This window comes from Pogona vitticeps, chromosome 1 (genome assembly GCF_051106095.1).
Source record: "Pogona vitticeps strain Pit_001003342236 chromosome 1, PviZW2.1, whole genome shotgun sequence".
Taxonomy (NCBI): domain Eukaryota; kingdom Metazoa; phylum Chordata; class Lepidosauria; order Squamata; family Agamidae; genus Pogona; species Pogona vitticeps.
The window spans coordinates 319,258,559-319,504,129 of record NC_135783.1 but is presented as its reverse complement, the minus strand read 5'-3'; the positions used below and the strand labels follow the sequence as shown (position 1 = coordinate 319,504,129).

General features: G+C 41.4%; 7 protein-coding genes, 1 long non-coding RNA gene and 2 other non-coding genes across 21 annotated transcripts; 5 read left to right on the top strand and 5 right to left on the bottom strand.

Moving 5' to 3' along the window:
- Nucleotides 1-1,684: 1,684 nt before the first annotated feature.
- On the top strand, nucleotides 1,685-17,872 carry RPS6KL1 (ribosomal protein S6 kinase like 1). Of its 5 annotated transcripts, none has more exons than XM_020793885.3 (11): nucleotides 1,685-1,886; nucleotides 3,626-3,942; nucleotides 5,727-5,851; nucleotides 7,603-7,695; nucleotides 9,529-9,576; nucleotides 10,652-10,784; nucleotides 13,619-14,593; nucleotides 15,854-15,943; nucleotides 16,150-16,232; nucleotides 16,750-16,845; nucleotides 16,956-17,872. In XM_020793885.3, exons 2-11 carry the CDS (start codon nucleotides 3,708-3,710, stop codon nucleotides 17,067-17,069), a joined length of 1,992 nt encoding a protein of 663 aa, XP_020649544.3. In that variant the 5' UTR covers nucleotides 1,685-1,886; nucleotides 3,626-3,707; the 3' UTR covers nucleotides 17,070-17,872. The 5 variants fall into 5 exon arrangements, with proteins under 5 accessions (XP_020649544.3, XP_078248894.1, XP_078248902.1 ...); XM_078392768.1 differs by lacking the exon at nucleotides 1,685-1,886 and adding an exon at nucleotides 1,991-2,356; XM_078392772.1 differs by lacking the exon at nucleotides 1,685-1,886 and adding an exon at nucleotides 2,238-2,322.
- Nucleotides 17,873-21,471: 3,599 nt separating this feature from the next.
- On the bottom strand, nucleotides 21,472-48,270 carry DLST (dihydrolipoamide S-succinyltransferase). Of its 2 annotated transcripts, XM_020793891.3 has the most exons (15): nucleotides 48,110-48,270; nucleotides 44,618-44,651; nucleotides 42,214-42,262; nucleotides 40,885-40,940; nucleotides 38,650-38,724; nucleotides 37,966-38,021; nucleotides 37,270-37,381; nucleotides 36,659-36,814; nucleotides 36,335-36,411; nucleotides 35,605-35,702; nucleotides 33,541-33,671; nucleotides 26,873-26,946; nucleotides 26,098-26,181; nucleotides 24,160-24,327; nucleotides 21,472-22,946 (listed from the first exon to the last, which is right to left on the bottom strand). In XM_020793891.3, exons 1-15 carry the CDS (start codon nucleotides 48,182-48,184, stop codon nucleotides 22,812-22,814), a joined length of 1,380 nt encoding a protein of 459 aa, XP_020649550.3. In that variant the 5' UTR covers nucleotides 48,185-48,270; the 3' UTR covers nucleotides 21,472-22,811. The 2 variants fall into 2 exon arrangements, with proteins under 2 accessions (XP_020649550.3, XP_072842533.2); XM_072986432.2 differs by lacking the exons at nucleotides 40,885-40,940; nucleotides 42,214-42,262; nucleotides 44,618-44,651; nucleotides 48,110-48,270 and adding an exon at nucleotides 39,850-40,294.
- Nucleotides 48,271-53,674: 5,404 nt separating this feature from the next.
- Nucleotides 53,675-62,208, top strand: LOC140703220 (prospero homeobox protein 2). Its single transcript, XM_072986429.2, has 2 exons — nucleotides 53,675-53,790; nucleotides 60,461-62,208. The coding sequence occupies exon 2, from the start codon at nucleotides 60,611-60,613 to the stop codon at nucleotides 62,174-62,176; it is 1,566 nt and encodes a 521-aa protein (XP_072842530.2). The 5' UTR covers nucleotides 53,675-53,790; nucleotides 60,461-60,610; the 3' UTR covers nucleotides 62,177-62,208.
- A 1,074-nt stretch (nucleotides 62,209-63,282) lies between these two features.
- On the top strand, nucleotides 63,283-68,481 carry LOC110079103 (prospero homeobox protein 2). The gene is made up of 3 exons (XM_072986430.2): nucleotides 63,283-63,756; nucleotides 65,452-65,646; nucleotides 68,208-68,481. Exons 1-3 carry the CDS (start codon nucleotides 63,637-63,639, stop codon nucleotides 68,391-68,393), a joined length of 501 nt encoding a protein of 166 aa, XP_072842531.2. The 5' UTR covers nucleotides 63,283-63,636; the 3' UTR covers nucleotides 68,394-68,481.
- Nucleotides 68,482-72,743: 4,262 nt separating this feature from the next.
- Nucleotides 72,744-72,907, top strand: LOC140703643 (U1 spliceosomal RNA). The gene has a single exon (XR_012082945.1). It is a non-coding gene; the product is annotated as a U1 spliceosomal RNA (small nuclear RNA).
- A 3,746-nt stretch (nucleotides 72,908-76,653) lies between these two features.
- LOC140703632 (U1 spliceosomal RNA) lies at nucleotides 76,654-76,817 on the bottom strand. The gene has a single exon (XR_012082934.2). It is a non-coding gene; the product is annotated as a U1 spliceosomal RNA (small nuclear RNA).
- Nucleotides 76,818-85,197: 8,380 nt separating this feature from the next.
- Nucleotides 85,198-90,448, bottom strand: LOC140703219 (uncharacterized). Of its 2 annotated transcripts, XR_013544847.1 has the most exons (5): nucleotides 90,333-90,448; nucleotides 88,700-88,791; nucleotides 86,552-86,640; nucleotides 86,084-86,172; nucleotides 85,198-85,333 (listed from the first exon to the last, which is right to left on the bottom strand). It is a non-coding gene; the product is annotated as an uncharacterized LOC140703219 (long non-coding RNA). The 2 variants fall into 2 exon arrangements; XR_013544846.1 differs by lacking the exon at nucleotides 90,333-90,448 and having other exon boundaries at nucleotides 88,700-88,834.
- A 10,623-nt stretch (nucleotides 90,449-101,071) lies between these two features.
- Nucleotides 101,072-176,527, bottom strand: YLPM1 (YLP motif containing 1). Of its 3 annotated transcripts, XM_072986423.2 has the most exons (21): nucleotides 175,361-176,527; nucleotides 163,244-163,480; nucleotides 158,016-158,210; nucleotides 156,114-157,405; nucleotides 150,273-152,366; nucleotides 147,604-147,724; nucleotides 140,322-140,820; nucleotides 138,778-138,870; nucleotides 137,915-138,104; nucleotides 136,372-136,508; nucleotides 135,522-135,676; nucleotides 130,584-130,646; nucleotides 129,399-129,518; nucleotides 127,974-128,150; nucleotides 127,456-127,539; nucleotides 126,953-127,036; nucleotides 122,380-122,460; nucleotides 111,815-111,866; nucleotides 104,266-104,396; nucleotides 101,771-101,952; nucleotides 101,072-101,479 (listed from the first exon to the last, which is right to left on the bottom strand). In XM_072986423.2, exons 1-20 carry the CDS (start codon nucleotides 176,405-176,407, stop codon nucleotides 101,806-101,808), a joined length of 6,999 nt encoding a protein of 2,332 aa, XP_072842524.2. In that variant the 5' UTR covers nucleotides 176,408-176,527; the 3' UTR covers nucleotides 101,072-101,479; nucleotides 101,771-101,805. The 3 variants fall into 3 exon arrangements, 2 of the variants coding, with proteins under 2 accessions (XP_072842524.2, XP_072842526.2); XR_013544835.1 differs by lacking the exon at nucleotides 111,815-111,866; XM_072986425.2 differs by lacking the exon at nucleotides 163,244-163,480.
- A 2,722-nt stretch (nucleotides 176,528-179,249) lies between these two features.
- FCF1 (FCF1 rRNA-processing protein) lies at nucleotides 179,250-188,589 on the bottom strand. 2 transcript variants are annotated; one of them, XM_020793867.3, is made up of 8 exons: nucleotides 188,456-188,589; nucleotides 186,208-186,275; nucleotides 185,756-185,827; nucleotides 183,053-183,201; nucleotides 181,566-181,638; nucleotides 180,939-181,026; nucleotides 180,533-180,627; nucleotides 179,250-179,499 (listed from the first exon to the last, which is right to left on the bottom strand). In XM_020793867.3, exons 1-8 carry the CDS (start codon nucleotides 188,456-188,458, stop codon nucleotides 179,451-179,453), a joined length of 597 nt encoding a protein of 198 aa, XP_020649526.3. In that variant the 5' UTR covers nucleotides 188,459-188,589; the 3' UTR covers nucleotides 179,250-179,450. The 2 variants fall into 2 exon arrangements, with proteins under 2 accessions (XP_020649526.3, XP_072842529.2); XM_072986428.2 differs by lacking the exon at nucleotides 188,456-188,589 and adding an exon at nucleotides 186,709-186,817.
- Nucleotides 188,547-221,757, top strand: AREL1 (apoptosis resistant E3 ubiquitin protein ligase 1). Of its 3 annotated transcripts, none has more exons than XM_020793866.3 (20): nucleotides 188,547-188,628; nucleotides 194,584-194,842; nucleotides 198,022-198,081; nucleotides 198,529-198,755; nucleotides 199,252-199,489; nucleotides 201,974-202,143; nucleotides 202,230-202,410; nucleotides 205,712-205,959; nucleotides 206,620-206,697; nucleotides 207,157-207,298; nucleotides 211,153-211,274; nucleotides 212,062-212,137; nucleotides 212,864-212,973; nucleotides 214,147-214,326; nucleotides 214,443-214,568; nucleotides 214,858-214,987; nucleotides 215,396-215,454; nucleotides 217,592-217,681; nucleotides 218,293-218,468; nucleotides 218,753-221,757. In XM_020793866.3, the coding sequence occupies exons 3-20, from the start codon at nucleotides 198,066-198,068 to the stop codon at nucleotides 218,853-218,855; spliced, it is 2,472 nt and encodes an 823-aa protein (XP_020649525.1). In that variant the 5' UTR covers nucleotides 188,547-188,628; nucleotides 194,584-194,842; nucleotides 198,022-198,065; the 3' UTR covers nucleotides 218,856-221,757. The 3 variants fall into 3 exon arrangements, with proteins under 3 accessions (XP_020649525.1, XP_078248879.1, XP_078248884.1); XM_078392753.1 differs by having other exon boundaries at nucleotides 188,619-188,850; XM_078392758.1 differs by lacking the exons at nucleotides 188,547-188,628; nucleotides 194,584-194,842 and adding an exon at nucleotides 197,330-197,427.
- The last annotated feature ends 23,814 nt before the right edge of the window (nucleotides 221,758-245,571 follow it).

Here is a 245,571-nt window from a genome sequence, read left to right as displayed (position 1 = left end):
TTTACAGTCTTTTGATCGACTTCCAAATTAACAATCTCCGATTTCCAGATTTTGACTCTGCTGTGCTGCTTTACTTTCATCGTCTCATATTTGTCTATTTTTTTTCATGGTCCGCATGTTTGACTGCCTCCAAATTCTGCCCTTCCTATCCCAAATCACAAACAATTCTTAAACATCCTTTATGAGGGAAAGTCATGAATTAGATATGGGCATGAATCAGAATAATGGTCATTCATTTTGATTCATGATTTGTCAAGATCGACAAATCACAAATTATGAATTATTATTGTTTGTTTTTATTTAAAACTCTATAATACAGCCCCCCAAGCACCTTTGACTCTCCAGGTTTGGTGAATATTAGATTTCCCCAAGCCAGCTGTTAAAGGGCACTTTCCTGTGGGGACCCACTTTATGGGTATATTACTTGGATGTCTGAAACCCAACTTTCACCAAATTTGGAGGGATTTAGAGGAGAGTCAGGAGATGTTTCTCTGTAATTTTGGAGTTTCTATGCGCTTGGGGAGAACTTTCCTGATGGAGTCCCTCTTTGTGGGTATATAGCTCTGGCATCCAAGACCCAATCTTCACCAAACTTGCAGGGCTTGTAGAGGAGAATCAAGGGAACACCTGGTGTCCCTAGGTGCCTGGGGAGGCTGTTTTATAGCCAAAGAAATCAACAAAAGATTGCTAAACATTTTTTGATTCATATTAATTGAGGCAATTTGTACAAATATAATAGATGAATTAGTGATTTTTGAACAAATTTGCTGATTTTTAAAAAAATCCGTGCCCATCTCTAGTCATGATCAGTTTTGCAACAACTTAATAATTGGCTGTATTATCTAAGCATATTTCAGCATTTCTAATAGGGACTTTTCCATAGGAACGAGTGAGAGGAAAGCCATATGCTATAATTAGGAATAATTTGTGCTAAGAGCTGGATTAGAAGCAAGGAAGCCTATTGAAAAGTGGTTGTGGCTGAATGTAGCCATCACAAGAAATCACCCCCAACGTATTTGGGACTCTGCATCCCTGTGACTAAGAAGGCACACTTTGTTTGCTACACAGAAATAAAAACGTGCTCCTCTCAGGATTTTTTTTGGAGCTTGTTGCTATAGGAAAAAATGTATCTTGACGTACTGCACAGTTTTCCAGCAGATGATGGAATAAAAATCCAGAAGTCCTGAGTACATAGATTGAACCAGAATAAAAGGGGCTGCGTAAACCATTGAGGCACAGTGAAGGTAAATACTTAGTGTCTTTACCTGAAACAGATCCCTTTGATTCTACACATCATACAATATAACTGGTCCCATGTAAGCACGGAATACATAGAAAGGGTGACATGTCGTTTGATGAAAAATGGCAGAGCCCCAGTTTGTTTCATACCGCTTAGAGGTAAGCCCTGGATTGTTTGAACTGATGCAAAATGGAAGCAGCCCATCAGGAAAATGGCTCTACTCGAACAGTTCGGGGTCCGTCGTCTCTTGCCTGCCTTTTATGCCGCTGTGGCTCGATTAAAGGCTGCATGCAGTTGGCGCTTTTCCCTTCCTCCTGCTCGGTGCCTCGACGGCTCGGGCGGGCGCCTCCTCCTCTCTCTTATCAGCTCGGCTCGTCCTTCGAGGATTTCCCTTTTAAGAAAATCCGCAGCCTGGCGATTGGTGGTTTATTCTACCGACCGGCGGGGAATGAGCTCATCCGCAGCCAATCGGAAGGCCGGGATCCGTGGGCGGCCGAGACCTCGCAAATTGCTGCCTCCACCTGATCGCTAGGCAGGCGAAAGAGGCGTCCCGGCGCTGCGATGGCGAGAGGCGCTGCCGACCGGGCTTGGCATCGCCCGCCTCTCCTCTCCTCCGCCTCCTCCTTGCATGAAAAGGCTTCCGTAGGTACGGACCGGTGCCCGCCTAGCGCGCCTGAGGGACCTGCTGCTCCCTCCTCCTCCCCCTCCCCCCTGACCCACCTGTGCCCTGCCAGATCCCCTTCCCACGCACATTGACGTCATCCCCGGGATCTGAAGCTTGAGATCGGGGCGCGTTTTCCTCGGGTGACCGGGAGCAGGAGGAGGGCGCGCGCGGGGGGGGGGCGTCCACCTGCTTCCCTTGGCATTCTCTGCTGGGTTCTTTTCACCCCAGGGTGGGAAGGGGACGGAAGGCGGGTCGGTGGGTCGGGAGAACGAGCCATCTCCTTGGTGGATCTATTTATAGGACCAGCGCAGGGAGATGCTGAGGCGTAGCGGACCGGATGATGGTCTAGCCAGCGAAAGCCTTCCGGGAACCCCGCAGCTGGCGAGTCCGCGTCACGATTCTCGCGGCTGTGCCAAAGGTACCGCTGCGGGAAGAGGCGATCTCTCGTCGCGGTAAGGACGAGGGCTTTAAGCCGAGCATCAGCGTCATGGATCCGGTGGCCAGGCGCCCCGTGCCCTCCCCTGCTCGGCCCACACCGCCTGCCAGTCCGTCCTTCTCGCCCTGCACTAGCCTCGTCCGGGCAGGAACAGGCAGGAAAGGCCGCAACGGAAACCAAGACAGGCTGGTCGGTCCCTTACCGTTAGCAGCTGATGTTTGGTTTCCTGTTTGCTTGCCGCATACATGAATGAAAGAACTCGAAATAGCCACTCAGGATTTCGGTTCTTCCCCTCAAAAATGGCAGGCGCTGCAACTCAACGTCATCTTTAATCAACTCCATGCAGATGGTTGAAACCTCCCCCCCCCCTACAGTTTTGAAGAACTAACAGAAGTCGCCTCAGTTCCTTTCTGATATCTGGAGACTTCATGGATTAATAACCTCCAGTCCTCCTATAATAGCCCTGGCCAAGTCCTGCAAACTAAAGGCTGTGAGTGCCTTTACTGAGCTTGTCCATCTCATGTTAAGTCTTAGATCTTTGGCCTGGGACTGACTGCATTTCAGGCTCTTGGCCATGTTGCTTGGGACGGATGCGGTTTGTAATTCCCAACATCTGGTGGTCACCGGGTTAAGTAATGTTAGATTCTGGACTTAGTGGCCTCATTGGGCTATTTAGATGGAAATGAGCATGACTTCACTTGCTTCTGAGGGTAGCAAGCTGGACTTCTTCCTCCGGCCAAAGGCTGTCTCGATCATTTTGCTGCTTGAGGCCCTGGACTAGTGCTGCCAACCTCTATCTTGATGGCATTGCTCAGTACCATCTTAGCAGAAGCATTCCCTACTTTCTCATATACAGAAGGAGATATTTCTTCTACTGCAAGGCAAACTGTGCAAGCCTAATTTAAAACTGGAATGGGAACCCGTGGCCTTCATGCGTGGGATTCTTGACTTCCGATCAACCCTAGCTAGTATGGTTTATGGGTTTGTAATCCAGCAGTCTAGGAATGGGGCTCAGGCTCACAATCCCTGGTTTTATACAAGATATGGGTTTTTTTTCAATACAACTGTTTTGTTTCCATTAATTTGTAATTTAACAGACATCAATTAAGACTTGTGCAATTAATCAATCAAGCGATCTCTCACTGGGTGACAAGGGGCATGCAAATACCAAGGCTCCCTACTGCCTGAGTTCTGATTCATGGCTTTGATCTGTAGCCTTTGATGGATCCCTGAACAGCCGGTTGCACTCTCTTTGCATCTTTCTTAATTATGTTTTTGTCTCAAGCACTGCAGGAAATGGTCTGGTAAGGATTTCTTCAGCATGTTCTGCTTGTAAGTAGAGAGTCTCCTGAACACCAGCTTTGGGTATGGATTCTGAGTCCTGCACCCGAGCTTTCTCCCAAGCCCGAGTCTACCTTGAGCAAATTCGAAGCCGGGTTGCACCGGCAGGTGTTGATACCCATGGAGCTGGAAAACGCGACTACCTAGTGGATGCAGCCAAGCAAATCCGCCTGGCTTTGGAGCGAGACGTCAGTGAGGACTACGAAGAAGCCTTTAACCACTACAAGAATGGTGTGGACGTCCTGCTCAATGGAGTCCAAGGTATGGTGGAGAGGGAGTGAGAAACCTGCAGAGGTGGGGCTTGAAAGCTTGTAAAGCTCCACAGTAAAGCTTCCGCTGTTTTTCAAGCTCTTTTGGACGGCATCTTCCACAATCTCCAACACTGGCTGGTGATTTGTGTTATCTGTAGTGCCCCCCAAAAAGAAACCAACCCACCAAACAAAAATCCAACATCAAGTTCTCCAAACTCTATCAGAAACAAAACTAGAAATCTTGTGCCACCTTTAAGACTAGTAAGTAATCTGTGAAAGCATACGCTGAAATCAGTACATTTACAATACATTTGTTTAAGCCACAATACAGTAGTGGCTCGCAAGACAAATGTAATTTGTTCCGCGAGTAGCACTGTCTTGCAAAAAATTCATCTTGCAAAAAGCGGTTTCTATAGGAATGAATTGCAATGCATTCCTATGGGAACCTCGCAAGGTGAATGCATTTATTTTCGTCTTGCGAGGCATCGGTCTTTTAAAAAAATTGTCTTGCGAAGCATGGCCGTAGAAGAAACCGTTTTGCGAGGCACCATAGCGATCACAAAAAACATTCGTCTTGTGGGTTTTTTGTCCCGCGAGGCATTTGTCTTGTGAGGTACCACTGTACTTTTGTTTGTTTGTTTCTGTTGGTGGTGCTGAAACAGACGCAGCTATTGCTCCAAAAATTTGACTAGTCTCTGGAATCTCATGCAGAAAGGCCACTGACTGCCCTTCTGGAAGCCTGATAACACTTTGCAAAGAATACTTACTATAAAATATTATTTATAAAGTCACGTATAATGGTAAATAATATAGTGTTACGCTACCAGATACATGCCACTAACTTTCTGAAATTGCTGCTTTTGTGGTTACCTTTGGCAAGTTTGCTTTGTTCTTTTTGGTGACAAATTAAAATGTAGCAAAGAATCTTCTGGCACCTTGAAGAAGACATGGCGGGTCTATGCCACTACCTCTCACCCCTGCTGCTGATTTTATTGGAAAACAGCTTCTATCATCTCTGGCCATTGATTATACTGGCTGCTTATTGTGGGGGTGGGAAGAGTAGAAAAGGTGGTACAGGGTGCAGAGTACTTTATCCTAAGAATCTGGGGTTCTATTTTCTTCTAATCCTTAAGTTTGCAAAAGATATGCTTGGTCCTAGCTAATGATTGGTAAAATCCCAGAAGCCAAAGGAATCTTGAATAAGATTTCTGGTCCTGCACAGCTCCTTACCTCAGACTACACAAGGAGCAGCATATATTGGTTTGGTGGCCCACAGTATTTCAGGATGCAAATAAGGGGACACAATTTTTCTTCTTTCTCTTAAGAACTAACAAACGTCCTATGAGACAGAAACATGAAGCAGCACATCAGGAAAATGGCTTTACTCTTTCTTCCTGCATTACTCTTCTACTCATAGGGAATTTTTATTTGTTTTCTTCTTAACGTAAGATTTTTTTTAAAAGTGAATCTACACACACTGCCTGAAATGGTAGAACTCTTTTATACCAGTTCAGATTCTAGGATTTCATGATCACGCTTCATTCTGCTGAAGCTGTTGTACATCTGTATGACTGGCATAAACCAGAAAAAGGCGACACAGAGTGAGATAACTGATCTAAAATTAGATACATCTGCATAGTCATTTTTTGTGGTACAAAATTTGGGTTGCCTGCCTGGAAATTTTTGACTTTGTTGAATATAGTGATGTAATATTGGGAAAATATGAGGATCCAGGAAGAATCATGTATGTAATCTGAGGGCTGAGAGTGATTAACATGCATGACTGTTGCACAGTTGACCCTAACAAGGAACGCCGCGAAGCTGTGAAGCGGAAGATCACCCAGTACTTGAAACGGGCTGAAGAGATTTTCAACTGCCATCTCCAGCGGACTCTGGGGGATGGAAATTCCCCTGAAACGGTGAGAAATCAGGAGCTTGCGGAAATGGTGAACTGATTGGCGAAGTGACACCAGATTCAGGGCTTACAGTGAAACCTTTGGAACTGACCATACTGGCTGGGGGATTCTGGGAACTGTAATCCAAAAAGTCGACTTTTCTAACCTCTGCCTTGAGAGTATGACCAATGGTTTACAGTGGGAGGGCACAGTTCGATATGACTAGCAAGAACATATTAATTTCCCTGGAAAATGTTCTTTTTTACATATTAAAATTTATTTATTTATTTATTAGATTTATATCCCGCCAGTCTGGTATATTATACCACTCTGGGTGGCATTTGTTATTTGCTTTTCTGCCCACCAAAGTGATATACAATGAAATGTATAAAAAGTTTTGAAAACAGATTTTAAATCATCCTAAAACTAGAAATTTAAAAACATAAAGCCACATTATATAAAATGAGATATTTTACTACTGTTATGATACTAGCATCTTCCTTTAAATCAAGGGGAGGCAAATGGTAGCCTCTAGATGTTTTTGGACTGTAGCTCCCAGAATTAAAGATAATGTGAATTGTAGTCCAACATTTGAAAGGCTATGCATTACCCATTTGTGGGCACAGTTTCAGTTTGCCAGCTCCAAAATACTCAAAAATACTCTTCTACTAATTAATCACTAAAGGTCTAAGATGTTTGCTGCTCCTCACTGGCAGGTGACAATGATCTGGATCTGGGTGAAACAGAACATCTGCCACAGAGCAAGTACTGTGGTGTGATATTGTAAAAATAATAGACTGCATGTATAATGGGGGTGAGGGGGAGCAAGAGATATGTAGGAAAATCCCAGCTTTCTGTGTTTCCGAAGGTTCTGAGGTAACACTGGAAAAACAAAATGAAAGCATACACTAGACGTAATAATGTAATACTGTGGTTGTGTACTGGTTCACAGTTCCTTGTACTCATGTTATTGACTAAGAACGGCTTTGAGGTTTTGCACATAAAAGACCTGGGAACTGAAAAGTGATGTCAGTGTCATAGAGGAAGCTTGTGTTTTCATGTCTGTGCACACACAGGAAGATTTTTAGCAGGCCAAATCTTTAAATGGGCAAAAAGGTGCTGAAACTATCCACAGAACCGGAAAACTCCAAACCCCATTATTTTCATTATATGTGTAAATACAACTGTCTTTCCAAGGTTAAATGCTGTGTATTCTTGAAGGCTTTCATGGCCAGGATCCGATGGTTGTTATAGGTTGTTCGGGCTGTTTGGCCATGTTCTGGAGGTTTTTCTTCCTGCACTTGGTCAGCATATTGCAAACCAGCAAAGCTGGACAGATTTTTGGCACATTCTGGCTGTATTTGAAAATCCCAGCGAAATCCCTGGGTTTCCCCAGGCACAGATGCACACCCATTCCTTTTAAGGCAGAAGGAATGGGGAAATAAGAGGTAGGGGGTCTGGGCAAAGGTGCGCATCCGTGCCTGGGGAAACCCATGGATTTCAATGGGATCCTCAAATGCAGCCAGAATGTGCCAAAAATCTGTCCAGCCCCTGGTTTGCAATGTGCTGCTGACCAAGTGCAGGAAGAAAAACCTCCAGAACACTGCCAAACAGCCTGAACAACCTACAACCATTGTTAAAGACTATCTTGAGTAATCAGTGGTTGTTACTGGAGGAGTAAGAGTACCTTCTCAATTCATTCTATGAACTCCTCTGATATATCAGTATTGTCCCCGTAGTGTCAAATGAATGCTTTCCATTGTTCTTATTGACAGGGCTACAGCAGCCTTCGCTTTCGGCCAATCAGGACACTCTGCACCCCGGTTGAGAACCTGAGGCGCTGTAAAGTGGTGGGAATAATTGATAAGGTAACTAAGCTGTTTGCTTCTTCTGAGGTATCTAGCTTGGGGGTAGAGAGAGTGTGTTCCAGAAAGGAGTCATGTTATGTGTAGCAAAAAGAATGAAGAGATATGGGACATTGGCTCAAGGCAAATGATTACATTCACAGAAGTATAGTCTCCAGATCCCACGAGGCACTAGTTCCCCTCTATTCGGCACTGGTTAGGCCTCATCTTGAGTAACTGTGTCCAGTTCGGGACACCACACTTCAAGAAGGATGCTGACAAATTGGAACAAGTTCAGAGGAGGCAACAAGGATGATTAACAAGGAAACCAAGCCCTGTGAGGAAAGGCTGAAGGAGCTGGGCATGTTTAGCTTTGAGAAAAGAAGATTGAGGGGAAATATAATAGCACTTTTCATATACTGAAAGGATGTCATACAGAGGAGGGGCAGGATCTGTTCTCGATCATCCCAGAGTGCAGGACATGCAACAATGAGCCCAAGTTACGGGAAGTCAGATTTTGGTTAAATATTGGGAAAAATTTCCTGACTGTTAGAACATTATGGCAGTGTAACCGATTACCTTGAGAGTTGGTGGGTGCTCCAATACTGGAGGCATTCAAGAGAAATCTAGACAACCACTTGGCAGATAACCTTTGATTTGTATTCCTGCATCGAGCAGGGGTTAGGAATCAATGGCTTTATAGGCCCCTTCCAACGTCATGATTCTAGATCTTAAAAATGGAGCCTGCCTAGAGCCTTCTCATCACTTCATGTGTGTGATAACTTTTCTCCATCCAGAGAAATGTCTTAGGATGAAATTACATATTGTCTATAATAGAGCATATACCCAGATGAATAATTCCCCCCCCCCATTTTTTAAAAAAGTATTTTCTTGGAATATTGGGAAAAGTTCAGATTGAAGTATTTAGGGCAGCTGATGTCAGATGTCCCTGACATCAAGAATTATTTTCTCAAATCTTCAAGAGCTGCTGGGTGAGGCAGAGAAAGACTGGAGAGTTCCTAGGTTTGGCGTGGGCAACAGACTTAGTCCTCCAGGGCCATTTTTGTGGCACCCCAAACTCTCAGGCCCTCCATGCCCTAAATACCACAAAATAATTAAAAATATATACAGTGGTGCCTCGCATAGCCTCGTTCAGCGATGGCCCCTATGGGCTTTTTTTGCTATGCGATGATCGCGCGGACGCGATCAAAGCATAGCGAACAGGTGATCGGCGGTTCCAAAATGGCCGCCGCTAAAACAAAATGGCGACCGCTGTTTTGCCTCGCTAACGAGGCATCCAAAATGGCCGCCGCAATGGAGAAAACTCGCAGAACGCTGAGTTTTAAGTCCATGGGAACATATTAAATCAGTTTTAATACGTTCCTATGGACTTTTTTGTTTCACTTAACGATGGATTCGCTGAGCGAGGGTTAATCCGGAACGGATTAACCTCGCTAAGCGAGGCACCACTGTATTTTTAGAAAATAATAGTTTGGCTCAGAACATCCCCTTGTGACCTTTAGGAGGCACTGTTCTATGTTGTGAGGGGCCCTCAGCATCCGTGGTACCCCAGTATTTCCTAAATAGTTGTTTATATACAGTACAGTATATAGAACAAATGCGCCTTCTAGTTGTAAAAACACGTTTGCATCCGTTTTTACTGTACACTGCCAAAGTGTTAACACTTTTTTAAAAATGCAACTTGCCATCTTTAACACTGTGTCTTTGGCCTGCTGGCAAATCTGAAACATTGTCCTTGTCTCCTCTGAGATTGCCCATCCCTGCCTTAGATGATCTTGTAGAATTGGTGAGTTCATAAGAGAACAGCCTGATCAGTGTTTTTTATGTTGCTTGCAGGTGCAAATCGTAGAGGATCCAGCTACTGGAGGAACATTTATTCTGAAGGTATGAGACCATTTGGTGCACTGGGCAGAATATTGGATGAGGATGTAGGAGCCCGGGGTTCAAATCCCTGCTCAGCCATGGAAACTCACTGCGGAGTGACAATGCTAAAATATATTTCTGAATAGAAACATATTCTATCCTTAAATATCTTACATAGCTTGAAAATCCTATTAGGGTTTCTATAATGCAACTTAAGGGCAAATAACAAGATGGACTCATCTCTCTTCCTCTGTCTATATGACAGCTCCCTTATGCTAAACTGCAAGGTCCCTGAATCCACATTCCTTTACTTTTTTGGTGGGTTGTATGGCATCAAAGAGGTTTTCTTCATACTCATAAGGAAAGGCCTATTCAGAAATATATTCAGAGGCCTATAATGATTAGTAGGCACTGGTTCCACCCTCCATGAATTTGCAGAGTCCCTTTAAAAGCTGTTCAAGTTGGCCATCGTTGCTGTAACTTGTGATAGCAAACTCCATAGTTTGGCTGGAAGACACAAAGATTCAGTGGAGGCTGGGAGGAAGAGGCAAGAGAAACTGGTCATTACCAGTTTCCCCTTCCAAGCCCACCCACGCACTTTCTTAGGTGGTTGCAGAGGGCATTCTAGAGGAAGAAAGGCCTTATAGAAAGACGTTTCCTTCTTCCTTCAGCACAAGTGGAAGGAACTTTTCCAAGAACTAATACTGATCAAATCTGTGTGATATCACATTTTTTAAATCTTTTGCTGCTTCAGGGAAATAATTTGGGAAAGGTATAGGAGAATTCTGTGCTGTCTATGGAACAGCAGCTGTGGAGATCTGTCTTCCATTGTGTTCTAGGCCAGTAGTTTTCAAGCTTTGCTCCTCCAGATGTTTTGGGTTTAAATTCCGCAAAACTGTTGACCATTGGCTGTGCTGGCTGGGGTTTGTGAGAGCTGAAGTCCAAAACACTGGGAGGACCAAAGATTGAGAACCAGCATCCTAGAGTAGGAAGGTTAGCAAGGAAAAAGCATGGTGGCTCCTAGGCCCACTGGAAAAGTGTGTGAAGATATTTAAATAGCAAATCTTATATCTGCTGGTTCTGCTTTCCCTTTCAGAGCCTCCCCAAATTCCATGTAGAAACCCGTGGAAGGCAGACAATCATTCCACATGGAATCCCCTTTATGGCTAAATTGCTATGCTACTCAGTCAGCGAGGACTCAATCTTCCTCCATCTGGAGCACGTGAAAGGTGAGAGTAATACATTATTTCATATCTCCCAGCATCACTGGGCATACCACTTGTGTGGTTCCAAGCAAGTCATTATTATTTTTTGGATGAAAGAAAAAATAAAGAATACGAGGTCCAACAAAAGTAGACCTGGAGACACAGACGATGAGGAATATTACTTGACATCACTGCAAATGCTGAATTAAGATTGCTTATAAATCACTGGAAGGACAGATCCTGAAGCTGATGCTCCAATACTTTGGCCATCTCATGAGAAGAGAAGACTCTCTGGAAAAGACCCCGATGTTAGGAAAGTGTGAAGACAGGAGAAGGGGTTGTCAGAGGACGAGATGGCTGGACAGTGTCACCGAAGCTACCAACGTGAATTTGACCCAACTCCGGGAGGCAGTGGAAGACAGGAGGCCCTGGCGTGCTCTGGTCCATGAGGTCACGAAGAGTTGGACATGACTAAAGGACTAAACAACAACAACAATAAGGCAAGCATGAGAAAAGAGTGGAAGATGTCGACTGGGAGGAGCAAATTCCAGAGTTTTGGGGGTTACAGATGCCTGTTCCTGGATCTAGAATGCCTGGATCTAGAAGAGCTGCTGCCACAACTCTCAACCTGCCTTTTTTACTTGTAAGAAATGAGGGTTTCAACTAAAATGCCCCTAGTGGCTATAATTTATACTATAAAAATTCAGGGGGATATGGATGGTCCTGGGGAGACCTCAAGACATGGCAACATTGCCCCCATGCATCATAAAGACTTACTGGACCCCCATTGTTTTAAATTGAGGTATTAAAGTGGTCCAAGTATACTGGGGGCTCAAAATGCCCCTGGAGCGACTGTAGACTCATGAACATACAGAAACAGAGAAATTTGCATTTATGATCCAAGTAGCCCTTTGAGGTGTTCAGTGTAGTCTCCAATACTAGCCAGATCCAGATGCTTCCCATGAAGATGAAAGAACCAAGTTATTCAGCAATCTCATAGGAATACAGACAACCGGTGGTACTGGGGCCACTTTTGCCCTACCCAGCACACAGACTATATTGGGGTGGGTGGATGAGAAGCAGATTTTTCCTCACCATCATGCTGTGAACTTGTAAAATATTTTCTCCTCCATGTGACACCAAATGGGTGTGTGTGTGCAAAGGAGTAAACCATCCCCAAGGCTTGAGTAGTTTTCTCTCTTATCAGGGACAAGTTGGAGAAATGGAGGACGTGGGAATTGCTGATCTAAAGGAGGGTTTGAGAACTTTGAAGAACCTGGGGGCCAAATTTCTGTCCCCAGATTCTACCGTGTTGACTTAACAGGCCTAGAAATGGCCATTTTAAAAACAAATCTAAACAGGGAGACCTATACACTTCAACTTTCTTTTGGGGGGGGGTGTCTTGGGAGGTCCTTTCTGAAGCTCCTACTGTAAAAAAAAACCACTGCCACTTATGAAGGCTGCCAGGAATAGAAAAAAAAACATTTTCTTCTTCCTTTGCCTTTTTTTTTTAACTGAATGGTTCAGGGTGACCAGAGGAATACATGCTGCCCATCCCTCATCTGAATCCTCCCCAGACATACCCCCAGGATGGCCCTTTTTAAAATCCTTACTGCAGCTGGAATGCTTCTGGTGGGAAACAGATGCAGGTAGTTCTATCCACCAGCCTACCGTGGGCTTCCTCCCTGGGGCAGAAGTGTCACTCCATTGATGTAGCAGCACTTCCACAGCCTAAGCCTGCCAGAGATTAGCTGCTTTAACAGATAACTGCCCCAAGCTCTGTTCCCAACCCCTGAATTTTCTCTTCCAAGACCTTGGCAACTTGTGTGCGTCTCTGTGGGGTAGGATCCTTGCGTCTGTTTGCGTCTAAAGCAAACAAGTTGCAGTATCTTGAAACTGAGTACCTGCTACCATGAACTAATGTCTGGCTCCTTTTAAGTCAATTCTGTTAATCAGGTAGTTGCACTCCAGTCCTCATGTGGCTAAGTCAGAACTTTGTAATAAAACGCTAAAGGAAGTTGGAAAGGCATATGAAAAAGATATATACAAAAGACTGGTGAGTGTCTCCCAGAGTCTGCATCATGTAGGATGTATAATATCAAAGCTAGTCCATAGAAAGAAGTGTCCTTGATTGCACCACTGAGGACTGGCTTTGTAGTAGATGAGGTTTCTGAATTCTAGCCTTATGGACTGCAACACTTTGTTCTGAAGGATTTTGTTTTTACTTGTATTGGTGGGCCATTCCTTTTATTTTGCTTGAGGGAACTGGGGAGGCGGTTTCTTGCCAGGCATTTTTGATCGAGTGTAGAAGACCTGTGCTCACTCCCCACACATTGCTAAACCTCGGTTCCCATTTGCTCTAGCCAGCCAGATCAATGGTAAGATACTATGGGAATTCTTTACCAGTCCCTGGAGGACTAAAGTTTCCCCATCTCTACTTAGATGCCTCCTCCCTGCAGGAATGTTTTGGTGGTGAGATCCAAAGTGATTCTGAATTTAGATCAGTCACCCTCAGTGGTCCAGCTGGCTGGGGATGGTGGGAATTGGGCTGAAAATACCTGGAGGGAGCCAGACTGGGGAAGAATGGACTAGGTAATTAATGGCTCTTGCTAGACTGACTGGTGGGGTAATAGTAGTTTAGCAAATAGTTGAAATTGCACTTAATTGTCTACATGTGTCATGAGATTTGGAAGATACAAACTTTTAATAACCTTACATGAAAAGACAATTCCTAGTTGGTTTAGTGAGAAAGAGTCTGAAGATTCCTTCTGTCTGTTCTCCAGTCTTTACGTCTACAGCCTGGCATTGGGCCATCAGGGAGTTTAAATAATTCACACACCTTCTTTCTTTTCCCTCAGGGGGGCCTCTCTGGTCACATCTTCGCTCAGAGACCGGCTTCCAGCACAATTATGCTTCTAGCAGCTCTCATACCTTGACTACAAAACTCAGCTCATCTGTGGAGCATAATGAGGAAAAACTCACCAGAGAAAACCCCCAAGAAGCAGATGCCATGTCCCATCAGAACTGGAGCGTCTGCTCTGACAGTCATATCGGCCGGGTCCCCACCTCTGTAAATCACCCTCTGTTGAGAAGGACGGACCGTTCCTTGCCTCGGAAGCAGTCACCCAATCACACCCATGCCAGAGCAGTGACTGACTGCAAGGGCTGTCTTGGACCTCCCTCTGGGCTAGGGGGAGATACTGGAGGGAAGGATATAAATGCCATATACTCTTTGTCTGGTACCACAAAACCTGATTTCAAATCAGTACCTCGAGGACACAACTACTTGGTCAAACAACAGCTGACTTTCCGGTCATGTGACTCGCTTATCCCCACGGATGGCAACAGCCATGTGACTAAGGAAGCTGCCACTCAGCAGGAACCAAAGCTGCCAACAGGTGAGAGATTTAACCACTCTGTCCTGCAGACCCTGAGAGGAAGCAACTCGCCAAAGACAGAAACTCAATATGGCAAAGGGCCCAGGTGTACACAGCAGCCAGCATCTCTCCCACGACAGAGTCCGGTGCGCCCTAGGACACCTCTGCAGAAACAATGCAGGGAGAACCAACCGGAGATGCCATCCTTGAGAAGAGGAAGCTCTGAGCAAGAAAAGGTTCTTGATAGCAAGGAACATAAAAGTCAACTGTTACCAGAACAATACGGGCCTCCAGAACATCAGACTGTCCCAAGACATGGTGCTACAGTCTGGGATGTAAATGAAGATCAGGTCCAAAGCTGGGCTGCAGAACTGGTTTTAGCGTTGGAAGGACTCCACCAACAAGGGGTATTATGCCGGGACCTCAACCCACGAAACTTGCTGCTAGATGTTGATGGTATGTTTCTCTCTGTAACAAGACACTGATTATTAAACAAAGAAAGGTATGCTCCATAGGGAAGCTTATAAGTATTTCAGGGGAGATGTGTAAGTAATTCGGAAAGGTATATTGAATATTATAAGGTAACATAAGAAGGGATGTAGGAAAAAAAATAATTCACAAATACTATTTTTTTAGTCACAGCATTTCAAATAAAATTATTGGGATAGACAAGTTTGAAAAGGACATGATCTTTATAGGTTAAAAAAAGTTGAAGCCTGTGTCAGTTCCTAGTTTAGCACAATTTAGCTTTGGTGGAGCAACACCCCTGTCCTTGAGGCTTGTTGCTCATAAGCAATGCAATGGAAACAGTGCTCAAGCCCTGGGGACTTTTTGAATAACAGGGATGATGCCATCACCCCCCACTCACAGCTTCTCTCCCTTCTGAGCATAGGTGCAGTCTTTACAGTAGCTTGCAGAGAAGTCAGTTTTCCCCAAGAACAGTGGCTGGAATTCTGTGAATTGACAAGATGCTGCTGGAACTTCCAGTGGTACATATTCCCACTGGCTTGGCGCAAACTCAAGGACCCCAGTGGAGACACATTAATTGCCAGTTGAAAGGCACTGAAAGCCACACTGTTTGTCTTCCAGGTGTGCAGTTAACCAATAGGATTTCAGCTATTATATTGTTAAAGAGCTATTGCATTTCAAAATATATGATGGTAATTTAGTCTTGAATAGATAATTAAGAGAACATTAGATTTAAAAATAACAACCAAAAACCATCCCTCATTTTCACTTAAAATGCTGCTGCTTGTTGCTAGCAAAATTGTATTCAAATTTTCAGGTGCCCAGGTATGGAGCCCTCAAAATTAGATGTTTGCCATTACCTGGTTCAGCTCTATTCAACCCATACAATTTCTCACAACATAGTTTGATTGGGTTATTTTCATTGCTGAAGTCACTTCAACTGTATTTATCCAGAAAAATATTTACACTTTTGCAATGGCTGTGCCTTATCCTTGTTATCCTATTTACTAAATAGCAGGCACCAAAGATACAGACATAGGGGCAGTGTGAGATTTGTAGATCAAACACAGTTTTAAGTGGAAGGAAGTCACTTCTATAATCCTGAGATTCATCTTTTTTGAAGTGGTTTTGCAAAGCTCCAAACGAAGCAGTAGGTAAGGGTTAAAAAAAAGCAACACCCTGAAATATGGGCAGGATTTCTGATGCTGTTGCGCTTGGTTTTGCATAATTTATCTTGATTACTTATAGGTCACATTCGTCTGACCTATTTTGGCCAGTGGAGCGAGGTAGAACCACAGTACTGCAGCCAGGCATTGGAAGATTTATACTGTGCTCCAGGTGAGAGGAAAATTATCCCCTTTTTTCTCACCCTCTACAGCTACGGTAATATATTCCTCTCCACAGCTTGAAGCTGAGAAACCAGTCTTATGCTGCCAATGCAACTGTTTATAACCTTTGTCCAGACTATTACAACAGGAGAAGAGAGCTCTCTTCCTTGTTTTTCTAGTCTGCCTACTTTGTGGTTCATGTCATTTTCTTTACAGAGGTGGGTGGCATTTCTGAACTAACGGAAGCCTGTGACTGGTGGAGCTTTGGGGCACTGCTATATGAGTTACTCAGTGGAATGGTAAGTAGCCCAACATTTTTGTTTATGTTTAGAAAGGCTATCTCATACAGAAAAGCTGAAGGCAAGATACAGACACAGCAACATGTGAATTGTAACATCTATAGTGATGCCAGGCAAAATCTGTAGTAATGATTGTTATGAGGCAGCATAGTATTGTTAAAACTGATGGGAAATTCAGAATCTAGTTGTATTGAACCGTGAAACTTCACTGGATTGCCTTTGACCACGTCACATTCTCTCAGCCTAACCAGCCTCTTAGGCCTTAAATGGAGACAAAATCTGTATACACTGCCTTGAGTGCACTGTAGGAAAGGCAACATATAAATGTATTTTGTACATTACTAGAGACTTTGTTTAATATTATTTTTGAAAGAATATGTATTGTTGGAAATGCACAATCTTCTGCTACTATTTTTGCAGTGGCATGGCATCACACTGTTCAGACTATTAGGTTCAACAAGAACACACTTTGCTGCAGGATAAACTAGTTTCTAAGGAGCTCCATTTTCTCTTTCAGTCTTTATCCCAGAATCACCCCTCAGGGATTCATCCCCATACACAGATCCATCTTCCGGAAAAGCTCAGTCAGTCTGCTTCTGCCCTGCTGACCGAGGTGAGGCCGCTGTCCATCTGACACGAGGGAGGGAAGACAGGCTCAAAGAAACAGGCTGCTTCCTGTATATTGGAAATTTGACCTATCCTACATCTTTTTTCCCCTTCCAGCTGCTGCAGTATGATCCCAAGCAACGTTTGGGCTCTGGAAAAGATGGTGTGAACAGGATCAAGTCACATCCTTTCTTCAGCAGTATCCAGTGGAGCAAGATGGCTGCATACTAAGAAATGAACAATGGAACTTGTGGTGGTGGAATGTTTACCTGTTGGCCTACCTGTGGCAAGATGACCCATACCCAGATGTACCATACCATTCCTGGGCCTTGAGAACATGGATGGTGTTGTTTCTCCAGGACAATGCCACGAAACTAGTCAAGAATCTAGGTTTTCTGTCTTTGAGTTGCCCTGATTCTGCTTCCTAGCAGTTTGCCACTTGCAGTTTTGGAAAGTTTAACTTTATCTTTCAAGAATCCCAGTCTTTGTGGAGATGATGAGTACTCTCTTTGAGACATGGTATGTATAAGATCAATTAGGTTGCCTTTTCATCATTCCCTGAAGAATGTAAGTTGGTTTTCACTATTTCTTATGCTTCCTGACAGTCCAAGGCCCAAAGAGACAGATTCCTTCTCTCTGATCCTGTCGCCTTCTACTTGCTTGTCAATCATATCTCTTTCCCAACTCACCATGCTAATGATTCTTCTAGCCCTTCCTTCTCATGCTGCTCCATTGCTTCTCACATCTCTCTCCCCCAGTTTTAATCCTGAATCATCTTACTATTATTACAAGTGTGATACATTCCAACTTACTGGATCATTTCGGCTACACTATCATTAAATGCAGTTCAGGGGTAACAAGATATATTTCTCAGTTTGCATGTGCACCTTCTGGATTGGGTTTCTTCTGCAGAAATAAGTCAAACTATTAGAGGGAAAGTACATACAATGCTCTTTGTGTGATCTCTCTATGGATCTTCCATTTTCTTGCCTGTGAACATTTTAAAATTAATAAAAGAAACACAGCACAACCAAGTACTTGTGTGGATTTTTAGATATCTTGCTGACTTCTTCTGTTCCAAGACCTCTATTCAGAGCATGTTACCATAGCCTCTCGAGACTGAATGGATGCTTACTCTGCTGACTTCTTCAGCTGAGGCCCCCATGCAGTGGTGTAGACTGAATGCCAGCAGTGGCCCCAAAGCCTTCCTCTTAAGCAGGCACTGTATTTCATCCCCCCCCCAACTCTATTTAGCCTGAGCATACATCGAACTGCTCCAGGTACACTGTTTACTGTAGCTACATCATAACTGATTAAGGAGTCCATATGTCTGAGTAAATCAAGTCCAGTTTCTTGCATTTGTTCCTTGTGAGATTTTTGGTGCTATTTTTGTAGCTGTTTTTAATAGTAGCCCAGTTTGTATACAGTGCATGAAGATGCAATGTTTTTGAAATCTAAACTGTCTAGTGAACATGTATACTGTTGCAGCATATGGACACAAAAACTTTTTCCGCAGCTGTATGTTAAGTGCAACAGTTCACAAAGACCAAATCAGACCAGAACAGGAAGTCATGATGACAAAAAGTTAAGAATTACAGCCATAGAGGGAGGGAGAACATGTGGCCCTTTAAGTGCTGCTGGACTCCCTACTGCCATGACCCCTCATCACTGGTGTTTGCCAGCTAGGGCTAATGAGAGCTAAAGTCTAGCAACATTTGAAGGACCATAAATCATTCATCTGATTTATATCTTCCACACAAACAAGCTATAATGAGCATATCTATGTCCAACACTTTCCAATCCATCGTTGAAACATCTCAACTCCGCAAGTTCACTAGCCATGCTCCTCCAGTTGCCAGTCCCTCACAAAGTATGAGGTATTCCATTTTCCCATTAGAGGCCTTTGGCTGCGGAGGTCTTTTCTAATCATCCCCAGGACTCGGGAATGAGAGCCAGTAGCAAGACAGACCAGATATCTCTGCGCTATAGCCACAGAACAAACGATCATCTGTAACCATTAGTTTAGGTTAAAGGAATAGCCATTGAGACACTACCAAAATTTAGTATCAGCAATATAATGCCCCTGAAAGCAGAAAGCCATTTCCAATGGGTTGTCCTCTGTCCTGAATACCTTCCTTTCCAACAGTAACCTCAAGCCAATCTGGAGAACCTACAAAATATAAGGAGAGAACCTGAGAAGGGCTTGTGCCTACCCAAAACATCAAAGACTGCACTTTTAAGTCTGTACAGTCTGGAGAAAACACAAGTGCATGTCTGTAGCCCAAGCACTGTCATCACAGCAGCATTATCCAAATACACTCTGGAAATTGGACACTGACAACCCCATCCACTTCACATGAGCATTCTCAATCTGTTACTGAAGCCCACGTCACAGAATTTTAAGTTTTACCATAGAAAGGTTTGCGTGTGTTGTGTGTGTGTTTTGTGCCATCCAAGTTGGAGCTGACTTATAATGATCCTAGAGCACTGGCGGCGAACCTTTTTGGGCTCGTGTGCCCAAACTGGGGGAAAAAGAAACACAAAACAAAACAAAACACCAAAAAACTAGCGGGCAGTATGCCGCAGCGGCGACAGAACTGGAACTGGTGGTGGAAGGGGGAATCCCAGGCACGAAGGCGCCTCGGGACCCCACTCCAGAGCTACCTGATGATTTGGCTGTACGGGAGGGGGAGTAGCAATCCGGCGACTTATGGCTCACATGCTGGCAGAAAGGGCTCTGCATGCCAGCTGTGACATGCGTGCCATAGGTTTGCCATTGCTGTCCTAGAGCTTTCAAGAAAGACATTTAAGGAGTGATTTTACCAGCTCTACTCCCCCAGTGGCTGAGCAAGGGATTCAAACTCTGTTCTCTAGTCCCAGTCCCTTACTCTATCTACTACACTATACCGGGAATAGAAAAGTTTAGAGAAGTCTGTTTTCTTAATAAGCATCTTTCATATTCTGTCATCCACCTTTAAATTAGGATGTCCTTCATTCTGTTCACAGACTATTAAAAGCACTGGAGTTACGGGAATTGATGCTTTTGGGTTTTTCTTTTTTTCTTTTCTTTTTTACTTTTTCACCAAGAATTCTCTAGGAATTTTCCAGACAGAAATCTGGTAGGCATACCCTAGAAACAGGGTTTCCTGACAAATGTAGATCTTTCTAGGAATCATAGTCTCACTGCTCATTAGGCTGTATTAGAGGCTGCCTCCCAAAGAACTAAATCTGATCTGGCTACAGTGACACATGCCTTAATTATATTCTGACTGGATTACTGTTAACAGCAGGTCAAAATATATGTTCTCTAGGGTTGGTTACAGGGATCACATAACCCCTTGTTACAGTAGCTCCACTGGCTACTGACCCATTTTCAGGCACAATTTAAAGTCTTGGCTCTAACCTATAAAGCCCTACACAGCTCGAGTCCAAGCTATCTCAAGGACCGCATCTCTCATTAAGAGCCTGTTTGGGTGTTAAGATCATCAGGGGAGGCTTTTCTCTCTGTCCACCATTGACACAGGTGGATTTGGTGAGTTCACAGGAAAGGGCCTTCTCTTTTGCTGCTCCCAGACTCTGGAACTCCCTCCCACAGGAGACCAGACTGGCCCCATCTTTGCTGTCCTTCCACAAGCAGGAAAATACCTTTTTCTTCAGACAAGCTTTCCCTCAGTGACTGGCTGCCCAAGTGGAGGCTCTAAAAGGATTGCTGTGCTGTACTGTTTTGAATGTGCTTTTTGTGTTCTTGTTTACCATTTCTTACAGTAGTATTGGTTTGATCCCTTTTAGTATTTGTATACTTACTACTTTTGGCTTTAAATATTGTCTTTTAATGATGTAAACTGCCCTGGATTCTTTTAAGGGATTTTTATTTGTTTAAATAAATAAAAATAATAAATAAACTTATCAGAAATATCTATACCTTCTAGGAAACATTGAGGCAGTTTCCCTGGTTTTGAAAGTAAATACAGGCTGAACAAGGCACCTGGGGAGGCAAGAAAAGCTGATCTGCAAACTTCTGTTTCTGGACTGAAGGTCCCAGAATTCTGCCTAGGGAATTCCTAGAGTCCAAAAAATCCAGAATTATCATTCCTAGCAGTTACAATAAACATGTCCCTTCTTCCTATAGAAACTTTTATCTTCTGATAATAAAACCATCACCAAAAGCTTAACAGGACTAGCTTTGCTGGATGCCTCAACAGAAAGTTTGTTGTAACCTTTGTTATGATGATCCCTTCAGAGATCAAGCTCTCCAGGGTAGCTATTTATCTTACTAACAAACCACTGTGGTGAAGTAACTTTAAATCTCATGAACACACAGATTAATGCTTTTCACAGAACAGAGTACCCTGTGATATAGAGACTGAGATCATGATTTTCTATTACATTTGAACCTGGCAACAAGCTATAATTTATATGCAAACTACCATAACAAATTAATTTGAACTATGTTTGAGAGAAACCATTGTTTTCTTGTTTGGATACAATTTTAAACAATATTTTGCTGTTAAATCAGAAAGCAAAAGGGGACAGGACTGAGCAAGGACATGTTACCACTGATTAGATCTGACACCTGAGCTAACCAGGAATGAGGCCGTTTCTATGACACATTAGCAATTACACTAACCAGAAGGAAAGTCTTGAAGAGTTTATTTCCGCTATTGTGAATAAGAGGGCCAGAATAAAATCATCCCACATTTCTTTCCTTGATGCTATAAGCAACTGGGACACATTTTGGAGTGTAACTGTATTACTTCCCTCCTTTAAACCCTATCCCTCTCAGACATTTCTCTCATTCATATGCACACATGTAATTTCCTTATTTTATTTTGTTTAAAATCTGTTGTGTTAAATACTTTAATTACAAGTTCTGTGCGGCAACAAGAGTAATAAACCCTGCAGGCACTAGCAACCCTCCCACTCAACAATACATGGGCACACTATTGTACTAAGGATATGTCTCCATGAGCCAGCAGGCACGATTGGGATACATACCACATATGACAGTCTAGTCCCAATCCATGTTACCACCTAATCAGCCCAAACCATTGCCAACATGAAGCTGATGTAACCATCCAGTGAGGATTAGATGGAACATAGGACAGCTGCAGAGGGTTGTTATCTCTCTCTAAACCTCAGCCCCCAGTCAATTGGAACTGGTCCTGACAGTCAGAAGGGACACCAAGTCTGCTTTCTAGCAGACTCTAAAACATAAAAGAAATAGTTCCATCTGGAGTTCTCACTGACTTCTTCCTGTTCTTGCGACGGGTGGGTCAGAGGAAGATCCTGGAAAACAATCCTTTCGGTCACCTCTCAGCTAGTAGCAGGGGGTATAGAAAATGGCCAGAGAGGCAGTAACCCCTGGAAGTGCCTCACCCTTGCTAAGGTCAAGAAACCACAAGATGGCTGGCGTACAAGATTTACCCTCCATTACTGGAGGTGTAGAAGATCAGGCACTGCAACAGAGTCACCTTAGAGGACCCCAGGCTAGGTTCACTGTGCAAGATAACCTTCAAGTTTAGTGGAGACCCACCACCAGCCCTGCCCCTCTCTGGCAGCCTGGCTGGCTGACAGTAAATTAAAGCTGAAGTTCTGTATAAGACTAGCTTGAGAAGGAAGCTCTAGCTAAAGAGCAAGGAGCTTCTGTTCCCAGGAGATCTCAGAAGAGAAATCAAGTTAGATCTATTTGGAGTGAGATATGTGGAAGAGAGGATGGTAAGCTGTATCTGAATAGGTCAGAACGTCTGCTTGTCTACTCTGGGGAAGAAAGTGAACTATCTTTGGAAGAGGCAGGAAAGGTGGGTGGCAAATTACCCTCAAGGTTCCTTTCAAAGCATCTCCTGTCACTAGGAAGAGGAGGAGACTGGAATGAAGCCCTGCTGATCCCTGAATGTCCTCTATATTCCTTTTGTTGGTGCTGTAGCCTTGCTCTGCTGGGTGAGGAGGGGGAGGGAGATGTGCTGCTGAGGCCCATTACAAGTCAAGCAGCAGCACACGAGGATCTTCCACTGCAGCCTTGATCTTACGCAGGAAGGTCACGGCCTCTCTACCATCAATCAACCGGTGATCATAGGTCAGAGCCACAAACATCATTGGTCGCACCTCAACCTAAAAAGAGAAATATCATCGTTAAACCAAATAATTTTCTTTATTTCTGTTCTCATTCTCAAGGCCTAGGTAAGTAATATTTCAATACTCATGCATTAGGAAGAGAAATTTCTAGTCACACATAGAATTTGTTACAGAATCTACACAGATCTACAAGGTGTGCATTCTATGACACTGCCATCTGAAACTATGCCCCCAAATTTCAACCACTGGCCATCCAGCGTTTTTAAAACAAAAACTAAACACATAAAACAAACAAACAAACAAAACAAATAAAGGGTTGGGACAAAAACTAGGTTCCAACAGAACTATCGATCTTTGGCCGTGCTATCTGTCATCAAACTGTGATTACAAAATACAGTACCAAGGTACTGTAAGTGTCACTAGGATGGTTCCAAAGGGGAAGAACTGGAATTCTCGATGGGTTCAGGAAATACAAGAGTTGTAAATTTAGTCCTAACCTTGACAATTTTCCAGTTGCCTGGGCATAGCCAAAAGAGATGTAGCTGTCTCTGAGCTAGTTTTTTTCTTCTTCCAAGTAATTTGTGGTTTTATTGCACACAAATATTTATTAGCTTCCTGTGCGATATCCCTTCTCAAACATCCTTTTATATTCTCTCAATAGCCACAGTTTCTAAGCAGTAAGTTTTTTCCTTACAGCATTTACAAAGGCTTGTGGTTAAAGCTGTTTTGTCCTCTGCTTAATTAGATGAAGGGACCCTTGCAATGCAGTCATAGCCATGTAGGAGATTCTTTACCATAAGCAGCTCTAATACAGGTTCTAAACTGTGCACTCAGCTGGATCACTTAAAAGTCACCCCATTCACATAAAAGTGGTGCATTAGTGGCCAGGATAACAGGATTTTCCTTAGTGACTGACTGTCTAGGAGATAATAAACAGGATAGTTTATATATTGTTGCTTCTTATATATAACAATAATATATAAAAAACAATATATAGACTGGATAGTTTATATATTGTTGTTTTTAGCAAAGCTTTTACCTAACACTTTTAATATAATGCTATGCTTTTTAAACATTTTAATAATTTTCTTTTTAAAGCTTTTAATACAGTATTGCGTTTTTTGGGATGTAAGCTGCCTTAGGTCCCTTTTTTAGGAGAAAGGCGGTTAAAATATTTTAAAATAAAGAAAAAAAGACATTTTCACAGGTTTTAAGCCAAGTCATTTGGGTCCCTCGATCTGGTACCTACTTTGCCTCCAACAGCAACAGGCCTATCAAAGATGCCATGCATGCCTAAGATAGCAGACTGAGGGGGGTTGATGATGGGTGTGCCAAAAAGGGATCCAAAGACGCCCCCATTGCTAATGGTGAAGGTGCCACCATCCATATCTTCAATGGCAAGCTCATTCTTCCGGGCCTAGAAAGAAACAAGAAAGCAGAAACTTTTTAAATAGTTTAAAGTAGGATACATGAAGAAAGTCAAAATACAGTGAAATTCTGGTTCTCTTGGATCTCTTAACAGCCTTTGACACAGTCAACCACAGTATCTCTCCTGGGCTAGCTGTTGGGGTTCAGGACTGGGGGGGGCAGCACTGCACTCGCTTCAGAGAGTTCAGCTTGGGGATGCTATTTAATCCCTGTGGGTCCTACAATGTAGTATCCCATAGAAGTTGACCATCTCTCCACTGCTGTTCAAAATCTATGTGAAGCCGCTGAGGGAGGCCATTCAGAGATTTGGAGTGTGCTGTCATCAGCAAGCTGATGACAGACAATTCTATATCTTCTTTTCATTTTTGGCAGGGGAAGCTGTGAAGACCCTAGAGTGCTGCCATTCCACAGCTATGGACTGGACATGGGCTAATAGGCTGAAGCTGACCCTGACCAATTAGGGGGCTTTTTGCCTGGTCTGGATGGGGGCACACTGTCCCTGAAGGGTCAGGTACATATTTTAGGTGTGCTTCTGGCCCAGCCCTCTTGATGGAGAATAAGGTCCTTTTTTCAACTTAGACAGATTGCACACTTCCGCCTCTTATCTCGACAGGAAGTCCCTAATAACACTGGTTCACACATTGGTATTCTCAAAGGCTGACCATTGCAATTGCCTTAATTTAAGCAATTATTTAATTATTTGACTGTGGTTTGTTTATTGTATACATTGATTTATTTATTCTATTTATTTACTTATTTATTTAAATTTTTGTGCTCCTCATACAGTGGCCAGGCCACTACCTTGGTCAGCTTACAATACCATAAGAACATAAACTGATAACTAATACTACTGTTGCCACCAGAGTCAGATTAGTGTCCTTTAGATATAATTGAAGTTATTGGGATGGGGTTTTCTTTTTCTGTTTGTTGATTTCAATTTAGGTTTTGTCCTTAATTTTTATGCTTCTTTTTGCTGTAAGCCACCCATAGCAGTGGCTTGCCATTAGATGGGTGGGTAGAAAATAAAATAAAAGTAATCTCAGCACAGTAATGTATGGTTGTGTCACTTGTGAAAGCAGTGATCTCTACAAAGAAAACCTGCTTTCTAGTAACTTAGGAATTCTCGTGCAGGGGTCAAAGAGTGCTCTTTTATTTTATATACAATTGAATGTTGTTTTTTTTAAGATCCCTGGTCTGATCTTGTAGGACATCTTAATTAAAAGCTTCTGAAAATTGAAACTACACAAAATCTTTGCTTCTTGTGAAACTGTTAAGCCAGAACCATCCTCTCATTAAACACATTAGGTAAAGGTTCCCCTTGACATTTTTAGTCCAGTTGTGTCTGACTCTATGGGGCGGTGCTCATCCCGTTTTTCAAGCTGTAGAGCCAGCATTTGTCCGAAGACAGTTTCCACTGCCATGTGGCCGGCGTGATGAGGGAATGCCATTTTACCTTCCCACCATAGTGGTACCTATTTATCTACTCGCATTTGCATGCTTTCCAACTGCTAGGTTGGCAAGGAGCTGGGACAAAGCGACGGGAGCTCACTCCATCACGTGGATTCGATCTTATGACTGCTGGTCTTCTGACCCTGCAGCGCAGGCTTCTGTGGTTTAGCCCACAGCACCACCACATCCTATTAAACACATTACACTCTCCTATTTACCCTTCTCCGTAACGACATGAAAAGTGAAAACTCTGTATGTATCCGCCCCATTTTCAACTTCCTGCAGCATTGTCACAGTCATCATCCATTACCTTTTCCCCCAGCTCATTGATTGCTCTCTCAATGTCAGCGAAATTCATTTTTTCTACATTTCTGATGACAGGGACGACGAGACCCTACAGGAAAGACAGGTATTTGAATCAAATGGAAGGTTTGCAATATCACACACCATTACAGCCAAAGCCAATGGAAGAACAAGCTGTCACTGGACAGAACAGTTTCTGTAAAAGGACTAACTGTTGGAGCTCATGTAATTGGCTTTGCGGGTAAAAACATTCTACAGTGTGCAACAAGCCACTGGGACCACGCTACAGGCTGAATTAATCTTCTCTGAGGAACACACACAGAAACTTAGAGATTTTGATTCCAAGTTCAGAGAGTACCCTATTAGATTTTTTTAAAATTGAGGGCATTGGGGTCATCCTGCTGCCCATTCCTGTTATAACCAAATCTATTTGTTTCTAAAATCCACATCCAAGCAGTGATGGCAGCCCAGTACTGAAAGTTAGGTAGACCGTTCCTTTGTTTTGTTCATGAACTGCAGAGGTGTTCCAAGTGCCTTTTGCTACTGGTGCCCCCTATGAATCAGGAAGAGGAACCTGTTTAACTCAATCCCGAGAGACTTAAGATCCACTACCAATTTTGTGCAGGAGCTTTGGACAAGAGCAACTGCTCTCACTTTATGTAGGACTACATAACACTGAGAAGTTCAAATGTGGCATATGAATTTCAATTTCAAACAGCTGAAAACCCATCCCCATTCCAGCAGGCTGATATAGAGATAATGAATAGTTTCACAATACATACCCTAGGAGTTGCAACTGCAACACTGATATCCACATATTCCCTATACACAATCTCTTTGGTTGTATCATCAATCACTATAATAAAAAAGAAAAACAAGCTGTAATAATGCAGCACCAAAAGTAAAGGCTCTAGTTCATATGAATCATGCTTTATCTAATCCTCCCTTCAAGGCCGTGGAGAATTAAAAGCACAGAAGAGAAACTGACCTACCAAGGGTCAACAGAAAAAAAAATCAGATTTTCACTACTCAACAGCTTGCGTCCCTGACTGCTCAGCAGAAAAGCTTCCAAGGCCTTCGCCCTTGTGTTGTAGGTTGAAAAAGAAATTCAGCATTTGATTCTGCTACTTTCTCCAGCCTATAATGAAACACTATTTATTTCAGATCCTCCACCTTTGCCAGAACGTTTGTGGAGAGGTGGGTGGAAATTTGTTTCAATTACATAGAAGCCTGACTAAGAGAAGATCAAACAAGAAGTCTATTCTGCTGCTTGGTTGTTACCTTATCCAAACATCCACTTAAGTAAGAGAAAAACCTCCCTTTTAACCACCTTTTGTGGTTGCTTGAGGACTCTAGAGACTGAAGCAACCTTCTGCTCACTTGTACAGCAGGAGTAATTTTTTTAAAACATAATTCATTCATTCAGTTTTTATACTGCCGGTCTAGCAAGCCCACTATCTGGGTGTACAACAAAATTAAAAAGAACACATAAAATTAACAGATGCTAAACTAACTATACAGTGGTGCCTCGCAAGACGATATTAATCCGTTCTGCGGAAATCGCTGTCTTGCAAAAACACCGTCTTGCGAAACCAAATTTCCCATAGGAATGCACTGAAAATTAATTAATGCGTTCCTAGGGGAAATTTTTTTAAAGGAAGTTAAGAGGTAGGGAGCTGGGAAAGCACCATGGGGGAAAAGGGAGGAAAAAAGCATTTTTCCCTTCCGAGGCTTGCCGAAGGCTGGAGGAAGAGGTGGGAACTTTAAAATTGGTTTCAGACAAGCCTCTGCAAACACCGATTGCTGCGCAGAGGGACCCACGCGAGTCCTCCCATGGTGCAAGGTAAGCCAGGGTGTGTGGTTTGGGGGTACCTCCGCCAGGGTTCTGATGGCTTCTCATGCACCATCAGAGCCCTGGCGGGGGTGCCCCAAAACCACCCGTGCAGGAAAAGCCTCCAAAGTGCTCTAAAGCAGGCACGGGTGATCGCAGTGTGAAAAAGGCCCATTGGAACCATCGTTCTGTGATGGGTAAATTGATAGCAAAAAACCATCGTAAAGCGATTTCGTCGTAAAGCAGGGCAACCGTCTAGCGAGGCACCACTTTAATTACAAATTGCAAGATAAGCAGCAGAAAATTAATAAACAGGAGTTCTCTCATTCAACAAGATATGTATATCCTGTCTTTACGTGACTGCCCATGAGTCTCCCATCCCAATTACTGAGCAGATCCATACTTGGTTAGCACCAGTAATGACATAACATCTATTCAATGTCAGCTGATTCTTTCATTTAAGAAGCATCAATGTGAGGTGACTCCTTGTTTGAATAGCATTGGACAAGAGACTATATGACTTTGACAAGTCTGCAAGTGGTTATCAATAATGGAAGAGCCCTTGTTATGGCCAAAATTAACAATAATCTCTATTAACAGAGAGCCAGTGATGCCTAAAGAACACTTACACAATTGTGATATGTGTCATATGCAAGAAATACAACCATCAGCAATGCCCCAAAACATCCAGCATGACACTTGCATGAGCTTAGAGATCTGACAGATAATATGGAAGTGCTATATTAGACCTCCAAATATCATCTACTACTGTCAAAGAACAGGATGACACAGAGATAATAACAGTGGAGGTAAATTGTACAGTATCCTTTGTTTATAAACCACCTAATGCAACCTTTTCCTTTAAAACTCCCAATAGTTTCCATAAGCAAAAAATAATTTTATAATTTGAGACTTCAATTGCTACAGCAGTGTCTGGGGATATGCACTTTATGACAGTGAAGAAGTAGTGCTAAGATGGGTGGACATCTTCCAACTAGCCCATATCTACAAAATAAACTTCCCTCATTTTTCAATGAGGAACATCACAATGTGGTTTCAACGTGGAATTGGTATTTCCCAATGACCTTCTAGTCCAACAGTGTGCAAAGTCAGTCTGCATTCCAATTAATACACAATACTGGCCAATAATGTGTCAACTCACAGCACCGGTCAGACCATGCACAGTACCATTCCACAGAAGGAAGATACAATCTTTTAAAAGCCGATTGGCAGACATTTAGTACAACACTGGATGGAATTTATACTGAACTTCTGTCCAGTCCCAGAGGCCCCTGGTCAGTTTGTCCAGGCAGTGGAAAAAATCACAGAATCCACACAGAACCAACTACCTCCAAGGCCTAACGTTGGAAACAGTGGTAATTTATTTTTTGCTATTTGAATTAAATTACTTGAGTAAAGAAACCCCTTTGGCAGGTCAGTGATTGATTTATTTGGTTTCAAAAACTAAAAGGGATAAGTGGATAAAACTTATGGAAGAAATAAATATGATAATAAATAGTCAGAAGGCCTGGAGATTATTAAAGTGGCTTAATAATTGCCCATCTAAAGACTCTACTCATGCAAACATTCCAACAAATCAAATGGCCCATCAACTCTTTATTAATGGTAGGTCTGAACATTGCCATAGGAAACTACAACCTAAATTTGAAAGAAACAACTGGAGACCCTTACAAGATCATTCCATGTAAGCAAATTGGAATGTCAGACAAAGGTGCATGTTATCTTTTTATCTGTTCAATCTATATGCAGAACATATCATATGGAAAGCTGGGCTAGATTCAGGAGGAGGAGTGAAAGTAGAAAAAATATCATTAATTGAAGATATGCATCTTACTGGCATAAAGCCAGTAAGAAAGATTTGGATATCCCAGACAACCCAGACAATGTAGTTGCTGACCTTGAGCCAGACATCCTGGAGAGTGAAGTCAAGTGGGCCTTAGAAAGCCTGGCTAACAACAAGGCCAGTGGAGGTGATGCCATTCCAGTTGAACTATTTAAAATCTTAAAGGATGATGCTGTTAAGGTGCTACATACAATATGCCAACAAGTTTGGAAAACTCAACAGTGGCCAGAGGACTGGAAAAGATCAGTCTACATCCCAATCCTAAAGAAGGGCAGTGCCAAAGAATGCTCCAGCTACCATACAATTGCACTCATTTCACACGCTAGCAAGGTTACGTTCAAAATCCTCCAAGGCAGGCTTCAGCAATATGTGGACCGAGAACTCCCAGAAGTACAAGCTGGATTCCGAAGGGGCAGAGGAACTAGAGACCAAATTGCTAACATGCGCTGGATTATGGAGAAAGCCAGAGAGTTCCAGAAAAATATCTACTTCTGCTTCATTGACTATGCAAAAGCCTTTGACTGTGTGGACCACAGCAAACTATGGCAAGTCCTTAAAGAAATGGGAGTGCCTGACCACCTTACGTATCTATCTCCTGAGAACTCTATATATGGGACAGGAAGCAACAGTTAGAACTGGATATGGAACAAGTGATTCGTTCAAAATTGGGAAAGGAGTATGACAAAGCTGTATATTGTCTCCCTGCTTATTTAACTTATATGCAGAATATATCATGCAGAAGGCTGGACTGGAGGAATCCCAAACCAGAATTAAGATTGCCGGAAGAAATATCAACAACCTCCGATATGCAGATGATACCACTCTGATGGCATAAAGTGAGGAGGAATTAAAGAACCTTGTAATGAGGGTGAAAGAGGAGAGCGCAAAAAATGGTCTGAAACTCAACATCAAAAAAACTAAGATCATGGCCACTGGTCCCATCACCTCCTGGCAAATAGAAGGGGAAGATATGGAGGCAGTGACAGATTTTACTTTCTCGGGCTCTATGATCACTGCAGATGGAGACAGCAGCCACAAAATTAAAAGACGCCTACTTCTTGGGAGGAAAGTGATGACAAACCTTGACAGCATCTTAAAAAGCAGAGACATCACCTTGCCAACAAAAGTCCGAATAGTCAAAGCTATGTTTTTTCCTATAGTGATGTATGGAAGTGAGAGCTGGACCATAAAGAAAGCTGACCGCCGAAGAATTGATGCCTTTGAATTGTGGTGCTGGAGGAGGCTCTTGAGAGTCCCCTGGACTGCAAGGAGAACAAACCTATCAATTCTAAAGGAAATCAAACCAGATTGCTCAATGGAAGGACAGATCCTGAAGCTGAGGCTCCAGTACTTTGGCCATCTCATGAGAAGAGAAGACTCCTTGGAAAAGACCTTGATGTTGGGAAAGTGTGAAGGCAAGAGGAGAAGGGGATGACAGAGGATGAGATGGTTGGACAGTGTCATCGAAGCAACCAAGATGAATTTGACACAACTCTGGGAGGCAGTGGAAGATAGGAGGGCCTGGTGTGCTCTGGTCCATGGGGTCACAAAGAGTCAGACACGACTAAACGACGGCGGTGGCAGAAAGCAGCAATGATTTAAAGTGACTTAAATAGGACTACAGTTGAACATTAACAGAACAAAATTATGACTACAGAAGAACTACAGAACTTTGAGGTTGATGATGAAGCAATTTATATAGTGAAATATTTTGTATCAATCCAATCAGTTATCAATCAAAATAGAGACTGCAGTCAAGAAATCAGAATATTGAGACTTGGAAGAGCAGAAATTAAGAAATTAGAAAACGTTATCAAATGTAACGATATGTGACTGGAGACCAAGACTAAGAACATCCATACTATTGTATTCCCGATCAATAAGTATGGGTGTGAAAGCTGGACAGTAAAGAAAGCTAATCAGAAAAATATTCATTTGTTCAAAATATGTTGTTGGAAAAGAGCTCTGTGGATACCTTGGACTGCCAGAAAGACAAACAAATGGGTCCTAGACCAAATCAAGCCTGAACTTTATCTTCATTCCCTGCAACAAGGAATTATGCCATGCTACTGCACAGTCAGTCATGCACCTCCTACACGACTAATGAGGCAATGTGCCAGCAGAACTGCTTTGAGGATTTCGCTTCTGCCTCTGCTGTTACATAATGATTGCAAGTACTGCCACTGAGCAACTAGCTACTGCATCTGTGAATCTTGAAGGAACAGTAGAGAATGGCAGGGTCAGAATACTGGAGAAAAAAAATTAACATGGGTGGAAACTCAGGAAAGTCTAGCTTCCTAAACTTTCCTGAGAACTGGATTACTTGGAAGTCACTTAATAGGCTAAGAAATGGAGTTGGCAGAACTAAGGTGAGCCTATGAAAGAGGGTCTTCATACCAACACAGCTCTCTGAGTGCAGAGAAGAATGGGCAACTTCACATCTATGTCAGGGTACTCTAGCGTTCTCAACATCTATCATGGAAGACTTGGTGTTAGTTGCCTCCAAATGCTCTTGATGTTTCCCATTATGGGGCAAACATTATCTGATATATTTTTTAATTGTATGGCACAGGTTCTGTCACAAAAAACATTCCCTCTAACTTCCCATAGTGCTGGGCAGGGGCTCTGTCCCGCATGTGGGGGGTTCCAGCTGCAAACAGAAGCAAATGGGCAGCAACACTGACTTAGCTGCAGGGCCCCAATGCAGCACTGCACACCTGCACAACTTAAGAGGGAACACTGGTCACAAACCAAAACCACAATATTTGCTGTTTTCCAAACTGTTCACTGGATCCAAGAAAAAGATACTATTGCTTTTGATTCAATTACAAGATAATGCAAAATAAAAACAAAACCCTTGCTTCTCTTACTGCCCTCTTCAGATGCTAGAAGGGTGGGAAAGTTGGTAGCAGGGACAAAAAGAACCTTACCAGTAAATCAAGTCAATGGTCCATAAGGATGACAGAATGGGTTGAGCTCTTCTCTAGGAACTTGTACTTTGGGGAAGGACCAAAAGTCAGTTTCATAAATCTCAACACATTGCACTGTCACCTCCAGATGAGCTCAGAAATCACTAGAGGCCAATCTTCACTTTCAAAAAACACAACAAAGGACTGCACCATGCAACTGCATACCCCTCACATGAACAATTGCACAACATGCTGGAAGAAGTGCTCTGGGGATCACACTTCTGCCTTCTCTCTCTCTCTCTAGAATACTCCAATAAAGAGGGACCTCTGGGGGCCATCTCCTGCCCAGCCTTGCTCTAAATCTCTTCAAAAACACACCCTGGAACCTTTGGAAGCACTGTTTTCCTAGTAAGACTATCACTACAAATGTTCCCTCTAAGAATAATGAGTGCTTGAATGCTCGCCCAGAATTCCGTCGGAGCTGTGCATGGACAGTCGGCTTGTTTATTTTCGGTTTCAAATGAAGCCTTGCCCATCCTCATGCACATGGAGTGAGTCTCCTGCACAGCGGAACAGAAAACTAGAGGGAAAGTTGGCTATCATGAACAAGACAAAGTGTACTTCAGTTACAAATTACAAAGATCTCAACTTGATGTAAATATTCAGAACTTCAAGCCCTCTCTCAACTTCACAGCTTTTTTCTGAAAAGAACACTGTGATTTATATTTGGAAAAAAACTTGCACTTAACTCCTCATAAAATCTGAGATTCCTAGCTCTCAGAAAGAATTAGTCATGCATAGTTAGGCACAATCTTTGTTTGAGAAATACAGAACCATTCTTCTCACCTGCGTTCACAATGGGCTGCTCCTGCAGGGCAAAAGCTGCAGCTTTCACAAAGGCAGACATAAAACCAAGTTTCATATTGTGCTTCTTCAGGAAGTTATCCCTGTGCCGGGCTCTCATTTCCTGGATGTTGCTGCAAATACCAGATATTTACACACAATGAACCATTTTGCAGATGCAAAATTCAGACTGACTGGCCTATATCCTCCATATTAAAGAGGTTTGACAGAGATCAAAGCTTCCAACATCTCCTCTCAACATCTTAAAACCTATCATCAACAGAGTAAGATTAATATTATTTGAAAATGCCTCACTGCAGCTTTCTTTTCCACGAAGACTACACAAATCTCTAAATGCCCTAGACTACAGTTAACACCCAAGGACAGATATGAGAATACCAACTTTCTTTATGTTGTTTTTCCTAATCTGGTGTTTTTCAGATATGTTGCACTACAACTTCCATCCTAAAAAGCAAGCATGGGCACAGCTCTAAGTGGTTTCATCAAATCAGCAAGGCTGTATGCCAACATTTGAAACATACAAGATTGTTCAAGAACCTCATCTCCCTGAGAGTGAACTGTCAGGCACATGCAGGTGGCTCCAGAATCAATCAGAGGCATCTTTAATAAAAGTATCTCTGGTACTTTGGCTAACAAAGACCTGTGTCTAAAAATGAGCGGCTTCCACGCTGGGCTAAAATAAACGGCCTGAAGAAGAAGGAAAAGCTTGAAGATAAAATTAAGTGGGATGTGCGCACCTTGTGTTTCCATTATCTACCTAAACCATAAGAGAATTTGCTGTAATTTTTAAAGATAAGTATCAAAAAACAGTGTGACTCTCTGGCCGCACTCAAGAAAACAAAAGCACGTAATGTACACTGGGGTGAAGTCATTTGTAAGACTACCAACATAATGACTCTGAGAACAATTTTCACCCGAAGACAGCAAATGGCAATTTCCACAATGCATTTACTGCAAGAAAATGTGGCAGCACAAATTGAACAGGACAACCTTGTCTTGACTATTATAGGCATATACTGAAGTTGAACCTTATTCTTTCTTCCAGACAATATGGTTTTAAAGAGGTTGTTTTGAAACGAAAAGTGCCCCTTTGGGCTTAGACTGTTTGTGTTGCTTTGTGTAATCTTATTTAGAGTTAGGATTACTGTCCAAAGACATTACTGCTCCCAAGATACAAAGAATGCCAGGATGAGGGGTGGGGCTGACAGGAAGAAGCCCCATGGGCAGGCTTCAGAGCAGACACTGATCCTCAGCAGGGAGGCAAAAGGCCTTGGCCTAGCCCCTTGCAAGTCGGCTCCATGGCATACAGGATAGGGGCAATCAATCCAAAACAGATTACCAGCTGCAACAAGAGCCCCCGGCTAGAGTAAAGTGACACCTCCATTAGCCTCTAATAGGTGATAAGTTGCAGCATTTCCTTTCCAATCAGGACTGTTTTGCCAACCTTATTATTCCAAGCACAAATATTTACATGTTTTGTCTTAAGAAGCAGGATAGGATTTCATGGAGAAATCTGATTTGAGCCCTATTTTTCTTAATGCACAGAAATACAACCTTCTCTTTCCCAAAGCCATTAGTACTTAAGGACACAAAAGCACTTGGCTTGAATGCTGTTCATTTCCCCACCCCCAAGCAGAAATGTTAGACTTGGGTGTGAGCTCCAGAACCACGTTTCCATCACATGCACTATCATGTCCTTGCTCAAAATGAGTTTCCACCTTAGACATCAACTATCTAGATGGGAATATAAAATGCAACCTTCATTATGAGGATGTTAAAAGTACCCTGAAAGGTAGAAACCATCCTAGTTAATTTGTTTTATTTATCAACATCTTCCACCTGTGTTCTATCAGTATTATGTGAAATATACACTCAAAAGAGCTGGTCAAAACTACCAAGCTATGATCATCAATACTACTTGAAAGCAGCAGCACGTAAGCTCCATGGGAACCTGACAGACACACATTAATAAACCCAAGTTCCTATTGTTTATATTACAGGCAGTTATACAGACTGACATGAACTGACTGAACACATGGTCCTTACCTCATATCAATTTCATTGAAGGTTGTCAACATGGCACATGTATTTTGAGCCTCTTTGAGGCGCTGAGCAATTCGCTGACGCATCCGATTCATTTTTACCTGGCATGGCACAGAAAAAGACAACAAGAAAATTCTCTACAATCTAAAACAACATCAAAAAGAAAAACACCACAGAAGCATCACTGCTGGGACAGATGGCCACAACAACTAAGGTGGGGAGGCCCACCGCGATTTTGTTTTTTGTTTTGGGAAGAACCTCATTAGGGCAGCAAGCAGCTTCTTAGCCTAAAATCCACTCAGCTGAGAAAGAGTAAAGCCAAGTACATAATGCCAGAGGCGCTGTGATCAAGTAAGGGTCATGGGTAGGAGTAGTCAGAAACCTAGCAGAAGTCACTGTTATAGCCATAAACATCTGCAAAGCAGTTCTGCAGTCAGCTTTGAAATGCTGACGAAGATTTACACATCTGACTACAACTCCTGCAACAAATGTTGAAAAAAAAAGACAGTCTTCATGAGCCAAGAACTTCCTTGAACAGCCCATCAAGTTATTATAGCACAACATTATCACCACATCTCATGGGATTCTATTGGGGCTTTCTGTTACCTCCTTTAGGCAGAACTGTCCCTCCACTCAGTCTCAAGCGAACACATCACCCCATTGTCTGACTCAGGAGATGGTCATCCATCTTATTTCCTCCAAGACAAATATATATCTATATATATCCAATTACCCTTTGTTCCAGTCTGGCACCTTTGCCAGTTCCAGGTTCTACTGCAGGAGTAGCTGGGGTTGGCTTTATTGCAGAGACTGCGGGTAGACAAAAGATAAGTGTAAAGGTATATAGAGAGCAGAGCTGATGTCCAAGGAAACAGAATAATAGCAAGGCCAAGGCCAAAATGAAACATCCATTTAGACAAGGAACTTGAAGCCCATAAAAGACACAATTGCTCAATCAGTGTCAGTGAAGACCCTAACAAATTTCCAATTGGAGCATTCCTCTGCTATAAAGGGGAGAGGAGGCATTAAGGAGGGGTAGCTACTGCCTTGGTCTCACCTGGTTTAGCATCTACAGGGAGTGCCGAAACCGGGGGCACTGGAGGCATTGCTGTAGGTATTGATGCTGCAGGAGGTGGTGCTACGGGTGGAGGTGCTGCAGGAGCTGCGGGCTCTGGTGCAGGGGCTGCAGGCGGCTTGGCCTTGGCAGGTGCAGCTAAATTGCATGAAGAGAAGATAATTACAAATGCAGATAAGAGCCTGGAGGCAATTTTTAACAAACCACATAAACAAGTTCTCAGCATCTTGCACAAAAGCATTCCCAGAACCCGTATCAATAACTCTTCCTGAATTTGGCAACTGACATCTGAGGCCACACTTTCTGGCCTGCCATTAGCCAACTGGCACACTCTAAAGACTGGGCCTTATCAGTTGTGGCTGCACAAATGTGAAAGTCATACATCAAGAATATTTGCCAAGCTTTCTCCCTCAGGTTTTTTATTTTGGCCCAAAGGCTTATTTCATTGTGTTGAACTCTTCTTTTAAACAACTAGTTCTATTGTATTGTTTGCCTATTTCATATCAAGGTTGGGAATCACTGACCTAAACTTTTATATCAAAGTCTCCAACAAATAGTTTAGAAAAATTGCCAGTTACACAATCCTGACTTACCTCCAGTTTTCCTGAGTTTAAATAAAGGTGTCCCTCCTTCCACTTTTCCCCCATCAGGGACCAGAAGTGCTTCAATCACCCCAGCTGTTGGAGCTGGAACCTGCACAGAAGTCTGAAGGCAAAGGAAAAAAACAAGTTCCTTACTAATTATGAGAAGGAAATAAGTAACCCCTTCAACAGGAAGGAACAATACATGAGCAGAATTGGCCCTCTAAAAGAAAAAAAAGCCCACTGTGTAAGTGCATCCTGAAGACACTGCATCCTGAGAAATATGTATTACACTGGAATCTAGTCCTGTATTTATTCACATGACTCCTTCCAAAAAAACTGTTCACCAGTCTATACCATGAATAAAGAAAATGGTATAAATGTTTAATTGATCTTCTTTCCTGGTATAGAAGTTGGGATTTAACCTGAAAATTATAGAGGAAAATTTAACTCCCAGCAAGTGTAATGCAGTGCTGATAGCAGTGGGCTTGTAGCCAAAAACTACAATATTAAACTAATTGAGGTAATGTGTAAGTGGTTGCCCCCTCCCTGTGTTCTGGGTTCTAGATAGCTACCCACTATCTAATTTGTCTACTCCAAATCTGGGGTGGAATGAATTTTATCTTTATACTGACTTTAATCGTTATGGTGATGAAAAAAGAAAAGAAAAGAAAAGAAAAGAAAAGAAAAGAAAAACAGAGTATTTACCTTGTCTGTTTCAATCTCACATACCACTTCATCTTCTGCTACTGTGTCTCCCACAGCTAACAATAAAAAGGATAGTAATTAAATAAGGACCTGTGCTCTACTGCTTTGCGGGTCACAACAATGCTCTTCAGCAGGTGTTACAGTGGACAAGACGCTAGCTTCAAAATTAAAAGATACCAAACACTACTCTCCATCCAAAGGTGCACTCTTTCAAAGCTGTTCCGTTTCCACAAACAACCTGGAAATGGAGCCCATGCTTATCTCCTGATCAGAAATTCCAAACAAAACTATAATAATTACGGTTTGAAATTTGGTTGATGAAAACAACTTGCAAAGTTGAGAAACCATGTGTTGGGATAAACAAATAAATCTGACTTCTTCAAGGAACTCTTGTTTTTTTACGGCTCACTGTAATTCTGCTTTGACATTCTGTTCTTTAAATGTATACTTGGAAGATGCCTTCCACAACCACCAAAGTGACTGGATGAATCTGCTTCTATGGGAACTTGATTCCATAAGCTGCTGGCTTTCTAAGTTATAACCTTGGGCTTAACCTTTAGTTACAGAACAAAAGCATCCAGAAGGTATTTACCGAATCAGAACTTTAGCCTGTTTCTATAGCATACCAGGAAAAACACAGAGGAAAACAGAATTCCCTGATGATGGAAAGAAGCACACGCTTACCTTTCTCCCACCTCACATCTCCCTCTGTGACTGACTCTGCAAATGCTGGTGTGTTCACTGTAACAACTTCTTCCCCTACAAAGGAAAGACAAATATGTACATAGTAAAAACATGTCACATCTGTAGTTACAGACTCTGGAACATCAGTGAACAGATGTTATTTCCAGTAAGAGCTATCAAAGAAATAATCATTTTATACTACTTTAAGACTCCAGATACTGTCCTCGTGGCTCCTAATGACCTGAACATTTCCCTATAATATCCACATAGTGCATCTCTTCTACCCACAGCTTTAATCCTCCTTTCTTGGCTTAATTTTTATCTCCCTTTCCACAAATACTAAAACTCAGTCGATGAAACTGACTGGCAATAGTCGAAGTATGGCAATACGTCTGCAGGGAATGTATAAATTATGAAACTAATTATTCTGGGACATTATCATCCAGTTACTCTCATTTTTCACTCTGTTTACCATAGTTTAGTGCAAGTGTATTATCACAGGCAAAGTGGGCAAGATGCAGCTCTTTACATCTTGCTGGACTGCAATGTTTTTTGGTGACAAGACTTGATGGGTGTTACAGTTCAGTAGTATTTTGAAGGCCACACTTTCACTTACCCTAAGCTGCATGAACAACCCCTGAAAGTTCCCTGGTTTACAAAATATTAATAAAATGTCTCAAATAGAGTTGGGTTTTTTAAATATTCATATACAATACCCCCGCACAGCTAGACGTAACGATAGTCCGCTCACGTATCCGCTGCTGCTGCAGGCTCCGCTGTCCTTCCAATCGCTCTGGAGCTTGCAGATGGCTATCCACTCATCAGCCTGGCAGGAAGACTCGTCTTTCATCCTTCTGCCAGGAATGGATAGCCAACTGTGGGATCCTGATTGACTGGAAGGAGATCGGAGCTGTCAACAGCAGTAGATGCGTGAGTGGACAGTCCGGCGCCAGGGGACCGGACCCTTGTTACAGCCAGCTGTGCAGGGGTATTCGTATATGAATATTCCCATCTCTACCCTTGAACCTTGAGCTCGTACTTCTCCCTGGGATTTTGGAAGCTTCTGATTAATCCCAGACAGTTAGATCATCTAGACTTGAAAGTGTGGTTAATCTTAAATATGCTCAGTTTAAAATAACCAGATTCAATAATTATGGTTTGAAATTTTCATGACTAATGCTAGACACTGTGAGCGTTAACCTTGTCTGTCCAGATGATACACCATAAATAGAAGAGGGAAATGGTTGTTGTAGGTTTTTCTGGCTGTTTGGCTGTGTTCTGGAGGTTTTTCTTCCTAACATTTCGCCAGTCTCTGTGGCCAGCATCTTCAGCAGACAGGGGTTAGAACTCTGTCTGTGTTCTGGTATAATGTGTAGGATAGTTGAGTGGTTGAGAAGAGGAAAATTTCCAAACTTCTTCTCCCAGCTGGATGTGTGAGTGAGTTCAATGCTCATCACAGCTTGCTTCTGCTCATTCACATCACAATGAACTATAGTTTGGCATGACATACAGACACAACTTTTTCTTCAAACACCACAGTTCAAACACAAATCATAAAATCCTCAAGTAAAGGCAGCATCCTCTTGATTTATCTTCTTCTGTATAGCACCTATTTACTCTGGTGATGTTAAATAAATAATAATGCCTGAATAGAGAGAGATGGGAAAACTCTCAAAAAGGAGTTATGTCAGTGAACAGCTTACATTATAGCATAACAAACAGGAACATGATAAGTATAACAGATGTTCCCAGCCACTGTCTGCTAGAGGACAAAGTACAGCCTATGAGCTGTATGTGGCCCCAATACAATTTGAGCCCCCCCCCTTTCAGTCTCCAGTGGAGGTGTGCTTTGTAGCTGCCCACATTGCTTTTGTTTTGTTCTAATGAAGAAATGGAAGTGTTCTCCTCCTGGAAGCCTTCAAGGTGCCTTAATTTAGTATCAGAATGTGGAGTGCAGGGCCTACCCAAGCTTACAAGATCCCCCAAAAATAAAACTGGGAACAGACATGCAGTAATTTCCAGTTTTGACTCCACTTCTGCCCATTTTTGGTTCCAGTACAAACCACAGGGAGTGCAGGAGTGAAAATGTTGGTCCAACATCCTCCCAAGTTGCTAGCCCTGCAGTACACAATAACTTGAACTGACTGGAGAGGAAGGCTATGTGTTCTTTTGCAAGAAGGGAATCCTCAGGAGGAGTAGATATCCCCTCCATTTGCAGGAATCCCAGTTACTTACTGCACGCTCTGGTGGTTCGGAAATAGCGTACAGCGAAGGTACGGAAGCCATTTGTTCTGGAGAAGAAAGAAAAGGGCAAGATCAACCAATAACCTGTGAAACATTTATCCCTCTTGGTCAGCTGGAATGACAATCAGCAGCCCTGCCCCCATTTCTAACTTGCTCAGTGGTGCACAACAATCCCATGACTGAATACGATGCTGACTAGGGCAGAGGTTCAGTTCTACTGCCCCTGGAAATAAAGCCGTTCCCCATCTCCATTTTAGGGATTTATAACCACAAAAAAGTACAGTAACATTTTAAAATCTAACACTTATATAAACAGTGTGCACTCATCTCAAGTGGGGTACGGATCAAGCAAAGAAGGATACAGGAACAGATGATGAACCTGTGAAAACAGCACTAGTAATACACTACAAATAATCTACTTTGAAATACAATACAGCATTTTGAAATATAATGCAACAAATGCAAAAGTCCAAACTATATTTTCCACAGCTGCACAAGAAATCACACTCATAGTTCACATTACAAGTAGAATGGGTTGGCACTAGGAATAGGCTTTTTATATTTCTTGGACTTCAGCTCTCAGAAATCAGCAGGAATTTCCCCCAGCTAAGATTCTGTGGGTTTTAATCAAGAAATCAAGGTCTTGACAGGTGTTTTCAAGTACTCACAGCAGGTTAAATTAAGATTCAAGCAGATATTTTCCTTCTGTGGAGAAGATGGTGAGATGGGCAGGCAAAGTTAAGCTTTGTGTCAACTGCAAGGAATTAGGGGTCCGGCAGTTCCTGCCGATTAGGCTCTGCACAAATACCTCTCAAAAAACCACCAGAACCCTAATTCCTCGTAACTCCCATGAAGCTTAACTCTACCATCCATTTCCCTATCTCCTCCACAGGTGGAAAATTGCTGCCAAAGTCTTAATTGCAAGTACTTGAAAACACCTGTCAGGACTTTGATTTCTTGATTAAAGTTTCAAGAGTTCTAGGGGCTGAAATCCCAAGAAATACAAAAATCCCACGACTAGTTAGCACACCATCATAGAAAATCTTGGTCAATGAGGACAAGTGCACTTCCTTCATGAAATCACAAAGAGAACACAAGATAGTCCAAGCAAAGAACAAACTCTGAATTTACATATTCAGTAATATAGATAAATAGGCAGATATTCTCTGTGGGGCTGCAGGTTCCTATAAAAATGTAGCCATATAAACAGCCCTTCTCTGAAACTATAATATAACAGGAATTATTACTGTAGCAGTTAGTCTCCAACCATAATATTTTATGGCAATATTTATTTACTGACTTTGTAAGTTGTATACTTACAAATGCTTCCTGCTGTTGGCATACACAAGCCTCTGACATTGAGAGACACCTGTAAAGCAGAAACCACTTGAATTGAAATCTCATTATTTTAAGTTGCTTTAAAAAGTGGACCAAAAAGAAGAGGCTAAGTGCTAGGAAAGAGAAGAGAACCAGCTTCTAATAATAGTGGTTACAAACAGTATCTGCATCTCTGCTTATTGTTTTCCTAATACTCAATAATATGTGTTTTTGTAAAGGATAATTCTTTTACTACCAGAAAGCCAGGTTTGACCCAAAGAATAGACAAAGTTTACACTCCCCTTCAAATCACACTATTCATTTACATTTGTGAGAAATATCTAGTTGTTTGTGTATGCTGTGTAATTCTTCCCATTCTGGAGAAACACCAAAGAATTCCCAACACTTAACTTCTAAAAGTGCAAAAGTATTCCAGGAAGAAAATCTCATTCTATCAGTGGACAATATCAGTTAAGATTATTGGGCCACAAACAGAAAGCAAGCATTTCCCAACTGTGGCAGGGGTGTCTCTTACATTACTGATCGTGAAATCAGTAGCATGACAGACATCCCATTAAAGGGGGAAAGCTACTTGCACAATAAACCTTCTATGCCATGCTTTTGTCAGAAGGATTCTAACACGGTAATTATCTACACATTTATTCTGATGCTGAGCCTTATTGAATTCCGGGGTATTCATCCTCAGGTAAGCAGGTACAAGACAGCAACTTAGAATATTAAATTTTCTGGAGATCATAGGGAGGACATAGATTTCAACTGGATGAAGAAAACCTTTATCAAAGGTCAAAACAGAACCCAGAAGCTCACAGTAATTATGTAAAAAATCCTACAAACCACTGATTTCTAGCAATCCCCCACTCAGTTACCAGTGACCCTGTTAATAATACAAAGAACAGTTCAATGAGTATGGCTTATTTTCAAGATGATCCATAGAACAAAACTCCAGTTATCTGTTATATCTGTCTTGAGTAACTGTTCAAGGAAAGTAACATAGGCTTAACCTGTCTTATACAATTTTAATATAAGTTTTCAGTGCTTATTCAGTCTTTGGATCAATCTGAAAAATAACTGTTTAAGTAAAATCATTTGACTGAAAAATAGTTACACACACTAACCAAATCAGATTACTGCAATATTCTGTATGCGGTTCAGAAAGTGTAACCAATGTAGTGAAGAGATAAATGATACTCTGTTTCCCCAAAAATAAGACCTAACCAGAAAATAAGCCTTAGTATGATTTTTCAGGATGCTCGTAATATAAGCCCTACCCCAAAAATAAGCCCCAGTTAAGTGAAACCCCGCCCTCCACCACTGCACAGTCCCCAAAAGATGACATGACTGTAGAGTATTTGAATAAATGTAGATTGTTGTACAGAGGTGCCCCGCATGATGACGATAATCTGTTCCAGGAAAATCGCTGTACAGAGAAATCATCGTCATGTGAAAAACTATTCCCCATTGGAATGCACTGAGACCCATTTAATGCGTTCCAATGGGGAAATTACCTCGCTGTCCAGCGAAGATCACCCATAGGGGAAGCCATTTTCCGAGTGCCCATCAGCTGTTAAAATGTCTGCCCTGCAAAGCATGGGTCCGGAAAACAAAGGGCAGCCATTTTGTGGAGCCGGAAAAATTGACGTTTTGTGAACAAATGGTTCGCTAAGTAAGGACCTAATCAACGTCCAGCGAAAAAACTCCATAGGAAACAACGTTTTGTGATCGCTATAGCTATAGCGATCACAAAAGTCATCATCATGCGATTTCGTCATTCAGCAGGATCATCGTCATGCGGGGCACCACTGTACATGAAAAAATAAAACATGCCCTGAAAATAAGCCCTAATGCCTTTTTTTGGAGCAAAAATTAATATAAGACCCTGTCTTATTTTCGGGGAAACAAGGTAGAGACCATACAGGTTGATCAAGTAATGGCCATCCTGGACAATATAGAAATCAATTCAAAATGCTGATTTTAACATATGAAACCTGTTATGACTCAGGCCTCCAATACTTGATGATCAACATTTACCTCATCAAGGAACTCTTACTAAATCTGATTACAAACACTGTGCTGACCTATCAATCCATCCTCAATATGTGGGGGGGAAAACAGAAATCACTTCATTATTTTTTCACACAGAAGTAATCAGAAAGGGCATCAAACTGTTACCTCTGCCTAATGATCACTTTGAACTATTCTAGCTTGGAAATATCAAATGGTTGAGCCAGAAATGTGACATTTGCTGCACAATTTGATTTTTAGTCTATTTGAATTTGACTTAAAGTTGACCTTTTAAAAATGTATTTTATTCTTTATGGCAGTCTCTCAACAGTTTTTATTCTTGTTATAATGACTGAGATATTATTATCCTCAATAGAAGACTCACCAGAAAATGCATGTTTCCCTTGTGAACAGTCCCCCTGTCAAAGAGAAAGATAAAATCACCAAAGCAAGCACTTAAAAGTAACTCAAAGCAGATGTATCTCTTCACAGTAGAGTATTTCCAAACTGGATGATTCAATAGGTCACAGTAGCTTCTCTTTAATAGTAGTATGTGACAACACTTGTCTGCAGACAAGTAACCCTGACTTAACATCTCTGTCTTTCACATAATCATTTCCTTGACTATTTGTTGCCCTTCTTTATGTTTACAAAAAGTAAGTTCGGTGGGACTTACTTCCATGTAGTCCTAGAACGAGCTAGCATTTTTAGCATGTATACATTACTGAAACAGTGGTGTCTACATTGGCTTGGGCATGTCATGAGAATGGCTGACGGTTGGATTCCGAAAGATCTCCTGTATGGAGAATTAGTGCAGGGAAATTGCCCCAGAGGGAGACTACAGCTGCAATACAGTACAAGGATATCTGCAAGCAGGATCTGAAGGCCTTAGGAATGGACCTCAACAGATGGGAAACGTTGACATCGGAGCATTCAGCCTGGAGGCAGCCGGTGCAGCATGGCCTCTCCCAGTTTGAAGAGACACTTGTTCAGCAGTCGACGCAAAGAGGCAGTCCCGAAACCAGCAAAAGCGAGGAGCTGGACAGGGGATAGATTGTATTTGCCTTCAGTGTGGGATTTCACTCAAGAATTGACCTTCTCAGCCACACTAGATGCTGTTCCAAGACCTCTATTCAGAGTACATTACCATAGTCTCTTGAGACTGATGGATGCCTACATTCTCATGTAGGTATGTATACAATTGGTATTAATGAGGAAGAATGGGTTTTCAAACTTTTTCTGTATTTTCTCTCAAAAATAGTTTGTTTAATTTTATATTTTATACAATATAGTGCCTAAGAATTCATGCACGACAATCGTATATTTCATGTGGGTCTTCAATAATACATTCATTCACAGTTTAATGATATTTCAATCTTGCACGTTAGGAACCAAAGTGTTCCTTTGCAGGTTATCACAAAGCTTAGGAACTCCACTATGCAACCGTAAAGTTTTCCAACCACTATCTTGCCAAGACAAGTATTACATTTGGCACTTTGGATCTAATCAAAGAATCACTATTTATCATTATTTCTAGAAAGAGAAATAAGAGTTGTGCAGTAGAAAGGGAAAGTTCAAATCTACATTCATTCACAAATACTGAAAGCTGCACTGAATGAAATCTAAAAATTAAGCATTAGATCTCTATGTATAAAGTATTAACATAGTTTACTGCAACAGATTGTTAAAAGAACAAACAGCATATTATAAAGCTCTTTGATCATTATATGACATTTATAATGTGGCAGTAATTTCTATTGTGATCAACTATACACGTTAGAAGACAAACTTGTTTTCAACTAATGGTTCTGTTGTATGAAGATAACACTGCACTCTGTGTAAACAATAACCTTAGAAATGACCCGCTTTTACAAATAGATTACCAGGGATCACACTGCCAAAAAAGGGGTGTTCTCACTGATCCTGTGTTCAAAGAATAACAGGCTCAATTCCTGAGGAAAAAACCCTAGTGAAACCCATGTAGTAGATGGGTATAGGGAACCCTGGTGAGGCTGCAAAATAAATACTTGCCCCCAACATCCATGAGGGCTGGGCTAGGTCTGGAAACGGCCATTAAGGGAGGAGTATATGACATAAAATGATCATACATGCACATGCACATGCACACACACGGTTATAACTTTTTTATTTGGAGCTCTGGTTTCACAGTCTGTGGCCCCCTCATGAAAAATATTCTATTTCTGGGTGCCTCTGGGAGGAGCAAAACCCATTTTTTGTTCCTCTGACCGAAACAAATCTTTTGTTTTGTTTTGTTTTTTGGCCTGTGTGTATCGTGAACGGATCTCGAAAATAGCTTCAGGCTCACAACTGGCTAACACACCACACACTGACTACCCTTACTTACTGTAGATATATTGCTCTGTGTGATAGCTAGGCCCTTGAGCAGCCTCAAAAATATACATCACACATGAGAACCAAGTGGTTCTTGTACCTGTTGGTATGTACCATCAAGTTACTTCAGACATATGGCAATTCTAATAGGATTTTCAAGGTACAGTACACACGTAGTTCCACCTGTGGCTTGCCATTGAACCCAGTCTCCTGATTCCTAGTCCAACACTACATGCTATACTGCTATATCTACAGAGAGCTTAATGTTTCACCTGTTCCTCTCCTAAAAATTCCAATAATTATACGTTCATGACTTTAGTCTCAATTTACACCATTCTTTCCTCAAGTATCTGATTCATCACTATTGATCCCTCTCCACTCTTCTACTACTTTAACTGTTAATGAAACCAAAACTCCTTGTTTCCCCAAATTATTTTGCCTTGTATTACTTTGCACAAAATGTGAAATGCCTCCGTTTTAAACAGACCAGCGACCAATAAAAGAACTACTACCAAACAAATAAAAGTTACAATTCACGAGAATACTCCTCATGGACACTATTTGCTGAACTTAAAACGAATTTTAATGAGCCACTGAAAATGCATCTTGAAATCTTCCTTCTGCAACATCGTTTGCAACAATGGTGATGGTCATTAAAGAGAACTTTGTTATGCATAAACGAACATAAGTATCCTGGATGGTCCGAGAACAAGAGATAATGTTTTGCTTCTAATGTCAACATAAGTGGCTCTTGCTTTGCATTTAGGAAAAAGAAGGGCGTCGTTCGCAGACACCCAGGGCACAAGGGCAGCCAGGGTCACAGGGAGGCAAAGAAGTTTTACTAGAACGGCGTGCTCCTCAGCGCACAGACACGCACGCGCGCATTTCCACACGAGCACGAGAGGGCGAGAATGTCACCGAGGTCCAACCTTCAGAACTACCTTCACGTCAGGCCGCGTCCAGGATCCCATCCAGTCTTGCACCCTCCCACCACCTCTATAAGCCACCAGTTAACCCTGCCAACAGAGACTTCGTCCTTTGACCTTTTCAAATATATGATGATGATGATGATGATGATAATAATAATGATAATAATGATAATGATGATGATGATGATGATGATGATGATGATGATAATAATAATAATAATAATAATAATAATAATAATAATAATAATAATAATAATAATAATAATAATAATAATAATAATAATAATAATAATAATAATAATAATAATAATAATAAAGACTTCGCCCGGTTTGCCTCGGCCTGAACTCCTGGAAGCCACCGGCGCCCTCGATCCTCTTGCCGGAGCGCGAGGGGCTGCGTCGGGCGGCCAGGAGGGCAGGACCACCTCCGGGCGCGGGCGCGTGCCTCTCCTTTCTGCAAACCCGGCAAGTTCTGCCTCGGCCGCCCTGCGTCTCCCGGTTGCCCTTGGCGGCCCTCCGCCCGACGCAGCCCCTCGCGCTCCGCTGGCTGGCTTGCCTGCCTTCTTCCCGGCTTCCCTTTCCTCCCCATAAGGTACCTGCCGAACAGCGCAGAGCGAGCGGCCGACCACCCGGTTGAGGCAACGAGCCCGGGCCAAAGAAAGTAACAGCATTTCGACAACGGCGGCAAGACGAGCCCCAGGGCGCACACCGGAACCAGGCCCGGCGCTGGCCGGATACTGGCTAGGCGCCACCAACTAGGGTTCCAGGGTGGGGAACGTCAAAATGGACTGGACCAATTGTAGCTGAACGGAGCACAAAGGAACGACGGGCAGACGGTGGACGGACGGGAATGGGTGAATTACCCCGTCCTGAGGACCATAGACTTACTTGCAAAATATAGAGTGGAACTTTACATACAACTTCCGAGGTGGCACAGAACATTGGGTTTTAGCAGTCGAACTGATAGCTGCCCAGAGAAGGCAATGGAAAAAGCCATTCTTTCAGTCTGTCATGACTGAAAAGAGGTACTGTATTCTCTGAGGTGCGGAAAGCTAAATTTTGGCACCGTAAGGGCTAGAATCCCACAATGAGTCAGGGAGCGTCCCAGAATCCGACTTTCTTTGGGATTATGGGCGATGTAGTCCTCCTTGACAGAGCCTGGACTCAATGATCCCTAGAGTCCCTTCCAGCTTTGCAATTCGAACATCATCATCATCACCATCATCATTATTAAACTATAATTTTTCTCATTTCTCTATATTCTCCTACAACCTGTGCAAAATACAAGTGTTTATCTTGTTTCTAACACTGATCTTATTTGAGATATATCTCTGTTGTGTGCTGTCGAATTACATCTGTTTTATGGCGACCCTCGTAGAGTTTTCAAAATATTATGATTTTTTTAAAAAGTGGTTTTTACCAGTTCAGCTCTCCCATGTGTTTCCATGGCCCATCAGGGATTGGACCCAGGTCTCCTAAGCTGTAGTCAGTCACTCAATTTACTACATTACACTCTCAGTCAATCTGTACATGTACTCTGTGTGTGTGTGTGTGTGTACAGACACACACACACACACACACAAATACAGTACATGTACAGATTGACTGAGAGTGTAATGTAGTAAATTGAGTGACTGACTACAGCTTAGGAGACCTGTATACAGACTGTATATATATCAAAAGGCAAAATAATCAAAGCAAAATACATGGTTAACTGAGCTATAGTGGGAAGATTTGCAAGGATAAGTACTGTGTATCTATAGCTTGTAGGTAGGATTGCCTGGTCAGTATCATCTCATTTTCTGAGATTTAGCTTCAAAACCGGAGACTAAAAGATGACCCCTTTAAGATCACAGATTAGGGAACTGCTAATGGGCCAGTTGATTGTAGAAAGTGGCACAAGAGGAATATGGTAAACCAGGCCAGAATCCAGGTAAAGCCAGGCTGACTTGGTAACTCAGAGCCAAGAGAGTTGACAAGCCTGTTGTTCTATGGCCGGGTCAGCAACAAATAATATCCAAAAGCTGCAGTGATACTGTAATTTGTGCCAGCATTCACATCACATGTAGCCTTGCATGACATATAGGGAGTTTTTCCCTTGGAGCCTGTACAATAGCTGCCAGGATAAAGCCCAGAAGTTCCAGTGGTCTGCTCTGCTCTCTGGCTTCCTAATACAGCACAATGTGCCCAGGGGCATGGAACCATGGGCTTTCTGCCCAATCTCTTGATTATTGGTGCAGTTATATTGCTGGTGCACAACACATATGCAAATACCTTCACAATGAATCAGGGAGGCTTGGTGCCAAGTGGGAAGGCTGGAGGTGAATGCTGAGAGTTTAAAACCAAACCTTCTCGTCCTCCCTCAAATTGTCTCTCTACCAATATAGAGAAACAGGGCAGTTTTTTGAGACTTAAGCTGGTATTCCCGCACCTAGGCACTGTAACATCCTTAATATGAAGCAACATTGAACATCTAATACGTAATATGCATTCTTCAGGTGCAAGTAGGGCGCAATAGACAAAAGCTTTTGCCTTTTATATGCTACAAAGCTGCTTTGTTTCTGCTACAACAAACTACAGACTAATACGTATGACTACCTCTCAGGAAAAATCAGCATACACATGGCACTTCGCTCTAAGTATCATGATGACAACTCTTCATTTATAGATGCTAAACAGCACCATGGATAAAATTGTATCTGGTGGCACAGTTGAGAAATAAACTCTGGAGATGGTCCTGTATGAGAGGGGGAGAACCATTGAAGTGCAGTGCCTGCACCACTTTGTCAAGATGTGAAATTATAGACGCCGAGTTTATTAAAATAATTAAGGAGAGTATAGAAAATGCAATCCTGAAAAAGGGTGACCATGGCCAATTCAGTCCCAAATCCAGATCTAACTGCAAACTGAAGAGGATTTAGATAATGTATAGTGTCCCAAAATATATTTAGTTGCAGCACTCTGACTTTCTTCAAAACTTTCTCTCCAGGAAGGAAGGAATATTTGCAGCTGGGCAGTAGTTATTAAGAGCTGTCAAATCCATCCCAAGATCATGACCTGTAGAATGGACCGTTTATGTGTACCCAAAAGGGGAGGATCTTTGGAAGAAGGGAGGCAGACTGCTACCAAGCAATTGACCAGTGATGCCTACAGAAGGGGAGTGGGCTCGACACCCTTGTTGTGAGACCATCTGTCCCAGCCTGCAGAACACGACCCGGAACCTGACTGATTGTGAATGCTTTGGGGTGAACCCCCATTGGCTGTCTTTCTTAACACCTGAGTTTAAGGATGGTTGGCATAAAAAGGACATATTAGGTGACCCTTTGGTCCTATAGAAGTTGTTGTTCAGGGTTCTCTATTGTCAGTTAATAAAAAGTGTATGTGCCTTGAAGAGTTGTCAACACTTTTTGGGGAATGAAAGGGAGGATGGAGAGAGCCCAAGCTTGATCCCACTTACAGTGGCAGAACACTACAGCAATCCATCAACCTAGCATAGACATTCTGTTATATCTGAAATTATTCTGTGTTGCATTTTTTAATTATGAGAAGAGGATAATAGAGGAGGATTTCTCAGCTGTCCTTTCTACTGTCACAACCCACTGCATATTTCACAGAATTGTCATCACAAAGAATGCCACCCACAGCTGTATTTGAGGGTGAACCACAAGGACTGCAGAACAGGATAATCAGAAGCACTTCCAGTTGCACCAAATAAACTGCAGTTCTAGTGCTGCATCAAAAACAAGCAGAATTATTTGCAAAATGGATGGGATGGGTCAGTTTTACTTGAAACAGACATGGTCACATAGGGCAAAACAAATTATGCAAAAACAAATCAAATAGTGAGCTATATGTTCATCTGATCGCCCTCTGGGTTTCTTTAGTTGTGCCTGCACCATTGCTTTTTAAGGGCAATAGGCGCTACTTCCTCTTGTAAATAAATGCTTGTTGCCCCCCACTCCACATGGCCATACTACTTTGTCTGGCTTTAATCAGCCACAAGTGGCGAGGATTGCAAAATCATGTGGTTGGGCACCTTCCTCCATAATTTTGTCCATGTCATCAAGCTACATCAAGTAGGAGCCTCATGACACATTGATTAAACTACAGTACTGCAGTCAAGACTGTGCTTACAACCTGAGTTCAATCCAAATGGGTTCATGTAGCTGGCTCAAGGTTGACTCAGCCTTCCACCCTTCCCTGTAAATTGAGTGCCTAGCTTGCACAGGAGTGGGGCAATGCATAGCCTGCATAATTAAATTGTAAATTGTCAAGAGAGTGCTTTAAGCACTGGTTTACATCAACTGAAACTGATCCCAGGCAACTGATTGAGGTGGGCCTGCCACAATAACAGTGTCAAAAGGCACCATGAACCCCAAAGATTTTATCTCCAAAGGATCAAGGCTTCCATTCACCAGATAGCAGTAATCTTCAGGACACTTGGAGGAGCTCAACTGGATGACTGCTTGAGCAGCCATGGACAGGAAGGCTACTTGGGCCAAGAGGTAAAGACTTTTTACTGCCTCTCTGGATTTGGGTTTTGGCCCCAAGACACAACTTTTGGGGTATATTCTCTGGATCTCAGGCTTTTGACCTAAAATCCTATGGAATGGAATACTGACACCCTGGCAATCCTAGATACAGGGGTTAATTCTGGTGGCTTTAGGGCATGCCATTAGACATGCTCAGAAAGAATGCCCCCCCCCCACAATCTTGTGTGTTCTGGAGCTGCTGCCGCCGGAATTCACACACTGACCTTTAAATTAATTATATATTCTCAGCCTAATGTCTGTCTGTCACACAGACATACACGCAAACATGCACCATTTTGCAATTCTTGATGAAAAGTCAGACTCTTATGATGTCACAAGGGTGTGCTGTGAGATTTTAAGCTTGGGCCCTGAAACTTCAAGGAACAAGGTGATTCGGACCCAGCAACACTATACAAACATATATTCTAACATGTGTTTTGTCCACTTAGCAGCATGTAAACAGCAATTGTGCTGTTTTCACTCCAGGTATCATCAAGCTTGTTTTCTGTTTATACCTCCCTGGAGTAGCAGAGGGCCAGAGAGGTGCCACAATACCAGAGAGGTCACTCAGGATTTATTGTATCAACAACCTGTCATACCTCACGACTTTATAGTGAGACTAGGGCTGTGACATGCCATCAGCTCTTTTAGAACATTCAGGAATTCACCAGCTTCTGGGAGAGGACTATTCAAATGGTGTCTCTGCCCGCACAGAGGGAATGTACTATCCTGAATCTGAACCTCACCAAGAACTGTTGTGATCACGACAATGAGGTTGTTTGGCCCTCCCTTTTCAGCCCATCGCAACTTGGAGCAAAGATTGATATGGCCTGCTCTGGGAATTGCAGCAATAATGACAACTTGAGAGAGCAACACAATTGCACTGAAAGCCATGACATCCTATAACGAGTCACTCAAGGTGGCTTTGGCAGACACGCTGGAGTTCCCCGGACCACTGGCCTGAGATTGCCCTAGTTAGGTCAGTTAAGGTTACTGCTGGTAGCAGTATAGGTAGCACACCAGCAGCACCCTATTTTTTGCCTCTGAGTTACAGGAATTTGGGTTACAGCCTGAGGAGCAGCAAAGGTTACTTTTTTATTTATTGTGCTGGCCCTATTACCCTCCAATGCAGTTCAGTCTTGGCCTGAGATAATCCTTCCCACGCTATAGCAAAAAAGCTTCAGATAGATAGACAGACAACAAGCAGAGATTGATTGCAGTGAACAAGGCTAGACTTCAAAGAGAATTAGAAGTAGTTTTAAAAAAGAATATTTGCTTGTAGGATATATGCTTATTCCATATTTACGTCTGGTGAACAGCTTTCACAAGGTCTTCGCACTTTAAAAAATGTGATACTTGTTTCACCAGAACCAACAATGGCAAAAAGCAAATACTGTATATTGTTTGCTTGCCTCAAAGTGCTTTCATCTCTTTTCAGAACGATTGTGTCTCTGACTCTTCCTATGGCTTGGGAAACATGAATCTCCAAGGGGAGATTTCACTAACTAGATCTGACTTCCGCATCTCTCTCTCTCTCTCTCTTTTTTTTTTTTTTGCATATTTGTTACCGCCTCAAGATGGTTGGCTGCTCTTGGCCAACCCCCTAGAGCCCTGCTGGTGGCTGTGGTACATTGATTTGAGGGTTCTTGAATGATACAAGATTCAGTGCTTTCTTCTTGTGCAATTGTAGTCTCCAAGTGATTTGAGAGAAGAGAGTAGCAGTTTGTGCGCCTGTAGTAACCAAGGTGAGTGTTCTATTTCCTGGACTGCAAAAGAAGAATCCTCATAGGGTCATTCCTTGGTGATCTCTCTATGGGGAGAGTTTGTATAGATATGTGCATGTGGTATTGGTGAAATATTCTTTGAAAATTAATTAAAAAAGCTATAGAAGCACCCGACTATCTCTTGCTAATATTTGTTTAACAGATGCTGTTCCTCTAATGCCTCTAATTATCTTTCTAATATGTTTCCAGTTCCATTGTGGAGATACGCAAAAGCAGCTTCAGTCATGTGGGTGGCATCTAATTATTTGGGATATCTGAGAAGAGTTACGAGAGTATTATAAACCAGTTATCTATTGTGTCTCTTGTAGGAACTTTGAGACTGTGTAAGAATTATGCTGGAAAATTCTAAGGTAACTTTTGGGGGAACCCTTAGAGGGGAGGATGATTTGAAGGGCACATCTCCTTGTTTTGGTATTTGAGGGAAAATATCTCACTGTTGGGTGGTTTAAATGAGCCTTCCCCAATCTAGTGCCTTTAAGATATGTTGGACTCAAACTCCTGAGCCAGTATTCCAAGGCAACAGGGTCACAGAATCACAGAATAATAGAGACGGAAGGGGCCTATAAGGCCATCAAGTCCAACCCCCTGCTCAAGGCAGGAATACAAATCAAAGCAGAGCTGACCAATAGTTGTCCAATTTTCTCTTTACTGAAAGACAGGATTAAAATAATATAAAATATTACTGGTTTTGAAAATTTGCCCTCAGCTTAGAATAGCAGAGAACTGAGTATCTCCACACCCTATGCTTCACCCTTGCTGAACTGATGATGCAAAAATCAAGCAATGAGATTTTAAGCCAAAGAAACTGTTCAGCTGACTGACTCTCTTCCTTGCTGAATATATATGCTGAAAAATTGGGAAGTAGGGATGAATTGATTGCATAGTGACATTTTGGAGCATATTAATTTGCAGAATGTTATGGCAGATCAGTACAATGTGTCAATGATGTGTCATTATAACAATAGGCTTGACAAAAGCACATTAAGCTACTCTGAACGGCTCCACAAGTGTTCGCTTACTTCCAGCTCATTGTTACTTAACATACTGACCAATCACAGAGGTCAAAGTCTGGACCAAACCGCTGAAGTTATTTATGGCTAAAGATTAAATTGGTTCATTCTGCCTATCTTTGCATAAATTATGACTGAAAGGGAAGGGAAGGCAGATTTCTGGATGATGTAAATCTTTAAAAGGAGGAGAGGAATTGATGAGGTGTGAGCAACATATAGCTGATAAAATATAAAAAATGAACAAAGCCCACTGATTTTCAGAAACCTTTCATGAAGAAAAGTTTGAATTACAGAGATCAATTACCCTGTGGGAAACAGCAAGAAGGAAAGAGAACTCCATTGCATTTAAAGCTAGGTTTTACAATGTAGTAGAAAATTAGTGTTTTTTGTGGCTTCTAAGGCACTTTCCTCCTGCTAGCAGACTGAAATCAGAACCTTGAGAATCCCATTGCTTCTTTTTACAGAGTAATTTTTTTTATCCTCCTTTCACAGAGAACTGCTTGAAAATGAGATGGTAAATACTGTTTAAATATATAAAGAAGGAAGTAGGTGAGAAGAATCTCAAAGTAACAGTTTCCCAAACATTTCAATTTTAAATATATATAGCTTTTCCAAAGAGCTAATTCTAAAATTAAAGCTGGAAGCAGACTGCATATGCTTTTAAAATGAGTGTGTGTGTGTATGCAAATATAATAAAAATATGTAATCACAAAATATGTTATCTTTCGCGTCAGCCTAATTCAATTCTAGTTCAGTCAGTCTAGTTAAGTCGTAAGGTACATCAGCTTGAGATAATGGAAGCTGTGGTTGAATATACAGTACATGGGAAATACCCAGTTGGGGTAGGCTGACATATGATGAAATAAAAGTGTAGCTTTTTAGTGAGTTTCCTTATAGGGAGTTTATAGAATTATTTCCCAATGGATTCAGAGCAATGTTATTTCTTCTTATATGAGAGTAAGAGGATACAGATGGTCATTGTTACCAGCAACATCCTGTGGTGTGTGAGTATGCCTTCAATGGCATTTATGGAATGACATCATCCTGTATTCCAGATCAACATTGGCAAATGTATAGATAGGGATGTTTATGAAGCCAGCCTATTAGCAGAACTGTCCGCCACTATCATTTCTGTAGGTGAAATGAGGGAGACCATCAATCCTATCCTTCAGTCAAGTAGCAAAATGTTTTTAGCCAGGCCTGCAGATTGATAACAACAGAGAATAAGACTAGCTTTTTCTTAAAATACACATTCATAGTTTATTTATTTATTTATTTATTTATTTATTTATTTATTGGACTTATATACCGCCCCATAGCGCTACAAGCACTCTCCGGGCGGTTTACAATTTTTAATTATACAGGCTACACATTGCCCCCCCTCAGCAAGCTGGGTACTCATTTTACCGACCTCGGAAGGATGGAAGGCTGAGTCAACCTTGAGCCGGCTACCTGGGATTTGAACCCCAGGTCGTGAGCACAGTTTTAGCTGCAGTACAGCGTTTTAACCACTGCGCTACGAGGCCCAACCCAGTTCTAGTTGTAAAGAAAACATAGAAGTATATGTGCTCTAGCTACTGAATTTTCAAAACCCAGCAACTTCCCATTGATCGGGAGCAGGGATTGGGACCCTCTTTTTTTGACAAAGTCTATAATTTACCAGTCAGCACAGCTACTGCCATGCTTGTTGGGAAATGCTAGTTATCGTAGTGTAAAAATGTTAACTTGCCTAGTCTCTGGTCAGGAGCTGACATTTAATTGTTCTGCATAGTGAGACATATTTTTATGTCTCTCTCTTCCATAGTTACGATTTCTCTTCCTTCATTTCTGTGCTCAAAGCCCTGTCTATCTCTTGTGCCTATTAACTTGTCTCTTCCACAGTTTCCTTCCCAAAGTACAGGTGGGTAGGTGGTATATATGGGTACCTTGTGTGGTTTGGTGGACAAAAAGATGGAATAGGACTCAGGAGCCCTGAATTTGAACCTCTACTCATCCATAGAAGTTCACTAGGGGCGTAGAACTGATAAAACTAGCCCTTAAATATCTCACTTACCTTGAAAGCCCTGTTAGAGTCACTATAAGTCAGTTCTGATTTGATGGCACATGACATAACTAGGTGGTACTGTATATGCTGCTCCCGAATGTCATCAGACACGTTACCTTTCTACCATTCCAATATTTAATATAACTGTGATAGTGCAGCAGACAAACCATATGGACCTGGATCAACATTTCAAAATTTGTTAAAACTCCCTCTGTTGGAAAGAAGACATGTTTGGTAACATAACTATGTGAGGATAAATAATAATCATCATAACAGAACTGTAAGCTGGAAGGAACCCAATGGATCATCAAGTCCGGCTCCTATCAAGGAAGCACTGTGGGGAATCAAGCTCCCACCCTTTGGCTCTGCAAGCGAAGACCTGAGCCACTAAGCTATCTGGCAGTTTGTTAGCTAAAGAAAGATGCGGAATAAAGGATGAAGGAGAACTGGACTGTTTTAGTCTGGTGAAAGAAAAGGATTAAGAAGGGAGATGCATTGATGGTTTTCAACAGGGCTGGCCCAAGAAATTTAGTGCCTTATATAGAAAATCCAAATGGAAATAAGCCCACTCCCACCCACTCTTGTTACTACTAAAGAATGTGAATACACAATACTCTAGGAATGTCTTTAATGCACACCAGGTGATCCAAATTATCCTATAATAGCTAAACCAAAGTATGTGTAATTCAAATAATTGCATACTCTTCCTTTACCTACCCTTTCCTTCTTTTCTCATTTTCTTCAGTTGTTTTACTGGGTTTAGTTTATTTTGAGTACTTTTATTCACATAATTTTGTGGGGGAAGTCTTTGTAAGTGGTATCATTTCCCATTTGTACCTCTCCTATATTTCACCTCTGCTTCCCCCCCCCCTTCTGCTTCTACCATGTTAGGAACATTTTGATGCATAGCCTTGTTCTTTAACCCTTTTGAGATAGGAGTCTGTCATTCCTGTTTTTGTCAAGCATCATGTACAGTACATAGATGATGTTGAATTGTTATTCTCATGAAGCAGCAGCAGCAGCAGTAGTGTGGAAGCGACAAGGTATATTCCTGTGTTCTTGTTCATTCTTTTAATGGTGCTCCCCAGAGATTAACTTCCTGGCAGGTTGTGCTCTGAGAGCCAGATCTGTCCCCCGCTGTGTCTTTATTTGTTGTGTCTGGGCTCCCTCTGGGGACCAAACTATACCAATGACTAGTTTGCTATTAGAAGGTGATATAATATTAACTCTCTCCAGATGATGATGATGATGATGATGATGATGTAATAATAATAATAATAATAATAATAATAATAATAATAATAATAATAATAATAATAATAATAATAATAATTATCATCATCATCATCATCATCATCATCATCATCTCCCAACCCCTGATCTCAGAAATCACACCATCAGAGCTACAAAAAAATGGCAATATTAGGAGCAGCATACATACTGCGCCGATATTTAACAGATTCTTAGGTTTTTGGTTAAAACCTGTATCTGTTATATAATAATATCAGTAAATGTTTTTATAATTTTGATTGCCTGTGTCTTGTGGGTTTTTTTAAATAAGAATAAGAATAATTTCATCTTAGAACTCCAGAGTTGGAAGGGAGCCTATGGATCATTTAGTTCAGTTCCTGTGAAAGAGGTACAGTGGGGAATTGAGCTCCCAACCTGCAGCCAGATACCTAAACCCCTGAGCTATCCAACAGTTTGCATTAGAACTTAGAACTGCAGAACTGCAAGAGAGCCTGCCCTTGTCAAAGAGGCACGGTGGGGAATTGAACTCTGGCTCCACAGCCAGATGCCTAAACTGCTGAGCTATCCAGTTTGTCCCTTTGGATAATCTAGGGACCCACGGTCCATCATATACATTGAAGAAAGGTTATGAAAAAATGTGGTTTGACAGGAAGATACATTTTAGTTAAAAGCTATTAAATCCTTCATTTTAAAAGCATTTTTTCCATGTTACATTTTCGTCATGCTACATCAATGTAACAAGGTGCTTCCAAATGGCTAGCTCCTGGTCCTACTTGTCAAATGCCTCTTATGTCTTCCCTTCTCCATCCCCATATCCAATTCTCGGTGATACAAAGAAGCAGTAGGAAAAGCTAGGAAGTTTACAAGTGGAAGATGGCAACATATAGAACTTTGCATTTCATTAATTAAGCAGAAAAACTGTATAATAAAAGCCTTATCTGAAAACACTCATTTACTGATGGTTCGTCTACTTTTGTGGGTCCTTTCCTGATAGAATGTATTTTGTTTGAATTGGTTTCAGCTGGCCAGTATACTATAAAATCTATTTATTTATTTAAAATATTTTTTTGCTTTCTTTCTTCTTAAAAAAGACCCAAGGCATAAAGCATTCTCTTGGTCTTATAGCTGTTTTTTATAAGATTCACACAGATCTGAATGCCTAAATTTTCTTGCTTTCTTTTTCTTTTTCGTCATATTGTAAAACTGAGAGCTGGGACTGTATTTTTTCATTGATATTTACAATCGTACAGGGTAGATTTGCCCAGTATGGTATCCTCTCCAGTTCTGGGGCTATAACTTTCATTATAGGCCGCAAGAGATGATGGGATTTATGATCTAAAACTCTCCAACCATGTTGGAGAGAACTGCGAAGTACATGAATAAAACTTGGGAGTAGGGTGTACATTTTTTACTATTCCTAAGCTGTGGCTTTGTTTTTCTGGGATATGAGGATTTTCTGTTTTATCCAGGTAAAACTTAATATTTTAACAGAGAAGTCAGTAGAAGAAATAGAGGAGCTGTTTTTGTGGCAGGAGCTACATATATTAGCAGATAAGCCAGAGTAACCTTTTTAGGGTGTACATTTTTTACTATTCCTAAGCTGTGGCTTTGTTTTTCTGGGATATGAGGATTTTCTGTTTTATCCAGGTAAAACTTAATATTTTAACAGAGAAGTCAGTAGAAGAAATAGAGGAGCTGTTTTTGTGGCAGGAGCTACATATATTAGCAGATAAGCCAGAGTAACCTTTTTCTTGTGCATTATTTGCAAACAGACAAAAACCCACAGAAAGCAGACATTTGGTTTTATGTGATTCCTCCTGCATTAAAGCAGGATGGGCGGAACAGCTGATGGTCTGCCAATGCTGGCTGCTGATGGTCAGGGCAGCAGGTCACCTTCTTAACACCCAGTGAAAATGGAGCCATTGAACCTTACTCCCCCACCCACTGCTCCCAGCAAGGACGTTGTCACCTTCCAGCACTAGTTGGCCTGTGATGATGTTTTTTTCCAGGGCAGGGGGCTCCAGCACCTCCATTTTGCCACGTCAAATGGGCAAGGAGTGCCATTACTCTGGTGCTGTCAGCATCCAGGAAGCCTCCAAACACTCTCTATCCAGAACAGAAGCCATAAAATATATTTTTAAAAGTGTGTATTGGTACCATTTTAAAACCATAGTAAGGCTTGAGCTGTGTGTAGCACAATAGTCACAGAAAACTCCATTTCTTTTTCCCCCAGCATGTAGGAAAGGCTAACAATATGTGTGTGTTCGATGTATGCATTGTTGGATAATACTGTATATATATTCTTAATCTTTTCTTGCTGCTCCAGATTTTCAGCCTATGAAAAATATTAAAACACCCCTCCTCAATATACATTTCTGTCTGAAGATCGGAAATTATTCATATCACGATTCTGTTGCCTTCATAATTCTTGCTAGTTTGTTTGATACCAAGCCTCAATCTTAAAGAAAACAAAGACATGAATGGAAACACCGTCTCCCATCAATATAACTTTGATCTTAGTTCAAGACACACGGATGGACAGGAGGGGAAAGTCTGTGCTGAAAAACACAATTTCTTTTCACCTCCATCTTATTATGCATCAATAATTGCATATCTCCTTAGCCAGCCAGAAGCTCACCATGAGCTGGACCCAAGACTTTTTCTCCCTTTCTCACAGAAAACTGAACTGCCACTCCAAAATAGTGGGCATAGCCCATCCTCCTTTAGCAAACTGCCTATCTGTGGTTTTGGTGATACCACTCAGTTTCACAATGAACACCGACAAGCCAAGAGATCCAGGGTAGAAAACATTATCCGAGGAATGAGCATCACACCAAACCCTCCAGTACCTGGTCCCTTAGCGAAAGGGGATCAGCACCACGCTGAGAAAGCAAAGGAAAGCTGTGGAGAAAACAAGAGAAAGCAGAAGCGCCCTCAGCAGCAAAATCTTCAAGGGGCTTCTTTGGCAAAAGCTGGCCGAAGCAGCATCCAGTCGGAAGAGTACCTCCAGCTGAAAAAACAGCTCCATGTTTTGCAATACCAGCTGAAGCAACTGCGAGAAATATTTTTTCAGGCTCATGAGCTCAGTGTTTCTGGTCCAAGCCAAGAAGATATGGAGCAAACAAGGGACACACCTATAGAGAGGTATGGGCAAAGTGTGGACAGGAGTCATCTAGGCCTCAAGGGGGCCCAGCATAAAGATAATCTATGGAGTAGCATCCCTAACATGAGAGGCCCCGGAGTGTCAGAGAAAGAAGCTGGAGTTATTAATTCAGAGATTCCAGCTTCAGGAGAGAGAAACTTTTCAGAGATATTAAAGCAAGAGCTAGTTGAAAGGGTGAAACAGGCTGTGGACTCTGTCTTGAAAAAGGTACTATCTGAATCACCAGGTCTCCAATCCCACCAGCCTAATGACAGCCCAGAGACAGCATCCTCTGCTGGGAGAAGATTTCCATGTGGTGCGGAAAACATGTCGAGTCAGTGGCTTCCAAAGATATCTTCCCCTAAAGGCTCCATATCTACCATCTCAGAAAAGACTTTAGGCTTTTCCACTTACTCCATCGTCTCAAAAATGGAGAAGAAGCTCTGCCAAATCCCACCTGTGAAGCATCCCTGGATCTTGACCTCCTCTGAAGTCCCAGGAGGCAGACCTCTTGGCCAAATGCTACAACACAGTCCGAATGATCATGGAGGTTACCCCCCTCAAAGAACAGCACCTTCATCAGAATCTCAAGATGTGCCATGGCAGCCTGTCAAGCTGAAGTCATCTGTCATGAGACGGCAACCATGTCCAGTGGGCTATAAATCTGAAATAGAAAGTCTGGCATTTGTTGCAGCTTCAGATGCAGAGTTTGCTGAAATGCATGCTATGGCAGATGGGACGTACTTCCCCTCAATACATATATCCTTTATGGGCTCTCCTATATCCTCATCATCCACAGGCCTCAGGCAGAGTTTGAATAAGTTCCTTTTGGGGCTACAACTCCCAGAATTCTCCAGACAACTAGGTCAGAGTAGAGATTCTGGGAGGTGTAGTTTTTAAAAAAGAATAATGTTCCCATGCTACAGCCTCACCCTTGGATAGCTATTTTGTGTGCTGTCATCTCATGTAGAATGGATAGCAATGCTTCTGCTTTCCAGATGTCTGGGTTAGCCCACTCAACATGGGGTTGTTTTATCATATTTTAATGGAATTTTATTACCCTGACTGACTTTCCCAAACTATAATTAAATGTATCTATTTTTATATTGATTTGGTTTTACTGGTCTTTGACCATAATAAAGTATTTATTCATGGCCAATGATAGGTAATTATGGGAATTGTAGTCCAAATCATCTGGTGGGCTCAAGGTTTCCCGTGTTGTTTGGTTTTATTTGATTTGATTTATGTACCAGCCCATTAGTGCAATGCACTATTCTGGGTGGTTTACAAGAAGGTAAAAACACAATAACAGATATTAAATAAAACAAAGTTATCATACAGATCGAGCAGTTGAAATAGAAATGTCTTTATCTCTATTAATCAGGGATAAAAGCTTTGGCAGGCCTGAGGGCAAATTTTCTGCACTCAGGACCCAGAACAACTGCATGAACCAAGATACTGGGGGGGGGGGGGGAATCAAAACTGAAAGTAGTCAGAAATCCACTTCTTTTTTGCCCAGATTTTGGCAGTGGCCAGAAGTGCATTCGCACAGTCAAACCTAGTGTGCACCTGCCATATCTCTTCCTGGAGAAATCTGATCTAGCCAAGGTGACACGTGCCCTGGTTACATCCTGTTCAGATTACTATAAGACACCGTATATTGGGCTGCTTTTGGAAAGTGCTTCAATGGGTCCAAAATTGTGCTGCCAGATTCTTAACTGGTTACAAGGATCAAATAATCCTTGTTCCTGAAGCATCAGTGACTGCCAATCTGTTTCCGGTCACAATCCAAACTGCTGGCTTTGACTTATGAAATCCTCAGTGACTTGGGGCCAAAGCACCTGAAAGTCCACATTGCCCTTTATGAGCCCACCTGAGTTTTAAAATAATCAGGGGAGGCCTTTCTCTTGGTCCTGCCACTCTCACCAGTGCATTGGATGAGGAGGACCTTCCTTATCACTGGTCCTAAAGCTTTGGAACTCCCTCTTGAGGGAGGCCGGGCTGTCCCCCCCCCCCCGCCGCCCCTCTTTGACCTCCTTCTGCAAGGGGACAACGACCTTTCTGTTTTGGCAGGCTTTGCCTCAGTAACTGGCTGCCTAACAGGGATTTCCTAAAAACAGGGCTGCTGATTTTTTTTTTATTTTTTGTTTAATGATGTTTAAAAATATTTTAATGTTGTTCGTTTTAATACTGTGAGCCACCTTGGGTCCTTTGGAGGAGAACAGGGGATACAAATCATTTAAATAAATAAAAGGAAAAAAGGAAAAGGAGAAGCAGCCTAGGGCAAGTTGATTGAACAACATCAGGCTCTATGCTAACTTGGCTCCAGGAACCTGAAACTGCAAACAAGCTTTTCCTTAATGGCGGATTACATTCAGGAAACTTTGACACCAGGCCATCTGAAAAAGGCCAAACTGATGTTCTTCTTCTCTCGTTACCCCACATCTTCTCTCCTGAAAGCCTACTTCCTAGATATCCAGGTAAAACTATTTACCTTCCTGTATTCCAAGCTTAATTATAAAGGCTTCTTTGTATATATTAATATTTCTCCCATGGTAGGGCTGAGCAGCCTTCACCTAGACGATCACATTTAAAATGCCATTACTTTTAATAGGTTTGCTTTCGGCCCAAAACATATGAGCCCAAGCAGTTTAGGACTGAAACATACAATATGTTCTTTATTTTAACATAGCAACTGGTGAACATAAACAGAGTTTGACAAGTTTACACTGAGTTACATGCTTGCTGTCAAACATCCAGCTTCCTTCTCCCAGATGCAAAGTAATTCTCTCAAGTTCCATTCCACTCTTATAAATACAACCTCCCTTCTCAAGATACAATTTAACTCTCTCTTCTGGATTGGCTCACCTTCTGCATTCTTCCAGCCAATCACCTTATTGCTGCTGTTGCTTGGTACAATGGATGAGGTTTCCATCGCAGCAGGTTATGTACTATTGCGATAAACTGGAAGATGAGAAATTATGCTGGAATACAAGATTATTAATTGGTATTTATGCAATTCAGTGTTTATATAAAAACTGTACTTTTAAAGTACATCATCCACACCTATCATGTTACTCCCCACCACAGTCTATTATTTGCATCAATTGAGTTTAATAAGATTTTTGTGATCAGCCTTGGATCCATTTTTGGACTCTCTGGATATATATAATGAAGTAACAAATAATAGAAATAATAAAATGGACTAGCAAATATCATAAAGGATACCAGAGCCTCGAGACTGCAAAAGCTGTGCAGGGGCTTAACAATAGGACATTTTGTAGGTTGTGAATTCATAGGGTCAGCATAATGCAGAAGCAAATCATTCTGGGCTGTGAGTACTAGGTGTGAATCAGTCCAACACATGCATGGAAAGTGTGTTATTGGATGTGAGAAAAATCTCAAATCCATGTTAGGGCACTGTCCTGATTAGAAGAGACTAGAAACCACAAATTAGCATGCAAGCTGTCATACTCTCCAGATCCCTTAATTGGGCTGCAGAAGACAAGCAAAACAGCTTGGAAAGTTAAAAGAGGAAGCGGGGGAGGGGAATTGGCCAAGGTTACATTTGTCATGGAACAAATATTGAAAAGAGACTGCAGACTTTCGCAGTTTATGAAGGCTGCTGTACAAGCATTAAATCAGGTTAGTGATGAGAAACTACTAGCCCATAGGCCTAATCTGGCTCTCTAGAGTCCCCAGTCCTGGAGAGCATTCCTGCATTACTTTCTCTGCAGCCTTTCTTCTCTCCAAGGCTCTCTCTACTCCAGAAGAAGATGTCGGGGTCAAGAGTTATTGGGTCCTGATGTCCAGGCCATGGTTCCTTCACTCTACCCTTCCTTTCCTCCCTTCCCTCGGCATGGAAGGTAAGGAGAGAGTGAAGCTGAGCGCAGTGGAATTTAACCCATAACGCCATATCATGCTGTCTGTCTGGATAGCTCAGTGAGTGAGATGAGGTTGGGAATCCAATTCCCCACTGTGCCTCTGGAGGGGAGAGCCAGCCTGTGTGGCCTTGGGCAAGCTGCACAATCCCAGAGCACCCAGAAGACGAGAATGGCAAACCACTGCTGAATACCTGATACCTAGAAAACCCTGGAAAGGGACAACATAAGTCGAGTTTGACTTGATGGCACAGATTAAAAATTAAAATGCCATATTGCATGTTCTTTCTACAGTTCACACGCTGCATCACTTCCCAGCTCATCAAATGGTTCAGCAACTTCCGTGAATTTTATTACATCCAGATGGAAAAATTTGCTAGGCAAGCTGTGTCAGAGGGGGTCATGGATTCCAGCGGCCTGATTGTGACCAGGGACTCTGAGCTCTACCGAATCCTTAATATGCATTACAACAAAGGGAATGATTTTGAGGTAAGCCTACATACTTGGCAAATATTCCTTATATAAAGGGACATACTGTACCTTATTGTAAGGAAATGGACTTGACTCCAGAAGTGGACCGATCTCTGTGTGATACAAGCCTACCTATTTCAGGAGAAGACTAGAAATCAAGACAAGATCATAGAAAGAAAACACACCATATTCTATTCAGTTTAGGGCACCATAGTTTTCCCTGTAGTGTCATAATCTGAGGGAACTGCTCTGCAACAGCATCTTAAACGTGTGTGTGTTAGTGTGTATATTGTTCTTCAGCGTTTTTAGCTTTGCTGTTTTAATAATTTATTGTTACTGTATTTCTTTGGTTTAATATCATGTTTGGGAATTTTTTAGTTTGACATTTTAGAATTCCTGTTGATTGCCTTCCATTTTTGCCCAGTAGATGTTTCTGCCAGTAGATGTTTCTTGTAAATTTATTAAATGCTAATAAATTTGGTAGGTCTAAATCCAATTGCTGTTTCTGGCCAGAATAAACACATAGAACCAACTGCCTGCTGAATGGCACGTCAACGCTTATAGAAATTCCATTAATTCAATGGGTATACTCTAGTCAGAACTACCAGTTGGATTCAGGCCTTAGTCATTTTTGCACTGGAAGCCTTAATGTTATTTCTGCTAACTCTTTGTTAGTAACACACTATTATGGAACACACATACTGTGTGAGGATGTTTGTCATTCAGAATTCATTGGACTGACAATGCTGGCTAGAGGTGTGGGAGTTACAGTTCAACCACACCTGGAAGCAACATCTTCTTCTATATTGATTTAAATAGCCCAAGCTGCTACCATATCTCCATCACTAAGAAGGGAGAGAAAGCCCCACAAAACACTATGGTGGTAAAGGCTTGGTAATTTAATGGCATTGTTTATGGAAAAGGATCAGTTGAACTTTTATGATGCCATCAGATCCTGCTTCTGGCTCATAATTTGTTGTATGCTGAAAGGAATGTAAGTCAACAACAGCTGCCAGCTAATCAACACTTCCCCTATGCGGTGACTCCTTAGGACCCCATATTTTTCTCAGTGAGGAAGAACAGGCAACTGCTTCTCCAAAGCAGGAACCTAACCAGGCATGGTATGCAGCTGGTGCCCAGGACTGTTTTTTCCTGCTCTCTTCCTCATCACCCTCTTTTGCATCCCTCTCTCTTACTATGGCCAATTGGCGTAAGTTTTTCTTGCCTGTTCTAGGGTAATGTCTCTTCTGTTGTCTCTGCTCCACTATTTTTTAAAAGTATCTAATTAGTTTTAAATTAAGTTTGTCCAATCCAATGCAATGCTAAATAAGTGTTGTGGTTGTTTAGTGTTCTCAATTCAGTGCTGTGTTATGTCAGGGAAAAAGAAAGGAAAAAATAGTAGTAGACTGCAGGGACTTGACTCTTTTAATGTTGAGAAGTGGAGCAATTTGAAGTGTGGTGTGGTTTCTTGTCCCGAAGCTATTTGGGAAAAGTGCAAGTTTGTATGTGAATGAAAGGATCTATTCAAGTGAGCCGTGTCCAGTCCCATCAAACCCGGGATAACTTCCCTGTCCAACTGCACTATTAATTTCTGTGCCTTGGGTACAGCCAGTGTGTAAAACAGTTGGATCTTTGTATTGCAACATAATATGGTAAGTATTGTCAGTGATATGTCTGAAAATAACAGGTATAGAAGCCTACTCAAGACTGTTTGCGTATGGACGGTGGCCATTTGAGAGAGTGAGAAGGGAAGTCCATTGGAGTGGGAGAAAAATAGAAAAGACTTTTGAAAAAGTAGAAATAATGGATGGGATTTGTCTGAGGAGAGAGAATACTTGAGGGGAGATCGTGTCTATGTGGTTAAGACTGATTGGTAGTATTACAGTAATAATAAAATGTAACTGTAACCCTAGGTGTCAGTAGCAACTCAAGTACTGTACTGTAGGCCTATCAAATCAATGGAACTTACAAAGGAGTGGATTTACCAAATCCCCACTGATTCAATGTGTCTACTCTCAATGCAGCTTACTAGTGGGTTTCAATCATTGATATGTAAGGTGACAAGAAATGAATAAAATATAATCTCCCAAATTATATTGAATAATATTATATATCTTCTTAATTATGCCCATGCCTACTTCCCAATCACCCTTACCAAGGGAATTAGAAAATGTGACTCTAAAAGTCAGTAATGTAGGCACCTTCTAGTGAGGGGTGGATCCTGGTGGCAGTGCCCTAATGAAAAGAATTTTAAAAGATGTCTATCTTTGCCTTTGAGTGGGACGCATGATGATCCAAGGTGGGATCACCACAGGTAGTGACCAACAGTAAGAGTACATGTTGGGTTTGCCGTAATTTATAAGGAAAGCAACTGGTTTCAGCAATGGAGCAAATACAATTCCCTGCTTCTTCAAAATAAAGATTTTGGGTGATTAACAATTTTCTCTGGAGCAGAAGTAGACTATGTCATGTTTAGTACAATGATTTTTGTCAAAAGAAGATCAGTCCTCCCCCCATGCGAAATTGGTTAATGGTACAGTATGTATCACATCGCTAAACTTCTTATTCTCTCTCTGTAGGTTCCTGGTGGTTTCCTGGATGTTGCTAGTCTGACTCTTCAAGAGTTCTTTAATGCTCTCAGGGCAGGAAAGGACTCAGACCCCTCCTGGAAAAAACCAATTTACAAAATAATTTCCAAGCTGGACAGTGAGATCCCAAATCTGTTCAAATCCTCCAGTTGCCCCAAGGAACTGATCCAAAATTAATGCATGATTATCATGATGACTGACATGTGACGATGAGATTATAGTCTTAATTTCCCTTTCCTTGATATAAAACTGGTCAGTCAAGATTCAGCCTCCACTGTGCACCTTGTTTCTTGACCACATACTGCTTCAGCAATTCAGATCTGAATTCACAAAGAGCACCCTCAGTATTTCTAGGACTTTATGAACATTGAGACTCCCTTTTAAGAAACAGACTTGGCACAGACAGTTTTGGGGCTTTTATATGTTTTTCCCCCTAGGCTTTCCATATTATCTTGGTGCACAGCGTGATGACAATTAGTAGAAGTTGAAAGTAGCAATTTTAAAGGTAGCACGCTGGCTGCATAGCTCAGTGAACTAGATATGTGGCTGAGGAGCCATAGGTTGGGAGTTTGATTCCCTACTGTGCCTCTTCCGAGTACAGCCAGCCGGTTTGGCCTTGGGCAAGCTGCACAGTCTCGGGATGCCCCTTGAAAAAAAGAATGGTAAACTGCTTCTGAGTTCTTTCTGCCTAGAAAACCCTGAAGAGAGTCTCCATAATTTGGAATTGACTTGGCGGCACATTGATTATTGTTGTAATAACAGCAGCTCCTCATGCTATGAAAGGTTGGGGTCCTTCTATGTGCTGTGTGCTATATGCCTACATGGACACTACCTTTCCACTGTTATGTAATCCAGATTACTCCCAGTTTATCTATTATCCATAGTAGAGCCATGCCTATATTACGACAACCAAAAAAAAAAAAGGCCACAAAATATATGCAAGCTTTTATTCCCTTCATCAGACAAGTTGTTCCAAACATGGAGAGGGTGGGTGCAGAGACTTGCCCTTAAAAGTCAGGTGGTGTTCATGCCATCTTGTGTTGTAATGGGAGAAAAGGGCTCTGGAAATGTTCAGGTGGGGTTTATCAGGTGGTTACCTAGTGTTAGGTTTCATCCAGAGTGGTCCATAGACATGCAGGCAGCAGGAAATAACAGAAAAATTTGGCTTACTATCTCACAAAATACATATCTCAACAGAAAACTCACTGCCATCCCCATCTTGTACAAGCTCACTGACATCTTGATAGAAAATAGCAACCACTCTGTCTTTATATTATGAAAAAAAGGCAAAAGTCAACAGTCAACATTCTTTTTATTACAACTAAATTGTAAACCTATCAGGTCCACCTTGGATAACCCCATTGTTCTTGAACAGCAGCTCCCAGAAATCTCAGGCAGTGCATCTGGTGGTGAAGGCTTCTGGGAATTGTAGTTCAAGGACACCTCAGTTACCCAGTATTGGGAACCACTGGTGTACACTGAAAAACTAAGTTTTCAGCAAGTTGTTGTTTAATGTTTTCATTCTCCTATATTATGTTTCAAAACCAAAATTGTGTACGTATCTGCAACTTAACTGTTGCAGATCCTTTCGGCTTCACAGGTATGGTGGATTCAAAATGTGCAACCTTGATTTCTGAAGGAAATCCTGTGATTCTTAAATGATCTGTGTTCTGAGTTTGTATACACCAAGCTGAAAACCTTAAATGGCTTTGTAACGCTCTTACTCTCTTACTTGAAGGCAGCTTGTTCTTAAAAGCTTGCTTCTGTATTTGTAACCAAATACATTACTGTATGTGTGTTGCTATGTTGGAAAATTTTTGAGCACCCTTTATTTTTCTAGAAATAAGTTCATCGTTTTCTTATTTTTTGAAATAAGTGCATTAAGCACATTAAGATCTATCCTTGAAACACCTAATTCTACCCCTTACAGAACAAGGATTCTGCTGATTTTACGATGTTACGATTAGCTGATTTTCCTCAGTTCAACAATAACTTTCATAAACAACAGTTGGATCTAGAATCAGCCTCCTACAGATGGAAGGGCACCCTGTATCTGTAGGTTTCTGTTCTAGCAGAGGAATTCTGATGGCAAAATGGATGTGATCATCGCTGTTGATTCACCCCTTCCCTCCTAATCCCCATGCTCTCTGGAGTTCTGGAAGGTCTTCTGGAGCTGAGTAGGTGACACTGACAACAGCAAATGCAAAAAGTGCCTCCCCCGCACTTTCTCCTAATGGGTCTGTCCTGAAAATTCTGCTCAGGGAATGCTCCCCCAATGGAAAAACAGTTGTGTTCTGTTTCTCATATAAGAAGAATTTACTGAGTGAAAGTGAGAGACAGTGTGGACTGAAGTTTGACAAAAGGGGGTATGAAGAATGCATTACTTCCATGATCGTTGCCTCATAGTTGAGCAGTCCACATTTCAGTCCTAGGCTGCAATGTTAGCAAAGCAACTGGTAAACTTTATCCTGAGCCAACTTGTGTCTAGTCCCCTCCCACCACCTTTTCCAGCTACATGTAATCCCTTAAATGTTCTTCATATAAACTATCTCTAGCAGGAGACCTCTTTTTGGAATCTGTTTATCTTCATCCTGCATGACCTAGTCAAATGGAAGAGAGGTGTTCAATGAAGCTATATTTTGTGTGCCACCAGTGGATTAGCTATATCTGAAAGAATTTACAGATATATACCTTGAACAAAACAAAAGGCAGAGTTTTCTGCCATCTCTGAAATGCTAGCCGTTTCTCATTCCTCCTTTTGGGAAAACATTTTGGGCCAGAATGGTTATTGTATTCCATCTCCATATGCAAAATGTTAGGATCTTCCACATTTCTCTGAGTGGTAAGAACATCCAGGGACAAGCCTTACACAAGGTTGGTTTCTGTAGAAATAGAACACATGGGAAGACGTCTGGTCCCTATTATTTTTTGTAATATTTCTGTTTATTTACAAATATGTAAGTTCTGCTTATAGGCTTGGTGGAGGTGACCAGCATAAAATTCCAACAAAAATCAAATATCTTGACTTATATGAACCTTTCAGAAACAGACATCATGCATCCTGAAGACACAAATGTTATGGTCAGCTAGTCTTCAGAGTTGAAATAACCTATTTTGAAAGTTTTGGGGATTTATAGCCCAGCAAATCTTTAGTCTGAGAATTCAGAGGTAACCCATATATAAGACATGAAGAGCTATTGCCACACCCACACACCAAAAAAAGATCTGGTTTGTAGTCCAGGATGTCAAGGATGCTCCTGCTGTGACACTGACAGATAATCAGCCCTTAAGGATTTGCTTCTCATAATGGTGTATCTCTACGGTCTATTTGTCCTGTGAGATGCCCCACTAGTGTACCCACTCTTCCTGCTCCCTTCCTTTACTATATCATTATGGAACTTTCTAGTACTATTTTTGCTGCGCACAGATCTAGCTTGCTTCACACTGGATAGGGGGATATGGGAAAGTTTGGCAACTCGAGATTTCTCCACTGTTCTGCTAAGAAACCATGATGAGCAGCATCACTCCTTTATACATAAACGGAAAGGCGGGCGACAATATTACACGTAGCTTTCCCATCTTTCCTGATTTTTACCACTGCCACCCTCTAATTTACCTAAAGGCCAAAAAAAAAAATCCCACCTCTGGCACAACAACAGTGAAAGTGGACCTCAGTGAACTAGGTATCAAGTTAAGGCAAAGGCTAATTTTTAATTTTTTAAAGGAGACGTTAGGTGAAATATGCTGAAAGTCCGTTTAGAAGAAGGGGCTGTTCTTCAGTGCCATTTGGGCCAGCAATCTAAATTTTAATCTGAGGCCACATTGTCCTTGACCCTCGAAACTGGGATTCTCTTTCAAAAAAAAAAAAACCAAACAGAAATAGCCGAGGGGCGGCGTGGGGCACGTGCTGGAGGTTTTTAAAACAGCCATTCCGTGACTTGTCGAAGCTGAACCTCGAAGCCCTCGTCTTCGTTTCCAAAGTCCACGGAAAGTTTCTATGGCGGGAAACCGCGGACCAGGCCTTGTCGCCGCTCCGCCCCACCCCGCCACGCGAAGGGAGGGAAGGAAGGCCGAGCACCGGGACGCCGCTTCGCCGCAGATCAGCCCCTCCGCCTTCGCCCCCGCGGGTCCGCGCCCCACCCCCAGGCGGCCACAGCCCCTTCTCGAGGCCGGCCTGAGTCCCGGCCGCGGCCTTCGCGGCGCCCCGACGGCCGAAGCCGCCTCCTTCCGAACCCGACGCGAGCGAGTCCCGCCCTCTCCGGTCGGTGGCGTCACGGAGGCGGGAGGAGCTCCGCCGGCTATATGCAGATGAGGCTCAGCCGCCAGGCATTGTGGGAGAGGAGAAATCCGGAGCGGCTCCGACTTGGCGGCGCGGAGTCGCCTCGAAGTTCGCCGGGCGCGGTGTGTCGGTGTGTTTGACCGTGCGCCGGTGGCGGCGGCTGAAGGAGAAGAGCGAGGCGGAGCAGTCCACTGTGCCTTGGAGTGCGGCCGGGCGGGCTGGGGTGGACGTGGGCCGGAGAGAAAAGCATACTTACCTGGCAGGGGAGATACCTTGATCATGAAGGAGGTTTTCCCAGGGTGAGGCTCATCCATTGCACTCCGGGTGTGCTGACCCCTGCGATTTCCCCAAATGCGGGAAACTCGACTGCATAATTTGTGGTAGTGGGGGACTGCGTTCGCGCTTTCCCCTGACATTCTGGTTCAAAAAACAGAAGTGTACTTCTCATTGCTTTGGCAGATGGGCTGCGTTCTCAGGCACTCTGTTTACTGCGGCCCTTTTCTCACTTTCAGAGGGATTCACCTCCTGTAGAACCTCATTCTAATCCATCTGAGAGTTCTGTCATCCTTGCATCTCTTCTGAATGCCTTTTCAGTCTATTGTTTCCATCTTCTTTGCTTTATCTTGGTCACCTAACATATTCCCTGTTGATATTTGAGTTTAAATTCATAGCGAACGGGCTCGAGTAATTCAGGGAAGCGGTGAGCAAGGATCCACCAGTGTGCCGTCCTCCAGGACATCTGCCCCTGAAGAAGACTGTGGTTGCATGGGGGGGGGGGGGGCGCTGGTGGAGGGAGAGAGGGGGCAGAGGCGTTAGAGGTTTGTTTAGCTGACGACAAGGGGGGGGAGAGAGCAGGATTTGATTGCTTGGGAGGAAGTGATAAATGTGGGGGGAAATGGGCAAGCTTTGAGGAATAACAAACAAACCTGGTGGAGGAAGGAAGGATAAGGCAGTACAGACGGAGAAAGAAAGTGAGCAGGAGGACATATTAAAAGAGTTCCCGAATCTCCCATACTGGAGGAGGTTTGCTGCCAGATCCTATTGAGAGCAGTGCTGCAAAAGGAGAGCTAGAGCAGTGGTTCTTAACCTTGGGTTACTCGGGTGTTTTTGAACTGCAGCTCCCAGAAACCCCAGCCAGCACAGCTGGTGGTAAAGGCTTCTGGGAGTTGCAGTCCAAAAAGACCTGAGTAACCCAAGGTTAAGAACCACTGAGCTAGAGCTTGTAGAACGGACTGTGGTTGTGTACCCACACAATCAGCGTGGGGGGCAGAGGGTGATTCGTCTCACTCCCTCTTTACTCCAGCAACCACGCAAAGGAGACTGGGCGAGGCACCCCTGTGGTGGGGCCATCTGCGTGATACGGAGCAACCGATTGAGGCCGATGATGGATCGCGAGTGGTTTGGGCCAGCCCCGATGTGAGGAGTGATTGACTGGACAACACCTGAAGTCAGGGTCCAGAGTTATAAAGTTCTGCCTGAGTTAAGTTTGATTGACCCATTTGAGGCGGTTGAGCAAGAAGTGTTAAGCAATAAAAAGGTACCTGTTAAAGTTTTAAGCCAGCCTCCATCTCTCATTTCCGCGCCTATGGCGGTGGCCGCCCATGGCAGGAGAAGGACCTGTTCACAGAAGCTATGGGCTATGCCCTGCAGGGACACCCAAGACAGCCAGGTCATAGTGGAGAGTTTGACTAAACGTGATCCAACTGGAGCAGGAACTGGCAAGCCACTCCAGTATCTTTGCCAAGAAAACTCCAGGGACAGAAACAAAAGGCTAAAACATGACACTGGAAAATGAGCTCTTCAGGTCAGAAGGCGTCCAACATACTACTGAGGAAGAGCAGAGGACAAGTGTAGCTCCAGAATTAATGAAGTGGCTGGGCCAAAGCCGAAAGGACGCTCAGCTGCCGACGCAACTGGAAGTAAAAGGAAAGTCCGATGGTGCAAAGAAAACTATTGCATAGGATCCTGAAATGTAAGATCTATGAACCTCAGTAAGCTGGATGTGGTCAAACAGAAGATGGCAAGAATAAACATTGACATCCTTGATGTCAGTGAACAAAAATGGACGGGAATGGGCAAATTCAGCTATTGTGGGCAAGAAGCCCATAGAAGGAATGGAGTAGCCCTCATAGTCAACAAAAGAGTGGGAAAAGCTGTACTGCGATACAATCTCAAAAATGATAGAATGATGTCAATAAGAATCCAAGGCAGACCTTTCAACATCACAGTAATCCAAGTTTATGCACCAATCACTGATGCTGAAGAGGCTGAAATAGACCAATTCTATGAGGACTTACAACACCTTCTAGAACTGACACCAAAGAAAGACATTCTTCTCATCATAGGGGATTGGAATGCTAAAGTTGGGAGTCAAGAGACAAAAGGAACAACAGGTAAGTTTGGCCTTGGAGGGCAAACACTAAAGCTTCTCAAGAGAACAAGCTGGTTACCACAAACACTCTTTTCCAACAACACAAGAGGTGACCCACATGGACACCTTCTAGAATTGAAACCAAAGAAAGATGTTCTTATCATAGGCAACTGGAATGCTAAAGTAGGGATTGTATTCTCTGCAGTGGTTTTTCCTACTTGAATCAGTTTAAGCTTGAGTTTTGCTATAAGTAGCTGATGATCAGAGCCACAAATCAGCTCCAGGTCTTGTTTTTGCTGACTGGGCAATACAGTAATCAGACAGGTTATATTCTCTGCAGCCAGAGATGGAGAAGCTCTATACAGTTATATATGCAGAAATATGGAGGTGGAATCTATCTAATGCGAGCATTCACTTCTCTCAGTCAGAATGAGGTTTCAAACCTTCAATAGTTATTTCTGGAAGGTCCAGGGAAACGATTTACATCCACTTGAATATCTGACTTCTCTTCCACACCTTTTCTCCTACCCCGTTTTGCATAGGGGTAGAATTCAAGTCTCTATTAGGCCACCTCACCTCTGTGGAACACCGGATTTGGTACATCTATAGCTGATGTTATTGGGGAGGGTGGAAAACCCAGCCCACCTGTGGTTCCCATACTTTTGGCTCGTCCTGGGTCTGGACGGGCTCATGCCCTGGCTTGTTCTCCCTTGTTGTAGATGTCTTCAGTGTGGAAGGGATTCGAACTGCCCTTCTCAGCTACAGTAGACGCTGCTCTACGTCCTCTATTCAGAGCATGTCTCAAGACTGAAGGATCCCCTAATCTAATCAGACCTCTTAGAAAGAAATACCTCTGAAAATGGGAATAGGACCGCAGTAAACAAAGTGCCTGAGAATGCAGCCCAGAACCCCCCCCCCCCCCGCCAAAGCAATGAGAAGTACACTTCTGTTTTTTGAACCAGAATGTCAGGGGAAAGCGCGAACACAGTCCCCCACTACCACAAATTATGCAGTCGAGTTTCCCGCATTTGGGACTGCAACTCCCAGAAGCCTTTACCACCAGCTGTGCTGGCTGGGGTTTCTGGGAGCTGCAGTTCAAAAACACCCGAGTAACCCAAGGTTAAGAACCACTGCTCTAGCTCTCCTTTTGCAGCACTGCTCTCAATAGGATCTGGCAGCAAACCTCCTCCAGTATGGGAGATTCGGGAACTCTTTTAATATGTCCTCCTGCTCACTTTCTTTCTCCGTCTGTACTGCCTTATCCTTCCTTCCTCCACCAGGTTGAGCTTGCCCATTTCCCCCCACATTTATCACTTCCTCCCAAGCAATCAAATCCTGCTGTCTCCCCCCCCCTTGTCGTCAGCTAAACAAACCTCTAACGCCTCTGCCCCCTCTCTCCCTTCTGGCTCTATCTCCACCAGCGCCCCCCCCCATGCAACCACAGTCTTCTTCAGGGGCAGATGTCCTGGAGGACGGCACACTGGTGGATCCTTGCTCGCCGCTTCCCTGAATTACTCGAGCCCGTTCGCTATGAATTTAAACTCAAATATCAACAGGGAATATGTTAGGTGACCAAGATAAAACAAAGAAGATGGAAACAATAGACTGAAAAGGCATTCAGAAGAGATGCAAGGATGACAGAACCTTCAGATGGATTAGAATGAGGTTCTACAGGAGGTGAATCCCTCTGAAAGTGAGAAAAGGGCCACAGTAAACAGAGTGCCTGAGAATGCAGCCCATCTGCCAAAGCAATGAGAAGTACACTTCTGTTTTTTGAACCAGAATGTCAGGGGAAAGCGCGAACGCAGTCCCCCACTACCACAAATTATGCAGTTGAGTTTCCCGCATTTGGGGAAATCGCAGGGGTCAGCACACCCGGAGTGCAATGGATGAGCCTCACCCTGGGAAAACCTCCTTCATGATCAAGGTATCTCCCCTGCCAGGTAAGTATGCTTTTCTCTCCGGCCCACGTCCACCCCAGCCCGCCCGGCCGCACTCCAAGGCACAGTGGACTGCTCCGCCTCGCTCTTCTCCTTCAGCCGCCGCCACCGGCGCACGGTCAAACACACCGACACACCGCGCCCGGCGAACTTCGAGGCGACTCCGCGCCGCCAAGTCGGAGCCGCTCCGGATTTCTCCTCTCCCACAATGCCTGGCGGCTGAGCCTCATCTGCATATAGCCGGCGGAGCTCCTCCCGCCTCCGTGACGCCACCGACCGGAGAGGGCGGGACTCGCTCGCGTCGGGTTCGGAAGGAGGCGGCTTCGGCCGTCGGGGCGCCGCGAAGGCCGCGGCCGGGACTCAGGCCGGCCTCGAGAAGGGGCTGTGGCCGCCTGGGGGTGGGGCGCGGACCCGCGGGGGCGAAGGCGGAGGGGCTGATCTGCGGCGAAGCGGCGTCCCGGTGCTCGGCCTTCCTTCCCTCCCTTCGCGTGGCGGGGTGGGGCGGAGCGGCGACAAGGCCTGGTCCGCGGTTTCCCGCCATAGAAACTTTCCGTGGACTTTGGAAACGAAGACGAGGGCTTCGAGGTTCAGCTTCGACAAGTCACGGAATGGCTGTTTTAAAAACCTCCAGCACGTGCCCCACGCCGCCCCTCGGCTATTTCTGTTTGGTTTTTTTTTTTAAAGAGAATCCCAGTTTCGAGGGTCAAGGACAATGTGGCCTCAGATTAAAATTTAGATTGCTGGCCCAAATGGCACTGAAGAACAGCCCCTTCTTCTAAACGGACTTTCAGCATATTTCACCTAACGTCTCCTTTAAAAAATTAAAAATTGGGGAGTTAGGCTAGTGGCCAGCCTCTTGAGAGGGTTGTGGCTGCTTGGGTACCGGGCGCAACATGGAACTGTTGTGGGGAGGGGTCAAGCATGGATCTCTGGCTGTAATTGTAGAACATCAACCACCTGGCCTAGGGGGAGAGAGAGCTTTCAGGCCGGAGCTGCCCCTGGGACCGCACCAGACCATCGTGCCTACACCCAGAAGGAGCCAAAGACCATCTGCCGACCATAGCTCACTGTGTGAGAGGCAGTGAGTCTGTGGTTGGGACCCTGCTGGATCTCCCTCTGTGGTTACAGGCCTTGCGGCCTGCTGCTCCTGGCTGCCTCACCCCCTCTCAACATCAACCACCTGGCCTAGGGGGAGAGAGAGCTTTCAGGCCGGAGCTGCCCCTGGGACCGCACCAGACCAGCGTGCCTGCACCCAGAAGGAGCCAAAGACCATCTGCCGACCATAGCTCACTGTGTGAGAGGCAGTGAGTCTGTGGTTGGGACCCTGCAGGATCTCCCTCTGTGGTTACAGGCCTTGCGGCCTACTGCTCCTGGCTGCCTCACCCCCTCTCAACATCAACCACCTGGCCTAGGGGGAGAGAGAGCTTACAGGCCGGAGCTGCCCCTGGGACCGCACCAGACCATCGTGCCTACACCCAGAAGGAGCTAAAGACCATCTGCCGGCCATTAAGAGCCTCGTGGCGCAGTGGTTAAAACGCTGTACTGCAGCTAAAACTGTGCTCACGACCTGGGGTTCAAATCCCAGGTAGCCGGCTCAAGGTTGACTCAGCCTTCCATCCTTCCGAGGTCGGTAAAATGAGTACCCAGCTTGCTGGGGGGGCAATGTGTAGCCTTTATAATTAAAATTGTAAACCGCCCGGAGAGTGCTTGTAGCGCTATGGGGCGGTATATAAGTCCAATAAATAAATAAATAAAATAAATAAATCTCTCTCACATTCACATTACACAATAAACGCTCATCAGTGCCCACCAAAAAATCAAGAGATCCTTGCTCATTGTTAGTACTCAGAACACTTTATATTAATCAAAGCAGTAATTTAATTAACGTCCTTTTCCAGCAAAAAGGACATAACTATAAAGATAGGCCATTGTTGAATTAATTGTAGAAGGAAATGAGCTTAATATGTTATGAAGCATTAAGAAATTAAAACAGCATCTTAGAAGAGAAAGCTAAAAAGAAAGTGGTTACGATGGCTAAGTAATTCATATTTTATCTTTTGAAAGGCTATAAGTGATATTTCGGCTTGGAGAAGCAGGCAACAGATTTGCACAAAAGAGAACACAGAACACTTCTACAAATGACTGATGGCTGAGGATTCTGTTCCTTGGGCTTAGAATTCCTCCAGATATAACTAATGTGTCAGAGGAGGCAAGATATAAATTCAAACAGGATTGCTCACCAGGTTATCCTGGTGATTGCAGCTGGAGAGAGAAAGAAATAATCAAGGTATGCCTTTCCACCTTGAATGAGTTCAACTCTCCAGGGCCGGATGAACTGCTTCTGAGAGTACTGAAGGAACTGGCTGAAGAGCTTTCAGAACCGCTATCCAATATTTTATTGAAATCATGGGAAACAGGCGAAGTGCCAGAGGACTGGAGGATGACCTGTGTTGTCCCTGTCTTCAAAAATGACAAAAAAGAGGAACCTGGGAACTACAAGCCAGTCAGCTTGACATCAATCCCAGGTAAAATTCTGGAACAGATCGTAAAATGGTCATTGTGCAAGCAGCTAAAAAACAATGCAGTAATAACTTGAAGCCAACATGGATTTGTGAAGAATGCTCAGTGAAGAACAAATCCTTGCCAAAATGCCAATCTCATTTTTTGATCAGGTCACCTCTGATAGACACAGGGAATGATTTAGATGTGGTATATCTTGACTTCAGTAAACCTTTTGACAAACTGCCCCATGATATCTTGATTAGCAAGCTAACTAGGTGTGTACTGGATAGATCAAGTAACTAGATAGAGGAGGTAACTAGGGTGGTACTCCAAGACTCAGTCCTGGGCCCGGTGCTCTTCAATATTTTTATTAATGACTTGGATGAGAGAGTGCAGGGAATGCTTGTAAAAGTTACAGACGATACCAAATTGTGCAGAATAGCTAATACCCTAGAAGACGGAAACAAAATTAAAAATGACCTTGATATGATGGAACACTGGGCCGAAAGCAAAAGAATGAAATTCAACAGGTATAAGTAAGAAGTCCTGCACCCCGGGAAAATAAACTAATTGCACAGCTACAAGATGGGGGATACCTGGCTCAGCAAAACTACGAGTGAGAAGGATCTTTGAATTGTCGATCACAAGCTACCAGTAAATATGAGCCAACAGTGTGATGTGGCTACAAAAAAGGCTAATGCTATTTTAGGTTGCATTCATAGTAGTTTTCAAATCCTGCAAGGTGCTGGTTCCCTTCTATTCAGCACTGGTTAGGCCTCACCTTGAGTACTGTATCCAGTTCTAGACACCACACTTCAAGAAGGATGCTAAGAGATTGGAACAAGTTCAGAGGAGGGCAACAAGGATGATCAGGGGGCTGGAAACCAAGCCTTATGAGGAAAGACTGAAAGACTTGGGCATGTTTAGCCTTGAGAAAAAAATACTGAGGGGTGAAATGATAGCACTTTTCAAATATTTGATGGGCTGTGATACAGAGAAGGCGCAAGATCTGTTCTCGGTCATCCCAGACCGCAGGACATGCAACATGTCCTGCGGTCTGGAAAAATGTCCTAACTCTTAGAGCAGTACAAGAGTGGATCCAGTTACCTCAGGAGCTGGTGAGTGCTCCAACACTAGAGGCATTCAAGAAAAACTTAGAAAATCACCTGGCAGATATGCTTTGATTGTATTCCTGCATTGAGCAGGGGGTTGGACTTGATGGCCTTGTAGGCCCCTCCCAACTTCACTTTTCTATGATCTCTATGATTAAATTCAGAAACAGGAGTGCCTCTCCAAGGTGATCCAATGTTTTCTTCTTTTTGCAATATTAGGTGCAATAAGATGTTCAGAAAAAAATCAGCTGATGTTATTTGTTGTTGCTCTGTGAGCAATGCTACTGGAAAAATGAGAGAAAGCAATGCAAATTTGATTTGCACCTTTATATACGTAGGATAGCCAACAAAGTATTTACTAACTGTAGTTTTTATGCTGGATCATCACCTTAATTACCTAAAGATGCATCTAGAAGAAAACAGATGTAGGATTATAATGAGCTCAGTCTTCTGTGAGAAATATATTTGCTTATTCACACACAGTACAAAAAATAATTAGAAAGCACCAATACAAAAGTGGTGGGCAGATAAAACAAGATGGGAAGGGAGGAGAGAGCTGAAATAAACAGGAAGAGGGCAGAGATTATATTAGCTATTTCCTGTCTTCTGCTTTTTAAATGTCATAATTCTACTACTTTTGCACCATAGTGCAAAAGTGAAAACTACAAATGGAAAATACAAATAAAATTGGAAAGTGTAGCCGTCAAAATGTGAAGGGTCAGGAATGGTGGGGCTGCGTAAAGCAAGGAGGAAAGGGAACTCAAAATAAGCAGGGAGTGGGTTCAGAAGAAAGGCAAACAGGGATGGTGATCTGTGTTGGGAGGAAGTGAGCATTTCTGGATGTGGGTGGACAGACAGTACCAGAGTAATACCTATCCCATGTAGGGTCACCAATAGTGGAAGGATATTCAAATCTGTAACAAAAACATACCAAAACAATGTTGTTTTATAATGATGGTATTTGTAAACCACCCAGAGTGACCTTGGTAGCCAGATGGGCGGTATAAAAATCAGTCAGAGGACACAGTGTAGAGCAATCTCAGAATGACTGGGGACACTGCCTCAGGTTGAATGAGCCATCTGTTTAGATGTTCTGTAATGAGATAAACTTACCATACTTAAGGAGGAGAAGCTAACCCCCTTACATAGAAATATAGACAGTCTTTCACACATAGACACAAGATTGGAAGGCAGATTCTTTGCTTTTATGAAAAGCCTACATGCAAGCAGGCTCATCTTTCTTCCAGACTTACTACTTTCAATGTAGAGAAAGAAGTGACTGAGTAGAGGTCCTCTTTAACTGTGGGGTGCTTATTAGGGTAGGGGATGACTAGAGTAGGGCTTATGAAAGGCATCCCTTTCCTAATAGCATGGAATGCTTTAGAGCAGATGCATATTTTAGGTGCTTTTTCCTGTGCACTGTTGTGCACCTGGAACAAGTGCCTCACTTGCCTTGCCTTTGTTACAGATCTGCTGCTTGGTCTTGATGTTAATATCATCATATGGGTCGCCCCCCCCATTCAGTAGGGACCACCCACTGAGGATCTAAAGTGCAGGACAGGCTCTGTGTATCCAAAGTAATCCTTGCTCATTTTGGTTAAGAAATTAACAACTTAATTCGGTAAAGTAGGAAAAAATTCAACTTTAAAGGAGAAGATTGAACTAGACTTTTTTAATGTGTAGCCTTTATAATTAAAATTGTAAACCGCCCGGAGAGTGCTTGTAGCGCTATGGGGCGGTATATAAATCCAATAAATAAATAAATAAATAAATAAAAACAGTACTCACAATCTGACCAGAGGAGGCCGTGCTAGATCTATGAAGAGAGAATTGCATGTCTAGTAAATCAAAACTTTATTTATCAGCGGATGGATTCTGAGCTGTCCGTGATGGATCAGGAAGGAGATCTTGGTGTGCTGGTGGACAGCTTGATGAAAGTGTCAACTCCAGTGTGTGGCAGCAGTGAAGAAGGCCAGTTCCATGCTAGGGATCATTAAAAAGGGAATTTAAACTAAACCAGCCAACATTATAATGCCCTTGTCCAAAACAATGGCAAGGCCGCACCTGGAGTATGGCATACAGTTCTAGTTGCCGCAACTCAAAAAAGACAAAGTGGAACTGGAAAAGATGCAGAAGAGAGTGACTAAAATGATGATTGGGCAGGGGCACTCCCTTATGAGTAAAAGCTACAGTATTTGAGAAAAGGCGCCTGAGGGGGGCATGATTGAGGGGGACATGACTGAGACATATAAAATGATGCAGGAGATAAGTGGACAGAGGGAAGTGCTTTCCCCTCTCATGCAATACCAGAACCAGGGGACATCCACTCAAATAGCATGTCGGGAGAGTGAGAGCAGACGAAAGAAAAGATTTCTTGGCTCAGTGTATTAAGTCTGTGGAACTCCTTGCCCCAGGATGTGGTGATGGTATCTGGTCTAAATGCCTTTAAAAGGGGATTGGATAGATTCCTGGAGGATAAGTCCATCACAGGTTACAAGCCATGATGGGGGTGTATAATCTCCAGGCTTCAAAGGAAGGTACCTCAACATGCCAGATGCAGGGGAGGGGGACCAGGAGACAAGTATCCAGCTGTCTCATGTGCTTCCAGAGGCATCTGGTGGGGACACAGTGAGATATAGGAAGCTGGATTAGATGGGCCCTTGGCCTGATCCAGCAGGGCTCTTATGTTCTTATGAAGCAAAACAGATGGAACCAGCTGAGCAGTGAGCACCATGGTATAACACTGGATGTGATATGTGGATATCTCTGAATAGACTACACAGTGATTTATTTATTTATTTATTTGATTTTTATCCCGCCTATCTGGACCAACGGTGATGTTGGATGATTTAAGGACAATTTAGAGAAATGAGGATATTTATCTGCCACAGTAACAATGTGTGAAAGTGAAGAAAACAAAACCACGGAACATCTACAGTGGTGTCCTGCTTAACGACGAATCCGCTTCATGATGTGTTTTTTGCGATCGCAAAACGATGATTGACTGGGGAAAATCTGCTTCCCGACGATTGGCTCCCTGCTTCGGGAACCGGTTTTTCCATTTACGATGATCAGAAAACAGCTGATTGTTGGGGTTCGAAATGGCCGCCCACTGTTCAAAATGGCTCCCCGCTGTACTTAGGACGGATTCCTTGCATTACCAGGCACCAGAAAATGGCCGCCCTATGGAGGATCTTCGCTGGACACTGAGGTATTTCGCCCATTGGAACGCATTGAGCGGTTTTCAATGCGTTTCAATAGGCTTTTTACTTTTGTTTGATGACGATTTCGTTCTACAGCGATTTCGCTGGAACGGATTAAAGTCGTCAAGCAAGGCATGACTGTGTATCATGACTGTGTTCATTATGTTCTGCAACATGTGCAGAAGATGATCTTGCCAGTGGAAAAAGGGATACAATTGATGTATTTTGGCCCAAAATTATTTTATTTCCTTTAACATATAATTATTTCTATATCATTGTATTTATACAAATCTTCATTTAATGGTTGTTGTTGGTTTTTCGGGCTCTTTGGCCGTGTTCTGAAGGTTTTGCCAGTCTCTGTGGCCGGCACCTTCAGAAGACAACACCATAATGTTTTTATGGTTTTTTAAAATGCCTTATAAGTGACTATTAATACAACCCATCACAATGCTCTAACATGAATAATGAATTTTTAAAAAACAGTTTAAGAAAGGCTAGCTCCAAAGGAATGTTCAGGGATAGTTTACACATTTCTTCACATCCTCTTAGTCTATTTCCCCGAACACTGCATTAATCTGTGTCACTGCATATTTTGGGGTCTCTGCTTTCTTATTTTCAATATGTGTGCCTGTTTGTAAAAGAAATCAGAAATTTCTTTTAACGGAGACTTCTTTCCTACTTATTTACGCTTATCTAGCCAAATGAGTAACTGAAACCTTATGGACAGACAAGGTGGCCTTTACTTCTCCATGACTGGTCACTTCCTAGAGCAGTAGAATGTTGTCACTTTCCAACAAGGCTGGTGTTAAAAATAATCATCTCTCTTTTCTGACTGATGTGGTTTATTTTGCAAACTATTAATTTGTTTAATTCTACTTAGAGATAGGTTTAGTGACAGGATTTTATCTCTTTTAATGTATTTGTTGTATTTTATTTTGTATTTTTCAATATTTGTATTTAATGTGTTGTGAACTGCCCAGAGATTGCAATGGGGGTGTTGTACAAGTTGAAATTATAAATAAATAAGTCATGCAGCAGAAAGCTCACACTTCAAAAACACTTCATCACTCTGTTCTGAGTTAGAAGCCCAGGTTATAGTGAGGAAAATGGTTAGGAATTAAAAGGAATGCAGGAAAATAGAACCCAGAAACACTTTTCAGACCAAACATAACAAAAACTGTATTCAAATTTTATTATTTTTCACATATTACATATTTAAACAGCAAATATTCATTTTATATATATGAACAAAAATATAGGGGGGACACTACAATCAGCAATCCATCACTGAGCTCTTAAGGGAAAGAAAAAATAGTTTTCATTCCCAGGTGCACAACTTCATGAAGGAAAAGAATCCCGAGGGCTGTTGTGCATGAAACAATGAAATATCATCACTATTTTAGAACTCATAATCTGTGTTGGTAAATATAACACAACAGTAGTAGTTTCTAAGTTCCACCTTGCCAGCGCCCTTGATCTGGTGGTTCGAGAGCATCTTCATTCCACTTGCTAAATTCTTTCTTTGAATTGTGAGGCTTCATACCTAAATTATTCTGACATTAAAAAGCATTCAAGACTATGACTGTGGATGAAGCAATTTTGACTGTACAGTATTAATTACTGTTAGAATAGCAGACTACAAGTTGTCAAGGCAAGAGGTCACCACTGAGATGATGCTGTTATTCAAGCTTTATAATGCTGTTAAATGATCTGCAGGAGAGGTGACAATATTAATTAGATAACTGATACAGGTACCATATAAAACACAACTTTTATAATCAAAATGGTTGTAGGGTGATGGATTCACAGAACCAAAAGTAGAACATTATAAGCAGCAGCATTTTTTACATTAATAAATTATGCATGTTCCAAGTACTTTTAGTCCCAGGGGGTCCTTTCTCAGGAATGTGTTCTAGGCCACTAACAAAAACACGTGGCAAAGCACAGATCAACTGTTGTAACTCGTGAGCTTGACTTGGAGCCTGATCCCACCGACAATTAAAAAACGCTCTTGTGTTGGGTTCTGCCTTAAAAACACAATTCCGATTTAGGCGTATACATGAGGTACATGCAAACATGGATCGGTGTGGTAGGGGGAGCGAGTTTTTCTGCTCCTCCACCACAGAAACATATATTTTGATGCAGATGAAGAATAGATTCATTGGAATTGATTCCACATATGTGAACACTCGTGATAGGAGGAGATCACTCTAGCCTCTCTGCCCCCTCACCTCCTGCCCAATTGCGCCCCAATCAGCCTGATCGCCTGCCTGCCCCCTCATCCAACCGCCTGCCCCCTCATCCAGCCTCCTGCCCTTGGATTGCCCCCAATTGCATGCCCGTACCTTCACCCATTCAGTCATCTCATGCTGGATCACCCTGTGCCCCCTTGTTTGCCCCCACCAGCCCAATTGGTTGCTAACCCCTGCTCAATTACCTTCCCTGGCAGCCATGACTGACCTTGTTTTGACAGGTGGTGGTGAAGATGGCAGAGTTCACAGCCACAGATGATGGAGGCATGGGCGTCAGCGGCGGCAGAGGCGAGGACACTCACCACAGAAAAAAATTGGATTTGGGATAAAGTCTACATGACATTAGCCGAATCCAAAAGAACCAATCCCTCTACTGGTTTATTCAGGCAATGGGATGAGGCCTGCAGCCTGACTTGGAAATAATGAAACCGATCACAGCTTGGGACTTGGGTTATCTTTTGGTTCAGACTTTAAGAGGCAACAGGTTATTAGAAGCCCAATTTTGATTGATTGCCACAGGCAAGGTTGAAAGTATATTGTATTCTGCCTATGGACATAAGTGTATCTTTTAACAGAATTAATTAAGCTTTTATTAACATTGACTGGTGAAACTGAGTAAGCGACATATAAAAACCAGAATACTGCCTTATATTAAGTCATACTATTGACCACCTACTGTGGCGAGTGAAAGAATCCTGTTTCTGCAGCTCCACTCATCAGCAGGGCCAGTCACCCTCATTAGTGCATATGCACCAACACTGTCGTCTACAACAGAAGTCAAAGACAAATTCTATGATGATTTGGCAGCTACTATCAAAATATTGTATAAGAACAAAGGAGACAGGGGCGACTGCAATAACTACCATGGCATCTCTCTTCTCAGTGTTGTAGGGAAGCTGTTTGCCTGTGTTGTACTGAAAAGATTCCAGGTGCTTGCAGACAGAGTCTACCCAGAATCACAGTGTGGATTTCGAGCTAATAGATCCACCACCGACATGGTATTCTCCCTCAGACAGTTGCAGGAGAAATGTAGGGAACAACAACAGCCACTCTTTGTGGCCTTCACAGATCTCACAAAGGCCTTTGATTTGGTTAGCAGGGATGGCCTTTTTAAAATACTTCCCAAGATTGGATGTCCACCTCGACTCCTTAACATCATCAGGTCCTTTCATGAGGGAATAAAGGGCACTGTAGTTTTTGATGGCTCAACATCAGACCCCTTTGACATCCGAAGCGGAGTGAAACAGGGCTGTGTTCTCGCACCGACCGTTTGGGATCTTTTTTGCTGTCATGCTGATGCACGCTTTTCGAACTGCAACAGAAGGTGTCTATCTCCGGACTAGAACAGACAGAAAGCTCTTTAATCTCTCTAGATTTGAGAGCAAAGACCAAAGTCCAGCTGAAATGCATGTGGGACTTCATCATCCCTGATGATGCAGCTGTTGTTGCCCATTCTGCTGAAGACCTACAACAACTCATGAATTGTTTTATCAAGGCCTGCCAAGACTTTGGACTAACAGTCAGCTTGAAGAAAACACAAGTCATGGGCCAGGGCATGGACTCACATCCCTCTATCACCATCTCCATGCAAGAATTGGAGGTTGTTCATGACTTTGTGTACCTTGGCTCAACAATCTCCGACACTCTCTCCCTAGATGTTGAGCTGGATAAATGCATTGGCAAAGCAGCTATCATGTTCTCTAGACTCACAAAGATAGTATGGCTTAATAAGAAGTTGATGGCGTATACCAAGATCCAGGTCTATAGAGCCTGTGTCCTGAGCACACTCCTGTACTGCAAGCAATCTTGGACCCTTCGTGCACAGCAGGAGTGGGAGTTGAACACATTCCATATGTGTTGTCTCCGACGCATTTTTGGTATCATCCAGTAGGACAAAGTTCCAAAAAGAGTAGTCTTAGAATGAGCTGGAATTTTTAGCATGTATACATTACTGAAACAGTGACATCTATGTTGGCTCAGGCACGTCGTGAGATGTTTTTGGAGAATACAGAATATCTGAACCCATTTGTGAGTCCAGTAGGTCTTTCCCCATGGGGGAGTGTGGGCCTTCAACCTCCTTGCAAGCAAGCAAGCAAGCGGCTGCATACCTGCAGCTCATCTGTGGACTGTGCAGAGTGGTGGACAACTCCCTAGAGGTGAGTTGTCCACCATGCAGGTGAGCGTATGGACTGATATGCTGGAGGCGCTGGAAGCTGAGGAGGTGACTATGACAGTGGGTCATTCCATGGAGGATTGGAAGATTATCCACTGCTGTGACCTGAACTCTGGCCATTGGGAGGAATTATTCATTTCTCTGGAGGCCCAGGCGCACCATGATGAGGCTCGGCAACAGGAGGTAAAATGTTGGAAGGAGCAGTACTGGGCACACTGCTGCCAAAGGGCCACCCTTTTCCTGATGCCAGGCTCCAGACAGACGTATCCAGCAAGCCATCCAGGTGCCCCACCTGCTAGTCCACGGTTGCAGTCACTACACTGGAAAGGCGCAAGATCTCCTGGGTCTGATTGGACTTTGGGTGTGTCATATGGGAGTCATATCATGCCCCAGCTATGCCCTTGACCTCAGAGGGCCATCCAGTGACGGACACAGTATGTGCTGAGGCTACCCTAGTGCAAGACAGTCTCCAAGCCTGCATCAGACACCCTTGCTGTAATATCCCTAGTGTACCTGAGGGGTGTATTGGAACAGGTGGAGGAGGCAGGGACCATCTTGTTTGGGAGAACTCCCTGCACCCTTAAAGAGGGTTGTATGCCAAGTTAGCAGTATTTTGGTTATCAGTAAAAAGAATAAAGAATTTTACTTTACCCACTCTACTGATCGTTCAGTGGAATGCGGTGTGGGAGCCACTCACTCCATTCTAGTCTGGATTCAGGTCTGATTATGGGATGGAGTAAACCCTGAAGAAGAATAGGAGAATATGGCCTTATCACTTGTCCTTGATCTGTTAGCCACTCTTAGTATCATCAGTCATTATATCCATCTAGGTGGAATCATGAGGCTGGAATAAAAGGTACAGGATTATTAGGGGCCCACTTCAGTCCCACCTGTGGGAAATCAATTCCAGAGAAATGCTTTGAGGGATGGGCAATTATCTTGTGGAGTGCTATGGGGCATGGTTTTGTTTCCAGTGCTATTTAACATGTATACAAAGTCACTGGGTCCAGTAATTAGGAAATGTTGGGCTAGGTGTCACCAAAATGCTGATGACACCCAGCTGTATTTTTCTGTTATCTTTAATTGAGGCATGGTTGTGAATGATCCAGGCATGTGTCCAGTTGTGGTGGTGCTCTGGAAGACAATGAGTACACTGAAATCAATTTCTGGTAGAACACGGTCCCTTCCTGGGTCTGGAAGTTAGGTAATTTACTTCTGAATGGGGTTGTACTCCTACTAGAAAAACAGATACACACAGTGGGCACAGCTGGTGATCCATCTCTAGAAACCGATGTGGATTCAGTCACTAGGGTTCTAGCTTCTGCTGTGCATCAGCTACAGTCATTCCTGGATGGGGCTAGCTGATCCAAAATGAGTCATGGATTTGTAGACATCAGTGGAGCACCACAGCACACATTCTATGGGGCTCCCATTGATTGGTTCAGAAACTGCAGCTAGAGCAGAATGTGGTGGCTAGGCTGCTCTGTGGATCTCACTTGACTCCTGCAAAGAAAGCTCTTTACACAGAGACAGTGGATATGTTAATAAAGAACAAAATTGTGAGGATAAAGTTTGCACAGTAACATTTATGGCCACAAATGCAGCATCTTCCAGCACCTTTCCATGTCTATATTCCAAAAGGCAGAACTCACTGTGGACCGTTGGTCCAGACAGGCGGGATAAAAATCAATCAATCAATCAATCAATCAATCAATCAATCAATCAATCAATCAATCAATCAATCAATCAATCAATCAATCAATCAATCAATCAATCAATCAATCAATCAATCAAATAAATACCGAATTTCATTAAGCATGGTGTATTTACACTTTGTTTCCTAAGGTTGACATAGTTGCTGGATGATAAATGGCAGCTGTGTAAGTAAAACAAAGCCTTCCAAGCTTTTTAAAGAAAACATGAGACAAGTACTGAATAGCATTTTAAGTCTCCTTTGATAGCTCAATGAGTTAAGTGGTTGGGAGTTCAATTCCCCACAGTGCCTGCTGGGAGTAGAGCCAGCCTGTGTAGCCTTGGGCAAACTGTACAGTCCCAGGATACCCCAGAGGAAGGGGCTAATAAACCACTTCTAAGCACACTCTACCTAGAAAACCCTGGAAAGGGTTACCATAAGTCAGAATTGACTTGACAGCACATGATTATTATTAAGCAGCAAAAACACAACCTCACTGCTCACACTAAAATCTACTTCCTATTTTCCAAACCTGTTAGTACTCCTTTGTTATTGGATTTTGTAAGTGAGGACATCATACATTTAAGATACCTTATGGCACTCCATTCAGCTGTTCAGTGAACTGTCAGTGTGGATTAGGTGTGGTTAGTTGTATAGCTATACCCGAGAAGCTTTCCACTTGTATGAATAGAGTTTCCTAGAAGTGCTGCTCTGCAGGAAAAACAGAAACACCACAATTTTCTACAGTCTGTCAGAAACTAGCTGACAAGACAGTAGGAATGAATGATAAATATGCTTTTTCCGATTAAATATTTAGCTGATATTGTAGGGACAATATATTTAGGAGTAAACTTTTTCCCCTCTCTACATCTAGAATAGATTACATAATAATGAGACAAAATCTACTGGGAAGTGTACTTGACTTAAAGAGAGAGAGAGAGAGAGAGAGAGAGAGAGAGAATATAGCACTGAATAGGCTCCTGTGGGGAACAACCTCTTACATCATGAGTCACAGAATCTTACACTGATGGAGTTGGAAGGGGCCTAATGAGGCCATTGAGTACAATCCTCTGCTTAATGCAGAAATCCAAATCAAAGTATATCTGACAGATGGTTGTCTAATTTTCTCTTGGCTGCCTCTAGTTTTGGAGCACTCACCACCTTCCGAGATAGTTGGTTCCATACTGTTGTAACAATTAGTAGGTTTTCCTAATATTCAACTGAAATCCGGCTTCCTATTACTTGAGCCTGCTATTATGTGTTCTGCACTCTGGAATGATCGAGAACAAATCCTGCCCTTCTTCTGTATGAATATCTTTCAAGTATTTGAAAAGACCTCAGTCTTACTTCTTCATGGTTACACATGGCCAGTTATTTATTTATTTATTGAGCTTATATGCCACCCATTTAGACATAGTCTCCTCTGAGGGACTCACAAAACATGTAATAAAAACAATTAATATAAAATAAAGCTCTTTGAGTCTTTCTTCATCCTGTCAGCATCTTGGTTAAAGTGCAGTGTCCAGAACTGGACAAAGTACTCAAGATGAGGCCAACCACTGCCAAATAGAGGGGAACAAATACTTCATGGGATTTGAAGGCTAAACTTCTCCTCATGCAGCTTAAAACAGCATTTGTCGGTTTTGCAGCCACATTGGAATTTTGACTTAAACATATGATCAGCAACAATTCCAAGGTCCTTCTCCCATGTAGTACTGTTGACTGAAGTATCCCCCATCTCTGTGTTTGATCCCATCCTCGCACCTAGCAGATGTTTACATAATGGAACGCAAAACCCTGTGCTTGGAATTTTTAGTCAGACTAATGGCTGATTCTCATGTTCAAGCTGAGTTTAATACTCAGCTTGAACATGAGAATTGTCTCTACTGAAAAGCGTCATATGAGATGACGTAATATAGACATTCTAAGTATTTGCTCCATGAGGGCTGTTTTACACATGTAAGCCATCAGTTGATAGTGTAAAACAGACTGCTGAATGGGTGACACTTGCCATAGAATGTTTAGAAGCAGGAAGATTCTGAAAATACTGAATTGACATTGTTATTGTGTAGTCAGAAAAGAATGAACAAGAAATGTGGTTCCTATAGAACTTATTGTATGTGCGGTAATATTCATATTTTACTGTACCTTTTAACTAAATATATGATTCATAGTTGAGGAAAACTGTTGCTGAGAATACAGGGCCATACGTTATCATCCTGCTTTCAATAATTACAGTCAGAAAGTAGGAAGACTGAACTATACATATTTATGTATATGTGAATAGGCCAAGTTAAAATTTGCTAAAATTAAGATCTGTTAGACTACTGTCCAGCCATAACATTAATATTAGGAGGAAAGAGAACAAAAGCAATATTTAGTTCTTCAAACAGAAATATTGGTATTAGAAACTCTAGGAAAAACGTAATATAAAGACTCTTATTTGTAAAATTCTAGGCTCACTCAATGTATCTAAAGAAAACTGCACATTGATGTTGAGCTGTTTCACCTCCACCCATTAAGATAAAAAAGTCTGCACTGAGGTGGGGGGTATTTTTTGACTGCATACTAATTCCAATGTATTATGAACTGTCAGATTATGGCTTAACCTGCACCTTGCATTTCCTGAAATTAATGACTATTCCAATGTTCCCCCAAAAGGAGCCAACCCACTAAAAAACAAAGTATGTCACTTCTGTTTCTTGGAACCACAGAACATTTTTGACTCAGTTCATTACATAAACTGGAATTAAAATGTATTTCAATGGCAAAATGGATATTTGTTGAGACACTTTTTTGTCCATGGGTTTTTTTACATGTAGAAAACCAAATCCAACCCTGTATATGGCCAGTGTCTGAACTTTAGTAGCACTGTATCTCTTCAGACATAATGTTTATATTGCAAGTCTAGTTTTGCGTGGACCCTGGAATCAAATTTGATGAAATATGGGTGACTAAAATTGTTTGGGTTGCTGCACAATATGCTTTGATTCTGAATAGTTAAATAGCCTTTAAGTCTAGCCCAGGAACATAAAATGCTCCTGGGCTGGACTTCTGGAGAGGTCAGCAGAATTAGTTAAATAGTAAATATAATCTGCCACAGCTGAACCTGAGTTTTAATTTTATACTTCCTATTGAAGTTGGGATTTTCCAACAACTTTCAATTGGTTCCTTTCAGCTTAGTGCTGATTCTGTCAAATAGACTTTTATTTATTTTTATTTTTATATTGCCCATCTAACCCAATGGCGGTTAACATTTACCAACAATCTCCTCAATAATGTATTATACTAGGCCTGGAGTAACACTGAAATATGATTCTGCATTATATTAACATCTACACTTCTGATGTTGCTGCAAGATCATAAATATTTGCCTCTATTCTCAATTAATCACTGTTTAACATCGCTGAACTGTGGCTAATTTAACTATGGTTCATTAAAATAATCTGCTTCTTAAACCATAGTTAGAAGCTGTCTTACTTCCCTGAACTGTAGATTAAGTTTAATCTGTTTGTTCAGGTTCAGAAGCACAGTGTATTTTAAAAATCAAGTGGCAACCTCCTTGCAGTTTGCAGTGAAAGATCTGTGGGAAACTAAAAAGCTCAAGACTCCATCGTGTCACAATAACCCAGTCAAGCTTTGGGTCCCTACGCAAACATTCCAAGTAAACATAACCTGCTTCTAAAATTACATTTCTGAAAAGGATATTAAAGGATAATTTCCGGTATTGCATTGCATGTAAAGGTATGTGCATGCCATGATTTTGTAGAAGTGCAATGCACACAGAAAACAGTAGATCAGTGGTCCCCAACCTTTTCCCAAACACGGATTGGTGGAGGCGGCGTGGCACACTTGTGTGGGGGGCGTGGCATACTTGCAGGGGTGTGGCACACCCGCAGGGGGTGGAGCATGCTAATGCACATGGTGACCCACTAGCATGCATGCACACGGTGCACTTGCAGGGGGGGGCGGAGTGTGCTCACGGGTAGTAGTTCTTGAATTTAGGTAGTAGTTCTTTTTTGCTACAAATAACAAAAATGTAATTATGAAAAACATGAAATTATGTTTTTTAAAAATTTTATAGCTTTTAGAATCCACCGTTTTGCAGTATACAATTTAGATTACCTGGCGACATAATTTTTTAGTACTGACTACAAGTTCACCTGTGTAAGTGGAAACGTGTCATATTGCTAGCACAGTTCTACTCCTATATATAATGCAATTCAGAACTACTTTTGTGTAATTTACCAGCTTGGTAAATTGACTCCAAGTTACTGTCAGATTTCAGACTGGAAAATCAGCCACCCCCTCCCCAAAAGTCAATCTCTGGCAAGTTCTGTACACACACTTACTTCTGCTTGAGAAGAATGCTTATGCTACTTACCTCACTTGTTCATTACCTCCACTAGCAGAATAGTACCCTGGTTGAGCCAAACAAGTCAAGAAAAACATATAATGGGATTATTCCTTTAAACAGCACAAGATACTAAGTGCCAATTTTGGTACTTTATTGTGAAAATAACAATGTTGCTCCATTTATAAGAACATGAACACAACACAAGCCTCAATGGTGCACATTTTGATCCTACTTGACATATGGATTCTCCATACCTTACTTGTGATGTAGATGGAATCAGCCCTTCCACCAGAAAGCTCCCATTGATGTTGGGCAGCAGCTACATCAAGACAGTTTGTTCTGTTGTATTTTCTTTCTGCACTCCATCCCTTCCCACTTCTAGTGTGGAAGATGTGGAGAAGATACTGGCAAGTGCCAGAACGACCATCATGACAAATATTTTTATTTTCATTATGGAAACAAATGCTAAAGATCACTAGTGTTATGCATCGTAAGAGTAGATATACACTTTTTCCCCCTCTCCAGAATTAATTAAGGACAACTTCAGTATACTGCTTGGCTGGTGAAGGATTAAACACATACACAGAACTTGCTACTTCACCAGTCAAATGTAAAAAATTGATCAAAAACAGTTCTAGGAATAACTAATTCTGTTGTGTGTACTCTTATACGAGTTGTTTTTGATTTTTACAAATGTCGTTTCAGAGAAAAGTAAGTTGACTTGTATGTTAATGAAGAATCTGAGCATAGAATGACAATGGTTGGTATATACAAAGGAATGAAAACGTAATAAGCAGGTACGTTGACAAATGAAAGTCAGGTCTTCCAAGGGTGTAGGATGTTGTGCATCCCACACAAAAGGAAAATACTGCTTTCGATCAATCCAAAGGACTATTTCATTCAGCATTCTGCCTTCAGCAGTACCAAAACAGTAGCCACTGGGAAACACAGAGTCTAATGGAAATACCATCTCCAGCACTTGCCCATTTGTGGCCCCGTGAGGCCACATCTGATTTCAGCATGAAGCCTGAATTGCCCAAATTCAGGATTTCCAGGATCAAGTCTCTGAAACTGACAGTTAATCACGCTGCTATAGAACTGTGGAGTTTTGAATTAGCATTGGTACAACTGTCTTATGCTGCAGGAACCAGCACGACTGGAACCAAAGATTCACAATTAAAGTAGCTGAAAAGGTAGCTGAAGACTGAGGCATCCCCTTTTCCTTTAGCCATCACTTAAGGAGGTAACCTTGGCAATGAATATGCAGTCTTGAGAGAAAAAGATCCACTGCTTTGTCATCAGATTTATAAACAACAATAAAACATTTGTAAATAGTCTTGTTTTGCTATTATTTTTAATTGCTTTTGTTATACATATATTCAGCATAGCCAATACATCATTAAATCTGCCTAATTCACACCTTTTCCAAATGCAATATTTACTCTCCACAAAAAATGAAAATAATCTCAAAGAATAGAAAGATGGAGAGGATAGAATGAGGAAGCTGGAGAGCCTAGATTTATAGAAAGTGCCTGAGTTTAAGTACTGAAATAGAATAAACATCTGCCAACTGAAAATATATATATAAATATGGGCTTCTCTTCTGTTAAGCGTCTGCTATCAGGGGACACATGGAGGACATGCTTGTTTGTATTGTATGGTAAAAATGAGACTAGTCCGTTGAGATCCTTGCCACCAAAGTCAAAGATGCTGGACATCAGGGTTCAGCAGTGACAATAGGAATAATTCCTGGCTGTTCTTAAAGAGAAATGTTCACTTGAACCACTAAATCTGAGACTCCATCAGAAGAAGAGACACTGTCATCACAATGATTGTATTATCATCTGTTTTACAAGTCTGTTAAAAGCATACATGGTGGCGCTGCAGGTTAAACCGCAGAAGCCTCTGTGCTGTAAGGTCTGTAGATCTTCAGCTGTAAGATCGAATCCACGTGACAGAGTGAGTGCCCGTTGCTTGTCTCAGCTCCCGCCAGCCTAGTGGTTCGAAAGCATGCAAATGCGAGTAGATAAATAGGGACCACCTCAGTAGGAAGGTAACAGCGTTCCGCGTCTAAGTTGCACTGGCCATGTGACCACGGAAGATTATCTTCGGACAAACGCTGACTCTATGGCTTGGAAACGGGGATAAATACCGTCCCCTAGAGTCAAACACGACTGGACAAAAATTGTCAAGGGGAATCTTTACCTTTACCTAAAAGCATACAGACATAAGTTTTATCTGCAGAGTTCCTTAATCAGATGCTGACAGTTTTCATGTGAAGGGGTAATCCAACTTGTAATAATTAATCAAAAGTCAGTTTTGCCATTGATATCGAAGAGGCTGATATCATTCTTCCATCTGAGAAGATGGGAGTCCTCTATAAAATGCTGTGCTCCAAGATAGATTGAAACATTTCATCTTTCACCTTAAGAAGTGTCCCACAATCAATGACAGTATCTGTAACCCTATCTTTTCCCATGCTACCTATTTTAGCAGGACAGCTAGTGGCAGAAAGTATGTAGTTTCTTTCAAGGGTCTCTTATTTTAGAATAAAAAGATCAAGAAGTCCACTGATGTTTAATCTCCTAAGCACAGTAACACTGAAACAATCAATTGAGTGTACATTGCTCCTGATGGAGTGGCGGCGGCTTCCACTCACACAAGATTACTGTACACATAATTTGATCCATAAATATTTTATTTTTTTCAACTAGAATTCTACAAAGCAGAGACAAACTGTTAATCAAACACTAGATGTTTAATTCCCTTAAATAAATGTTTCCCAATTTTTTTTAGTTGTGACCCCCTTTTATAATAAGTAACCTGCAACCACCACCAGAAAATGTACATAAAAAGGCATTTTAACAGGATAAAGAAAACATATTGAAATAGTTTTTAAAGCAATAATAGGGATGCAGAAAGTGACATGTCCAACTGTCTTTCTCCTCCCTCCCTGCACCACAACATGTGCATAAGAGAGAAGGAAAATTGTACTGGTCCACATTTAAATATTGATAGAGTCAGTTTTACATATTTCTGTCAACCAAACATACCCAACCCAGACAGCATTATCTCCAACCCCCTTACTTCTCACCAGCCTGTCTCATCTTCCGCGGCTCTCGCTGCTACTGCAACCTCCGTGGTGGCCAAGTCGCTGCCACCAGCTCCGTGTTCCTTGCTTGGAAGAGGTTGCCCGGGCCTGGCCTTGGGACTGAGGCAGTGGTTCTTGAGATCCAGCAGCTGCTGGAGAAGAGAAGTGATAGCAGAGCAATGGGGGCTACAAGAGGCAGCAGTGGGGTCAGCAGCAGCAGCAGCAGCATGGAAGAACTTGATCCTCCACTTCTGCTACTACTGGAAAGCCATTTCAGGCTGCCTCCTGGTGCCCCACAAGCACTATAAATGCAAAGTTGCTTATTTTGTTGATCCAGCTTCTTCACCAGTTCTTGTAGATTCCACACTTTGGCAGAGGTGTTCACACTACAGTTGATGTCCTCCATGGCATCCTGTGGCTTCACTTGGCTGACCCAGAGACCCTCTCACTCTATACGGCAACAGGAGCCCTGACACCACCTCCTCTCAAGCTTTCTCTCTTCCCCCTTCTATCAACCTCCACTTCCTCTCAGATGGAGGTAGCTGTTTATCTCCCAGACTGGACTGAGCGGGACAGGGCTAGGGGGGGAAGTGCCACTGCACCTCTTGCTACTATCATAAGGCTCCTCTTTTGGGGCTGGACTCAGCTGCTGCAAACCACCCCCAAAAACACGATGTGCCGTCTTTGGGAGTCACGACCCTCAGTTTGGGGACCCATGCCTTGGAGGATTGCAGGTAAATGAAATGAAAATTTCCTGAAATGATCATTGCCATTCAATTTACAATGTTGTTCCTCCCTGTTCAAATAGGGAATCTATGCCCAAAGTATGTTAATAAATTCTAACAGTAAGTTGTAACTAGAGGAGGCCCATTAAATCAGTGGTAATTTGTTCAGCCAACCCCTCTGTGAGTTCCACTGATTCAAAGGGACTATTCTAGATTTCAGCCATTGCATAGCCATAAGTAGTGCTGAACACCATGCAATTTAAAGTTGGATTATCCATTTCTCCTTCGTGTCTCATGTAAATTATATTGAGCTAATTAAGTTAAAATGATCCTACAGGAGTTTGAAAGTAAATTTTATGTGAATGAATTTTGCTTGAATCATGTGTGCAACAACAGCCACATACATAAGAACAGCTTTACCAGAACAAATATCCATCTAATTGAACCTCCTCTCTTCAATCATGGTCATCCAGATGTTTCTAAAAGTCCATCAGCTAGACATTACCTTTTTCACTGTGAGACTCCACTTCAGAAAAATGGTGAATGGTACCCAAGCAAGTGCATTTTCAGAAGTTGTATCCCAAATTTGAAGCAGCTTCCCAAGAATGATCTGACTGTCCTCTTCACAACTATTGTGAATGGCCAGTAAAGACTCGTTTATTTCAATAAACTTTTGCAGGTTATACTTCTGCAAAAATCATTCAGATTTTATGCTGGTATAGTGCTTTTATTTTCTCCTGTGTGTTATTTTTTATTTAAGGAAATGCTTGTTATCATTTTGATACCTTTGCATTTATTACTGCACATAGTTCTGCTTTGACTATATTCCTTGAATATTTGCTCAAATGCAAAAAAGATGTAAATGCAGAAAAACAAAGTAAAACGAATATGGTAGCCCTCATTCTCTGACAACAATTGCATCTGATGAGGAAGGTTTCCCAGAAGTGCTGCCCACAGAATAAAAAAGAAGAAAAGGAAGATGGACACTTTAAATACTGTACACTTAAAACATAATCAATGGTGACCAGTGAACTATGCATTAGAGAATTTAACAAATATACAATAGTCTGTATTGCTGTATTCCAGCTAGTGCAACAAATTTCCTGTGGCATTGGGGCAGAGGAGTATATATGAAGTCCTTCCCTGAATACACCACTGGTTCAAACTAATGCAGCGAATCATAGCATGAGCCTTGGATGCACAAAAAGGCACCAAACAATGGTGAGCAAACAATCATAAGCCAACAAGTGGAGTACAATCATCCATAACCAGATGTATCTGAACAGAATGAACTCACATCTGACGGAAACGTATTAGTTGGACAAGAATAATCTCTCCACTGTGTCAGCAATGTATATGTCCAGGGAACAAGAGCCCAATGGATACTGTGCCAACAGACAAACAATGCACAAAGAGTAGCTCAGGAACTATAAGCATAGGCAACCATGGCTATCCAGAATTTCTTTTTGAACCGCCACGCCCTTTTCTCTCAACAGTTGTAGGCCAGAAATATCTGACAGCATGACATTTTGCATGATTAAGTTCTTCCTCTTGCCCATTTGATATTTTATATAAACCTGCCAACATCAAGCTGCATTCAAGTATAACAGACAAAATTTAACAGAAGCTGTTTCTCCTTTTATATATAAAAACAAAATATTCAAGAATATAAAGCTGCATTACTTCATTCTGTTATACTGTACTATAGTGATGATTATTCCAGAAGTGCAATCCACAGAACAAATGAGATTAAATGAGAATCTTGATAATTACTTTTGTGACCCACTCCTATAAATTCATAGAAATCTCAGATTAGATGTAAGAACCTTGAAGCAAAAAGTGAAGATAAGCACCCACCATGAGAGGCAGTATCAAGAACGGGCAGATTTCAGCATGTTTACAATTGAATGAAGAACCACATGTACAGAACACCTTCATAAGCAAAGTGATTTTCTGTACTGTACTTTGGAAATTTGTTTTATTTCCAATCATTCTGATCTTTCTTATACAAGAGCAGCAAACCAAGCTACTCCACTTGGTATTAAATCTGCACGGTTAGTACAATGCAGAAGCAATGCTTTTCTTTTTTGCATTGGCGGGAGGGCACGGCTAACACATTGTTTAGGTATGACAAGTACATCCACATGTGGGGTTCAAACAAGAGATTCTTTGAGAACAGCCGTAGGGGCTCTTCGTTTGTTCTTCAAATAATATATTTCATTCCACAACAGTAAGAGTGTAATCCCGACCTCTACATGAGCTTAAAAGATTTCAGTTTTCTATGCCTCTTTGTAATTAACATGAAAAGGTAAATGAGAAAAGGTTCAAAGTGCTCTATAATGAGAAACGAGACACACAAATAAGCTTTTGTAGCCTTTAACATTCAGATATTCTATTATTCATTTTGGAAACAGCCTCTAAAATTATACATAATTAATTAGACTGGAAAAATGTCAAGTAAAGAAATGCATTACAATAACAAGCCATTCATTAAATATGAAACAGTGGTCCTCCTTCAATACACAAAAATGACATTTTCAGTACTTATGTGTTCATGAATAGAAATCCTTTGCAAGGTAATATGAACTGACCAACTAAGAAGAGTTGTTGAAGTAACTTTCAGGCCACCATGCTCCTCCCCCACATCTGAAGTGAAACTGTAGACAACAATTTTGAAGATTTAACTAAGACCCATTCAGATAATCTAGTATCTTCACCATCCGTACAATTCACAACCTAAAATTAGTGCATTAGAATTCTGAAAGGACAAAGCCAATTTCTTCATTAGCAAGCATGTGAGCCTGTGCATGCCACAAGACAGAGGGAGCACTACATAAAAGTTGCTCAGACAAATCACTTTTTCTACAACATGAAACAAAGCCTTCTTCTCAGGAATTATTATACGGTAAATTTTCTCCATGCATACTTGAACACTTTCTGGTGATTGTGTACATGTTTAATTTTTTGTGTGAAGAATAAAAATGTGTTGAAGAGGAGGTTTAAAAGAATATAGAACACCTTTATGAACAAAAGGATTCTGCACTGTTACTGGGATTCATTCATGTGTCCCCAGTACCACAGGGCCATGCAACATTCTGCCACGTAACACTTTCACACAAATAAAAAAACCACACATAAAATAGAGCCAACTACATCATTCACCAAGTTATTAGTGAATGTTTATTGTTCTGTTTTCTAGTACAATAAACTACAAAGTTTGTACAGTATAAAATAACAAACAGCCACAAAGCAACAATGCAACAGTTATGCTGACATTCTGTGACAGTACAGCAGAGGAAATGTGCTTGGCCTTACTCTTCCATTCTACTGCATACATAAAACCTTAAAACTACCAATTTTAACACAAATTCCCCCCCCCCTTTCTTTCACATTTGGATGCAAGAGGACTCCATATAACTTGGGGTGCTGGACATCACCAGTTAAAATATGAAGGTTTGCCAAGAAAATAAAACACCCAAATTTTAAAAGAAAATAATCGTACAACTCTCATGATGAGGAATGACAGTTCCTTTGCCACCCTGTGTTCAGTTGTCACCAAACTGGCCTGCAGAAAAAAAAGACAACTGTTACAGAAAAAAGGAGCAAGTTTTGGGCAGATGGGTGAAAGAGCCACATTGCTGACAAAGTCAGCTGTTTCTTGAAACACTTCTTACTGCTATAGTTTTAGACTGTGCTATTCATTTCTTCTAATCATCATGAACAATACAGGTTAGACATCAGATTGTACAGACTGCACTTGCACAATTGAGAAGTCTACTGATGCCCCAGTGTCCAAGGAGGAGTTACAGCCTTTAGTTTCTGAAGCACACAAAGATATGGAAAGTTTAGTTCTTACCTTTCTCTTTGAAAATAATGCATTTGACAACTGCATCAGATGTATTTCGTGCGATTGAGGGCTTTCTCAGCAAAATGACCACTTTCGTCTGTGATTTTCTCCCAATCTGTTTGTCCCACAACAAAGCCAATAGCCCTCTTTCGGTCTGCATCTTTTTTCTCTTCAAGGTCTGCCCACCTCACCTACAAAGAATACACCACCAGGATGAAATTCATTTCAGGAACTGAAACTTTTTTAAAAAATTCAGTTTTCGGTTCGGCAAAGATTTCAGATCATTTAGAAAAGGAATGGTAACTCTTTAAAGTTGAATACTATATTGGCTGACAGGTGGACAAAGCTTTGCCTTGGCCTACTTTCAGCTCTGTAATTTTGGAAGTCAGATAATGGCTTTTCTCTTAGGGGAAGAAGTGCCAGACAATGATGCAAACACACTACTTTGCTTTCTTTTACGTACTGTCCTACATCAGTGCATATTCCTCACATAAATGTTACTGAACAATAATTTCCCAGGAAAGAACTTGCTTTTGTATTATTCACTTGTAACTACAGTGGTGCCTCGACTTATGAACTTCCCAACATACAACCACCTCGAGTTATGACCAGCTCGGGCCGCAAAATTTTGCTTCGACTTGTGGCTGGAGCTTCCAGTTACGAAGACAAAAAGGCAGGGGGAAAAGGCAGGAAATTCAAATTGCTAACTGTAGGTGGCGATGACGCTGCTTCTTTCTGGCTCTTTCGCCCCAGCAGTTAGAGTGTGTGTGATCCGAGGAGGCTGACTGGTAAGGTGCTGCTTTCTGCTTTTTAAAAATTGCTCTGGGTGGGTTTTGCAGCGTGGTTTTGGGCTGGGGTGGTATGTTTCTTTGCTATGTTGTTTTGTTTTTTGGTGTGTTTTTTGCAGGCCCAACGCCTTGTGACGAGGCTTGCTCGTTTGTTTATTTTTGGTTTGGGTTTCTTTTAACAGTCCCAGCAACTTCGGGGCTTGCTTTGCTGTTTATTTTTGGTTTGTTATTTTTAAAGCCCCAGCGACAGAGTTTGCTGTGTGCTTTATTTTTGATTTTTTTTAAAAAAGCCCCAGCGATGGAGCTTGCTTTGCTGTTTTGTTTTGTTTTTTGGTTTTTTTAAAAAGCCCCAGTGACTGAGCTTGTTTTGCTGTTTATTTTTGGTTTTTTTTAAAAGCCCCAGTGACGGAGCTTGCTTTGCTGTTTATTTTTGGTTTGTTTTTTTGGTTTTTTAAAAGCCCCATGCCTTCCAACTGGGCTTGCTGTGTGCTTTTTTTTGGGGGGGGGGTTATTATTTTTTTGCTGGAACAGGTTAATTGCGTTCCAATGCATTTCAATGGGAAATGGTGCTTCAACTTACGACCATTTCGAGTTAGTCGTAAGTCGAGGCGCCACAGCACTATAAATTATATAACACAGCTGTGTCTTCACAAGGAATGCTTCATTCACTGGCAGTAACATGTAAGCGTCACTTACAAATTATACATCTTTCCTCAGGGAAATCGTTCCAAGAGGAACAACTCATTATCAAGAGGCACCAATAACAGGAATGTATAATATGACAGCCCCTTTTTGTATCTTTTCTGAACATATGATGATATCATGGATTGACCATGCATTTGTATTTTTGTTCATTAATAATGAGGCTAGCACTATTCCCAAAGCAAAAGTTTCACAATAATTTCTGCCTAGAATTCAGCAATTTTGCAACCCTTTCTGAAAGAACACAAAACTGCTCTCAAAGCAGGTGCTTGAGAAGCAAATTTCCCATTGCCATGGCAACAGGTCCAATTGCTACCTTATTCCGATCCAGTTGCATTTAGTTGATGCTTGAGCCAGACAAGGGATATGAATTCAAGATGCATTTTATTGTACTGTATATCCCAACACATGCAAATTCATTCTATCTGGTTATCATCCACCTAAATCAAAATGTGGCAATAAAGATAACAGCATAGGGTAGCGTCTTTGTGAGCATCATCTAGTGCCTAAGCAACAAAGGTGTTCTTCCTTATTCTTTCCTCTCCTCAACATAGGATCTGGGGAAGAATGGCAGCAGGTATTAAATCTTCATAAAAATTTGGCACAGGTCTGTGAGCAGCAGCAAATGTTATAAGAATCCGAAGGAACTTCAGAGGATATCCTTAACATGTGCCCTTAATCTAAAATGTGCATCTACCAAGCATCTCTATTCTCAGTTTCTTCAGCTCTCTATAGGATCCTTTTTGTCCTCCTTGCCTTTATGTGCAGAATATTAAACTTTACTTTTTTTGTCTTTTAAAAGAGATGCTCAGTTTCAAAAGTTTTGCCAGCGACAGAAATGGAACCAAATGAAAGAAAAAAAGAGGGGGGGGAGGAAAAAAGAAAAGAAAAACAAAAGCGGTAGCACCTGAGTGTCACCAAATCTAAAGGAACGGAAACAGACAACTCTTGATCTTTTACAAGCCTTCTAGGTGAATCTCTTTGAGACATTACATTTGAAGTGACATTTATTACCCTCTTCTTTCCAGGTTCAGAAGCACGGGTATCATAATCATCTGGAAGCTGAAGATAATCTTCCATTCTGCTGGCAATTGCCTCCCAATCACGTTTCCTTTTAGCACCAGTTCGCAATCCATCCAACTTGTCTGAGAACAAACATACAGCCTTAGGGTTAAAGAAGAAAACTGTGTATAATGTCCAACACAAATAAAATGCATGGGAATACTCTCAAAAGGGCAAGATGGTGTTATCAGTGGAATCAGCATGTTTTGGGATGTCTTGATGAATGGAATAAACCCAGGAAAAACCCATTTCCACGTCTGAAGCATCAGTCCTTAGGTCTGTAATATATGTAGATATATATAGAGAGAGAATGGAGAAAACCTTCATATCTTGGATAAACATAGAGTCCATATACTACAATGGGTGAAAGGAATATTTTGTTCTTCATCTTAGGCCAGTGCTATAGCAAATAAATATCAGGGGCTCCACCACATATTTTATTTTATTGTTTCTCCAAGGAATGTAACTGTGGTGCAGAGTATCAGCTGCAATGGGGTTAAGTCAATGAGTACAGTAATTTAAAATTTCTTCCTTTGCTTGCACCAATATGACAACTGAAAGTACAGAATTGCAGTTGCATGAATATTTTTTAAAAATGTAACAGGCAAACTATTTTTTTCCTTTTCGGAAACATTATTAGGAAGTAGTTTCTACAGACAACATGCAAATAAATGTGAATAAGTGAAATGAGTATTAAAGCTGACAAAGAGTTTTCGTATGCATGAAATGTGTTTTTCACAAGTTCACAGTGTTGTGTGGTAGAGTGAACTTTTTTCCAACAAGTAAATTCATGTGAAATTATAAAATAGAGTGTTTTAAGGTTTTAGTTTGTCTAAATGGCTGTTAGCAAAAACAGCAAATCTCCTATGATCTCTGATTGTAGGACAGACCCTAACAAATCATTAATACTTATTTCTCAGTATAAGTAGGTGTTGCAGCTATATTTAATTTAGCAAATGACATCAGAAATATGTATATATATATATCGCACATTTAGAAATATGCAGCTTGAAATAATCTGTGTTACTATAATTCATACCTATATCACTTTTCTGCTGAAAATACTTCAAGCCTGAAAAGTGGCAAATATCCCATAAATAGATTACTGAATTAATTAAGGGCAAATGAATAGCTGGTTTCATAGAAAGATGCCAAATGCAAAAACTGCCAGAAATAAGCAACTTCAGCATTCTGTAGTAAACGGTTTGAAATCTTCTGAGATTATACAAACCATTTGCTGATACAGCACAATTAATGTGTAAAAGTGACATAAGGAAGAAGAATGTATATGCACTTAAGATTATATGGTTTAATGGTGTAGTACGTTATCTGATATAAGGAAGACAGCCATGCCAGAAATGTCAAAAACTGGAACAATGATCCAAACAGTTTTGTATACAAATGGAAACTGTGTGTGTATGTGTGTGTATATGAGTCCTTTGCTGATTTTCTTTTCCATGTGAAGTCACTTCAAAGCTGCAGTCAATCAAGAACTTCAAGAGCTGCTACTGAAAGGAAGGGAATGTATCTTCCCGTTGTGTTTGCTCTACCTTCCCAACAGCTCGCACACCTTTACTTCTATTTCAGTAATAGTTCAGGCAAAAAAATGGTTCTGAATCAAAGCATTAACAAGCACATCTGGGTGAGATACTTATTTCACTCGAGTGATATAGAAATGACATATGTAATAAATAGAAAAGGGAGATAAAATGAGTAATAAAGAAATCACTGCTCGTTCAGTGAGCAACTTCTTAATATTTTGTTCTTTTTTCTTGTTCTCCATGTTTCATTCCTTACTTTCTGTATGTTTTTGAAATGTGAAGTGAAACTTTTCAAACTGTGTAATATATAATGAATACTTACCTAGGCAACTGTAAAACAACCAAAGATCAGTTTAAGAGGCAAGATGTTCCGCAAAGCATAAACCATTTCATAGAAGCAGTTTTTTATAAAATGACCGAGTAGAGACAAACTTTAAATCTGTACCAGAACTGGTTTCTGCTTTCACCAAGTTTTGAGTTGCTATTGACATCATGTTGAGATCAATGCACAAAAAGATTTATTGCACAACTAAAGTTGTCAGATGGACTCATGACAATTTAGCATTGGCAATATTTTTGAAATACTGCTGCCTTTGCAAACAGGTATCCAGAAAGATAGTAGAGAGCAAAATATGCAGCAGAATGCATGTTAATATGAGCACACTATGGGCAGCATTTACAACAAATCCAGAACCCAACACATTATAGCACTTCTTTGATGTTGACCAGAGCGCACTCAAAGCAAAATATACAGAAAGCTAGCTGAGATCACAACATCTAATTGAACTTCACGTTGAGAAAATGAAAAATAAAACAATAGATTGACTGATCATCGTCCTAGGCTGCCTTGTCTGATAATCTTCATCAGGAGGGGGGTTTACTATAGTACAGTTCTGGATTGTCCATAATGTTCAGATGGCAAGTGAAGGTTCTGTGGTTCTGTGTCCGCATTGTCATCTAATTAACCAGTTTCACAAGACCGTGCTAAAAAACTGCTCTTATGCTCTATGGCATGTGTGCTGCATGGTTCCATGAAGTTCTATGTTGTCCCTCATGCTGTTTAATATCTACCTGAAATTTCTAAAAACATTCATTTGAAAAATCAGAGAAAAATACCAACAGGCTAATGATATAGAGTTGTGCCTTCCCATCTACTCCAGGTAGTTCTGTGGATGCTCTGACCAGCTGTTCAGAGCTGGTAATGGACTAGAAAAGAGCCAACGAACTGTAGCTCATAAAATATAAAATCACAAAAACAGCTTTGTCAGATAAGATAGAAGGTCCATGAAGTCCAGCATCCTCATTCTCAAAGAGGAAACCAAATGTCTTTGGAAAATCCCCAAACACAGAATGAATGCAGACACTCTTCTCCCGCCATCGCTTTCTGATGGCTGGTGTTCAATGACGTATTGCCAGCTAAAGCCAAAGTCTAGGATCACCAAGATGGATTTGGCCTGTTCTGGATGGCAGATCCGATTAAAGCTCTTACAAATGCTGTTAGCCTTATCACCAAACATTGGAATTATAAACAAGGCACACATGCCCTGTATGCCATGCATCCAGTGACAAAAGCATTCCCAAAGTGCTATTAAATTTTCACTGGTGACACGACATGCAGGGCACAAGACTAATGAAATTTCTGGAAGCTCTGAAAGGGGTAATAGAAAAATGTTAGTTTTCTTGCACTGGGGCGACAAATTCATCAGTGGGGGTGGATAGTCTTGGTGGGCAAAAGGATGTCATGTTGCCCTCTCCGCTGATGACACACAGGTCTACATCTCCTTTTCACCTACTTCAGTGGATGCCGTTCTGTCCCTTCAGTGCTGCCTGGAGACTGTACTGCAATGGATGTAGCTGAATGGGTTGAGGCTGAACCCGGACAAGACGGAGGTGTTGAGGGTGGCTGGTCCCTCCATTACCGGTCTAGGTGACTCCTTTTCTTTTGGGGGGATGACCCTTACCACAAAGAGTGAGGTCTACAGCTTGGGTATACATCTGGACCCGGCGCTTACCATGCAAACCCAGGTGGCATCCGTGGTCCGTTCCGCCTATTTTCATCTATGGCGGATTGCCCAGCTGTGACCTTATCTTGATGGGGGCCCCCTCCTACTCTAGTCCACGCGCTTGTAATCTCGAGATTAGACCATTGTAATGCACTCTATGTAGGGCTGCCTTTGAGATTGATGCGGAAACTTCAAGTGGTCCAGAATGCGGCAGCCAGGCTTCTTAGTGGGGTGAGAAAATATCAGCATATCTCCCCCACTCTGGCTGCTCAGCACTGGTTGCGCATCCGTTTCTGCATTGATTTCAAAGTGTTAACGATTATGTATAAAGCCCTAAACAGTTTTGGACCTCGGTATTTGGCAGATCGTCTTCTTCCACCTAGATCTACCCGAATCACTCGACATAGCTAGCAGAGAAAGCTGAGGGGACTAACGCTGAGAGAGGCCCAGAAGGAAAAAACAAGAAACTGGGCCTTCTCGGCAGTGGCCCCTCGGCTATGGAACACCGTCCCAACTGAAATTCGTCTGGCACCCTCGCTGGGTGTTTTCAAAAGCCATTTAAAAACTTGGCTCTTCAGGCAGGCCTTCCCTCCAGTCAATTAGCTGATCCTTATTTTTTCTTTCTTGAGTTATGTCATCTTGGTAATATGCTGTTTAGAAATAAGTGTTAGAATTGTGTATTAGATGATTTTTATATTATCATATTGTGCTTTTATCCATGTAAGCTGCCTCGAGTAGACGTTTTCTAGGGGGGCAGGGTAAAAGTCTAATAATAATAATAATAAAGGAATTAACTATTTGGTAATGATGTTACATCTGGCCTTATATTGATCGATGTTCAGGTAGTCTCCCTGGCTCATAGCACAACTCCAACCAGCATACCAACTACAGCCATTAAAAAAAGGTATCATATCAGAATTATTCTGTTCAGAAACTTCAGAGTGTGGTAGCAAGGCTGTTAATTGGTAGTGACAATAAGAAACATTATCTCACCAGGGTTGTAATAGGTTCACAGTCCATCAATTTCTTTGTGGGCACATTTCAGACTGATGACTTTCACCTAATAAAGGTTCACATCACTGGCTTGAGATAAGGATGGCTGAAGGATTGCCCATGTCTATACATGTCTGCCCAATTACTAAAATTTTAGACTTTGCTCAGAGTCTCCCTCACTTCAACAATTATGTGTTGTCAAGCTGTTTCCAACAGATGAAGGATATACCGTTTTTGATTTTGGTGTAGAACTTATGTACAATTGCTCAGAGACCTTACCTTGACCATTTTTAAGATACTACTTGTATAGACTGCTTTTCAAAGGTTTAAAGGATCCTTCCTTTTCAATGTTGTTTTAAAACTCCTTATGGGGCTAATTAAAATTGTTTTAAATTCTTTTTTCTAGTGCTACTATATATAATTTAATTGGAACATTTTAACATTCTAATCGACGATGTTATAATGAATAATAATTATGCACCATCAAGATACTTCCAATAAACAGAGACCCTTTCCAGAGATTTCTAGATAGACATTATCAGAAGCAGCATCCTGTTGTCTTATTCCGGAAACACTCTGGGACTGTACAGCGTGCCCAAGGCCACACAGACTGACTCTTCTCCCAGAAGACACAGGGAGGAATTAAACTCTCATCCATACCTAACTAACTTAAATATCCATCTAGCTTCAGCTATATGCTACTTCAAATCACAACATACAAGTTAGGTTACAAATACTTTTAAATAGTAAAGTTCAGACCATTTCCTTGCTTTAAAAAGCCAAAAACAAGTCAGATTCAATTTGTATTATTCTTATGAAACTATTGATGTATTTACAAGAATCTCAGAAAACAAATCGTGCGGTAGCATAGAGTGCATAAAGCCAGTGATCTACACACACATTATTCTGGGTGTCCCTATCAGACAACTGGTCTACATCATTTGGCTCTAGTACAACTGCTGCAAATTAAAAGAATTTCTGGAGCCTCCTCCCTTTGCTCATATGTAACTCTTTGCCACTTCATAGGAACATAGGAAATTATCTCTTACTGACTCAGCCTATTAATCAGTCTAGCCTAGAACTGTTGACACTGACCAGCAGAGACTCTCAAGGGCTTCAGGCAGGACTCTTTCTCCATCCTGCCTGGAAATGCCAAGCATAGAATCTGAGACAGTCTGCTTGTAAAATATATCCTTCACCACTTAGCTAAAGTTCCTTCACTTCCCTTATGAATATCTGAATGTACTATTCCTCTTCTTCTCTATAGCTCAAGATCACCTCAGGGGCACTTATCAACTTTGAACCCACAAATATTCTAGAAGGCTGAAAATATATGGAACCATTGGGACTATGAGACAACACTGCATAACAACGTACATAAGATCCTGAAAGAATAAAAATGTGTGAGTGTACTTGCGAAGATTCTTGGATTATAGACAACCATGCGAGAAAGAGAAATGTAGTATGCATTGTGTCAGATGCAAAACAACTCATTATATGTGCTGAAATGTGTGCACTTTAACATGAACAGTATGTACCCACTGCCAAACTATCAGACTCATCAAGATACTCTTTCATGTCATGCAAATATCACAAACCCCTAATATACATTTGGCGTTAAGAAGTACATTCTATGAACAGGCATACCTTCTGTAGCAACCCCCTTCCCTATAAACTACTTAGCTTTCAAACATGACCAATGTTGTTAGGTATACCTTAGTTATTATGTTGTTCTGAAATAGCTCATCAACAGAACACAGCAGCAGAAAAGGTGCCAAAACTGATAAAAAAGCTATATAATAAAGATGCATAGTTTTCATTGTACATCAAGATTTTTTAGGGCATGCAAATAAATAAGTAAGCATACAACAACATCCTGATTCTATCTCTCCTGGGCCACTACATATACTTTGTCAGTTAATCAATGAAGCTACTAAATAAATGCAATCCAAAGTACTGCTTTCAAGTATACCAACAGCTTATTAAGATAGCCACTAAGTCAATTAACCTATCCTCCTATAACTGGATTTGCCTTGAATACCTTCAATTTCTGGGTGTCAAGCATTCATGATAAGAAATGAGTCTTCCTTCAGTCTTTTGTGCTACAAAGCTTCAATGATTGATGTTGAATTACATGTTATCAGTATGAAATACAGAAATTAAAGTATACTAGGAGGTCTTTGATGTTCACAGTCCAGCATTATATGCACATTGTATCTTCTTAATCCTTGCAGAGGCAATCTTCACCAAAAAGGTGCTATTAATTTTTAAATTTCATATATGCTATGAAAAAAGTTATCCTTCATCATGGGTTTAAAATGAATCACTTTCTTTCACTAATTTGAATAGTCATAGCTAGTTAGGAAGTATATACCTATGGCTTGTGACTCAAATAATAGTTGCATAGCAATGGCCTGTAATACAATAGCATACTATAATGGAAGACTGCTGAAAATAAATGTAGGACGGAATAAAGATGGAGTCTGGTATTCCGTATCTTCTTTCTCAGAAACACTGAAATTTCTCTAGCATTATGCAATCTCACAATGACTATATCCCATTAACAACATTTTAAAAAAGCCAGTGGTTTCTTTCTGACTCAAACAAGAGCTAATGCTGAACAATGCACACAGACTAACCAAACTCTATAGTATAAATATATGGACAATGTAAATAAGAATCCACATTTGTTCTTATTCTCTTTGGCAATTCTGGATGAAACATAAAATATTGCAAGCATAGTCAGTATAAAGTTAACAGTATCACACAAGTTACGCACAGAGTTATAACCTAAAGGATTTGATTATGCGTGTTTGGCAGCTGCAAAAGAAAAACCACATACTATTGAGCAACAACAAAATGCCCAACTCAATTCCTATAATTTTGTTTTAGACAGATGATCACAGCAGTTTTTGCAAACGGTGTTTTTATAAGATTATTTTAAAAATGAAATTAAATACCCACCTAGTTTTGCTTCAGAAGTATCCATCTCCCATTTGCTTTTCGGAATGTAACCCTATATCGTATACAGAGAGAAGCTCGGAGGATTAGAAAGAGATGCAGAAGATACATCATACATTTTAACTTGCAATAAAATTATAGTGCATTCATTTCTTTGATTTTATTCCAATCTGAACTGTGAGGAGAGAAAAGAATTGAAATGGTGAAGTTTTCACATTTACTTTGAATACATTACAAGTGTAAAATTCTTAGTAATACTGAGGGTTCAATATTACAGCGAATTATTTTATTGGAAGAATGGTAAAAAAAATGTATCCTATATATAAATGTGATGCGAGCTCAGCTAACCAGGAGAGAGAATCAGTACAATTGTCAGGATTTAAAGGGATGCACATGCCTGAGTGCTTCTGCACACACACCAGGGTTCTCCACATTTCCCCTTCCAATTGGAATTCTATGTATTCCAGCAGAATATTCAATTTTCTGGAGAGAGAATGAGATGTAACTGGAAAACAGCTTCAATAGCTCTACAGTATGAGTATTCCTCAATGTTCTTTGCTTTCTGCAAATGCAGTGTACACTTCATAATTATGAGTTCAAATAATTATCTTGAAGTTACTGTCTTCAATACCATGGTATTTGTAACTTGTGTTCAGATTTCACCATGTATTTGTGTTAAATGAATCCAGAAAGAGATTAATACTGTATACACAAAAATAGGTACTAGACAATATTGGAATTCAGATATGAATCCAGTTTTAAACTTTGAGCAGTTTAACTCAGTGTCACATGTTCATGTTATTATGTGATGGCTACAATTATCAATGCCACGCATAATAAGTAAACTCAGCCACATTTGGCTCTGTTCTGATAAAACATCATAGGGAATATGAAGCCCTCTATTAATAATACAGTTCAGAAGAAAGATAAAATTTTCTCAAGCAGGGATGTGGACACAGATGAGACTAAGTTTTTGCTCATCCTCATAAACAATAACACAACTTCATTTTAAAAAAAGACAAACACAGAGCCCTGGCTGGAGTGAGAAGCAGTTTAACAAGATTAGCAAATGTTTGAGTATACTGTACGATGATCTATACTCGCTGGTTCTTGATTTCCACAGCCAATCCAAGGTGTTACTGCTTACCTTTAAAGCCCTTAAGCCCTACAGGTAATAAAAAATGTGGCTGTTTAGCACAACTCTCAGCTGATTCTCTGCTTCCTGGTTTTTTTTTTTTGTATCAATTATCTGTTTTCTGCTAACAATATCGGATTTTGCTGATTTGACTGAAATTACTATATTGTCTGTTTCTGTTCTGCTGTTAGTACTTTTTAAAAGATGTTACAGTTTATGTTGATGCTTTACTGTTCATGATGTTAGGTGCTTGGACTAATTTATATAGTAATACAGGGGAAACATTTCAAATGAATAAATTCTACTTTATATGCATTCACATACTTAAGACTTTATGATTCAAATAATTAATTTTGGCAAATATATCTTTTGGCCTGAGGCGAATACTGTACATTCATTTCAACTAAATTTCTAAGGCTATACTAACATATTAAGTGAAGACATGCGAAATTAGAGAGGAAGGATGCTCAGTAATCTTCTCTCCAAAAGGCTCCACCTGATTGTCCTTTCCCCTCCTCTACTTCCTTCACACTATTTTGAATTCTGCCCAATACCATTTTTTTCAATGTTTTAATGACTTTGATTTTAAACTGTGAGTGCTATTTGCAAAACCAACTCCTTAACCTCTCAACCATTTGTTTGGAGCTTCTGTACACCCTAAAGAGCAGCTTCTCAAGGCTGAGAACTCATCTACAGTAGCTATATGGGCCGTAACATATGGAGTTGCTATGAAGTAAATATGTCAAATTGTGTGATCTCTCTTCTTGAGTGCATAAAGATCCTTCTAATTAAGCAATGGGGCCTCAAGATCCAAGCCTCAAGATCACAGTAACTTCAAGTGATTGCTTAATGCAGACTACAGCCATATATATCTGCCAATCTCTGTTTCATTTAAGCAAGATCCTTCCTTTAGAGGCAGGAGAACTGTAACACAGGAAAAAAAAATCTGTAATTATACCAACAACTGGAGAGTTCTATTCAGTCTCTTCCTCTTGGCATCTTCCCCAGTAGTGACATACAACAGAGTAGTCTCTTTCCCCATGTACGACACTAATTTTCATTACAGTTCTCTTGTGTCCTATATATTTGACCACTCTTAAGTCTGAGAACAAACGGATATGTAATACTGCAGTTGATGATTTTACTCTATTTCCCACTTGTCCATAATAGCTATCAGAAAGAGAAGTCTGTTGTAAAAGTAAGCCAAAAGATAGTAGTTAGTAGACTATGTTTCTGTATAAACAGTGAAATATATATGAATTATTGAACATGTGTTTTGATACATTCTTTAGAACACTACGTTTTCAGTACACTTAGATTTTATAGTTTCTTGATTACATTTCCTCTGCGTAATCAGTGTTTAATTTATAAGCAGTATTCCCCAACTGTATCCATCAAAAAGGGGAAGTGTAAGATCATAATTGTTATGCAGGACTTGAAGTGTGAAATACATAAGAAATGAACCCTTTATTTCCAACTATTAGAGAAAGATCATGCATTAAAAAAAATATATCATACCCATATTTCCTAAATTCAATTTATGTGAAATCTGATGGTCATCAACAGGATTGAGGAGGAAATCAGATAAGCTACTAATCATGATAGCTATACATTTTCTGCAGAACCATACAATATTTAACTATTGAATTCTAGAAGCTAGAGGAAGATAGGGTTTTTTTCCCTTCATCTCCTGGTTTTGCCTTTCCATAAGCACTGGTTGGCCATTGTGGGAAACAGGATGTGAGATTGGATAAACCCTTGATGTAATTTATCCTTTCTCTCTTTTGACCTGTTCTGCAGTAATGACCCCCGCAGTGCTCTCCTCATAATATTATCTTAATTCTGGAGAATAAATGCTGTACTAGAAAAGCACAATTTGACAGGGAAAGATAAATGATTTATTGTGAAGAACCAGCAACCAGCAGATAATGATAACTGCTGTGAGTCAGAAAGAATACAGTACCTTGACACTCCTTCCAGAAAGGAATTCCTTTCTAATTTGGAATTTATCAAAGTACTGAAGAAATGTTTTTTGTTTCTAAAATGACACATAAAATGTCTAGATGGAGTAAATGGAATAATTCAAAGTTAAACATTAAAAAATTGAAAACTAGAAAAGGATGGGGGAAGGAATAGAATTTAAAAGTTTCTGAGAAGCCTAAGCAATCACAAGATTGGGTCTGACTGGTCTTCTACTTGCTGAACTGAAAAGAACCTCAGAACAAGCCAGCTTCACTTTCTAGCCCAAACAAGTGGAGAACAGCCAGGAAAAATACACGTGGCCACTGTTGCTGCAATCCAGAAAAGGGTAATCATAATGCTGCATAATGGCAGGAATGAGTCTACAGCCATAGTCAACTTGGAGCATCCTTCCATAAAAAATTTGCTCGAGTTCTGCTTGAGTTCTTCAATTTACTCTAACATCCAGGGCTCAATCTCAGCCACTATGGTGCAAAGGTGCTGACTTATAAAGCAGAATTAATCTTCTCATAAAGATGGAGAAGCCCAGTAACTATGCCTTATAACAAAGTTATCAATGGCAGTGTATTTCTAGTAGCAGGCAGAACCAGAGTTCCAAAACACTGCATGTAGAGGAAGTATGATGAATGAGTTGTCACAATACTCCCACAGCATTCCAGAACATCCTAATCAAAACCCACGTAAATTAGTTGAAACATCTTCATTTTATGAAAGCTGAAGTATATCCATATGTCACCAATTTCATTCTTCTGAGATGTTGGATTATCTCCCTTTAGGTTAATCTTCATTACTGTTATATGACTACCAGGTTCTTCAACTTATTTTCCCCAAAGGGAATGACTTAAAAAAGAATTCTAAAGAGCCATTTCACTAAAACATCTGTAGCATCCATTTGCTAGTCCGGTATTTTGAGTAAAAGTTGTGTTGACTAGAACAATTTCTTTCTCTGGCAGAGATGTGTTGTGTGTGTGTTTAGTCGTTTAGTCGTGTCCGACTCTTCGTGACCCCATGGACCAGAGCACGCCAGGCCCTCCTGTCTTCTACTGCCTCCCGGAGTTGTGTCAGGTTCATGTTGGTTGCTTCGCAGACACTGTCCAGCCATCTCATCCTTGGTCGTCCCCTTCTCCTCTTGCCATCACACCTTCCTAACATCAAGATTTTTTCCAAGGACTCTTTTCTTCTCATGAGATGGCCAAAGTACTGGAGCCTCAGCTTCAGGATCTGTCCTTCAAGTGAGCATTCAGGGTTGATTTCCTTTAGAACTGATAGGTTTGTTCTCCTTGCAGTCCAGGGGATTCTCAAGAGCCTCCTCCAGCACCACAATTCAAAGGCATCAATTCTTCGGCGGTCTGCTTTCTTTATGGTCCAGCTCTCACTTCCATACATCACGACAGGAAAAACCATAGCTTTGACTATTCGGACTTTTGTTGGCAAGGTGATGTCTCTGCTTTTCAAGATGCTGTCAAGATTTGTCATCGCTTTCCTCCCAAGAAGAAGGCGCCTTTTAATTTCAGGGCTGCTGTCTCCATCTGAAGTAATCATGGAGCCCAGGAAGATAAAATCTGACACTGCCTCCATATCTTCCCCTTCTATTTCCCAGGAGGTGATGGGACCAGTGGCCATGATCTTAGTTTTTTTGATGTTGAGTTTCAGACCGTTTTTTGCACTCTCCTCTTTCACTCTCATTACAAGGTCTGGCAGAGATGACAACAGTTATTTCTGACATGACTTGTATTAGATCATATTCTCCTTAGACTTCATGGTTCACAGAATGATGGAAACTGGAAGGGGCCTATAAGGCCATCATATCCAACTGTCTGCTCAATGCAGGAATCCAAATCAAATCAGGTCAGTTTATCCAAAGCAGATGGCTGTCTAATTTTCCCTTGAATGCCTCCAACACTGGAGAGCTCATTGCTTCCTGAGGTAATTGGTTCCATTACTGTATTGCTCTAATAGGAAGTTTTTCTTGATATTCAACCAAATCTGGCTTCTTGTAACATGAGCCCATTATTGTGTGATCCTTCCCCTCTGTAGGATAATTTTTCAAGCATTTGAAAAGTACTATCAGATCTCCTCCCAGTCTTCTTTTCTCAAGGCTAAACATGTCCAATTCTTCCAATCATTTATTTATTTATTTATTTATTTATTTATTTATTTATTTATTTATTTATTTATTTATTTATTTATTTCATTTATACCCCGCCTAACTGTTCATCGCAAACACTCTAGGCGGCTTGCAACATAACATATAACAACATATAAAACAAGCACATATATAACATAATTAACGTAATTAGAAAAAAGAAGTAATTTTTTTTCTCCAAGATGGCAAGAGAACAAGATAAGATATAACAAATAAGAGGGAAGAAAAATTAAGAATTAACTGGGAGGGGGGAAGGCCCGCCTAAACATCCATGTTTTCAGTTGTTTCTTAAAACTACCCAGTGAGGGAGCCGCGCGAATCTCCGGAGGTAAGTTGTTCCAGGTATCCGGAACCATGGGTAAATTAATAGGACCCAAATATTGTCACATCCTGTTCAGACACCTCAGATCATAATTATTTTTAAAGTGATTTAGAAATCATGAGATCCAAAGAACATTTTCTAGTGCTCATGAATGTATCTCTTATGCACAAGAAATGGATAATGTAGCAGAAATAACATCAGGAATTTTCAGATGATTTTTTTTCATCCATTGAAACCAACAGGACACATGGCACAGTGGGTGGATCCAATGCTCTAGCCAACTGCTCTGTCTTCAAGAATATTTGCTGGAAATTGCAGACTTCCATATATGGTGGAGCAGCTACAGACACAACATTCTTCACTGAGAGAGATGACTTTGTACCGAGCAGTTACCTCCTTTCTCCTTGGATTTATTCTTGCCTTGACTAGACAAATGGATTTGTCAACGTGCCTTGATGGCAGCTTCTTAGCTGAGAAGACCTGGATCTGTAGGCTCCATCAGGCTGTGAAGACATGTGATTTACTCACTGGAGTAAGAGGAAGAACCACCTTCATTTTCTCTCTTCCTTCAGGATCTATTTGACTCTTCCCCTAGGAATGGTGTAGTGGCTGGATCAGGATTCAAAAACTGAAGCAATATGTTTCTTCCGATTACAGCACTCACTCCCAGGGTGCAGGAATAAAACTGAATAGATATATATTCGTGAAGGCTTTCATGGCCGGGATCTAATTGTTGTTGTGGGTTTTTCAGGCTCTTTGGCCATGTTCTTTTTTTAAAAAACTATTAAGGATGGGGTAGGGAATACAGAAGGTAAAAGGAAGTGGAAGGGACGGAAAAAAGGGTTTTGAGAATAAGAGAACACAAAGTATATAATCATCCAATCTTTTCATTTTAAGTATACAAGCTTGTAATCTATTCATTTTCCAATAAAAGCTCAACTTTCTACTTCTTCTTTTTAACTGTTTGATTACCCCCTAGCTTTCAACTTGCAATTATGTTATGATTTGAATCTAAGTTATTCCAACACTATCAGGAAACTGAGAACCAATTGTAAAATACATCCCCTCTTTCAATTTCCTTTTGGCTTAGACATACATTCAGCAGGCCTGAAAGAGTATAGATTTCAATCACTTCCCCTATTTTCTCAATATGCTTCTTTTGTTCCTGTGACTATTTTCTTCCATTTTTTGAGAGGAAGGGCAGATCCAGAACAGTAATCCGATTTTTAACCTCAGATTTTCTGACTGTTGTAGCTACATAGCTTACTGGGTAACACTTAATCCCCTTTATATTGCCTGGCATCGCACTCAACACACACAGTTCTGGAGTTCCCTTTAGCTGTAGTTTAACATCTGATGTTTTCTCTTCCATTAAATCTTCCACTAAATCTTCGATCTGGCTGAGACGCTCATTTACCTGCTTAAATCCTGTCAATATTGTCATTTGCATAATAACTGCCATTCTTTATCTAACAAAGTCTCTGACCGCTGATATCTAATTTTTTAAGGGGCCATTTCCATTTTTCCAGTGAGTATGATCTCTATATATAATGCTCTTTAGTTTCCACTATTTTATCAACAAACCAAACCCCCTCTTGGTATTTCCTCTCCCCCTTACCCAGATATTGTAATATATAAATCAATTTCTAGACCAATGAATTAAATTATAACTGCGGCAGTGTTGTCAGGGTCATACACAGTCTAGCCAAACAACAGCAACAAAAAAACAACACCACAGTCTAATCAGCAAACACAGGAAATAAGTCTCTCTCATAGATGTTGTTATAATCCGTCAGACTCCTGTCCAGGTTTTGCAAGCTGCTCCATTCACTCAGTCATTTGTCTCGCTGATGATTTCCAGACCGTCTTTTTTTTTTTTTTTTTTTGCTTCCAAAAGTTTATTCCTCCTTCAAAAGCCCAGCAAGGTTCTCTTATCAAAGTGCCATTCATCAAAACTCCTCAGTCTGTTCAGTTCAGATCGTATCGCTATTAATTCACAGTCTGGTTTTTTTAACTTCCAAAAGCTTATTTCTTCTTCTCCAAAAACCCAGCTCAGTTTTGCTATCAGAGTCCCACACAGTCTAAGAAAAAAGATCCAAGGTATACAACATTCACCAAGTTTTAGTCCCTTAAAGCCTGTCCAGTATTATTTTCCCTGGGATTTTTTCCAAAAGCACCAGCTATTTCTGTCTCACTGTTCTCTCAGTTCAACCTTGAGCCAGCTTGCTGTTTAAAAGTCAAGATTCCTTTTGTTTTTGAGGCACGAGCTGGCAAGCCAGATACGCCGCTGTTATCTCCTTTCGGTCAAATATTTTCACTCTCGTTTGTTCTTCATTTTAATGAGGTTTTTCATAAATCAAAGGCTTTCACTTACTTTGTTATTGTATATTTTCGCCATGCTTCTTGTTCTCTTATCCTCGGCAGCGGAGTTCTCCCGGCTAATCTGCCAATATGGCTTCCCGTCTTCGGTCTGTGCTCGTGTGAATTTCCAGAAGGAAGAAAAATCGAGTTGCTTCCCAATCTTCTACCTTCTGGGGCTCACCAACTGTTTCAAGGAGACCTCTCCTGCCCCCCCTTCGATTCCCCATTTTCTAGGGGAATCCCAGACCTAGCGGTTCCAACTTTTTCTGGGAGCTGTTTCCCAGAGGCTGCTGGCTGCACCACGACAAAGCTCCTCCTCTTTGGCCATGTTCTGAAGGGTGTTCTTCCTAACGTTTCTGTGGCCGGCATCTTCAGAGGACAGCACTCTGTGCTTCAGAGGACAGTGCTGTCCTCTGAAGATGCCGGCCACAGAGACTGGCGAAACGTTAGGAAGAACACGGCCAAAGAGCCCAAAAAACCCACAACAGCCATGAATAGATATATTTTTTCAATTTCTTCCACAAGCACTTGTGACCAGTCAGTATGTGAACTCCCACCCACCCCTTCTCATAACATTTCATTCCTCTACCTTAGATAATGAAGAGATGAAATGAAAGCACTAGATACTCCCCACATACTACTTCCAATGAACATACAGTATCTGAAAGAAAACTTTACATCTTTGGAACCAGAATGCAGGGAGCCCCAGCCCTAATCTAAGCAGATAACCAGGCACTTGAACTGGAATGATATGTGTACTACTTAAAGTATATTTGGAAATACTTTCTGCATAAGGAGTCCAGTTGATCTCTAACTGCCCTGGGGCACCTGTGGCATATCATGTTTCTTTCCCAAAGCAGAAAATATGTTTTTTGCCTAAATAGGTGCCATTCCTAAAATTCTCTTCATGCTAGACTGGGTGCCCAAGAGAGTAAAGAGGGCAAGCCTGTGGAACTTGTTTGCCCTTCCCTACTGAAGGTCCACAGAAATATGAAAGAGTTGTATGATCGTCTGAGAATAAGCAGGGTATTGGTGTATCTGAACCCATTGTACCTTTTACATCCATCCCTTCAAGAGAAAGACTACAAAACATCAAGGTCACAGTTCCCTGCTAAAGCATGTAATTACAGTGAAGATAACATTGTGATTTTATGATGTAAGTCATCTTGGGTCCTTTTTTAAGGAGAAAGGCAGAGTAAAATATTTTAAATAAATTAAATAATTAATTAAATAAATTCCAGGCACACATTCCTGTGACAAAGTCCCACTGGATAAGGTGCTACTCACTCATCATTAAAGACTGTGGGGTAAGATTGTGCAGAAATAAGTATTTATACCTATCAAGAAAAGCTTAATTGAGAACAGTTCTTATGAAAACTGCAAAATGGAACAAGTTAGCTGCATTCAATAGTTAAAACAAAAACTCTCTACCATACATGAAAACAGTTCAACCTGATCTCTTCCAAGGCATTTAGCTGCAGTTTCCAGGCAATACCACCAGCTCTGCTTAGATTATAATTTTTAGTAAAAAATGTACAAACTAGAACATCAAGCAGAATGGTACTACTTGTCATGCTGTATCTGGCAGAGTGTTGCTTGGAGAATAAAGGCCAGGATGACACACCTCAGCAGGAGGTAGTGTTGGTAATAGAGGGCCTTGAGGTCCCAGTTTGCAATCTTCTCTTCCAGAGATACAATATACCACTTGACCCTTCCAGAAGGGGCCTCTCCCCTCCAGATGATTGGGGGGGGGGTCCAAATAGAAAAAGACTCCCACAAGTCCCAAAGAATATCAGCATCTTAACATGCAAGGAAGTAGAGCACAGCTGAGGCAAAATGCTCATCTCCGTCAATGATAGCCAGCGTATGCTGTCAACAAGGAATAGTCTGACAGTGACCTCAACACACCTTTCAAAGTAAATGAGTCATTTAAGGGATGGCTTTTACCAATACCACCCCCTCAGTAAGTTTCCATGACATTGCAGGAATTTGAACCCAGGTCTCCTGAGTCGTAGTCCATCACTCTATTCACTAGACCAGACAAGCTGTAGCAAAGAACTGAGTAGTTGTAGAGGGGAGCTGCCCACCCCAACATCATATAAATAGGTGCTGAAACTGATATTTGTATCTCGACTGCTTTTCATTCCTGTTCCCAGTCTTCAGAACTCTTTGTCTCCCCCTGCTGATCTAACATGGGCTGTTCACTAACTCTGCTTCTGGCTGCTCTTTTGTTGAAATGTTGACTTGGTGTGTTAGGTATGTTACTGATTAATGGGCTGACCCTGGCTTTGGACTGTGACTATTCTCTGTCTCTTCTCAGGACTCTTCCAATGCTTCCTCTGTGCACTGATTGAGACTGCCCTTAGTCCCTTAACTGATTTCCTGAACTGCTAGCATTTACAGTCTCAAATCAGGACACTAGTATGGAAGACTTCTTAAAATTGCTTAGAAATGCATAATCATCCATTTCTGCATCCCATGTTCTTATACTAGTGGAAATGGCAGCAGTTAAGGGGGGGGGATACAAGGCAACTGATTGAGGTGACAATGTTGTATTTTAAAGCAGGCAGAATTCCTGTTAGGCAAAGACATTTGTTGTCAGGGCTGGCTAATGTGTTTCCTACCAGTTCACTCTCTTCTTCCTCAGCATCTTTTTTTTCTTCTTTCTGGTCTTCAATGTTTGCATCAAAATCTTCCATCTCCACCTAATTCAACAGATCATAAAATGCAACAATTTAAAATCTGTGCATTCACTACTCGTGAAGGATACTGCAGCAATGACCATACACTTAAAAAACAGTCACAGAAAGACAACTTTCTGGAAAGACACTGATTTTTGTTGTTGTTTAGTCGTTAAGTCATGTCCGACTCTTCATGACCCCATGGACCAGAGCATTCTAGGCCCTCCTGTCTTCCACTGCCTTCCGGAGTTGGGTCAAATTCATGTTGGCAGCTTCGATGACACTGTCCAACCATCTCATCCTCTGTCGTCCCCTTCTACTCCTGCCTTCACACTTTCCTAACATCAGGGTCTATTCCAGGGAGTCTTCTCTTCTCATGAGATGGCCAAAGTATTGGATCCTCAGCTTCTGGATCTGTCCTTCCAGTGAGCACTCAGGGTTGATTTCCTTCAAAATGGATAGGTTTGTTCTCTTTGTAGTCCAGGGGACTCTCAAGAGACTACTCTACCACCACAATTCAAAAGCATCTATTCTTTGGCGGTCAGCCTTCTTTATGGTCAAGCTCTCATTTGCATACATCACTACTGGAAAAACCATTTTGTCACCTTGCCGACAAAAATCCGGACTATGCGGATCTTTGTTGGCAAGGGGATGCCTCTGCTTTTTAAGATGCTGTCTAGGTTTGTCATCGCTTTCCTCCCAAGAAGCAGGTGTCTTTTAATTCTGTGGCTGCTGTCACCATCTGCACTTATCATGGAGCCCAAGAAAGTAAAATCTGTCACTGCCTCCATATCTTCCCCTTCTATTTGCCAGGAGGTGATGAGGCCAGTGGCCATGATCTTAGCTTCTTTGATGTTGAACTTCAGACCATTTTTTGCGCTCTCCTCTTTCACCCTCATTCAGAGGTTCTTTAATTCCTCCTCACTTCTCTGCCATCAGAGTGGTATCATCTGCATATCTGATGTTGGTGCTATTTCTTCCAGCAATCTTAATTCCGGCTAGAGATTCATCCAGTCCTGCCTTTCGCATGATGTACAGTGGTGCCCCACTTGACGACCCCATTAGACAACGGAATCACTTTACGATGACAATTTTGCGATCGCTATAGTGATGTTTCTATGGGGTTTTTTTCGCTTTATGTCATTTCGGTCCCTGCTTCAGGAACCTTTTTTTTTTTTTGCTGGATGACGATTAAAAACAGCTGATCGGTGGTTCGCAAAATGGCTCCTCGTTGTTTTCCGGACCTGTTTTCGCAACACAGGGATAGTAAAATGGTCGCCCTATGGAGCATTTTCGCTGAACGATCAAGTATTGACCCCACTGGAATGCATTAACCGGTTTTCAATACATTCGAATGTTTTTTTTCCGCTTGATAACGATTTTGCTTAACAGCGATTTTCCTGGAATGGATTATCGTCGTCAAACAGGGAACCACTGTATTCTGCATATAAGTTAAATAAGGAGGGGGACAATATACAGCCTTGTCATACTCCTTTCCCAATTTTGAACCAATCACTTATTCCATATCCAGTTCTAACTCTTGCTTCCTGTCCCACATATAGATTTCTCAGGGGATAGATAAGGCGATCAGGCACTCTCATTTCTTTAAGAACTTGCCATAGTTTGCTGTGGTCCACACTATTGAAGGCTTTTGTGTAGTCAATGAAGCAGAAGTAGATGTTTTTCTAGAACTCTCTGGCTTTCTCCATTATCCAGCACACGTTAGCAATTTGGTCTCTAGTTCCTCTGCCCCTTCGAAATCCAGCTTGTATTTCTGGCAGTTCTTGGAACACATACTGCTGAAGCGTACCTTGGAGGATTTTGAGCATGACTTTGCTAGCGTGTGAAATGAGTGCAACTGTACGGTAGTAGGAGCATTCTTTGGCACTACCTTTCTTTGGGATTGGGATATAGACTGATCTTTTCCAGTCCTCTGGCCACTGCTGAGTTTTCCAAACTTGCTGGCATATACAGTGTAGCACCTTAACAGCGTCATCTTTCAAGATTTTAAATACCGTATTTTTTGCTCCATAAAACGCAGTCCCCCCCCCCCAATGTGGGGGGGAAGTCTGTGTGTCTTATGGAGTGAAGGCAGTGATTCCGCACCTGCTGGCCCCGTGGGGGGGAGCATTGCAAGGGTCCGAGTGAGCCTTCCCGGACCCTTGCAACGCTCCCCCCACCACCACGGGGCCAGCGCGGACGAAATCGCCAGCTTCCAGGTGGGGGGAGCGTCGCAAGGGTCTGGGAAGGCTCACTCAGACCCTTGCAACATTCCCACCAGCCACGGGGCCAGCGCGGGCGAAATCGCCAGCTTCTGGGACTCTTTTGAGGCTTGGGAAGCCTCAGAAGAGTCCCAGAAGGTAGCAATTTCACCCCCTCTGACCCCCCGGGGGGCAGGGTGAGTCTCTAAAGGGTCCTGGAACACACCCTAGGGCCCTTTAGAGACTCACCCTGCCCCGCGGGGGCCAGAGGGGGCAAAATCGCCACCTTCTGGGACTCTTCTGAAGCTTCCCAAGCCTCAAAAGAGTCCCACAAGGTGGCAATTCCGTCCCCTCTGACCCCCCGGGGGCAGGATGAGTCTCTAAAGGGGCCTAGGGTGTGTTCTAGGACCCTTTAGAGACTCACCCTGCCCCCGGGGGGTCAGAGGGGGCGAAATCGCCACTTTCTGAGACTCTTTTGAGGCTTGGGAAGCTTCAGAAGAGTACCAGAAGGTGGTGATTTCGTCCCCTCTGGCCTCCGGGGGGGCTGGGTGAGCCTCCAAAGGGTCCTAGGGTGTGTCTCCATAAGGCTCACCAATTTTTAGGAGAAGAAAACAGATTATTTTTTCCGGTTTTCTTCTCCAAAAATTTGGTGTGTGTTATGGAGAGGTGCGTCTTATGGAGCGAAAAATACAGTAGGCCCACTTGACTTCACTCTCCAGGATGTCTGCCTCAAGGTCAGCAACCACACTATCTGGGTTTTCTGGGACATCCATTTCTTTCTGGTATAATTCCTTTGTGTATTCTTGCCACCACTTCTTGATGTCTTCTGCTTCTGTTAGGTCCCTACCATTTTTGTCGTTTAACATGTCCATCTTTGCACAAAAAGATCTTTAATATCTCTAATTTTCTTGAACAGATCTCTGGTTTTTCCCTCTCTACTATTTTCCTCTATATCTTTGTACTGTTCATTTAAGGAGGCCCCTTAAATCTGTTCTTCACTTCCAATGTGCATTCATTAGCGATTTGGTTTAGATTATACCTGACTAGCCCAGTGGTTTTTCCTACTTTCTTCAGTTTAAGCTTGTATTTTGCTATAAGAAGCTGATGATCAGAGCCACAATCAGCTCCAGGTCTTGTTTTTGCTGACTGTATAGAGCTTCTCCATCTTCGGCTGCAGAGAACATAATCAATCTGATTTTGGTATTGCCCATCTGCTGTAGTGTAGTCACCTCTTGTGTTGTTGGAAAAGAGTGCTTGTGGTGACCAGCTTGTTCTCTTGACAAAACTCTATTATCCTTTGCCCTGCTTCGTTTTAAACACCAGTAACTGTTCCTTTTATCTCTTGACTCCCTACTTTAGCATTCCAGTTCCCTATAAAGAGAACATCTTTTTTTTAGTGTTAGTTCTAGAAGGTGTTGTAAGTCTTCAGAGAATTGGTCAATTTCAGCCTTTTCAGCATCAGTGGCTGGTGCATAAACTTGGATTGCTATGATGTTGAAAGGTCTGCTTTGGAGACACTGATACTTCCTGTGAAAAAGCATTTCTCTTCTCTACAGAGCTATTACATATTTCAGGCCTTATTTCCTACTTCAAAAACAGATGAGAAATTTGCAGATTGCTTTTTATCTTGATACATATTAATTAATACCCGTCACAATTACATTATAATATAACTACATTTTTGTTTCTACATGAAGCAGCATGAACACATCATAAACAATACATTCTCCAATGATTTGTTACTGTCAGATTTTCTAAAAAATCATAGCGGATGAATGCCTTCTATATATGTATGTATTCCTAAATGTATACTTTTATGTTTATATCCACATGTTCAGTGTATGTGTAAAGCACGTTACTCTGCAAAGTATGTGGCACATATTGAAGCAGAATGAAGTCATCTCTTTCATAAAACTCAGATGTTCACTCATCCCTTCAGATGTCTTATAACATATTGTTCACTCTTATGTAATAAGAGTTAAGCTATTACATTTAGACATGATTTCAGTAAAAGACTCAAAAGTTCATGATTCTTTCAGACCTGACATATTTTTCATCTAATGCTGAAATCCTGTTTTTAGCATAGTAAGTCACAACTAGAGTAGCCCATTTGAATCAATACAACTTACAGAGGAGTTGGCTGAAGCTCCCACTGATTCAATGGGCAACTTATTTCAGCCAATATAGCACTAAATAATGAAACATATCATCCAACACATTAGTATTTGGTGCTGACTTTAATAACCACCATTTACTTATCTTCCTCAGCCATGGGTATTACCTATATGAATAAATTAGCTTCTTGCAAACCTCACCTCCTCAATAGCAGCATCTTGTAGCAAAGAGCGAATGTCTAAACGTATCATATGACGGGGTGCCGTCTCCCAATGATCAGCCATCTGTAAACAGGAAATGGAATCTGAAGATACTTCCACAACATATAATTTGTTCAAAAATTTATGTCTTTCATCAGAAATCTGAGCTTTTCATGACTACATCTGGATCAGAATTATGGTGCATATGCATAAGAGATCCAACATAAGACTTTTTGAATATCTTATGAATGTTGATTGCTTAATTATTATGCCACTATAGATATCTCTACTACAGAGATACATGATAACTGGAGATACAAATGATGGGAGCTTACAAAGTATTTTAGCTGTGAAATGAATACAACAAGCATAGGCACATTCCTAATTCCCCTTTAATTCGCTCCTCTGAAAGCTTGCTTTTCCCTCAAATGATAATTAATTTTGCTAGCCCTGAAAGAACTAAACTTGGTGATCTTTAAACCTCCACATTTTAACACATTTACCTTACTGATTTCCTTGAGCTTGCGTCCATGGACATTCCTCTTGCAACAAGTCTGGTTGTCTGCAGTTATTTCAGCCAAGTAAACCTAGAACATAGAATGAAAAGACAATGTGCTCAAAAACACATGGCCCATGTCCTAATAGTGTTTTCCGGTGTAAGTTTGGAAACTGAGTAATAGTGCTGTACATGAATGAAGATGAAAAGAAAGAAATAATACTGCTTGTTGCTTGTACTGATAGGAAATGGATTGCCAAACTAGAATATTTTTTAACCAGATTTGGAAATACCAAGGACTAAACCTTTCACATGTAAAGCATATAGTCTGACACTAAACTCTGTCTTATCACTAATACCATGAGTCTTACCTCAGCAAGTACTTTGGCTTCCCAGTAACAGCATCTTTATGCATTACAGGTATCTAAATCTGGTTGCTTGACTACTACAGCCCAGCCATTTAAAAGGACTGAAAGTCTGTTTCAGATGTACTAACAGCTATGGAGATTATTCAATAATGTTTACCTCAAACCCTTTTGTTTTTGCAGCACTCCAGAACTGCTCAAAGTGCCGTACTTTGTCATTAATGGCATCGAGAATGATGAAAGGGAAAAAACCATCATCCAAAGTCTTTTTGAAGGTTTTAAACAAGCTTGCGCGATAAACCTCCTCCATATCAGCCTCATATTCATACTCCAAAACCTGCTCCAGAAAAAGAGACAATTAGGCAAAATTAAAAAAAACATGATCCAGAAAAAGAGACAATTAGGCAAAATTAAAAAAAAACATGTTATCTCCAGGAGAGCCTAACTTTAGCTGCTGTTATTACATATGCCAGCAACATAACAGCAATACATTAATAAAAGAAGGAGCTCTCAGGAGATTGGATCAAGAGGAGAGAGTGAACTGAATGTTATTTGTATACTAATGGAATTCACCCAGCTGTTTCATGCGAGGACCGAACAGCATGAAAAAAACAGCATGGAAGACTCTCAAAGCATGTGCCTAAGTGTGAAGGAACTGAATAGTAGTCCTAGAGCACCATAACCTGGTATGTGTTTATCAGAGGGGCACAGAAGAACTAGGATTCAATATCCTTGACTCCAACTTCAGACATATGATCCAGAAGGCTACTATGGACCACATGAGTGTCCTCCTTTAACTCTACATAATGGGATGTGGAAAGGAATGGCTCAGGAAATTTTTTTTAGGTAATATGGGATACACAAACTCAGATCAGAAATAATTTTTAAAAATCTTAAAAAGGCTAAAAGGGACTGATTTGCTTTATATATGGAAAAGTAGAGTTGATGAAAGTAAAAAACAGAACCAGAGAGGAAAAGCAAACATAACAAAAGCCCCTTACAACTAACTTGTTGCGCCTCGTGGCGCAGTGGTTAAATCGCTGTACTGCAGCCAAAACTGTGCTCACAACCTGGGGTTCAATCCCAGGTAGCCGGCTCAAGGTTGACTCAGCCTTCTGTCCTTCCGAGGTTGGTAAAATGAGTACCCAGCTTGCTGGGGGGGGGGGGCAATGTGTAGCCTGCATACTTAACTTGTAAACCGCCCAGAGAGTGCTTGAAGCGCTATGGGGCAGTATATAAGCAGCACGCTTTTAACTTCAAAGAGTCTGTGGAACCGTACTATACAGATAAAATTGTGTCATAAAGGAAGATGTCTTTTCCATGGCTGCAGTCAGAGTTATTCGTCCCCCAGAGTGCTATGGGCAACGACTTCTAGCATTCCAGACTACTGGCTATGCTGAGGAGGTCAACTGGAACCTGAACTCCAAAACATCTGGAGAGCACCAGGTTGGGGGTAACTGTTCTAGCTAAGGTCCATAGTAGGACATCCCAATGTTTCTCCCTACTGTGCACTGAAAAGACCACCATTTTTTGAGAAATCAGTAACAGTCGTTTAACGAACAAATGAAACAAGCACAAAAAATACCTTCTTTTTCACTCTTTTCTTTGTATCAGGGTCCCTTTCTTCTTTCTCTATTTCAATTATAAAATAGTCATCCAAACTGAGAACTCTTGGTGCAGCTCCTCCACATTCTACTTCTTTATCCTAGGAAAGAAATGTAAAGGAAAACCAATTTGTATTTCTGGTGCAAGTGCTTTGTGTGTGGGGGGGTTGCTACTGGCACCCTGGCTGTGCCATCTTCCCTCACTCTGCTGCCCCGGGAGATTCCTGGCTGGCAGGGGAGAGGGATGACAATTGTCCGCAGAGAAGCCAACAGATGAGGAACACCTCTGACAGGAGGCGGCGGAGGCAGCCAAAGTAAAAGAGAGGAACAGGAGCACACATGGGCTTTATTGAGAAGATCAGAGGAGGATGTGGCAACCTCAGAGGAGGAAGAAACCTCGTGGGAGATTGTCAAGGCTGCAGACCCCACTTCTGCTCCTTGGGAGAGGTGGAACAAAGAAGGGAGGAGGAATCCCAAGCAGAGGTCCCTGAACGCCAGCAGTTAGGCAGAGGAAGGGCCTGACGGTAGGAAGGGGCAACTCTGGCATTTTCAGTGCCAGGTACAACAATGGCACTGAAAATGCCAGCAAGAAAGACAGAGGAGTCTCCAGGAAGAACAAGGTGTAGATCCCAGTGCCCACCACCTGCCTCTATTGGCTGTCATTAAAAAGATCAGGGCTGAGACTCATCCCTCCCATTTTACAAGGCTGGGATTCACAGGGACTCTTGTGTCATTAACAGAGGCCCCTCTCAAAAGGACATTCTTAGAGAGAACTCAAACCCCTAGGAATCTCACAGAGGGAGTTGAAAGCTTCATTTCTGTTCTTGTGTGCCCATCTGGGGAAATAAAGGTTGCATCTGGTTATCATTACAACCTGGACCCTATAGACCCATTATTGGGAGACCCCTGTGGCTTCTGGCATCACCAGGGGTGGAGCCAGGACTGTTCACATGCTTCTTCTTGGAATAAGGTGAGCACTAGCTAGATCCCTCCCAATTAATAAGAGAACATGCTCTTTTCACCTTGTCCTTACAGTATTAGAAAAGGTAACTCAAATTACTGCTTGAATGTGGAAAATAAATCATGTATAGAAACATTTGGGAAAAAGATGCAACTGAGTAGGTATTACCTGAAGACATATGGAAATCTGATGTTTTTCCACTCACCCTGATGAGTTTAGCAACATGGGTCTTTCCACTGCCTGGCAATCCTCGCATGATAATAACAATCTATTAAAAAAAAAAGACAGTAAGTGAAACACTGGATGCCTACTGAACTGAATAATAAGGACGTGATATACTAAACAGTAATCTACCCACATGCAGGCAAGATACAGCCCCTTGGATAGGGCTTAACGAAATGAAACCATCATTTATTCACTGCATTTATATCCTGCAGTTTTCCTAATAAAGGGACCCAAGACAGTCTGTCATTCTCATGTGTCATACAGTCATTCCAGATTTATAGCCACCTTATAAATTAGTAACCCATTCTCAGGTAAAGGCAGATTACAAAATATTTAAAAAACATTAAGTGCCTTAAAAACTTCAATTAAAAATAGAACAAATTGCAACATTTAAAATAATTAAAATATTACATATTAAAACTGTTAAGTAAAAACAAATTAAAACAAATTAAAAACAATTTTTATAAAGGCAAACATATACGATCCTCTGTTTTAAAAGCCTTCCTGAAGTTAAAGGTCTTCTCTGCCAGCTGGACAACAAACATGGCTAGGTTAACCACTCATGGAAGGAAGCTCTACAGTCAGATTATTGTTGCTCAGTCATTAAGTCATGTCCAACTCTTTGTAACCCCATGGACCAGAGCATGCCAAGCCCTCCTGTCTTCCACTGCCTCCCAGAGTTTGGTCAAATTCATGTTGGTAGCTTCAATGACACTGTCCAACCATCTCGTCCTCTGTCATCCCCTTCTCCTCTTGCCTTCACACTTTCCTAACATCAGGGTCTTTTCTAGGAAGTCTTCTCTTCGCATGAGATGGCCAGAGTATTGGAGCCTCAGCTTCAGGATCTGGTCTTCCAGTGAGCACTCTGGGTTGATTTCCTTTAGAATGGATAGGTTTGTTCTCTTTGCAGTCCAGGGAACTCTCAAGAGTCTCCTCCAGCACCACAATTCAAAAGCATCAATTCTTTGGCGGTCAGCTTTCTTTATGGTCCATGGTCTAATGGTTGAATGGCTTGTTTTATTTTTGTAATTCTCTCTTGGGGGAGAAAGGATCTGGCTCGAAGGGATTTGAAGTACGCCCCGATGCAGGTGGTGGTCTGTGAAGGCTCAAGATGGGATCTGGTAAGGTTTACCTTGAGCCCTAGATCTTGAAGAGTATTGAGAGTTAGTTCGGTAGCTCTGACTGTGTCGTGGTAAGAAGGAGGGACTATTAACCAGTCATCTATGTACAGAAAAATGGTGATACTCTGTAGTTGAAGGTAAGCTGCGACTGGTGCCATACATTTGGTAAAAGTCCTCGGTGCCATGGAAAGCCCGAATGGGAGAGAGCAGAAATGGTATGAGACATTGTCGAATAGGAATCGTAGGAATTTGTGATGAAGTGGATGGACAGAGATGTGGAAATAGGCATCTTGAAGGTTGATGACGACAAACCAGTCTCCTTGTGAAAGGAGAGGGATGATAGTTTCGAGGGTCAGCATTCAAAAGCTTTTGGGTCGAATGAATTTATTAAGGTTTCTGAGGTCGAGAGTAGGGCAGTCCTCCATCTTTTTTGGGGACTGTAAAATATCTGGAGTAAAATCCCTCATGCAATGTAGGGGAAGAGACTATGAGTATGACTTACTTTTAGAGAAGAAGGGAAACTTCTTTGAAGAGAGCTAATGAGTATGGAGTAGTCCTAACAGTGCCAGAGGGTGGGGGTATGGTAAAATTCAATGAAATACAGTGGTGCGCCGCATAACGAGCAATTCGTTTAACGACGAATCCGCATAGCGATGAGGTTTTTGTGATCGCAAAAGTGATCGCATTGCGATGTTTTAGATGGCAAAACATCGCTTTGTGATGATCGGTAAGCGTTTCGCTTAGCGATTTTCATATAGCAATATTTTAAAAACAGCTGATCGGCGGTTCCAAAATGGCCGCCGGGTAAATAAAATGGCCGCCCACAGTGTTTTCGTGCCCCTTCCTCGCTTACCGGGCAGCGAAAATGGCGGCCGGATGGAGGATTTTTGCAGAACATGTTTTAATGCGTTCCTATGGGCTTCTTTGTTCCGCATAGCGACGAATCTGTATAGGGACAATTTTTTCGGAATGGATTATCATCGCTATGTGGGGCACCACTGTATAATGTTTTGGACAATGGAAAGAACCCACTGATCATTAGTGATTCGGCACCAAGCCAAGATGAAAGGATGGAGTGTGGTTGGAAATGTAGATAGAGGGGGTCTATGGATACTGCTTACCCTTCTTCTGTAGGCATCAAAAGGGCTGTTGACATGCTTGTAGCTGTTGAGGTCGAAAGGAAGGTATGGTAGATGTAGATGGGGCTGGGTAAGATCTGTCAGGTACTGGTGGTCTGAATGGTCAATATAATTGTTTGTATGGTTGAAACTGCTGTTGAAAGAAAGGTTATCTTCGGAATTGAGGACGCTGATACTGGTAAGTTTGCTGGGTAGAATAGGAGCGTGTGGTTTTGTGGATTTTATGTAGACTGTCCATGACCTCATCCGTTTTGGCATTGAAAAGGCCAAGATCTAACCTCATTCTAGTGTCATCTGAAATACCTGCAGATCTCAGCCAGGCGTGCAGCCTCAAGGCAATCGAAGTGGACATAGCTTTAGAGGCTGCGTCTGCTGTATGGCAGACAGCGATTCTTTGTTGTTTAGTCAAAGTGGAAGCTTTGGTATGTATATTGAGGACTTCTGTTTTGGTGGTGCCTGGAGCAGCTTGAAGAATAGGTAAATTCTATCCCAGAGCTGGCAGTGGTCTCGCGGCTTGATAATTAGTGACCCTTATAATAAATGTAGTGAGGGAGTAGAGCCGTCTTCTGAGAATGTCAAGTTTCCTTCTTTCTCGGTTGGTAGGGGCGACAGATGATTTGTTGCGTGCTCTTGACTGATTGGATTCTACAATGACAGAGTTTGGTGTGGGATGTTTAGAGAGGAAAGCTGTGTCTGGACAGTGAGTTTTATAATGATTTTCTACACGCTGTGAAATCTGAAGTGAAGAAGGGGGGTTGTCCCATGATTCTTTAACTAAGTCGAACATAGCTGGAATAGAACTCAAACTAAGAGGTGGTGTTTTATCTTGATTCAGGTCATCAAAGACTAGATCTTTTTTCTGAGGTGGTGGCTCTTTGCTGTCGAGCTGTAAGGATTTTGCCATTCACATAACCAGCTGGGAATAAGATTTAAAATCCTTCTGATGTTGGTTCTCGCCAATATCAGAAGGAGGAGTAGGAAGATTAGAGGATGATTCGTGGGACATGCCAGATGTAGAAACTTGAGAGGAAAGTGATGATTGTGAAGATGATCGGTGTGGTGGTCTGGTAGCCGATGTTGATGGTAGTAATGGTAGAGGTGGTTGATATGTTGTAGGCACTGATAGCAGGCATTGTTCAGTGTCGGGGTGGATGCCCCTTGTAGGTAGTAGTAACATGGAGAGAAGTGTGATGTTGAGAGTGCTTGGCTTGCTTGGGTTGCCGTTGAGGTTCTGGTACTGGGAAAGTACATTTAAGGGCCGATTTTGCAGGGATCTACGTATGGTGAGTTGATGTAGGGTAAGCAGAGGTTGAACGGTGCCGATGTTGTGGTGGTGAAGGAGACATGGAGGGTGAATACCTTGGTGAAGAGGCATATCTTACTCTCCTTGGTTCATCGTAATAAGCCTGTTCAGTCAGGACTTCAGAATAGTAAAGATTACAGTGATGATATTGGTTGAAGTGGTGGAGTCGTCAGGCTCGATATGGAACGAGTGGTTTTTCGGTGTTCTGGATACAGATTTGGAGATGTTGTTGGATCCATGGAGATTGGATTAAGAGACCTTCCCCAAAGGTAAGATCGAAGCCTTTGTAGGCCTTTTGCACTCGGGGCAGGAGTGCATTTGGTGTTGTCCCCCTAAGCAAAAGAGGCAACGGTCATGACCAAGCGGGATCTTGTTTGTGCAGAGCACGCACTGCCTGAAAGGCCCTGGGGGGGCATGAAAGTAGGGGAAAAATGAAGGGAAACGTGGTGATTGGGGGAGGGGGAGAAAACATGCGGGAAGAGAAGAAAACAGTGAATGGGAAATTGAAAAAGAAAACAGATAATTTATAGGGGAATGTCTAATAAAAGAGATGATTGAAAAGTATAAAAGAAATGATGAAAATAGCTGATTAGGTTTAAGTACCCGCTTTATTATTCTGAAATACGTCCAACCGAAGCGGCGGCAAAAAGGAACTGTGGGGACGCTGGGAGGGTGGAGCATGCGCTCCACGGGGGAAACATCCTACTAATCACATGTATTTAAGCTCTAGAAATTTCCAAGATATCCTGCGCAGGCACAGAACAAACCCAATTGTGAGCCTTCACAGAGGCCATGAAGAACAATAAATAACATCCACAAGCTACTCTCATTTTGAGCTCTTGTCCTTTGCCTGAAATTCATTGTTTCAGCTGAATCCGAGGGCAAAGGATTCAGTTACTTGTTTTTTGGACACCCAGTCATCTGCTGAGAGATTTCTGTGACATTATTGAATCTGGCACTCACAGAACCAAGGTGGCAAAGCTTAGGCTCTATGTTGGATGATTAGAGGAGTGGCCTTGAACGGTCAACTAATATCTTGCTTCTCGCTCTGCCCTTGCCATGGCAACCCTCATTCATCATTTTTATTGCCATACTACCTTCACTGAGTAGTAAACAAGGAAAGGAGAGATCAGACTTAGTACGACCCTTAGTACATAAATAAAAGAACTGCACCCATACTTATCAAATAACTATTTAGACTACTAATCTATTTATCCTTTCTTCCAGCTCATGAAACACTTTGCAAAGGTAAGAATCCACTTCAGGAAATTATATGCTACACAAGTGTCAGTGAAGTGTTGCTCTTTCACAGATTTTGTTGCATAAGAATAGAAAGCTAGCCTCATACTACTCACCCTCTCTGGCCTACTCTCCCGGCCAGGTGGCTTTAGTATATCATCCACATTTTTAGATTCTGGTTTCCTCTCTACACGAGGGGCAGGCGGTGGTTGTCTGGGTACTGATGGAGCAGAAATCGGCATTCTATCTTCAGGATAATTTCTTCGGTCACCTTAACATGAGATTTACACAAGAAAAAGAAAATTAGATTAAAATGTACCATGAATGTCATAATTCCCCAAGCTATTTCTACTTTTGTCTCTAATGTGCCTCACAGATTATTTCTGTTTCCTACCTAGAAAATTTTGATTTGATTTATAATAATTAACAATCTTGTTTGAACCAGGTAAGGCTCCTGTTGCTCAATGGGCAGAGCATCATATCAACCTATGTGGTTCTGTGAAATCTTTGGTTTGCTGTTGGACAAGCAAACCTTGTCCTTCTATCAGCCTTCTATCCTTCCGAGGTCGGTAAAATGAGTACCCAGCTTGCTGGGGGGGCAATGTGTAGCCTGTATAATTAAATTGTAAACCGCCCGGAGAGTGCTTGTAGCGCTATGGGGCGGTATAGAAGTCAAAAAAAAAAAAAAAAAGCAAGAGACTGCCTGTACAACAGGCGTATAAAGAGGTATAGGCATATAAACAGGCATATAAAGAGGTACAAGATATTTCACAGTGCAAACCTGGAAAATGTTAATCCACTTGCGTGATAAACCATCACATGCAGATTAAATAAGCACCCAGTACTTTTACCAAAAGGAGCCATATAAGGTGGATCCACTATAAATTGGATCAGTCAAGTTTAAGTTTGGAATTTCACTCTTAACCCCCTAATATTCAAACTTTTATCCAGGTTTAAATACTGTACCTCCATACATGGAAGGTCCATGATCATAGGGAGGACGATCAGTTTTCCTCTCATATGGCTGTCTTTCAAATCCTCCCCTTCTTGAGTTTGAATGGTCTTTGTCACCACGGTACGACTGAGTTCTTGAAGGAGAAGGCCTGTCAAACAGAGATAACATTTGGCAACATGTGGCACATGAATTTGGGAAATATTACATATCTTATTCACAAGTATACACAAGGTTCTCTGATCATCTAAAATTCTTGGCCAATCCCATTTACTGATATCGAATACCTATGAATATACTCTGGAATACATTTCCCAACCAACATATCCATCTATTAAAATACTGATTGGCTTCTGGGAATCCAGTTCTTCCATACCTTGCCTCCTTTTTCCTTTCAAATATAGCCCAACACGTTCCAAAGTAAGCAGTGCCTAGTCAGAATAGCATTAAAGAACAAATTACTATAATCCAATACAGATAAAATTTACTGACAAGCTATTATAATTTGCTTATTTAGAAACATGTATAGCTTGCCTTATTTCCAAGGAGGTAAAGGAAGTTTAAGACAAACACAGCAATTTTACAACTGAACAGATCCTTCCAATTTATAACTTTAAATACAAAAATGAACTGTTTCAAGGGATGTCACTATTTTATCGTTTTACTATTTTATTCTTCTACCTATTGGTTTTTTAAATATGCTCATTGCAAACCACTTTGTAAAACCACATTGTAAAACACTGGATTTCTAGTTCGGTGTACTGGATAGAGTGACAGATTAGGACTCTGGAGAAAAGCCCTATTAGGGTTGCTATAAGTCAGTTCCAACTTGTTGGCACAGAATACCCACCCACCCCACTTTAGGGTTTTAAAATGAGAAGCAAATACAGACACTTAAATACATAACTCGCCTCTCCACCCAAAAAATCCTCAGAAGCAATAAAAACAGAATCCTCTAGATTTGCCAGTGGCAATCAGAAATTTAATTCTGGTAAGCACCAAGGAAGGTTACAAAAGGTATTTTAAAAGGTACAGTACTAGCAACACAGGGAAGCAAAGTGTCTCTCTTTCTGAATTAAGCTATGATGTGCTATGACATAGCAGCATGTAGGTGGGAAATAGGAGGCACTACTAAGTGCTCTTAGACATCTCCGGGGATTCTTCTATATAGCAATACTTAATTCTCCCTTTGAGAGCAGACTGAGTGAAAGCCGAGGCTTGATTACTGCTAGACACAACAGTTGCCTAGCCAACCAATATTTGTGGACCTCTACTCACCAGACAACTGTGAGGAGGTTTTTAAAACCTATTGTTGAGCACATCCATTTTTACATAAGCCCATGTTATCACATTTGTACAATTATCACAATTACCATTACCTAAAACATCATTTTATTCATTTAAGGGGTTAAATTTAAAAGATATTGATAGATACAGGATCACTGCATTAAAGTGTTTGAAGATGACTCTTACAAACAAAACTGAGAGCCTATGAACTCCAGGCAACAACTCTCATGAAGACACATTTTTAAAGCCAACTATTCCTCCAGTGTGTACCTGTCTTCTCGTTCTCGTGCATAGCGTTCTTTTTCAAATCTTTCTCGTTCATGGTCTCCAGAAATGCGGTCCCTGTATGGTTCTCGCTCTCTCCTAAAATCTCTGTGGTCTGAACTGGCATTATTTTGTCGCTCAAAATATGTTTCCCTTTCCTTAATGTATCGATCTCGTTGGCCTGGATGTGGATGTTCTACAAAAATGATGGCAGAATATAAAAAAAGATGGAGTAAAGAGTGTCATTAAATGGGCTGAAATTCTTCAAAGGACTACATTTTTTAATGCTCATATAAGAATACTTCAAGAAGACAATTATTACATTGGGAATGTTAAACTCATCTCTATTGAACGTGTCACTTTTTTCCATGTAGAGCTTACTATAGGGAGCACTAACAGACATGAAAACACCAAATGTAATGTGAAGTGGTGAAGTTCTAAATTCAACCACCATATTCTACATACTATCTAAAGCTGCCATAACGGAATGTTTAGAAGGGTAGGATAGGGTAACTATTTACATCAACATTACTTTAAAACAGAAGAGAGAAATGCATTTTCTTTTAGACAAGGAATAAGCTGGCTGGACAGCTCAGTGTTTTAGGTCTCTCGCTGTGTAGCCAGAGGTTGGGACCTCGATTTCCCACTGTGCCTCCTGTGAGTACAGCCAAACTGTGTGACCTTGGGCAAGCTGCACAGTCCCAGGATGTCCCCTGGAGAAGGGAATAGTAAACCACTTCTGAATACGTATTCTCTACCTGAAAAGGGTCGGAGTAAGTCAAAACTGACCTGATGACACATGATTATTTAAGAATTAAATCTGTCAAATGCCAAAGTAATGCGCATCTTTTTCCAAAAGACACACCCACCTTTTGAAAAGGTTTGCCGTTCATGACTAGGTTCTGGACGTAGAGTTATTCGTTCTCCATATGGAATCTGTCCACTTTTATTTGCAGCTATATCTGTTAAATACAAATTGGCAATAATATAGTTAAATATGGTGTCTTAGATTTTGTCTTTCAGCACATTCATGCATTCCTCAACACAGCCAACAGGTTCCAAGGCATCCAGCAGTTATCACATGCTTAACTACAACAATCAGTTTGGTGAAAAACTGCACTTACTGCAAAGATTTTATATCCTGCCTCACTCACAAATATTCAAAATATCAACAGCATTCTGCTGATTGTCAGAATGGAACTGAAAGTAGTCTACATTCTTTACCACAGACTGGATGGTATGTATTTGTTCATGAACCTGTCACCCTACTACTGCCAATGACATTTGGAAAAAACCAAGAATTTCCTTTAAAACAAATAACATGAGGAAACCACAACTTATCTATAAGGTGAGGAGCACCTTGAGAAGCTGTCATTTGTCATTTTAATAAAGACATGTAAGAAAGCTTTAACTTCAAGTGCTAAGGAGTTACAAACTATAGACACCTTGAGTCCTTTTAAAAAGAAAGGAAAGGGTTAAACAAACAAATGCATTCATTATCCATATGCCTTGTTTAAAAGGCAAACTACAGTTTCCCTTCCACTGCTACTATTTCTGAGTTACAATTCCCCTTCAGAAAAATAGCACACGGGAAATGTGCATTGTATTCAGCACTTGGGAGAAGCACTTCTTGCACACTGAAATGTCAGCTTCCCTCTTCAGATCTGAACTATTAACATTTAGAACCATGGCAGTGGAGGTGCAGCTACGATGAGTTCAGGATGGGGAAGATCAGGGTGATGCACCATCCATAGTTCCCACCACTCCTCTGTTGGTAACAGGGAAAAGAATTCTTTCTCAATACAGTTTATCATTTCAGGAGATGACTATAAGATTTAGGGATGTCTGAGATGAAACTGAACACCATATTCCCTTAAAATATCTGCATAAAATTTTCATTTTAATTTAACAGAATAAAATTATGTACACCATTTGGAAAACCACAGTATTCATTAATTGTTCTTTATGTTGTTGGGTCAATTCATTTATTAAATGGCATTGAAAAAAGATGATAGGAGGAAATAGATTTATCTTAAATGTGGTTTTGGTAAGTAGTTTTATGCATGACATGGATCTCCAAAAAGACAAATAAAAGGATTTTAGATCAAACAAAATCTGAACATTCATTACAAGATGAAATGACTGAGTTTATAGTACTTTGGGCATATTACAAGACAGGACCCACTGGAGAGGAGAATGAGGTTAGACCATGTTTGAAGGAGCAGAGAACAGGAAGACCTAACACAGGATAGATCTACTCAATAAAGGAGACGATGGCTATTAGTCTGCAAGACATAAGCAGGGCAGTCAATGACAGGACCTTCTAGAATTGATTAATTTACTGAGCCACCTTAAGTCAGAAAAGCTTCTGCAGCACGTAACATACAACATTAACAAAATCAACAGTATTTACCTTGACCATGACTATGTCCATGTCCATAATCAACAGTCTGATGAATTACTGGTGGCTTGGAAAGTGGTGTCATTCCTGGTACAATAGAAGTTGGGATTGTTGATGAAGGCAATGAGGGATCGGATGCAGGTAAGTCATACTCTGATTTTAAACCTTTATCTTCACTGCTGTCCCAAAGTCCCTGGAAAGAATCCTCATCCCAGCGTTCTTGGCTCATGCCAGGTAGTGACTTAACTACAGGAGCTGAAACATGTGTGGGTGCTGCAGTACAAATGGGAACTGTAATACTTGTTTGTGTTAATGGAGCAGGTAGCTTTGCTGTTGGGAGGGGAGCTGCTGTTGATGGAACAGGTGGTCTCATAGTTGGGACAGGAGGCTTTGCCACTGTAGTAACTGGGGTAGGCTTTCGAAACAATATTGGCGGCTTTATAATTACAGCTGGAGTAGGCTTAATAGGTTCTTCTTCCACTGGTATTTCAGTCTGCCTTACAGAAGAGGCCTAAACAGAAGAAAGCATGTAAATAAAAGATCTGAAAAATACAATGTTCAAAGATCACTGCCGTTTCAGTCTGTCAGGCTAAATTATAGTTTCACACAATTTATACAAGCAGGATTGAAATGCAACATCCCTTCCTTCTACCTCTCAGGGGAATTTGGAAACTTCTGCTTTTAATTAAATGCAGTTTGTTGTGCTACCTGAATCAACAAACTGACATTAACATTAACCATGATTACTTTGTAAACAAGTCAGATTCAAACCATGGTCTCCGAAGCTGTTTTGTTTTAAATGAACCATAGCTGGTTTAATTAACTGCAGCTTCAAATATAGGCAATATAGCAAGCTATGGTTAATGAAAAATAGATATGAAAAGTTCCAAACGTCTCTTGGTTGCCTGAGAAGAAGAAAAGGAATTGGGGAGCAAAGAGGACTGAGGCCCGCTATGGCTTGCTCTCGCTCATGTGTTTCACATTAAACCAGCTTTCCTCAATCTGTACTGTACAGATGCACTAGAGCAATACTCCCATATGAAAATGTACTTTGATCATGTCCTAACATGTGAAAATTTAGTATATAAAAAGAGATGGAACAACCAAAATGAAATTATTTATATAACATACTTGGTGTATACCTTTTATTTGTAAACATTTAGGTAATTTTAAAGTTACATACTTTGTTTCCCTGAAAATAAGACCTAACCTGAAAACAAGCCCTAGTATGATTTTTCAGGATGCTCGTAATATAAGGCCTACCTCAAAAATAAGCCCTAGTTAAATGAAAGCCTGCCCGCCACCATTGTGCAGCAACCAGAAGATGACATAACTGTATTTGAATAAATGTAGATTGCTGTACATGAAAGAAATAAAACATCCCCTGAAAATAAGCTCTAATGCAATTTTTAGAGCAAAAATTAATACAGTGGTGCCCTGCATGAGCGCTTCGTTTAACGACGAATCCGCATAGCGATGTGTTTTTTGCGATCGCTTCTGTGATCACATTGCGATGTTTTAGATGGGAAAACATCACTTTGCGATGATCGGTAAGCGTTTCGCTTACCAATTATCGCATAACGATGTTCTTTAAGCAGCTCATCGGCGGTTCCAAAATGGCCACTGGGTAAAGAAAATGGCCACCCGCAGTGTTTTCGCTCCCTTTCCTTGCTTACTGGGCAGTGAAAATGGCGGCCGCATGGAGGATTTTCACAGAACAATGAGTTTTTTGCCCATAGGAACGCATTAAATGTGTTTTCATGCGTTCCTATGGGCTTTTTTGCCCCGCATAGCGACGAATCCGTATAGTGATGATTTTTTGGAATGGATTATCATCACTATGCGGGGCACCACTGTATAAGGCCCTGCCTTATTTTTGGAGAAACACGGTACATGGCATTTCTTCGAGCACTACGTAACCTCCTCTTTTTCTCTACCTTTATCTACTTTGCTCTGTGTAAATGCTGTAAATTGTTATTTGATATTAATTGTTTTTATTCTGCTTTTTGTGAGCTGCCCAGAGTAGACTATATCTAAATGGGTGGCATATAAACTCAATCAATCAATCAATCAATCAATCAATCAATCAATCAATCAATCAATCAATCAATCAATCAATCAATCAAGATAGATAGATAGACAGACAGACAGACAGACAGACAGATAGATCTTCTTTTCTACAATAAATCAAACCTACTTTCAGTGGGCTACATTTGGGCAAAGTAGTCTGGAATCATTGCTGAGTATAGTACTATTCACACTCTTCACTGCAGTATGCTTTATTTAAATTGTTTAATTTGGGGAAGGGCTATATTTTGAACCATCCTGGATTTCTTTTTTGAATGGAAATAAGAATACAAATTATAGAAATAATGTATAATGAACTATGTGAAAAATCAAAGAAGGCTTCCCAGAAAGAGAATGACCTGTTGCCTCAAATTTTCATGCTGTAATTTATACCATGTAAGATCACCAACATCATCAGCCACAGTGATTTTGTGTGTGTGTAGAAATCACATTTCCAGTTTCTCCCCTGAAGATCCCCAGGCTCCCATGGAATCTCCTTCATCATCGGGAAACTGTTGGGGGCCACAGGGTGAGAAGGAGAAGTCTTTAATCATCTAAAAAGTAAAGACATCCTAGCAGCATTGATTTTTGGTAATTAAAGAGTTCCTCCCATTTATTTATTTATTAAAATAAAGCATTATTGATTGACAGGTTACCTACCTGTAATTGAGGTTCTTTGAGTGGACCTCTGTGATTCACACTCTGGGCAACACGCGCATGCACAGAGCCTCATTGGAATATTCTAGAGCTTCTGCATTAGTAAAAAGATACTTTAGTGCAGACCCCTCCCCCTGGTATATGTACCTTGGTGCCAAGGCTCTCCCTTCAGTTATTTCAACTGCTGCATAAAGAAAGGGTGTGACAGTGGGGAGGCCAGGCCGGGGTGTGTGAATCACAGAGATCCACTCAAAGAACCACAATTACAGGTAGGTAACCTGTCAATCAATAATGCTTTATTTTAATAAATAAATAAATAAATAAATAAATAAATAAATAAATAAATAAATAAATAAATAAATAAATAAATAAATAAATAAATAAATAAATAAATAAATAAATAAATGGGAGGAACTGTTCCTATATAATAGATTAGTCTTGTTAACTTGAATTTTTGCCGATTAACAGCAAGGCCGAGATCTTGGAGGAGAGATAAAGTGAAGCGAATGTCTCGCTGTGCTTTGTGATGGGAGTGCACTACGAGAAGACAGTTGTCGATGCATGAAAAAATTTAAATCTTGTGAAGCCTGAGGTTTGCTGCCACTGGGGCCATGCATTTGGTGAATACCCGGGGGCCGCTGCGAGCCCGAACAGAAGCCATTTGAATTGATATGCCTGGGTTCTGAGTTGGAAGCACAGGATAAGGCCTGTGAGATGGATGGATAGACACATGGAAGTAGGCGTCTCTGAGGTCTATAACTGCAAACCAGTCTTTTTTGCAGAGTAGTGGGAGGATGGATTCAAGAGTAACCATGTGGAATTTGGCGGTAATGATGTATCGGTTTAGTTCTCTGAGATTGAGGATAGGGTTGAAGCCGCCGTCTTTTCTGGGGGATAGCGAAATGTCAAGAGAAAAAATCTTTGAGTGTATGATGTAGTGTACTGGTTCTATGACGTCTTTGAGTAATGACTGTTTTTCGTCCTGTAGGGTTTGCGACGGAAGTGTGACGGTGTGTGATGGTGGAGGCAGCTGGTGGAATTCTATGTGGTACCACTTTCATCTGATGGAGAGGACACAGGCATCTATGCTGATTCTTTCCAGGCAGGTAAGTGCTTCTAGAGGGCAGGGGGAAGTGTGAGAGGTTATGTTGAGATCTCGGCCAATTGGATGTCAAACCTGATACTTAAGTTTGCAGTCACTGTGCCTGGTTGTGGTTTGCTGTCGAGGTTTTGTTTGGTAAGGCTGTTGTTTATAATAAGGCATGTAGGATGTTTGCCTCTGAGGTTCTTGTTGAAACTCTTGATAAGAGGTGTAAGGGCGATGCTATGTGTGGTAGACACCCCAACACCTGGCTGTTCTCTTTTTCTGGACATTCTCAAGAATGTCATCTGTTTCAGCATTGAAGAGACCAACGCCATTGAAAGGAAGGTCTTTGATGCGTGCACAGGCTTCCTCGTTGAGACCAGCAGTTCTAATCCAAGAAAAATGTCTAAGTGCTACAGAGGTAGGCATAGATTTTGATGTGGTATCGATGGTGTGCCTAGCATATAACATCTGTTGTTTAGCTACCGAGAGGCCTTCTTGTTGAAAGGTTTGGGCTAATATCCTTTTGTCTTCAGGGAGTCCATCCACAAAGGTAGACATATTGTCCCAAAGAAAGCATTGGTAGGTGCCCATAGCTCCTTGATAGTTGCCAACCCTCATCGTAAAAGCAGCAGAACCCAGCTACCCATAGAGTCAATGCGCCTGCTATCTTTATTAGGTGGTATCAGAACCTGTCAATGTCGAGAACAAGATTGTGAAGCCTTGACAAAGATGGAATTAGGAGCTACTGTTTTGGCAAAAAGATAGCATCAAGGTCATGCACTCGATAGAGGTTGTTGATGAATTTCGACACTGTGTGTCATGAAGCTGGTTTGGCCCAGGTACGCCTAGCTGTGCTGAGGAGAGATGGAAGCATGGAGATATGGACCGGTGTAGTAGTGTCCTTAGAGATGGGATCAGACAGGTGATCTGCTGGCTCAGTAGTAGGTCTGGGGAGCCTAGGTTTGAAAGTCTTCCGCTAGTGGTGGAGTGTCCGTGTCTGCTAGGTCGAAGTCTGGGGATGTTAAAAGTACTGATGTGTTTGAGGTCTGGGGCCGTGATCAGGTGGTTCAGCGTCGTGCCATGAGCTGACCAACTGTTGATCGACATCAACATCAAAGAGTTGGTCTTCAAAGTATTGCTGTCGACTTCAAAGGTGTGTCAGTAGACAGCGGTCAGTATCGAGGGTTGTTGACTGTTGTTGACATCAAAGGTAGATCCATGTACAATGGTCGATATCGAGAGTCATCAACATCAATGGAATCAGTACGGAGCTAGTGTCGATATGGAAGTTGCTGTTGGTGTTGAGACGGTTGCCGAAGTGGCAAGGGCATTGATGGGCCACACTGGATGACAATGGAATAGACAGACGCCGGTGACGTCAAGCTTGATGAGTGGTCATGTTCATCCGGATGGAAAATAGGAGCTTGCCGGTGCCACAAAAGTAACCAGAGCCGAAGAGTGCTGGTCAGCTCGTCTAGGTTTCTTGGGCGCTGACTGACAGGAGGTGCCTGGTAACTCTGGGGGATCATGGTAGTAAAATCGCTTTGATACCAAAGGTTCCCGTGTGGGGATAGCATGCTTTGGCAATGCCGTCCAACCAGGAAAAACAACTGGTCGATAGTGCTTGGCGGGTCTCTCTTTTAGGCACTGATCGGGACAAAAGTCATCCTGATGATGGTGCTGAGGTTAAGCCATGTTCGAGCAAGAACGCAAGCTGATGCTTTTCTAGGACTGCCCCCTCTGTAGGTGTGTCAGAGGCCGACATGGTAGGCCTACTGAGACAGAGTAAGGCACAGTTTCAAGTTGCATTTCAGTGCTGTGGATGTCCAGAGAAGCAACTGGTGAAGATTCACTAGGAGAGCCCGAAATCTGTTGTAGGAGAAGTTGTGAGTTGATCAATATGCTGTTCCCATTCAGGAGACTGCGATGGTGACAGCTGGTGAAGTGGAAGTGCTTCATCATCTGAGAGAGAACCAAAACAGATGAGGTCTCCGGACTCTGGTGGTTTTGGAGTCAGGGTGGAGACTGCTTTGGAGGGCTTCAACTTTGAAGACTTAGCCTTGTTTGGTGGTGAAGGTTCAGGTGCCGAGGAAACGTAGGTAGACGGTTTTCGTCTGGAGGCTGTTTTCAACGTCAAGGGTTTTGATGTTGAATATTTGGCTTTGTGCGCCAGCATGGTGGTCAATATTGGGGGAATGGCAGGTTCTGTGTGTTCAGAATGAGATGGAGTAGCCGAAGGACATTGTTTTGCTGCCTCGGAAACGGCTTTACCCATGGCTATAGCGTGGGGTATGGCTTTACAGGACAGTACAGCCATGGGCTCAGCAGGCTGGAGAGATTGCTCCCAAAGTCGAAGTTTGAGCCTAGAAAGGCGACTGCAGAGAACTCCGTGCTTAAAGTTTTTGCAGTGAGGGCAGGAAGAAGTTTGATGAGCCTCACCAAGGCAAAAAAGGCACTTAGCGTGGCCATCAGCAAGTGGGATTTTGTTGTTGCAGACCACGCAGCGTTTAAATGGGCCTGAAGAGGCCATGAACTAAAAACTGGGAAAAGGGGGGAGGTGCTTTGGCCCTAAAGCCAGAGCGTAACTTGCTTTGGAAGAAATAATAAAGATTGGTAACGAAAGAGATTTTGAAATAATAATAAAACGTAAATAACCTTCACTTTCAGGCAAAAACTCACAGAAGCAACAACTGAGGCTCTCAATGTGGCAGTTGAAAAGAAACTGAAGGGAGAGCCTTGGTGCCAAGGTATATATACTGGGGAGAGGGGTCTGCACTAATGTATCATTTTGCTACCACAAAAGCTCTAGAATATTCTGACGAGGCTCCGCGCATGTGCAGCTCACCCAGAGTGTGATTCATGGAGGACACGAAGAAGAACCCACTTTCCTAACAGCTTCCTGATGACTAAAGCGGTCTTATGGAGCTTCAGAAGAGTGGGATCAGAAAAGCTTTATTTAAAAAAACCCAAAAGAAACGGCAGCTGATGACATCAGCCTTACATGGGACAACCTATGGAACACGGTTTCAGCCGGTATTTCTAAGTTCTGTTTTGGACTTCAGCGTTCATCATCCCTAGGCACCAGCTGTAGTAGAGATGATGGGGGTTGCAATCTAACACCTTTTTGTTTCATGGTAGCACAGTTCTTAAGACAGTCAATGAGAAGTGAGACAGAGCAAGAGAAAAAGGCACATTTTTATGTGTCATCAAGCTGCATACAGCTTATTGAAACTCAAATAGGGGTTTCAAGGATATTAAAAGCAGAGCTATTACCCTCTTCTCAGTGAGTTCCCATTCCAACCAGTGGTGATTTTTTTTGGCAATTATCGTGCTGGAAGCAATTTTCAGTTATTAAATGCTTCCTCCTCCCACCCCACCGTCCCTAACACCTTTTCAATGGTGAAGAGGATTTCAAACCAGGAAGCATGCACATTACCAAAAGGTCGCACTTACACAGTATTTCCAAGTCAATCTTTAATTTACCTGAAAGTCATCCTTCCTAGAAGCTGTACTTTGTGATCTGGACATTTCCTGAGGTGGCATTTCTGGTATTTGTGGTTCAGGAACAAAATCTTTCATATGCTGCATGTGTTCCTTCTGTTCTCTGCAGAGTTAAAAGATATCATTAATTTCTAATATGCCTTTAAGGCCCAACAACAGGAGTAAATCGGAAATATTTTAAGTCATATATGTACAATAAAAAGTCTGTATTCTCAAAGGCTTTCACAGCCGGGATCTGATGGTTACTGTAGGTTTTTCAGACTGTTTGGCCATGTTCAGAAGGTTTTTCTTCCTAACGTTTCACCACTCTCTGTGGCTGGATTGTTCAGAGGACAGGAGTTAGAACCCTGTCTGTGTTCTCGTGTAGTGTAGTTGAATATCTGGAGCTGTGGGGTCAACTTCTTGTCCTTTTCATGAGATTGGGTGATTATGATGATCAGTGTGTTTTTTATTATGGGTGTATTGTTGTGATAAGGGGAGAGATGATCTGTCACTGTGATTGATGGGTGTTGTTAGCTAGTCTTTTGTGTGCAACGATCACTAGTCCTTGTGGCTGGGTAGAAAAACTGGCAGTAGCTGAACATGCCCTGAAACATGCTGGACATGAAATTCTGTTTCAAAATACTGAAGTGCTGGACAACACCAGCAATTATTATGTTAGACTGCACAGGGAAGCCGTTGAAATCCAAAAATAAAATAAAATAAAAACACACCAGCAGAGCTTCAACAAAAAAGAAGAAAGTCTAAAACTCAACAAAGCCTGGCTCCTAGCACTGAAAAATAAAGCCTACAAAAGGTCAATAAACTCTACCCAGCCACAAGGACCGGTAATCACTACACACGAAAGACTAGGTAACGACACCCACCATCAGGAAGAAAAACCTTCAGAACATGGCCAAATACTGTAGTCTGCAAACCGAAAACAACAACAAGGAGTCTCTTCTCCATGGAAGCCTGGGAGGCTCAGAACCTATACGGTTTCAACCAGAAACTAAAAAACAGGCTACTTTGTAAGGCTGATTTGTTTCAAATCTGCTACTGTTTTCATTTCAACCTATTTGTTTTTTCTTGTTCTGTTTGGATTATTCTTTAATTTTTGCTGATTTTTGCTGCTTGTGTTCTAGTTGTTTTTTCCTACCAACAGTTTGTTTTGATTTGTTGCTATATTGTCTTAATAGTGTTAGCTACACTGTTATTTGGCAAGGGAATAAGTTTATACATTTTTAAAATAAAGCAATTCCACCAACCAAATTTAGTATTTCAGTTAACCCACAAATGGGCAACTGGTACCTTACAGATAGCATTTAGCTCCAAAGATGTATCTGTTTAATCACTGTTCAAATGATTCATCTTGGCAATAGGAGAGAACAAAATCTCTTTCTTCTGACTGAAAAACTTCCAGGTCAAAATGCAACTTTCCTAGCTCAGTATTTCGAGAAGTTCACCACTGAGGATCTGGCAGCAGGTAATCTTCTATCTCTTTATACCACATCAGGGCATTTTTACATCTACCTCAGCTGTCTAAATTAACTGGCAGTGGTTCTTCAGGGTTTCAGGTAAGAATAATTCCCAACACTACTTGGAATGAGGGAATGCACCTAAGATGGCTACGGACAAAGTATGTGATTTAAACTGTTTGACAGTTATGTGCACAGCCTGAAAACCTAACATTGAATGTATTCATGGAACTGAATGGCTAACCGGTCTTCTGGGTAATGTTTATTTATTCATTTAAAATATTCTTACCCCACTTTTCTCCTAAAAAAGGACCCAAGGCAGCTTACGTCCCCCCCAAAAAACACAACATTAAAAGCAAATACTAGTAAATTACTGAAATATTTAAAAACAATTAATAACATTTAATATGTTAGGTAAAAGCATTACTAAAAGCAGATTTAGAAGCAACAAAATATAAACCTTCCTATTTATTGTCTCCTAGACACTAAGAAAAAGCCTGGCTTAACAGTCTGCTTTATTTGTGCAGAAAGTGTGCTTTTATGTTTGGGTGCCTGACTGTCAGAACACACATGGGTGGTAGTTATCTGCTGAAGGTCCTGGCAACTGTTAATGGAAGGAAAAACTTTTCTCCAAATCCTTCCAGTTCAAAATTTTATAAGTGCTCCGACTGGATCAGGAAATGTAGTAACAACCTTTCTATTGAGGGTCAGCAAGCGACAATTTTGCTTCCATCTTTTCCTTCTATTAATTTCTATATCTGGATTCTTTATAAAAATGCAAGAGGTCTTCATAAGCAAGATTTCTTTCACATCACCTAGATTCATTAAACCACCTGCTTCTTTGGATTCAAGGGTAAGAGCTATTCCAACCAGCTATATTATCTGAATTTCTTCTCCCAATCATTTGTTTTGCTCACAATTTTTAAGTATTTGTCACTTTTAGAAAACATTTTTTAATGTTTATTTGTTTAGGACACAGTAAAAATACTGTCATAATGAGCATAGCCTTATCTCAATGATTAAAGATTCAAGAAAATCGGCCCTGTATGTGTTGCCCTTACATCCAAGGTAATAAAAATATTTATAGATATCTGACAGCTAGATGCATATATTGTTACAGTGTTATGCAAAGGATGGAGGGGGAACAAAAAAGTAAGACTTTTATGACTTAAAGAAGCACTGTGGCCAACTCACCGTAGCATTTTTAACTCTTGGGCAGCCTTCAAGATGATTTCATGTTGCCTTTGACTAAGAACCATTACTCCTCCTAATGACTGCTCAGAGGCTACATTTTGCTCTTCTCCCAAAAATCCAGACCGTGGTGGCATAGGTGGTGGTTCCAGTTCATCTTCCAAAGGTGGGTATCTATCCACATCATCTGGATACCATCTATCTGAAAACCTTTCCCTCTCCCAATCACCCCTGTCAGGTGGGAAATCAGACTGTTCCCTCCATGTATCACTTCTCTCTGGATATTCTCGAATTCTGAGCTCTCCCCTGTCTCTTGAATCTCTGTCATAAAAATCTCTTTCTCTCTCATCCAGCCATCGATCCTCACGATATCTGTCTAAAGGAGGAAGGGGAGGAAGGGGAGGCAAAGGTGGCAGAGGAGGTATGTCTAGATCACTACTCGCTGTATCTCTATCCAGTGGTCGTACATAATCCCTGTCCCAATCTCTTTCAAATTCATGATCATATGCATCCAAGGGTCTTCTGGAACGGTCTAGATCTCTGTCCATCTCTCTGTCTCTACCGATTGGCCTTTCCCAGTCATCCCAATATGGGTCCCGTCTGTCAAGATCAGCAGACAAGGGAGGTAAGGGAGGGAGAGGAGGGAGAGGAGAAAGAGGGGGGCACGGATGACAGCGTGGCAACATGTCATCTCTCTCATAGTGATCAAGAGAATCATCTTGATACCTTTGCTCACGCTCATGCCAGTATCTCTCTCTTTCCCAGTCCTCCAAACATCTGCGCTCTAGGGGAGGAGCATCTCTGTATTCAAAAGAATGCTCCTCTTCCATTCCCACATCTCCATAAGCCCATGGAGGCCTGTGTGGTTCTTCATGAAATGGAAGCACATTTTCCATACTACCTCCTTGCCCTGGATCATGCCTGTGTATATCCCTCTCCCAGCTATTAGGCCTCCTAATTGGCTCTCTCTCCCAGCTACTACCTTGCTGACCTGGGCCCCTTTCTCGGTTAAAGGTTTGTTGGTCTAATCCCCTCTCCTGACCACCCATAGGCCTGACAGGGCCTGTTTCCCGGCTATTTGCACGGCCTCTGTCTCTACTGCCCATCCAAGGGCCAGGTAGCATTCTCTCCTGGCTGCTTGGCTGCCTACCCAAAGCCCTTTCTTGGTCACAAGACTGCCCACCCATTCCAGATTCCCAGCTTTCTGTCTGTTCCTCCAACAAGTTGTCATGAATTCCTCGCCCACTGCTTATATCTCTGCCACCCAGATCTCTAGCCTGGCCTCTACCTCTGCTGGTTATTCCCCTCCCCCTGGCATCATCAAATCGGCCTCGTCCCCTACCCCTAGTATCTTCCATTCTACCCTGGCCTCTGCCTCTGCCAGCAGGTCCTTTTGGCTGATTATCTCCAGGTTTAATTTGTCCCCTCTCCCTGTTTTCCAGTTTAGATTGATCTTTGTTTTGGTTATTCTCTGAAGAAATTAGTGTATTTTCTGCAGAGTTCAAGTCTTTATTTCCAGTCGCTGGTGACGGTAGCAATGTCTTTTTTCCACCTGGTTCTGGAGGAAGAATGGAAACAGATGTCTGATGTGGAGCAGCTGAAGTACGAGTAGACGTATTTGACCCATCTGTCTGCAACGCACATTCAGCTGAACTCTGTTTCTTTGCTTCTGACATTATTTCCACATCCTCTTTTCTGGCTATATTTTGCTGTGCTTTAGACAAGCCCTTATCTGGCTGAACTGGACCAGAATCTTTTGTATCCAATGTAAATTTAGACTTATTTGCTGCTGTCTGATTGCTGGCCATTTCAGTAAAAGATTTATTTTCTGCTTGATGATTTTGTCCCAAAGGAGGTCTAGGCCCCCGCCACCGTGGCCCACCAGCCTGAGACATCTGCATTTGTGATACACCTGAAGGAGTATAAAATGCTGCTGCTGGCCCCCGGGGGATTGTCCCCTGTTTGCCTGAAGATCCATCCATATGCTGATTTTGAAGTCTTGGCCTTGGACCGTCTAAATGCTGGCCCTGGAAATGAGGCCCTCTATGTCTTGGTGGCTCAGACCTCTCAAAGCCTCTTCCTCGTGGTCCATCAAATCTGTGCATACAGAAAGAATATGGTGAGCTGTACCCATGAAACAATCCCATCAAATTAGATTGTACAGTTCTAATTTAAATTGATTACATTACTGTAATTTAATTTAAATTGGTGCATTCTTTTCAAAATGGTTTCTAGAAATTCTCCTTCACGAATCATAGGGGGAAAAAGGGAAAATGAAAATAGTTCATGCAAGAGTCAACTTTGTTCATGTAAATGGCCTCTTTTTAACTCAAATGCATGCATGCTCATTGATATAACGGTGGAGGGACTCACAAACTGAGCAAGTCTAGCAGCCCACATCTGCACTTGAGGTTTCCAAGTTTTATTCATTTATTTTATTTATTTTGTCTCATTTGTAGGTGGCCTTTCTCCTGAGGAGGAGAATTAAGGCAGATGACAATGTTAAAAGATGAAAAATTAAAAAACACAGCAGACTGCACATTAAAAACAAATTAAACTAAAATAATGGTTAATTTTGAATATCTGTCTTTGAATGATGCTTTCTTATCCTCATGGAATGGATCGATTGTAATCGCTAGTCTCAAAATAAGGCTTTTTGCGATGTGAAATCAATCACATGCACATTTCAATCCTGCTCTTTCCACCCGATATACATATACATATGTGTGTGTGTGGATAGATAGATAAAGTCCTCCCTAAATTTCCAATTTAATAGTTTTCAACAAGATATGTATGTATGTATGTATGTATGTATGTATGTATGTATGTATGTATGTATGTATGTATGTATGTATGTATGTATGTATGTATGTATGTATGTATGTATCCATCCATCCATCCATCCATCCATCCATCCATCCATCCATCCATCCATCCATCCATCCATCCATCCATCCTACACCTTACAATCAGATCAATAGTATAAACATATACTAAAATTTAAAAATGCCACTGATTAAACATTAGACATAAAACCCTCCTGACCTAAATGAATATGTAATAAATTCTATACTACAAAAAAGGGGGGCAGCAACACCAAACAATAAACCTATAGCATCACAGGTCATCAAAAGTTACAGAGACCAAAGGTTAAAAGTTGAGCAGGGGCAAGAATATGAAAAGCTTGGGTAAAGAGCCACGTCTCCTGAGGTCATACAGCACTGCACCACAGGATCTCTTGGATGAAATGAATTATTTGGACCAGTGGTTCCCAACCTTGGGTCTGCAGATATTCTTGGACTAAAACTCCCAGATGCCTCCTCCACAAGCTGTGCTAGCCAGTATTTCTGGGAATTGTTGTCCAAGAACATCTGGGGATCCAAAGTTGGGAATCACTGATCTAGACCCAATTTAGGCCTGATTTTGGCAGTAACAGAGCTTTGGTCACTCATTTCCTATTGGTTCTGTTAAAAATCTCAGCATGTTCAGTAACACTAACCGTGATATCCTTCTGACTACAATTCTGGAACTCAGAAGCACATGACAAAAAACAAAATAACATACGTTGATTAAATGTCTAATATGCCACAGCATATAAGGAGCACTACGTCTCTACAGTGCTTTCTGAATCTATCAGTAACCATTCAGTACTTTATTCAGATTTCTACATGTAACACTGAAGAGATGAACTCTAACTACCTGCTCATGAGTTGCAATGTTTAAACATGTTATACAGCATATCAGAAGCTCATATAGTATGTGAGAAATGCCAAAGGGAAAACGTAAAGCAGAAACCAGAATTTTATCCCTAGAAACCAGTAATTATTTACTTTTTAGTTGATTTTTATCATGTCTTCCTTAGAATGGTATGGATGCCTATGGGCAACAAGTAACAACGTAAACGATAATATCTGATACTTGTTTACTTTCTTTTTTCATACTAAACAACAAAATATGTACAAAATATTGACTTTTGTTGCTTTTTGGTGAAAAAAAGATTACAGTGGTGCCTCGCTTGATGAGGATAATCCGTTCTGTTAAAATTATTGTTAAGCGAAATCCTTGTCAAGTGAAATTAAAAAACCCATTGAAATGCATTGAAAACCGGTTCAATGCGTTCCAATGGGTGAAATACCTCATCGTGCAGCGAAGATCCTCCATAGGGCGGCCATTTTCTGGTGCCTGTATAGCGAGGAATCCGTCCTTAACACAGCGGGGAGCCATTTTGAAACCCGATGATCAGTTGTTTTTAGATCATCGTAATGTGAAAAATCTGTTCCCGAAGCAGGGAACTGATCATCATAAAGCGGTTTCCCCCCCTAGGAACGTTGTTTTGCGATCGCAATAGCGGTTGCAAAAATATCGTAAAGCGGATTCATCGTTTAATGAGGTAATCGTTAAGCAAGGCACCACTGTATTTTATTTAGATTGGCCTTTTTAGGATTTTGATATATTAACTACCAAACAGTATAATAGTTGCTACTTTTTAAAAAAAGATGTGCTCACTATATTTAGGAGCAAGATATCGGACCATTCAGCTGCCAGCCACTTCACCCAGCTGCATTCCTCCATGATACATGCATCATGGTAAAAAGGAGCAGGGGATATGATACTAAAACGCAGTAGCTGGGTTCAGTTGCTGTTAATCCATTTGGTTGTTAATGAACTCTGAGACAACATCTATACTACTGGCAGCATGTCTGAGCATGGGAACTGGGGCCTTCAATTAACAGCTGCAGTTCAGTGGCTGGAAGCGGGAGCTTAACCTTCCCACAATCAAGAGTCTTTACAGGGAAACTTCTGGCTACTTTCCCCTATTATGTCTGTTTGCTGCATTGTGTAATAACATGTTGGGGGAATTGGCAAGCATGTGAAAGGTTGAACAAATGCTGCTTCAGTAGTATATAAACTGGCCTTTCAACCCATTATCATATAGCTTTTGTGCAGTCCCAAATAAACAGTTCTAACACATGACTCTCATATTCTTCATTGGAGAATTCTAGTTCTCAGTTGTGTTCTACACAGCTTTACTTTAAGTACCATCCTTCATCAAAAGAATTAACATGTAGAGATATGGATGACGTTGGAAGCTTCTAAATTATTCTGGAATTATGCTTGAGATATACAGAATTGAAGCGTGGTAAGCATATGATGAAACTGGAATACTAATGGGGAAGTAATAATGATCATGCAAGTACCAAGAGTCTTTCTACTTTTGTAATACAAATGAGAAACAAGTATGAAATTACATGTACAAATATGCTAGCATATTTCTGACCTCAGACCTATAGAGAGAGAAATATATTTTATCTAACAAAAAATTACAGGCGCATGTTTTTTAAAATAATAAATGGCCTACATAAGTGGCAAGGTACAAATGCTATGTATCCATAGGTACACACAGTCTGATTTACAAACACCCATCACACAGAGTATGTACCTTCTAATATGTGCTTTTCACACCTTGTCCTAGAATATGACATGCAAAAATCTTTGTTGTATATCCAACTATGCACACCGACTAATGTACAATATACACCATGCCACATTATCCAAACCATTTTTTATTTTTAAATACACATACCTGTTCTTCTTTTTTTGCTACATATAACTTCCTACATACAAGCCTAGCACAGTAAGCACTAGTCCTGCATATTTGTGCATATTTTTGTAATTGGCAGCATAACCATGTATAGATATAACTTCTTTGTGTATAACATGTATTTTGGTACAACAGTGTTTGCTTATTAGTATTTTCTTGTGGAGCTTCATCACTGTTGTTCCTCTGTTGTGATTCTGACTTGACCTAATGTTATCATACAATGAAAGAGAAAGAAAACCTACCTTGGGCCCCTTGGACCTTCATAGTATCCTCTGGGGGAATCAGAAAAGCCAGCTGCTCTTGCTTGTCTGTTCTGATAGCTAGTGGTGGTGGTGGTGGTGGTGGTGGTGGTGGTGGCCGTGGCTACAGATGACGACACCGCAGAATGGGGCTTGGCTTCAACAGAAGTTAGTTCAGATGAACCAAATGATATTTCCTCTTTGCCTAGAGGAATGCCTTGCTCTGAAGAGCTAGCAGGTGCCATTCCTTTTGAGTGGTAAGGCAAAGCAGCAGAGGTCTCCGTATTTTTATAAGCAAAAGAAGCAGAGAAAGGAGTAGGAAGAAGAGCTGGTCTGGACGCCTCAGTGGCATGGGAGCTCGTGGACGAATCAGAAACTTTAAATGAAAAGGATGAAGCAGTAGGGGTGGGCAGCAGAGGAGGTCTGGTTGCCTCAATGGCCTGAGAGGTGGCAGAGGAATCGGTGTTTTTATAAGAAAAAGAAGAATGGGTAGGGGTAGGAAGCAGAGCTGGCCTAGTTGTCTCCATGGACTGAGTAGTGACCGGAGGTTCACTCACTTTAAATGAAAAGGAAGAGGTGGGGGTAGGAAGTAGACCTGGCTTGGCCACCTCTGTGGCCTGAGATGGGGGAAGTGAGTCAGTAGCATTAAATGAAAAAGAACTAGGAGGAGGAGGAGGAAATAAAGCCGGCCTGGTTGTCTCCACAGTCTGGGAGTTGGCTGGCAGCTCAGTTGATTTGAATGTAAAAGAAGAAGGGGTAGGAAGTAGAGCTGGTCTCATCATCTCTGTAGTCTGGGCAGCACGAAGTGGTTCAGTAGCTTTAAATTTAAAAGAATCAGGAGCCGAAAATGCAGTTGACCTTGTTTCAGTGGCCTGAGTACTCTGAGGACCAGACTCGTTTGGAACAGGCATATCAGATGTGTGAGACTCAGAAGAGAATCCAGTGGATGTTGGAGGATGTGTGGTCAAGGGCAAAGTAGATGGCATGACAGGCACACCACCTTGCACTGTTTGTGAATATGGAGAAAATGGAGGTGGCAAGGTTGTACTCCCAGTATATGGGCTGCTCATGTTGCGAAGAGACTTCACTTTTTCCTGGAGGTGAGTGTGAGTAGCTTTCATTTGTTCCTGCCACATCTTCCACTGTTTCTCACATTCATGAAGTTGGTCTTTGTGAGGATAGGAGTGAAGTTGATCCTGCCACTGCTGAAATTCACGTTCCCACTCTTTGAAAAGTGGCTGAAACAGTTTCTCCTGGGTCTCATAGTGCTGTAGCTGCATCTCCACTGACATTGTCTGCCAAAAGGTCAAAGCAATAATGAATATATTGTAAGTTATCTCATTGTAGAGGCACAGGTTATAGCCACAATGGTTTGAAAGTGCAGTATGGCCATTGCCTAATATGTCAACGTAGTAAAAAACAGATTTACAAACAATTTACACATTACACAGCTTAAGTGAAATAGCTACTGTGCTTTGACAGTGGAGCCATGCATTGGAGTGTTGAAATTCGATACTTTTTCTCTCCCTACACATTACATTCATAATATCAAATATTTATCCTCGGTGAAATTCTAACCATAGAGCATGATCAAAACATTGAAAATAATAAGCATTTTAACCACAAAATCTACTTCAAACTAGGATGTTGGCAAACAAATGTTTTCCATTTCTTCTCATATGGAGGCTGTTCCCACATCGACAGTTTTACAAGTAAAACTAGAAGAGAACTTCTGAAGAAGAGAACAATAAGCTAGTACTTAGCCAGTGGGCAAAGGTCTACGCAGATAAATGAAGAATGTTTAAACTACATGCTTACCATTGAAATACTATAATCATTTTATTGAAATTGAAGAAAATAGACATTGAATTTTACTCCCTTAATTATTAAGGCTCAATGACTCACTGGCAAGTGTGATGGCTGCTGCATAATTTGTTGATAGCGATGGAGAATTTGTTGCAACTGTGCATGCTTTTGCATGATTCTCTGATACTGGAAACCCACTCGCTGCTGTGGATGCTGCTGCCACTGTGTTGCTGCTGCTTGCAACTGCTGCAATCTCAAGCTTTCCTCAGGATCCTCTGGTGGTTCAATGTTCAGCTGAGGACACAAGTAAATATCAAACAAAAAGAAGACTGGTTTAATAACATAAAATACAGCAGCTATACAACTCTGATCCCTAAAAGTATTGGTTTGTGTGGAGTTTACACACATGATCTTCACATGCAGATTTTCCTACAAAGATCAAATACTTCAAATACTGTGTAATGAAAGAACATGCTGCAGGTATGAGATATCTCTGAACACAAAGGAAAACAGATTCACTGAGTGCTTCCAAATCTGATGGAAGACAAGCACAACAGAAAAGCAAAAATGGCAAAGCAGGGTGGAGAACCTACATGGTGGAGAGGGCATGTCTTAACATTTCCCTTAGGTTCTGGAAAGTTTTGAGGTCATTTGTGCAGGTGTGAAAGGAACCCTTATGTGCCATTTCATAGAGACCACAAAGAAGAACCGATTAAAATTAGCTATGCAAGAAGTATTAAGTGAGGAGGAGATTGATCCTTATGATTTCGTAAAGCAAAAACCTGTTAAAGCATCTGAAGCAGCCCTTCCTTGGTGACTATAAAAGACACCCAACCAATGCTAATTAATCCCAGTTCATGGAATTCCTGGCATGTGTTATAATTTTAAATATCAATGAAAAGTGAGATAATGGGTCATAAAGCAGCAAAATTTAGTATTAAAATTTATGGTTAAATATTATAGAATAAAACAAATCTACTCCAGAAGAATTCTGATTATACAAACTCACACCAAAACACAGATAAACACATAGGCTCCATTCACACATAATATTAGATGAATCCTAGCTTACTACATACGCATTTTAAATTCTAGTACACACATCTAGTACACACAGCCAATTCACTTGCATTTCATGTCTCACATTAATGAGAGTAAACAAACCAGAAACCTATTTTACTGCAAAAGTCTAACAAAATTACTTCTATGGAAAATAGATACTGTCTGCTTAGCATTATGTCCAGACATGGACTCCAGGGTTATGGTTTCCAAACAAGCCAAGATTCAAAAGTGAAAAAAAAATGCATCCACCAGGATAATTTTATTTGATGACTGCAAATGAACTAACATATGTAATGATGAGCTCAGGAGTGTGTCTTCCTAATAGCTGCCTTTGAAAATGATATACCACCATTAATCTCCAGCATTCAGGAATCAAACAACACAGATAACACGTTCTGGCACTCTAAAGAAAATGTCATGGCTGGGGCATGCTATGGCTTTCAATGTTATAATGTGCATATCAGAAAGCTGTTACAACAGTACAGATCAAGGCACTATGCTGAAGTGTAACGAAGGGGATGTCTGTTACAAAGTATAACAAAGAGGATATTTCGCCTGTGCTCAGACTGATACACAGAGTTACTTGTAACAAACTTTAGAAAGAATCTCTGTGGATGTACTCAATACAGTGGTGCCTCGCTTAACGACGATAATAATCTGTTCCAGGAAAATCGCCATTAAGCGAAAACATCGTAAAGTGAAAATAAAAAGCCCACTGAAACACACTGAAACCTGTTCAATGAGTTCCAATGGGGTAAAAACTCACCGTCCAGCGAAGATCCTCCATACGGTGGCCATTTTCAGTGCCTGTATAGTGAAGAATCCGTCCCTAAACACAGCGGGGAGCCATTTTAAGCACCCGATGGCCATTTTGAAAACCCGACGATCAGCTGTTTTTGATAGTCGTAAAGCAAAAATCGGTTCCCGAAGCAGGGAACCGATCATCGCAAAGCGAAATTCCCCCATTTAGACCATTGTTTTTGCAATCGCAATTGTGATTGCAAAAAGATAGTTGTAAAGCGGATTCGTCGTAATGCGGGACAATTGTTAAGCGAGGCACCACTGTACCTGTGGCTGTACTTAATAGCCTTCCAGGTTAAATGAATAAACATTGTACTGAAATTAAACCTTCATTCCCCAGTTTCAATGGCGATCTTGAAATACAAAAATAAAGGAAACAAAGAAAAAAAGAAATAATTATTGGTCATTTGAATCACTTTCAAATTGAACTCTTAAATTTAAATTGCAACCTTGGCACACAAAGGGTTGGCACACAAAGGGTTGGATTCTAAACGATTAACTCCTGTTATGACTAGAAGCATCACTGATGTAGTGGAACTGCTGCTAAAGAAAGGAGGGGGAACAATTTCCCTATCTTCCAATGCACCACTGGTCATGCTGTTCTGAAGAGTCTCCTGGCCTCCTGAACATATCTATAGGGATGATTATGAGTACAGTAGGACCCCCACATCCATGGGATCAGTATCCATGGTTTCACTTATCCACAGTCTGAAAATATTAAAACACAGTGGTGTCCTGCATAGCGACGTTAATCCGTTCCAGGATTAACGTTGCTATCTGGAAACATTGCTAAATGGAACAAAAACCCATAAGAATGCATTAAACCCCGTTTAATACATTTCTATGGGGCAAAAACTTACGGTTCAGCGAAGATCCTCCATAGGGGCGGCCATTTTCGGTGCCTCTTAAGCGAGGAATCCGTACAGAAAACAGCGGGTGACCATTTTGAAACTGCCAATCAGCTGTTAAAAAAGCATTGTTTTGCCATGATCGGTTCCTCAAGCAGTGAACTGATCATGGCAAAGCGAAATTCCACCGCCAGCCAGCCCCAGATGATGCCCGGCCTCCTTGGCGGGGCTCTCCCAGGGCGCAGACGGGCAGGCCAGAGGGGCAGGACACGTCCAGGCCACTGCCTGGGCAGCTGTGGGGCAAACACACACTGCTCGGGGCGCGGGGCCTCTCCCTCCTGGGTCCGGGCTCCTCCGGCTCTCCTCGGTCCTTGGCGCTCCCAAAACCCAGCGAGCCTTTCCAGGGCCCGCCCCGCAGACAGGGCATCGGCTGCCCAAGGCGCTTGGCTCCGGCCTCTGCCTCCGCCCCCCTCCTGCCCGCGGCACCCGGTGGGTGGATGCGGCCGCGCTCCCCGGGCGCCGCAAGGAAGGCCTCCGGGTTTGCCCGCCTTGGACGGCAAGCGGCAGGAGGAGGACTCGGAGGCAGGCAGGGAACCGATCATCGCAAAGCGAAATTCCCCCATAGGGAACATCGCAAAGCGATCGCAAAAACTTCATCGCAAAGCGATTTCATCATTATACAATGCAATCGCTATGTGAGGCACCACTGTATTAAAAGAAAAAAAAATCTAGAATGTATTACCAGAACAGGCCACATGTATTACCAGAACAGGCCACTGGATGGAGCCAGAGACAATGCTATGAATACTTGTTAGTGAAGATTACATAGCATGGTCTCCGGCCAGTTCTGGTAATGCATGCAAACATATTTTTCCTCCCCCCCCCACCTTTCACCATAATATATATAGCATTCACTATTATTGATGGTTTTCAGTATCCACGGGGGGGGGAGGGGAGGTTCGAACCAATCCCCAGCAGATATGGGGCTCCGACTGTACTTAAAATACAGGCCAGTATATCACAACGGTTTACTAAGAAAGTTAAATATGAAACCATTAAAGAGGACATATAATTGAATTTGTATCATGCAATGCCCAGGACCTGGTACAAAACTGCCAATAAATCCTACATCAAGAATTTAAAAAGAGCAGAAACTACTGCAAGCCAAATTAAACTAGCAATAAAGCAAGCAAAGAATAAGCCTGAAAAACAAACTGCCACACTTGTTAAAAACAAAGTCCAAAACCCTGTTGCATCAGCCATGCCTGCTAAAGGGTGGTGATAAAACTGAAAGTGGGAGAGTTTTGGTAATCATTTTTACCTTCTCTCCCTCAGACCGGGGGTTGGGGACCCCTGCTCTACTGTATAAGTAGTATAACCAGCCATAATTTTTTTCTTATGTATTTCCAGAATTTGCATCCACTGAGTTCATTCATATGCTTTATAATCCTCTAACATACAACCTAGTGCAGTGATGGCAAACCTTTTGGGGCCTGAGTGCCCAAACTGAAAAAACAAAACAAAACAAAAACAAACCGGCAGGCAGCAGCGGTGGAATGGGGAATCCCAGGCATGGAGATGCCTCAAGACCCCAGTCCAGATCCGTAACTAGCACCAGTTGCTCTGGATCCCAGCCCACCGCCTGTCGGGGCACCAGCATGTGGCGATCTGGCGATTCATGCCTCACCTGCCCACAGAGAGGGCTCTGCGTGCCAGTTGTGGCAGGCGTGCCATAGGTTCGCCATTGCTGATCTAGTGCAACAAATGGAAAAAAAACCCACTGGCTTTGGTAACTTTCTTAAATAATCATATAAATTAATCAAGAACATGGCTATAAAAAGCTATGGGTTTGGCAAACTGAATCTCTGAGATGCTGGGGGCAAATAATGCAGGGCTGTTTAGTACCACCAGTTTGTGTTTAAATATTTGGCTGTGTGTGAGTGGAAATAAAATGCTAGATTTTTTATTTTGAATTACTGTCATCCGAACCAAGAACCAAGGCATGGGTTCCATTTCTGCTTTACAGCACTAGCAAAATCATATAATGGAATTTCCTCCTAATCCCAGCCAATTAAAAACAGAAGAATTTTACAATATCATATTATCTTTGGTAGTTGGTAGTCTCATGTAGTGAAGCTACCAAAAACAGTACCAACACTGAGATTTTCTGTATACCACACCTCCACACAATGATACCAAACCACATGCTCAAGTGCTACAAGCTCTGATCCCAAGGCCTAAAGGCCTCAGCTGCCTCATGACTGAAAGATCTGTGGCTCACTTCAGATTCATTTAAATTTACTTGCTCACTCTAGGCTGAAGATTCAAATAATATATATACTTGCTGTGAACTGAAAACAAACAAATGCAACTTCAGCATGAAAAGAAGTCAGAAATTCAAATACAATACTACAGTTTTTGCATTATGACACTGTAAACTAACTGACTGGGAACACAGTTCTCATTATGAAGCCCTGTAATCTAATGTGACAATGTCATGAAATTTAGAGTTGCTTTCTTTCAATCCGTACACTGTAACAGATAATCTGAAGTAGGCAAATGAGGGGGGAAATCCAAGTGAGTGCACACACCACACATTGATGTCTCACAGCATACCTTGTCCTTAACAGATGACAAAGGAAGGTGACTGTCTTTGGGACGTGGTAATGTGGACTTGCAATGCAAAGTGGGCTCAGAAAGTGCATTAGAACCTTTTCCCCTTTCTTCTTGCCTCTGTTCAGGAGCATCATTAACAGCTCCTTGAACTGATGGTGGCTGCTGTCCAAGCACATGTGCCTTTGCCCTTTGCTGCAGAGTGAGCAGATGCTGTTGATACCAATACTGCTGCTGTTCCTAAAACAGAAAAGATGAGAAGGAAAGTTGCATCTAGATTTAAATAAAGAGAGTGTATCCTAGAATCTGAAGCAAGCTACATTATCTATTGTCCCTCGTAAACCCAGAAAAAAACCCAGTTGCTACAACACTTTGTACTACAATAAAATTCAAAAGCTGAAATAATTCTGCAGACAAAAATTGACTCATCAGATGTTAATTCCTGGATGGGTTTTAATTTATGAATTTTTGATTCTAAGATACTTGCAATCTTTTTATTATTTGTTCTTGCTAATTTTTCATGCAAGTTTTAGTTTATTTGGTTCATTATGGATGGCAGGATATTAAAATTTTAATTATAAATTGGCCTAGAGGACAGCATTGCCAGAGAAGTAGCACAAAATGCAATGGAAACAAAATCACTAAAAATACCTATATATAAAATTAACTGGAATTTCTAATTTTGAAATTATGTTGGCAAGGCAATTTATATTGTGTATTAAAATATTACATTATGTCAGATGCCACTGTGGCAGACAGTGTAGCATATAAACCTGAAATAAGTTGAGACTCGTGTAACATACCCTACCTGAGTGGAAATTTTGCTAATCCAGAATGTTGCACACTATTGATCAGGGTAAGTTACAAGGAGGCTGCTGTGATCATCTCAAAGATATTTTGATTCTGACAGGCTTTTTGCAGTTTAGGCTTCATTTGGTACTAAAATGGGTATTAAACTGCCCAGTGTTATTAATTCTTTTTCACTGTTTTTATTGTATTGTTTTAAATGTTCTTGTTTGATGTATGTTATGAAATGTCTTTAATTGATGGCTTTAATGGTTTTATTATAACTCAATTAATTTTCTTGTTACCTTGGCTTAAATGTTCTTTTTAGTAAAAAGTAAAATTTAAGAAGTAAATAAAATAAATAGCTCATACCTTCCCGATATACCAATAATATATTTTGAGCACAAAAAAAAAGTTGCTCTGAAAAATCATGAAACAATAATGAGGGTGCAGAGACAATGCTTAGTGTGGAGCAAACCCTTACATTAGTGTTACTAACCTTAAAGTACTATTTTCCATGTCTAAGACACCCCCACGTATAAGACGTCCCCACTTTTCTAACTCAAAATTTCTTTCTTCGCAAGAAAGTGGAGGGGGAAGGCACGGATCAAAGCGCTTTGATTCCTACTTCCCCTCCATTTTTTTGCGAAGAAAGTGCTTTCCCCCTCCACTTTCTTTGGAAGAAAGTGGACGGGGAAAGCAGGAATCATCAAAGTGATTCATCAAAGCAATTCCTGTTTCCCCCCTCCACTTTCTTCCGAAGAAAGTGCTTTCCCCCTCCACTTTCTATCATCCACTTTGAATCATCAAGGCACTTTGATTCTTGCTTCCCCCCCACTGGAGGAGGGAAGCAGGAGTCAAAGTGCCTTGATGATTCAAAGTGGAAGATAGAAAGTGGAGGGGGAAAGCACTTTCTTCGGAAGAAAGTGGAGGGGGAAAGCACTTTCTTCAGAAGAAAGTGAAGAGGAAAAGCAGGGATTAAAGCACTTTTATCCCTCCGCCCTCCTTACTTCCATGTATAAGACAACCCTAAATTTTTAATCTAAATATTTTAGAGAAAAGTATCATTTTATACACAGAAAAATATGGTAAATATATAAATACATGTGGTGATATGGCCAAATAAAGCTGTCAGATGTCTTATCAGCTAGTCTCTCCCAGAGTTTGAAAATTTTACTTTTTGGGATTATAATCCCTAGAATGGTCCAATCATTTCTGAAGCTTTTTATCGGAGCCAATATGTTGCTTGCATAAGGTCTCTGCACATTATTTGCTCAAGAGCAGACAAATATCAGATGCTCACAGGTATCCTGAGGTGTCCTTCTTTGTAAAAGTAATGCAAAAGTAGGTCTTCTAGCAGCAATTGGCTATTAATATTCTATGAAAAAATGAAAGTACAGGGGACTGAGTTCTTATTTCTATGCTTGACAAACTGAGCTCATAATATCTATAAGATGAAAGAGAACAGAAACTAAAGATAGATTATGCACTGCCTTTGAATCATGTACTGTACTGACTTCGAATTATAATAACTAACAGTTAAGAAATTCCTTTTTGAAAATGGTTCAATTATCTGTGATCACTATTACGTTTTTACTGCTTTTATTGACTGCTGTCTATACTATCCCTTTGCTGTTTCTATTGCTGCTGTTATAATTTTCATATATGTAACTGCCTTATTTTTGAAAATGATTTGTGTGTGTATTTCATTTTGAAGACATCAAGATATAAAGCTCTTAATATAAACAAAAAGCAAACACAATCAGAACAACAAATCAACAATATTCTAGTAGTATTTTCAGTGAAAAGCTTAGTATCAACAGCTGTAAATTTTGCAGCCTACTTGCCAGATCTAGTTGCACTGCAGGTCTCACTCATGTTCAAATAAAAAAGCATACTATTGTCTGTTATGTGCAAGTGACATGAATTAAATGAGAAAAGAAGCAACAGGATACTCAATCTCATTAGACATAACTTCTAAAATATTGACAATGTAATCCTTTAGAGAATTAACTTACTATGGATGAAATGATGTTGTTTATTATAAGAAAATTCATAACATTAAGCCCCTTTCTAGCAGGCAAAGAAAGAACCATTACTATAATTCTTGGGATGTGTGCATGTACCAAGACAGTGCCTCCCCCCAACAACAAAAAAAATTACATCAGGGACAAGGATTGTTTGTTTGCCAGCCAGAATTTTCTTACACTAAGTAACAGAATCTCAGCAATTGAGTTTAATGGACCTTAATTGAAGATCAGCGTGAACAAGAAAGTAACAGATTTTGACTTTTAACTGATTCTAAGGCTAGCCCAGCAGATGTTAACAACTGTCTTCAGCAATTTGATTAGCAATGCAAAATACATAATCTTTTAAAAAGAGCCAGAGAAAAAGAGCCAGAGAAATAGAACTAAGTAGAAAAACCTTGTTTTTCATTGTGAAAACAAAATGGGAAAAACATACAGAATGTGTAAACTTCTACTTTAGACAGATGAATAAACAGAGAAATTTAAAAAAAAATACCATGAGAAAATGAGTAAAGCATGTGGATAATTCCAACAATACATATAATCATGTGCCAATGAGTCAATTCCTTCTTATGGCTTTCTTTTTCAGAATTTTCCAGGTATAGAATTTTCAGAAGTGGTTTATCATTCCTTTCCTCTGGGGTCATTCTGGGCAAGGTGGATTTAATTTTTTAAAAATTGAGTTAAATCACAGCCTCTAAACTTGTTTTCCATAAGTCACATGCTACCTTTGAAGGGATGAAGGAGATTTGGCTACGGGGAACATGATCAAGGATGAAGCATATAGGCAAGATGATTTAAATCAGGGGTGTCCAACCTTTCACCTTCCCTGGGCCACACTAGAAGATGAAAATTTGGTGTGGGCCGCACATAAATTTGGTTTGGGCCGCATTGGGGGGGCAGCCCTAGCCGTCCTATGCAGCCCCGCTCCAAGCACGCTTACCGGCGGCTGCGATATCAGACAGCAGAGACTGCCAGCTTCGACTCCGGTGGCTTTATGGGGCCGGGAGGGGGTCCACCTATTGACGGGGATGGCGCAATGCAGTCATGCAGCCCCCCTCTCCCCTCCCGCTCCTTCCTTCCTTCCCTCTCTCCCCCTCTACTGTTGTGACATGCCCCGGCCACATTCCGGCTGCAAGTGCTGGCAGTATAACTTGAAACTTTGGAATTTATTTTAAAATAAAAAATTGCACTGGGCCACATTATGAGCCGACCTGGGCCACATGCGGCCCTCGGGCCGCAGGTTGGATAAGCCTGATTTAAATCATGATTAAATTTTTAAATTTGGATTTTTTTACTTTAAATTGAAATCATGATTTAAATCAATTTGACTTTTAAAAAACCATTGATTTCTATTGACTATGATCCTGGGTCTGTGCAGCATGCCCAAAGCCACGTATGCTGATCAGCCACAAAATTAAAACCACCTCTCTAATATTATGCACAACCCCCTCATGCTGCGAAAACAACTTTGATGTGTTTTGGAAGCATGGACTCAAGACCTCTAAAATGTGTCCTGTGGTATCTGGCACCAAGACCTTAGCAGTAGATCCTTTGAGTCCTGCAAATTATGAGGTGAGGCCTTAATGGATTGCATTTTGTGTTCCAGCACATCCTGTAGATCAGTGGTCCCCAACCTTGGGCCTCCAGATGTTCTTGGACCACAACTCCCAGAAGCCTTCACCACCACCTCTGCTGGCCAGGATTTCTGGGAGTTGAAGTCCAAGAACATCTGGAGGCCCAAGGTTGAGGACCACTGCCGTAGATGCTCACTCAGACTGAAATTACGGGAATTTGGAGGCCAAAGCAATACCTTGAACTCTTCGTCATGTTCCTCAAACCACTGTTGAACAATTTTTGCAATGTGGCAGGCTGCATATCCTGCTGAAAGAGGCCACAGCCATTTGTGAAGACCGTTGCCATGAAGAGCTGTATGTGAGCTGCAACAATCTCTAGGTAAGCGGTACATGTCAAAGTAACAGCCACTTGAATCTCAGGATGCAAGGTTTTCAGCAGAACATTCCCCAGAGCAAAAGACACCCTCCACAGGCCTGCCTTATTCCAATAATGAATCCTACAGCCATCTCTTCCCTAGCTAAATAATGCACACACACTCGGCCATCCACCTGATCTCAAAAATATGTGATCTGTCAGACCAGGCAACCTTTGTCCACTGCTCCATGGTCCAGTTCTGACACTCACATTCCCATTGTAGGCACTTTCAGCATGGACATTCTGACTGGTCTGCAGCTACACAGCCCCATATGCAGCAAACTGTGATCTACTGTGCATTCTGACACCTTCCTATCATGGCCAGCATTGTATTTTTCAGCAATATGAGCTACAGCAGCTCTTCTGTGTGACTGGACCAGACAGGCTAGCCTTCACTGTCTATGTGCATCAATGAGCCTTGGGCACCCGTGACCCTGATGCCAGTTCACCAGTTCTTCTTCCTTGCACCCCTTTTGGTAGGTACAAACCACTACATACCAGGAACACCTTACAAAACTTGCCCTTTTGAAGATGCTCTGACCTAGTTGTCTATAGCCATCACTATTTGGCCTTTGTCAAAGCCACTCAGCTCTTTTCATTTGCCCATATTTCTTGCATCCAACACATGAAATTCAAGAACTGATTGTTTACTTGCTGCCTAATATATCCTGCCCTTGACAGGTGTCATTGCAATGATAAAACCAATGCTATTCACGTCAATTGTCAGTGGTTTTAATGTTGTGGCTGATCTGTTCTACTCACAGGACGCACCATGGGAAATCAAACTCCCAACCTCTGACTCCCCAACCAGATAACCCAAACCACCGAGGTATCACAGGCATAATTAAACATCATAATGCATGCTGGTTGCTAGAAACGAGGGACAGGAATATTTTCGGACAAGGATTAGGGGGCTTGTGTCCTGCATCTGCAACTCATCCTGTGTATGTGCTTCTGCCTTGATAACTTTTCCCTGAAGCCAGCTCTCCTTCAGCCCTTCAATCTTAGCATGTGACTTGAGGAAAACAGGCTGTTTAGGGCCTTTGAAAGGGGAAGGTATCCTCCTTACCGCACTATGTCCCATGATGTGTTGCTGTTACTCTGAACACTTAGAATCTTTTTGAAAGTAAATGGGCATCTCCTCTCAAAAAAGCTGATGGAAGAAAATTCAGATTTAAACAATGACTGCACTAGCAGAAGAAACGCTGGTACAGTGGTTCCTCAACTTACGAACTTAATTGGTTCCAGAACTCCGGTTGTAACTTTAAATGGTCGTAAATCAAAGCACCATTTCCCATAGGAATGCACTGAAATGCAACTAAACCATTTAGGCCAGAGAAAACAATAACCAATAATAATAATAATAATAATAAAATCACTGCAATACCCATCAGAAATGCGATTAATCTGTTCTGGCTGAAAGGGGGGGGGGGAAGAAAAGCAATCAAAGTGTGCAAGACCTATTAGAAATGCAATAAAAAAGCAAAGCAAAGCAAAAAAAAAAAAAAGCAAGCAAACCTCCCAAGACCCATCGGAAATGGGGGGGAAATCCAAAAAGCAAGCAAATCCCACAGGACCCATTGGAAATGGGGAGAAAAACACACCGAAAAGCAAGCAAACCCCCAAGAACCATCAGAAATAGGGGGAAACACCCCCAAAGCAAATAACCCCCCCAAGACCCATTGGAAATGGGGAGAAAAACACCCTCAAAAGCAAGCAAACCCCGCAAGTCCTATCAGGAATAGGGAAAAAACACCCCAAAAGCAAACAAACCTCCAAGACCCATTGGAAATGGGGAAAAACTAACAAACAAAAAACAAACAAATTGCCCAAGACACATCACAGCATAGAAACATAATCCCACCATCCAGCCCAAAACCATGCTGCAAAACCCATCCAGAACAGTTTTTAAAAAACAGAAAGCAGCACCTTAACTTACCAGGCAGTCCAAAGCCTCCTCCGATCATACTCACTCTAACCGTTGGGGCAAAAGAGCTACAAAGAAGAAGCCTCTTTGCCTCCCAATGGTTAGCAATTTAAATTTCCCGCTTTTTCCCCTGCTCTTTTCTGTTCGTAACTGGAAACTCTGGCCGCAAGTCGAAGCAAAAATTTGCGGCTTGAGCTGGTCGTAACTTGAAATGGTTGTAAGTCGGGAGATTCGTAAGTCAAGGCACCACTGTACAAGACAGTTTCCTACATTTACCTTCCTGCTACAGGCCCCTGCATCCTGAAAAAAACGGCTCTCACCATGCCCCATTATATATTGCTGCCAAGAAGTCCGAATGTTCGAGAGACACTTTTCAAGAGAAAATGGGCATCACCTCTAAAAAAAAGCAAATGGAAAATGTAGCTTCGATCTGCTTGCTCTAACATTGTATAAACCCCAATATTTTCTGTATAATAAAAATTGCACATTCAGAAGTCAGAACAAATTCACACATTTGTGCAAACTGTGTTCATATTTCTGGCAACAGATCAAGATAACAAGATATTCAAATAAAAAAAATCTCTAGCTTCACAAATCTCAGTCTGAACAAATTAAAAACCCAATGAAAAAGACTGAATTATATTAAAAAATTCTATATCACAGCAAAGTATTTTTAACTGGTTTTGCAACTGCTCAGATCCCTAACCCCAACCCCTGCTCTCCTGTTATTATACAATTAATCTTTGGCTTTCAGATGGAGGAAATGACACTCTGCACAGCATTCCATCAATGTGCTTTTTTACGAATACAAAAATACTTTTTTCTATGGCTGAAAACATTTAATTTCAAAATATGCATATGAAATTTGCAAGAGAACTTAATTTTTTAATCTTTAGTTGTTACAAGTGTGCCCACAGATTCTGGACATGTGCAGAAAAGCCAGAAGCCTAATGACTGTGATACAGGGGCAAATTCTGTCAATGTGGTGTGATGAAGCAATATATACAATCATAGTTGGTCCTGCTTCTACAATGCTCTGCTACTAATAATGTTGGTGCTATGAGATAAAGGCCTATTGCTTTACATGTCATTGCAGTACTGCTTTTCACTACTTTCTAATTTTCTCTTTAAAATGTAAATGGTTAAAATGGCCCCTGTAGACATGAAAGTTCATTAACACTGACTGTACTGTTGTTACAAAAAATTAGTTTTCAAAAAATCAAAAACATCTCCACATATTACCTTCTTTCTCTTGTGCATTCAAGCTTACCCATAAGTGTTTAATTCTTTTAACTGTGACTATGATCATGCAAACATTTAAAGCAGCATTTATTTATTTGTGAAACTAATTTAACATAAAAATTATCTTCATTTATTTTTCATTGGGACAAGTCAAAACTCATTGAAGGCCAGTTAATGTTAACAAAAATATAAGGATATGATCTGGTTTCTCTATCACCACTAGTTATATTTTATAAATATTCAAGCAAACGTAGCACAATTTTTTAAAAAACTTGCCACCAAAAGGGCATATTTTAAATATGGGAGCTATGTAGTCTTAGAAACTGCAATTATTTTCCACATGCAGAAGGGAATTAAAATATCAGTTTAGCTAATCAACCAAACTGGATATAAAGTACAGTGGTGCCTCGCTTTACGATTGCCCCGTTTAATGATGAAACCGCATTACGATGAACTTTTTGCAATCGCTTTTGCGATTTTTCCTATGGGGGAATTTTGCTTTGCGATGATCGGTTCCCTGCTTCGGCAACTGATTCTTCGCAAAATGACGATTTTCCAACAGCTGATTGGCGGTTTCAAAATGGCTGCCGGGTAAACAAAATGGCCCCCCGCTGTTTTCTGGGACACATTTCTCGCTCCTATGGAGGATCTTCAATGGACAGTGAGTTTACAGCCCTTTGGAATGCATTAAAAGGGGTTTAATGTGTTTCAGTGGGTTTTTTCTATTTGCATTACGACGTTTTCGTTCTGCAGCGATTTTACTGGAACGAATTAACGTCGTAATGCGAGGCACCACTGTACTGGTTTTAACCTATAACGCCCGAAATGGCTTGGGTCCAAGCTATCTAAAAGCCCATATCTCCCTTTATGAGCCTACCTGGGTATTATGATCACTAGGAGAGGCCTTTCTCTCAGTCTCACTACGTTTATAGGTACAGTGGTGCCTCTACTTACGAACACCCCTACCTACGAACATTTCAACTTATGAGCAGCTCTGCTTGCAAAATTTTGCTTCGACTTGCAAGTGGAGCTTCGACGTAAGAACAGAAAAAGGCAGGGGAAAAAGGCGGGAAATTTGTTGATGGCGAAGAGGCTGCTTCTTTGTAGCTCTTTTGCCCCAATGGTTAGAGTAGGGGGTCAGGGAACTTTTTTACTTCTGCGGTGCTGGATGGGGGAAGGAGAGGCCAAGGCAGGTCCGGATTGCTGCCAGGTGCGGAAAGCTGGTGTGCTCCCTGCCCATTCTTGGTGTGGGTGTACTCGTGAGTAAGGGCAGCCAAAGGTGCTGGGCTGAGGCGCACAGGTCGGAGGGGCTCCTCTGTGGACAGGGTGTGCAGCAGTGGCACAGGAAGAGGCTCCTCGCCAGGGAGGGAGTGCCATTGGAAGAGGCTTCAGTCTGCCTGGTAAGGTGCTGCTTTTTCCTTTATAGAAATTTCTGGGTGGGTTTTGCAGGCTGGGTTTTGGTTGAGGGGGAGGTTATGTTTCTGTGCTGTGTTGTTTTTTGCAGTCCCGGTGTGGGGATTGCTCGATGTTTATTTTTGTTTTTTGTCGGGGGTTTTGCAGCCTTTGGGGCTTGCTCTGTTTATTTTTGTTTTTTTAAAGCCCCCAACGCCTTCCGATGGGGCTTTCTGTGTGCTTTATTATTATAATTTTTTTAGTATTTGTTTTGAAATGCTGGAATGGATTAATCCCGTTCCCATGCATTTCAATGGGAAATAGTGCTTTGATTTACGAGTATTTTGACTTAAAAACACCATTCCGGTATGGATTAAGTTTGTAAGTCGAAGCACCACTGTACTATATTTGGTAAGGACATGGGAGAGAGCCTTCTCTGTCATTTTCCATACTCTGGAACCTCCCCCCATGGGTGCCCAGGTTGGCCTCATCTTTGCTGTCTTTCTGCAAGCAGATGAAAATATTTCTCTTCAGGCAGGCTTTCCTTTAAATGGCTGGTTTACTAAGGGGATTTTTAAAGGGAGCGTTTTAGTTTTTGTTTAACTTCTGTTTTTAATATTGTTCTATTATGAATTTTAATATCATATCTGTTTATTGATTTTTACTGTTATGATAACTTACTGTTTGGCTTTAACTTTGTTTCTTTTAAATACTACAACCCACCTTGGATACTTCAGGAGAGAGGTGGTATATAAATATTTTAAATAAGCAAACAATTAAAACTTTTGAAAGTGGAACAATTATTTTGACCAGCATTTAATGGCATATGTTGGATATGTTGCTTTCACAAGCAGAATCAAGAGTACCTTTCCCTTTGTTCATTGATCTTCAGTCCTCTGTGATAAAAAAAAATCTGGTGCTAAGGAATTTCCGAACCGAACAGAGCAGATGTTTAGTGCCACAATGGTGGCGGCGGCAGCACTGGAGGTGAGGAGGAGGGAAAAGTCCCATATCCATTGGTAGAAAAAAGTAGTGGATCCAGCTGAATTTTGGCCTCTCACAATTACTGAGAAATATTGATAGTACATATGCATATACTGTGTTTGGAATAGAAATAAAATCAACCTCCCTTTCATAATAATGTTCATTTAAAATCCTGAAATAAAAATCTGCCACATAAAACCTCAAGCTACTCAGTCCTTGCATCATCATACACAGAGCTATAATCAGAAATATACAGTTTCTCAGCATGAAAATGTTCTTCAAACTCAACAAAACATAAGTCGATTTTAAATACAGAAATACTAGAGGTTCTAGCAAACATGTACTTACATCTACAGTCATGGCCAAAAATATTGGCCATGCAATTCTGTCAGAAAATGCAACCCTTCTCTCAGAAAAGTGTTGCACTTGAAAATGTTTTGGTACTCGCATGTTCATTTCTTTGGTTTGCATTGGAACAACACAAAAAACAGAGAAGAAAAGTCAAATCTGATACAATCCCACAACTGGCTTTACTCACAGATACAATCTGATACAATCCCGCAACTGTGAATGCTTGCAGTTGTGGCCAGGTACATATTGGAACCACAAAACGAAGCATCCACACCAGAACATGAGAGACACTGCAGACTAAAACAACCGGAAAAATTGGCAGTAGCTGAACATGCCCTAAAACAAGTTGGACATGAAATTCTATTTCAAAATACTGAAATACTGACAACACCAGCAATCATTGCACAGGAAAGCCACTGAAATCCACAAACACCAGTAGAACTTCAACAAAAAAGAAGAAAGTTTAAATCTCAACAAAGCTTGGCTCCCAGCACTGAAAAAATACAGCCTGCAAAAGGTCTACAAACTCTACCCAGCCACAAGGACCGGTGATCACTACACACAAAAGACCAGCTAACGACACCCATCAATCACAGTGACAGATAATCTCTCCTCCTAATCACAACAATACACCCACAACAAAAAGACACTGATCACCATAATCACCCATCACCTGAAAAGGACAAAAGCTGATCCAACAGCTATATATACTCAACTACCAAACAAACTGCACCAGAGTACAGAGTGCTACTCCTGTCCTCTGAAGATGCCGTCCGCAGAGACTGGCGAAATGTCAGGAAGAACAACCTTAAGAACATGGCCAAAGAGCCTGAAAAACCCACAACAACCATATATGCTTATGTTGGAAAACAAGAGCATACACACATGATTGCCTGTCTAAGGGTCTACTAGCAGACACTGGCCAATGACCAGCTGTTGGTTCATGTGTTATCATTTTCTGAAGTAAATACAATTGCTTGCAAGAAGAGACAAGAGTGCTGTGTAAATCATACAAACATATACATGAACAAATGGCAATCTAGTAAATGGGCTTCACCTTACTTTCTATACAGAACTGCTCTTTGTTAGGAAAAGACTAATAATCAAACAGCCCTATATGACAACAGAAAGCAGAAACAAACAAAAATGGACACTTCAACGAATAAATGGAATAAAAATGAAGTGAAGCTTCAACTCCTTGCCCTAAGACTCCTTAAAGACCAAGATGTTTTATCTGACACAAGCTTTCACAGACTGAAGCCTAGCTGTACCCTATTCCATAAAAGCTTGAGGCAAACTGAACTCCTTTCTTTAAGACCCCACACAACTTGCTTTTGCTGCAACAGAACCCTACCACCTTGACAACTCCCACTCAAATGCAGGTTGGGGGGCAAGGCGCAATGGATCCTTTGTCCTTACCTGAGGTGTCATCGTGGAAGGGTCGGCCTGTGGGGTGTTCTGCAGGGGTCGCTCAGGCCTGGTACCTATGCCTGGGCCACTCCCTTGTCTTAACTCCTGAGGTTCAGGAGGGGGCTGAGTAATCTGGGATGAGGTGAAAGGAGGTTCTGACTGGGAGACCGAGGGAGGAAGAGGCTGCTGCACTGGCTGGGTTGCCGACTGGGGAGGCGGTGGGTAAGCCTGGGCCTGGGACAGGTAGGGCTGAGAAACAGCTGAAGGTGCCGGGTTCGGAAAGCTTTGTGGAACTGCCTGAGACAACTGCGAACGGCCCTGGTAAGACAGCGGTGGTGAGGTCTGATTCTGCGATGGCAACGGCGGAGCTACATAGGAGTCCGTCTCCGGTCCCGACATATAAGACGCGGGAGGGGACGGTGGCGGAGAAGACAGGTCCATGTCGATATCCAGGCAGGGGCTGGTCGAGGGGGCGAGGGGCTCCCATTTATCCTCAGGAGGAGGGCGAGGCGGCTCCGCCACCTCCTCCGCTCGAGACGAAGGAGGCATCGGGGGATCGCGGAACGGTGCTTCCCGGGGGGGCGGCGGCGGCGGCTGAGGCGGCGGGTCCCGGTGTTTAAACGGCTTCTGATAGCTGCGCACCGGCGGCGGGACGGAAGGCGCCGACGGCTGCCAGGACGCAGCGGCGGAGGAAGCGCCGGGCAGGGGCGGCGGCGGCAGGCTCGGCGGGGGCGCGCTGGGCGGAGGCGGCCCTCCTAACAACACCGACTGAAGCTGCTTCTGGTGCATCTGCTGAAGTTGCTGGAGTTGGACTAAATGCTGCTCCTGGAGGCTGAGAAAGCCCCCCGTGCCGGCCGCTGCCGGCGCTGAAGAGGGGGGTCCGTAGCTGCCCATCGCAGTCGACGGCGGCACGACCGGGACCTGGGGAGGCATGGCGGTAGGGAGCCCCGGTGGCAGAGGCCCAGGCATGGCTGAGGGCGGCGGGGGCGGCATCATGGTGGGTGGCGGGGGATAGGGCCCGGGGGGCCCCCCATAGAGGCCCCACGTCGGGAACATGGGGCTGGGAAGCGGATCTCAGGCAAGGCCGGATCAGAGCGGACCTCGCGCTTCCACAGGCCGCGATAGCGGCGGGCAGCAACCAAGGGCCGTTCACTTTACTGCGCCTGCGCATTGAGATGCCCGGCCAAAGAGAGGAAGTTCCTCTTTTAAAGCTAGAGTGCTTCCGGTTCAGTCCTAAGAGGTAGTAGAGTGAGGAGAGGGCAAAACGGGTGTCTCGCAGTGGCCTGGCTGCACGGGACTAAGCCAAGATGGGAGCCAAGTGGCGGTCTGTGCAGTTATCGTGGGGAGAGCGGTACTTAGGACATTTTTTTTAATTTTATTGATTCGGTTTAAGTTTTGTGTATTCGTCGAAATGTCAATTATTCGTGGTAAAAAAAAACGTACGGTAACCACTGTTTATCATTTCTGGGAACCTTCCTGAAGTATTATTACTTTGACAAATAAGTTGTTGTATGCTCTTTGTGGCATATCCTTTGGAAAGAAAAATAATAGTTTTTGGCAGATTGGATATGCAATTTTGAAAAAGTTTGAAATAGTAAAATACCTCCCAAATTAAGATTTGTGGAACATTGAAGTATTTAAAGAGTCATCAACCCTTAGGATTCAAATAAATACATTACCATAGATGTGAAAAGGGAGTTGGAGCACCAGCTTGCATAGCCAGGGTTTGGCATCTCACATGACCCTCCTGTACCTCCCAAAATTCTCCCCACTTTACTGCTCTCCCCACGACAACTGCACAGACCTCCACTTTGCTGCCGTCTTCGCTTAGTACCCTGCAATCAGGCTATTGCGGGACACCAGTTTTGCCCTCTCCTCACCCTATCCCTTAGGACCCAACCGGAAGCACTCTAGCTTTAAAAGAACTGGCTTTAAAGCTAGTTCCTTTAAAGAAAGTGAGGAGGAATTAAAGAACCTTGTAATGAGGGTGAAAGAGGAGAGTGCAAAAAACGGTCTGAAGCTCAACATCAAAAAAACTAAGATCATGGCCACTGGTCCCATCACCTGGCAAACAGAAGGGGAAGATATGGAGGCAATGACAGAATTCACTTTATTGGGCTCCGTGATCACTGCAGATGGTGACAGCAGCCACGAAATTAAAAGACGCCTACTTCTTGGGAGGAAAGCGATGACAAACCTAGACAGCATCTTAAACAGCAGAGACATCACCTTGCTGACAAAGGTCCACATAGTCAAAGCTATGTTTTTTTCCTGTAGTGATGTATGGAAGTGAGACCTGCACCATAAAGAAAGCTGACCGCTGAAGTATTGATGCTTTTGAATTGTGGTGCTGGAGGAGACTTGAGAGTCCCTTGGACTGCAAGGAGAACAAACCCATAAATTCTGAAGGAAATAAACCCAGAGTGCTCACTGGAAGGACAGATCCTGAATCTGAGGCTCCAATACTTTGGCCATCTCATGAGAAGACTCCTTGGAAAAGACCCTGATGTTGGGAAAGTGTGAAGGCAAGAGGAGAAGGGGACGACAGAGGATGAGATGGTTGGACAGTGTCATCGAAGCTACCAACATGAATTTGACCAAACTCTGGAAGGCAGTGGAAGACAGGAGGGCCTGGCATGCTCTGGCCCATGGGGTCACGAAGAGTCGGACACGACTAATTGACTAAACAACAACCTCCCAAGAGAAGGGCCAGCCAAGATCACCTGTCCTAGAGCATATGGGTCTTTTGGAATTATGTGCCCTGCCACCTGCCTGTACAGTCTAGGCAAGCTGTATAAGCCCAGAGTACCCTCAGAAGAAGGGAATAGTAAAACACTTTCTAGTTCTTTGTACTTAGAAAAGCCTATGAAAGTTTCTACCAGACAGGAATAAATTATACATTATTATGATCAATTGTATGGTTGTTTGAATTCTGTGTCTGCCAGGTAGCCTATGATTTATGGCAACCTTATGCATGTAGGCATCCTTCAGTCTCGAGAGACTATGGGAACATGCTATGTATGGAGGTCTTAGAACAGTGTCTAGTGTGGCTGAGAAGGCCAATTCGAGAGTGACAATCCCTTCCACACTGAAGATAAATATAATCTGTCCCCTGCCCAGCTCCCTGGTTTTGCTCGTTTTGTGACTGCCTCTTTGCCTTGGCCTGCTATACAAGTGTCTCTTCCAATTCGGAGAGGTCATGCTGTACCACCTGCCTCCAGGCTGAACACTCAAACGTCAAGGTTTCCCATATGTTGAGGTCCATTCCTAAGGCCTTCAGATCCCGCTTGCAGATATCCTTGTATTGCAGCTGTGGTTTGGATGTGATTTTAAACATTTGTGCCTACAGTTTTCTTCATAGCTGTAAAATATTTGTACAGTATTTTTGCCAGTCTGAAGTACATTGTGCATATGGAACATAGAAGCACTGTAGATAAAGTTTGTAGGATCAGGCAAGCTGACATTTCCTATAATTATTACAACTATGAAAAGACATAGATACTCAGATGGATTTTGATTGTCAAAGATTGTCTGATTTCATTCAAGAATTATATGCTGGATAAATGCCAGCAGTGATGAACACAGGCTTCTGTGTTTTTCCCCCATTAAAAAGTCTATTAAGTTCTGCACGCAATGTTCCCTCTAAGCTGCAGGGGTGTGCAGCTGCACAGCGCTGCAATGGTGCTGCATATCCATAGCCAGTGTTGCTGCCCAAATGAAATATGAGGCTTTACAAACAGAATCATATGCACGTTTATTTGGAAATCTAGCTTCATGGCATCTAGCCACTGTATCTAATTGCACAATGCAGACTTTTAGAGAGCAAACAGTAAATGCTGGGTTGAAAACAGAAGTTGAGAGAGGATAGAGGTGTTAAAAGAAAAGTTCTGAAATTCACTTTAATACCATCAGAAATATTTATTTTGGAACACTGATTAGTAAAATAGATTGTATGTTCTTTTTTTCTGGATAAATCAAGTACAGTTCAAAACATCACAGAAGTGAATCGAAAACAGAAGAACCTTATAACAGGCTCAATATTCGGCAATACTCTCAAACTGACAGTGACGGTTTCTCTTGGTTTCTCTACAGCAGATGATTAAAGTCGAGGAGCTCCATAGTCATCTGGCATTCGCTCAATATTATACCTAAAATGAAACAAGGAATCTTTTGTGAAGTAATCCACCATATTTCCAATATGGTATACAGCAAGCACATAATGAGACCCATGATATTTGTTAGCATTGAGCAGATCTTTAATATGGTACTAAAAGATGCTGAAATGTTCAGTAAACTGTGTAAGTAGCCAATAAGTATTCATACACCTAAATAATAGATAGCAAATTTAATACTAAGGGACTATATGTACTTTAGAAAGATATGTTTTGGCCAGGATCCTGTGTAGGGGATTTCCATACATGCGACTTAAGCAATGACTGTTGTGTGAGTAGTTGAACAAACAACAGATACCTCACCAGATAGTACAATAGTTGTATACATGCAAATTGCCAACACAGAACTAGCCATTACTGTCCCCACGAATTATGCTTTCTCAGTCATGGCCCCCACCTTATGAAATGGGCTCCTGCCTCCCATCCTTTAAGAGGATGCTGAAGATGTCAATGCTTTGAGAAGCATTCAAGGGCCTCATCCCTTAAGTATATTACCATCTGTCCTGAAGTCTGCTATCATTTGAGACTGATGTATTTTACTGTATCTGTTTCCTTCGGATGTTTGTTGATTTACGAGTAGTTAGGATTACTGTTTCACTTTTATGTTGTAAACCTCCTTGAGTAGTGCTCTTCACTAAGTCAGCGGTACATATGTGTACTAAATATATAAATTTATGTGTTCTACCGCAAGTTTCAAGGTCCACCCTAAAAACACATACCTAAAAGTAAGCTCTACTGAATTATACAAGACTTGCTTTTCAGTACACATATACAGAATCCTACTTTAAATGTATTCAGGAATCAACAGACAATTGCATAGTAACCACAATCAGATAATGTTAATGATTTAAGTGACCAATTTGAAAATGGAACCAAAGCACTTCCTTTACATGACTGGATTATTTGATTATCTACACATAAGTGTGTAGATAAAATATGTTGAATATACTGAAAACTACAATTTAAATTTGTCATTATATAATGTTTTTCCACTTAATAGCTCACCTACCTGTGATTAGATATATACATTATGGGTACTCCTGGAATCTTCCGTATTCTCCGCTTAAGGTCTCTGTCTACAGTAGCTACTATATAACATTTATGCTGCAGGGAAAAATGGCAATGTTATACTGAGAATCTAAATTAAATGATTTTATCCCTTTTCTAAAAACACCCACCTACAGAAAAACCAGGTATATTTATGAACACCTTAACCAAAGTAATGGCAAAAAAAAAATTAAGCAAAGAGAATGCCCTATTCTATAATTGTTTGCAACATTGATTTTTTTTGTAAGTCAGCAATATTAATTAAAAAGAATTGTACATACTGAGTGTCACCTTCTTTCAGCAATTATGTTGCTCTAAGCACATTTATATATCAAAAATACAGCACATAACCCCTTGCAAAGGAGTACCTGAGTGACTCTCTGTACCAGGCAGTCATCTGCATATGTTCCTTTGTGAGTACAGGGCAAGCGTTCAAATCGTGGGTCTTTTGCTATCCTGTAGAACCACATAAGTGAAAGTTAGGACCTAATAAAATAATTAGGAAATTGCTAAAAGGCAGACCATTTTGGTCATTCTTTCACTAGCTAGACCCAAATCTGTTATATTTCTGGGAGTTGCACACTCCTTAATCCCCCCCTTAAAAAAAACCAAAGAGAGATTTTTAGGGTTATTATTTTAGCTAATTATTAGTTATTTAAGTAACTATTTATCAGCAATTGGCCTATGAAGTCTAAAACAATTAGAAACTCAATTTCCAGCCTGCGTTTAAGAAGCTTATTACAGAACTGAATAGAAATGAAAAGTGGCATCCTTGAAAATATCGAGTATACTGGAGATTTATGTTTCATTTTGTTTCATGCCTACCTCCCAGCAAGTATGCTGGCATAAATGAATAAATAATATTTTTAAAAGTTAAAAATTCAGTTAACATAGGGAACCTGACAGGCACCAAAGAAGATGTCCTCAGGCATCCCCATCATGGGGATCCATGAAAATTAGAGTGAAGAACAAAATTTAGTTATCATGCCCCCTACCTCAAGGCCACACGATACTTCTGTCCCAGTTTCTCAATTTCAGCCATTACACAATCTGTGATACATGGAATACCTACAGGATAAGAACATGTAGCATCACAAACTTACCATCAAAAAATCCTTATACGGGGCCAGTATAATGAAAATACTGGTATTCACATCTATATTCATGCAGTTGCTATATTAAATCATTTGACAGATAATAATAATAATAATAATAATAATAATAATAATAATAATAATAATAATAATAATAATAATAATAATAATAATAATAATAATAATAATAATAATAATAATAATAATAATAATAAATAGCATCACAGAAAAGTACTAAAATTTAAAACCAGATGCTTTCTTTGATTACTTTCATTTTTTTACCACTAAATGACTCAAATCATTTTGCCCAGTTATACTAGTATAACATAAATAGCATAACTTTTGGAGGAAACCGCCTTAAATTAAGAAAGTTGCCTTGCTTAGGATGCAACTGGTAGTGCCTATGGTGATTTCTTAACCTAGGACAATTTTCCTTAAAAAGTTAAGCCATTTGCAAAGCCACACAAGAGGATTTTGGCAAAAATATATTTATAAATATAGTGTTTTCTGTACATTCACCAGAACAAATAATTATGTTCTTAATAGAAACCTATTTGATCATAACTATCAGTATACCAAAATTTTGGCAAAATTTTCGCCGTTGGCTGAATTTAAAAACACACACGCTAGATTTAATTAATAAGGGATGAATGAATTCCTCATGGTCAAAGAGAAGCACCAAGCAAACTGAACAATATAAAACAACACATGCAACATATATTATCCAAACAATGCATCCAAAGGTGTATAACATTTTTGTCAGAATTTTTGTGATAATTATCCAAGACCAGGGGTGGAATCGCTATGCTATCAAGGAATATAGGTAATAAAGGTATTTCACAATAATCAGTTCTACTTGTGTTGATTTTAATTTTATTTATTTGTATTTATTATTTATATTTATATTTCATGTTCCACTTCAGATATACCCAGAATGGCACACAACACATAGAAAATAAAAATATAACACATAAAATAATAAAATACTTCAAATAAATGATAAAATGTAATAAAATAGCAGCAATTTCTATAATTTTGTCATATAATACTTGCCAAATAAGCGGTGGAAGAACAATTCCTGACATCCAAAAGCCTACTGAAATAATTCTGCCTTATATTACCTATTGAATCTCCTGGCAGATGCCACAGTTCACAGGAAGAGAATTCCAGAGTACAGTAATGTGGATAGCAACACAGAAAGATCTGATAAACATGTATACTTACAAAGCTAATGATAATGCACTTAATGTTACAGTGTGATCCAGAACATGGTATCACAGTGACACATATGTCTTAGCAACATGTCTTCACTACTGGAACTTTTCATAGCCTCAACTTATTACAAGTACGTTACTGTAATATATATTGAAATAGATCTAAGTACTTACACTTTGCATAGAGGCAATCCATCATTGACTGCACCAAATCCAATTTGGCTTTAATGGAAAAGTTAATGAAGTTGGTATCAACCAGGATGTAGTAGGGAGGCCCTAACTGTGTGTTATATTGGAAGAACAAACAGGATGGGTACTTTGGGCTGAAAAACAAAACAAAAAAAAAAAACACAGGACAAACTGCTTTAAAACAAGCAATCAAAACTTAACAGGCAGAATTTAACTGAAGGATTATATTAGCATTGAATCCATTGATGAAAGTGAGTGTCTGCCTTTGTCATATGTAAAGTTACACAAGCAGTGTGTGAAATGAAATGCAAACATCTGCTTCCTAACTAGCCTAAGATATTTGACTTTAACATATATGCTGAGGCACTAATAGCATTCTGTCCATTGTCTGTATAGTGTCTTGCTACTTCAAAAGCATGTATCTCTGTTTCTTTTGTGACTAGGGAACCGGTCCAGGATTTGATTTTATCACCTTTTTTCCTCTGGAGTCTAACCGGCAGTGACATTAAACATTCCTCATCATCGCCATTCCTCCCACCCCCATAACTCTGTTATGACCTGTATCTCTGCTTAAATCATCTCCAGATACCAGTCCTGTAAGAAACATTTTTTCAAGTGCACAACTTCTCTACCTATAATATACAGTGGTGCCTCGCTTAACGATGCTAATTGGTTCCATAAAAAAAATCGTTATGTGAAAACATCGTTAAGTGAAACACCATTTCCCATAGGAATGCATTGAAAACCGGCTAATCCGTTCCAATTTTAACGGATTAATGCTTGCAATCATTAGCCCACCTCCTGAAACCTATGCAAACTTAATTTGGTGTTGTTCTGAGTCTTCGTTAATTTTTGGTGATTTTTTTTAATTCTCCATTGAAAGCCTTTGAACGGACCATTCAAAGGCTTTCAATGGAGAATTTAAAAAATCACCAAAAATTAACGACTCAGAACAACACCAAATTAAGTTTGCATAGGGTTCAGGAGGTGGGCTAATGATTGCAAGCATTTAAAACAGGTTTCTAACAGTTTAAGACACTTTTACAGGAGCGAAAAAGGGACATCGTTAAGTGAAATTCCCCCATAGAGAACATTGTTAAACGATGGGGGAAATTCCTCAAAGAAACCCATCGCTGTGTGAATTCATCGTTGTATGAAGCAATCGTTGTGCGAGGCACCACTGTACTATAGTAGTTGATTTGAGAAGGTCTATATGAATAGTCCATATACAATGTATTCTCGATATACAGTTCCAGACAAGCTAAATAGCTGTTCATCCTTTTAAATAAGCAATTATATAATGAAGGCAGCATTATGGTTAAACAGTCTGATATAAACTATTCTGCCTTTTCCTCTACTTCACAATGTGTTCTGCAAAGTTTGCACACACAGAAATTTAGTACTTATTTCCCACAAGATTTCATGAGTGCAACATTTGAAATAACAGTAAATACAAATAAAAACTTTAGTACAGGCAGACAGAATAAATGTAAATGTGCAATGTTGGCTTTCAGGGAAAAGTTAATAAATTTCACTCACTAAAATGACAGTCAATGAAGCTCGTGCACAACAATGAAACCGTTTATATATTTTATCATAGTACATTTGTGATGCACATTAGCTGGTCACTGTGTCTATAGACAAACACTGTATTGTGTCTGTAGAAGATGGTCTGTGCTTCCCCATCTTTCATGGGGGTCACTCTTTTCACGAAGGATGAGGTGCTTGGCTTGGGTGTACTTCTGGACCCAGTGCTATCAATGGCATCAGAGTTAATGTCTGTGGTCTCTTCCGCTTATTTCCATCTAAAGCGGGTCACCCAGCTGCACCTCTACCTTGACACCAGGTCCTTCACCACACTGGTTTATGTGCTGGTAGTCTCAAGAGTAGACTACTGCAATGCCTTCTATGTGGGGCTACCCTTGGGACTGCTACGGAGATTGCAATGGGTCCAGAACACAGCAGCCAGATTGAGTGGGACAAGGAAATACCAACACATCTCCCCCCCCCCCCCGGCCACCATACACTTGCTTCCTGTTCACTTCCGTACCAGTTTCAAGTTAATGGTACTAACCCATAAGACCCTAAACAGTTTGGGACCTTGATATTTGGCCAAGTGCCTCATTCCAGTTAGATCTGCCTGCCCTATAAGATCATCCCAGGCAGGGCGGTTGAGAGTTCTGACCCCAAGAGAGTCCTGGAAAACAATTACTAAAAATCGGGCTTTCTCAGTGGTAGCTACACAGCTATGGAACTCTCATCCACCTGAAGTCCGCCTGCCCTCTTCACTGAGCACATTTAGGAAGCTGTTAAAAACCTGGCTACTTAAGCAGGCCTCCCCTGAACAAACAACTGTATGATACAATAGTGTTTGCTAAAATATCATCCATCACACCACCATGCTTGTCTTTTATGTTATGCTTTTAATTGTAATTTATTGTATTGTATTTGTTTTTACTGCACTTTATTTATGCCCCAATTGTATTATTATTATTTTGTATATGTATTATTCTGTTATTCTGTTGTTTATCTGTTGTAAACCACCCAGAGTGGCCCTGGCTGCCAGATTGGTGGTACTGTATATAAATCAAATCAAACCAAACCACCAACCAACCAACAAACACAAACAAATAATATTGCAATCTTAAAATATAAATTCATAAAATAATAACTCATTTTGTTACTTACACTTCCCTCTCTTTGATCGCACTGGGATCTTCTTTCTTTTTCTTTTTGGCTTTTGCTCGGTCTTCCTCTTTGCTAGAAATGGCAAAAGGTTTGAAAACATGCACCAGCTACTGCCATTCCAAAAGCCACTGTGTATAACTTAGGATCATAATATTGAAATGGAGAAGAAATAAGTAAGACTAGAGTCTAATACTAAAACTAGAAGGAAAGTATATTTCAAATATTAAACATTTAGGCATAAATTCTGATTGTTTTTACCATGTAATGATCTGTTGGACAAACAGTTTTTGTTTCACTGCCATTTGTGTAAGTGGGTTTCACTACCTCTTTGTATAAGTGAATGCCTGGTTGCTTTGTATGGGGCAATCACTTGTTCCCACAAATGCAAGCCAGAGTCCAGTGTGTACTATGTGTCAGGATTCAGCTCTACTAAGTCATACTAAGAGACTCACATGCGCTGGTCACGAAGACTGATGGTGCGTTTCATAGTAGCATATTTCCTTGCTTTTTTCTGCTTCCCCTAATAAGAAATTAATGGCAGATTATTCTCCTGAATAAATATCATGAGTCCCCTCTAGTTCTGTCTGATCTACCATCATAAGCAACAATTTCTAAAGCAAAAGAGTCCAGCAATTGCCCATCATTTTCAGGTTTTTATGGTTGATTACTTACTGCTGAAGAAATGCACTCTGGTCAGGCTATTCTTGACATTCATATGTCTCTTGCAACCTAAACAGATGTTATGGCTACTGCTTTGCATGGTTTCACTAAAATATACACTATTATAAAAAAAAATCCAATCAGACTACTGGTCCCAGCTTATCATGACAGGTGCTATTCAGATACAAAATTGCTTACACTGACCCGGTTAAATCTATTTTTAGCAACACACCTCTACACCCTTCTGGGGCTCACAAGCTCTTCTATTATTATATCTTTATAAATGTCATCACCTCAGAACTGCTGCGCTGGAAGGGACCCTAAGGATCATCAAGTCCAGTCCCATTAAAGAGACATAGTGTGGAATCGAACTCCCAACCTCTGGTTTCAGAGGTAGATCCCTAAACCACTGAGCTATAACTATAAATAGAAAAGAGAACATAAGGAGTTAAACAGAGATGTCTGATCTTAGGGGTCAACGAACCAGATAAGAAGATTGGCAGTTCTGTGTTTTTGAGTATGCTCCCTGCATTAAGTCAAAGTAAGAAAAAGTGGGGTCCAACATTTCTTTTCCCCTCAAAACCATAGAGCTTGTTTATGGAACAAGTATATTGTTTCCCTAAATTAGCGTTAAAGCATGTTTCTTATTCCATTTCAAGTCTGGTACTGCTTTTTTAATTTAGAAGCGAGCAGAATATAGTTTTACGTCAAGGCAACATTGATAAACGCTACAAATACTACCAAAGGGAAGTAACAGGCACAAGAATGCTGTTTATCCTTGGGCGAGCCTTGAGGCTACATATTTGATAACATAACAAGGGAGCAATGTGGTCAAAGCAAAATAAAATACAAATGCAATAGGCATATAATATTGTATGATTATTTTTAAGGTGTTCCCCTTCATGAATGGCTGCCTTGTCGTGGCGAAGGAGTTTGAGTAATTCAGAGAAGTTATGGGCTCTGCTGTGCAGGGACACCTAAGATGGACAGGTCATAGTGGAGAGTTCTGACTAAACACGATCCACCTGGAGTAGGAACTGGCAAGCCACTCCAGTATCTTTGCCAAGGAAACTCCATGGACAGAAAAAAGGCTAAAAGATATGACGCTGGAAGATGCTAATGAGGAAGAGTAGAGGACAAGTAGCTCCAGAGCTAACCTGTTTCCCCTAAAATAAGACTTAACCTGAAAATAAGCCCTGTTACAGTATAATTTTTCAGGATGCTCATCATCTAAGCCCTACCCCAAAAATAAGCCCCAGTTAAGTGAAACCCCGCCTTCCACCATTGTGCAACAGCCAGAAGAAGATGACAGGACTGTATTTAAATAAATGTAGACTGTTGCACATGAAAAAAATAAAACAACCCCTGAAAACAAGCCCTAATGCGTTTTTGGAGCAAAAATTAATATAAGATCCTGTCTTATTTTTGGGGAAACATGGTAATGAAGTGGTTGGGCCAAAGCGGAAAGGATGCTCAGCTGTGGACACGCCTGGAAGTGAAATGAAAGTCCGATGCTTCAAAAAAATAAAATACTGCATAGGAACCTGGAATGTAAGATCTATGAACTTTGGGAAGCTGGAGGTGGTCAAACAGGAGATGGCAAGAATAAACATCTTGGGCGTCAATGAACTAAAATGGATGGGAATGGGCGAATTCCATTCAGACAATTATCATATCTACTATTCTGGGGCAAGAATCCTGTAGAAGGAATGGAGTAGCCCTCATAGTTAATAAAAGAGTGGGAAAATGTCATCGAAGCTACCAATATGAATTTGACCCAACTCCGGGAGGCAGTGGAAGACAGGAGGGCCTGGCGTGCTCTGGTCCATGGGGTCACGAAGAGTCGGACACGCCTTAACAACAACAAAATATAGGCATTGCCTATTGCATTTGTATTTTATATTTGATTAAGATTCCGATATCCAGTGATATAAGACAGAGCAGTAAAAGGGCAAGAGACAAACAGACCCTCTTGAGTCATTGCAGACCTGTAGCCTCCCCTCCACCGCTTTAAAAAAAAAAAAGGAGATTAATCCTCACCATCTTCCCAGTTCCTCGGGACGCCTCGCCGCACTTGCTTCGTCCACGCACACTTCCGGCGCGCGGCGCCTCTCGCGCGGACAAAGCTTTCTACGTCATTTCCGGGGGCCTTTCCACCGAGGGGGGGTGCGCTAGGAGAGCTCGCGGCTGCTGGGCTGGAGCCGTCCTGCACCGTAAGTACCATTTAGGGCGACGGTTGCTCTTCGGCTGGCTTTCACTTTCCCCTTCTCGGCGGCCGCTTTCTCCCCTCTTTTCTTTCGGGGGGGGGGGAAGAGGAAGGCGAGAGAAGGGAGGAGGACCTTGAGTTGCTTGGGAGAGAAAGGGAAGCCCTTGCAGCCGAGAAAGGGGGCGGCGCCCTTGGGACAGGATCCTTCCCGTCTTTCCAAACTAGGGGGGTAGGATCGGAATTCCTTTGGGGATTAAGATTACAGGGGAATTAAAGAGGCTGGGTCCGACTGTCGGCTGCCCAAAGGGTCGGTGGGTCTGAGCCTTGGAAAGGGAGTCAGGCCCCTGTATGAGTTTCTTGCCAGGACCCATGTAGGAAAGAAGGAAGTTTCGCCAGAGTATCCCATCCACGGTGGGGTGTAGCTCGCAGCATTCGTGGGCTATCGCATTGTGGGAGCCATTGATTTACTTCCCGCCCGGCCAACCCACGGGCGTTCCTTAGAGATCCCAACTTGTTCTGGTTGACATCTGTCTCTCCCCCCCCCCACCTCTTTATCACCCCGTTTCAGGAGATTGGACCAAGGTTCTAAATCCACAATCTTTTCTCCCTTCTCCCCCCCCCCCCCCCATCATCATCTTGCTTGCATTTTATATTGGGCCTGAAAAGCAAGTTAGTTGTTCTTATTTGGTTTGAAGAAACTGAACTCGCGATACAAAACAGTTACGGTTTCATAAGAAATTATCAATGAAATTATAATTTCATAAGGCATTATCAATTTCAGGATCTGTTTCCGTTTTGACAGCTTTCATCTTGTCCTCCTGGCAACAGCTCTGCATTGATTTTTTTCTTCATTTTATGCTGCAGTTGGCTAATTGTTTTTCATTGTTCTTGGAATGCTCTTTTTCCCCTGTTAATGCAACTGTTCTACAAGAATACAAAATTAGAAAGTGTTCCTCTGTTCTTTTGGTCCCTTTTGGTTTTCATGGTATACTTTCTGTTTTGACTTCAACTCTGTTTGGTTTGATGTATAATACTGTAATGGGAAATGATGCATGGTGAATATTTCTATGTATGGGGTCTGAATCAAAGATGGTAGATTTGTTCCCCTTCATAGAAACACTAAATGAAATTACAAGTGTTTGAAGTTTGCAGTAAGATGTCTTAGAGAACTGTATGAATTACCATTTAATGAGTCGATAAAATTTGCCCTATATTGACCTTGTTTCTATGAATAAGCGTTGCATAACATTACCATAAAGAATAGTGGGAGCTAGATGTTCCATTGAATTACTTCAAGCTTACTGATTTATTTTTAACAATTCTTATGCTGCCTCTTTGTTCTTATGTAACGTAGTATGTAATATAGTACAGTAGTATGGTTTGCCTAGAGACAAATCTGTCAGAAATAAGTTTCCCAGATGTATTTGTAAGATAGCATCTCATGATAACTGAACTTTTTATAGCTTCAAGGTTGCTCTTATCATAAGCTTGTGTAAATAACACAATGAGAAAAATAAGAATTGCTTGTAGATGGCCAGACAAATAAATTGTACACAGTTTTACATTTTCCCCCTCTTAGGCTGCAAGTGACAAGAACAGGTATTGCAGAAAGGCTAATAAAAGATATTGTGGACTAATGCTATGCTTGTAGGCTGTTGTAAAAATTCTTCCTAAACTTCTAAAGTGACTACTGTAAATCCTGTTTAATGCTCATGTTTTTATCTTCCTTTATTTTGTAAGGAGCATTACATTAGGCAGAAAGACTATGGTCTGCAGGTTAACTGACAGATGACAGTTTTGGTTCTATTTTGCATGTCAAGGAGAGCCCTGATTATGTCATGTCTAGCTGCTCACATAAAAACTACCATTAATATTTTGGATGATTGTGAATTCTGGAACAGATATGTTCAGCACTCATTTTACCTTGTTAAGAACCATTGATTAAGTTTTGTATGGCTAAGTAGCTTACTTTAAGATATCAGAGACAACTTATTTTCCTATGTAGTTGATATAATAGCTTTTTTAGTGTACCCTTATATAATCAATTAAATTGTACAACAGACTTGGATATGTTGTTATGGAGTCGGTGTTTTTATAGCAATAATATTTTGAGCATTTCACCATCCATGTCTGATATTGTTAACCTTGCAGGCTGAGGATTGCCTGAGTAAGAGTACAGTTTTCATTGAGGGTGGAGACAGTGTAGACTTTGTGAAAACTGATTCTTCCAGTATTGCTATCAAACTATTTCTGCAATCATGACTAGAGTGCATATAAGAGATGGTTGGGGAAGGCAATGGTGCTGTGTAGATTAGATTGACATGATCTGGAAATGTAGTGTGGATTGGGAGGGAATGGCTTGATGTTATTTCTCTCTTACCCCTTCCACCACAGACAAACAACCCATGTCCATCATTCCAGTCCACCAGGTTTTAATTGCCTGATCACTGCATGATTTGAAGCAGTGCTTGATTTGTCTTTGGAGATGGCAGCAGAGCTTTGTGTGTACCTTCCAGTGTAGAAGATGCAGATCTCCAACACATTTCTTGCTTAAATGAGCCATAAGAGCTGCATCCCTGCTTGGGTCTTCTCTATAAAAGAGATGGAAACATGTGCTATGGGGAATGTTCATCATGCATCTGTCTAGTGTTCTGTGTCTGTAATTATTTTTTGATCTGAATAATGTATAATAGTAAAAATTGGGAAGATTGCAGTAAGTCCTGTGTAGTAAGAACATATTTGGGCCTTTGGTCCCTTCATCGTTTTGATGGAGAGAGTCAGTTGGTGAACCCTTAAGCTGCCCTGCCTGTCTGCTTAGGAAACATTTCCATGTACAGTACTTGGAAAGTTAAACTAATCTGCCACCAACAGACTTGAGTAATAAATTTCTTCTGCAATCCATTGTTCAACCAAGAAAGAAAAGCCAGTCTGGGCAAGTGGGATTTTTCTCTGGTATATGTAGAAGAAGTAGAAACTTTGGGACAGAGATTTTGTGACACACAGGTAAAGGCTTTTGGAACAATTTAATCTCTGTCAGATGAATTTAGAAACTGTAATGAATGGAATAGTTCTAGCAATGCAAGCCTCCCACGGAAGGGAAGAGTAGCAGCTGCTCCTCCCATGGAAGATTAGGGGACTTCATTATTAATGCTTGATAGTGGCAGATGTGCTTTAGCAAGTACAGACGGTGGATATTACCTTTTTTAGTCCCTTTTATAGTTCTCTCTCAACGGAATAACTGATTGGAGTTTGGGCATGATCTGGCTTTTTAAAATGCTCCAGGCATTTCTGAAGTCTATATTTATATATTACTTCTGTATTGGACTCCCCTTCTTATTTTCAAATATACAGGGTGAAATGTTCTATCAGAGAGTTGTTTCTACATGAGTGTTGTTTCTGTTGCTTTGCTGTGCAGAAATAATTGCTTAGTTGTTTTTCATCTGTTGCACACATTCTAGAGCAGTCATCCCTTGATGTTGCAAAGCTTCTATCTCTTCATTCTACAGGCAGTATTATTCTGAGAATATGACTTCCCATCTCCAGCATGTCTATGACTGCTGTGAGTACTGCTGAATAGTACTAGTGACATGTCCAAAGAATACAACCTCCTTCTGATTTTCCCTTGTGCCATTTTGCTTTGTTGGTTTATTTTAAATTGAGGCTCTGTACTCAAAGGCCAGCTAGCAGGATTATCACAATGTGTCTGCTGTTCATAATAGTTCAGCTGTCCTCTTTTCCTGTTCCCCTTCATTCCATTAGCTAGACATTGTGCTGTTTTCTTTGAAAGCAGGCTTGTGGGATGAGTGCATGAAGGAGGATGAGGCACATAGTCAGTGATCAGGTGTCACGTTCCCGGGGGTTACAACAGCCGAAGTCCGATAAACCAGTCCAAGTTCAGGAATACCAAGAATGCAAAGCCGATATCCAATTACCAAGCCAACTCACAGAACGTAGTCCAAGGTCAGAGTCCAGAGGCAAACACACAATGTAGTCCAAGGTCAGAATCCAGAGTCAGGAACATGGTTCAAGGTTGTAGGAGCGTGGATGCAAGCCAGAGGTTTTGACTTGTTGCTTCCACAGAAATTCTAGCTGACTAGGAGCTGTTTTTTATAGCAAAACAGCCCCTTGAGCTGCTGGAAACCTTTCCATCCTGTCAATAATCAGGGCTAGTTGGACGGATGTTTCTGTGGACAGCCTTCCAGCGATCCTCTGACCTTTATGCCATAAGTCTTCCCCGAAGCCTGGCCCGAAGTTTGTCTGCTGAGGAAGGAGAATCTGGAGGCAATTCAGGTGTTTCTGATTGCTCAGTATTCTCCTCAGCCTCAGTTAACCCTTCTGGTTCCAGGTCTTTAGCTGCACTCATGACATCAGGTCTGATATCTAGTACAGTACCCTTTCTGGTGGCCCTGTGAAAATACTGCCTGTATTTTTGTTAGCTTGGTAGCATCTTTCTTGACTGTACTGTACTTTGGATTAATTTACTTAAGCAGAGTTTATAATATTGTCTGGTCATAAGGCCAGCTATGACATTTCAGGAGATTAATCTCCTCAAAGTGCATAAGAAAAAGAATAGAAGTTTAGGGTGAGAAGAAAAAATTAAAAGCTGCGCTCAGTTTTTTTCTTTTGCCTAACTTCATGGGAATGTTAATATTAGTTCTTCGTGGCCTCTGTGAATCACACCCTGGGTGATTCCCACCTGCGCGGAGCCTCATCAGAAGACTCTAGAGCAGTGGTTCTTAACCTTTGTTACTCGGATGTTTTTGAACTGCAACTCCCAGAAACCCCAGCCAGCACAGTTGGTGGTGAAGGCTTCTGGGAGTTGCAGTCCAAAACTCCTGAGTAACCCAAGGTTAAGAACCAGTGCTCTAGAGCTTTCCAGCCCTTGCTCCCTGCCTTTTTGCTTTCGGAGGTCTCTAGCCGCCTAGAGTGGTCGAAATGACTAGATAGGTGGGATATAAATAAATAAATAAATAAATAAATAAATAAATAAATAAATAAACGGCTTTCTCCAACGGAAAGTCCTTTGAGAGCTCCAAAGGCTCCCAGCGGCGGCGGCGGGGGATGTCCGGATGCCTTCCAAGGCGTCTCTGGAAGGCATCCAGAGGTCCCCTCACCACCACTGATAGTGGCTCCAAAGAAGGAAGGCATCCCAAGGCACGGCCTGTGGACTGGAAGGGGGAGGTGGGGAATGCGTCAAATTTGAATTTGGTGCTTTCCCCGCCTCCCCCTTCTGGTCTGTAGGTCGATTTTCTGGCCGCAAGTCAAAGTTAAACCTTGCGGCCGGAGAAGTCCGTAGGTCGAAAAGTATGTAAGTGGAGCCGACCGTAAGTCAAGAGTCCACTGTACAGCTGCAGTATGGTGTTACCTGACTTGTCACTGACGTTATACCTGACCTTTGACTCCGTCAGAGACAAGTGAAAGCAGTTATTTTCCTTATCTATTTTATTTATTTATTTATTGGATTTCTATTCCACCCATCTACACCAAAGGTCTACTCTAGGCGGTTTTATTTCTAGAAATACTTACATCCCACTATAGAAGCCTCAGTATGGGGTTATTGTTTTTATACATTGTGGGGTATAGTTTATAAAATACTTAAACAACTGTAAAAGAATCCACTATCCAGTCTCTCAGAGCTAAGCAGTTGTCCTTGAGTCCACAAAAGCTTGAATGAAGAGGTGAGGCTTTAAGTTGTTCCTGAAATTAGGTCAGCATCTGCACCAGTCTGACCTCCAGAGGAAAGGCATTCTGCAGGTGAGGTGCCACATCAGAGAAGGTCCTCTCTGCACAATGTATTGCTCCCTGGTGGGATACAGAAAAAAACACAGACACACATAGCAGATCTTGATGCTTAGGCCCACTTATGTAGCAAGGTCCTAAGCTGTTCTTTTTTTGTTCAATTTTCAGATAATTTGGTAGCAATTATATGATTGTAAAATGGTTTCCTTCATTTTCATTTCAGGAAATCTCCAAACAAGTTTTTTTTGAAGGCTGCATAGTGTGACAATGCAAAATGCCCCTTCTTGGAATGGTCAACTCGTTGATGTGCAGGATTCCTCTCCTGTGAACCCGTTCTTCACGTTCCAGGTTTATCTGTCTCAATGATGATCTGGCGGCCTTCCCCTCTTGCTGACATTTCTGCGGTTTCTGCATGGTGATCAAATGTGCTAAGGAATGGACACTCCCTTACTGTCTTTTAGGGCATGGGAGTTCATATAAAGGTATATTTTTCCATTGACTGGAAGTGGGTAGGAAACAGACCTGTGAAGGCATAAGTTGCAGCATGGTAGAATATTGTTAGTAAGAAAAGAGAAAAGCCCAGTGTAGATTTTCAGCATAGCAGAATTTGTTACTGCTTTTTCTGGCAAACGTATAAGATATGTTGCTTTTAAAAAGACTACTTGCAAGCTGTCTGAAGCTTGAACAGCATAGATTTTAATATTAATTTTAAGTGAGAAGGAAGATGCAAATTCAACTGAGATGGAAGAGGCTGCTCCTTGTCTTCTTCCTGAGAAATAGAAATGGAATTGAAAATCAGGCAAAGGCTTTTTCTTATGGATTCTAACCTGTTCACACATGCAGGCTGAAATTACACTGTCCAGGAAAAAAATTCATAGAATCCATAGTAACTATAGTATACATGACACCATGCCTAACACTGATTCAAAATGGTTCCTCATAATTTCTTTTCTGCTCCAGTTTATTTTATGCCACAGTTTTTGGATGGTACAGAACAAGGATTTTGCATTTCACAACTACAAGACACTATTTGTTACAAAATCTTTCCCGTCTCTGAATCTTTGTCCAAACAATTTCTTTCCAATCTGTATTATCAGGTGCTTGGGGAAAAAATTTAAAAAAAATGCTTGTGTTTGACAGGGCATAAGGTTTCTATCATGGGATGTTGTACTCAGTCCTCAACACACCCATGGTGACAATATACGCACCTACCCACATCAGATTAAAACAAACAAAAAAAGCACTGCAATGTGGGCGTGTGTTACAATTGGGGCCATATATTTTGTAGCAGTAGGGAGTCAAGAGATAAAAGGAACAACAGGGACATTTGGCCTTGGAGTTCAAAACGAAGCAGGGCAAAGGCTAATAGAGTTTTGTCAAGAGAACAAGCTGGTCATCACAAACACTCTTTTCCAACAACACAAGAGGCGGCTCTACACATGGACATCACCAAATGGGCAATACCGAAATCAGATTGATTATATTCTCTGCAGCCAAAGATGAAGCTCTATACAGTCAGCAAAAACAAGACCTGGAGCTGATTGTAGCTCTGATCACCAGCTTCTTATAGGAAAAAGGAAAATGATATTGGGAAAGAGTGAAGGCAAGAGGAGAAGGGGACGACAGAGGACGAGATGGTTGGGCAGTGTCATCGAAGCTACCAACATGAATTTGACCGAACTCTGGGAGGCAATGGAAGACAGGAGGGCCTGGCTTGCTTTGGTCCGTGGGGACATGAAGACTCGGACACAATGTAACGACTAAACAACAACAACAACATGTTTGCATCTAAATTTCAGCAACTACACTTGCCCTGGTTTATTGCAAAGGTGTAGTTCTGGCTGGGGACTCTAATGCAATGTGTTGGATAACTATATGTTTCCTGCATTGAGCAAGTGGTTAGACTCAGTGGCCCCTTTCTAACTTCATTATTCTATAATTCCAAGCTTCTGAGGAGAAAAGAGAAAGAATGGTTGTGTTCAGCATTATACACGTATTTGAAAAATTACAAACCAAGTACAATTCTAAAATGTCCACAGACGTTCTTTTTTTTCTGTTGATTTGCTGTTTTATTTGGGATCATTTGTATTTATACTGCTGCTGCTTTTGTGTCTTCATTTTTTGTTTGTTTGCCTGCTCCTATGTGATTTGGTTTTTATATTACTTTATCTTCACTGTGTTACTCTTAGCTGCTTGAGAAAGAAGTCCAAATATTTAAAATATTCTAATATTTCTGTTTTGACTTTTTATCATTTTTCTAGTTGTAGTTTTCTGTAAAATATTGTTGCCAATTTAGTTTCTTACTCTCAAAGCAATGCATGAAAATCTTGCTTCTTTTAATGAGAGTAGTATCATGTTTCCCCGAAAATAAGCCTTACCCTTAAAATAAGCCCTAGTATAATTTTTTGAGATTATTGTAATACAGTATAAGCCCTACCCCGAAAATAAGCCCTAGTTAAGTGAAACCCGGCCCTCCACCAGGGACTTACCGGGATCTTCCCAAGCCCTCAAAAGAGACTTAAAACTTCTCCCCCCCTCCTTCATTCGCGGTGGGGCTGGGCAGCTAGGGAAGAAGGAGCTGCGCACCGCCAGGAACCTGCTTCTTTGCTCCTGAGTTCCCAGCGGCTCTTGCAGTGCGCTTGCTTCCTCCCCTCTAGCATCCGTCCAAACGAGGCTAACAAAGCACAAGTTTAGAGGGGGGAGGCAATTTCAGAGCTCTGGCCCCACTCAGCCAGCCCCCCCTGCCCTGCCTTTATTCTCCCCTCTCTCCTACCATAACTCATTTAACCCTCCTCTTGTTCAGCTCCCTCTTTGGTGCTACTGGCAGGGCCACGCGTTGAAGCAGCTGCCGCCCTTTCCTCAACTGGGCTTGACCACTTTGGGACTCCGCCCCCTCCCACACCAACACCTCCCCCTTCACGGCTGCCATTGTTTCCAGCAAAACAAACCCAGCGCTCACCAGCCCCAAAGGGAGCCTCAGCCCAGGCGTTGCCACTGGAGGAACCAGAGCCACCACCGTGGTGCCTCTTGGCAGTGGTGGAGGCACCTCTGGAGGAAGTGGCACCAGGTACATTTAAAGAAGGGGAAGGAAAACGGGAATAAATAAAAAATAAAATACAGTAAATGATGGCAATTGAATAGATGTAGATTGTTGTTCTTGAAAAAAAATAAAATATCCCCCCAAAATATGCCCTAATGCATTTTTTTGAGCAAAAATTAATATAAGACTCTGTCTTATTTTTGGGGGAAAATGGTACTTTTGCTCTACAGTTCAGTGCTGTAGATTAGATTTGTTCTTTAAGTGGAGGGTAGATGGAAGGATTAGAATGGTGGATGCGTTTCCAGTAGTCAGATATTTTGTTAGGAAATTTTCACTGTGGAAAGATGGGCTAAAATCCTGTTGATGTAACTAAACCTATGGAAGGCCAGTTTCATCCCAGTGGGACTGATTTTCGGTAATTAAAGACTTCCTCCTCTCATCTGGTGGCTTCCACAACTTCCGCATGATGGAATGGATTACATAGGATCCATGAAACTAAAGTAGGGTATGTCTAATTTCTAAAAATGCAACCCACTAATGATGCCACCAGCCTTCTGTAGGCATGTTTATGTTAACAGGATGTCAAACATATTAAAATAAATCTGATATTTTGCATTCCAGATGCAGCTGTGATCCTCGGCTGTGTTTCTCATTGAAGGGACCTAATGTTTTACGTTATTGGTAAGCAACTAAAGAAACCATAATATATTGTTCCTTAATGTTACATCAAAATCTCTTGTCTAATGGTGGGGTTGACATTGTATAGCAGAATAGTTTCCCTTGAGAGTTCTATTCCAAGGTAAAATGTTGCTAAGTTTCATCCAGAGTGGCTCAGACCTGACTGTAGTCATGCATCCTTTATGGTGGATTTGCAGTGTTTTCCTGGAACTCACGATCCACATTCCCTCTGATTTTTCTACCCCCTTGGGCAGGACTCTGCCCCTTGTATGTGTGGTCCCGCCCCCTCCATGCGTCGTGAAAGGAACCAAAGGGGCTGGAAACACTCACTGTGGGTGTACGGAGGAGGACGGATGCTGCACGGAGGGATGGCACTGCATGTGCTCATGCAGGCGCACATCTTAGAAGGAACCTTGCTCACGTCTGCTCACTATTTTTTTCTTGTAACAGGTGGGATCACAGTATCTGTGGTAGCTTTTTTTTTCACCATTAAGTTCCTGTTTGAGCTTGCCGCACGTGTAGTCAGCTTCCTCCAACATGAGGATCGGGAGCGCAGAGGAGAGCGGACCATTTATGACTACGTGCGAGGCAACTACTTGGATCCCCGCTCTTGCAAAGTGTTCTGGGATTGGAAGGACCCCTATGAAGTGGGCCACAGCATGGCCTTCCGAGTGCATGTAAGAAAACATTTCTTTTTCTATCGCAATATGGGGATTGGATCTACTATTTATGTCAAGTTGATGCTGAGAAATTTCATTAGGGAGCTTGGGATTAATCTTTGTGTCTTTTTGTGTTATTTTTGTTATGTGACCAAACTTCTTCCATGGCAAAAGAGGCTGTCACCACAGGAAATATATCTAAGTTGTAACGTTTTTTACTTTCAACTTTAGCAATCTAAACTTTAGCAATACTTTTATACTTTTCCTTTCTGTTCTTTTTTGAGGTTAGCTATCTTGAAGCATTTTCAGAATTGATTTTTTTAAATGATGTAAATATTTTTGCCTTGAGAGACTATGATGTTGCCATTCCTAGTTCTAGTTTGGGACATTAATCATAATAAAGAGCATTGAAGTGTTTATTTGGACTTCTGCATCAGTGATATAAAGGATGTGCTAGTTTACTTAAAATCTCTGCAGCTCACTCTTCTCCTGGGCTTCTTTAATTCCCATGCAGTTATTCTATAAGAATGGACAGCCCTTCCCTGCTCATCGTCCTGTTGGGCTACGTGTCCACATCTGTCACGTGGAGCTAGCAATTGATATTCCTGTTACCCAAGAAGTACTTCAGGAGCCCAGTTCCAATGTGGTGAAGGTAGCATTCACTGTGCGCAAGGCTGGGCGCTATGAGATCAGTGTAAAGCTTGGAGGCTTGAATGTGGCATATAGTCCTTATTACAAAGTCTTTCAGCCAGGTAAGGGAGCTTTAACCAATAAGAAATCAAGTCAAAGCATACATAGAAAAACTGAAGTTATAGTTGCTCTTTAATTGATACTCAAGTCAGACTTGGTATAAATCAAAGAATAATATGGTTGTTGTGGCTTTTCCGGGTTGTTTGGCCATGTTCTTAAGGTTTTTTCCCCCTAACATTTCGCCAGTCTCTGTGGGTGGCATCTTCAGAGGACAGGAGTCAGAACTCTGTCTGTACTCTGGTGAATATAAACAATAATACTTCTGAGGATGGCGGGGCTATAACTCATGTCAGATTCTTTTCTGTATGTTTGAGTCTGGCTGGCTGACAGAGTCCTGGGGATGGAACTTTCAGGAGAAAAGTACGACTCATTTCCCCATCCAGCCTTGCGAGTTGCAAAGGTGCATTTTGGTGTCTTTCAGAAGAGCAAAGAAATGGTGCAGGAATAGTGTGGAGATAAGGGGCTGCTCTGTGTCATGGTATTTGATGGCTCCCAGTACCATAATTTGTCTGGGCAGGGAGTCCCCACTGGATTTTGGGACTGGGAATTATTCCCCCCCCAATGTCCCATCCCTACTGAGTACCCCATAATTCAGGTTACTGGCCCTCATCTGTTTCATTGCTGTCAGCTGTTATAGAATCTTCACATCCTCATTGGACTATGATGAAAGGGAGAGATAGTTGGTATTACATTTTTGCCCCCATTTCTCTATAGGTTGACATGGATATTATTAAATCGTATTGTGGTGCCAAGTGCCATAGCACAGCATAACTGCTGAGGAACAGAGCATTAAACTACAAGCACTGATTGGTTTTTGGCAGTGTCTATTGACATAGAAATAGAACTGCAGGATTTCAGTGCCTACAGTTCTGGAAAGTCATTTCAAATGCATAGTATGAATAATGGTTTCAACAGTGACAGGAAAACTGCAGTCTTCTATTCTTTTGTTGGTGTGTCTGTGCACATTTTAATAGTTATTGTCATCCAGTAATGTCCGGAGTTGTACACCACCTATATGCTTGTGTCCCTTGAGGCCGCAGGATATGTTTGTAAGCTGCCAATAACTTTCACAATCATTTGGATTGAAAGATGGTTTCTGTCAGAGTGCCCTGTCAACCGGTTCTTTTAAGATGTTGATTACCTTAATTCCCCACCCTTATTTCGCAGGTGAAATATGACTCCACTTTCCCTTTTTGCTGTAGTTCTGAATTATGTTAACTGTAGTTAGCATACATGTCCTCAAGAGAAGGATGCAGCTGACTCATCTAGCATTTAAACAGATGTGGCATTTATGGTCTTGATCTGAATTGTTCTACTTGTTTGCTTGCTTTTTTAAAAAATGGCTTACAACATGGTTAAGATGTATACCAGAAAAAGGCCTAACACATGAGGGGAAATGTGAAAGAAAGAAATTACAAACCAAAGGGCTCAGGATAAGCAAACAGTCTCTTGCAGTGAAACATCAGTCACATTCTGGGCCTGATGAGTCAGTCTTCTTCTGATACATGTTAAAAGCGAGAGTTGACAGTAGGAGAACAAACAGGTGATGAGTTACACTTTTGGAAGTGTTTTGTTACCATTTCTTGCCCTGACATCTAAAATGTATTTTCTAAAAAATGAAACTCTTTGGCAGACTATTATATAGACAAAGTGAAAATTTCAAAGTGATATCAGACACATACGTAATTACAATTTCATAGTACTTGGCAATTAAATCACAGTGTGCCTTTGTGGATTTCTTAATGTTCCTTTCTAGTCAAGTTCAGAAAGGCTCCAAACCACACAGAAACATGCCATTGGGTTGAACTTGGATGATACAATGAAGTTAAAAAAATATTCCATCCTTGCCATTATCATCAACATGGCATAAAGTCTAAAATGAGCTCTTACCTAATTAAGGTTCATCTTCCATTTTCATCATTTGCATTTCATCTGTCATCCTAACTCCTGGCTAAACCAAGTAACTGAATGTGCTCAGAGTAGTGAGAGAGAGTGCTTAGGAACAGCTATAGGAAAGATCCATATAATATCTTGACAGCCCACAGGCAAACCAAGGCACCACAGGAGCATGGGGAGGCCAACTAGACATTTCCTGAGGATTGTCCATAAATCAGTCTCCACATCCATACCATTCTGTGTGTGAAGATTGAAGCAGCCGAATTTCCACCAGAAGGAGATCTGCCAAGGGAACAGTGGGAAAACCTTCCATATCCAAATCATCATCCTGCCACCAAAGTTAAGAGTTCCAGAATGGAGTGTGACTTGCCATCTGTTGAACCAGTACTATATTAGAATAGCGGTGCTGTTGTCAACATTGCCAGGGAACTATGACTTGTTTGCTGCATGCATTGTATTGTCCAGCAGCTTTGGTTTTGAATAAGTAGTAGTTCAGAATACACCCTACCTCAATGACTTTTCATATTCCTCATTGCATATGCCACCTTAAAATATTGCATTTGGTTTTAAACTGTATTTTCCTCTTTTAGGAATGGTAGTTCCCTCCAAAACCAAAATTGTTTGCCATTTCTCCACCCTGGTGCTGACTTGTGGGCAGCCACATACTTTGCAGATAGTTCCTAGAGACGAATATGATAATCCTACCAGTAACTCAGTATCGCTGATAGATGAGCACAATTATAGCCTTTCAATCCATGAGGTAAGTGACATCTGTCCTCCTCTGCCTTGTCTTTCTTTATGATCAAAGCACATGGATAAACCCTAATATATCTATCTTTTGTCTAGTTTGGTCCCCAAGAAGAAGAGCCTTCTGATGTTTTGTTTGAAAAATCTGTGTTGTTGAATCGGCAAACTTGTCAAGTTTTCCTGAGACTCACCCTACTCCGTAGGGGATGTTTCCGTGCCTGCATCGCCTACCAAAACCAGCCTATTAGCAATGGAGAGTTTGATATAATTGTTCTAAGTGGTGAGTTTAAAAAGAAGCAATTGTCTGCTGAAGAATTTGAAAATTGGTGATTACATTTCTCACCTTTCCCAGTGTCAAAAGTAGGGCTGTGAGGTGTAGTTGTTTGTCCAAGTTCAATAGTTAAGTGGTGAAGTTCATAGTGGTATTTTCAGTCTAGATTTCCCACATTCAGATCTTATATTCTGGTCATAGTATTGCCTTGGCTTGCCAGGTTAGAAAGTCTGACACTTGAATACCTTCCTTAGCACCTTATAAACCTTTATTCAGCATTAGTTAAAATCAGAAACCTGTGTTCATCACATCTAGCATTTGCTTGTGATATATAATTAGCAACCAGTGTCTTTCATTTCCAGTGTTGTCAAACATGACACATGCAGAGTCAGTTATTTAACTTAAATTGATGTGAGAACTTTAACTTCCACTGGGTCAGACTATCATGTGTATGCATGATAAATAGATTGAGAGAGGGAGATGTAGAGATAAATGTTTGTTTGTTTGTTTGTTTTTCTGGCGACCCACGCCACTCTGGGCAGTTTACAAAATACCATAAAAGAAAATATAAAGACAAATAGTACAATGCAGACAATAAAATAAAATAATCTATACAAAATCAAAACAGTATTAGTAGAACATTAAATTAAAATAAAGCATGGAGGAGGTTGAACATTAGAGAATTCTGGTTATTTTAGCGTTATTGCATCAGATGACATAGGGTCCGGGAAGGCCTGTCTAAACAGAAGTATTTTTAATTATTGCTTAAAAGTTCGCAATGAAAGCGCTAGGCGAATATTTGGCAGGAGAGCATTCCATAATTGTGAGGCTACCGATTTCTGGTTACTGTTTTCTGGGCCTCTCTCGGGGTCAAAGCTCTTAGCCGTCCAGCCTGCAAAGGTCTTACAGAACGGGCACATGTGGTTGGAAGGAGGCGTTCTACCAGATAAGGTGGTCACAGTTTAGGGTTTAGTACACGGCCACTGATTCACTGGGTCTTTAATGAGGGTTAGCTGTTGTGTTTAGGTTTGGGAAAAAGGAATTTCCTCCACATTGGGAACTTGTAAATGGCCTAGACTGATAATCAGAGGAAGGAAATTTTAGGCATTAGATTTACAAATGTTTTCTCCCTGAGATTTATTATTATATATAATATAATATAATATAATATAATATAATATAATATAATATAATATAATATAATACAGTGGTGCCTCGCACAGCGAGGTTAATCCATTCCGGATTAACCCTTGCTGTGTGAAAGCATCGCTGTACGGATCAAAAACCATTGGAACGCATTAAACAGTGTTTAATGCGTTCCAAATGGTCAAAAACTCACCGTACAGCGATGCTTTTCCGGGTCCGGCAGCCATTTTCGCGCCCTCAGTAATCGAGGGGAGGGTGCGAAAATGCTGCGCGCGGCCATTTTGGCTGCAACGAGACCACGGATCAGCTGGTCGGCGGGTCCAAAATGGCCACCGGAACAGCCGGAACAGGGCGCGAAAACGCTGTGCACGGCCATTTCGGCTGTTCCGGCAGCCATTTTGGACCCGCAGACCAGCTGATCGGCGGGTCGCAAAGCGAAGGTCGGTAAGCAAACCGCTTACCGCCCTTCGCTCTGCGATTTTCTCCCTATGCGGGCACCGTTTTACGATCGCATTTACGATCGCAAAACCGGCCTCGTAGAGCAGATTCATTGCTCTACGAGGCGCCCGTTGTGCGAGGCACCACTGTATAATATAATATATATTATTATTGTAGATTTTAATTGTTGTTTTTAAAATCTGTTTTGTGCACAATATACTGTGAGCCGGCCAGAGTAGACTCCTGTCTAAAAGGGCGGGATAAAAATCTAATAATAAATAAATAAAAATAAAAGTATGTTAACACCATTACCTTGAAGTTTGCATGGATATGAACAGGTAGCCAGTGCAGGGTGGCCAGGGTGGGGGAGATATGTTGATGCCTTCTTACCCCACTTAGTAGTCTGGCGGCTGGGCTCTGGGCCTGCTGAAGTCTCAGCATCAAGGGCAGTTCTACATAGAGAACATTACAGTAATCTAATCTTGAGACTACCAGTGCATGGACCAGCTTGGTGAGGGATCCGGTGTCAAGGAAGGGATGCAGCTGAGTGATCCGCCTTAGATGGAAGTGGGCATTGCAGACCAGCGACTTTATCTGAAATTCCATTGATAGCGCTGGGTTCAAAAGTATGCCCAAGATGCACACCTCATCCTTCGCGGCAAGAGACACCACCCCCCCACACAAAAAGAAACATGTTGTCTCTGTTTCTAGTCTTCTGTCAGATGTTAAAGCAAGGACATTGGAGGAATTTAACTGAGTCTTATCAACTGTATCTCCCTGGCCAAAGAGGACTCTCACTGCTTCTTTTGGTAGTTGCTTACAGCCATTCTTATCATCAGATGGCATTCTGAAGACCCTCCAGGCATCACATCCCGGTTGCTCTTTCCTACTAGGGATCCATTCTGATGTACCATAGATGGGACATTGTGCTGTAATATCTAGAATTCTTGGGAAAGTTGTAGTCATATTGTTATGAATTATTTTTTAAAATCATGAACAAATTAAAGTGCACTCATTGAAGAGAATGGTAAAAATCGGTATTTCTGAAATCTTTTTGAGTTTTTGTTGAGCACAGAGTAATCAGTAATCTTGGGGATGCAATGCAAAGAAACAAATGTGAGAAACAAATCTTACATGGGTGGTGGCATCTGTCTTGCCACGTGGTAAAAGTAAAGATAAAGATTCCCCTTGAAATTTTCAGTCCAGTCGTGTCCGACTCTAGGGGGCAGTGCTCATCCCATTTTCAAGCCGTAGAGCCAGCGCTTGTCCGAAGACAGTTTCTGTTGCCACGTGGCCAGCGTGACTAGGGAGCGCCATTTTACCTTCCCACCGAGGTGGTACCTATTTATGTACTCGCATTTGCATGCTTTCAAACTGCTAGGTTGGCAAGGAGCTGGGACAAGCGAAGGGAGCTCACTCCGTTGCGTGGATTCGATCTTACGACTGCTGGTCTTCTGACCCTGCAGCACAGGCAAAGGCTTCTGTGGTTTAGCCCACAGCGCCACCATGTGGAGTGCATATTAAATGTTGGTTCACTTAATTATAAAGCGATCTCCATACACACTGATAAATCATATTTTCCTTCCACAGTTTTGTTTAGTCAGTCAGTTTCCTTGTCCAAGAACTATTCAAAAAAGAAAACAGTCATAACCTGTTCAGAATTATCTTGAACCATCAGATCTTTGACTTTGTGACATTTTCCATCTGTCTTTTGCATATCTTACAGAGGAAGAGAAGAATATTGTAGAGCGAAATGTTTCTACCTCAGGGGTCAGTATCTACTTTGAGGCCTATCTTTATAATGCAAGTAGCTATGCCAACACCCAATGGCATCTTCCACCCCTGCATTTGGGTTCCTCTCAGCGTCGACCTTCCACTGCTACTGAAGATGAGGATGAAGACTCTCCTTCTGACAGCCAGACCCCTGAGAAAGTGAAGAAACCAAAAAAAGTGTACTGTTATATTTCACCCAAGGTGAGAACTGCTTATTGGCCCACACCACTTCAAACAATATCAAAGCCATTTTCATATTGTTCCAGTTATCACTTTTACGTCTGCTGGTGTCAGTTGTTTTGAAGAACTGCTTCAGCCTGATGGTTGACTCTTATCACTTTTGTAGGGGACCTGTACTATGTTGTGAAATAGTTTGAGGTACTTCCGTGGAAAAGTGTTGAAGATCAAACTGCCCAAGCCTTCCTTGTTGTATTAATATGAGAATTTATAAGAATTAATTAATTCTCGTAAGAATGCCATCCTGTAGCTAAACCAGATCATAGTATCATATAATTTTAGACTTGGAAGAGATTCCCAGGAGTCATCTAGTCCAGTCCCCTGCCAACACATAATTGGGTGGTTTATACTCTTGCTTTGTCAGTCTCGGAAAGAGAATTTGCCTATTTATCAGGTTCTTTCAGAGTAGTGCATTCATGAAAACATCGGTGTCACAGTCAAATCTGACAAACTAGAAACTATCAGGCAATAGGTGGGAGCACCAGGACAGAGGCAGAACAGGTAAGGAGATAATAGATTTTCTCCATAGATTCAAACTGGCAGAAATGACTGGGTGAGAATATTGTTAAACAATTTCTTTGTGTGCCATTGATGTTCATGGTTTCTTTTTCTTTGGCTTCAAAGCAATTCTCGGTAAAGGAGTTCTACTTGAAGATCATTCCTTGGCGTCTCTTTACCTTCAGAGTATGTCCTGGCACCAAGGTGAGTTAATAAAACTCTTAGCTAAGCTGTGGGATTTGATTCAGTCTTGTGTTTTGTTTTTTGAAGAAGTTTGGTGGGAAATGTATATTCCATTTGTTGGTCTAAATCACAAGCACTTGCAATAATATTTCTCAGTTTGTCATTTTAAATCTTGCTTAGAGGTCTGCTATATCATTTCCCTACATTGCACCCCACTTTTGGTGTTTTAGCTTTCTCTTCTAACTTTATATCCATCCTATAACAATACATATACTGGAATCCATTCTGTGGGAAGTGGATTTATGAAAACATCGCATTAGGTGGATGTTTGACAGCACCTTTCCTGGAAACTGATTTTGAGCAGGTGGAGGGAGCAAGAGCACTTGCGCAGGAGAACTCGCTGCATCTGCTCCATACGCTATGCTTTTTTGGTGAATGAAACTTCCCCCTTCGCCCTTTCTTGTATCTGTTTCCTGCTAGTTTTCTTATCATGGGCCTGATCCTGTACACAAGCTGCTGACGCTGGTGGTGGATGATGGGATTCAGCCTCCTGTGGAACTCAGCTGCAAGGAGAGAAACATCTTGGCGGCTACTTTCATTCGCTCTCTGCATAAAAATATAGGTAAAAAGTATAGAGCAGATAAGAATTTATTTCTCCAAAGAGAAATTTTTGCATTCTTTTTTAATTTTTTTTAATTTTATTTTATACAAAAAATACAGAAAAAAAACACATACATAACATCAAAAACACAAAAAAATACAAGTAATAGTGCTTATTATAAACTAAATTCTAACGTGCACCCCATACCCACGGGACTCTATTTACTATAATAATTTTTTTTTACATATTACCTCTCCAAAATTGTATTGAGTATTCTTTAGAGGCTTTCCCCCTTCCTTTCACTAACACAAATTCCACAAATTTACCCCAAATATCATAGAAATTGTTACAACTTATTTCCCCTCTTTTTATTTTAAGTTCCATAGTCAATTTATCATTTAATGCAATGTCCCATACTTCACAATACCAGTCTTCAATTTTAATATCATTCTTGTCTTTCCAAAATCTAGCTATTAATATTCTAGCACCTGTCATAAAATTAGTGATTAATTCTTTCAACTGATGGTCCAAATCTGTGTTATCACTAATTGACAATAAAGCAATTTTGGCATTAAAATCAATATCTTTACCAAATGTATCAAATATCTTTACCAAATATATCACACATTTCTTTAAAAATCAATTGCATTCTTTTTTTAAAAAAACCAAGTAAAGGTATTAAATTGTGTTTGGGAGGCATTCTGGCATATTTTTAGATTGAAAATAGACTGAATTTATATGAAGCAAACATCTCATGTAGCATATATAATGATCTGGAAGTTGAGTCATGGCAACTGGACTTCTTTCTTATTAGGTTTTATGTAATTTATGTAATTGTTTGTATTTTTTGTATTATTTCACTGTTTTTACTGTATTGGAAGCCGCCTAGAGTGGTCTTTTAGACCAGATGGGCGGGGTATAAATCAAATCAAATCAATCAATCAATCAATCAATCAATCAATCAATCAATCAATAAATAATGCAACTAAACTGGCATAAATATACCGTATTTTTTGCTCCGTAAGATGCACTCCCCCCCAAATGTGGGGCGAAGGTGGCGATTTTGTCCCCACTGGCCCCGTGGGGGAGAGCCTCCCAAGGGTCTGAGTGAGCCTTCCAGGACCCTTGCGGGGCTCCCCCCACCTGCCACGGTGCCAGCGGGGGCGAAATCGCCAGCTTCCAGGACCTTTTCTGAGCCTTTCAAGCCTCACAAAAGGTCCTGGAAGCTGGCGATTTTGCCCACGCTGGCCCCGTGGGGGGTGGGGGGAGCGTTGCAAGGGTCCAAGTGAGCCTTCCAGGACCCTTGTGACGCCCACCCCCCCATGGGGCCAGTGCGGGCGAAATCGCCACCTTCTGGGACTCTTGAGGCTTGGGAAGCTTCAGAAGACTCCCAGAAGGTGGCGATTTTGCCCCCTCTGACCCCCGGGGGGGCAGGCTGTGTCTCTAAAGGGTCCTGGAACACACCCTAGGACCCTTTGAAGGCTCCCCCTGCTGCCCCACGCCGGGCCAGAGGGGGCGAAATCACCAGCTTCTAGGACTCTTTTGAGGCTTGGGAAGCTTCAGAGGAGTCCCTGAAGGTGGCGATTTCGCTCCCTCTGGCCCCCAGGGGGTGGGGTGGGGGAGCCTCCCAAGGGTCTGAGTCTGCCTTCCAGGACCCTTGGGAGGCTCCCTCCACCCCCACGGGGCCAGCAGGGGCGAAATCGCCAGTTTCTGGGACTCTTGAGGCTTGGGAAGCTTCAGAAGAGTCCCTGAAGGTGGCAATTTCGCCCCCTCTGGCCCCATGGGGGGGTCAGGGTGAGCCTTCAAAGAGTCCTGGGAACACACCCTAGGACCCTTTGGATGTTCCCCCCTCTCCCACCCCCCACGGGGCCAGAGGGGGCTAGGGTCTGTTCCATAAGACGCACCTCTCCATAAGGCTCACCAAATTTTTAGGAAAAGAAAACAGATTAATTTTTCCCTCTTTTCTTCTCATAAAAATTTGGTGCGTCTTATGGAGCGAAAAATACGGCAATAAATAAGTGTGCTGATCATTCTTCTGCAGTCATTTTCATGAAAAATTTCATTACTTCATATTGTTAGGGAAGTCTTGTCCCAATTCACTGGCTGGGTGTTGCAAAACATAGATTAAAGGTGGTTCTCAAACTTGGGTAACATAGCTGTTTGTGGACTGCAACTCCCAGAAACCCCGGCCAGCACAGCTAGTGGTGAAGGCTTCTGGGAATTGCAGTCCAACAACACCTGGGTTACCCAAAGCTGGGACCACTGTTTAAGAACAACTGTTTTCTCATTTTGGCAAAAGAATAGGAAAAAAACACATTGTAGCACTTTAAAGATTAACAATTTAATTTAATGTGAATTTTCATGTCTAAATGTCCACTTCTTCAGAATTAGATCTTTAAAGTGCTACATTGTTTTGGGTTTTTTAAATACTATTTTTCTGCCAGCATGCTGTGAAGGCTGCTTCCAAAGAAGTAGAGTTATTTCTTTGGAAATTACTGTATGATTTCCCAGTTTCTGATAAGAGTTCTAGTACAATTGTCCCTTCTTTGGAAAATCTTGCATCTTTATTTATTTAGCTTGTATACCACCACATAGTGCATAGCAGTCCCTAGACAGTTTACAATAGTAAATTTAGTCAAATGTTTACCAATACATTATAAGAATACAATTTTATCAACATATAATTATTCCCCTGCAACCAGCAAACCTGACTTTCAATACAAATACAGTAAACAACTTAAAATCCCAAGTCAAAGTTAAATTAAGCAAATTCACAGGGAATAAAGCTGTCAGTGGCTACCAGCCATGTTAGCTGTGTGTTATCCCCACTGTCAAATGTGCCACTGACTCCTAACTGCTGGGTAACATATATAAGAAGGTGTTATTCCATTTGTGTCCTGCTTAGGGTTTTCCTGTAGGCATCTGATTGGGTGCTTGGGAATAGAAAGCTGGACTGTGTGGGTTTTTACTTTGAGTCTGCACAGCTTTTTTTTTGTGTACTTAACCATTAAGTCAAGAAAAGCAGGTATGGTCTGGAAAGGTATCTAACAGGTTTGTACTGTACTGTTAAAATTAAGCAGGTTTCAGTTTGTGCCCTATGAGCGCTACTGAATTTTCCTAACAGAAACACGCTGGTTTCTCTTCAGGTCAAATCAGTCTTTTACCTTTTCATATATGGTTGTGACTTAATCACATTTAAGCATCTATAAGAGAGAGTCCTGAGAAGTTCCAATAGATGTTCAACTTCCAGTAGAGGTTCAATAGGCTTCTTCCTTCCAAGTTTTTTTTTTTAAAATGGGTGAAAACTGAACTTTAAAAAGCCACTACAAATGCGTGATGTGTTAACTATTCATCCCCATTTTCCTTTTCATTCCCTTTGTCCATTTTCAAGAAATCTGTCTTCTTCTGTGCTCTGTCAAACAGACAGATCATACTTTTAAAAACTGTTGGTGCAAATGAAAGAATTAGAGTTGTGCAAGAATACAGATGTGAAGAAAGAGTAAAAATCAGAGGAACATAGAAATGTTAGTCCTTGGGATTTTTGTCTTTGTTACTGGCTCTTTTTCTTTTTCTTTTCTTTTCCTGAAGTAATGCTTTTTTAAAAAAAGAAAAAATTATGGTTTTCTCTCCTTTGTTTTCTTAAGTCTCTGTTAATTAGAGGGTATAGTGGAATAGTGAAATGCCTTGTTGATGCTATTGTGATCTGTCTTGAGATATGTCTGTCTATAGGTATGCATCAAAGACACAAAATACAGATGCAGTTTTTAGAAGTCTATGACACACTGATTCTGGAGTTTTGTAAGAAAGACTGAGAATGCAGTCAATGCTTCAGGTGTTTGAGAATTCTGAGATGATCTTGGGCTTATTGGTTTTAGGAGGCTCAGAGACCTTTCAAGACAAAGTCAACTTCTTCCATAGGGAGCTTCGGCAGGTGCATATGAAGAGACCCCATTCCAAAGTAACTCTGAAAGTCAGTCGCCACAATCTTTTAGAATCGGTGAGTGGATTTGTTGCAGAAATCTTGAAAGATTGCACTGGGAAGGCAGCATTCAAGGGCATGTAGACACTGTCTGAACTTAACAGAGACCTCACCACCACCACCCTACACCCTGCACAGTAAATGAAGAAAAACATGCCGTTTACCTTTAAGGTCATAATGTTTCTTCAAAAATATGATCACAATGCAGTATAATTACAAGCAAGTTACTCCTTCGAATTCTCTGTCTCTTCACTTCGGGCTACAAAATGGGCTAAGTGATTACCTTTAAATGAAACCTCTGTTGCTCAACATGGAGAAAGGAGTCTGCATTAAGGAGATCATAAATCCTTTTCTAATGTTGCTAAGATGAGGTGGACAGTTGACCTGTGTGGTAGAAATGCTCTTATATACTCTCAGATATCAATGAGGAAAAAGTGGCTTTGCATTAATGAAAAGAACAAACAGAAGAATGGGAAAGATTTAGGAAAAATGTCTTTACACCTGAAGATTTTAAAATAAATACAAAACAGATTAGGGCTGAATGGTGAGGCTGCCATCTATGAGTATAAAGCTCTGTGATGGGGTTTTGTCCAATATCTGCAGATAAGGAAAAGCCGAAGGAATTCATAATAATAATAATTGCATGCTGTTAAGTCAGTTTTGGCTTATGGTGGAGCTTTCCAGGGTTTTTGAGGTAAAGAACACACAGAGTTGGTTTACCAGAGATTTATTCATGAAAGTAAGATTTCATTTTAGCCTTTGGTTGTGAATATGAATTTATGTCAGATCTTCCCTATATCCCTAGTCTCTGAAAGCAACACGGAATTTTTCTGTTTCTGACTGGAGCAAAAACTTTGAAGTCATTTTCCAGGATGAGGAAGGTGAGTTAACTTGTGTACCTCAAAGACATGAATATACAAAGCCTGTTTGTCTTTGTTCTATACTTCAAATGACTAAAGTTTTCTAAGACTTTCATGTTGCAGTCCTCCATGAACGTAGCTCCTATTACAAATAAACCTCATCTTCAAGATAAAACTATGTGGACTCAGGTTGCACGGCTCATCCAAAGTGAAACAGTGACTGTGTACCAGAGCTATAGCATTCTTCCAGGTCTTTTTGATTTCACTCAGGTTGACATCCAGTTCTATTATCAGAATATGGATGGTAATTTCTTCCACAAGAGCCTGATGGGAAGAAAAACAGGTGTTCCATTCTTCCCACTTCATAACATAAGAATATCAGAAGAGCCCTGTTGCATAAGACAAGAACCATATCTTGTCTGGCGCTCTGTTCACACAGTGACCATCCAGGACTTGAGTACAACTGCTCCTTCTGTCTAGTCTTCTCCAGGCATTGCTATACAGAGGCCTCCTACCTCTGATAAGGTGATAATATAAATATATTGACTAGTAGCCATTGATGACCCTAACTTCCATGGATTTATCTTATCAGTTTTTAAGCTTGCAAGAACAGAGATCAGCATAGAAGTTAATCTGTGTACAGTAGTAAAATTATATGTAAAAGGGGGAAGCTTCTTGACAGCTGTGATTTAGAAGGCATAAAGTTGCTGCAAATTTTGATTGGTCTTGGGTTTTACTTTCTTTTAGCTTTGGACTGGGGGGGTCCTCGCAGAGAGTGGTTCGAACTGATCTGTAAAGTCCTCTTTGACACTACCAATCAGCTTTTTACCCGCTTCAGTGACAACAACCAAGCATTGGTGGGTATTTTCCCTCATTCATTGATATAAGTAGAAGGAATGCCTCTGTTTGTGTCTTCCACTTAGAGGCTTGTGGTCAAGCTTTTACTTTCTCCAAAGCTTTTTCTGGTTTGTCTTGTATAGAGATAAGTAATTGGCTTTCTGCTTTAAACAAGGTTAATAAAAGGCCAATGTATGAAGGAAGAGAAGTTAGCATGAGCTTGTATTAGAAATGTTACTGAGAATTTAAAAAGTGCTTGTAGTGGCAGGGTAGAAAAAGTACCGTCTGCTCTTTTATTTGCTGAAATAAGTTCTTTAAGGCATGGGTGTCCATGGTTACCAAATGTACAAAAGCAAACAAGAAGTAAAGTCACTATGTCTTTTTGGGTGATCTGAATGGGACCACTTGTACTCATGTAGGGCTTTCTCTGTGGGAACAGAAAACCTGATTTAACTGTGCTCCCACTCTCCATGGAGTAAACCCTATACACAGAGAAATGACTTGTTTCAGATGTGGTTTGATAATATGTGGATAGGAATGTATGGCCACCAACATCAAGAGAGGAGGATTAGTCCCTGTCTCCTGCTGGATATTCTTCATGAATTTGGTATCCATGAGTACTAAATGCCTAAGTTTCCTAAGATATAGGGAGGTTTTTTTTAAATATCAAATTATATATGAATAGTCTTCATACATGCTCATGTGTGTACTAACACATACTGTGCCATTATGATTGCATAAAGAAACCTAGTCTTCAGGTAATTAAATATTGTGTCATTTAAATTAGCTTCAGACTTGAAAATGGTTCCTTCAGTCTCAACAGACTTCTGTGTGTAGGTTTAAATCATGGATATGAATCTTATGATCATGATGTACAACAAAGCAAAACAAGCAAAGCATGTTGCTTTTATACCGTCCCAGAATGCCTAAAGTTTACAATTTAATTATGTAGGCTATACATTTCCCCTTCCCCTGCAAGCTGGGTACTCAGTTTACTGACCTTGGAAGGACTGAAGGCTGAGTGAACCAGCTGGTTCGACCCAGGCCATGAGCAGAGTTTTGGCTGCAGTACTGCAGTTTAACCACTGCACCATGAGTCTCGAGATGAGTCTGTAGTAGAGTTATGCCTTTGTTTAGCTTGAACTGATTACCACAGTAATTGCTGTGAGAATTGTGTGATTTCTTTTTTGTAGGTACACCCTAACCCCAACCGTCCTCCTCATCTGCGGCTGAAGGTGTATGAATTTGCAGGGCGCTTGGTTGGGAAGTGTCTGTATGAGTCATCTTTGGGAGGGGCTTACAAGCAGTTGGTGAGAGCTCGCTTCACCAGATCTTTCTTGGCTCAGATCATAGGTTTGCGGATGCATTATAAGGTAATGGTATCTTTAACCCCCTGTTCTGTTTTTGAGTATATAAAACAGACAATATATGGCTTCACAGCACATACTGAATTTTCGTCCCTTCTTTCTTGCGCTGTTTTTCCTCACAGTATTTTGAGACAGATGATCCAGAGTTCTATAAATCTAAAGTTTGCTTCGTCCTGAATAATGATGTGAGTGAGATGGAGCTAGTCTTTGCTGAAGAAAAATACAGCAAATCGGGACAACTTGAGAAGGTGAGAGATGCTGGTTGAGATGGTATATTGGGGATTCTTACTAGTTTTTAATTGGGAAAAGTAGGACAAAAAAGGAGGTGATGGTGGTGAATAACGTTTCACTCTTTAGATGTTGTTGAAGTGCAAGTTCCATCATTCTTACCACTGGTGAGGTCTGTCAGAAAATGCAGCCCAGCAACATCCAGAGCCTCATTTTGCTAACTCTTATTATAAAGAGTTCCTACTGATAAGGACATATGAAGCAAATTCTTTACCTCCACATGAACATTCTGTCATGTTTTGTTTTCAGGTGGTTGAGCTGGTAACTGGTGGTGCACAAATGCCGGTAACAAATGAGAACAAAATGTTCTACCTAAATTTGCTTGCACAGTACAGACTGGCCAATCAGGTTAGAGAGGAAGTGGACCACTTCTTGAAAGGTAATGCAATGTATGTGGGTTTTTTTTAATTGAGGGTTTTTAAAAAATATTTATTTATTTCCATTTCATTTAGAATGCTGCCTTTCTCCGAAACTAAGGGATCCAAGTCAGTTCACAAGTCATTAAAAAAACAAACCAACAATAAATTATAGCACTAAAAACCATTTAATATACAGTAGTATTAAAATGATTAGTTAAAACAGTTTTAAAAATCCTTAAAAACAAAGATAAATGAAAGTAGTGTCCAGCACACAAGATCAAAAATAGTCTAATTAGTTGTTAAATGTGTGTCTAAAAAAGATAATCTTCAGCTGTTGCCAAAAGGACAAGACAGCTGGCATAGCCTCTCAGGTTTTACACTACCTGGGAGCAGCTACGTGTTGGTTTATTTATTTATTTCTCTTCTAGGTCTCAACGAACTGGTTCCTGAAAACCTCCTAGCTATTTTTGATGAAAATGAACTTGAGGTGAGATAATGTGTTGATGTCTTTGAGGTGGCTGCACCTTCCCGATCAAGCGTGATACACCTGGAATAGGAGGTTTTGGGACTCTCATTTAGGAACAATTGTGTTTGTATAAAATATAGGGCCAAGTTGTGTTGTATTTTATGAGGCTATCCAACTCAGAAACAAAACTCAGAAGATAATCATATTTTATTTTAAGAGCCAAATAACTTACCCCACTTTTGACTTGTTTGTTTCATCAGGGGCTCTTGCGAAGCTCTGCAAAAATGCCCCTAGAGGCTCTGGGAGTGAGTTTATCTGTTCTGATCTGTAGTGTCAAGACGGTCTGTTTTAGACCCAAGAAATACTTACTCTTTCAAAACTACAAGTTTGGGGATAAGGAATGGGAAATGCATGGCACAGGCAGGGGTGGATGCAGTTTGTATGTGTCCCTTTCCCTTTTCCTGAAAATTGCCTGTCTCCTGTAAATCCTTAGAAGTATAAATGAGGTATCTGTTCAAGGCTAGATTCCTTCTGCTGCTTTAGAGCAAGAGACCTACACCTTGTTTATTTGGGAAGTAGCTCGGTATGTGACATTGTTTCTAGACATAAAAACACACATGCAGAACTTCTGAGTAAGGATTGGTAAGTTCAATTAATGCTTGAACCAAATCTAGCAACTACTTTAGGCTTATATTGTGAATTCACAGTGGAGACTAGGGGAGGTGTACATGGACTGTTGTCACCAAAGTCCATGTCTGAGATCACTAGTAGAAATGGCAGCTGTTCTGTAATTCTTCAGGATCTTATCCCCCTTATGAATTTTTATCTTCTAGTTTGTACTGAAATAAACTCCCTTTCTTTACCATCATTTATACCATGTGAAATTGTGGTCTTATTTTGTAACTTGAATGAACAAATCTTAGCTTGGTAAAGTAGAGAGGTAACAAAGTATACAGGGTGGTTTTCCCTTCTAAAAGGTATGTTTCTCTTTAAAAAAATCATTGAGATATTCCTTCCAACCAGGGCATTTTCCACCACTCTATTTCCATTCCCCCAGCTATCAGTCTGACTTCTACAGCTACTGACCATGCTGACTCCTCTTAGACCAAGTGTAGGCAACCTCCTCCTGCCCCCATAAACACATTCTTCATGGCTAATCCATGGGGATCTCCAAGTGTGCAGGGCCCAACCTGGGGTTCATGACTCCTAAGGGCGTTGCAAAGTGTTTTTTGGGGAGCTGCAGCTCACCTTACATAAGAACATAAGAAGAGCCCTGCTGGATCAGGCAAAGGGCCCATCTAGTCCAACTTCCTGTGTCTCACAGTGGCCCCACCGGATGCCTCTCAGAGCCCATGAGACAACTAGATACCTGTCTCCTGATACCCCTCCCCTGCATCTGGCATTTTGAGGTACCTTCCTTTTAAGCCTGGAGATTATAGTGTATATCCCCATCATGGCTTGTAACCTGTGATTGACTTTTCCACCAGAAATCTGTCCAATCCCCTTTTAAAGACATCTAGGCCAGATGCCATCACCACATTCTGTGGCATAAATCTTATATGTGTTGTAGCCCTCGTTAAAAAGTTCTTCTTTGACCTTTTGGAGCAGGCTATTAACGCCAGTGTGTATGTGTGTGTATGAGAAACAGGCCCTGTGGGGGGGGGAGAGAAAGAAGGCTTTACTTTCTAAGAAGGAATATCTTTACCCCATTAAAAATGGCTTTTTATGCAAACAAAGTGGTGGGTATCACAGGCTACTTGGCTGTTATAAAAGGGGGTTGTGACTCAAAAACTACTGTGCTAAAGGAATAAAGTCACTACTTTTTCTGTCACTTTCACATCTGTTCCTATCCAGAGCCGTGATATGACTACTTGCAGAGAGCTGAGGGCTGCACGCAGTTCTAGAACCACTGATGGGCCACTTACGTTATGCATTTTCTTTTTTAAAGTCATTTTCCCTTGCAAAACCTGGGTTTCCATTGAGCATGTTGAAACCTGCTTTGTTTCCAGTTGGCTCTATTTTTGGCTAGAATTGTCTGATAATGTATTACTTGAGTTTCCTCTTATTGCCATCATTTTGAATTCTGAGGTAACTGTGTGCTGTCTTGAAGAGAAAACAGTTCAATTCTTCCTAACTGAATGTGCTTATTTTCTTCTAGCTGCTGATGTGTGGTACTGGAGATATCAGTGTCTGTGATTTCAAAGCGCATGCTGTAGTAGTGGGTGGTTCTTGGCATTTCCGAGAGAAGGTGGGTAGAATGAATTGCTGCCTCCATAAAAACAAAAGACAAAACAAAATTGCCCAACCTCTGGTCTGGACCTGACAAGGGAGAAACAGCACTTTTTGAACAGAGAGGAAAAGTTGTAGCAGTGGAAAAGCGAAGATTAGACAATAAGCTTTCAAGCTGAGTCTTTTTCAATCAACCTTCTTGTGATGTAGAATTCAGCTGTTTCATAGATTATTCTCCTTTGGTTTGTCTATAACATTCTAGGAACATAACAGTTTGGGCCAGACTTAAGTTATTTAATGACAACAGTGGGCCAGACTTAAGTTATTTAATGACAACAGTGTCTGTGATTTTATTATTTTTGTTCCTGCATTCATTAGAAACAGAGAGAAAATGAACCTTACGAGATGTAGAGGATGGTGCAAGGTCATATCAGCTGAATAGTGGGGGTTGGAGAAAGGTTTAATTCAAAACGGGGGGGAATATGACATATTAAATTAATTCTCTGTCTTGATAGAATAATCACATGGCTGTGACATTTCAATGCTACTTGTTCTTGTGAGAATTTCTTATTTGGGGTTTCTCAATCTGCCATTGCCCTTGCTTCTCTGAGAAATTACTGTGCTTTTCAGGTTATGCGGTGGTTTTGGACAGTGGTCTCCAGTTTCACACAAGAGGAGCTGGCCAGGCTGTTGCAGTTCACCACTGGTTCTTCTCAGTTGCCTCCTGGAGGATTTGCTGCACTTTGTCCATCTTTCCAGATTATTGCAGCTCCGACGCACAGTACACTGCCAACGGCCCATACTTGGTGAGTATAAATTGAGTGCTGTCAGACTGAGTGGCCATCTTGATCATCAGCTGCAAGGTGATAAGCAGCAGTCTGTCTCTCATTGATTTTTTAGTGGATTGTTGATGCTGTTTTGGGAGGCCCTTTCTAATGTCATTTAGCTGCTTGCAGTAAGCGTATAGTAGCTTGATACCAAATGTGTTGCCACAAGAGCAGGTATGCACATCCTTTCCTTGCCTAGGGAATGTGGGATAAATTATGTGCGAGTAATTCATATTATGTGCAGATTTTGTTCTTTCTTTCAGTTTTAACCAGCTGTGCCTCCCAACTTACGATTCCTATGAAGAGGTGCACAAGATGCTACAATTGGCCATCAGTGAGGGCTGTGAAGGTTTTGGCATGCTCTAACTCCCCAGAAGGAATCCATCTAACTTTCTGAATTCTTCAGGGCAAGATCCAGCCTCACGTCACTGCTCCAGTCTCACATCCACCCTCAGGGCAAAGGAGAACAGAACAGAGGCATTATGAAAACAGAAACATCAGTCTCTGGCATTACACAGGCCTCCCCCTGTCTGAAGTCTGTATTTGGGAGCATATCTTGCCCCTTCCCTTCCCAGCATGGTACATGAAATGGGGTCCATATTTTTGGATGACATGGTACTTCACATGGTTTCTGGTTTTCTGAAGTGGGGAGGGGGGAAGCTCATAAGCAGAAATTGGTATTTAGTACAGAAGAAAAGCTGTAACTTGCAGTATTCTTGTTGCTATGGGGATGAGGAAATAGTATAGAGCTCTGAATCCCCAGATTATGGGAAGCCTTAATATCTTTCCATGCCTTGGCCCAAGTTTTCACATAAATAATATCCCTTTAACTTGGATTTTATGAGAGGGTATAATCTCCCTCCCTTCCTTTTGGTACCTGGTCCTTTAAGGCTTTTAATTCTCTTAGGCACCTTGCACTGTGTGCTGCCACTTCTTGATTTTTTTTCTGGAAAAAGCAGCATTTCTGTCATGAGCACAAGTGCTGGCCCCCACAGTGACATTATTCTACCTCCGCCAAGAGCTGGCAACAGGATGTATTTCTTTAGTGGCAGAGGCTTCTGCTGGTCTCTGACATTGAACTGGAAAAAGGAGTTTCTCCTCCATTTGTAGTTTCTGATAGTGAGCTACCTGTTTTCTCTACCATTCCCTAATTCTCCTTTCTCAGAGAAGATTGTTGTATACACCTGAGGTCTCATACATATCCCAGTATCGACCTTTTGTGTTGCTAAGAAAGCAATGGTGGTAGGTCAAGAGGCAATGCCATTACTGTGTGCATCAAATGTACATTTGTATACAAGTACAGTGGAGTGATGAGTATTGAATCGGGCCCAGTACCTCGGTCTCTCCCAGTCCACAGAGTCTGGTTATTGTCTCTACCACATAGCAGCAAGAGTATTATTTCTCTAGCTTGCTTCAGTCAGAGAGTTGTTCAATAAGGTTTCAATACTTGTACCCTCCTTTCATTCTAGTTGCTCCGCGTTCTGTGTCTTGAGCATTCTATGGTATTAAAATATGAAATTAGAGCTACCTAAATGGGCATAAAAGACATGAATCCACAGAACAGCATGCTGCACTAATCATTCTTCAGGCCATGAGAGAGTGACAGTATAAACTGCTGCATCTAACCAATCATCTCTTAATTTTGGCTACATCCTTTTCTTCACTCCCATTTCCTTGGCAGTAATGGAGTGGGAAAGCAGGGATCTTCATTGGCAACCTAGCCAATCAGCTTTTGTTAGCAAACCCAAAATCTGATTGGATTGTAAATGGAACATATTTGTACCAACAGGACATTTCTCCTGGTCAACAGTGAGAGATGGTGGTGGCTAGTTACTTCATGAGAGGAGCTTAAAATGTCATTACTTGCATTGAGGGTGCCCTTCCTACCAAAGCTGGAATTTCGGTTTGATATCGCATAAAAGCAAACATAGAAATTGCAGTTCACAATTGTTCCAGATTTTCCAACCCAGTAGTTCTGCCACAGATTGGAGCTACACCATTCTTGAGAACTCAAGTAGGCATGTCTTGCTATCACTACTTTTTTAAAGGTAGGTGTGTGCTTTTCCAGCAATTAGAAGAACGACAGTTTTCGAACCTGCTTCAATAGAACTTTTTATCTTGGATTTTTCTTTAGCCGAATGCATATTATATTTGTACAGAAATCCAAGCCATTGTTTTGCCAAAATGTTTAGAACTCTGAGTATTGGGACAACTCAGGGATTCCCTCCCCTTTTGTGGCATTTTTAGAGACCACCACTGTATTTTCCTTCATGGCAGATGTGTTTACTCCTTCAAGCAGTTGTTCTCTGAAAAAGCTTGTACATGCCACCTTACTGCAGAAGGGTGGCTTCTGTGATCAGTGCAGTCTTGGCTCCCAAATGCCTTTTGACTCTACCCACTGCTCTCTGCAGGGACCAAAAGGAGATTATGCTGTGCAGCTCAACTAGTTTGATGGTTGAGGGGGTTGCTGCTTGGTGCTGTTCCAGCCCTTTGTCTTGTTCCCTAGCCTGCCAAAGGCTTGTCCAGCCATGGCTCAAGGTTGGTTCTGCTACATCTTCCTCAGGAATCCCCTCCTTCTCAAAAGCTCAGCTGTTTTTATACTGCGAACTGAGTGGCTGGTTATTCAAGCAGACATCGTCTGTTTGAAACCACTCTCCTAATTTATGTATTTGGCACTTCTTGCCTCTCTGCAGATGCCAAGGATTTTCTTTTTACACAAGCACAGTCAGAGCAGTGGTGGATGCTGCTAGTTCTTAGCTAACGATGCTACTTGTATGTGTGCTCCTAGTTGCTCCCATCATTAGCAGGGTCCGTTTCCCCCACTGCTTTATAGTTCCAACTATTTTCCTAAACTTTGCTTCTTGTTCATTCCTAACCTTGTATGTTGCCCTGATTCCTGTGTGTGGGCCATGGAACAGGCTCTGCTCTAGCCATCGGTAGTGTGTGTATGGAAATTATGAAAAGGTTTCTCCCTTTTCCTTCACCCTTGTTTGTTCCATCTAATGTTCAATGCATCCGTTTCCAGGATAGAGGCTAGGCTTGTGTTACAGCCTCACATAGGCTTCTATCCTCTTAAACAGCTGTGAGTACTACAGGACTTGGTCCACTTCTGCAAATTGCATGCTTTAGAAACCAAGACCTATTACTTTAGCTTGGCCAGGGCCTGTTTCCAGTTAGGCAGCTCTAGAAAGAAGTCAGCAAGAATTATGTAAGCCTCTAATAGATGATTGTGTAAATAGTTTGTACAATAAATAAAAGATTTAAAATATATTGTATTAGTCATTGTTTTTCATGATGGTCACTCTAATCAGCCTGGTTCTGTTGGTGGAGGTAGTGGTTGATCTTAAGCACTTTTAATACTGGCACCTTGATACTAAGTTTGTTATGACACAAACTCTGGCTTAAAATTCATTAAGAAGACTGTACAAGTAAATTAATTTATACTTATACCTTTGAAATCCATTCTTAGAGAATCTTGTAGAGGAATCTTGCTTGATCTCTGCCTGGTAGCTTTTAAGTTAAAAGCTGGCCTCACACAATGCCTACAATTCTGTTGGTGTAGATTTACCTTTTGTAAACCTGATGACATCATCCAGCAGCAGAAATCTTTTATGTAATTAAATAAAACAATTTCTTCCATCCCCCCCTTCAGCTTCTAGGGGATCCCTCTTGCCCTGGGGAAGACTTTGGAATTCTCAGAAGTGAGCATGTGCAAGCTTTTAATATGGGAAAGTTGTCATTGGCAGTCCCACAACTGAACGGGTTAATGAAGAAAGATCCAGGAAAAAGTTGTTTACTCTCACTTTTAAGGGCAGGAAAAATACATGAAAAGTATTCTAGAAGGTAACTAGCTCATTATAGGCTTTAAATGTAAACGTGGGTGGAAGCAAATGGATGCAAGCAAAGTACATATATTCTAGTAGGTAGATTACACCAAAGATACCTGTAATCTAGGAGGTATCTGTGTCTGTTATAGCAAAAGAGAAACCATGTAACACCTAGAAGACTTAAGTTGTGAACCATCCAGAGTGGCCTTGGTAGCCAGACGGGTAGTACTGGGGTCCCCAACCTTGGGCCTCCAGATGTTCTTGGACTACAACTCCCAGAAGCCTTCGCCACCACCTCTGTTAGCCAAGATTTCTGGGAGTTGAAGTCCAAGAACATCTGGAGGCCCAAGGTTGGAGACCCCTGGGGGTAGTATATAAATCAAATATGTATTTTTTTCATCAACTGTTGTGTATCTAAGCTCACTTCTTCAGATGAATAGAATGACTTTGTTTCTGGGTGGCATATAAAACTTGCCAATTAGGAGAAACAGACATACAGGAAGAAATATGCTTTGACACACACAAGCTTATGAAAACTAAAACTAATTAGTTTTATGGGTGTTATGTGACTACTGAAGGTACATATCTTTGAATGAGGAGGAGCAGATGGGAAGAACCTCCTTCAGTTTCCTGACCTAGATCATCTTTTACCTGATCTGACCTGCGCTGACCTTCGTTCAATTTAGACTGATACTCTTAGGGTGGCTGAGCTAAGTGTTCTGCATTCTTGCATTCCTTCTGAGAGAAGACATGTTGACTTTGTTCCCAAGAGTGGGGACAACTATTTTCCTCCATCGTCATAAGCTAAAAGCAGAGCTGCTTATATAATCTTTTATATCAATCCTTTTCTCTAATAGATACTAGCTGTCATACAGAGGAGGGGTTTTTCTATTTCTAAGGAAAAGGACTCATTTCCAAAGGAGTACTTTTGAAGAGGTGGCTGTATTAATCTGTGGTAGCAGATCAGATCAGGCAAAACCAAAATAAAAACGAAGACAAAAACATCATGGCACCCTAAAGACTAACTGCTGTGTCTTAATGTGAGCTTTTGTGGACAAGTTCACTTCCTCAGACCAAAGGAAGAAGCGTGCTTTCCTAACCATTCCAATATTGAAAAGCCGAATTCACTGGTTAACTTTGCAGCAACTAATTTTGCTAACAATAAAAAGCATCTAAATTAGGCTCAAGTCAAACTAGAGGCCACAACAAATGAACAAGAACCATAATGTGCAGTATGTTCCTTACACCATTGTCTTTTGCAAGCTGAATGATGATCAAAGAAACAAGGATCATTTTGTGATGCTATGGTTCCTCTTCACAGATCATTTGCAGATATGTTTTAGCTAAATCTCTGTTTGTGTGTCTCTTGTTTTGATCCATGAGGTAAGTTGCTCCCAGCAGTCTTCCCAATTTTCCCTACTGTATTCGAAAATGAGAAAAGCAATTTCCTAGAGAAAATGTTGCATTAAAAGGAAAAACCTTGTTGCTTCCTCTTACCACTAGAGGGAAACCCGTACTTACAGTTTATGAAGTTCTAATCTGAGAGGAATCTGGTACATATATAAATCTTTGTTCTCATGGGCACAGACAAAATAATTTTCCTTTTTAAGTGCAGTATAATCGAGACTTACTAGCAATTTAGTAACATGGTTGCAATCCTATGTTATAGTTCACATTCTAGATATAAAATGCACCCAGGATTTACACTAGAAAAAGCTTGCTTTCTTGCCTTCAAGGCAAATAAAGGAGTGCAAAGGTGTATTTCCTTTGTACTTTAATTGCACACTCATGAACAGAACAAGGATTCTATGCCACCTCAGTGCTTGGAAATTGTTAATAAATTGTAGTTACTTTGATTTAATTCTTCCAAATTAAAGAGTTGGCTGTCTAATCATCAGTACTTTCCTGAGATTTCAATGTTTATGCTATTACTGCTGCAAGACAGAGTTGGAAGATTGTTAAATATTTTTGTCACTTGCCTGAATTAAATTGGTACATTTTTCCGACTAATTCGGTTTAACAAGCCCCTGTTGTCTAGTTTGAATGTGACTGTGCAAACTTTGGACTCACACATTTCTCCATTACGGTATTTCCACTGGGACTGTCAGATGATCAGTTATGTTTACTCCCATTTATGACTAACCATGATTTAGCATTATGCTTGAGCCTGGACAAAGTCAATCAGTTGTAACTACGCTTTATAGCTTCAAATTGCCTTACGAACCTGATTTCTTTTGACAAACCACTGGTAAGATTAGTCATAGTCAAGGGTTATATAGAACATTAAATTGTAGTCAGTTGAAAGCAGAAACAGAAGCCTATAACTCCATGGGTGGAAAAGGAGAAAGGAAGAGGATGAGCCTAAAGTTTTATTCATATGATATAATGCTAAAGCAATGGTTCAGTGAGGAATAATCGGACTTGCGTAGGAATGTTTTATCCTGGAGATTACTGTAACCAATTCTCCTTAAGAGGAATTGCTTGACATGAGTTACTGCATCAAAGAGTGAATGTCAGATGATCCTCCTGTAAAAATGTTTGTGTTTGGTTCTTAGTTGCCCGAGTGATGACTAATTTTGATATTCTTAATTGTAATATGAAGGAGATTTTAAAAAGCCAATAATCAAATAGCCATGTTAGCAACAGCCACTTTCAAGACAACAGTACATATTGGCTTAATTTTGTCATGGTTTCTGTCAGTATAGTTAGCGACATACATAAACTAATTAATTTCATGCCCCTGCAATTCAGTGTGAGACAAATTCTTTCTTTTCTTTGTTCATGTCAGAAGCACCAGAGTACAATTTATAAAAATATCACATTATTTTCACCAGTAATGGGGAACATCAAGAGAATGTCAGGCTGTATCAAGTCTTCTATGGTACAAGTTGAAAGGGATAGAGTGCACTGACATAGGTGTGAAGTTACTGTTCTCTGCACTAACAAATAACTGTGCTGGTGCAAAAACTCAGTTGTTTTAGTTCACTTTGGTTCTACTAATTCCACTCTGTGGCCTATTAAGTGACTTCCAAGTAACCTAGTTCTCAATGTGGCCAGGGTCTAGACGTTTCTGCAGTTCCTTCTATTTGAAGAAATGGATAGTTCTTCCCCCTCGCCCTCCCCTTTACATTCCACATTATAGTCCTGAAATTCTCTGCTTTTTCTTCAAGATTCACAGATGTTCTGAAAAAATGTTTCCCTGATTTGAATCTGGGAGGAGTGGGGTTGTAGTCAAAGAGTGGATGCACATTTGATATGGGTACTGTGAGTCTTTCACTTCAACATTTTCTGCTCCGTATGTCACTCGATGCAATGCCTGCTGGGTAATTTATTTGATCAATTGGTGTTGGCTTTCACTGAGAGCTACATGCAACTGTTCTGCATGGGCATAACTATACCACACTTTGCTGGCATATTCACCTACAACGTAGTACATGGCCAAGGCTGTAGTTATTATTATTTGTACTGTGTTTCCCCAAAAATAGACATTAGGGCTATTTTCAGGGGATGTTTAATTTTTTTCATGTACACCAATTTACGTTTATTCAAATACAGTTGTCACCTTCTGGTTGCTGCACAATGCTGCACAATGGTGGAGGGTGGGTTTTCATTTAACTGGGGCTTATTTTTGGGGTAGAGCTTATATTACGAGCATCCTGAAACATCATACTAGGGCTTATTTTCAGGTTAGGTCTTATTTTCGGGGAAACAGTATTTCCCAACTGGTTCCCAAAAGCTTTTGAAGAATATTGCTTATTATGGATGCCTTTTGCTTTGTATTTTGACAGATTCAAAATATAGCTCAGCATGTGATCCAATATAGCACTTAAGTGTCAGAGGATAACAACAACAATCCAGTTGGACAACCTTCCAGGTAAACTGAAATTTCTGAGATGCCTACAGTACTTGTTTCTCATATGGAAAGCACATATTTGAAATACTTGAAAGGTAGATATACAGAGTATACAGTTATGGACACCACACTTCAATAAGGATGCTGACAAACTGGAACATGTTCAGAGGAGAGCAACAAAGATGATCAGGGGGCTAGAAACCAAACCCTATGAGGAAAGACTGAAAAAACTTGGCTTGTTTAGCCTTCAGAAGAGAAGACTAAGGAGAGACATGATAGCACTTTTCAAATAATTGAAAGGCTGTCATACAGAGCAGGGGCAGGATTTGTTCTCAATCCTCCCAGAGTGAATCTACAAGAAGCCAGATTAGGCTGAATGTCAGGGAAAAATTATTAACTATTAGAGCAGTATGACAATGGAACCAATTACCTCAGGAGGTGGCAAGTGTTCCAATGCAGGAGACATTCAAGAGAAAATTGGACAACCAACCACCTGTCATATCTGCTTTGATTCAGATTCCTGTGCTGAGCAAGGGATTGGATTCAAAGGCCTCATAGCCCTCTTCTAACTCAATTATTCTCTAATTCTATGAATCATAGTAGGATTGGGTTTAAGTTGATTTCTATTGTAATATGTGCTAAATTCTTCTGATGCACCCTGTCACAAGGTGCTTTACCAGTAGTGATGTATGGAAGTGAGAACTGGACCATAAAGAAGGCTGACCACCAAAGAATTGGTGCTTTTGAATTATGGTGCTGAGGAGACTCTTGAGAGTCCCCTGGATTGCAAAGAGAACAAACCTATCCATTTAAAAGGAAATCAACCCTGAGTGCTCACTGGAAGGACAGATTGTGAAGCTGAGGCTTCAGTACTTTGGCCATCTCATGGGAAGAGAAGACTCCCTGGAAAAGACTCTGATGTTGGGAAAGTGTGAGGGCAAGAGGAGAAGGGGACGTCAGAGAATGAGATGGTTGGATAGTGTCACTGAAGTTACCAACATGAATTTGATCCAACTCCGGGAGGCAGTGGAAGACTGGAGGACCTGCCGTGCTCTGCTCCATGGGGTCATGAAAAGTCGGACATGACTTAACGACTAAACAACATTACCATCTGAAAGCGATCTGAGGAGCAAGTGCAGAATTATCAGCCTAAATAGAACTTTTGGTGCCTTGAGGAAGGGATAGGTTGTTGATACGAATGTCAAACAAAATAGGAACCAGTAACACTACTTGGGATAAATTATTCTTTTGAGTTTCTCATTGAGTATGTAGTTCTTAAAAGTTAAAGAAACATTTCTGATTTTGCAGTATGGCTGCTATTGCTTTAGTTATACTCCCTGGTTAGATTATAGACTTTTTGCAATAGTACTCGATCATGCATTATCATAAGGAGCTGAGAAATCAACAAAAAGATCTCTGTGATCTTCCTAATTCCAACATTGTCCTCAATGTGTTGCATGAAATATAGGATATATGCTGTGCAATTCTTCCTAGGTCTATAGGCAGCCTGCTGTGGGATGAGAAGTGTTAGTTAAGAATAATTATTTCTTGGACTTTACAAAGATGACAAAGTAGTGCGATTGGCCTGAGGTTTGGTTTTGTTTTGTTTTGTTTTTGGGTTGTTTGGAAGGTCTGAGGGTTGTTTGGGTCTCAGGTTTTCAAAATAGCAATCATCCATGCCTTTCCCCAGTTTTTTAGGTTCCTGAGAAGTCAAGAAAATTATTAAAGAAATCAAGAAGCCACTCTTTTTATTACTGTGTCAAAATGTTCTATCTGTTCTACAATACAGTTATATGGATTTCATCCAGGTCTGCAGACTTGCTATTTCTGCAGTTACAAATAGCTTTTTCTAATTTGCTTAAGCTGAATGATCTTGTAAGGTCATTGGTCTCCAGTTGCTTGTTTCTTTCAAGTTTAAGTTCTAATCTTCTATGGTGATGTTCAGATCTGCCATTAATGAGGAGTTGATAGGCTATTTGATTTGCTGAAATGTTTGCATGAACAGGTCCTTTGGCTGGGTCATTGTTAAGCTGCTTTAATAATTTTGACTGTTTCTTGACATGTTTATTTCTTCCATGAATTTTATCCAATTATTTCTTTTTGTTTCTGAGACTGAAGAAATTAATCACTGCCCTACCAAAATGGTTTCTTTGCTATTTTGTTCAAATGGTGAAAAATAATTATTTATTTGGGCGACTATTTCCAGAGTTGTATCTTGAGGGCAGTTGGTTCTGCATCTTTGGGAAATGGACAATTAGGATATTTTCATTGCCTTAATGAATTGGTCACAGGCCTCAGGGACTGAACAAATGTTCAATATGATTCCATCAAATGTTGTTCTGAACTTTGGCTAATTTGCTTTTTAAAAATTATTCTTCTGTGGAATGGCACTGTTGGTGTTTGGACCACTGCCATAAGTTGTCACATTGTAAAACTGGAATGCAGTTGGACTTCATGCAGTGTTGGGCAATAGAGTCACTAGCCAGTATCAAGTGCACATTGTAGCCACGTTGTCATCTTCCACTATTGAAAGATGGAGGGGGGGCAGGGAGAGTTTGCTATCATAAATAAGGACTAGTTGGGATATTCACACCCATTTTAGCACAGGTTCTCCATTGTTGCTGTGGCAATTAAAGTTTTCTACTATAAATTTATTTTTTTGCTTCTGAAAATTGTCCCAGATTTTAAAGGAAAAGGTTGCATTAAGTGGTTTATAAATGGAGGGTACCATACAATTACTTACCTCCACTGTTACTATCTCTTGATAGATGATATTTGGAGGTCAGGCTTGACTAGTGCAGTGCTTCCATACTCTCAGTGGGGATTCTCATTTGCAAGTCTCATGTTAGATATTTTAGGACATTGCTGATGGCTGTCTCAATGTGTTTCTTGAATACAAAGTATATGATAGTCATGTGTCTTGGAGAACTGATGCAGTAGCTCTTCTTTTTAAACACCCAATAACCCCCCTGTGTTAACAGAGATTATGGTTAGCTTTGGCCCTGACAAGGGTTCTTTTGTTATTGGTGGATGTTTGCAATCCACTGTCAAAGTCATATAGTCACTCTCATCCAATGGTGCTCATGCCATCTCACACTGGTGCTTCCTGAGTGGAAAGATCACCCAACAGTGCTGTTGTTGACCAGGGATCATCCAAATGTGTTCCTATTCTTAGGGGAGGCTCCTTCTGTGTCCCCCAGGAAAATGATAAAGCTAGTAAGAATCTAGTTTTGAAGATAGGTAACTGAAAGCAACTAAACATGCAGCTTGAGTTTCAATATGAACACAAGCTATTGTCTTGCTAATGGAGAAGGGAATCCACCTATAACTTGGGGAAGCTTCTCTGACCTCTATCCAGTTGTTCTTCATCTTCACTAATTTATCTATTACAGATGATTGGGCCAGCTGGAACAAATCTTTTCTGCTTTGCCCATAAAAGCTATCTGTGGCAGAGATCCAGGGAACTGCTTATGCTCAGCTTTTAAACAGCTGGCCCTCATGCCACATAACAAACAATACTATTAGAAACTCCTCTCAATTTCGTAAGCAGCTTGTAGTGTAATATGAGGGAAAACATTTTTTTCTGAAGACAAAACCCTTCTTCACATGCCCTTGCTGCTAGATCTGATGGAAGTTGTCATATAAAACATCTAGAAGATTTCAGGTTGGAGAAAGCTGCTGTATAGTCATATCTGGTTATTTTAATTACCAAAAAGAGCCCAAATTAATTGTAATGGACCTCTTCTGAAGAATTGGACTGCAATCCATGAAAGCCCACATAGAAATCAATTGGTTAGGTCTTGAAGGTGCCACAAGATGCTTGTCTCCGTTCTACAGTTGTTGATTTATGGTAGCTTTAGAAAAGTAATGCTAGTCGTTCTCTGAGCAAGCTCATAGCTTGGGAATTAAGGAGGCATATTTTTCAATAATTGGTGATAACAGAGTTGGGGAAAGGTATGTGTTTGCTCAATTCTGAGCCTGGTTTTATTCAGCTTGGTTGGCTTTGCCTTCTGAAAGCAAAAGTACTTTTTCTGCATCTTCTCTGTTTCTCTACACCTACTACTTGCTGTCAGTAAAATAAAAATGTGGACAGTGTAACTGGAGCTTCTTCACACATTTAGATGTTTACATTAATTTTTATATTAATGAAATACAGAGAGCAACAACTGGTTATCTTGTAAAGAAAATGATTCCTGTGTTAAATGTCAAATGTAAAACCCTGGAAGGGTCATCTAGCAAGCTGGGTCTAATTAGCGACAGAAACAAATTGATTGATTATTTGGCTGGAAGAAGAAATCCTTTCCTGTTTTTAAATCCAGCCACCAAAAGTATTATGGAATTTTTCTGGGCCTTTCCAAATGACAAAACATTCTGTTCTTAATTCTCAATGCCAAAATGGCACTAGTTCAGATCTCTCCATGCAGTATTGGGTTAATAGCCCTGTTTTGGGTCGTAAGAATCGTATGTTCAATGAGTCATAGAATCATGGAGTTGGAAGTGGTCTGTTTGGCCACTGAGTCAAACCCTCAATGCAGGAATCCAAATCACAGTATATCTGACAGATAGTTGTCGAATGTTCTCTTGAATGCCTCCAGCCTTGGACTGCTTACCATCTCCTTGGTGGTCAAAAAGGGCAAAAAAGAGGAACCTGGGAACTACAGGCCAGTCAGCCTGACATCAATCCCAGGCAGAATTCTGGAATAGATCATAAAGCGGTCATTGTGTAAGCACCTAGAAAACAACGCTGCAATAACTAGAAGCCAACACGGATTTTTCAAGAACAAACCCTGCCAAACTAATTTGATCTTGTTTTCTGATCAGGTAACATCCCTGACAGACAGAGGGAATGCTGTAGATGTAGTATATCTTGACTCCAGCAAAGCTTTTGACAAAGTACCCCATGATATCCTGATTAACAAGCTAACTAGGTGTGGGATGGATAGATCAAGTGTCAAGTGGATACACAATTGGCTACAGAATCATACTCAGAGGGTGATGATTAATGGGTCCTTCTCTAACTGGGAGGAAGTAACTAGTGGGCTTCCCCAAAGCTCAGTCCTGGACCTGTTGCTCTTCAATATTTTTATTAATGATTTGGATGAGGGAGTGCAGGGAATGCTTGTCAGATTTGCAGATGATACAAAATTGAGCGCAATAGCTAATACCCTAGAAACAAAATTAAAAATGACGATAGGATGGAGCACTGGGCAGAAAGCTACAGAATAAAATTCCACAGGGATAAGTGCAAAGTACTGTACCTCGGAAAAAGAAGCCAATTGCACAGTTACAAGATAGGGGATACCTGTCTCAGCAAAACTACGAGCGAGAAGGATCTTGGAATTGTCATCAATCACAAGCTAAACATGAGCCAACAGTGTGATGTGGCTACAAAAAAAGGCTAATGCTATTTTAGGCTGCATTAATAGAAGTATAATTTCCAAATCCTGCAAGGTGCTACTTCCTCTCTATTCAACACTGATTAGGCCTCACCTTCAGCATTGTGTCTAGTTCTGGAGAAGAATGATAGCAAATTGGAACTTCAGAGAAGGGTGACAAGGATGATCAGGGGGCTGGAAACCAAGCCTTATGAGGAAAGGCTGAAAGAATTGGGCATGTTTAGCCTTGAGAAGAGAAGACTGAGGGGTGATATGATAGCACTTTCCAAATATGAAAGGCTGTCGTACAGAGGAGGGGCAAGATCTGTTTTTGATCATCCCAGAGTGCAGGACATGCAACAATGGGCTCAAGTTAAAGGAAGCCAGATTTCGGTTGAATATCAGGAAAAACATCTTAACTGTTAGAGCACTCCGATAGTGGAACCAGTTACCTCGGGAGTTGGTGAGTGCTTCTACACTAGTAAAGGTTCCCTTTGACATTTAGTCCAGTCATGTCCGACTCTAGGGTGTGGTGCTCATCCCCCTCTCCAAGCCATAGAGCCAGCGTTTGTCTGTAGACAGTTTCCATGGTCATGTGGCCAGCATGACTAGACACAGAACGCCATTACCTTCCCACCATAGCGGTACCTATTTATCTACTTTCATTTACATGCTTTCGAATGGCTAGGTTGGCAGGAGCTGGGACAAGTGACAGGAGCTCGCCTGTTGAGTGGATTTGATCTTGCGGCTGCTGTCCTTCTGACCTTGCAGCACAGAGGCTTCTGCGGTTTAACCGGCAGCACCACCACGTCCCATGGCTCCAACACTAGAGGCATTCAAAAACTTAGATAATCATCTGTCAGATATGCTTTGATTGTATTCCTGCATTGAGCAGGGGATTGGATGATGGCCTTGTAGGCCCCTTCCAACTTCACTTTTCTATGATTCTATGTTTCTTGAAGTAATTGGTTCCATTGTTGTACTGTTCTAACAGTTGAGAAGTATTTCCTGATATTCAGTATAAATCTGTTTTCCTGTAACTTGAGTAATTTTCAAGTATTTGAAAAATATTATATCTCCCATCAGTCTTCTTTTCTCAAGCCTAAACATGGCTAGTATTTTCAGTCTTTCAACATAGGGAATCTTTTCCGGTCCCCTGATTATCCCTGTTGCCCTTCTCTGAGCTTGTTCTAGTTTCTCTGCATCCTTCTTAAAGTGCAGTGTCCAGAACTAAATACTGTACTCAATATGAGGCCTTGTTGTTGTTGTTTAGTTGTTAAGTCATGTATGACTAGAGCACGCCAGTCCCTCCTGTCTTCTACTGCCTCCTGGAGTTTGGTCAAATTCATGTTGGTACCCTCGATGACACTGTCCCACATCTCATCCTCTGTCGTCCCCTTCTCCTCTTGCCTTCACACTTTCCCAACACCAGAGTCTTTTCTAGGGAGTCTTCTCTTCTCATGAGATAGCCAAAGTATTGGAAATATGAAGCCTACCTAGTGCCAAATCAAGGGAAATGTTTGCATATATTTTGTTTTCAAGAACTGTGTGCTGAAACACAATCCTGAACTAAATTTTGCATCAGAATATCTTGGAAATAATGTTTTCACAAATATTAGCTGAGGCTCAACGGTGCAGTTTGGGGTCTGGCACAAAAGTCAATGGGGTTTCTTCTCCTAATCATCCTGATGAAGGCCTTTGGATGCCAAAAGTCCCACTGCACTGGGTTTCCCAGCTGTCTCCAGAACAGGTTTTTCAGGTGCAGAGGGGCTACCTGAAGAAGGGGAAGTCCTGATTCTGGTGGAACAAGTGGATCCAGCAGACATACATAATTGGGTCCTAGTCACAAGTTTTAAAAATTCATTTTAACATTAAATTGGGATGGAGAACATGCAGCCTGTGGGCTGGATGCAGCCCCTGAACCCCAGATTTGGCACCCCTGCAGCCTTCATGTCACACAAGTTTTAAAGCTCAAAAAAGTTCCCTTGTTCCTGTGGGGGGCATGGGGAAAGGTTTGCCACATATTGAGGACCCTCTGGGCCCAACAAACATCATTTTAATTCTAAAACATATATTTGGACACTAGAGGGTGGAAGGTGGTTTTTCAGCTAGAAATCTAATTTTTGAAAGAAATTGTTTTTTGTTATGGGGTGCTGCCTCCTATGTACTGGGAGTGGGCTTGTTTTGACCCCACACCTCTGGAAGTTGCCCAAGCCCTGGTTTAGATACATACTTTCTTGAGTTTATACTAAACGCTGTTAGCGCAGCTCAGTTGTTGTTTAGTTGTGAAGTTGTGTCCAACTCTTCATGACCCCATGGACCAGAGCACACCGGCCCTCCTGTCTTCCCCTGCCTCCCGCAGTTTGGTCAAATTCATCTTGGTACCTTCAGTGACACTGTCCAACCATCTCATCCTCTGTCCTTCCCTTCTTCTCCTGCCTTCACACTTTTCCAACATCAGCATCTTTTCCAGGTAGTCTTCTCATGAGATGACCAAAGTACTGGAGCCTCAGCTTCAGGATCTGTCCTTCCAGTGAGCACTCAGGGTTGATTGCCTTCAAAATGGATAGGTTTGTTCTCTTTGCAGTCCAGGGGACTCTCAAGAGCCTCATCCAGCACCACAATTCAAAAGCATCAATTCTTTGAGGGTCAGCCTTCTTTATGGTCCAATTCTCACTTCCATACATTGCTACTGGAAAAACCATAGCTTTGACTATGCTGACCTTTGTTGGCAAGATGATGTCTTTGCTTTTTAAGATGCTGTCTAGGTTTGTCATCGCTTTCCTCCCAAGAAGCAGGTGTCTTTTAATTTTGTGGCTGCTGTCCCCATCTGCAGTGATCATGGAGCCCAAGAAAGTAAAATCTGTCACTGCCTTCATATCTTCCCCTTTTGTTTGCCAGGAGATGATGGGACCAGTGGCCATGATCTTAGTATTTTTGATGTTGAGCTTCAGACCATTTTTTGCACTCTCCTCTTTCACCCTTATTCACAGCTCAGTACTAACACCCAATTAAACAAACGGCTGGCCCCAGTGAACAGTGAATAACAAGCCATCAAAAATCAGTTTGTGGATTCCTGCCTACTGATTATGGTAAATACATCATTGATTGATGTAAGAGTACTGACATTTTTGCTTTCTTTGCAAACAGTATTAGCATTGAACATGTTCTTACAATGTTTTCCACCACCACCATCCTAATTCTTCCTACAAATATGAATCCATTTGTTGAGGTTTTTTTCTCCTATCACTTATACAGAAAAGTAGGGCTACAAAAACCAGCTTACTAAAAGAATTATTAATAGGTAAAATTATATTTTTAGTATCTTCACATTGTGGTTTATTTTTAATTGCTTTTCCTCTTTTAAAATTTCATCATTTGATTGTTTCAGAAACATGTTACTTTTCTAATACTGACATCAAGAAACAAACTGGCAAAATATTCTCAAAGGCTTTCACTGCCAGGATCCAATGGTTGTTGTAGGTGTTTTGGGCTGTTTGGTCGTGTTCTGGAGGTTGTTCTTCATAACGTTTCAGCAGTCTCTGTGGCCGGCATCTTCAGAGGACAGGAGTTAGAACTCTTGCTGTGTTCTGGTGTAGTGTGTGGGATAGTTAAGTACATCCATAACAAAAAACACGCTGATCACCATAATTACACAATCTCCTGAAAAGGACAAAAAAGCAGATCCCACAGCTACAAATACTGAACTCTGGAAGAAGCCAAGTCTCCTGACTGTAGGAAGCTAAGCCTTGTGATTGAAGGAAGCCTGTTTACAGAGGCAAGGTACAGGCCATTTTGTTCTCTCCTCAACTTACTTTCATGTATAAGATGCCCCTCATTTTTAGTGTAATGATTTTAGGAAAAAGTAGTGTTTTGTACATGGAAAAATATGGTAAAAAAAGGGAGAGAAAGCGAGAGCTTTGCCAAGGCCCTTAGTAGAGAACCTTAACAGGACTGTTAGCTCTCTAGATATTTGGACTGCAACTCCCATGATTCCTTATAAGTGGTCACACGGGTAGGGGTTTCTCGGAGCTGAATGCCAAAATACCTGGCAGGCTAAAGTTTTCCCACTCTGGTTTAGGTTATCTGAATGGGGCAGAAGCCTGGCTCATGCCTCATAATGAGGCTTCCATCACCTCACTTTGTTACCTGAACTTTTCTCTTTTCCTCTTACATTCCAGTAGAAGTCTTTAATGGTGCAGAAGGAAGGTCTTTAGAAAACTTTACTGAGCACTGGGAAGAACCAGATCTTTGACGGGACTCAATCTGCTGCTACCATCCTAAAGTTATTTTATTCTCCCTGAGGATTCAAGCAGTATGTCTCCAATTCCTCCTCATTCTCCCTCAACGGCTCTTGCCTTTCCAGCCAGTCAGGATAATTTGCCCTGGCACCATTTGGCACTGACTGGACTTCAGCATTGCTAGCAGCCAGGGTCAGCTGTCAGCCTTAGAGTCATAAGCCTAATTCAATATTACAGATGTGGGTATTTTTTTTCCAAGTTCTCTTGGGCTTTAGGCTTAAAGCCTCTGTTCTCAGCTGGGGTCCTTGATGCAGTCACTTCCCTCATGGTTACATAACACCCCATTAGGAGGAACAGCAAAAACAGGCTTGAAAAGGGACCCTTCCCCCGACCCAGCAAAACCAGCAACAGCCCTAGGCCTCGGTGAAGGAAAACAGATTTTTAAGTGAGGTAGGAAGCTCTGTTTTCAAATGTTTCAGCTCCTTTTTTCCACTCCTCACCTCTATGTTCATGTGAAACCCTCCGCAATACCTCATCCTTTGAGAAGGTTAACAGCTTTCTCTCTCCTTTTTTGACAAACGGAGTTGGGGGTGGAGTGGAACAAGGACATGCAACCTGACCTGAAATGTGTAGAGTTATGGCATGAGTCTTTTAAAAATGGTCACACAGTACTAACTTTTTCTTTTGGAACACATGAATTCTTAATGAAATCAGTTCTGACCCAAATACTAAGCAAATGATCACAAATTCAGTAGTTCAGTCACTTTCAGCTAAAGGAGATTTTGTGTTGGTTAGAAAGCAAAGTAATAGTAATTATTATAATTTTTGTTATAACATTGGCCAGTTTCATTAGGAAAACAAGCAGGGACAAAGGAGCATAACAATCTAAAATCAGCAGTGGAGAAAACAACAGGGGAGGGAGAAGCAACAGCAGCATTAATTATCACAGTTATGTCTAGAAGCCCCTAAAAAGCTGAATTTCTCTGCTAGAGTGGAGTCCTGTGATGCAAAACCGCACAGGATATTGTGCCTAATTAATTATAATTTGGGTAACACATTCCTAACCACATATTTTATGGTCAGATGATTCAGTATGATGCTTTTACAGAGGAAACAGGTCTTGAGATACTTCACTCAAATATGAGCTCCAGAGCGGGAAAGTGGTTTGACGGAGCAAGGGCCATAAAGAGCCAGTTTCCTTTTGGAAAATTCAAGCTTCAGACAAAACAAACAGTTTTAGGAGAGTCTGGAGAGGTCATGAATACTACGAAGTGCTGTCATCTTGTCTTGGATTGCAACATTGACAAGACTTGTATGTTTGATTTGGCTGTTAATGCTTCAGCTTACAGTGAACCTAAACATCCATGTGCTAGAATGTTACTGTAGGATATTAAATCAGCTTCCAACAAAATTAGCTGCCCATTACCTCTGTTACATTGGCACTCAGTTGTGTGCCTGTTAATAACTTTTTTTTCTGCCTTGGCTGTTCATGGAGTCGACAAATTGCAATGCAGAATAAACTTATTTTTGGGAACAAAGACAGGCTGCAGACAAGCTCTTCACTTTCCTCTTTAGTCTGAGACTATAAAGAATTCATCTAAGGAAGTAGTTTTCTTACTTTTGCACATTCCAGAAACTTTCCCCCTAGAATTGTCTGTTGTTGAGCCCTTGTATATTTCATTACGTTTAGTGCATTTGTTGGCATGTTTAGTTCATCTGACAGATACTTTTGATTTGCACTGAGCAGGGAGTTGGACTTGATGGTCTTATAGTCAATAAGATGAAAGGGGAAGGATAAAATGGTGGAATTAAAAAGAAAAGTGAAGAGGGAAAGCAAGAAAGAGTTTGGTGGGGTGGGTGGATAATTGTTTTTTTGTAATCTAAAGCATAGGTTCTTAACCTGTGGTCTGTGGATTCCTGGAGGTGCCAGAAAGAGAAGGAGAGGGAAGAGGGAATGTAGAACAAAATCTTAATTTTGATTATTTGGTTATTTGTGTAAAACGGCTTTTCTAAGCTACTGTCTCCATTAAAGATAAAAGCAAAAATTGGTTATGAAAATAACTGTTTAGTAGCAAATAACTTGATATTTGATATTTTTGATATTTCTTCACACGGTGAGAATATGCAAATGAATGCCGCTGAGTAGCTGAGCTATAGCATGTGCTATTTCTTGCTACTGAACAGAGTCAGAAATCATGGAAGAGAGAGTCAGAGTCAGTCAGCGTGAGTGGGTGTTTGGGCAGACTTTGTGATCATGTTTTTTTTCTCTGATTTCTAGTAATAAAACAATTTGGTTATTGTCAGGTAAAGTGACTTTTCAATATTACGGAGAATTTCATAACAATACATCTAGGCTGAGCCTCAGAATGGATCACTGGCTGAATTTGAAACCTAAAAGAACTGATGCTGTTGATGAAGGTGCATCCCATTCAAAGCAAAATCCAGCTTCTTCCAGTCATCATAATATTCCTTGCCATTATAGCAAGGAATATTTGTCAATGAGACAATTCATGAGAAAACTTTAAATAAATATTTGATGCATTTTAGGGTTTTAAATCTTGAGTTAAGTCTTGGTGGTCCGCAGCAACAAAAGATATTGAAATGGAGTCCATGGTAAAGAAAAGGTTAAGAAGAAAAGGTTAACTTCCAATACTGGTAGGTAAAGAACCCACACCTAGTTCTGTTGCAAGTGGATTGCAAGCATGCCAGCAATAAAGGCCATGTGCCTATAGGGGGCAATAACAATGGGAATACTGTAGATACCTAGATTTACCAGATATACTCTTTCTTTGTGTTGGCTAATCATTCTCTTCCTTACTTTAGATAAGCTCTCAGAAGGATTTTATTTCCTCCTTGTGTCAGTCCAACCTTTCCCTTTCTTCTAGGTGTGTTGCTAACTGTAGCACCCCAACAAACTTACCTTATTGGGATCTAAAATATACAGATTTCTTTTTCACTTAAAGCAATATCTGTTGCTTACTCAAAGCAGAAGTTTCCACACATATCTAAGAATACCCCCACAGTTATTCAAACTGTCTGTATTGTGCTTTCTTTGTTCTGTAAAAGCAAGAACATTGTGGCACTTTTGAGGCTAACACATTTCAGAGTTTTCATGTGTCGGAAGAAGTAGATTCTATCCATGAAAGCTCACAATGAAATGTTTTCCCCACAGAGATGCCACAATACTCTTGATTTTTGTTTTCCTGTTTCTCTATATAGGTCCTTTTTTGAAATGAGATTAGGCTGGTACAGTTTTTATAACATGTAGAGTTGGGGCAAATATGAGATTTTCTCCAAGGCTCTTACTAGACAGTAATTTCTTAAAGTACGGTAATAAAGGATCACTTTTTGTGACTGAATCTAACTACTTTCTCAACAGGCAGATCTGCTGTTGAGAAGATATTACCCTGCTCAATCAGATCAGGGTCTCTGTATTGAGACCAGCTAGATCTGTAGGGTGGGACAATCTCGAAGACAACTACCTTCTGCTTTCATTTCCAATCCCACCTCAGCATCTGGTGTAGAGGTTAAATTTATTACACAGTTAAGTGCCGTTTCAGAGAGAGTCTTGGTATTTGTTCCAGTAGTTTTTCACTCCAAGAGCATTGAACAGCTGCTGGTTTCACTATCCAGTTTAAGATTGCTAAAGAGTTAAGAGCTTCAGGAAAGCCTCATACAAGGCTCCTGGCCAAGGTCACAATTTTATATAAATCTTCGTTTTTCTTGCCGTGCTAACATAAATCCATAAACAATTATCAGGGCAATAGTTCTGAAAGAAATGTGATCCTGCTTGTATATGCTTGAATTCTGAAAGGAGAACAGGTGCATCTCTCTCTCCTCATTCCCTTGCTATATGTGCCACACAAATGATGAGTAGCAATGCAAAGATTGGTACAACTCCTGCTAATGCTATTTTGTGGCCTTCTAAAAATTACTGGCTGAAGAAGCATTTCTCAGCTCTGCATACAAGCACAAGTGCGTACACACTCATTAGAACTGTGCTTTGCAATATTCAGTGGTTTTCTTTGCTTAACGTGGTCATGTCTTGTGTACTCCCACACTCCAGCAACAGAGCAACAACAGAGTTTAAAATGTATAAACATTGCCCTTTCAGTGCATTGATAATTTATCCATAGTAAGGCTGCGTATTGACTGATCATGTAGTCTAAGTCAGGATGACTGTAATAAAGCAAGAAGGGGTGGGACTGGTGATGATGTTGATGGTGCTTTTAAAGCAGAGAGGCCTTCTTCTGGACTGAGAAACTGCTGTGGAAAAGGTCACTGGATTCAACAGGGGAAGGAAAGAAACATAAGGGCATTATTTATGCTTTACCAATTTCACTGAGACTGGAATTTGATATTATGCTTGATGTGAGGCTGCAGCCAAGAACAGCAACTCCACATCAAGTTATTTCCCTCTTTTTGTACTGTTCAGGCACACTTGCAATTTAGATTCCTCTGCAGCAACCATTAATTGGAAGAAGGAAAGTCACTGAAGTCATACCCAGTGGTGTAGTGGCAAATTTGGAAGTGCAGGTGTTCAGTATGACAGTACGCATAGCTAGTCCCTGCCACCACTAAGAAGAGTCCAAAAATGAAGGCAGCTGGATCAAGCCACATCAACAAATAAGGAGCAGGTCTTCTGCAAAATCAATGGCTCTTAATTGCCCATTCAAGACAGGTAAAGGTAAAGGTAAAGGTTCCCCTTGACAATTTTTGTCCAGTCGTGTTCGACTCTAGGGGGCGGTGCTCATCCCCGTTTCCAAGCCATAGAGCCAGCGTTTGTCCGAAGACAATCTTCCGTGGTCACATAGCCAGTGTGATTTAGACACGGAACGCTGTTACCTTCCCACCGATGTGGTCCCTATTTATCTACTCGCATTTGCATGCTTTCGAACTGCAAGGTTGTCAGGAGCTGGGACAAGTAACGGGTGCTCACTCCGTTGCGTGGATTCGATCTTACGACTGCTTGGTCTTCTGACCCTGCAGCACAGGCTTCTGTGGTTTAGCCCACAGCGCCACCACGTCCCTTATTCAAGACAGAACTACCCTCAAATATATTGCATCACAGCAAGGATTGATTGCAACACCACACTGTTCTTCTGAAAACCCGTTTCTTTCACAGTTAGTGTGGGAACTGCAGCTAAAGTCAGAGAGAGTCTAGTAACTATTTTAAGAGCCATATTATTCATAGAATAACATCAATAACCTAGATCACTTTATTATTTTATCATATGGGCCAAATCAGCCTTCAGTCAGGCACAGTAGTTTCACTGTAAGCTCTCAGGTTGAGGACTTAAATGACATCCTGAGTTTTAATTTTGAGAGGTTATTTGGGACTAGTTTCCCATCTATCCCAGTTGTCATTCTCTCTCTCTCTCTCTCTCTCTCTCACACACACACACACCATAATCTTTGTGGGTTCCTGACAGAGTAGGTTAACATATGGGTTTCCCTGGTCAATGGGGCAACAGTGGCCTCCTTCGTTCGGTTGCCACTTGTTGTTAGGGTCAGGCCTCTATTTCTGTGCATGAAAAAGAAGTGCAATTATGTATTGTGTAGGACTCCATTGTACTAAATATGGTCTCCTCTTTCCCAGCAGCATAGTGGGAATGAACCTCTTTGGAAGCCAAGAGAGGTGTTGTTCCTGGGGCCATGTAGGAAAAAATGTGTTCAGAGAGAGAGGGGAGGGAAAATCCATACAAAAGCTCCTAGGAACCCCACATTCCACTCCTAACCTCTTCAAGATGGATTGTTTCCAGGGATTTCCCTGCCAGACAGGCAGTTTCCTAATACAATACACTTCCCAGCAGTGTAGGCAGCTTTGTCTTTACAAGAGGAGACATGTCCCCATGGTTTGCTGCATTGTCTCCTAGGAGCTCATTACTCCGCCTCCTCCTTTGTATTCTTCTCCATGCCTCTTCTCCACTCACAGAACAGAACTGAAATGTTTCTGTCTTACACAACCTTGGAGATGACTATTTGCTCTGATCTTAAAAACAGGAATAAATCTATGGAAATGCCAGCTCAAAATAAGTCAAAGCCTTTCGAAACAGGACATGATCCGTAATGTTGCTAGATCATTTGTTTCAAAAAGTAAAAAAATTGATTATATTGTTTCTTTATAGTGTGTGAAATGATGATGATGATGATGATGATGATGATGATGATGATGATGATGATGATGATGATGTCATAAAAATGCTCACCCGTAGTGCTGCTTAATTGTTGTCTTATTTCCTTCCCTGGATGAGTTCATCTATACATTTCCAGACTGTACAGACAGGATGCACAGTTATGATTTAAATGTATCCATGTCATCTTCTAATAATTTGTTAGAGGTTTTTTTTCTCACCCCAGAGCATCTGGAAGTGTACAAAATGTTATGTATCTCATCAGTGGATTATACAATTGTCCAATGTGTCAAAGATGGACCACCATGAAACTCCATATTTATCTCTGTGTTCTAAGCAAATGCTCATGTAATTTGTATTCTGGGTTACACATTTGATATTGATAATCCAAGAATTTTGCACACTGCCTTTTTGAATGAGTATGAAAAAGTAAAATAAGCAGGGCAAGAGTGTTGCATGGGGGCAACCTCCTGTGGATTCAGCGCACTTATCTGTGCCTTGCACACAAGTTCGCATCTATTGATGGTTACTAGCTCCAAATCCTCATTTACCAAGAAGGGCAACTGTTTACCTTCTGTTGTGGTTAGACTAAAACTCTGAGAGTCTAACCCTATATAGAGTGAAAAATGCCCAATGTTTAAGCTGGGTCTCAAAAAGGAAGGCACTAGAGATCATATTTATTTATTGGATTTATACCCTGCACCATCTGGCAAACAGGCCACTCTGGGCAGCTAGCAATGAGATAAACAGTACAATATCAAAACAGGATAAAAATAGTATAATACATACATTCAACAAATATAATAATCAACAGGATAAATTAAAACAGATGGCATTGAAGGTGGTAAAAAGGATGATGAAAAGGATGCAAAAAGGATGGTAAAAGGGAGGCCGAGATCTCAAAAACCTAATACTCAGGGAAAGCCTGGTGGAAGAGCCAAGTCTTCACTGCTCGTTTGAACCCATGCAATGCCAGTGCCAGGTGGATCTCAATGGGCAGGTTGTTCCACAGGCGCGGAGGGGGGGAGGCAACTGCCGAGAAGGCCCATTTTTTTTTTTGTTCTTTCCCTCTGAGTCTCCTTTGGGGTCAAGGCCCTCAACCGCCCTGCCTGTGAAGAACAGGTATTACGGACAGATCTGGCTGGGAGCAGGTGTTCTGATAGGTACCGAGGTCTTAAACCATTTAGGGCTTTGAACGTTATCGTTATAACCTTGAAGTCGATGCGGAAACGAACTAGTAGCCAATGAAGGGCGGCCAGAATAGAGGAGATGTTGGAGATATTAGAAATACACATTGGCTAATGAGTTGTACCAGAGAATTTCAGAAGAAAATCAGTCTATGCTTTATAGATTACAGCAAAGCCATTGACTTGTGTGGTTCTTGAGAAGGTATGGATTATTCTAAAAGAAATGGGTGTGCCTCAAAACTTGGTTTCCCTGATACGTAACATATACTGTAGACCAGGGATCCCCAACCCCTGGTCCGTGGCTTGGTACTGGGCTGTGGCCTTGGCAGGATCAAGCCATGGAGACAGATCTCCCACCCACCCACCCCCGCACGCAAACCAAAGCACATTCACGGCCAACCCACCTGTGTATATGCACATGGGTGCTCAGCCATCCATGAGCGCACCCCATCCATGCATGCATGCCCCATGAGTGCACCCCACCCACCTGTGGGCAGGGGGTGCCCTGCCCCCTCATACACAGATACCCCCCCAAATAGTCTGTGGTTTAGAAAAGGTTGGGGGCCATTGCTGTAGACAAGAAGCAAGTGTTAAAACAGATTGTGGAGAAACAGAGGATGTGATCAGATGGGCATTTGTCCTGTGGTTTAGTCTGCTGTGGGGATTTACTGATTCACTCCTTTTTCTGGCAATCACATGATTTAACTGCTGGAGTGAACTGCCCCATCCCTAGAATGTTCCTACTCATACCTTTCTGCGCCTGTATAAGGGGCTTCTAATTTTTGGTGCATGTAGAATGGCGCTACTTTGGTTCATTTCCAGTATGTGCAATCAGGAGTTTATTTTTTGTTTCTCTCTCCCAATTTCCTGTTTCATTAAGTGACTTAAAAAGAGAGATTCGTGATATTTGGAAATTAAACACTTCCTCTGCTCCATGGAGGATTTTTTTTAAAAAATTAAAAACTGTATTAGGGCAGCGCTGATATGTTTCACTGCTTATAATCTTTTAAATTGAAATCTTCCTCTTGGAAGCGGGAAGTGACTAGAGGGAATAAGGATGGAGAATCCCACCTCTCTTTCATCTAGCTTTTTAAAAGAAGCTAGAATATACCATTTAGTGTGATCCTTGCATTCTAGATTTGGATGCAAGGATCACAACAAACTAGCATACAGACCTCTACCCAGCCTTAAGCAACCCCATTTAGTGCACACCAGCCCAATTCAAATGTGCCCATGAACACAAGCATACCAGTAGTTAAATATTTTAAAGCAGATTATAACAGGAACATAACACCAACCTAACTCTGCAGGAGTGGTCCACTCCTACTATTCTGAGGCACGTGAAGTCTTTTCTTGGTTAGATACAGTTTTAGTTACAAAAGGTTTGTTGCATAATGTAATGGAAACTAAAATAGGAATGATCAAAGTGACAGACCACACACCTTTAAAAGTGACTTTGAATCTAAGTAAACAACAGAGGGAAGACAGAATAGGGAGATTCAATTCAGGATTGTTAACATCTCCAATAGGTAAAGGTAAAGGTTCCCCTTGACATTTTGTCCAGTCGTGTCCGACTCTAGGGCGCGGTGGTAATCCCCGTTTCCAAGCCATAGAGCCAGCGTTTGTCCAAAGACAATCTTCTGTGGTCATGTGGCCAGTGCGACTAGACACGGAACACTGTTACCTTTCCATCAAGGTGGTACCTATTTATCTACTCGCATTTTTACATGTGTTCAAACTGCTAGGTTGGCAGGAGCTGGGACAAATGACGGGAGCTCACTCCTTTGCGTGGATTCGATCTTACAACTGCTGGTCTTCTGACCATGCAGCACAGAGACTTCTGCGGTTTAACTCACAGTGTCACCATGTCCCAATACATGAGCATAATATCCATAAAAGCTTGGAATTTTACTTTAAAGATAATGCGGATCCCTCAATCTCCAATATCACCAGATGGGAAGCTATGAAGGCTGTACTCCGTGGCATTTGTTTAAAAGAATTCTCAAAGAAAGTGAAATGAATGAAACAATAAGCCATTTAGCATTAGAGATAACTTTCTTAATGGTAAAATATAAGGAGAGTGGTTCACGACGACTGAGGTCAATCCTAGATATCATTTTTTGTAAGCCGCCCCGAGTAGAATTTTGTCTAGAGGGGCAGGGTATAAATCTAAATAAAGTAAAGTAAAAGTAAAGTAGATAGGAAAGGGCAGAATTAAAAGCAATAGATATTAATAGAACTATGATGGGGATGTTGCACCTTAAAAAAAAGTATTATGAATTTGGCGGAAAAGGGTCAAACGTTTGGCAAATAGGTTAAAAACAAGGAAGAGAAAAACTAAAATCATTGGTATAATAAAGAAGAATGGGGAAAGATGTCTAGATCTGCAAAAGATTCTGGAAACTTATGGACTTTTATGAACGGTTATATTCTGATTCCTCTTCTAACTCTAATGACGTTAATCA

Excerpts from the sequence above, each read along its gene's own strand:
- AREL1 (XM_020793866.3), top strand. Across the intron at positions 214,569-214,857 it reads AATCGGGACAACTTGAGAAG|GTGGTTGAGCTGGTAACTGG; the intron begins GTGAGAGATGCT and ends TTTTGTTTTCAG. Across the intron at positions 214,988-215,395 it reads AGTGGACCACTTCTTGAAAG|GTCTCAACGAACTGGTTCCT; the intron begins GTAATGCAATGT and ends TTTCTCTTCTAG.
- LOC140703220 (XM_072986429.2), top strand. The coding sequence starts at position 60,611 with ATGAATGGAAACACCGTCTCCCATCAATATAACTTTGATCTTAGTTCA.
- RPS6KL1 (XM_020793885.3), top strand. The coding sequence starts at position 3,708 with ATGGATTCTGAGTCCTGCACCCGAGCTTTCTCCCAAGCCCGAGTCTAC. Across the intron at positions 15,944-16,149 it reads AGATTTATACTGTGCTCCAG|AGGTGGGTGGCATTTCTGAA; the intron begins GTGAGAGGAAAA and ends TTTTCTTTACAG. Across the intron at positions 16,846-16,955 it reads CTTCTGCCCTGCTGACCGAG|CTGCTGCAGTATGATCCCAA; the intron begins GTGAGGCCGCTG and ends TTCCCCTTCCAG.
- YLPM1 (XM_072986423.2), bottom strand. The coding sequence starts at position 176,407 with ATGTTCCCGACGTGGGGCCTCTATGGGGGGCCCCCCGGGCCCTATCCC. Across the intron at positions 152,367-156,113 it reads GAAGGTCCAAGGGGCCCAAG|ATTTGATGGACCACGAGGAA; the intron begins GTAGGTTTTCTT and ends CTGTATGCACAG. Across the intron at positions 135,677-136,371 it reads TGGACCTTCCATGTATGGAG|GTGACCGAAGAAATTATCCT; the intron begins GTACAGTATTTA and ends TCTCATGTTAAG.
- LOC110079103 (XM_072986430.2), top strand. The coding sequence starts at position 63,637 with ATGGCGGATTACATTCAGGAAACTTTGACACCAGGCCATCTGAAAAAG. Across the intron at positions 63,757-65,451 it reads CCTACTTCCTAGATATCCAG|TTCACACGCTGCATCACTTC; the intron begins GTAAAACTATTT and ends TTCTTTCTACAG. Across the intron at positions 65,647-68,207 it reads ACAAAGGGAATGATTTTGAG|GTTCCTGGTGGTTTCCTGGA; the intron begins GTAAGCCTACAT and ends CTCTCTCTGTAG.
- FCF1 (XM_020793867.3), bottom strand. Across the intron at positions 183,202-185,755 it reads GCGATCAAAGAGAGGGAAGT|CCCAAAGTACCCATCCTGTT; the intron begins GTAAGTAACAAA and ends TTTGTTTTTCAG. Across the intron at positions 180,628-180,938 it reads TGGTACAGAGAGTCACTCAG|CATAAATGTTATATAGTAGC; the intron begins GTACTCCTTTGC and ends TTTTCCCTGCAG.
- DLST (XM_020793891.3), bottom strand. The coding sequence starts at position 48,184 with ATGCTGTTACTTTCTTTGGCCCGGGCTCGTTGCCTCAACCGGGTGGTC. Across the intron at positions 40,941-42,213 it reads GCCAACAGCAGGAAGCATTT|AACAAATGGCTTCCGTACCT; the intron begins GTAAGTATACAA and ends TTTCTTCTCCAG. Across the intron at positions 38,725-40,884 it reads CCGAACCACCAGAGCGTGCA|GGGAAGAAGTTGTTACAGTG; the intron begins GTAAGTAACTGG and ends TTTCCTTTGTAG.